Source organism: Urocitellus parryii, chromosome 2 (assembly GCF_045843805.1).
Source record: "Urocitellus parryii isolate mUroPar1 chromosome 2, mUroPar1.hap1, whole genome shotgun sequence".
Classification (NCBI taxonomy): Eukaryota; Metazoa; Chordata; class Mammalia; order Rodentia; family Sciuridae; genus Urocitellus; species Urocitellus parryii.
The window spans coordinates 136,263,623-136,551,980 of record NC_135532.1 but is presented as its reverse complement, the minus strand read 5'-3'; the positions used below and the strand labels follow the sequence as shown (position 1 = coordinate 136,551,980).

Genomic DNA, 288,358 nt, shown 5'->3' with positions numbered 1-288,358 from the left:
TGGGAACTAAAATTTGCCTTGAATATCTTCTTTCTTTTTTAGATTCAGAAAATCTATTTCTATTTTTAAGATGCTCTGAGAGATTTGCGAAATATCTATTGATAATCTTTTTTTTAATGTGCAACAATGGATGAGGGCATCTTTTAATTCATTTCCCTACAGAGCCAGTGCAGTGCTAAACATAACATAGAAGCCATTCAGAAATTGTTAACTATGTTATTTTCCCTTCCAGCCTTGGTGTTGACCCTCACCGGGGATGTGACCATGGATATAAATCTTAAGTTTATTGTGCTTAATTTCTTCTTCTACCAAATTAGGAAGGTGGAATTGTACATCATCTATGAGGTACATCCTAACTCATGGGTTTGTGGATCCTTAGTTTGTCTACTCACTCAGGACTAAGTTAAGTTTTTAGTATTATTCTGATCTTATGTCAGTTCAACCCAGAGTATCTGCTACTATCCTGGGATTTTTGCAGAGACATTATGTATCCTGTTCCCCAGAGGACATATTACAAGTAGGAGAACTGGTATTCTTTGTTTCTGCTTTTGGCCTATTCACACTGACTAAAATCATTAACCTTTCCCTGTGTGACATATAAAAATAATTCTGTTGACATGACTTTAATTCTATTTCTTAAACTTGCCACTAAGCATCTGATTGTTGAAAATGTTATGCTACATGATATAGGGTCTTTTGTTTTCTTCATGGAGGATAATGACATAAGAATACAATACCAGTTATGTATTCAAGAACCATTAGCTGGGTTTTTTTGGTACACACCTATAAACACAGCAGTTCAGGAGGCTGTGGAAGGAGGATCTCAAGTTCAAGGCCAGTCTGGGAAAATTAGAAAAAAGGGTTGGGAATATGCTCAATGGTAAAGTGTCTTTGGCTTCAATGCCCACTACTGGGGCAGGGTTGGGGTGGGAAACATAAGAATTCCCAAAAATATTCTTGCTTCATCTGTGTATTTAGAAAATACTTCTTCAGTGCTAATGTCTCAGGCACTTTTTTAGGTGCCTGAGACACACAACAGGGAACAAAAATACATAGCTGGAGCTTCTTATTAGCAATAAAGAATATCAAGTAATCTCATAAATCTGTCTGTCTGCAGGTGTGGTAAGTGGCACAAGTTGGTGCAAGGGGGTGTAGACTTATAAGAAAGGACTTAGGGAAAATCATGGAAGAAACTTCACTGGAGAAATGATGCTACAGAGGAGTTAATGAGGCAACAGAGGAGGGAAAAGGACTCCCTGGCAGGAGACAGTATAGCAACTGCAAAGAATACCAAGGCCTGTGTAGCTGGGGAGCAGGGATCCAGGGGCAGGATGGCACAGGGTGGGGTGGATAGGCAGCATTGCTGAACTTCGCAGGTCTTGCTGAGAGTTATGCTTATCCCAAGAGGATAGGAGCCACTAAAGTGTCTTGAAGGAAGGAAGCTGCAGCCTAAGACTGAGATTTACATCGTGGAGGTCTCTCAGGCAGCCTGAAGGGAATGAACAGGGAGGGCTCAAAGTAGATTCAAGGGGGGCATTTGGGAAGCTGTTAAGATAGAATTAAATATTTTAACCATTAATTACTTTGCCTCAAATTTAAACAATGATGGCAAGATCTTAGAAGGAAATAGCTATTTCCCAAAGTGAACTTTTGATGTCCTTGTCCTCTGAAATATTTGTCCTTCTTGGTTAGATGGGTCTACTGTCGCCTTCTGGACAGTCCTGCTGTAAACAATGGAAGCTTCCTGACTCTGGATGGTAATGGCAATGTAAAACCCAAATCCTCCCCTCTAGTCACAAACTGGACATGAATTTCTAGCAGCCAGGCAAATGCAGAAACTGTGCTGAGGCACATTTGAACCAGGATTTTATATCTCCTTGATGAACAAATTGGCTTACCACACAGTCAGTCTGATTGTTTGCCTCTCAGCCAATTACTAAGACAACAGAAAATTGCAAATCCGCTTAGCCAGTGAATTTAGTCATGTCATGTAGACTTGGTAATAAACTTTATTTCCAACTGTCTTCATAACAAGTTAGCATATAACATTTGAAAATCCCCCTGAAGGATGTAGCAGGCACTTTTTTTTCCAGGTTTGTTCTGATGACACTGACGTTACTATATTAAAAAACTTTAATTCTATTGCTTAAATTAAACTTAATTTATCCCCAGTTCCCTTTTGCTTATTTTGGCCTCAATTTGAAGACTTGATGTTAACATTTTTTCCCTTAAAAATTTTAGTGGTGTATGACAGGAAGAATAATCTACTCACTAATTAAACTAAAGACAAATATATTCTTTCTATTTAGGTCACTGCAAAGAAGTCTCCTTTAAAATTTCAAAGTTGCTTTGGTATATAAGCCTTAGTAAGAGCTAGTGCCTGCGGCATACTTGTTATTGGTAAATGAGGATTTTCATAGTAGTAAAAAACATGAAAACAGGTTGCTAAAGTCCATTTTTTTTATAACTGGAAAAAAATCAAATAGAAAATATTTTGTCTTTAATTCAATGATTACACAAGTCCTTTTCATAGAAATATGGATTAACGTGCTAATAATCATAAAAACAAAGTCACAAAAATAATTTGTCTATCTTCCTGAAAATGCCCTATACCAGATGGGTATAGTAAATAGGTTTGTTTAATGTAGCTATTAACACATCTCTAGATATTGATCTTCTATTGCTTCCACACCAAATTACTACAAACTTAATGGCTTAAAAACAGCACAAGTTTATTATCTTATCATGTAGGTAAAAGTCCCATTGGGCTAAAATCAAGGTGTTGCCAGACCACATCTCTCTGGGGAAGAATCTTCCAGACTTTTACAAGTTATTGTCACAGTTCAGTTTCTGGCTCTTGTAGGATCAACTTTACTGTTTTCTTGTTAACTGTAAATTGAGGACTGTTCCCATCTTCTAGAGACTACCTTGTCCTCTTTCCTCTGTTGTTGAAGCTAGCAATGGAAATCAAGTCTTTCCATGTCTCATTTTGCTGATGCCTTACTCTTGTTGCTCCATGTTTAAGAACTCCTAAGATTGGACTCACTTTGAATAATCTACAATAACCCACCCATCTACATCAGCTGATGATCAGGCGTAACTCCATCTGCCACCTTAATTCCCTTTTGCTACACAACATGATGTATTTATAGGATTAGAATGTGGGGGGTGGGGGTGCATTTTTCTGCTTACCACACAGTATAGTTGATTTTTATGGGTTTGTTCATTCCCGAGGGAGGAAGCTATGAACAGGTTATCCACGTATCTATTGAGTTTAGTAGTGTAGTGCCTGGCCATCAGTTATCATCAAAACCTGAGGAAAGAATGAACACAGGCTTAAGTTTTAAATAACTAACCTCAATATAGAAGAATCTAAATTACCATACAGCAAAGACTCTTGCTTCAGTTAATTAACATGGAAGGTATGAAGATGTTTTAGAACATACTTGTGACACAATAACTGTACAGTATTATTCTTAAGGCTGTGCTTACTTTCCTGACAAATATAAAACCATTTACATTCCCTTTGTTCTTGTGTGCTTCCATTTCTGATTTTAGGAGGTCCTCACCTCCTCAGGCTCTGAGCTACGGAGAAAAATAACACACTTTTGCCCATTGAGTTTAAGCAGGCCTCTGCTAGGGATTTGGGCAGCAGGGTCGGGGTGGGGTTTCCTTTTATAAAAATAACAAATTCAGTGAGCAGTTGGGGTTATAATCCAAAGTGTGGAGGGCAGCAGAACAGATATTAAATGTTGTGTGGCCTTATCAATCAATTTAAATCAATATTAGTAAGTTGCCACATCTAAACTTCTTCTTATGTCAAAAAAAAATCTGATTCAATTTTATTGCTTGTAGTCAATAGCGTTTCATGTTGCTTTCTCTCTCTGCATATGTACATACACACACATACACACACACACACACCCAGAGTGGTGACTTTTACACATGCTTACTCTTCATCAGTTTCTCAGTGAGTAGACTCGAATTAAATAAAATATAGATTAACATAGAGCTTCATTTGTGAAAGAAAAAGGGCTTAAAATTTAGTTGCACTAACCAAGTGGAAGAAAATCTATCAAAACATTATGCTTCCCGAAGAAAATTTCAGAAGAAAATCTTAAATGAAAGGAAAATGTTCAATTACTTCTATTTTAATATTAAAAGTCAAGAAAGTCTTTTAGTGCAAGACTTTCTTACTTATTCCCTAGAACTGAAATTGGAAAAACAGTTATCTATTTATCTCTGATCAAAAGCCAAAGCAATTCATTCCATCACTTTCTTCTATCCTATATTGCTTTAATTTCTTTGAAGAAATCAATCCACTTAGGAAATTCAGTCTCACTTATATAAAAAGTGTTTTGAATACTCGGGTCAGCTAGAATTTAAGTAAAGCCAAATGCAGGAATAATTATGCTTTTTTCTTTACTTTCATAAATCAAAGTATCTAGAGATCAAAAGCTTGAATTTTATATTTATGAAGTTAATATCAGTGATAATAAAACTCTAAGCCTTTTCAGACATGTATAGTTCTCTGTGCAAATTCATAGATGTTTTTCATGTAGAATGAAAGGATAAAAATTGTTTAAAATTCGGATGCATCCTTTCTTCTGAAGTTTAAGAATGGAATATACCAAACAGGATCAACTCCACATGGGATATCTATCACAGTACACTATCACCAGTGTCTGGAAAGGAAGTCTTTCCAAATTACCATGTGTAATGCACTGGGACAATCAGCTTGTCACCTTGCACTCAAAGTCTATGAATATTCTTGTTTTAGTGAGTGTTAATACCTGCTTGGTAGATATTAAAACACTTTGTCAAGTGATTCTCATGCTTTAGACAAACAATCCCCCAACAATTCTATAACACAGGTGTAACTTGTCTTCCTCATCTTACAAATGAAGCAGTTCAAGCAGTGGTTTTGTAATTTGTTGGTGATCCAAATTGCAGACCATTAGAACCTGGGTCTACCTCTTGTTATACAAATGCATTTTTTTAATTCAGGGGATTATTATGCACTTTGGAATTATTTTAGTAATTTGGCAAAATTCAGTCAAGTAAATAAATATGTCACAATTTCCTTTAATAAAATTATCAAATATTTTGTGGTTTCCCCTTGACCATAGCAGGTAAAGTAATTGAATTCCATGTTGTTAAACTGGAAGGATATCATCAGTTCTAATATTGAGCAGAGTTGACAACACTTTGCTTATACAGTATGATATATAAATTCCTATTATTAATTTTTTTTACCCAAATAACACTGGTACTATACAGTAATATTTTTCTTATCTCTTCACATTTATCTAAATCCTTTAATTTTACAACTCCAGAGGCAACAGTTATATTTTACTGGATTCTAGGTCAGACCTTCCCCTCAAATAATTCCTTCCTTTAAAAATCTATTTAATTCAATAAAATGCTCTAGATGCTTGGAAAATAAATTGTTCAGTGCAATTTGTCCTGCAAACATAACATGAAGATTGAAGCTTTAACATTACGATGGAACCAAGGAATTCAACTGTCTTTAAATGCTACAAACTAAGTTATAAATTTGGGAAACAAGGTCTTCAAATGGTATCATATAATATTAAGGGATTAGATGACAACTAATGGGAACAATGAGGGTTTCAGGAACGTACTATACAAAAATTATAAATATTTTGGCATTGGGATTACCAAGATTGCATCTAATATTTGAATATTAGTTATTGCTTAATCCAAATTTTATATCATATTCGGTAGTTAGACAGACATGTACAAAATTAAGTCATATAAGACTGGAATTATTAGGAACAGAAGCTCATTGTATTTTGGAATCAGGATAGAAATATTTAATGAATTACTTATATATTGGAGTTAAATATTAAAGAGTTGTGAATAAAATGTAAATCAACTAATATTAAATTCAATGAAAAGTTTTGTCAAAAAAGACAGATAAAGTAGTAGTACTACTGAATTGGCTTGAATTTTTTGGCATTTCTCTGAGTCTTAATGCAAATCTGATTAAGGGTAGTCATAGCTAATTTAAGTTCTTCTCATAAAACTATCTGCACTTTTTCTGTAGCATTTATTAACAGTTATTTTTGGTATTTATGTATCAGCTTTTCCTCTCTCACTGCATTTTAAGATCTTCCTCATAGTGCTTGAGTCTGAATGCTCTTTTTATCCTTCATTGCACCTTTAATTGTTAGTGTTCAATGAATTGTTGCCAAATAAATAGACTTTCAGTTTAGTGGGAGTAAAATTCAAGATACCTGCATTTGTGTGGAGAGAAGCATTGAACTGAATTCTTTCGGCAGGAATGAGAGTCATTGCAAGGGAATAGATACTTCAAGGACTCTTAAAATTTTCTGATCACTAAATAATACTTGTCAGGTTGAAAGCACAGAAAGGATTAAAGGCTTAAAAAGAAGAGAGTACATATTTAATTGTTAAATGATACTGAGCTAAGAGAAAAGGGTATTTATTTAAAATGCTTTGTTCATTCATTCTTTCATTCAAGGCAAAGTCATGAAACATCTCCTGGGTGCAGATGTTCTGGTGAGCAGCAAGAGTATCCGCCTTCAGTGCTTTGAGGAGCCCATGATGTGGGCGTCAGACTCAAGACCCTCACACAGAGCTCAAGATTCTATCCAGATTTTTTGTTTGTGTTTTGATTAAAAAAAAATTCAAGCATATTTAATGGGCCCTGCTAAACTGAATAACTTGTGCAGGTTTTTAGTCTTCATGCTGATAAAGCACTTATATACAAACATGCCTCCTTAAAGCTGAGACTAACAAAATTGTAATGAAGATGATATTGGGTCACTTGACTCCTTGCAGTTCCCATAAATACTCATGAAAAACAGAAAGGCACTTAGAATGAGGCTCCAATACTTGTAATACAATTAGGCTCCGGCTCTAGGCATAAGCCAAAGGAAACAATCAACCTGTGTGGCCCCAAATGGATTTAAATAAACTAGATTAAGGTAATTTCAAGGTGGTATTTATTCCGGTCATCAAGGCCTCTTATAACTGAAAGGAGTTAATATTTTAAAAGTTTCATTTCATTCTCAACCAGCTTTTCACATTTTGAAAGATGAAATAAGAAAGAAATCAAGCTAAACACTTCAATGTTTTCTTTTATTTTAACAATGCATTTCCTATTAATAATTCAAGTCTTAGAGTCTCAGTAAGATGGACTTGAAGGATCCCTGAAGGGAACCTTGGGGAGCATCAGGTCCCATGATTACCATGCAGTGGGCTGTGGACCTCCGGGAATCTCAGAGTTGTGATATCCAGTCTGTAATTCTATAAAACACTGGTTGTTTTATTTAGCTGAAGGCAAAAGTCTTATAGATATACACTTTTTTTTGCACTAGTTTAGATAGTGTTTTAAATAATATCAAAGAGTGTTTTGAAAAGTGAATCGAAGTCATAACAATATTTTGACAATATTTTCTAAAAAGTACAATTCAAAATCTAATGACAATCATGTAGACAAGGTAGCCTGTGGACATTTGAAATTGGAAAGGTCCACATTTTAAAAATAGTGGAAACTTGAATGCCTAGAATATGATAGACACTCAGTTAATATATGTTGAATGATGCATAAATGACTGCACCAGAGACCTAGCCAAACCTTTTCATTTTAAGAACCATTCGAAGGTTAGTGGCAAGTACTATATGGAAGGACCTACATTATTCCATGTTTGTTTCATATAAATGTAATGGAGTTTTATTTGAAGAAATTGTTATGCTCCCTTCAGTTTATTGAAATTTTATGATTGTGTTTAGACTGTGGGTAGGACTTGACTTTCCTTCAAGGTCATTCCCAGGGACAATAACACAAAACTATCTGGAAAAGTCATACCACAAAGTCTCTAGTAATGAATTTGTTATTGCAATGTTCAAAGAACTTGCATTAAAATCTCCTGGGTGTCTGTGAAAATATAGATTTTTGGCTATGACCTCAAGCTTATTGAGTCAAAATTTCTGGAAGTCTTTATTGTTTCATTTTTATACATCTTACTATTGATTTTTGTGGGCACTGAAGTTTGAAGACCACTGTGCTGGTAGGTGGGAGAAGGGGATTAGACTCACAGTGTTAGTATATTTTCTGTTTCTCTAACAAAATACTGGAGGTTGAGTGGTTTTTAAAGAATAAAAGTTTATTTGAATCATGGTCTGGAGACTGGGAAGCCTAAGATCATGGTGCCAGCATTTTCTTGGCTTCTGGTGAGGGTCTTCTTGCTGCATCATAATGTAGCAGAAGGCATCACATGGGGAGGCAGAACAAGTGAGCTAACTTGGGTATGTCCTCCTCTTCTTATTTGCTATCATTGTGGACGGACATACAGTCAGGACCTCACTCATCCCAATTACCTCTGAAATGTACTCTAAGTACTATCAACATATGAATTAAGGGGTTAAGTTTCTAACACATGAACGTTTTGGGGGACACATTCAAACCATGGACACATTGTTTCAGAATTTAAGTGAAATGATCAGTGAAAGATAGTATCTTCTTATGTTTTTACCATTCCATTGAAAAGAGAGATTTTGAGATAAGACCTCAGTTCTTCACTCCAGATGATACAAGGAAACCCACAGGAAGTTAGCTATGCTTCACAATTCATTCCATCTAATATCAATGTATTCCTCATTGAGTTACCTTTTATTACTCTCCAGTCTTCCATCAGTGTTATTTGAGGGTTCCAGACTGCCTCAGCAGTGCAAGAGGAGGGCACAGGGAAGAGGAAGCATCATCTGCCTGAACATGACAGAGTGGAAACTAATGAATTCCCAAAGGAAAAAGTAGTCTTGAGGACAGATTTGAGCCATGTAGCCCCAGTGCCTTCTCCACTAATTTTACCTCCTTCTACTGCCCACAGAGGATCTGTTTGTATTTTGTTTTGCTTTTATGAGAGAGAATAGAATTCTCTGAAGAGAGAAGACTAGAACAAAACATCCTCTGGTGTTCAGCCCAAAGAATCTCTCAGCTGCCTCTTGGGAAACCCTTATCTTTTATTATGTGATGTGAAGGGAGTTGCTTTTTCAACGTGTCCATACATGTGAACCTTGTGAGTTGTTACAGTGCTAAAGGACATGCGAGGTAGTTCTTTGTGAGTTATTTCCAATGTTTATTTTTCAAGGATCAACAAGAAATTTAGTTCAAGTTGAATATAATAGGAAGCAGTAGTCTCAAAATGGAACCAAATTTACCATGGTGGCTTGCATTAAACTGACTAAAATTGCTATTAAAGCAACAACTCCTAATTGCCATTCTTCATCAAATTATTCATTTTTATAAACTAAAGCTTTCAGACAGTGCATTAATGAGATTCAAATCAATCCTACTGGAGCACAGGAAGCAATTAAAGTTTACTAGGGAAAGTATGCAAGGAAATTACAGATAGTATAAAAGTTTTCTCTGACATAGGAGAAATGCTTGTAAATAATAGGAAGGCTACGAAGATGATAATCATCATCGTGCACAAACAGAGCTACTGTAAAAATTAACTTTCAAACATTTAGTTCCCTCATTGTCCTTTTATTCACATCTTTAAAGCACTAGTATCTGACAAAACATACATATAAATCATGTCCTTTTTTCTTTTAATGTTTAAATGGTATAAAACTGAGATTATGATGGGAAAAAAGTAGTGGATATAGCATTATTCTTGAGCCACTTTCTATCTTAATTTTATGCACCCAGCAAATAGCAGAGTATGGGCAATAATCCACAGAGAATTCAGGTTTCACATGGTGCAGAATGGGTACAATAAACAAATACATCTGAGAGTTTTTTAATTTCCTTAATGGTACAGCTACATTAACCCTTTTGCCTTATCATAAATCTTATGCATTCTTCAAGCTTAGCTCAAGTGTAACTTCTTACTCAAGTATTTTTTCTCTTCTTTAAATCATGTGTCACATCTGTCTTCTGTTATCTTTTATATTTGTCTTATACTTATTAGAGCAAATGCAATATTCTATGCTTTTGTATACATATTTTATCTCAAATGAATCTTCAGTTTCCTCAGGGTGAATGCCATACCCATCTCTGTACTTCATGTGTTACCTAGCATATACTGTTAAATAAACAGTGAGCTCATTAATAAGGATATTGAGAATGATTCGGTGTTCCAGCTTACATACAAGCTTGTGTCCAAGTGGAATTAAAACATATCTGGAGTTTTGTTGGGACAGAATCAAGTGTGATCCTCCAGCTTGAATAAGCATGAAGGGTTGTTTCTCTGAAAACGCTCTAAGTACGGGGGCTTCAGCATTAATGCTCAGATGCCCTAATGGGTTGATGATCAGCAGGAAAGGCATGTTCTTCCAAACTGCACAATAGAGCAGAGTCACAGCAAAGTGTGGTCCACGGAGCTGAAGCCCGTGAACTGGTCCCCGGCCTAAGGAGCTTGAGTCAGAATGTTCATCAACCAACTATGTCAATGAACAGACTGTTTGGTTCAGCTGAAATTTTTATTTTGATGGTAACAAGACATTTTTGATGAAGGGAGAAGAGTATCCATTTACATTATGGCAGGCCCTCTTATCTCTGAACAAAGAATGTGGACTGGCTATTTTGAGAAACACTGCAAAAGAAAATCATGTTGCTTTGACATCTTGTGGATTCCAAAGCCGATACCAGAAGATGATAGCTCTAGTAGATGTACTAACCAGAAGATTTACATTGAAGGAACAAGCCCAGCAGTTCCCAGTGAGAAGTGTGGTACCCAGTGGAACGACAGAGACATTGAGTTTGGCCTGGTCTGTGGGTATGTGTGAAATATCTCCTATAGCTTCTCCAATGTGTTTGAGGAGTAATCTGTAGTAACATAAAGGTCTACAAGAGGAGATCCAAGTAAGAATCAGTAGAATGTGTGTTGGTACTGTGGCTTCTTGCAAAAAATCAGTGATGGCAGAGCTCTGATTATTGACCTTTACTTTTGAATTTGGGTATGTCATCTTATAATGGCCCTGAAGATTTACTTGTAGAAATGAAGAGAATTTTTTTATATCAGGATGAGGATAGGAAATATGGTAAAGAAAGTTGTTGTAAATGAGAATAGCTAATACAGAAAATGAATGGATTGAAAGTAAAATGAGAAACAAAAAATGTTGAAGAATTGTAAATTGTCTATATATTTTCTGAAGACTGCATCTTTTTGAATGAAGCAAATACATTTTCTGTATGTATGTGAGTTTATTATTTTCACGTGCATACAACCATTTTAAAGCATAGTCCGGTAAAAAGTAATAGTTTATGTTTATGAATGGTAAGAGTTGCACAAACCTGCATAGTGTAAAAAAGTCAATTGCTATTATAAGAACATTCTCTTTTGAAATTGACGAATATTATCTTCTTTTTCTAGGCTTAAGACAACTACAAAAAGAATAATTAAACTTCTCCTATCTCCAGTTGTGGCCAATGACATCTGTATTCACATACCAAAAAGACAGGAAAATTCTTAGTATGAATTCTTCTTTATCAGTATCACCTTCAATCATCAACCAAGATGTTCATTAAAACTATAAAACTAATTATTTACGTGCACTTCTCCTGATAAGTACTTACAATCTAGCATAAAAGTCAAAATGCAAGTGAACCCTTGCACACCTACATGAAAAAATAAAAGCTAAATTAAATATATAATTACTAAGCATTAGATTTTGTGTGCACCTTTGCGTCTAGAGAAGTATATGGTGCATAGTAAGTGTTTAATACTTAATAAATGTAATCAAATAAACAAACACATATGTATTAGTCCGATGTTCATCACTGTCACCAATATACCTTACAAAGACAATTTAGAGAAAGACAGTTTATTTTGGATCACAGTTTTAGAGTTTCAGTCCATGGTTAGCCAACTCCATTGATCTGGGCCACAGGTGAGTAGAACATCATGATGTAAGGCATGATGGAGAAAAGCTACTTGGATCATGGTGGCTTTGAAGCAGAGAGAAGGGAAGGGCCTACAGGAGAGATGAACCCTCCTAGGGCACAACTCCAGTGACCCATCTCCTCCAGCCATGCCCTACCTGCCTACTGTGACCACCCAGTTAGTCCATTTAAATTAGGTTTGACTGATTAGCTCACACCTCTTATAAACCCATCATTTTACCTCAGAATATCTGTGTATTAACACAGGCACTTTTGGAGGACATCTCATATCCAAACCATAGAAACATACATTTATATAGTAGAGTTAGGTATACAAGAAGGCATGAGGAATTCTGAGACCTGGCATGTTAGCCTCAGAAAGATCTAACTGCCTCTCCCAGGATCACCCAGTTTCACCCTAATTGTACCTCTATTTGCTGAGACCTAATCCTCTGCAGATGCCCATGTTTGCTTCCTAGTACACTCACTTAGAACTTAACATTTTAGGTTTATTTGAATAAGATACTGTTGATTTTTGCCATTTCAGCAATGCCAGAGAGTCAAATACTGGAAATCATGAGAGGACTTCAGAGACCCATTTATAATGCTCCTTGACTTACAATGGAGTTGTGGCTATAATGCCATTGTAAGTTCGAAAATATTTTAAATCAGAAAAGCATTTAATACACCTAGCCTATTTCACATCATAGCTTAGTAACACAGAACACTGCAGAGTATTGATTGTTGTGACTGCATTGTTGATAGGGATCTGTGGTTCATGGTTGCTGCCCAGCATGTCAAGAAAGCATGCTATCACTTATCACTATTCTAGGAAAAAAATAAATATTCAAAATTGGAAGTCTGGTTTTGACTGAATGAGGATCACTTTTGCAAAACTAAACCATTTTAATTAGAGGACTGTCTGTAGTTCAATCATCTCATTTTACAGAGGAAAAACTGAAGCTCAGAGTGTAAACTAACCCGAAATCATGGTGTTGATTCCCCCTCTTCTGCTTAGGCTTATTTCCTTTGAACAGTTGCTGGGGAAGAAAAAAGATAATTCAGTATCCCTTCCAGGCATTTAGTTGAACCACCATGCACAAAGTGATTGTCTATGCAATATTCAAAACAGCTGGCTCCAATAAAATCGCCATGTTCATTTGCTTAGTTCCAAATCCTCTCTTCATTTACTTAGTATATTCTAAAACAACTGACAACAGACTACCTCTGTCCTGGCTCAGCACTGTTTTCAACATTGGTAATTTTCCAATTGACTTCTCTAAGTCTCTTTTTTACAATCTAAATTTACAAATGTTTTCTGACTATCTCATCATAGTCCTTAAGAGTCTTTTTGCAAGTTCTTATCATCTGGGAAACAACCGCCTTACAAGCATCCATCACTATTTAATTTCCCTGTTGGTATTGGTTTCAGGGGTCTAAACACATTCAGTTCCAGGACTGAGTTCATCTTTCTTTTTGCCAGGATGCCTGTAACTTATTTTTACATTTCTCTGTGATAGAGCTTAAAGTACCTGACTTCGGGATGAGTTTATGAGCAAAGCACCGAGAGCAATTAACATTTGAGTGAAAGCTACCTGTGGATTCTCCTATTTAACAGCTGTTAAATGGAATTACTTGTCTGCTACAAACTCCAGGCTGGTGGTTTGTGTATACCCAGGTGGGAATTACAATGCACACATACAAAGTAGGGATTAAATGAACTGGATAGTATAAATCAAATTGCAATTTTGAAATACAAGCAATAATCCCAATGACTTCTGAGGAAATGCCCACAGAGACGGATCAATACATAATATATGTGGAATATTCAAGGATATTTCAGTATTTAATGGTTTCAGCTCTATTTGCCAAAAGAGGAATTCACTGAGATCTGTATTGTCCAAACCTAAAAAAGCAGAAGTACCAACAATATCTTTCCTTGTGAGCTAATACCATTTCCTCTCCCCAATGGATTAACTACTCTTAATTATTTTGGCCTAAACAAGGTTTTCTGTACATGTAAGATTTTGTGCTTTAGTTCCAGTCTTTATGGTTCCTATAGATGACAGAGCATTATGCCATTTATAAATGCCTAGAGTGAATAACAAATTAATATGTCAAAGAGATTGTCCTGAATGAACCAAAATTAAATGATTTGGCAAATACATATTGAATATAAACAATTCAGAAACTGAGTTATTCCTATCTCAAAATAAACTTCTTGACTTATAAACCCTGCCAATACTAACCTAAAAACATACAGACATTGTCAAAACGTACATTTGACTAGTAATGTGTGTGTGTGTGTTTATAAGAGATTTTGAGATTTGAGGCCTAGGGTGTGGCTTAGTGGTAAGAGTGCTAGCATATGTGAGGCCCTGGTTAGGTCCCCAGTACCACACTTACAAAAAATAAATTATAAACCAAATAAACAAACATAAGAAAGAAACAGACTTGAATTATCTGGAGATAATGGTGCTCAAATAAATCACATATTAAAACTAAAATATTTAGTATCATATTTTGTCCTTTACTAAGTGCTTTGGTGTATTCTGTATTTTAATCTCTGCAAAAACCATTGGGTGCTGCTATCAAGGAGTATGTTTATTGGTTGAGGTTGAAGCACAAAGACATTATATAACTTGCACACGTTACAGGGCTAAGAGGTTGGGAGAGCTGGTATTTATGCAGGTAGTTTGACTTTTGAGCCTTAGTGCTCAACCTCCCTTCCCTATGTTGCAGATAAATCTTCTCTGCATTTTATTTTGATTTTCTGATAGACAAATCTTTCTGAATACCTGGGACAGAAGTGTAAACATGGATATGGACTCCAATGAAGCCTTAGTGGTTACATTGTGTAGTTTCATGCCAGTGGCCCGCAATGACAGTGGCAAGAGTTGTGATAAGTCTGTCTTAACTTCAGCCTTCACATGACCACTGGGTAATGCTTCAGACTCTCATGTCTTTTGTCCTATCTTGGTTTACATTTCTGTTAATAGCCTGGTTGTAGAGGTTGTAATTTTCAACCCTTCAATAACTTGGTACCTTTTGGAAAAATCTTTCTTTTATTCATCATAAAAGTACCAAACAATTCCTAACCTCATCTGCATCACTCATGTAAATGGCACAAACTCTATTTAGCAAAATATACATTATGGATGTCATATGATATTCTGTGTCCCGTTGATATTTTTATTTACCTTTTTGTTCCAGAGTTTTGTTTTTAAATTAAGTAGCCATTCGTCATTATCTTGCCATTGAAAAATACTAATACTTTGTTATTACATTTATCAGTATGAAAATTATAGATGAAAGAAACTTTTTAATATTTTGATTAGTATGGGAGCTAATTTTTTGGTTTTATTCTGGCAGGAAAATCTATAAATAAAGCATGAGTGGCAACTTCTATCATTTAATTAAAGCTATAGTTTTGTATGCAAAAATAATCCATAGTCCAGCCACATAACTAGATTTTAGCCAACATCCTATTGTGGAGTTTCTAGAAGGTTTATTGCAGTAATATTAATGCTATGTAATGGAATGTTTTCCCCACATTATTATTATTTAGAAAGTTTTATTCCTGTCACATCTAACCTTTGGTTTAACTAACATTAAATGAATAATGAATAATGAAAGTGAAAGACGTTTCTTTATTTAAAATGCAAAAAGCCTATTAATAAATAAAAACATAAAATTAGGAGTGAAGCAATAATACATTAAATTAAGTTATTAGCAATATGCTGCCGTATATTAATTTCTACAGCAACTAACCATAAGCTGAATAATTTACCCTAGGAATAACATCACAGACTTCCTTTGGGCAAAGCCTGAAAATTTGTTCTTTTGGATGCCTGCCAATGGCATTAGCTGTCAGAAAAAGGCAAAAGAAATTGATGACACAGACTTTGCAGTTCAATATATTTGACAAGAGAAGAAAAGGAAAGCTACCCCTTTAACACTATGGTAAGATCATAAATTTTTTGTAATTATTTCCAAATTATTAGACTGACCCAAATTAATTTTTAATTAAATATGACTATATTTTAGTTGAGCAACTTAGAGATTCCAAAGTGTTGTACAGGTAAAATAACCTATTAGTTCTTAAAATACTCATCTGAAGAAGGAAAGGCTTGTGCCAATCATTCCATTTGACCGAATGGCTCAGAGATGTTCACTGATTTTTCTTACAGTGACATGGTTTGGAATGATGGATGTGGATTTTGTTTAGTCTAATAGTTATTACACAATTTAATTACTGTGTGGAGATGAAAATTCTAGCCAAATACTTTTGGAAAAGTGAAAACAAAGAGTTATGTCTGGGAAAGGAATGGAGAAGAATAATCAGGGAATACAAGACCCACAGTTATGTAAGCATTTAAAGATGCCCACTGGAGGGAGGACTTGTGCAGGAGCAGCGTCAGTATTGTTTCTGCTATCTATTAAGCGAGGGGAAGCGATGGGATGATCTGATGGCCCATCATGACTCCCAGATGAAGAGATGAGGTTTGCCTGCTCCAGGAGCAGGCTAGCTCCTCCCAGGTTGTGGACCATTCAGTTTCCTACTCTCAATTCCACAAGGGATGGAATCAAGTACTTTGCCTGTTTTGGATGAAAACATAAATAGGGGATAATTTTGTTTCCCACTCTGTAGATTCTACTGCTGTAGTAGATTGAACCACTTCACTTCATTTGCAGTAGACTTTTTGTTTTATATCATACACCATGTCCTTTGCCACGTAACTTCACGGTGCTAGCCTCTGAAAAAGTGGAATATGTTTTCCCGTGTGATCCATGTTGAGCTTGGCCATGAGACTAGATGAGTCCATGGGAATATTGGCTATGTAAAAGTGGCCTGTTATTGGCCCAGTTTGAGTGGCATCTTGTGTTTCTTCTCATCATCTGTGCTATGGGAAAAACTAGTAAGTAGACACTGGTCTAAAGAGAATTAAAGACACAAGGGCTTCACCTGAATCTAACCCACTGCCTGGAATTCAGCTCACCCAGTCAGGCCAAAATATATCAAAACCAACTCATAAAACCACATAAAGATAAATGCTCATGAAGGCCATTGAGTTTGGGGTGATTTGTTACATGGTATTACTGTAGTAGCTAGCTAATACAGGCACAACCCATTCAGGAATCCAAGACAGAAACTTGGGCATCATATGTGTTAAACTTTTATTTTTAGGGAAAATATGTTATTGATTTTAAAAATACATGATTATTATAAAGAATTTATGCAAACGAAGAGAAGAACATTCAAAAAAGAGAAGCATAAGATGCCTATTTCCAATCCCTTAAGAAATAACCTTCTTCACATTAGGTGAATATCAATTGCAGGCATACATCATCTTTTCCATAAACTTAGATTTTATAATGGTTTTAATTTACCAAAACAAACAAAACAAAACAAAAAACAAGTAAAACAAACAAATTTATAAAGATAGTGCAGAAGGTTGCTGTATACACACAGAATTTTCTCTATAGTTAATTTCATATGTCATCATGGAACATTTGTCAAAACCAAGGAACTCACGTGGGTACATCACTAATTAGTATATTTTACAACTTATTCAAAATTTTCTATTTTTCACTAATGTCCTTTTGTTGTTGTTGTTGTTCCAGGTTCACACCTGAATATCTCAATGCATTTAGTCCTGGTGTGTTCTTAGCCTCCTCAGCTCTGTGTCAGTTTTTCGGACTTGTTTGTTTGTGCAACTTAAGAGTTTTGAGGATTCCTGACCAGATATGTTGTTAGATATTCTTTAGTTGGAATTGACTGACTTTTTCTCAAGGTTAAATTGGGCTCATGGGTTTTGTAAAGAAAGACTAGAGAGTTAAAGTGCCATTATCTTTGCACTAGATCAAGGTACATAATACCAACAGGGTTTATCACTGATGGTGCTAACCTTTATCACCTTTATCATGGTTGGGCTTTCCAGGATTATTTACTATATAAAGTTATTCTCAATTGTCATTCTCTGCTTTTTGAAACAGATTTCCATTTTTAAATACTTTTAATTTTATTAAAATGATACCTGCATATTGTTTTACTTTTTATAAAAATAATTCATGTTAAATAGAACTTCAAATCTCATCCTCAGAACCAAATCACCATCAATAGCACCTCATTCTCAACACAAGATCCCATCAACCATGTATCTATTTTCTGTTTCTGTGGATTTCTGAAAATGTGATATAAATGGAATTCTATGCTTTTTTTGTGTGTCTGACTTCCTTTGCTTAGCATAATGCTTTTGAATTTTATTCATGTTATATATTTATAGTTTGTTCCTTTATATTGCATAGGATTTCATTTAATGAATGTACATTATTTTGTTTATCTGTTTGCAAATTAGTGGATGTTTGAGTTAACTTTGCTTTAGGGCTATTATGAATAATGCTGCTTTGAACATTAATATGGGAGTCTTTCTGTGAACATGTCTTGATTTCTCTTGTATAGGTAGGAGGATACTGAATCATGTAATTAGTTTATGTTTAAGGTTTTAAGAAGCTGGAGAACAATATTCCAAAGTGGCTGTTGCATTTTATGTTCTCTTTAGCAACCTAGGAGGTTTCTTCACATTTTTGCAAACTTTTATTATTTTTCTATCTTCTGTTTATAGCCATTAAAATTAATATGAATTGATATTTTGTTATAATTTTAATATGCACTCACCTAATAATTAATAATGTTGAATATCTTTCAGTATGCTCTTTAATAATTTATATATTTTAGTAAAATATGTACTTAAATAATTTGGTTTATTTTTTATTGGGTTATTTATGTTATTGTATACATATTCTGTGTGTGTGTGTGTGTGTGTCTATCTCACATGGATGTATTTCAAATATTTGCTTTCAGTCTGGATTTTCTTTTCATAATAATTCTTCAAAAGTATGTAAGTTTTTAAGACTGCTGAATAATTTGACTATAATTCATGTCTTTTAGTGAATTGCAGTGTTGGTATTATGACTAAGAAATCTTTCTAAAGCCAAGTTTATAAATTTTTTCTCCTGTATTTATTTCTCAAAAATTTAAATATTCAGCTCTTACCTTTAGATCTTTGACCCACAGTGAGTCAAATATTGTTGTCAAACTTTTCTTATGACACTAACGATAGGTTTTGAACATTTTCTTCTTTCTTTACTCCCTCTCCTGAAGGTTTTTTGTTTGTTAATTTGCCTGGTATGTTTCTTTCACAAAAGAAGCCTTTCCAGCTTCTGTTAATCCTGGGTTGTCTGCTCATGTTTAAAATAAAGGTTAAAAACCTGTTCAGAAGCTTTAAGCATGGAGGTGAGATTTATGGACTTTGAGTTTCATTGGTGGGTGATGGTTCATCTGCTGTCGCTGGAACCTGCTTTAAATTTCTAAAAAGCAGAGAGACCATGGGAGAAAACTGGTATCATGCTACCTTGAGTAGTTTGAAAGAATAGATTATAGGAAAGATATTTTCCTAATTAAGAATCATTGGTATAATCCAGTCAACAGTGAAAACTAAATTTTTTTTTGCTTCAAATATTAAAATAATTTTCACTTCTTTTTATTTCAAAATTCCATTGAAGATGCATTCTTTCACTTTCTGATGTCAGACTATGTATGTTTAAATACTTTTTTTAAAAAAAAATTTCTTTGTGATCCAGGGGCAAAGTAGTTTGTGTCTTTATGCCTTGGTGTCCCCAATGAAAATGGAGATGACAGGGTGATCTCTTTCACACTGAGTTAGTATATTTAAGTTTCTTGGAAAAATGCCTAACATAGATGTATGTAGTTTTTTATCTGTTTTTTATTCTGTTTTCTGTGAAAGTCTTGCATTATATTTTAAGATATCATTTCTGTACCATTTGTGGAATATACTATTCATAGCTAACTAAAATAGCCATGCTGGAGAATCTTTGTACACAGGTTTGTTCCTTCAGCGTTCGTTGGCATAAGTTTCTTTCACCTCTGCATTTGTACTGTTTACAGTGAATCCCTTTTCAAAGTCAGATACTGACTTTTCCATTCTACTCACTCTGACTTATTTTTTCCCTGTAAGCAGGTAGTTTTGCCTCCTAAGGAGGAAGGTCTCCCCTGTGCATGCCATTCTGTTGTTATGTCTTTTTATGGAGTGGCGTTCTTACGGAAATTTTCTTATTCAATTATTCTGTAGTTCTGTGCCCTTTCAGGGAATCTCTTCTGAGGGCTATAATTTCTAGGCTTTCAATGTTTTTTTGAATGGTGTACTTTTGTTTCAGAACATTTGCAAGTGTGTCATTTCACTTTCAAACAGTGGCAGCTCTTATCAGGACTTTTTTTTTTTTTTTCTTTTTGCTACATTGTAGTGTAGGGAACTTCTGGACTAACCTCTGGCTATATATGCAACATATGCCCAGTACCACCTACCCAAAAAGCTGCCTTTGAAGACTGGGAACTTTATATCCTGTTCTTATCTTGAGACAGGACAATAGGGGTGAGGCCCAGAGCCTTGCTGTGGAATTGTGCTGAGTTAAAATAACCTCTGCTTGAGATTTTGTCAAATATACTCTTTCAGGAAATGGAGAATTCACTGAGTGGAATGTTCCACACCTGTCGGCTTACATCAGCACTTCAATTGAGGAAACTTCACTTCTACAAAATAGCCATCTTTAATTTTTTTCTTCTAGACTTTGTTTCTTTCATGCTTCAGAATACTCAAATGGTTTGCCACCTCTCCACATTTGGGCAGAATAGTAAGAATTACATGTATTTGCTTTATTTTTCTGATTAACTCGTATCACAGATTAGAGACAGGAGAGTAGCTTTTCTTTATTTGCACCTGTTCTGCCTCAGAAATTTTGGTTTCTGTCTTTTGCCCATTTCCGTTTGAATTTTATGGCATTGAGTTGTTCCACTTCCCTCCTTTGGTTGCTATTAGTTTTAAGTATGTGTGATTGTATACCAACCACAGATGCACAGATATATATGAACGTGTTAATCTAGTATAATGATGGTGGGCCACAGTGCAGTATTATACATGTAAATACATGTATGTGAGTGTATATGATATATATGCACACACACTTTTTCACAAATATAAGATACTTTATGTACATTTAAAGAGAGAGAGAAAAAAATGTGAGTATTTGCTAATCTGGTTTGGCATTTTGTTAGGTATTTGCAAATGGTGATTCTATGAAGTAATTTGATTTAACAATTATAACCAGAATTTTTCTGGCATGATCTGACTCACCTCTTTCTTGCCATCCATATCAAAGCAATTCCCATTTAAAAACAAACAAACAAACAAACAACCTTAATTTTACTTCTTAAATACCTCTTACATCTATTCTCTAATTTCATTGTCATTATCTGAGTGCAGCTCTCATCATCTCCCTCCCAAATTATAAAAGCAGCCTCTTCACACTGTGCTCATTCAGTATAACTCTTCTCCAATCTATTCCTTGCATATGCTGCACAATAAATATTTTTATAACACAAAAATCCCCTATTTAGACTTACACTATGGATCTCCTAATTCTCTCGGAAAAAGGTGAAATCATGCAGCATGGTGCATATATCTTGTGTACACTTTCTCCTTTATTTATCACCAGCTTTGCCACTTATGATCCTCAACACCACCATGTAGTAAAGTCCCTTACTACCTATTCCTGGGTACCAAACTTCCAAGACCCGCCTTTGCATTCTAGCTTTTCCCACATGCTATTACCTTTCTTTGCTTAGACATCTCATCCCAATATCCCTGTTCTTTTGACTACCTGGCTATTTCTCATCCTCAGGACTCACCTCTTCCAGTAAGACTTCATGGTCAATCATATGAGGATTAGAGACCTTTTGTGTGGTCCCATAGCAACCCTCTATAAATAGAAATTATGAGCTACAAATCCTGCCCAATTTGTCAGTATGAATACATTTCCATGTATCTATTGGTATATCAGTAGTGAGATATCTCTGGGATAGATTATTATAGTTTAAATTTAATCCTTTTGCTTATTTTATTTTTGAAATTTTTAAAATTTGTTCTTATTAGTTAAACATGATAGTAGAATCTATTTTGACATATTATACATAAAAGGACTGTAACTTCTCATTCTTCTCGTTGTACATGATATAAAATTGCATTGGTCATGTAATATATGCACACAGGGTAGCAATGTCTGATTCATTCAACTATCTTTCCCATTCCCATTGCCCCTCCCCTCCATTCATTCCCCTTTGTCTAATCCAAAGTACTTCTGTTCTTCCTCACACCTACCCTTACTGTGTGTTAGCATCCACATATCAGAGAAAACATTTAGCATTTAGGTTTTTGGGATTGGCTTATTTCACTTAGCATAATAGTCTCTAGTTCCATTCATTTACCAGCAAATGCCATAATTTCATTCTTCTTAAAGGCTGAGTAATATTTAATTATATAGATGCCACATTTTCTTTATCCATTATTCTGTTGAAGGGTACCTAGGCTGGTTCCATAGTTTAGGTATAGTGAATTGAGCCACTGTAAATATTGATGTGGCTGCACACGGTAGTATGCTGATTTTAAGTCTTTTGTGTATAAACCAAGGAGTGGGATAACTGGGTCAAACGGTGGTTCCATTCCAAGTTTTCTGAGGAATCTCCATTCTGCTTTCCACAGTGATTGCACCAAATTTTAGTCTCACCAGCAATATGAGATTACCTTTTCCCCCACATCCTTGACAATATTGTTGATTGTATTCTTGATAAGTGCCATTCTGACTGAAGTGAGATGAAATCTCAGTGTACTTTCAATTTGCATTTCTCAATTTACTAGAGATGTTGAACACTTTTTCATGTATTTGTTGACTGATTGTATGTCTTCTGGGGAAGTGTCTGTTCAATTTCTTTGCCCATTTATTGATTGGATTATTTGTGGTTTGGGGAGTATTTTTTTGTTTGTTTGTTTTTAGTTTTTTATATATCCTGGTGACTAATGTTCCAAACAGAGGTGCAGGTGGCAAAGATTTTCTTCCATTCTGTAGGCTCTTTCTTTACACTCTTGTTTCCTTTGCTGTGAAGAAGCTTTTTAGTTTGATTCCATCCCATTCATGATTCTTGATTTTACTTCTGGCACTTTAGGAGTCTTGTTAAGCAAGTCAGTTTCTAAGCCAAAATGATGTAGATTTGGGCCTACTATTTCTTTTATTAGGTGCAGGGTCACTGGTGTAATGCCTAGGTCCTTGATCCACTTTGAGATGAGTTTTGTGTAGGGTGAGAGATGGGGGTTAATTTCATTTTGCTAACTGTGAATTTCCAGTTTGCCCAGCACCATTTGTTGAAGAGGCTACTAGCTTTTCTCTAGTGATGTTTGCAGCACCTTTTTCTAGTATGAGATAATTGTATTTATTTGAGATTGTCTCTGTGTCTTCTGTTCTGTTCCATTGGTCTTCATGTCTGTTTTGGTGCCAATACCATGCCATTTTTGTTTCTATAACTCTGTAGTATAATTTAAGGTCTGGTTTTGTGATACCTCCTGCTTCTCTTTTCTTGATGAGTATTACTTTGGTTGTTCTTGTCTCTTATTTTTCCAAATGAATTTCATGACTACCTTTTCTGTTTCTATGAAGAATGTCATCAGAAATTTGATAGAAATTACAGTAAATCTGTATAATGCTTTGGTAGTATGGCCATTTTGATAATGTTAATTCTTTTTATCCAGGAGCATGGGAGATCTTTGTATATTCTAAGGGCTTCTTCAATTTCTTTCTTTAATGTTCTATAGTTTTTATTGCAGAAATCTTTCTCCTCTTTTGTTAGATTAATTCCCAAATATTTTTTGAGGCTATGCAAATAAGATGGTTTTCTTAATTTCTCTTTCAGTAGATTCATTCATGTATAGGAACACATTTGATTTAAGGGTGTTAATTTTATACCCTGGTACTATGCTGAATTTATTTATGAGTTCTAGAAGTTTCCTGGTGGAATGTTGTGGGCATTTTAAATATACAATCATGTTGTTGGAAAAAATAATAGTTTGAGTTCTTCTTTTTCCTATTTGTATGCCTTTAATTTCTTTTGTCTGCATAATTGCTCTGGCTAGAGTTTCAAGGACAATGTTGAATAAAAGTGGTGAAAGAGGACATCTTTGTCTTGTTCCCGTTTTTATAGGGAACACTTTCAATTTTTCTCCATTTAGAATGATGCTGGCCTGGGGTCTAGCATATATAGGTTTTATAATGTTGAGGTATGTTCCTATTACCCTTAGTTTTTCTAATGTTTTGAACATGAAGAGGTGCTATTTTTTGTCAAATGTTTTTTTCTGCTTCTATTGAGATGATCATATGATTCTTTACTGTAAGTCTATTGAAGTGATGAATTACATTTATTGATTTCCATATGTTGAATCAACCTTGCATCCCTGGGATGAACCCCACTTGATCATGGTGCAGTATCTTTTTAATATGTTTTTGTATGCCATTTTTCAGAATTTTATTGAGAATTTTTGCATCTATGTTCATCAGGGATATTGATTTGAAGTTTTCTTTCCTTAACATATCTTTGTCTGGTTTGATATCAGGGTGATACTAGCTTCATAGAATGAGTGTGGAAGGATTCCACCATTTTCTATTTTATGAAATAATTTGAGGAATATTGGTGTTAATTTTTTTGAAGGTCTTATAGAATTTGGTTGAAAATCCATATAGTCCTTGGTTTTTCTTGATTGGTAGGCTTTTTATGGCATCTACTATTTCATTGCTTGAAATTGATGTGTTTAAATTGTGTATGTCCTCCTGATTCAGTTTGTGGAAGTCATGTCTCTAAAATTTTTTGATGTCTTCAAGATTTTCTATTTTATTGAACTGTAAATTTTCAGAATAGGTTCTCCGTATTTCAGTAGTGTCTGTACTTCAACAGTGTCTGTTGTGATATTTGCTTTTTCATCACAAATTTTAGTAATATGAATTTTATCTTTGTTAGTGTGGCTAAGGGTTTATCAATTTTATTTATTTTTTCAAAGAACCAACTTTTTGTTTTGTCAATTTTTTGAATTGTTTCTATTTCATTGATTTCAGCTCTGATTTTAATTATTTACTGCCTTCTACTGCTTTTTGGTGTTGATTTGTTCCTCTTTTTATAGGGCTTTGAGATGTAATGTTAGGTTATTTATTTGGTGATTTTCTATATATTTTTTTTTTGATGAATGATCTCAATGCAATGAATTTTCCCCTTAGATCTGCCTTCATAGTGTTCCAGAGATTTTGATATATGTGTTGCTATTCTCATTTATTTCTAAGTATTTTTTTTATTTCATCCCTGTTTTCTTCTGCTATCCATTTGTCATTCAATAGCATATTATTTAGTCTCCAGGTGATAGAATAGCTTCTATTTTTTATTTTATCATTGATTTCTAATTTCATTCCATTATGATCTGATAAAATTCAAGGTATTTTCTCTATTTTTTTGTATTTGCTAAGAGTTGCTTTATGGCATAATATATGGTTTATTTTAGAGAAGGATCTGTGTACTGCTGTGAAGAAAGTTTATTTGATCATTGATGGATGAAATACTCTATATATGTCCCTTAAGTCTAAACTATTGATTGTATCAGTTAGTTATATAGTTTCTTTGTTTAGTTTTCATTTGGATCTACTCAGTGGTAAGAGAGGTGTGTTAAAGTCACCCATTAGTATTGTGTTGTGGTCCATTTGATTCTTGAAATTGAGAAGGGTTTATTTGATGTATTTAGATGCTCCATTGTTTATGACATAAATATTTATGATTGTTATGTCATTTTGATGTATAATTCCTTTAATCAGTATGAAATGTCCTTCTTTGTCCCTTCCGATTAACTTTGGCTTCAAGTCCACTTTATCTGATATGAGAGTAGAAACCCCTGTTTCTTTACATGATCCATGTGAGTGATATATTTTTTCCCATCCTTTGTCCTTTAATCTATAGATGTCTTTGCCTATGACATGTGTCTTTTGGAGACAGCATAGTGTTGGGTCTTGTTTTTTAATTCAATTTACCAGTCTATGTTTTTTGATTGATGAGTTTAGGTCAGTTATGTTCAAAGTTATTATTGAGATTTGATTTGTACTCCCAGTTCACTTTGACTTATTTCTGGTTTTTAATTTTAATTAGTTTCTCCTTTGGTTGGTTAATCCTTTAGTGTACTTCCTCTCATTGCTTATTTTCATTTCCTCTTCATAGAATATTTTGAGAGAATGTTCTATAGTGCAAGCTTTCTAGTTATACATTCTTTTAACTTTTGTTTATCATGGAAGGCTTGTTTAATCTTCAAATATGAAGCTTAATTTTTCAGGGTAGCGGATCCAACATGGCTGCTGGCGCGGAGAGATCAAGTCTCTGACCTCTTCAGCTGCACGGGCATAGGGAGTCTTAAACCGTCGAAATGCTGTTTGCTCAGGAGCACTAGGCAATGCTGAGCTGACATGGATCTGGGGTGAACAATCTGCGCCTCTCAGAACACAAACAGAGCCTGGAGTGGCTGAATTCAGGCTCCCTCGCCTTCGTCTTGGAGACAAACTGCTGTGACTCAGCACTAAACGATCCCGATCCCACTGAGACAACTTGTCGGCTTTTCCTGATCCTGGGAGGTTATTACCAACCGAGCCTCAATAGGAGTGGCCACAGGATTGAGACAGGGCTTGGGAGAGCCGGTCAGGAGCCACAAGTTGCATCGGTCACCCGGCAAAGGGAACGAACTGTCGCCATTTGCATGGGATATCACCATGGCAGAGAACTGATGTCACCAGAATGTGGAGGAGGAGATAACTTCATTGAAACCAGCTGCGGCAGGTGTGTAATCCCCTAGCCCACCCCTCCACACAGCGGGGAAACCTCAAGGGCCCCTCCCAGCTCTCCTGTGAGCGAGAGAGTCAGACCGAGGGAACAGCGGCATGGGACCAGCAGCGTGGGGCCCCCGGCTACCGCTCCCATCAGTGCTGACAACTGAGGTCTCTTGCACCAGCTCCTGGGGGCGTGGCTACCGGAGGGCAAGCAAAATATGCTGAAGGTTCTCAGCCCCAAGCTCCACAACCTTAGGGTCTGAGGGACTGGCAAACAGGGAGAGTGTGCCCAGTCATTCAAGAAAATAGGGCTCCCGGGAGCAGCAGACCTGGCGTGTAGCCAGTATTGTGGTGAGCATCACTGATGAGCGGGGACTGGCTGGAGGGAAAGTGGGGAAGTGTCTAGACACAAGAAAAGGCCCTAGGCAATCAGGATTGGAGACCCTCCCAGTCGGGGAGGAGGAGCTGCTGCACAGTGATTGGTTCCCGCCTATTGAGAGAAGAAGCTTGGCCCGGTGAGCACAGCTCCACCTACTGGAAGAGAAGTTAATTGAACTCTAAGACTGCATTTTAATTTTTTTTTTTATTATTAGGTTTTTTGAAATTGTTTTTTACTTTTATTTTTTTTATTTTTTTAATTATTTTTTATTTTTATGTTTTTTGATTATTTTTTAATAATCTTCTTCCCTTCCCTTCTAATACCTTTCCTCCCAACCATCACAACACTGTTTATGTGTAATTTACTAAATATGTATAGGTAAGTGTTCTGAGGCGTTATATAGTGCTACCAAGTCCCTAGCTACCCCCAAATACTCCAGACCATTCACCTGTTAATATCCCTTCCAAGGTTGCCAAGAGATACCAACCTCAATACCATCACATCATTCGTCCTAACTATAAGTCCCAAGACCAAATCGCAGACCACTATATGCCATCAGAATCCATACACAGTTTAGGAAACGAATGAATCTGCATTAAAGTGCAACAAAACTCATCATCTCTAGTCATAGTCTCCCATCACAAAAGAGAGACTCCAGAGACACACAAAACCAAATAAATTTATAAGAGTAAACAGTAACTCAGCAGTCAAACAGAACAAGAAGAAACATGAGCAGCATGAAAAAGCAAGGGAAAAAAGGAGTACAAACAATGCAGGACAGCCTAAATATACAGGAGGACCTAGAGGCATCAGAAAAATGGTCAAATAAAGAACTCAAGGAATAACTTACACAAATGGAATGGAATCTTAAAGAGGACATGAGACAGCAAATTCAAACAATGAAAGACACATTGAAAATGAATTACATAAACAGATAAAAGAAGCAAATTAGCATCTTTATCAGGAGATAGAGATTATTTAAAAAAATCAATCAATAATTCTAGAAATAGCAGCACAATTCACAATAGCTAGACTGTGGAACCAACCCCGATGCCCCTCAATAGATGAACGGATAAAAAAAAATGTGGCATTTATACACAATGGAGTACTAGGCAGCACTAAAAAATGACAAAATAATGGAATTTGCAGGAAAATGGACGGCATTAGAGCAGATTATGCTAAGTGAAGCTAGCCAATCCCTAAAAAACAAATGCCAAATGTCTTCTTTGATATAATGAGAGCAACCAAGAACAGAGCAGGGAGGAAGAGCAGGAGGAAAAGATTAACATTAAATAGAGTCATGAGGTGGGAGGGAAAGGGAGAGAAAAGGGAAATTGCATGGAAATGGAAGGAGACCCTCATTGTTATACAAAATTACATATAAGAGGTTGTCGCCACCCCTCGCCGGCAAGGGGAAAAAACGACACAGGATTCTTCCTTCAGCAGTTTACTCATAATGAAAAGACAGGAACAAGAAAAGAAAGCGTGCGCGCCGAGCGGTCGGTCTGCCCTAGCTTAAGTACCCAGCCTTGCCAATGAACCAGCACCACGTAGAAGAGTCTAATAGGTGCAGCGCAGCGGAAGCAGACCAGAGCCCAGCCCACAGCCCAACAAGGAGTTGTTTAACAACTCTAACCGCTGAGTCATCAGAAGCAAGAAGCCAGCGCCATTTTCAGGGTGCGGTCGCCGGCTCCCAACAAGAGGTAGTGAGGGGAATGGGAAAAAAGTAAGGAGAGAAATGAATTACAGTAGATGGGGTAGAGAGAGAAGATGAGAAGGGAGGGGAGGGGGGATAGTAGAGTATAGGAAAGATAGCAGAATACAAAAGTTACTACTATGGCATTATGTAAAAATGTGGATGTGTAACCAATGTGATTCTGCAATCTTTGTAATGTTTTGAATAACCAATAAAAAAATTTTTTACAAATTCTAAAAATGAAGGAAAATATAAACCAAATTAAAAACTCAAATGAGATTATCACTAACAGATTGGAGCAAGTAGAAGCCAGAATGTCAGATAATGAAGACAAAATATATCATCTTGAAAAGAGTCTAGCCAACTCAGAAAGGCTGGTAAAAAATCACGAGGAAAAACATCCAAGAGATATGGGATAACATAAAAAAACCAAACTTAGGAGTCATCAGGATAGAGGAAGGTATAGAGGTTCAAACCAAGGGAATTAGCAACCTGTTGAATGAAATAATTATAGAAAACTTTCCAGATATAAAAAAGGAAATGGATGTACAAATTGTAGATGCATACAGGACACCGAGCACACAAAATCACAGTAGACCAAAGCCAAGACACATTGTTATGAAGATATCCAATATACAGAACAAAGAGAAAATATTAAAAGCTACAAGAAAAAGGAGGCAGATTACATTCAGGGGTAAACCAATAAGGTTAACAACGAATTTTTCATCACAGACGCTGAAAGCGAGAAGGTCATGGAACAATGTATTTCAAACACTGAAAGACAATGGATGCCAACCAAGATTTTTGTATCCAGCAAAATTAAGCTTCAGGTACGACAATGAAATAAAAATCTTTCATGATAAACAAAAGTTAAAAGAATTTGTAGCCAGAAAACCAGCATTGCAAAGAATCTTGAGCAAAACACTACACAAGGAAGAAATGAAAAACAATAACCAAAACCAACAGTGGGAAGTACCTCAGTAAAGCAAGAGGGCGGGGGAAAGCTAATCATGGAGAAACAAACCAAATTAAAATAAAAAACAGATAAATAATCAAACATGGTTGGAAGTACAAACCATATATCAATAGTAACTCTAAACGTTAATGGCTTAAACTCACCAATAAAGCGACATAGGCCGGTAACATGGACTAAAAAAACAAACCCAACAATATGCTGCCTCCAGGAGACACATCTCATTGGAAAAGACATACACAGGCTGAAGGTGAAAGGTTGGGAAAAAACATACCACACACATGGTCCTCATAAGCAAGCAGGGGTGGCCATCCTCATATCGAATAAAATCGATGCTAAAGAAATAAAGAAGATGCTAAAGAAATACAAAAGACAATTAGAAATTATTTTGAAATGCTATATTCCAATAAAATAGAAGATAATGAAGACATTGATAAATTTCTTAAGTCATATGATTTGCCCAGACTGAATCAGGAGGATACGCACAATTTGAACAGACCAATATCAATGGATGAAATAGAAGAAGCAATCAAAAAACTACCAACCAAGAAAAGCCCAGGACCGGATGGGTATACAGCTGAGTTTTACAAAACCTTTAAAGAAGAATTAATACCAATACTTTTCAAGTTATTTCAGGAAATAGAAAAAGAGGGAGCTCTTCCAAATTCATTCTGAGACCAACATCACCCTGATTCCGAAACCAGACAAAGACACCTCAAAGAAAGAACATTACAGACCAATATCTCTAATGAACCTAGATGCAAAAGTCCTCAATAAAATTCTGGCGAATCGGATACAAAAACACATCAAAAAAAATTATACACCATGATCAAGTAGAACTCATTCCTGGGATGCAAGGTTGGTTGAATATACAGAAATCAATAAATGTTATTCACCACATCAATACACTTAAAGGTAAGAACCATATGATCATCTCGATAGACACAGAAAAACATTTGATAAAGTAGAGCATCCTTTTATGTTCAAAACACTAGAAAAACTAGGGATAACAGGAACTTACCTTAACATTGTAAAAGCTATCTATGCTAAGCCTCAGGCTAGCATCATTCTGAATGGAGAAAAATTGAAGGCATTCCCTCTAAAATCTGGAACAAGACAGGGATGCCTTCTATCACCACTTCTATTCAATATAGTTCTCGAAATACTGGCCAGAGCAATTAGACAGATGAAAGAAATTAAAGGCATAAAAATAGGAAAAGAAGAACTTAAAGTATCACTATTTGCGGATGATATGATCCTATACTAGAAGACCCAAAAGGGTTTACAAAGAAACTACTAGAACTAATAAATTAATTCAGCAAAGTGGCAGCATATGAAATCAACATGCATAAATCAAAGGCATTCCTGTATATCAGCGACTAAACTTCTGAAATAGAAATGAGGAAAAACACTCCATTCACAATATCCTCAAAAAAAAAAATAAAATACTTGGGAATCAACCTAACAAAAGAGGTGAAAGATTTATACAATGAAAACTACAGAACCCTAAAGAGAGAAATAGAAGAAGATCTTAGAAGATGGAAAAATATACCCTGTTCATAGATAGGCAGAACTGACATCATCAAAATGGTGACATTACCAAAAGTACTCTATAGGTTTAATGCAATGCCAATCAAAATCCCAACGGCATTTCTTGTAGAAATAGATAAAGACACGTCTCGGAGGAGGACATACAATCAATCAACAAGTACATGAAAAAATGCTCACCATCTCTAGCAGTCAGAGAAATGCAAATCAAAACCACCCTAAGATACCATCTCACTCCAGTAAGATTGACAGCCATTATGAAGTCAAACAACAAGTGCTGGTGAGGATGTGGGGAAAAGAGTACTCTTCTATGTTGCTGGTGGGACTGCAAATTGGTGTGGCCAATTTGGAAAGCAGTATGGAGATTCTTGGGAAAGCTGGGAATGGAACCACCATTTGACCCAGCTATTGCCCTTCTTGGACTATTCCCTGAAGACCTTAAAAGAGCGTACTATAGGGATACCGCAAATTGATGTTCATAGCAGCACAATTCACAATAGCTAGACTATGGAACCAACCTAGATGCCCTTCAATAGATGAATGGATAAAATAAATGTGGCATTTATACACAATGGAGTATTACTCTGCATTAAAAAAATGACAAAATCATAGAATTTGGAGGGAAATGGATGGCATTAGAGAAGATTATGCTAAGTGAAGCTAGCCAATCCCTAAAATACAAATGCCAAATGTCTTCTTTGATATAAGGGGAGTAACTAAGGACAGAGTAGGGATGAAGAGCATGAGAAGAAGATTAACATTAAACAGGGATGAGAGGTGGGAGGGAAAGGGAGAGAGAAGGGAAATTGCATGGAAATGGAAGGTGATCCTCAGGGTTATACAAAATTACATACAAGAGGAAGTGAGGGGAAAGGGGAAAAATCAAGAGAGAGAAATTAATTACAGTAGATGGGGTATAGAGAGAAGATGGGAGGAGAGGGGAGGGGAGGGGAGGGAGGATAGTAGAGGATAGGAAAGGCAGCAGAATACAACAGACACTGGTATGGCAGTATGTAAAAAAGTGGATGTGGAACCGATGTGAATCTGCAATATATAAAAATGGGTAAAAATGGGAGTTCATAATCCGTTTGAATCAAATGTATGAAGTATGATATGTCAAGAGCTTTGTAATGTTTTAAACAACTAATAAAAAAAGAAATAATTACAGTATAAAGATACCAAAATATAATAAAATCAATTATAATGAAAAAAAAATTTTCTGGGTATATTTTTCTTGACTGGCATCCATTTTGTTTTAGAGCTTGGTATGTATTATTCCAAGACTTCCTGGCCTTGAGGGTCTGGGTTGAGAAATCAGCTGAGATCTAAATTGGTTTTCCTCTCAATTTTGCCTGCTGCTTTCCTCTGGCAGCCTTTAAAATTCTATCCTTATTTTGTATGTTTGGCATTTTAATAATAATGTGCCTTGGTGTGAGTGTGTTGTAATATTTTATATTTGGGCTCCTATAAGCCTCCTGTATTTGATGTTCTTTTTTTTAGGCTTGGGATATTTTCTGATATTATGTTATTGAAAAGATTGTGCATTCCTTTGGTTGGTATCTCCAAGCCTTCATCTATCCTTGTGAATCTTAGATTTGGTCTTTTCATGTTACCCTACATTTCTTGGTCGTTCTCTTCATAGTCTCTTAATATTTCTCCATGATCAATATTGTTTTCAAGATTCATGTTTTGTCTTTATTGCCTGAAACTTTGTCTTGCAGCATGGTATGATCTGTTGGTATACTTTCCATTGAACTTTTAATTTGGTTTATTGATTCCTTCATTTAAAGGATTTCTGTTGATTTTTTTTCCCCAGAATCTCCATCTTTTTATTGAACTGATCTTTCATCTCCTGAATTTTGTCTCTGATTTCACTCCTTACTTAATCCTTTACATCTCAGATCCGTTTAACTAGGTCCATTCTACACTCCTTCTCTGACATTTCTTCTACTGTGGTGCCAATGGATTCCATTATTGGAGCATCTTGTTTTGTTTGGGGCAATTTGTTACCTTGTTTTTTCATGTTGTTTCTTTGTCTACCAATCTAGCAGTGTGTTTCTGAGGCATTACATTTTCTACCCTGTAGACTTATAGTATCCCTGAAAGTACCTCACTGTTAAGGGGTAGACCAATAATTAATTACAGCAACCAAGGCAAACCAATTACAGCCTTAGACCTAATGGCTCCTACTAACACCTGTATAGTTTTGTCACAATAAACAGAAATTATATGTTCAGTTAATGTCGACAATAAATACAATACGTTTGTGAAAGTGTTTTCAGTTTCAAATGGTGGACAAAAAGAGAACAGAAATTGTGTTGGATATGGTGTTTATGAGGGAGGAAGAGAGAAGACAGATGTAAAAAATTAAAGGAAGAGTGAAAGAAGAAATAATAAAGGTTGAGTATTAGCAGGAAAAAAGAGAAAGAGAATCAAGGGAAACAGATAAGTGAGAGAAAATTATATATAAAGTAAAAATTTTAAAAAAATTAAAAATAGTAAGAAAAAAAGTAAAAATAAAAGAATCCAAAACAAAACTGAAATATACTAATCAGATGTCCTAGTCCTCAATAAACTGATACTTGAAAAATAAATGGTTTCAAAAATGGTAGACATGTGAGAGCAAAAAGAAAAAGAAAAAAATCTTGATGAAAAATTGAACAATTGATTCTGTTGCCGTTTAAGAGATTCTTAGCTTCCGTTTTCAGCAGTTAGGTGGGCTTGTCTGGAGTATGATGCTTGTTCCACTCTTGGGGTGGGGTTGCTAGGGTGAGAGGGTTACTACTGGAGAGAAAACTCCTGGAGGTGGGGTTTAGGCTTAGATATGCTCCAGTCTCTCTACTGAATGCCAGTTTGGTCTGGAGATTTTAAATCAGTGTACCTCAAAGGCCAGCATTTGCCAGTCCATGCTGAAAGACTGTACCCTAAGAATCTCCTTTAGGTTTCATTCATGTGCTGTAAGAGCCAGTTCTTAGCCCAATAGGTCACCTGCAGACCCCACAATTCTTGGTCTCTTATTCAGTCTGCAAACTCAATCTCTCCTGCCCTGCCCTTTTGAATGACTTGTCAGGGACTTCTCTCCTGGTCATTCCTGCAAGCAGTTGGATTGGTGGAGGAGGGGGAAGCCAGGTGGATTTCAATGACTAGTGTTCCCCTGGATAAACCTCTCTCCATGCTTGATTTTCTTCTGGTCACTTTGGCACACTCTCTGTTTGCTAGGCTTGTTTTTCAAGCCAGGTTTCGGTCTGCCAGAAATTGGCTCCCCCAGCTGTCCACCCCCACATTGCAGCTACAGAATGGTTCTTCCACTGTCCACCAAATGCCATCAAAAGAGATGGAGGCTTCTTTCCCATACAACGATGTTGTGAAGCGCACTTTACTGTTTTGGTCCGGCAGTGACTCGAATCTCTCAAATCTCTGTACCTCCACATGCCTCAGTAATCCCAAGAATGGAGGTTCCTTTAATTCCCTTATTGATTTACTGCATTTATGGGGGGACTATTCTAGTTGTGCCTCCAGCTGCTACTGTGGCTGTGACACTGGGGATTTCTTCCTTATTTTATTAGATTCAATCTCCTGAGTCCCCTATCTGGTTTGAGTGTCCAGTATTAAATTCTAGTAAAGTCCCCTCTAATTTTGGTTCATTTACCCACCTTGCTGAAAAGCGTCTGTCTGCTTTTCTTGGTTTCATACCACAGAGCTGCCAGGGGAGTGACCTTTCTATTCTGCCATCTTCCTCCACCTTCCCTGTTTATCTTACTTTTAATTATCCCTCTGGACATGCCTGCCTTGTTCGTTCATTCGTTCCTTCCTTCCTTCGTTTGTTCCTTCCTTCCTTCCTTTCTTCCCTCCTTTTCATAATAATGTGCCTTGGGGTGCCCATTATAATGTGCCACTGCCCCCCCTCCCCCTCCCCCTTCCCTCCCCTCCCCCTCCCCCTCCCCTCCCCTTCCTCTCCTTCTCCTTCTCCTTCTCCTTCTCCTTCTCCTTCTCCTTCTCCTTCTCCTTCTCCTTCTCCTTCTCCTTCTCCTTCTTCTTCTTCTTCTTCTTCTTCTTCTTCTTCTTCTTCTTCTCCTCCTCCTCCTCCTCCTCCTCTGAACCCAGGGGCTCTTTAACTCCTGAGCCACGTTTCCAGCCATTTTAAAAATTTTGAGACAGGATCTCCCTAGGTTGCTGAGGGTGGCCTCGAACTTGTAATCCTCCTGCCTCAGTGTCCTGAGTGGCTAGGATTATAGGCAGGTGCCATCACACCCGGCTTGCTTTTTAATAATAAGGAAAAGTGGAGTTGTTTTGTAAGCACAAATTAATCTAGTATAAAGATGCTAGGACAAATTGATGATAAGAGACGACCGTTCCCTCCATGACAAAGCAACTAAGAAGACATTGTATCAAGAGATGACAAAATGGAATTATAGGTGGGCTCTTGATTAAGAATAGAAACTGAATAATTAAAAGAGAGTATGCTTATATTAGAATACTGAAAAATTCTTAGCCTCTCAATGAGCAAAAAATAATAGTGTTTTCAAATTTTCACATTGAGACAATCTTTAACTCTTAATTGTAAAGGAACATAATTGGGCATTGTTTATAGAACTGAAACTTAACAAATTACACACTGCAATAAATAGAATTTGCCAACATTCTTTGTAAGTTCAAACTGAATATACAAAATAATTCACAGATCTTCTGATCCCAATTCACAAAAGTCATAGTTGTGGAGAAAAGAAGAATAATAGTGATAAGAGCAGCAATACCTACCTTTTGCTAGGTATTATGCAAATATTATCTAATTTCCAATACCTTGTGTGACAATTTTTTATAAATCATAGAGGAAAATGAGGCTTGATTGTCAAGTGACTCACCAAAGGCTGTAACTGCTGGCAGTTGTGGTAACACAGCTGGAACTGAACCTATTGCTTTCCCAAGGTCCTTCTCCTAGAGCAAGGAAAACCTTCAATAATCTTTCAAAACCACATTCTGCCTAAAGCAGTGCTTTGTTTTTATTTTTGCTTTTTGGCAGGGGTTTATTCAAGGACTCCATAAGAAGGTCCAATCGTCTTTCCTAAAACCATTTAATGTCAGAGTGAGCAAGAATTGCTGAATACATGGAATATGGTATGCAATCAATTAAAACTCGAAAAAATTAATAAACTTTTCATATATCATGTTTCTATTATTCAAAATTTTAATTTTTAACTCTATTTTTATTTTTGTTCATAATTCCATCTTTATCTTTGGCTAAGGGCTTTCAACAGGAGGAGATTTTCCTCTTTCAGGAGATATTTAGCAGTGCCTGGAGACATTTCTGTCTTTTACAACTATAACAGTGGGGAATGCTGTAACATCTAGTTGCTAGAAAGCAGGGGTACTCCTAAACATCTGACCATGAGCATGATAGCACCACAGCAAAAATTTATGAAGGCCAAATGTCCATAGCACTGAAGGTGACAGACGCTACTACCTACAGATATTCTTTTCTTGGCAAAGTTTTTCCTTTGGTTTCTAAACCTCTCAGAACCATCTTACTGCCTTGTAGAGTCCAGTTTTAGTGGTCCCTTCTAAATCAGTTTAGCCAGATTCCCTATCCTTCATATCTGATCATCTTTGATGTAACAGGTCCCTCATTCTCTCAGCCTTTAGGTGATATCTGATCACCCTGGTCTGTCTTCAGCAAGAATCCTGTTAGCCGATTCAGCCAGAATCCCCTTCTTTTCCCTGGCATTTTTCCCAGCCAGTTTTCCATCCTCCTAGCCCATCCTGCTTCTTGACTATAAATTCCTACTTGCTCATGTGGCATCAGAAGTTGAGCCCGAATCTTTCTCCTCCACTGCAAGACCCAATTACAATAGTCCTTAGGTCTATCTTGAAGGCCCTGGAAAAATTCTTCCTTACCATGTTTTAACACAGACCATGGAATAATTTATTTTTCTTTTAACATTTCTTAAGCTAAGATTTTAATATTCTTGAGAAGGATGAAAAAAATACCTTTGAATGGTACAATAAAATTTTTTCCAAATGTTATTTGTGGTTTCTCTGTCTTTATCATTATTTAAGATTCTATTCTGCTTTGGTTGAACTAAATTGAGCTCTCTGAAACTGAAAATAGCCCAAAGCTTTATGTTTTCATATTGCTATTTTTGTATCACCATGGTTTCATTTGATTTTTTTTTGCCAACCCTGTAACTTTTATCAAAATGCTCTTTCACATTTCAATTTAGAATCACCAAATTTGGCTGTACTGATTACATTTTGAAAATGGGCTATGAAACAAGGGATAAGTTGAAGGGACCATTAAAGATAAGCTAGTTCCAGATGCATGCCAGAAATTGGGGCCTTCATTTATGAACACTTATGACTACTAATTTGATTATTATACCCATCCTATTTTTCATTATCCCTCTCACCAAACTATGTATAAGAGAGATTAGAGAATATGTTTTGGAAGCAGTCATAATGGCAGGAAACCCGGGATTTGTGGTGGCTAATTTCTGATAGCAAAGGTCACCTAACCTGGTAGTCATGCATGATGACCACTTTGGCCAGCTGGGCTAACTAATTTTCATCTATCAATCCTGGGAGTGGGAGAGAGGAAGTGGCTTATAAAATCAGAAATATTATTTAACAGTTTTTTTTTCTACTTTACACATGGGAAAAAAATGTTAACATTTGCTACATTTGGGGTCAACATATGCATTCTTACATTTTCTAGAGCAGGACTTCCTGGCTAGAGGGTTTTTATAAAAACAGAATTTTGGTGAAAATTCTATGAATTTTAATTTTGAATGACAAGTACAACCATGTGCCACAACAACATTTAGATCAACAGCAGATTATAATGGAGCCAAAAATTTTCTAAGGCCAATCAGTGTTAAGAGCAGCAATACCTACCTTTTGTAGGCAATAAGTGTTAAGAACAGCAATACCTACCATCCTAATGTAGCACAAAACATTCCTCACATTTGTGTTGATGCTGGTGAAAAAAAATCTATTGCACTACCAGCCATATATTAGTACATGCAATTACTTGTGCTAGGTGAGCAGAAGGCTTGATAATCTAGTACTGTTTAAGTCTCCTCTATGATGTCACTCAATCACAAAATTCCCTGGTGATACATTCTCAGCACATGTTCCCTTGTTAAGCCATGCATGACTGTATATCAAAACCCCTGAATTATATGTATCTTATTATTTGATGAAGAATTTTAAATGTCAAAAATATACTATTAATAAATTTGTTATGGATTGTATGTTTGGGTCCTCCCAAAGTCATTATATTTAAATTCTGTGCAAACCAATGTGAGATGACATTAGAAGTTAGGCCTTTGGGAATTGATTAGACCATGAGGGTAGCGTCTTTATGAATGAGATAGGACCATTTAAAAAAAAATGAGTTCTCTCTCTCCCTCCCTCCCTCTCTCCTCCCATCTCTCTTTCCTCTCTGCCAAGTGAGGATACAAAAATAAGACAGTCTTCTGCATAGCAGAAGGAGAGGCTTCACCAGATATGGTATCTGCTAACATCTTCATCTTGACTTCTCTACCTCTAGAACTCCAAGAAATAAATTTCTATTGTTTAAGATACTCAGTCTATGGTATATTCTATAGTACCCCAAATGAAAAAAGATAAGACTATAGCAGATAAAAATCAAAATTTAAACTATTACTAAATACCGTGGGTTAAGTTATTCCATTCTTGACCAAGGGCAGAAAGTTACACAATAGGAAGCACAATTTTCATGTGGGAGAATATGAGGATTTGGTACTAAAAAGTCAAAAGACAGTTAATCCTATGAGATGCACTAAAAAAAGAGAGCTGGATAATCTTTGTTTTACCTTTTTAAATCATTTGCATGGAGAAAGAAATATCATTTGCAAATAGTGACAGGAGCATAGAATATATATTTAGCAAATAATTACATGAATATCTGTTAAAGGTGCAGTCCAATTTACCAAGTCTCATGAGCCTCTTAATGTTTGCAAGTTGCCATGTCGAGTGGTATACATATGTTCATACCTTGATCAATAAGAATTTTATATCAAATAAAGGAGATACCTAAATATGATGTCACATTAACATCTCTGGAGAAGTAACTATAAATGGGATAAACTATGTTCATTTTACTTGAAATGCTTGTAGAAGCACTAAGCTTCAATTGTAAATTAAAGTCACTATCCATCAATTTACCTTAATTCCAGAAGGCACAGAACCTCCTGGCCTTCGTTTCATGTTTTAAAATTGAAATTAAAATGCTTTTGCAAATAACTTATAGGATATTTGAAAGAAAAATTACATTAGTCAGTTTATAAACTCCTGAGGACTATAGAGGTAAGTGATATTTGGAGTATAAAGGGGTAAACTCCAGCCAGGCATGGCTGTACACACCTGTAGTCCCAGTGGCTCCTGAAGTTAAGACAGGAGGATTGCAAGTTCAAAGCCAGCCTCAGCAACTTAGCAAGACCCTGTCTCAAAGATAAAATATATAAAAGGGTGGGGATGTTGCTCAGTGGTTAAGCCCCCATGAGTTCAATCCCTGGGGGGGGGGCGGGGGGCAGGGAGAGGCTAGATTCCTAACCATAGGGAAACTCAGAACCTATTCTGCTCCTCTTTAAAGGAGTCTCTTCTTGGTAAATTGAAAATGCTTTATCTTCCCAAATGCCCTAGTTTTAACTTACATATAGAATTTAATGATATAAAAGATGTAATTTAGTAAAAGGAGGTTCAGTTTGTTTGGGTTCAAAACTTGTCTTCTGAATAATCTGTTCCAAAGTGCTAAATAAAGGTTCAAGAAAAAAAAATTAACCCTAGTTCAAGAGCCTCCTATACTATATCAAACAGCTTTATTCTAAGTGAGAATAAATAAATGACTCATCAAATATTTGTAACTCTACCAAGCTAATTCATCAAATTATACAAATTGACTCTAACCTCTAAAGAAGATTCACCACAGTTTTTTTTTTTTTTTTTTTTTTTCATGGAAGATGAGGTGACATAGCTGAGCTACTTATGCTCCTGGATGGCCGAAACCCTGAGCAGTCAAAACCAGGTACCTCCCCTGTTTTGAGGAGTGGAAGTCAATTTTATTTTTAGTCCCTCTTGGATCTGGAGCCCCTCTCATCCTGAAAACTTTCTGAAGACCTAGATAGCCCATTCTCATTTATGAGAGGGCATGGGCATCGGATCACATGCTTTGGTTTGTCTTTGCAAAATCCTTCCTCTTAAGCAGCTTAACTTTTCTCCATTGGTGCTTAAGATGTCACTTCCTTGGTTAGTCAAATGGGACAGGGATTCTTTATTATAAAATACAATGATTGTGTTTCATTTTGTGTCCCAGGAAAACCTGCCAAGGCTGAAAAGCTGTGCATTATATGAAGAAAAATTCTTAACCCAAGAGGAAAGCTATTCTTAGTTTTGAATGTCTCTATTCTCCCTGCTCAAGGGAGAACCAATTGTGCTGTTGTATTTTAAGCTACACTTCTGAACTATTAGAACTTTTGCTGTGTTTTCTGATTTTTTTTCCTTTTCATTGGGATCTATATCTAAATATAGATATAGATATATTATCATAACTCTTTGAGGTATGATGTTTGAAAGATTAGCATATGCATAAAGCTCATTAAGCTAAATAAAATGTGGGTTCAGACAAAGAAATGTTTGAAGTCCTGGAAGCTTATCCTTAAGAAGCAGGTGCACACCACATGATTAAGAGAAAATGTAGTTGTGAGGAGCAGAATTGTGGCCACAGCACACTGGCTTTTTGACTCATCGAGATTGCACCTGTGTCTTGTAGCTTAACTAGAAACAATTTCTTTTTGTAGGAACATGACTGGTTTCTTTTTTTAAAGGAAGAATTGGTTACAAAGGAAAAAGTTAAGGTGAGGTTATGATAATAATATAAGTGAAATAAAATGCACTCGTTATCCTTTAGGATGTATCTCACATGAAGTTTTAAATAATAACAACAGTAAATTACACATTGCAATAGAATCGGCTTGAGTGTTGGAAGACTTGAGTGTTGGAAGACCTTAGTCATCTGAGTCATCTTGCAAATTGCCTACTTTCTCATGGCTTCCACTTTCCGAGATTCATCAGACAGCATTAAGGTCTCCTCATGATTTGCAATGCTATGAGCTTATGACTAAGTTCCTATGAGGAGGTCCTTTTCAGTAATCTATGACCACCAGGTACTGTTGTATGCGCCTGTAATCCCAGAGGCTCCAGATGCTAAGGCAGGAGTTTCCGGAGTTCAAAGACAGTGTCAGCAACAGTGAGGCACTAAGCAATTCAGTGAGACCCTGTCTCTAAATAAAATACAAAATATAGGGCCAAGGATGTGGCTCACTGGTTGAGTGCCACTGAGTTCAATCTTCAGTACCAAAAAAAAAAAAAAAAAAATCAATGACCAAACAACTAGAGGAAAAGAGGCCTTAAATGCCAACTACTTTGCAGCATAAGATTTCACATTAGGTTTAAAAAAATGAGTGAAATAAATGTGGAATTTAGAGCCCAATAAAATTGGAAGTCTATTTTGGATTCTGATTTACATTTCGTGGCAAAGTATTGATCCTTTGAAAGGCATCAAATTGAGTTAAATGTCTAAAGGAACATGATTAAGGTTCTTAAATTTGGAGGGTTTAAACAAGGTTCTCAGATACAAACTGTTTTTCTATCATTCAACTTGTTTTGGATCTTGGAAGACTATTATTTTCCTTTAATTTCTTTTAAAATCTTTATTTAAAAGGAAGCACATTGTAAGTAATTGTCAGCTAATGCATCCAACATCACTTTCCACATTGTGAGGCTTTACCCATTGTGGACAAATGGGAATAAAACTGGGTTATAGTATCTGTTGGAGGAGATGGGATCTGTGAGGAGGAGGGTTCTGGGAGAAAGGAAAAGGGGCTGAGTGAGAGGCTTCAGGAAAAGCTGTATTTGAATCTGAAAAGGAAAACTATTGATCACTCAAAACAAAACACAGAACATTAAAGGCTTAAAAGTGGAAGAAAATATAACCAAAATCATAAAAATACTGAGAGTCATAAATGAATACTTTTTAAACTTAGAAGGAGTTAGAACGGCTATTATGAAACAGAAAACAAAAAAACTAACAAATATCAGTGAGGACATGGAGGAGAAAGGACTCCTTACACACTGTTGTTGGGACTGTAAATGAGTCTGACCATAATGGAAACAGGGTGGAGGTTCCTCACAGAACTACAGATAGAACTACCCTGTGAGCCAGGAATCCCACTACTGGGCATGGACCCAGAGGAAAGGAGATCAGGATGTTGAAGAGACATCTGTCCTCTCATGATTGTTGTTGCACTGTTTATAATATCAAGATCCAGCAGGAATGTAGGCACTCAAGTGGATAAGGAGAACTTGGTGCACACACACACACACACACACACACACACGAGATAATTATTAAAATAGAAGGAATTGCTGTCATTTCTAAAAGAAGGATGAAGAAGGGGCACAATTATGTCAAGTGAAATAGGCCAGGAACAGAAATACAAATGCTGCATATTCTTACTTATATGTGGTGCCAAAAACAAGTGAATCTGAATGTAGATTAGTGATTCGAGAGGTTAGGAAGGGTGAGGAGGAAGAGAGACACAGGGAGGTACAGTGAGAGGTACCAAAATACAGTTAGATGGAAGGAATACGTTCTGGCACTCCAGAGCATAGAGGTAACTCACAGTAATTTGTTGTACAGTTCATGAAGAACTGGGAGAGCAGGGCTCCAAGGCTCCAAACATAAAGAGATCATAAGGAAATGGAAATACTAATTACCCTGACTTGGTCAATATTTTTGTATACATGTGCTGAAATATTACCCTGTCCCCTGTAAGTAATTACAGTTACTGTGTGTTAGGTAAAAATAAAAAAGTTAAGAAAAACATTAGAAAACCTGCAATAACTAAAAACTAAAAAGGCACAATGTTGAGGACTTCTTCTGTGTATGGCTTAGATATAATCAGATTGACAGTATCACCAGGCACCGACATGTGCTGTTCCCTTCTGGAAAGCACTGAAATGCCAGGCAAGGAGTAGAGGAGGGTAGATCTGGACAGAGCCCTTTCAGTGAGACAGTCCAGGCTGGGGTGGTGTGTCACAGGACTTTTCTTTTGAGGAAAGGAGGTGAAAGACAAGGAGGAGGAGGAGGAGGAAGAGGAGGAGGAGGAGCAGGAGGAAGAGGAGGAGGAGGAGGAGGAGAAGGAGGAGGAGGAGGAGGAGGAGGAGGAGGAGGAGGAGGAGAAGGAGGAGGAGGAGGAGATGGTGAAAGAAGTTAAAGATATAAAGATCATTAGTGAAAATTGTAAAAATGACAAATATTTGAATATTTTCCAGACATCCTCCTGGGATATTTCTTCTGCTAATAGGGTATGGTAAGATAGTGCTTCTCATCCACTGCTATGAGAGACAGCCAACTTTCTAGAAGCCAATATAGCAAAATGTGTAAGGATTTTAAGTTTTCATTGATCTTTGTCATAATGATAATGATCCTAGAAAAAAAATTAATATGGCAAACAAATTTGTGCACAGAGCCATTTGAAGAAATTATCCTCTAAAATATTCTATTTAAAATTGGAAACATGTATATTTTTATTAATTCATTAAAGCAGTCCTTTATGGTAGGCTAATATCTTAATACATTATTAAATAGCATGTAAAATATATAAGAAAGAGCAATATATACACAACAATATATGTAATATTATGCTATGATTCTACAGGAAACAATATTTAAAAGAAGATGGACCTCTATATGGTAATGGTGATTTTATTTGTTTGCTTGATCATGAATAATTTTTATTTTATCTTTGTTTTTTATATTTTAAATTTTTACAATGAGTATAAAATAATTTTCTAATCAGAAACAAAAAGTAAACATACATTTTAAGTATTTATTTTAAAATTTAATTCAAATGTTGCATTACACTTGGTAAAATTTCAGAAAAAGCAGCAGCCTTCTGAAACATCACATTCTGAGCTTTTAGGTTTCAACCAGATTTCAGACACTTAGACTGACATTTGGTGAAATGGTTTCTTGGTTTAAAGTCCCCTTGGCCCAATTCTTAGAAGTGTATGGAGCAGATGGCTTCCATTTGAAGGACGGATCTGGGAATAGACAAAGGCAAAGCTGGTCCCTTTGTGCTTAAGGAAATAGGACATTGACCAGGAGACATTTCCAGTTCTGGCGTGTTTTTTGAATCCTTCATGCAAAGGTTTTTGTTGCTGAACTCTGACTCAGAGAAAGAGCAAAATCAATATCACAGGAGTTTATGTGTACTATTCTTTGTAGGTTCCCCTACAAAGGATGCACCATGGATAAAATAGAAGGGGTCTGGAAAGGTAGTAGGTATGTGTGTTTATAGAGTACAGCATTGATATTCTTCTAGAGATGTCCACATTATCTGTCCCCTTTCCAACTCCCTCAACTTTGTCCTTTGAGGTATCAGATCCAAAGAAATGCATTTGGAGGTGACGACACAACTGTTTTCAACACAGGGCAAACTCAGCAAGGTATTCAAACTTTTTGCTGCCCCAAGGATACTCCTACAAGGATCATTTGGAAGAGGTAGCAAGGCCAATATGGATGTCCAAACCACTGAGCTTTATTCACATTAACTGGTGGAACTAACAGTTGGTTCCACCAATTCAGCTGACCTGTGGTATTTAGGAATTTAACAAATGTACTGACAAAAATAAAAGGACTCTTTTTGCTTACCTCTTTGGCAATGCCATCTTTTGTCCTTTTTGCAAATTTCTCCATAATCTTTTCCCATAGTATAGCTAGCAGGACCAAGTGCTGCTCTACTTACTATTCACCCTACATGTCAGTACTACAGTATTATGGTGATGTAGTTAACATGATGTGGTGGTGTCTTTAATCAAGGTGACCCTGAGAGCAGCCTTGTATTCTAGGTTTCTAGTCAGGTGAACTTTTATCTTATTTGGATGCACACACACGTGCGTACCCATACCCGCACACATAGCTATACACCAGAATCTTTGAGATTTCTCTCACGTTTGAGTGGTTTGCAAAGCATTAATGGTGGCTATTGTTAAAATGAGGGTCACCAGCTGCATCACTAAAGATGGGTGAATCAGTCTGGAATTATTCATTGGGGTAATCAATCCATGAACACCATCAATGTCTGGAAGTCTGAAGGTAAGAGTTGACCTGTTTTTTCAGTTTACTTCACTCTTCTCAGCATGTCATAACCTCCTCCCTTTTGTTACCCTGACCAGGTTCACGTCAGCACAACCTTAAACACTCAAAGTATTTATGCCTAGATGATTATCCTCTTCTTCTAAATGGGACTTCTTACCAAAAGTAAAACATTTTCCTGCTTTAATTCAGCAAATTAATTGATTCTTCCAATTTGTCATTGCCTCCCTCTCCAAAATGGCCTCATCTTCCCATCTTTCTACTGTTCTCACAGTGATTAGGAGAAGTGATTAGTAGAGGATGAGGCATAGGAAATGACATTGTCAGTCCATGCTTGCTTTCTACGTTAATCTAATTCTTGATTCTAGGAATTGGGAATAGAGTGCATCATTGAAGAGTAAAAACCAACCTCATGTTAACTAACAGCCTGATTGACTAATATTAACTAATTTGAAACAGATCAGGTGAGATTTTAATTGTTGTGACCTTGAAGAAGTTACTTCATTTCTCTGACTTTCTCTCCAATGTCAATGTCTGCTGCTTTACCGACTAGTCTAAGCCTGCTGTGAGATCAAGAGGCACTGTGTGTGGAAAGGAACTGTAAATCTCTACACAAACATAACATCATCAATATGAAATATTAGCCTCAGTATCTGTATGGTTCTGGAAAACGACAAAACAGTCTTATGAGTTGGGCTAGTTCTAAAAAATAATACAAGGCAGAATAAGAAAAATTCTCACAGAAGCATTATCTTCCTATCTTTAGGACTTTTTCATTTTTAGACAATAGATTTTGAACTCCTTGAGGGGAAAAGCCTTGTGTCATTCATATTTATATTCTCATTACTGAATGGAGTAACTCAATCTCAAAAGGTATTCAGCTAAGAAGCCACACAAATATATGTGTGGAAATTTTCCCATTACCATAGATTCCCACAAAAATAAGCTAAGACTTGAAGGATGGCAGAGCATACTAAATGGATTTCTTCAAGACCTCACTGAATTTTCACTGGGTCTGCTGCTTGACTACCATTAGACCAATTCTTATCCTTCAGACTTTCAGAAATTGCAGGTTTCCATGGAGTGACTGCCCTAATGAATAACTCCTAACTGAGGCATGACATTTTTATTTGTGCAGATAGTGACTTTCATTTCAACAATACCCACCACAGATGCTTTGCAAGTCATTTGAACGTGAGAGAAATCTCCGAGATTTTCGTGTGTAACCGTATTGGTGTGAGCATGGGACTTGCTCACATGCACATTTTCAATCCTTATTAGGAAGTGATAGCTTAAAGGAGATATATTGTGTATGTTTTGTAAACAACTGATTGAAAGGAATAATGAACAAAAAATTGTAACACAGCAACATAAGGAAAGGAGATAACTCGTAGGGTGGTGGCAAGTAAATCAAACATGGATGAACAAATGACAGGAATAGGGCAAGAAGAAGAAAATGCTTTGGAGCCACAAAGGCTAAGATCATTTTCCAAGTCACTTTTTGCTAATGGTGCTGAAACTAGTCTTTCTAATAGGGGTTCAGAAGGTAGATTTTTCTTGAATGTCGTTCTTTTGGAAGAATATATCTGGGATGAAACAAAAGGAAAGGGATTACTATTTATTTATTTTAATCTAAAGAAATGTTAAGATGACCGCAGGATCTGAGAGAAGACATTTACAAAAGAAATTTGTATCAACAAGCTGCAGCCTTTAAATGGAAATACATGATTAATTACTAAAATATCTGTGTTGTTTTGGGAGCAGATTCAATTATTTTAGGCAGTGTTGTCCAAATAAAAAAGATTTCACCAAAAGATACCCAATGACATTGAAGATCATTATGTATGTTAGGGAACTCAGGTTTAATGTTTTGAAATTTTCTGTTTTGGGGAGCAAAATCTATGAAAATACTGTATGTTGTTTCATAATATATTAGTATGTGTCAAAATAACATTTCAAGTAAATTTGAGTTGATTCATCAAGCCAGAAAATAAAGCCTGTCACACTGCCCACATCTGTGGGTTTGTGGCACTATCCCTTGCAACCCCACTGCCTATATCTTTGGATATACAAATAACCCAGGTTGAGCATCAGAGTTTTAGAATCATCTGTGTAGCAATCCTAGAATCTTAGAACCTAAGACATGTGAAATGTGTTATCTATTCTCATTCTTTATTTTCAGGAAGAAATCAATACCAGATCAAGATCAAATGACTTTCTTAATGTTTCAGAACCAGCAATCGACAAGCATAGAATTCAATTTTCTATATTTCTAGTGCCATGTTTTCTTCATTGTATCACACTGCCTTCTTACTTTTATTTTAAAGATCAATTGTAATTTGAAACAATGGGAATGTTCAATAACAAAGCAGATTGAATTACGGCATGTTCATAATATGGAACAATATAAAGAAACATGGAAAAATCATGTGTTATAAGCATATTTAATAACATGGAAAATGGACACGGTATCTTAAGTGCAAATGGTAGTCATAAAAAATGTCCATGTTATAAACCTTAATTTGCAAAAGCTAAATGTATATAAACTCATCCAGTATTATTGATTATTACTCCTGAATGGTAGGATTATAAATAACATTTATGCTTTTTGCAGCATTCTCTATTTCCCAAGCTTTCTAACAAGTTATATTACTTTTATAATTAGATAAATGAATAAGCGTACATTAAGCAAGCAAATGGCTAGAGTGGGTTAAATTATACTGTATTTTAATTTATCATATGTATGCTAGAGTATGTTGCAACCAAAATGTCTCAGAACATCCATATGAATCCATATCTTAATCTATCCCTCACTAGTGGTGCAACCATGAATAGATTTACACCCTTGGAGGCTCTGTTTTTGAATCTGAAAAGTAGAATTAATAACTACCTTACAGATTTTTGGTGGCAATTAAGTGAGATCAAGCATATAATGCATATAAACTATCTACCTGAGTGGGGACACGTAGTGGCTATTCAGTAAATGTTAGTTCACTTCCTTTTTATGAGTTCATAAATTTTTATTAATGAAAACTGCTATAAAGTGCTGTTTCCATTAAATAGCCACAAAAACCTGATTTTTAAAATTAATTATACTGTTGCCAAAATGCCTTACTGCAGAACAGAGTGGGGCTGCAAGGGAGGGGACTGTGTAAGAGACTGAGACACTCAAGTGAGAATATAGGGCAGAGCGAGGAGTGTACCTGTGGGGTTAAAATGCTTTGAACTACTCACATCACAACACTAGAACTTCTTCAATATGTGGGATGCAAATCCATTTTCTGGTTCTATTCTAAGACATGGAAAACTAACACCCTGAAAACCTCGGATGCTCGAGGTAATTTACCTAAATGCATGAGCCCATATATAAGATGTCAAGCAACCCTAACTCATTAGGCTAATGATTTTTCTATGTCTGAGAAACAGCATGATCCAGATGTTGGATAATGCCTATGTGAGCCAGTAACTCACTTTATTTTAGCAATCTAGCAACTGGGTACCATTATGGCCTTGGCACTCAGTAAAAATGTCGTGTTGCATTTAATCAGAGAGACTGCACTATTAACCGGTATTTCCACACATCTGTCATGCAACGTTAAGAGTCTTTTTGCATTGTCAAAGAAATGTTACATTTTACCCAGTCTGGTAGATCTACTTAAATGTATTACGGTCACATATGTAATGATTCTCTAATTAGGACATTTGATTTTCCAGAATAGTTGTCTCTTTTATGCAGTATTCGAAAACAAAGAGCTGTCTAATCTAGAAAAACCTCCTACTTTTTTTTTTTTTTTTTGTTCCTTTTAAGTGTAAAAACACCTCCCAAAGCAGCCGGGGAAATGAGAACATCAGGATGATGTGAAAAGGAAAGAGTAGAAGTGAGAGATTCCACCGTATGGAATTCATAATGTAAAGTGGGTTAAGGTAACTTTCAACTCCCTTGTTTTGTACCCACATGATATTTTCAGTCACAAAACAGTTTAAAATACTATTCGGTCCAGAGAATAGGTAATTAATCTGATAAAACACCAGGTCTCCTAAACTGGACTGCTACTTCCAATCTTGTGGCTGACTGGTTAGAAGTCTGGATAAAACAGAACAACAGAACATTTTTTTTCCCTTAAAAAAGTTTGCCTCTTGTCATTAATGGCAAGGTATTTTCATGTTTCATTAACCTGGTGTCTACTGGGTAAATGTGTGGTAGCATTTGCTGCATAAGTAGGTGCTTTTGTCAAGTCAAGACAAGTTATTGAAAGATTTAACCTAAAACTAAATGGAAAAACCAAAGTTGGCATTTCTTTCTCTCTAAACTTCAAGATGGGTTTTGAAGAGCATATTTATGTTCTCACAAATGAGGGTTTTTCTTTCCAAAATTGGCTAAATTACATTTTAATATATGGCATAATTTGTCCTATTGATAGGCTTGATACCATGAAAAGTAACTTGGAAATGCACATTGCTCTGTTCTGGCGAGATAGGCAAGCAAGCTCAGGGATGTGTCAGGAGAATGCATTGATATGGGAATGTTCTGAGAAAGCAGAGGTTTGCAGCACAGACTTAGTTCCACTTAGCGGAGAGAGTTCTGCCTGCTACAGCGATGTAGCTGGAAAATAATACTTGGAACAGTGAATTGTCTCTGCCCAAGGCGAAATGCTTTTGTTTTTTTATTCATTTCTATTTTTCTTCTTCATGCACAGACAGGCACCAATTTGAGACTTGCTGATAGCAGAAGCAGAGACCAACTACTGTGAGTGACATTCATTTCCCTCACAGATGACCCCCTGATTTATACTTCAACTATAGCTTTGCCTTAATGGATGGAAAGGCCTAGGACTGAATATGATGCAGCAGAGACTGCCTGGTTCAGAGAAATCTCCAGTCACTTCACTTTGAATTAAGATGGAATCTCTAAATTTCTTTTATACATCTTGTGATACGTAGATGGATGCTAATGGCATTGGTATCAACTGTCGGAAATGCAGATTTCCAGAACTCGCCTCCCATCTGCTAAATCAGAATTGCACTTAAAGGAGATGCCCATAGTGTGTATGCACAACAACATTTAAAAGCACTGGTAAAACCAGTGCATGAGCCTTGCCCTGCTGTGTTAGATTGTACAAACACTAGAAACAGCAAGCAGTTGGCAATGGTATTCGTGTTCTCTGGGGAAACAAAACCACCAGGATGCACATAGATAGAAAGAGATTTATTTTAAGCAATTGGATCATAAAATTATGGAGGTTGAAAAGGGCCAAAATCTGCAGTGAGAAAGAGGTAGACCCAGGAGAACCAATCGTGAGAGTCCAGCACTAGTCCAAAGGCTTGAAACAAGGAGAACTGAAGATATAGGTTCTGTTTTAAAGGTGGCAGATTCAAGATCTAGGAAGTGCTGGAGTTTCAGTTCTAAGTATAAAGGCAGAGAAGACTGATATCTTAGCTCATCTAGTCAAATAAGAAATCCTCCTTCTGGTAGGATGGTCTGGCCGTTTTGTTCTATTCAGGCCTGCAGCTGATTGGACACTGACTACCCAAATAAGGGAGAGCAATCTGATTTACTCCGTCTACAGATTCACATGTTAATATCATCCCCAAATGCCCTCACATATACACCTAGAAATAATGTTTGACCAAATATCTGTAGCCAATCAAGGTGTTACATCCAATTATCCATTGTAACAGTTGTCATGGATAAAGCACCTTATAAGCAACCTCTTCCTGGTCAATCCTGGATATTGTCCCTTCACACTTGGTCCAGGACCCTGAGAGCCCTATTACCGTGAAAGAATATTGTTTTCAAAAACCCAGCAGGCATTTTTCATTTTTCTGTCATCACAACCCTATCGCAGGAACCTCTCGCTGTGTGGCTAACAGCAGCGCTGTGACAGAGAGCAAAACCCTAAGGGAAAGTCTGACATGAAGCACGTTGCTGTCTCTTACCATTGTCTGCTCTAGTCTTTCTGTCTTGCCTGTTCGACCATTTTAACCTTATCATAGTCTATCTGGAGACATTTTAGCAAAGGCTATAATTTTATTGTATTATTATACTCATTATTAACTATAGCAGTTCAATTTTCTGGTGGGTTTATGTTATTTATAAAGTGCTATATCTGTTGCTATCATTTAGACATTACTTGCTGTGTTTCTAGCCAATCTAATCAAACAGCTGACTGTGTGTGGCAGAGTCAGTGCTAACTTCATTTTGTGACTGGAACACAATCAGGATAGTGTAGTGAGCTGACTGGATGAATGTTAGTTTTGGTTCCTAGTCAATAAGTGATGCACATCTGCAAAGCTGCAAGCCACAGCGACTTCTCTCGAAATGAATTAATATTTTTCAATTTCTGTATTTTCTAATGAAGCTAGGTACTGTTAAAATATGCAACAATATTTAATTTCAGTAGATTCTACTGATGAAATCTCTAAACTAAAATTTCATTCTAGAGAATATCTGGGGGGGGGAAGTATGTATTGCAATGATAGAAGCGACATGATTTTCATGTTTGTGAGTATAGAAAAAGGCTTCATGGAAAAGAATGTTGAGGGCTGGGGTTGTAGCTCAGTGGTAGAGCACTTGTCTAGTACAGTGAGGCACTGGGTTTGATCCTCAGCACTGTATAAAAGTAAATAAATAAAATAAAGGTATTGTACCTATCTACACTAAAAAAATTGAAGAAAGAAAGAAAAAGAATGTTGAACTCTGAATTCTCCTTATTGCTCTTTTTGCTGCAATATTCTGTTTGCCACAAAGGTTTTCCACATGCAGAATCTTAAGGGCCAGTCTGACTTGATGAAATTCACTTGATGAAATCCTTTGAGTGGTAAGCAAAAATTTCTTGTATTTTTTTATAAGAATTATTTCCCTCCATTCTTAATTAGGATATGAAATCACCTAACCATTTAAATCAAGTGTCCAAAGTCCTGGGCTGTGGAGAGATTTTTAGCTGCATACATCAATGAGACTGGTGACCCTACCTAAAGGGAAGTGAAGGAATTGCTGAGTTACTTTCAAGGCTGTTGCTAAGGAGTAAATGGCACTTCTTATCTGTTATAGTGACTACTTAATCAAAAGGAAGGTTACAGATATGCTTTTTCTTAATTTCAAAACAAAAAAATGAAAGCATAATCCATTAGATATTAAAAGTCACTTTCACCAAAAAGAAATACTAAGCATTGAAATATCATGTCATGTGGACAGCACATTTAGGGTTTGGCTAGTGTACATTTAGATATGAAGTACTTTTTTAAAAAAATCTCCTAATGAAATGAATTTGATGTGTGTTAACATTTTTGCATTTTTTTGGTAAATCCAGTAAATTTTTTTTCTCTTTTTAACTTATTTAAAAATTTTATAGCTTATGCTGAATGACTGAAAACATTTAATTTAAATTTATCTTCTCTTAAAGTTCACTTATTTAATAATTTATTTATTTTCATATGCTAAATCTCAGAATAAGTATATTTTTTCCTTTTCCTATCTTAAAAAAATTCCTATTTGTAAACCAGTGCTGTGGGGACTCATGTAATCCCATGGCTTGGAGGTTGAGGTAAGCAAATGGCAAGTTCAAAGCCAGCCTCAGCAACTTAGAAAGGCCCTAAGGAAGTTTGTGTGACCCTGTCTCAATATGATAAATAAAAAAGGGCCGGGATGTGGCCCAGTGGTTCAGTGTCCCTGCGTTTAATCCTGGTACCATAAATAAATAAATAAATAAATGAATAGACCAGCAGACACCTGGAACTCAGGTCCCTCCTAGATCTGCCTCCGCCCACCTGTGCAGAACCCAGGCCCAGGGTAGGTTCTACTCTGCCACCCCCCCCACCCCCGGCCACCTGGGAGCCCAGACCTAACCCACTTCCATCTTGGGACACCACAGACATGGCCATAGCCTTCCCCAAGCAGCAACTTCTACCTTTTGACAATAGACAGGGCCTAGAAGCAGCTGAATCTCAGAGCAGGCATCCCAAAGAGAGTTAAGGCCCACCCTTTCAGCACCATCTCTGAAAGACATTGCATCAATCTTGGGACACCTTTACTGCTATCTTGAGATACATTCACTATTGCTGTCACCACCTTTAGTTGCAGTAGCATACACTGAGGGATACCTGCAGGGTCTGGAAACCCAACATCAAGGTGAGGTACAGATAATCTCTATGGATATTACAAGATGATAGAGTAGAAACTGTAATATCTCTTATCCACACTGCAAGAAAGGAAGACACAAAGACAACATGAAAAAATTAGGGATGAAAGTGCCCCAAACAAACCAGGATACTACAATTACAGAAATAATGGACAGAGAAGTAGATGAACATCAGAGAAGGAGTTCAGAATATTCATAATTAAAATGATCTGTGAATTAAAGAATGACCTAAACGAGCAAATACAGGCAAAAATCGGTCACTCCAACAAAGAGATAAGAGAGAAAATACAGGTAGCAAAAGATTATTTCAAGAAAGAGATAGAGACTTGAAAAATGAAACAAATACTTGAAATAAAGGAAACAATAAACCAAATAAAAAACTCAATAGAAAGCATCAACAACATACTAGATCACTTGGAAGACAGAACATTGGATATAAACTGGAAAATAAAGTTGAACACACAGTGAAGATAGTAAAAAACCATTAAAAGAACATCCAAGAATTATGGGATATCATCAAAAGACCAAATCTAAGAGTTATTAGGATAGAGAAAGGCACAGAGTATCTAACCAAAGGAATGCACATTCTCTTCAATGAGATAATATCAGAAAATTTCCCAATCATGACAAATGAATTGGAAAATAAAATACAACAGGCTTACAGGACACAAAATATACAAAATTACAACAGATTTACACCAAGGCACATTATAACGAATATGCCTAGCATACAGAATAAGGATAGAATCTTAAAGGATTCAAGAAAGAGAAATCAGGTCACATATAGGGGGAGACCAATTCATATCTCAGCAGACTTTTCAACCCAGACCCTCAAAGACAGGAGATCACAGAATAACATATACCAAGCTCTGAAAGAAAATGGATGCCATCCAAGAATCTTATATCCAACAAAATTAAGCTATAGATTTGATGATGAAATAAAAAACCTCCCACGATAAATAAAAGTTAAAGGAATTTACAACTAGAAAGCATGCACTACAGAACATCCTTGGCAAAATATTTCATGAAGAGAAAATGAAATACAATGATGAAAATCAGCAGAGGGAGGTATTACACTAAGGGAAAACTAATCAAAGGAGAAACCAAGTCATGTTAAATACCAAAAAATAAACAAAAATGGCTGGGAATACAAATCATGTCTCAATAATAACCCTGAATGTTAATGGCCTAAACTTACGAACCAAAAGACAAAGACTAGAAGATTGGATCAAAAAACAAAAACAAAAACAAACAAACAAAAAACCCCAACAATATGCTGCCTCCAAGAGACTCATCTCATAAGGAAAGACATCCACAGACTGAAGGTGAAACATTGGGAAAAATCATACCACTCATATGAGCAAGCAGGAATTTCTAACCTCATATCAAATAAAGTAGACTTTAAGCTAAAGTTAATCAAAAGGGATAAAGAAGGACGCTACAGACTATTCAAGGGAACCATACACCAAGACTTAGCAATTATAAATATATATATATATACCCCAAACAATGGAGCATCTACGTCCATCAAACAAACTCTTCTCAAGTTCAAGAGTCAAATAGATCATAACACAATAATTATGGGTTACTTTAACACACCTCTTTTACCACTGGATAGATCTTTCAAACAAAAGTTGAACAAAGAAACTATAGAACACAGTAATACAATTGATAACTTAGACTCAATTGACATATATAGAATATTTCATCCTTCAACAAGCTAATATACTTTCTTCTCAGCAGCACATGGATCCTTCTCTAAAATAGACCATATATTATGCCACAAAGGAACTCTTAACAAATTCAAAAAAGTAGAGATATTATCCTGCATTCTTTCAGATCATAATGGAATAAAACAAGAAAACAATGATAAAGTAAAAAATAAAAGCTACACCAACACCTGTAAACTAAATAATATGCTACTGAATGAACAAGTGTTGCAAAAGATATCAAGGAGGAGATTAAAAAATTCTTAAAGGTAAATAAGAACACTGATACAACATAATAAAATCTCTGGGACACTATGAAGGCAGTACTAAGAGAAATGTTCATTGCATGGAGTTGATTCCTTAAAAGAAGAAAAAGTCAACAAATGAATGACTTAACATTACATCTAAAAGCCCTATAAAAAGAAGAACAAACCAACACCAAAATTAAGGATAGGAAATTATTAAAATCAGAGCTGAAGTCAATGAAGTTGAAACAAAAGAAACAATTTAAAAAATTGACAAAACAAAAAGTTGGTTCTTTGAAAATATAAATAAAATTGACAAACCCTTAGCCATGCTAATGAAGAGAAGGAGAGAGAAAACTCAAATTACTAATATACACGATGAAAAAGGAAATATTAAAACAGACACTACAGAAATACAGAAGAAATCTAGGAATTATTTTGAAAAGTTGTACTCCAATAAAATAGAAAATATCTAGAGTCATATAATTTGCCAAAATTGAATCAGGATGACATACACAATTTAAACAGATCAATTTCAGTGATGAAATAGAAGATGATGTCAGACACCTACCAACTAAGAAAATCCCAGGACCAAATGGATACACAGCTAAGTTCTACAGGACCCTTAGCAAAGAACTAATACTAATACTCCTCAAAGTATTTGTGAAATAGAAAAAGGGGGAGCATTCCAAACTCATTGTATGAGGCCAGTATCACTCTGATTCCAAAATGAGGCAAAGACACATCAAAGAAAGAAAACTTCAGATCAATATCTCTAAAGAACATAGATGAAAAAATTATCAATAAAATTCTGCCAAATCAAATACAAAAACATATCAAAATGATAGTATACCACGATCAAGTGGGGGTTCATCCCAGGGATACAAGGTTGGTTTATACAGAAATCAACAAATGTAATTCATCACTTCAATAGAATCAAAGATAAGAATCATATGATCATCTCAATAGATGCAGAAAAAGCCTTTGACAAAACACAGCACCCTTTCATGTTCAAAATGCTAGAAAAACTAGGGATAACAGTAACATATCTCGACAGTGTAAAAGCTACTTCTGTTAAACCCCAAGCCAACATCATTATAAATGGAGAAAAATTGAAAGCACTTTCTCTAAAAACTGGAACAAGACAGGGATGGCCTCTTTTACCACTTTTACTTAACATAGTTCTTAAAACTCCAGCCAGAGCAATTAGACAAAAAAAAAAAAAATACAGATGGAAAAGAAGAACTCAAATAACTCAAATAAGAACTATTTGCATACGATATGATTCTATACCTAGGAGATTCTCTATTCTAGAAGTTTTCTGGTGGAATTTTTTTGGTCTCCAAAAAATTCCACCAGAAAACTTCTAGAATTCAGCAAAGTTAGCAGGATATAAAATTAACACCTGCAATTCAAAGGAATTTTTGTATATCAGTGACTAATCCCCTGAAAGGGAAATGAGGAAAACTACCCCATCTGCAATAGACTCAAAAAATAAAATAAAATACTTGGGAATCAACTTAACAAAAGAGATGAAAGACCTCTGCAACAAAAATTACATAATGCCAAAGAAAGAAATTAAAGAAGACCTTAGAAGATGGAAAGATCTACCTTGTTCTTTGATAGGAAGATTATATTGTCAAAATGACCATAATACTACCAAAAACACTACAGATTTAATGCAATTCCCATCAAAATTCCAATGACATTCCTCATAGAAAGAGAAAAAGAAGTCATGAAATTCACCTGGAAATATAAGAGACCCAGTAGAACCAAAGCAATCCTTAAGCAAAAAGAGTGAAGTAGGTGACATCATTATACCAGACCTTAAACTATACTACACAGCAATAGTAACAAAAACAGTATTGGTACTAGCACCAAAATAGACTTGTAAACCAATGTGGTACAGAATAGAGGACACAGAGACAAATCCACTTAACTACAGTTATATTAGACAAAGGCGCCAAAAACATACATTGGAGAAAAGATAGCCTCTTCAACAAATGGTGCTGGGAAAACTAGAAATCTATATACAACAAAATAAAATTAAACCCCTATCTCTCACCATGCACAAAACTCAACTCAAAGTGGATCAAGGACTTAGGAATTAAACCAGAGACACTGTGCCTAATAGAAGAAAAAGTAGGCCCAAATCTCCATCATGCCAGATTAGACCCCAAGTTCCTTAATAAGACTGCTATAGTGCAAGCATTGTTGGGAGCTGCCACATAGGAACCAAGTGTCCCTTAGACTTGAGTGATGAGAATGTGGAGATGTGACAAGCCATCTATAGGCTGTGGGTGTGTGAACTATGAGCATTGAGTGCACAGGGTGGGCTGAACTGACATTGCCCCTCTGTTTAGTCAGGAAATGTAAGCGTCCTTTTGCTCACTCTGCCTGTGAACCCCACATAGCACATGAGATGGGCATGGCCTTCCTAGATGTCAGTCAACCTGCTGACAGCAAGACATCAGGAAGCTAGACTCAACCCCTTGAAACCTGACCCCTTGACTCATTTGAATGGCTTCTCCCCAATAAAAGGGTTCAGCACCTTCTCCTCCCTCTCTTTCTTAACCGCCTTGCCCCCCTTGTGGGAGCTGTGGCTGAGAAGTGATCACTGAACCCAAAGAAAAGGTAGTTTCTGTGTCTGTTTCTTTATTTAGTGCCCAAATTCACTTGGAGTGACCCTGATTGCTTTATTTGTGTGAAATGACAAAGAATTAAAATCAAGAATCAATAAATGGTATGGATTCAAATTAAAAAGCTTCTTCTCAGCAAAAGAATGTGTAAGGAAGGTAAAAGGAGACACAGAGACAAGATTCAGAGGCTGGAAAAGGAAAGAAAGTCTGATTGCCCCTCCAAGCAGCCACGTTTATCTATGTCAAAAGTTACATTAGGTCCTTAGTACCATGACTACATTATTATTTAGTATTTCTTTAATCTCAGGAGCTAGATAAATGAGAGCAAAGTCAAGGCTGATTAAGACACAGAGCTCTTTTCTCTAAGGAAATTACCACAGAAACTAGATACTACACCTGTACAGTTAACTTACTAGCTTCAAGGAGAAACTCCTGGGCATTCTAAGGGCAGAAGACAGAGCACCTATTATGCTCCAGGAGTTTGCTCCCCAGAGGAATGCTTCCCTGTACATTTCCACAGTCAGAATACCTACAAGTCCCTATATTCTCAGGAACTGTGTGCTTGAGATGAAGGTAAAAATTGATAAGACTCCATCACAGAGTTTCCTTGTGAAGGACATTGCTATAGCAGCCAGACATCCTGTGTCTTTGCACAGAAACTTCCTAGAAGACAGGAATTTCTGTGTCTTTGCACAGAAACTACCTAGTCACCAAGCATGTCACAATCACAAAGTTTATCAGATACCCCAATCCCAAACACAGAACCCCTACAAGAAACAATCAGTGAGGTAAAAAGAGAGCCTACATCTTGGGAGCAAATTTTTACCACATGCACATAAGATATAGCACTATTCTCTATTTTATATAAAGAACCCCAAAATTTTAACACCCACCCCCCAAAAGAAAACAAATAACCTAGTCAATAAATGGGCCAAGGAACTGAACAGACACTTCTCAGAAGATGATATAAAATCAATCAACAAATATATGGAAAAATGTTTCTAGCAATTAGAGAAATGCAAATGAAAACTACTCTAAGATCTCATTTCACTCCAATCAGAATAGCAGCTATTAAGAATACAAACAACAATAAGTGTTGGTGAGGATGTGGGGAAAAAGGCACACTCATACATTGCTGGTGGGACTTCAGATTGGTGCAATCAATGTAGGAAAGCAGTATGACGTTTCCTTAGAAAACTGGGAATGGAACTACCATTTGACCCAGCTATCCCACTTTAAAACAGCACGCTACAGAAACACATCCATATCAATGTTTATAGTAGCACACTAGCTAGACTATGGAACCAACATAGAAGCCCTTCCGTTGGTAAATGGATAACAAAAAATGTGGTATATATACACAATAAAATACTATTTGGCATTAAAAGAGAATAAAATCATGGCATTTACAGGTAAATGGATGGAGTTAGAGAATATAATGCTAAATGAAATTAGCCAATCCCCCAAAACAAAATGCTGAATATTTTCTCTGATATAAGGATGATGATTCATAATGGGTTGCGGGTGGGAGCATGGGTGGATTAGATGAACTCTAGATAGAGCAAAGGGGAGGTAGGGGAAGGGAGGGGACATGGGGGTAGGAAAGATGATGGAATGAGGGGGATATGATTTCCCTAAGTACATGTATGAAAACATGAATGGTGTAACTCTACTTTGTGTACAACCAGAGTTATGAAAAATTGTGTTTTAAATGTTTAATATGAATTTCAATGCATTCTGCTGTCATACATAACAAATTAGAATAATGAATAAATATATTTATGATGATATCTCAAAGAAAACAAGTGTTAGCTTATATATGGAGATTCACCAAGTTATTGCAATTTTCTCCTGTTTTTAAAGACATAAAATTATTCTAACTATGTGTAGTCTAATATATGCATGGTTTTAAAATTGATGGTAAATTAAAGATAACTTTATATAACTTAGCCATTCTTCACTGTATTTTAATTTCTTACTTAACATAGCTAAGTTAATAATATATACAGTATAACCCTGCAACTCTATGTAGGACATAGGCAGAGATCAGCCAATGATATTCATTGTATCCTTTTTTTTTCTCTGTAAAATCAAGTCAAGTAGCCCAAAACTGAGGTCCAGCAGCTGTCAGGTCATTGTTCATGAGGGTCAATATGATAGCCTTTTTTTTTTTTTTTTGGCCAGATACATTCAAAGTCAAATTTGAAAGCAAATTCCTTAATGGTTAAAATATCTTGTTGTGTTTTCTGGGAAAGAAAACTAATTAGAGACAATTTGTATCAATTTCTTCTTATTTTTTATTTCTCCTCAAAACCCAGTCAGTTTTGTGGGTTTTGTAACTTTAGAAAGCAAGTAAGTCCACTGACTGGACTTACTTGCTTTCTAAAGTTCTTGGAATCAAGTGGCTAGTTTGTATTACCTATGAGGAAGGGTTATGGAATATGTAGATTAATGTCTTTAAGCTCGTGCAGTAGTTTGGAAGCAGTTCCATAAATATTCTAATATTATTTGGGGGCAATCCTTTTTGGGACATTTACTTCCTTCACACATTTAGAAAAGTTGCTTCATCTTTATAAACATCAGTTTCCTTTATTTTTATAATTTCCTTTTTCACAAAATATTTCACAGTGTTTTTGTAATTGATATATGAGAAAACACAAAGGGCTTAATAGAATATTTACTCCATCTTGTCCTTCTCTTCCTGCTCCTTCTCTTCTTTTGTTCTCCTTCTCCTTCTTTTCCATCTCAACCCCCTCCTCTTTCTATCTCTTTCCTCTCTTCATTTCTTTGTTGTACGTATTTTACACTTTCCCTCATCTTTTCACAAAAACTTTTCATTTGTCTATCAATCTTGCCTGATTCATTCCTTCAAAAGCTGTTAGTATTTCTCTGCAAGTGAAAATTCACTCACTTAGGTGACTTTTTTTTCACATCATGTCACCTCTTCAAATTACCTTAAATATTGCTACGTAAGAACTTGATTTAAAATATCTTACTTGCAAGGTGGCTGCATTTTGTTTCATTTTAAAAAATTACCAAAAATCACCTACATTTTTTTTTCTAAACACTGTAATAGTTATTATGAGAATGAAGAAAAGAGGAAAATAAAGTAAAAGTCCCTCTGGCCCAGACAAAAATCTTCATTATGATTTATTCTAAATTGTTCTAGAACCAAACATGTATATACCATGAGAAGGACTAATATAAAGATATACCTTTACTATATATGACCATGATAGTCTAAATTATAAAATTGATAACACTTAATAAAAGGTTGTTTCAGAAGAAAAGCCCTAATGAAATTGAAGTCATTTCAGAAATTTATGTACTTTTTTTCTTCCAAAGGTATTTCTTCCTAAAATATTCTTCTGATATGAAAACAAAATATTATCATGTAAGTTATTCAGAGGTTGCAATGAAAAACAAATACAACTTTTTTTGAGACATAGTCTGATTGTATTGTCCAGGCTGGTCATGAGCTAGGCTCAAGTGATCCTTCCACCTCAGCCTCCTAACTAGCTTGGACTACAGACCTATGATACCACACCTGACTTCAATCTATATTTTTGAAAACTATATTTCAAGTTTGCTCTGTGTCAATTGGTTCCCTGTTATGACAAACTCTTACGATTCTTCTTTTTTTTCAGTATGCCTCAAATATTATTTTATATTTTTAAAAAATGTTTTTACATGACCCAGGTACACAAAAGTAATGTTATTACCTGTAACTATACTCCACAGAGTATTTTCCTAGTATTTAGCTGTTTAATTTTATTTGGTGTCCACCAGCATTTCTTGTTCTTTATTTCAAGTAGGTTTTCAAAGAACGATTCATGGATATATGTTCTTATTTGCTTTATATTTGCATAGGAGCTTTGTCATTTTGATATCCCTGGATATTACTTTCTTTTCTTGGACATGTATTATAGTAGACATGTCTGAGACTAACCTTTTATTTCTGACACAGGTATGTGACTTGCTTTTACCTCTCTGAATACATGGTCAATTTTTATGTATCTTTAAAATTCTTAATCAAGAAGTATCTTTTTTTTTGAAAGAAGAGAATGCTTTTATTAATCACAACATAAAACTGACATGGAATCCTACTAGAATTGAACCAGGATAAATAATGCTGTTATAAAATTTACATTTCTCACATTCAAGGGGAAACTATTACATATTAGGGCTCTTCTGGGTGTTATGAACTAATTTCAGCAAAAACTTTATTTTAAAAAATAGTAAGTAGCAATTAATATATATTTTTAAACTGTGTGAAGATAAAGTTAGAAAGGCAACTGGTAAAACCAGCAGAATTAGAATCATTTTGTTTGACATAAAGAACCACATTTCCTTTTTAGCTGTTATATCTGCATGTTTTTCGTTGATAAGGTGAGTGCTGGCTATGGGTGCCACATGATTAGTAATTTTCTTCTTCAGTAACAAATACTTGACTAATCTAGACTCAGGTAAATTTTCTTTCCTTATTTTGCTCTTTTGGAGCAGAAACAAATTTATCTTTTGTACCAAGGGAGGCAAATATGAAATACAGCTATTGTAACTCTTCTAACTCGCCATTAAACAAGGGAAATGAATTGTTAAGAATGTCTCTGAAGTATTTCCAGTATTTAAAATAGGCCTCTGAATAATTTTCAAAACTAAGTTCTCATTTTGGTATAGGATTTGATAATCATAACACATTTGATCTGTATTCTTCTATCAACTACAATTTGCCCTCAATGTGGGTTACTGTTAGGGTCTCAAACTATGTCTACATATAGAGCATCTTTAAATAAGTTTCTTCACTGAACTTAAGACTCTTTTCCCCCTCACTTATGTGCCCATGAAAATTAATGACCATACACATACATATACTTGCATACATATGTACGTATAGAAGTAAGTTACTTTGCCATTAGAATAAAACTAGACACTAGGGGGACAACTCTGAGGAACAGTTTGGTCTTCTATGGAAGTTTCCCCTATGCTGAGGAAGGCAGGTATAGTTCGCTGAAGGATGTGATGAGGCTGTAGTAAGTTTTCTCATCATCTGTCAATCCTGCATTGCCAGGTCTCACCACCACAGCTACACGCACACCTGCTTCTTCAGCAGTACTGGCCTCTAAAGTAATATCTGTTAGAAACAAGATGTTGTTGGTTGAGCATCCAATGCTATTTGCAATCTTTTTGTAACTCTCACTCTCTACTTTGTGTCCAATTTTGGTATCAAAGTGACCATCAAAAAGCTCAAGAATATTCCCCTCTGTAGAATGCCCAAATAATAGTTTCTGAGCCTCCACACTTCCAGAAGAATAGATATACACCTTCATTCCATCTTCTCTCCACTTCCTGACTGCTGGAACTACATCTTCAAAGAACTCTGCTTTCATGTGTCCAGCTGTGAATGCTGCCCTCCACATGTGGCCCTGCAGTTGTTTGAGTGCTGTGGTCTTTCGGTCCAGAGACATCTGCCAGCACACATTATTTACAACGGCCTGGATTATCTGTTGTAGTTCATCTACCCCATTTCCAGATGCTGCAGGGATTGGAATAGCCCCATCCAGGTGGGCATCTTCTTCAGTCTGTTTTCTCAAAAGATTGACATCCTGCTGGCACTCCTCTTCTTCCCAATGTGTCTGCAGATACTCTTTAACATTTTCTTTGATGTAAGGAAATAAAATGTCCTTCACGAAAGCAATCGGGGTTGTGGTACCTGCGATATCTAACAAGATCACAGTGACTTTGGCGGGCACCGAAAACACGACCATTTCCCTCCCAGATGTTACCACGGAAATCGGAAGGCTGGTAGGGAGGGTGGAGGGCGGCGCCGGCTGCGCCTCAAGACAGTCTCAGGCTTGCGAGAGCCCCGCAGCAACCTCGGAGGTGGCGACCTCGTGGGGTCTGAAGCGCGCAAGAAAGGATACCTCCGCGGACTAGCAAGTGGAGAGGACCGCCGTCCAGGGGTCAGAACTAAACGAGGCAGCGAAGCAGGCCCAGACCACGTGGGCAGGAAAAGGGGCGGTTCTCGTGGGTTCCTGAGGTGGTAGGGGAAGAGGCGCTGGTGTTGCCATCAGGAAGTATCTTGATGTGGAGCATAGTGTATCAATTTCCACTGAGCCCTCTTCTATTTTTTTGTTTTCCAGATTGAGATTTTATTATTGTTTTTCATCATAGGAAAACAATTTTAATTAATTTTACTTATTATGTTTTAACTTTTCCATTCCATTTGTTAAATTCTTAATTTCATGGATACCAGTGATTATTAGGTTGGATTACCCTTATCTGTCTTTTGCATCTATTAGTTACTTTCTGTTAATTTAATGTCTTTATGAATTTATCTGCTTTTCCTAAAATTTTCGAGGCCTTCCTTCATGATATTCGTTAATTTCTAGCTATGGTTATTTTGTTCTATACATTTTCCAATATATTTATTAATTCTTTAATAAGTATGATCCTCAGTATGTATCCATAGGTTACAATCCCCATTCCTCTTTTAAAAATTTCATTCTGTTGTTTTATCATTTCACTTTGGGTTTCCTGTTTGTTCAATTCATATTCAGAAAAAGATGTTTTACAGCATGGTGACCTTTCTTCCTTTTGGGGGTGAGGGTGGCATAGGTTATGTTTTCTTCCAGGATAGATTCTTAAAACAACAAATGAAGCATATTCCTTTACTTTTCATTGCGATACTATTGTGTACTTGGCATATGAATTCTGTCCTGAGTGATTCTGATCAGGTCTTTTATTGAATATGGTGTTGTCTCTCACTGTCCTTGGAAATAGGTTTCTTTCTTCTTCTTCTTTTTTTTCCTTTTTCTTCAACAATAGTTTGAAGATTGAAACTTTTGTATGCTATTTTCCTGCTGGTTAGGGAGGATTGGAACTTGACTGAGAGGTCCACAGTGTTTACCAGGGTTATCATATTTTAAAAACTATGCAATTCATGTTAACCACTCCATTGGACTGGAAAGTTGAAATTTATATTGTCATGGGGGACCACTCTTATATTTCTGCCCATTGTTCCAATTCAGTTTGTAGTATGTTCTGGGGTTTTATTTCTCTCAGTAGCCCTTTGTCACATTTCTGATTATCTCTCTTTTTTTTTATCAACCTAAATTTCTAATAGTCCTCAGTCAGAATTGTAATAAAGTTGCTGCTAATAGCTCACTTTGCTTTTCTTTGAATATAAGATGATATTGAAATTTCTTAGAGATTTTGCCATATTGTATTGTGTTCCTTCCCTATGCTTAAATTCTTAATCCTTCTTTGATTATGAGATCTGAAGTTTTGGGTATACACAATTTCCCTTTCTTTGCTGCCAGGTAATTATATTTCTTTTTTTTTTTAATATACTTCCCACCGCTTATTTGTTTACTATTTTGTTATGGGAAAGAAAGATTCTATATTTAGTTTTCTTCTGCTATTTCAACATATATTTCCCTTTCTTATACTTTCATTGAGATTCAGTGTTTAAGCCATGCAAAATCTTAAGTACTCTAATGATTATATTGAGGAAATAGGATAGAAAAGAAGATTTGTGTTGGAGACTTGTCTGTGTCACCTATTATCTATGAGACTTAAGTCATGTTTCTTCTTTGGGTCTGATTTCTCACTAACAAAACATGAGTGATGGCAATGATAACTTCTTTACTGGGTGGTTTTGTGGGGTATGATAAAAAATATGAAAATGGCAAGAACCAGTATTTCTAACTGAATATCTTTTACCATGTTACTAGAGATATATCAAAACATTGACATGTGTTTTTAGAAGTGGTTAAAATTAAATGTTAAATACCTTCACTACATTGTATTAGTTAGCTTCTCATCACTGTAACAAATACCAGAAAAAAGCAACTTACAGAAATATTTATCTTACTTGCCATTTCAGTTTCATTCCATGGTGGGCTGGTCCTTTGCTTTGGTTCTGTGGTGAGCCAGAGCATCATGCTGGAAGAGTAAGGTGGAGGAAAGCTGCTCAGCTCCTACCAGCCAAGAAACAGAGAGAGAAAGGGAAAATGACATAGGACAAGAAATACCTTTCCAGGGTACTCCCTCCATGACCTAATTCCTCCAATTAGATCTCACTTCCTATACCCTCCACACCTCCAGGTAGTTCATTCATCAATCAGTGGATTAATCTACTGGTGAGGTCATGATTCAAAAGCTCCATTTCTGAACATTGTTGCTTTGGGGACCAAGCCTTCAACACATGAGCCTTTGAGGGATACTTTATATCCAAATGATAATATACATGGTGGTAATTTTTTAGACACTTATTATATAAAGAAGATAATCTGTAGAATCAAATAAGATATAACAATTAGCCACAAATCAGTCTCCCTTTCATAGATCATGGAAAGCACCTTCAAGTTTCATTAGTAATGGTTTTATTTCTGTAGCATGAAGGTCCTCTGAATTTAGAGGTTAGCTTTTGTTCTTTATGGGAAATTTCAGCTTGAGGATATAACTTCTGTTCATTTACCTTGTACTCCTTAAAAACATAATGCAAAGCAGCAGAGTTTGTATAAGTATGGTGACCTGGAAAGAAAGTCTGTCAAATACATTTTCTGTGAGAAATATCAAGTTTGTAATAGAGGGAAGTGAAAAATCAACAAAATTTTGTTGGTGTCACATTTTGTGGTTGAAATATTCAAGAAAGGATTTTTTAATGCTTCTGTATATACAGACTTGGTTAGGAGTGACACAAACTGGTGGGTGGAACTTAAAGAATGGCCCAGGGGCCAAGCTGCCAGCTCTAACCTGACCAAACACTGACATTTTCTTGGTTTTGAGTTAACATCACTAGGATCATGGAAATTTATTTTGTTGCTTTGCATTTGCCTTCATATATTGGATCTTTGCAATTTTATAAAGATAGAATTAAAATGATAGCTATCATTAGCTGAGTAGCTATCATGGATCCATGCTGGGATGTTCACATTTATTTTGTCATTTAATCCTAACAAAACCACTGCAAGGAGGGTGATTACCTCTCACTGCAACAATGAGGGAAATAATCCCAGAATGGTCAAGTGACTTGCCACTGGCAAGTCTCTGAGCTCCTAAGTGTCACTGAGCTATAACTGGCTAGCAAGAATGTGTGTCCTGATTTTAGAAAATTTTCACCATGCTAGAAAGCCATTTGAGATAAGAATGTTGCAAAATTCATGAACAAAAGCAAAAAAAAAAAAAAAGAAAAGGAAATCAAGTTGTAAATTTAATTTCATACTTAATATGATATATGCATTCAGGTAGAGTTGTAATATCTATCATAGAACTCCTGATAATTTGAAAAGATGACCCCCAAGTTGTATGCCATTTGATGGTTTGGCTATTGTCCTTATCTTTCCAAACTTGTCTCCTACCACTTTGTCCTCTCAACTTTCGTCATTTACTCTGACCATCATCTTCATTCTTCCCAAACTTCTCCTGCTGATCCTTCACTGGAGGTTTCATCCCCTTGAAATTCTCTTCTCAACAAATTCCCTAACCAGTTTTGGTGGTACAGGCTGTAATCCCAGCGACTTAGGAGGCTGAGACAGGAGGATTGCTACTTCAAGGCCATCCCCGTTAATTTAGCAAGATTGTGTCTCAAAATAAAAATAAAAAGGGCTAGGATGTGTAGCTCAGTTTTAGAGGGCCTCTGAGTTTGATCCCCAGTACTACCAAAAAAAAAAAAAAAAAGAAAAGAAAAAAAAGAAACCACTTGTTTCAATTTGCTGATAATTATTACAATAATTACTATTTACTTACTAAGCACAAATCGTACTTCACAAGTATTTAGTAACATTTTTATGGTTTACAACAATCATGTTTTTTATAAATTGATAAAAAGTAAATGTTAGAAAAACCTGACTTTGAAGATTCCAACCAAGATCACAGCCAAATATGAAAGCATTAGTATTCATGTATTTGACCACAAAGTAGATAGACTTAAATGCAGAGCATGAATTCTGCCAGACTAGCTGGCTGGAATTAGTCCTTTGCAAATATGAATTGCCTATTAAGATATGGACCAAAATAGAAAATTTAGAATGGATGCTCAAAGCTGAAATCACTTGTAAAGAAGCTACTGGGAGCAGGGGAAGGGTTCAGTACTACCAGTAAATCCTCTCCTCAATTATCAGCACATTTCCTTCACCTTGGAATTGAGTCTGTCTTGCCCAGGTTTCTCCAGGTTTCTGTCCAAGAGCTGCATGAGCCTTCTGCTATTCTAAGACTCTTGGAAGGAAACAGCTATCATGTTTACTTGCCAATACATAGCAGGGCTCTGAGCTAGCTGTACACCTGCTGCCAGCTCTGTCCTAAAGGATTGGGAACCAGGCCCTGCCAGGTGGATGTAAGCAATCCAACTCTGAGGATCTGCAAGGACCTTACATTAACACAGTAGAGAAGTGTGACCTGGAGATGCTCATGAGGAGATATGTGGTTGTCAGATCTAGGCTCATAGGAGAGTCTGTCATGTCTAACATTTCATAGGATATATCTCAGTCAATCCTCACAACAGTGCATTGTTTAATAAGCTCATTATATCTACTAGATGAGAAAACTGAGACCTGATGAGTGACAGAACTCATCTGAGTTAGTAGGTCTTCATTTTGGTACTCTTAATTAGTGGTATTCTTAATTAGTTCAACACAGTTCAAAATTGAGTTATCCATATATATTTTTAGTTTTTTCAATTGTCTAATTACAGTGAAAAATGTCCACATTTCTAGTATTATAATATTGACACAAAATACACAAATTGTAGAATGTTTTATATTAATTTAACAAAAGTAAATGTTTTAATTCTCTGTTTAATAGAACTATTCAAGAGGCAGAAATACAGTTGGCAATGAGAGGTCAGGTGAGGTTCTGCTTTTCCTGTATACTTACACCTAATTTATTATAATTATATCACTCAAACTAAAGTGTCTACCTACATATTTCAATAAAATATCTATGTCTTTCTTTTGGAGACCCTAAAACCTTTAATAACTGCTGGTAAGGATTTGATTTCTATTTAATTGGAATCACTATGCAACTAAATGTCTATTTAAATTACAACTAATGTAATTTAATTACATTAAATTCTTTTCCTACTTGTATAATATGATGCTCTTTAATATAATTTATATAATTTATACAGTTTCCGTACTTGTGTTATATGCACAGAGATTAATCTACATGTGCATTGATATATTTATATATGAAGTTTAACAAGTATATAAATGTTCACAGCTCTTATCTGTAAGTTATACTACTTTTCTCCTAAGTGTTAAGTAGAGAATTTTAGGTATTCTATTGATTTTCTTCATCAAAATTAATAATAAGTACTTTAATCATTTTGATTGCATAAGTAGCCAAACTGGTGTTCTTAGATAGAGTTATTTTGTGGTAGAAGATGATCTTTGTGGAAATGCTTGGTCATGTTTGGAGATTTCAATCTTGAAGTTTGAGATTTTGTACATATTCAAAAGAAATTCTTCTGTCTTAAAATTAGCTTTTCTGAGAAACTTTTTAGTTTTATGTTTATGTTTAGTTTTATGTTCATAAGTGTAGATTGATTGTTATAAAATGAGTGATAATTAATTAATAATTATAACTCAGACTTGAGATATGTAAATATCCATTCATTCAGTAGTTTTTCTGAATAGTATAATCATGTATAATCAGTATAATAAGCTGGTGCATCTGCTTTTAGAGCTATGCACATTGACTCCATGAATGATAGAAAGATTTTTTTTCATACCTAGGAAGGAAATATTAAGGAATAACCTTGTACTCATTTTCAAGTTATTTTTCTCTCATTGATTGGGTTAGGGGATGGAGAAGAGGGTATATCTTTGAGCAAATATTCTCTCTAGATAGAATATTATGCTTGCAAATAAATTTGTACAGATACATTGAGAAGAAAGTATGTGTGATTTTTCCCCCTTGCTTCTTTCTGTCCAAACTTAAAGTTTTTTTTGTTTTTCCTCATATTATGAAGTTTGTTTTCACTGATATATAGACCACTATAAATGTGAAATCTTCTATGTTCTTCTTGTATTCCAGAAACTTTTCTGAAACTATCTATCACAGTCCCTTTATGGAAAACTTACATTTTCAGGGATTATATTCTCCAAATTTTTATATCTAAATGTGGCTTAAGCAAGATGATGACAATGTTTGTGTCAAAAAGTGAATATCTTGTTGATATATTTCAGAGAAGAAGGTTGTAATCAATTGGATTGTGTGAATGAGGAAATGGCAAATATCAGGGATAACCCTGTTTCTGGTGTGAGCAACTGTAAAAATGGTGATGCCTTTTCCTGAGAGGCAACATAGAAGGGTTTCTAGAGCATAAACTTAAACAGCGTATATATAGAAAGTCTAATCTTTCCAGTACTGGGTGACAAGAACTGCATTGACCTTCCCACCTGAAACAACGGAGGACACAATGGCTTTAAAAATACTGCAATTTGAAAAATGAAAAAGTGATCTCCATGAGGCAGAAATCAAGTGAGAAGGAAGAAAGCTATGCTTGTCACAGCTTTCTGCCTGGGGAGTGTCCAGATTTCTGCACAGAGAAGAACATATGATCTTCTTAAATTGGAGAGAGAGGCAGAGTTAGGAGTCTAGAACGCCAGAGATGATGGGGTAGGATACAAGAAAGGAGAGATCTGCAGAGAGGGACCACGGAGATATGTAGAGAAACCCATGGAAAATAAGATAGTTATGTAGAAAACTTTCTCAACATTTTAAAGGCCATCTAAGATGAACCTGTAATTAATAACATAGTAAATAGGGAGAAACTGACTGTATTCTCCCTAAAATCCAGAACAGAGCCACGATGTCTGATTTCATTACTCACCTTCTATAGTGCTAGGGAATCTAACCAGTGCAATGAGGGAAGACAAAGAAATGAAGTATTTTTAAATTTAAAAGAAAGAGTAAAATTTATTTAAGGATGGCACAATTATTTGCATAAGATATCTTCTGATGTGTAAGAAAATCACTAGAAGTAATAAGTGATTCAAGCAAGGTTGCATGATATGAGATCACTAAACAAAAGTTAAATGAATTTCTTTATACTAGGAATGGATATTTGGAAACTGATTTTTTTTAAATCAACATTTTAGTGATGATTGAGTTAAGAAGAGATTCATAAGGCCAGCTACCAAAATGTATAATGACAATTAAAGAGGACCTAAATAAATGAAGAGATTTTGTATATTCATGACTTAGGGTTCACAACTTTTAAAAAATTTCAGTGGCTTCAGCATTTATATAGAGATTCAAGGTAATCCCAGTCAAAATTATGATAGTTTTTGTATATTTTCAATAACTGGTTTTAAAATTTATATGTAAACTCAAAAGACAGAATTGGTTGTAAGGCAAAGAAGCTACAACAAGAATTAGAAGAACAAATTTGGAAAGGAAAAATCAGTATGAAAGATTTACACCAAATAACTTTAAAACTTATAAAGCTTTTTGCACTCAAGACTATAATATACTAATGTCACGATACACAATAGATCAGTTGTTAGGGTCTGTAAACAAGTCAAGATGGCGCCTGGCATTTTGCCAGGGGGAGTGGTTTGTGAAGTAATGCCAGCGAGCCATTAAGTGTGGAGATTCCTTATTGGTTGACTGCTGTATCTAGTTTATGTTAATTAAGATAAGCTGTGTGGAATGTATAAATACCTCTGTTGTCCTACAATAAACGGCTCCCACTCCTGCTGTATCAATGTACCCAAGTTGCTCGTCACCTCCCAGTTATTTTGCTGCAGCCAGACTGCGGCAATCAGTAGAATAGAATCCAGAAATAACTCCACACTTATAAGTCATTGGCTTGGACAAAGATGCATAATCAATTTAATAGAGGAAAAAAGATCTTCAGTGAATGATACTGAAAAATTTGTCTACTGATATGCACAAAAATACTTCGATAAAATCCTTGCACCATATAAGCCTAACTTTAAACCATAAAATAAAGTTACAGAAAAAAATATAGGATAAAACCTCTGTGACCTTTTATGAGTCATAGATTCCTTAACTATAACAGTAAAAACATGATACATAAAATAAAAATTTTAAAGTTGAACTTCATCAGAATTAATAGCTTTTTAACTTTGAATTGTTTATGTATCCCCAAACTGGAAACAATGTAATGTACATTAAACATATTGTGATATATAAATGAAATGAAATATTAGCACTACATAAGGAACTATTGATATGAATCAATGCATATGAATCTTAAAATAATTATGCTAGGAATAGCCTGAAAAATGCACATATTTTACCATTCCATTTGTATAAAATCTTAGAAAACACAAGCTCATATATAGAAAGCAGGTCAGCGGTATTTGGTGATGGGAAAAGAATTGGAAACAAATTACAAATTGGGAAAATTGGGGGAGTGATGTATATATTAGCTATTTTGGTCATAGTGATGGGTTTTGGGCGTATATGTCAAAATTCATTGATTTTCTTTCTTTATATATATGCATGTTAACTGTATGTCAATTACAGATGCTCCTCTGCTTATCACTACTACTTCTCAATAAACCTGTAGTAAATTGAACATGTAAATTGAAGTGCATTTAATACACCTTGCCTGTGGAACATCATGGCTTAGCAACACAATACTTTGTGGAGTAGAGCTCTTTGTTTCACCCAGTGATCACATGGATGTCCTGGAGTTGAGGCTCTGCCTCTGTTGTATGATCATTAACCCTGAAAAAAAAATCAAAATTCAAAATTCAGTCATGTTTTTTACTGAATGCATATTGCTTTTGCACCATAGTAATGTGAGAAAAAAAATTGCAAATTGACTCATCGTAAGTCAGGGACGATACTCAGGTAAAGATGTCTTTTGAAGACTATGACATAGAGTTTATATTCTATAATATATGTGGTAGCATATATGAATCTTAAATTAATTTCTGATAGTAACCTACCAGTACAGTCATCTGTAATTTTGTTCAAGCTTAAAAGTGTAGCTTTATAAATTCTATCTTTGTACAGTACAAGGATAGGCAGCATTAAAAATATGTACTTACAGGAATGAAAAGGTACTACAGTAAGTTAATAGATGGGGTATGCTGCAAAAGAAAAGGGAACACCATTTAGTTATCACTGATACTTAGTTTGAAAGACCTTAATAACCAATTGATTTAAAGTAAGCTTAGTAACTATATCACATAATGTTTCGATTACCTTTTATTTAATGAAATCTGGTATAAAAAGCATGAAACTTAATTATACAGTTCAATCAACTGTTTACAAATGAGCACACCTATGCAATCAACACCCACATAAAGATGCAGATTATTATGAACATGACAGCTCTTACATAATTTTTTCCCTGTTGTCACCTCACTAATACCACAATTATAACTTCTACTGGTAGATTAATTTTGTATTTTCTGAATCTTATGTAAATATGATTATAGAGTAGGGTTTATAGGTCTTTAGAAGTATTTTAAATCTAACTTCTTTCTATTCCACATAATATTGGTGAAATTCAACAATGTATCAAAAGTTTTTTGATTTATGTACAATATTGCATTTAAGACGTATTTATTTATTGCTATAGGTTAAATGGTGTCCCTCAAGGGTATATGTTGAAATCTTACTTTCCAGTACCTTGATGACATTATTTGGAAGTAGGATCATTGCAGATGTTATTAATTAAGAGAAGGACTTAGGATGGGCCCTAATCAAATAGTTTGGTGCACTTATAAGAAGAGTGAGATGCCACAGTTGCATACGCAGGAGACAGTAGCTCTGTAATGATGGAGGCAGAGCTTGGGTGATGTGATTTACAAGAAAAGGAAAAAGGATTTCTGGAAAATACAAGAAGCTGGAAGAGTCAAGGAAAGATTCTCCTCTGTAAGTTGCAGAGGACCCATTGCCTCAATGCACCATGCTTATAGACGTGCAGCCTCCACAACCGTAACATAATAACTTTTGTTTTAAGCCACTCAATTGAGTTCATCTGTTATGAGTTTTAGGAAACTAATATATTCATTTAATACAATTGACAAACAAAATCTTAGTTTCTAATTTGCAGCTCACAAATAATTCTTCTGGACATTTCTATACATGTCAGTTTTAGAAGACAATGCCTAAGAGTTTTCCAAAATGATTTAACATTTTCTATTCTAATTTATAATCTATGAGAGTTCCAGTAACCCTGCAGTTTTGTTATCTCTTGGAATTCTCAGATATTGTATGTATTCTATTTGGAGTATAGTGATATCTCATGGTAGTTTTTAGTCTGTATTTTTCTGATGATTAATGGAATTATGCATAGGAACATGATGACTGGTTATTTCATTATATATTTTCCGTGAAGTATCTTTTCAAATCATTTTCCCATTTTTCTTTTTGATTTGAAGTTATTCTCTGTTTTCTAAATATTGTATTGTAAATATTTTAACCTCAAATAACTATTAATAAGCATCTCTCATTTTGTGATTAATGAAGTGGTCTTATATTTTATCCTTCATTCTGTTTACATGAAAACATAGATTAAGTTTTAAATTTTAAATAAAGTTCACATTCTTAGAATTATTATTATTATTATTATTATTATTAGGAACCAGGGATTGAATCCAGAGGTGCTTAACCACTGAGCCACATCCCCAGCTTCTTCCCCCTCCTACTTTAAAATTTTGGGTCAGGGTCTCACTAAGTTGCTAAGGCTGGCTTTGAACATACAATCCTCCTGCCTCTGCCTCTTGAGACTCTGGGATTACAGGCATGTGCCACCACACCTGGATCTAGGATAAATTTAGCTTGTCTTATATTTTTATATACATTTTTATTTAATTTACTGTGGGAGACCAACCTTACACGTGACTGAGTCACATTCCCTGACTTGGGTGCTGAGGTGCTCAGTCACAGGAATGTGGCAGAGCTTTCCCCACCCTTCTTGGGTGCGAGGGTACTGTCTAGTGCCTGGGTGTGTTTTGCTACAGCCCCATGGGTGAAACTATGCTCACCTGTTCCTTTGTAATATAACCCCTTGCCCTGTTTAGGATAAAATCTCCCATGGAAGCCTTGTGTGTGTCCCCTTCTCTTACTGTGCCCTTGGGTGTGGCCTACCCAGGTGTCAGTCAACCTGGTGACAGTGGACATCATGAAGATAGACTCAGCCCCTGAAACCTGACCCCTTGCCTCATTTGAATAGCTTCTCCTCAATAAAAGGGGTCAGCCTATGCTCTAGCTCTCTATTTTCCTTTGGACCCTTATGGTCAGAGGAGCCTTCACAGCGACCCCAAAGAAAAAGGTATTTGTGTCTCTTGTGTGGTTGATATCATTAGGTACTAAGACTAAGATAGCCTCCTGAAATAGTTAGAAATGTTCTGTTTTTGATATCTGGAATATTTTGTATAAATGGTCTGATTTTTCTTTAAGACACTTGGAGAAATTTATCAGTAATACTATGTAGATGTGTAGTTATGTTTGTGAAAAGTTTCTAAAATACAGATTCAATTTCATTATAAAAATATTACCAGTCATATTTTCAATTTCATCTTTTATTAATAGTGTTTGGTAAGATGTTCTTTTAAGGAAATTTATTTATTTTATTTCAAGTAGCATACTTTTTGGCATAAAATTATTCTTAATTTATTTTTCTTTATTTTGATGCCCATAAAATCTGTAGGAATCCTTCCTCTTTCATATTTTTTAAAAATGTTTTTTTACTAGTGTATAGCTATAAGTAACAATGGGGTTTATTCTGATATGATCACACATGCATGGAATATAATTTGCTTCATTTCATTCTTTAGTACCTCCACTTCTAATCCATCCCTACCATTCCCTCTCCTATATTCCACTATCATTCCCCCAGCTACTTGCTTGTTTTTATAAATTAGTGCTTTAAAAGGATACACAATGGAATATTACTCAGCCCTAAAGAAGAATAAAATCATGGTATTTGCCAGTAAGTGGATGGAGCTTGAGAATATCATGCTAAGTGAAATAACCCAATCCCAAACAACCAAAGCTTGAATGTTTTATCTGATATGTGGATGCTAATTCACAATAAGGGGGGCAAGCTAGGAAATAATAGAGGTACTTTGGATTAGACAGAGGAGAGAGAAGAGAGGGGAAGGGTTATGGGAGTAGGAATAATAGAATGAATTGGACATTATGACCCTATGTGCGTGTATGACTACACAACCAGTGTAATTTTACATGATGCACAATCAGAAGAATGAGAAATCATACTCCATTTATGTATGATGTGTCAAAATATATTTTTCTGTCATGTATAACTATTTAGAATCAATAAAAAAGTATACATAGAAATAGAATTCACTGTGGGATGTTCACACGTGCACACAACATATTTGGTCAACTTCATTCCACAGTTCCTCCCCTTTCCCATCCTTCCTTCCTCCCAGTAAAACCCCTCCTTTATCCCATGGACTCTTCATGGTATCCCCCTTTTTCCCCCTTATTTTTCTCTAGATTTTGTATATGTATGAGAGAAAAAAATTTGACTATTGACTATCTGAATCTGGATTATTTCATTTAGTATGCCATTATCCAGTTCTGTTGATTTGCTGGCAAACACCATAATTTCATTCTTCTTGATAGCTGAGTAAAACTCCATTGTACATCTGTACCACATTTTCTTAATCTATTCATTTGCTGATAGGCATCTGGGCTGGTTCTATACCTTGGTCACCATGAATTGTGCTGCCCTGCTACAAATATTGATGTGTTTGTACCACTGCAGTATGCTGAACTTATTTCTTTTGGATAAATACCAAGAAGTGGCATAGCTGGGTCATATGGTGGTTCCACTACTAGTTTTTTGAAGAATTTCCATCCTGCTTTCCAAAGTGAAAGTACTTGTTTGTATTTCCACCAAAAATGTATGAATGTAACTCCCCCCCACATCCTTGTCAGCATTTATTATTATTTGTATTCTTTATTACTATCCTAACTGGAGTGATGAAATGTCAATGTAGTTTTTATTTGCATTTTCCTGATTGCTAGGGATGTTGAACAATTTTTCATATATTTGTTGGCTATGTATTTTCTTCTTTTGTAAATTGTCTGTTTTAGTTCTTTTGCCTATTTATTGTTTGGTTTATTTGGGTTTGCTGTTGTTAAGATTTTTGAATTTCTGTAGGCTCTCTCTTTAGGCTCTTAGTTGTTGTTGTTGTTGTTTTGGTGTATAGAAGCTTTTTAGTTTAATGTCATCCTACTTATTGGTTCTTGGTTTTATTTCTTGAGATTCAGGAGTCTTGTTAAGGAAGTCAGTGCCTGGGCTAATATGTTTTCTTCTAGTTGTTTCAAAGTTTCTTGTTTAATTCCTAGTACTTTGATCCATTTTGAATGGAAATATTTTCAGGGTGAAAGACTGGAAACTAGTTTTCATTATTTTACATATAGATATCCAGATTTCCAAGCACTATTTGCTAAAATGGCTTTCTCTAATTTTTTTTTTGTTTTGGCACCTTTATCTAGCTTAAGATGCCTTTATCTTGCGGGTTTGTCTCTGTGTCTTCTGTTCTATCCCATTTATCTTCATGTCTGTTTTGATGCCAATATCATGCTGTTTTTGTTACTATAGCTCTGCAGGATAATTTGAGATCAGGTATTGTGATGCCTTCTGCTTCACTTTTCTTGCTTAGCAGTGCTTTGGCTATTCTGGGACTCTTATTCTTCCAAATGAATTTTAGGACTGTTTCTTTTTAAGTCTGTGAAGAATGTCATTGTATTTTGATGGAGACTATATTGAATCTGTATAATGTTTTTGGTCCTGTGGCCATTTTGACAATGTTAATTCTGCCTATCCAAGAACATAGGAGATCTTTCCATCTTATAAGATCTTCAATTTCTCTCCTGAATGTTCTATAGTTTTTATTGTAGAGGTCTTTCACATCTTTGATGATACTTATTCCTGAGGTGTTTTTGTTTTTGTTTGGTTTTGAGGTTATTTTGAATGGAATAGTTTTCCTGAATTCTTAGCAGGCTCATTATTGGAATATAGAAAAGCAATTGATTTTTGTATGTTGATATTGTACCTGCGACTTTGCTGAACTTGCTTATCGGCTCTAGAAGTCTTCTGGTGGAATTTTTGGGTCTTCTAGATATATATGATCATTTCATTAGTAAGCAGAAATAATTTGTCTTTTTTGTTCCTACTTGTATTGTAACCTTTTAATTTTCTTCTCTTGCCTGATTTCTCTGGCTATAGTTTCAAGACTATGTCAAATAAGAGTGATGAGAGCAGATGTCCTTGTCTTGTTTATGATTTTAGAGAAAATGCATTCAAGCGTTTTTTCCATTCATTGTGATGTTGGATTTGGGTTTGTCAGAGATAGTGTTTATGATGTTGAGGTAAGTTTCTTCTATCTCTTATTTCTCCCATTTTTTTTAAACATGAATGGGTACTAATTAGTCAAAGGCTTTTTCTGCTTCTATTAAGATGATCATGTGATTTTTGTCTGTAATTCTATTTATGTGGTGAATTATATTTGTTGATTTGTGTATATTGAACTTAACCTTCCATTCCTGGGATAAAACCCACTTGATCATGGTGTAATATCTTCTTCATATGTTTTGAATGTGGTTGGTTTGCTAATATTTTATCAAGGATTTTTGTGTTTGTGTTCATTGAGATATTAGTCTTCAGTTTTGTTTCCTTGATGTCTCTTTGTCTGGTTTTGGTATCAGAGTGATACTGGTTTCATAGAATGAATTTATAGTTTTTCTTCCTTTTCTATTTCATGGAATAGTTTTAAGAAGATTGGAGTTAGTTCTTCAAAAGTGTCGTGGAACTCAGCTGAGAATCCATCTGATTGTGGGCTTTTCTTTGTTGAAAGCCTTTAATTACTGCTTCAATCTCATTGCTTGATATTGATCTGTTTAGGTTTTCCATATCCTGGTGGTTCAATTTGGGTAGATTATATGTGCCTACAAATTTGGATATCTTCCATGTTTTCCATTTTATTAGATTATAATATTTTAAAAAGATTCTAATGATCCTCGGGATTTTGGAAGTGTCTGTGGTAATATCTGTTTTTCCAACTCTAATTTTGTTGATTTTGGATCTTCTATTTCTTTTGGTTAGTTTGGCTAAGGGTTTATTAATCTTGTGTATGTTTTCAAAGGACCACTTCTTCAATGTGTTGATCCTTTGTGTTCTTTTTTAATTCACAATTTCATTAATTGTGGCACTGATCTTAATTATTTCCTGTCTTCTATGATTTTGGAATTGATTTGTTCTTCCTTTTCTAGGGCCTCCAGTTGTAACATTAGATTATGTATTTGAGATCTCTCTCTCTCTCTCTCTCTCTCTCTCTCTCTCTCTCTCTCTCTTGGCACTGGGTATTGAACTCAGGGCCACTTAACCACTGAGCCACATTCCCAGCCCTATTTTGTATTTTATTTAGAGACAGCGTCTCACTGAGTTGCTCAGCACCTCACCATTGCTGAGACTGCCTTTGAACTCGCCATCCTCCTGCCTCAGCCTCCCAAATCTCTGGGATTATGGGTGTGTGTCACGGAGCCTGGCTCTCCCTCTCTTTTTTAATGCAGGCATTCAATGACATAAACTTTCCTCTTAGAACTGCCTTCATACTGTTCCAAAGATTTTCATATGTCGCATCTCAATTCTTTTTTTTAAATTGGTTCATTTAAATTATACATAACAGTAGAATCTACTGTGACATAATTACAAAAGCATAGAATATATCTTATTGTAATTCACACCCCAGTGTATCTCCTTCTCCTTCCCTTTCCTCACTCCCTGCACCCTTTCCTCTATTGATCATTCTGCTATTTACCCATAGTTATTATTATTACTTTTTATAATTAATTTATTGTGGATGTACATGATGGCGAGATTCACTGTGGTGTATTCATATATATATATACAGAGGAAAGTTATGTCAGATTCACTCCACTGTCTATTCTTTTCCTATCCCCCCTTTTTCTAATATACTGAATTTTTATTTTCTATCCTTCCCCTCCCAACACCTTATTGTGGGTTTTCTTCCACATATCAGAGAAAACATTCAAAGTTTGTTTTTTTTTGGAATTGGCTTATTTTACATAGCACGGTAGTCTCCAGATCCATTCATTTACCAGCAAATGTAATAAAGTTGTCTTCTTTATAGCTAAGTAATACACAATTGTGTCTATATACTTCACTTTTTTTTATCCATTCATCTGTTGAAGTGTCCCAAGTTTGACTTGATAGCTTAGCTATTGTGAATTGTGCTCCTATAAACATTGATGTGGCTATGTCACTATAGTATGCTGATTTTTAGTCTGAGTATATACTGAGGAGGGATTCCTGGGCCAAACGGTGGTTCCATTTCTATTTTTTTGTTGTTGTTGGTTTTTTTTGGCAATCTCTATACTGCTTTCCAGAGTAGTTGCACTAACTTGCAATCCCACCAACAATGTATGAGTGTGCCCTTTTCTCCACATTCTTGCTAACATTTATTGTTACTTGTATTCTTGATAATTGTCATTCTGGCTGGAGTGAGATGAAATCTCAGTGTAGTTTTATTTTGCATTTCCCTAATTGCTAGAGATGAAATCTCAGTGTAGTTTTATTTTGCATTTCCCTAATTGCTAGAGATGTTAACAATTTTTTTCATATGTTTGTTGACTGTATTTTTTCTTTTGGAAATTTTCTGCTTAGTTCTTCTGTCCATTTATTGATTGGGTTATTTTGATTTATTTGTGTGTGTGTGTGTGTGTGTGTGTATGTGTGTTTGAATTAATATTGTCAAAATGGCCATACTACTAAAAGTACTATACAGATTCAATGTAATTTCCATTAAAATATTAATACTGTTATTCATAGAAATAGGAAAAGCAGTCATGAAATTCATTTGGTAATAAGAGGTCCAGAATAGCCAAAGCACTATAAAACATACTTTGTCTCTTCTGATTAGTTTTTGAGTTTTTTTTTATATTCTAGAAATTAACATCCTATCTGAGATATAGGTGACAAAGATTCTGTAGGCTCTCTCTGTAGGATTGTTTCCTTTGCTATGAAGAAACTTTTTAGTTTGATGCTGTCTCATTTTCAATGATTCTTAATTTTACTTCTTGTGCTTTAGGAGTCTTGCTAAAGAAGTCATTTTCTGAGCTGATATGTTGGTGTTGGGCATCTTTTCTTCTAGTAGGTGCAGAGTTTCTAGTCTAATTCCTGGGTTTTTGATCCACTTTGATTTGAGATTGGTGCAGGGTGAGAGATATGTATTAAGTTTCATTATACTCCATATAGGATACCAGTTTTTCCAGCACCATTTGTTGAACAGTATATCTATTCTCCAATGTATGTTTATGGCGTCTTTGTCCAGTTTGAGATAACTATATTTATGTGGGCTAGTCTCTGTGTCTTTTATTTTGTTCCATTGGTCTTTATGTCTCTTTTGGTGCCAATACCATGCCATTTTTGTTACTATAGACCTGTAGTATAATTAAAGTCTATGGTTGTGATGCCTCTTGCTTCTCATTGTTTGCTAAGGATTGCTTTGGCTATTCTGGGCCTCTTATTACCAAATGAATTTCATGACTGCTTTTCCTATTTCTATGAATAACAGTATTAATATTTTAATGGAAATTACATTGAATCTGTATAGTACTTTTGGTAGTATGGCCATTTTTACAATATTAATTCTGCCTATCCAAGAACATGTATGGGTGGTCTTTCCATCTTCTAAGTTCTTCTTCAATTTCTTCCATTGAAGACAGTTCTGTAGCTTTACCTCATTTCTTAGGTTGATTCCCAGATATTTTTAAGACTATTTTCAATGGGATAGTTTTCCTAATTTCTCTTTCAGCTGGTTCATCATTGGAGTATAGGGATGCAATTGATGTATGGGTGTTAATTTTGTATCTTGCTATTTTGCTGAGTTCTAGAAGTTTTCTGGCAGAGTTTTGTGGTCTTCTAAATATAGGATTATGTCATTGGCAAAGATAGTTTTTTGCATCTCTCTTAATATTTGTAAGAATTTTAAAATGTCTTCCCTGATTTCTCCTATGACATGTTTCTTATTTTAAAATGTACCATTTAATCTCTAGGTGTCAAAATAATTTCTGTTTTTATCATGTTATTAATTTCTAATTTCATTTCAATATGCTCTGATAGGATTCAGGGAACTATCTCTCTTTCTCTCTTTTTGAATTTACTAAGACTTTCTTTGTGTCCTAAAATAGTCTATTTTAAAGAAGACTGCATGTGCAGCCGAAAAGAAAATGAATTTAATTGTTGCTTGATGAAATATTCTAAGATGTCTGTTAGATTTATTTGATTAATATTATATTTTGTTGTTGTTCTGAAGGGTCTTTACTGGCATATATTTGGGTGACCTCTTGATGATAGAGGTATTATCAAATCAGGGTCTATTTGATTCTGTATATTGAGTAGTTTTTTTAAATATATATAGGTTCACCAATATTATGGGATTAAAATTTTTCAGTACTTATGTTGTTAAATCATTCCCTTAATCACTGTGAGGTGATCTTATTTCTCTCTTCTGATTAATTTTTACTTGAAATCTACTTAATGAGATCTGAGAGTGACTACTTCTTCTTGCTTTTGGTCTTTATTTGCATGTATTTTATTTTTCTTTCTTTTGCCTTTAGCCTGTGATATCTTTGCCTATAAGTTGAATCTCTTGAAAACAACATATGATTAAATATTTTTTATTCATCTGCTAATGTACATCTTTTGATTGGACTGCTTACATTCAGTATTATTATAGAGAAATGAATTTTATTTCCTGCCATCTTGATTTATTTTTGATGCCTAATTCAGACTTGATTCTGTTTTCAATAACTTCTAGTGAAATTCATACATGCACTGGCTCTGATATTTATTTTTCATCTTCCCTATGAACTATTTCATTGAGTATGTTTTATAGTGTTGGTGTAGTGATTATAAATTCTTTCAGTCTGCTTATTATGGAAAGTCTTTATTTTATCTTCAATTCTGAAGGATAGTTTTGCTTGACATAGCATTCTTGGTTGGAACCTATTATCTTTCAGGGCTTATTATATATTGTTCCAAGCTCTCTTGGCTTTTATGATCTTGGCTAAGAAATCAGAACAAATTTTAATTTGCTTACTGTTTTAGTCATCTTTTTCACTGCTATGACTAAATGACCTGACCAGAACAACTATAGGGGAGCAAAAGTTTATTAGGGGGTTCATGGTTTCAGGGATCTCAATCCATAGAAAATAAACTCTATTCCGGGCTCCAGAGGAGGCAGGAATAACATAGCAGTGGAGCGTGGCAGAGGGAAGCATTTCACATGGCAATCAGGAAGCAGAGAGAGAGGTCTCCATTGCCCAAAACAAACATATACCCCAAGCCATGCCCCAGTTTGCACCTCCTCCAGCCACACCCTACTACTTCAGTTACCACTCAGTTAATCCATATCAGGGGATTAATTCATCAATTGGGTTGAGTCTTATAATTCAATCATTTCTCCACTGAACCTTACTGCATTTTCTCACACATGAGCTTTTGGGGGACACCTCAGATCTAAACCATAACACTTACTTCTGAATGTGACTTACCATTTATAATTCTATCCTTTTTCTGTATATTGGGCATTTTAATTATAATGTCTCTTGAAGAAAATATTTTCTTTTAATATTGTCTATTTAGGCTTTTAAATGCATCTTTTATTTGGATTACCATCTCATTCCTAAGTTTTGGAAAATTTTCTGACATTATTTCATTGAAAATGTTGTACATTCCTTTAGTTTAAATTTTGGCACATCATGTATGCCAATGATTCTTAGATTTGTTCTCTTAATGTTAACCCAGATTTAATCTATTGGTGATACTTTCAACCAAATTTTTATTTTTTATTGAGTCTTTCATTTTCAGGGTTTCTGTTTTATTCTTTCTCAGAATGTCTTATCTGTTTATTGAAATGTTCTTTCACTTTCTCTGTATTCTCTCTTCATTCCTTAGACCTTCTTTTAGTTAATTGAAAAATTTAATAGTCAACTTTCTAAATTCTTTCTCTGGCATTTCCTCTACTATGGTGTCAATGGGAACCAGATACATTGTGAGTTATTTCTTGATTTTTCATATTGTTGGTATTTCTACTCATCTTTTGGGATAATTATCTCTTCTACTTTTATATAAGTATTACTCTAGTGAAGTGCTTTTACTTTACTATGTGTCCTGCATTGGGCAAATATCTTGGTGACAATATTTTCACTCAATTTGAACATGCAACTATATCCAGTTTCTAACACCACACTAAGAGGAAATAAAATTACTAGTAATTACATCCACTTTAGAACAATGCCTTATACTAATAAATATTTTAAAAGAAAACTTATTAACAATGTTCTTATGCAGCCCACTAGTCTATTGAAATAGGGTGTTTTCTTTCTGAGATTTCAGATATCATGCAGTTGTTTATCTCAAGTGTGACCCAAAGTGCTCAGACTTGTTAGGGGAGTCTGTATGCAGAGTTTCATTGTAGGGTTTCAGTCCTTTCCTGGCTGAAAATCTCCAATGCCCCCTCTTTCTGAGAGTCTCAGACCATGTGATGAAGAAGAAGAGTGGAATCCATCAGCTTATACTCCAGTTCTTTATAAGTTTGGCAAGGATGACTCAAGGATCACCAGATTTATTCTGAAATTTAATTGGACTCAGTTACCCACCTCTCCAGTGTTAGCCAGCTCCCAGTCCTAGAGTTCAGATTGTCTGTTTCAATGAAAGAGTTATTCACTCTTTTCAGTTGTGTAGAATCAATTTACTGATGATAAATTGCATTCTGATTCACTCTTGGGGAGCTGTGATAGTGTGATTTCCTCTGAATTTCCTTTTTCTATTCTCTAAAGGAATGGACTACCTGGATTAAAAGGATGTTAAAATATAGTGCATTAGGAGCAAAGAAGTCGGGGTATGAAGGCAAAAGGGAGGTTGGAATATTCAAAAGGGTGAGAGGAGAGAACATGAAGTAAGGTTATGCATGAAGGCTCTAAAGAGGAAGGAGATAAAGTAGAAGAGTGAGAACAAGATTTTTTTTTTTATGCTATTAGAGGGAGAGATGAGTAGGGCAATAGTAAGAAAATAGGTAGAGAGGAAGAGTATAACACCATCAACCCCCCAAATATCAAACAACAAAAATAAAAAATAAGAAAAAATTTAAAACTCACCAAGAAACAAACCCCTCCAAGACAACAAAAAGTCACTGCCTCTTAGAAAAACAGAAAGAAAAAAAAAAGATTGATAAAAGGAAACTAAGTGATTCAATAGAAAAAAAATCAAGAAACACGTGTTATGGTGATGATTCCTTATTGGTTGACTGCTGTACTTAGTTTATGTTAATTAAGATAAGCTGTGTGTAATTAGTTATGTATGTATACCCCTACTGTCCTACAATAAACGGCTCCCACTCCTGCTGTATCAATCTACACAAGTTGCTCCTCCCCCCCCCCCGTTATTTTGCTGCAGCCGGACTGCGGCATTATGGTTTAGATAATGTGTCCCCAAAAAACTTACCTGTGAGACAATGCAAGAAGGTTTGAAGGAGAAATGTTTTGGTTATATCAACCTAATCAGTGAATTAATCCCTGATGAGAGTAACTGAGTGGTAACTGGAGGCAGGTGGGGTGTAACTGGAGGAAGTGGTTCATTGGGGCCATGCTATGGGGTATATATTTGGTATCTAGAGAGCAGCAGCTCCTTCTGCTTCTGATCATCAAGTGAGCTGCCACACTCTTCTAATATGATGTCCTGTCTCACCTGGAGCTCCAAGGAATGTAGCCTTCGGTCTATGGATTGAGACCTTGGAAACTGTGAGCCCACAAACTTTTCAGCAGTGAAAAAGCTGACTAAAACAATATGTATAAAGCAAATCAATCAGCAAGTATAGTCAGAACAGCAACTAAAAAATTAATAATAAAAAGGAAAAAGAAAAATTCTTAATTAAAAAAATGCTTAAATTTTCCCACTGAGGTAGATGAAGTTGAATATTTACATGCTGTTCCAGATTGTCCTTCTGTCCTGTGCTTCTTGGGCTATGTACCTCTAAGAGGGAGCTAGGTTAGGACTGGGTTAAATCAAAGTTCCTATTGTGATTTTTGAAATTCCACCTGCTGGAATAGGTTGCAAGTGCAGCCAGTTGAAATGACTCTCAGTATTTTTGCTGCACAGAATAAGGAGGATGGAACTGGAAGTGCCTTCTGTTGAGCTTTTGTATCAATTACTGCTCTTCCTGGTTCAAAGTGGTGCACAGATCTATTTGGGAAGTTCCTGCTTCAGGGAACAAGTTCTAAACAGAACTTTGGATCTTTTTGGTATGTAGTCCAGGTACGTACTCTGGACTGCTTCAATTCTTGCACCCCTAGGGCTGAGTAAATTTGAATCTTGACTGCATCTGAGTATCTAGAGTATCCCTGGAGTTCTACTTGTAGAGTGGAGTTGACATTCCTCTCTGTATGGGTGGTGCTTAGTACATTTTCCCTGAATTGCCTGCCACCCACACACGAATTTCTAAGTTCCCATCCCTGAATACAATCATGCCCACCTGCTCAATTTCCCTCCATCATTTTCAGCTGGTCATTTGAGCTACAGAGCTCCACGGGAAATCAGGTTGCACTATCCTGTCTCCAGTGATATCAGGCCCCTATACAATTTCCCAGCTCCTTTTCTTCCTGGGTATGTGTATTTCCAGGCTTAAAGGGACAACAGAATGTACTCTCTCTACCTCTGTCCTGAATCCCACTGGATTCACTATTCTCTATAACTGCTTTAGGATCATGATTTGCTTGTGTGTTTTAGGTCACACAGTAAGCTGAGACAGAGTGGAAATATTTGTTAAGGACTCTTTGCTTTTGGAACGAACAAGATTGGGCATAAACTCCCTGAGCTGGATTTCTCTACCTCAGTAATTAACTTTGAAGTTGAGACAAACAGAGCACATTTGTGTCCCAAATTTGTATACTGTGGTTCTTTCCCTTTGTGTTGCCCCTTTCTTTGAGGTGATATAGCACATTGGTCCTGCCTGGATCACTGTATTTCCTTTGGGATCTGGTGAATTTGCTTATGTCCTGTGTTCACTCCATCCGGATCTCTGAGATTCTCTGAGTCTCTGATAGATAATGATTTATAATGATTTTCTTTAGACACCCACAGTGTTAGGAAGCTGTATTCCCGTTCTTCAAATTCCAAACAGCAGAGCAAATGGGAAGTGCCTCCTTCCTCTACTCGATGTCCTCTTTCCTCTTGACATTAGTAGTTTGCATTCTCTCCTTTTTATTCATCAGTTTGCCAAGGATTTATTGTTACTCTAATCAATATAAAATACTACAAAATAATGTATTTCATAGAGAATACATAGTAAGTTATGCCTATTTTTTGATTAATTGATTTCTGCTCTCAAAAATGTTTTGCTTCTTCAGGTGGAAGATTAGTTTATTGCTTTATAGTCTTAATTTTTTAAAAAAATTGCATGATGAGGACTGAAATTTCTAAGCACTGCATTCTATGAGCTCAAGTATGTCAAAGTTTCAAAATATTTTCTAATTTAAAATTTAAATTTCTTCTCAGACACAAGTGATATTTATCTTTTATTCATTTTAAATTGTCTAGTTACCATTTTGACATTTATTTCTTGATTAATTCCATTGTGGTCAGAAAACATAATTTGTAGGATTTCAATATTTTTAGATATCCTGAGCCTTGCTTGGGGGCCCAGCATATGATTAACCTTAGTAAATTTTTTTTACTTGCACTTGGAAATAATGTGCATTCTACAATATATGGATGTGTTAGTTTGTATATCATAATTATATAAATTTGATTACTTTCATACTTTATATTTCCTTTATTATAATATACACATACACATGTACATACATCCAACACACATAGATACACATACCACACACATATTTTTCTGCTATTCTATCAATTACGGAGGGCTAACTATTGAAACATTTAACTTTCAACCAGGATTGTGCATTTTATATTTTATGTAAAACTAACCTGTCAGTTTTTGTGAAGGTCCATATTTTTAATTTATCCTAACTTCTATGGAAGAGTTTCTCAGCAGTCTTAGCAGACAACTAGAGTTATAGTCAATTTCCATTTTCCTTGGTGAATATTGAACTGCAGAATTTGTCTTCTAAGAAGTTACAGAAATCTCTGCTTGTTTTTAGAGCCTCTTGGCAGCTGCTTTCTGCTTGGTCCTGCCATTTCCTACTACACATGCACAGCTGGAAACTGGTGAACATCTTGAGGGGAAATTGCAGGCAAAATGTTGTGCTCTCTTCTCTGAGGCTCTGTTTTTCTCCGAAAGTTGGGATCTCAGTTCTCCAAATCCTCAGTGCCTTGATTACAGTCTGTTCTCATCTGTTTTTTGATCAACCCAACTTTTTGAGTTGTTTTCAATGAAAGGGTAAGTCTGATATCAGTACTGTTTCATAGTCAATGTATCTTGTTTATTTCAACTCAATTACAAGGCCTTTGAGGACTGATAGAAACCTATTTTTAAAAATATCCACAAGTCTAGAACACTAATTAGAATATTATGCATTTAATCTCTAAATAGAAGGCAATATAAATTTTATTTTGCATTTCCTTTCAAGTACTAGAATTCCACATTGCAGGTAAGATAGCAGAATGGAAGAATATTAATAATTTGTAGTTAGAAATAGTTGGTTGCTTGCTTACTTGGGTGGCACACACCTGGAATCCCAGCAACTTTGGAAGCTGAAGAGGGAGGGGATCTAAAGTTCAATGGCAATCTAGATAACTTCGCAAGACCCCGTCTCAGAATAAAAGCTTAAGAAGGACTGAGGTTGTAGCTCAGTGATAAAGCTACCAAGTTTCCATACAACCGCCTACAAAAGGAAATAGTTGGATACTTGACATATTTTACATTATACACTGTGAAACTTGGCCAGATTATTTAATATGACTTTATATTTTGTAATGATTAAGTTAAAATTAAGTGATACAACACATATACTATGCTTTCAAAAATACAGTTGATTTCTCTAACTCCCATTTACCTTAGTCACATTTTTGCTGAAGTGATCAGCACAGCTTGAATTTTTCCACATAGAACAAGAAGAAGAACAATCTTGGGTACTCTTACAAAGTTCCAATTTTATAGATTTAGTGATAGCAGTGACACAAATGACAAGGAGCCTGCTACTTACCGGAACTTTCCAATGCTGCTTCAGTTTCACGGGTGTACTCCAGGGAGTTGGGCATAAACCTGAAAGTGCAACCCAGTGGAAAAGTAGTCTCTATTTTTTTTTTTTTTTTGCCTCAGAGTTAGCAAAGAATTTGGCCTTCTGAGAAACAGAACTAGAGTTCAAAAACTAACTTAAGCCTCTGCACAGTATCATTTTCTCTTCTTGAATCAAACCACTTTATGTTAAAAAGAAGAAATGCTCAGGAGAGCTGTTCTCACATAGCTAAGTTCAACTTCTTTTGATCCAGCCAAGGAGACATGACAATCTCAGAAAGACTGGGACTGGATGGAGAGTTCCAGAGACCTGTAAGGTCTAGCCTATCATCTAAATAGACACAGTACCTGCTATCAGCCTATGTGGTAGATAGGTGTTACCTCTGGGAGGTGCAGGCTTCCTACTCATTTTGACTCTAAATCATTTTTCTTCCCTGCGTGTACCTTATCATTAACTTCTCTACATTTATGCTTAGGAAAACATGCTTCCCCATGAGCTATTACAGCAGAATCTTCAGGGCTTTAAAAAATGGTTTTGTTCTTGAGAAAATAATCTCAGGAATTATGTAAATAGAGCACTTGAAAAGAGTTAAAATCGTGTCTGAGAAATAAAGTCTTATGGAAGCACTTATAGCTCTCCCTTTGTTGATTATAGTTAAATTTTGGGCATGAATAGAAAAATGTAAATAAGCCTCTTCTTTACCAAGTAGGGAGATAAAACGTTCAGCAGCACAGTCAAGATCCTCTCAATTTAGTTTAGCACAGGGAGTATTAAAGTTTAATTGAAATGTTGATATTAAAATTTTCCCAAATAAAGAAAAAGAAGTAGCAGTAAAGAAAATGATGAGAAAAAACAACCATTGCCTGAGAAATATCATTTACTCTTCATGATCCTCTATAGCAGATTCATGTCCGAGTTGAGTTTAATTTTCTTCAAGTCATAAATCTAAATGACCCAAACAGCCAGAGATAGTTGGAGCAGATTTTGAAATAATGTGGTCAGTCACATGGGTGCCTTATCTGTGCTCCTTAAAGAAGCTGTAGGGATGGAGTTACAGCTTGGCTTACACCTTTCCCCTTTACTGGCTTCTAAAATGGAAATTTTATTTTTTGGTTTTCTTGGAATAATCTACCTTGTAAAAGTGGAGCTGTCAATAGAAGGTATCCATCTATTTTTGGTTCCACACTGAAAAATGAAAGTTCTTTGCCCTGACTTTAGAATATCCTCCAATTTTGAAAAGATACAGCAAAAAGTCTATCCTAGTAGTAAGCATCTTATGTTGATTAAACTGCCAAAATGAGTAAGTAAATGAATAATAAAGATGCACCATCAAAGAAAGGATTCCAGGATGGCCCTTACTTCCTGGAGTAGAACCCATGTGAAGTGTGAAACGGTGGCTTCTTCACACAATGGCTTTACGACTTCTCTGTGTTTCTTTAAGCATCTTAAAAAGTTTGCCAAACCATCAGTTTAAGAAAAAGAATATGGATTATATTTTGTAATTTTGAAGCCTATGTAGAAAATTCTATTTGTCTCTATATAAAAGCAACAAAATGACTTAGTGAAACTACCAGGACCCATTATAATTTTTTTTTGTTAAATCTTGTCTGTATGCCAATTGATCTTAGTATTTCTTTTATAATTTAAAGTCATATGATAGTACAAATATAGTTTAACTCTTTGTGTACCTTCTCCTGACTCCATTTTCCCTCCTCGTTCTGTTGAAATAATTGTTTCCTGCATGTGGTGCTTTTTAAAATTTTGGTGTAAGATTTTTGCATACATACAAATAGGCATACACATACATATATATTTCTTTCTATACATGTATGTTTCTAAGTATTATATACACATATGCATTTGGCTTATATATTGTAATGAATTGATTGGGGAGTGCATACAATTAAATCAAAAGCATCTCCCGTAATATTATGAATTGCAATGTTTATCTTAAAGGCTCAGGGATGTTTATTAAACAAAATCAGCGAAAGTAAGAATCCACAAGTAGCTTGTTTTGCTTATATAGATATTAGTCCTGCCTAAAAATAAGCAAGCAAAAACTGAATATGCCAAAACCCTCCAGAAAACCAAAAACCAAAACCCCAAACTAATTTACTTTTCTATTTGGTGAAATCTCCAAGGGACTACATCTCTTACCAAATTCTGCATAGATTAATTTTGAGGTATATATAATTCTGAGGACATTCTTGAAATTTCCTGTAAAGTGTACCCCATGGTAATGAGCCCATGTCTGCAGCATGGTGAATGTTTAATGGGAGAGCTGCTTGGATTCTCACTTTAACTATTCAATAAGCCAAATTCTTCCACAAGGCTCCAAGACACCTGCTCTCATGTACTCATTCTCCAAGCAGGTGGAATGATTTGTCCTTCCCCGACTTCATGTTTTCTGGACTCACGTCACATAATTCCAATCTACAGCTAATCCCCAAACACACTGGATGCATAAGAATCTTATTACTGCCAGCCTGTTGCCGCTTGATAGATATATTTGAGCAGAGAATTGATATAAACATTTTATTCAGAGTCAAAAATGATTTTATTACTAAATTAGATTATTTTAATCTCATTTTTGTCTTCATGAAGAGGCAGGTTCTCTGATTTATTTTCTGATGGTGGCCGAAATACAATAAAAGCTATTGAGACTGGTATTTAGCTGGATAATCAAAAAAGCTGGCTAAAACTGAGAATTATGAAAAATAGCACAATCCCATTTTAAATTTTTTATTTTGGCCTAAGAAACAAAAATATACATGCATTTACATTGTGTGTGTGTGTGTGTGTGTGTGTGTGTGTGTGTTGGGGGGGGGGCAATCCTGGGGATTGAACACAGGGCCACTTCACCACTGAGCTACACTTCCAGTTTATCTTAGTGACTGATTGATTGATTGACTGATTGATTGATTGACTGGTTGATTGATTGATTTAGAGGGATGGGCAGCAATTTATTTAGGAAAGCAGAGACATATCCAAGGCAGAATGTGAGCTGTCTCAAAGGTGAAAACATTTTGGGCTAAAGCAAGGATTATACATTCAAGGAAGAATGCAGACTATCTCAAGAGCCAGAAGTAACCTTATTTTTTTTAAAAAAAATATTTTATTAGTTGTTGATGGACCTTTATTTATTTATAATGTGTTGAGAATCAACCCAGTACTTCACACATGCTAGGCAAGTGTTCTACCAGTGAGCCACAACCCCAGCCCAGTAACCTTACTTTTTAATTATTATTTAAATTTTTTTTAAAACAGTGCCTCACCAAGTTGTCCAGGCTGGCCTCAAGCCTTCCTTAGCCTCATGTACTGGGATGACAGGTTTGTGCCACTGAGTCTAGTCATTTACTTTGTTTTAAGTGGTGTTAAGATCCTGTGTTGGAGTACTGATCTATTGACTAGATTCCTGTTTATTGTTTTTGCAGCACAAAACCATCCACAGAAATCTATGATTCTCAGGTTTAGCATTAGAGTAAAACACAATTTTAAGGACAAGGAAATTTTGCTTTTTTTTTCTTGCTTGTACATTGGCTCACACATTCTTCAAAAGCATTTTGATGTGGGAAATTATGATAGCCAAGTTTTTTTGAAAATATTCAAGTAAATTTTCACAGAAACACATCAATTTTGGCACTTCTATTTCAGCAACGTATGTACTATTTAAGCAACAAAATTGTCTTAATGAGTGTGTTTGCTAGTGTTGTGAGTTTGAGAACTCTACAACCAACTCATGTAGTACACTGCATTCTATTTGTGAAAGAGAAGTGCCCACCATACCTGTGGGGAGTCCACTAGCTGAGACCATTTACTAGGTGACAGAAATAGATGATCTTAATTAATGCTCACATTGGTAAAGTAAAATGCTTTAAGAGATTTTTTTTCCCTGAGGCTATAGTCACAGCAAGGAAAGCAATGTGGGAATCCATTTCTTTGATTTTAATTAGCCATTTCTGAAAGAACTGGAAAGATGATAGTGTAGGGTATCAGAAAAACTTTTCAATTTTATGTGTCATCCAAGTAGCAGAATCTATTACACAGAGGGTGATTGTCATTAACAGAATTGTATTGTATAAATGGAAATAGCTAGAAGATTTTGAATGCTCTCATCACGAACAAATGATAAATATTTGAGATGATGGATAACTCAAGTATCCTGAATTGATAAGTACACAATAAATAAAAATATCAATGTATCTCACTGTAACCCATAAAGATGATCAATTTAAATAAGCAAAAAGAGTTGGGGGTGGGGAAACCATTGCATCTGATGGAAAGCCATAGAAGAAATTAAAAAAAAAAGAAAATGCCATTAAATAATTTACATTTGGTTAAGCCACTCTGCCTGTTGGCAAAATGGATCTAGTGCAAAGAGGAAGAAGACTCTCATAGTCAGGGAGGGAAATGGTAGTGGCTTATTGAAGTCAGTGGAATCAAAGTATCTGATCATATTATGGTTTTAAATTAGGGATACGTTGAATAAACTGAATATGAGAAATGCAGTAGAGTAGAGGTTGAATAACTCTGAGGTTGGAACTGAGTCTCTTGGTGACTGATGGCTCCATTTAATCAGTTAGGGATGTTTAGGAGAGAAGCAGATTTTGAAAAAACAAACAAACAAAAAACTGCTTTAGACACATTGGATTTGAGATGACTTAAATGTTGAATAGAGAATATATGAGAATTCCTAGAAAACTAGGACTAGGTAGGGACTTCCTTTGCTTTTTATCTGGTACCTGCCTATTGGCAAACATCATATGCCTGATAAAATAGCACTGTTTCTATCAAAGTAGCAGTAATGGAGGTGCCTAGTATCACTCTTTATCCTTAGGATTGTGCTGGCTGTTCTAGCCAATGAAGTAACACATAAAGTTTTTTTTAAATGAGGTATAAGTATTAGAAAGGGAAATGAATTATAGTTATTTGTATACAAAATGTTCTTATACATGTAAAAATTCAAGGGAAATCTTAGAAAAACCATGAGAGTTAATAACACATTTTCTCAATGCTGTAGCACCTTACCATACATTTAGTGGTTTAGGACAACGCAAATATATCATCATCTCACAGTTCTGGAGCTTGGAAGTCTAAAATGGGTCTCTGGATATTTGCTTTCCTTCTGGATGCTCTGGGGGAACAAATCTGTTTCCTTAGTTTTCCCAGTTTCTAGAGACCACCTGCAATCCTTGGTTCATGAACTATTTTACCATTTTTCTAACCCATCTTCAAAAACTTCTCTGACTCTTCTAAAAAGGAACCTGTATTATATTAGGTCTGTGGTGGATAAACTGGAATAATCTCAACCTTTCAAGGTCCGCTCTTTGGGAAATCAATTTGATATATATATACAACCTTCCTTTTACCTTTCCAAAGAATCTAACATCTTCATAGGGTTCTAAGGAATTAAGATGTAGACATGTAGTGGGGGACATTATTTCACTAACCACATCAATCATCGAAACTAAACTGATTATTGCTCCTCTATGTCAATAATCATCCTTTTAAAATATAACAGCAACAGGTACTTTATAGGAACAGCAAAGATAATTCAATATCAGGGCAGAAGTCAAACAAAAAACGTGGAGATGGTTACAAAACATTATTGAAGGACATGAAGTAGGGCCTGAATAAATGAACATTATGCCTTATCAGATCAAATAGGATGATATCAAAAATATGTCAGTTTTCTTCAAATAAATCTACAAATTCAGTATAACCCCAAACTGTGAGACTGTTTCCAAAAATCATCTATAGAAGAAAATATTTAAGAATAATCTAGACAATTATTAAGAAAACATTTATTATAACACAATTAAAAAACAAAGCTTTGGTGCAGAAAAGAAAATCATTCATGAAAAAGAACAGGAAATTTAAAAAATGGTAAAAGAACATTATAACTTATTGTACAATAGATTTGGCAGAGGAAATATCTAGGAATTGACCTGAATATACCTCAAAACATGTAATATTATGTTAGAAACAGATTTCTGACTGACACTTTAAATAAGAGGTCAACGTTGTAATTTTAAAGATTTTTTTATTTACGGGTAATAAATAGATATGTCTTAAAAGTCCAGAAATATGAAATGAATGGAATACACCAAGTTGTCACCTTTGAAAAATGGCACAAGGAAATGGGGCTGGATTTATGAAGGTCATAGGAGAAAAATCCCCAGAAATTTCAATTTCGTATGTTAATATTTTAATTAAGAAACAATATTTGAAGAAAACTTGGGAAAATATGAAAATTTGTTTATTCTAGCTGATTAGTAGTTAGGAGTCCTTTATACTTTGTAATTTTCTGTATTTTAGCTGTTTAACAGAAAAAGAAAATAGGAAAAAAAATCTTTCTTAAAGCCAAGAAATACATAATCTGCATTGTCAAGGGCCTGGACAGTGAATCTCATTGAAAGCACACTGCTCATGAAACCTTTAAAAAAACAAATTCCTGGTAACAATCAATGCAAAGGCTCCACGGACCTGTTTTACCTGTAAGAAAACCAGAAGATTTGGGATTGTAAGAGGGAAATGGTAATGGGAAGATCCTTTAAAAAATTTTAGCCTTCTCTTACTAGTGTTAAAATTCTAATGTTTCCTCCCTTTAGGCTCTGAAAACAGTTTATGCAGAACAAAATAGGGTCACTTTGCAAGGCAAGGAAATGAAGTATTTGAACTGGGATCCAGAATCACCATTGTCGGATATAGCCTGGACACACTTATCAAGTGTTGAAAAGCTCAAGAGACAATGTCTGGTTTTTCAATCCATCACTCTCTCACAGAAACTTACTGCTGGGTAATTTATGGAGCCAGTAGAAATAATGGATGTGTCTAAGAGGTGGAAGGTAAAAACGATGCTGGTGAGTTTTTGTACTTTGGAAGGTTTAGTTTTTCTTTCTGTTCTCAAGATTCTACTCCTCTTTCATTTCCTTTTCCTAATAGACTCATTGTTCATTTTCTGTTCTTCAGTAAATACTTTTGTGTATGAGTATGTCCTGTGTTTTGTGCTAGGGATTAAAATAACCAAAAATCAAAAGCAGTAAACCTTTCCTAATTTATTTACTGCTTTCTCATGCCCAGAAACACATTCAAGTACTTAATGTTTAATGTTCACATACAGATTTTAAATCATTCAGAAAGCTGCTTTTCAGGAATAAACAATCAACTACCTGAGCAAACAAAATTCTTAATCATGTTAAAATGTGTCATCTAAAGCCCAGGTGCTTTGGTTGGTAGGTGCTGTGGAGGACCTTGCATTTCCTTAAAGTGGCTCTGATGCTCAATGTTCATAATATTATACTCAAGGTCGTACTTCCTTTCCAGCTGAGATCCTCAAATGTAGGATCAGGCCTAGGTTTGATTATTCATTGTTGTAATACAAGCACTTCACATAATACTTGATACATATTAGGCCCCCGGCAAACATTTGTAAAATGAATGGATGTAAATGTTGTGACTTGATACATCTATGTGGCTGTTTCTTAACCTCCCTTGACAATGCAAAGTAACTCGCTTTTAGAGCAAGACTCAAAGTGAATGGTTATGAAAAGGCATCTCTCAATTGACAGTGTATCAGAAGAGATGCTCATGCCTTAAGTTTCATTTCTATTAATGTTTGGGGGGGGGTTCCTAGAATGTGGGGAATATATGGTGTTATTTTCACTCATTAAAGTTAAGTAAAGGGTACTTAGCCTTTTAAAAAATAGGCAGGATGGGGCTGGGGTGGTGGCTTAGTGGTAGAGCTCTTGCCTCGCACATGGGAGGCACTGGGTTTGATCCTTGACGCCGCATAAAAAATAAGATAAAGTTACTGTGTTAATCTACCACTAAAAATATTCATTTTTTTTAAAAATAGGATTATTTGATACTTAAATATATACAATTATTTCATATATATTTATAATTTTATATCCAGGTTAGTGTGTGGCAAGAACAGCTCTGTGATAAAAGATACCTGGTCTCATGGTGTCTATCAAAGGCCATATAATTGCACAACCATCTCTTTCTATGGGCAGGCTATAGTAAGAAGTGCTCTCAGACTGCTTTGCTTTGCTATTCCTCATAGTATGAACACTGTTGCTTTGTACCAAGTATGGATTTTCTAAAGTCATTGCTATATCTGTTTTTTTTTTTCTCAACTTTCCAGTTTATCAGCAAAACCTACTGGCTCGAAATTTGATTTTGAATATTTCAACTTCTCCACTATTTCTAGTGCTGACACTCTGGCCAAAAGCTGCCATTTCCCCTCCTGGGATGTTCTTAGGACTCTCTCATTTACTTCCCCTGTTTCCACTCTTATTCCTGCTGTGCATTCTTCATCAGGAAATCACTGTGAGCCTTTTAAAAATCTCACTCATATTAATCTCTTGCTCCAAGTCCTCCAATACCTTCCTATTCTTTTTAGAATAAAACGCAAAGAACTCCTCATTTCTAACTTTTTTTTTAACCTGTCTTTGTTGACCCTGTTCCTTTGGCCGGGAAATTTTAAGTGATAAATGAACTCACTTGTTCTCACCTATATTTAAGGCTTATCTTAAGTGTTACAACTTCACATAGACCTTTCTTGCCCTTACTGCTAAATAAAAATAGCTCACCTTGTCATTTGTATGCTATATCTTACTAGCTATCTACCTACCTATTTATCATCTATATATCTATCACCTCCCAACTGGAATGTTAATGACTTTGCTTTGATTTCACCCTACCCCTTGGGAATAGATGGTTGCTTGTCCCAGAGGAGTAGCTTGAGACATCTTGAGCACACTGTTTTTTTGTTTTTTTCCTTCTCCATGAAGGCTTTGCTTGTGGCTGGTGGCATTCATTTTGCTCCATACTTGTGCTGATTAGTGTTGGTAGTACCATTCTCTAAGTGCATGCTTTGTCTCCATAGTGTATGTTAGTCTGCCTAGAAGGATATCTCCTATTCCTTTATTTTTGAACTGAATAGCATTAATTGGGTTGTCACTGTTAGATATTTACAGTAAAAATATAGCTAGAAAACTAGAAAAACCCAACAAGGCCTGGCTTTTCAACCTGCTGTCATGTTATCCTGAAGTGTCCAGATTGCTTTAAAATTTTGCCAGTGTTTAATGGCACTTCTGTTGCCTCTTGGCACAGTAGTTGCTATGTTAGGCAGCTTCTTAACTCTTGAACACTGGTATTTCCCCTTTTCAAAGAATTTCTGCTTGTGTTTTTGCTAATTATTCAACATTTCCAAATTTTGCTTGTAATTTATTTTTCCTTAGAAGAACAATAGAAATCTAAATCCTAAAAGGAAACCAGGACATACAAAGTATAAAAAAAGACCAGTTTTGCCATAATGATGATAAAGAATGGCAACTGTGGAGCTAGTCCTACATGTTTTGAGGTCTCAGTCTGTCATGCTATTGACTTTGACAAATGGTTTAAATTCCCTGTGTCTAAATTTCCTCATCTGGAAATTGGAGATAATACTTCCTACCCTACAGGGTTGGTGTAAAGATGAAATGAACTGTTGGATTCAAGACACTTTTAACAGTGCCTGTGACATCATATTTCTGAATTATTGTTGTGGTTACTGATAGAGTGGCATTATTATTAAAGGGTTGTAATTGTAAGAAAAAATTATTAGTACTTAATATCTGTAGTATTGTTGAAACCCATGCAGCATATGTAAAGAAAAAAACTAAATTTGGATTCCTTTTTACTAATCCACATTTAGCTAATATTGGTCAAAACTTTTGCAAATTATTCTTAAACAGAGTTAGATAACAGGTTATCAATGATGAATATGATGCAGTAGTTTCACCTTGTGTTCCATGTTTGGGAGATAAGCATGTACTTTATTCTTATGAGGAAAACTTTTTTTTTAAAAATTAACCTATGAAAACTACAGAATATAACCTGTTTTATGAATAATTTGCATTTGTCTTTCCATTTTTATTTTAAAAGGGTGGGAAGCCTAGCCAGTTAGTTTATAAAATTTTAATGAATTGGAAAGTTTTCCTCTTTCTTTTAGTATATAAATTATCAAATAATCAGAAAATTAAAGATGCTTCAAAACCAGAAAAGAAGCTATTAAAATGTTTCATTTTCTAGAAGAAGTGAAAAGCATAAGTGTATTTTTTGTTTGAAATTCAGTATTTCCTACTAAATTGTGGAAATCTGATTTTTAGCCAACACTACTTGCTGAGATTCAACCCACAGTGGCATTTGAGTAAGGATTTTAACTTGATCGCTCTATCAGATTATAATAAAAATATCAAAGCAACATTAACAACAGTGGAAATGTGAACACTGCTGATTATACTTGTACTATATACTCACTTTCCCTAAATGAAGACCTTTCCAGCTCCTGTCTTCATATTACTTGAAGTAAAAAATTGTACACTTTTATTCCCAATGAAACATCATTCAACATACCTCAGGTGATAATTCTGAATGCCAATGCCTGGATGAAGGCTTGTTTTATACACAGTGCCATTATGTCCAGAGCACGGAGGAAACTGTATTATAGGTAATGGTGATCTCATCAAAAAACCACTCCAAATGGTATTACTACCTGACATTTTTATTAAAAATGCCAGTAGTAGTAAATACCCTTATTGAAATTATATTGATGACTCAGCTATCTAACTTTATAAGTGTTTGTCTTTTTTACTATTCAGTTTTTTCAAAAGCAATCTCATGTGTCTTGATTTGCATAGATGTTATTTCCCCAAAAGTGACTTTAGCATAACTGATCTGAATAGCTATCTCTATCACCCAACACCCAGTCCATTCAACAGTTTGGAGTACTGGATTGATAAGCTATTTAATGAACATCCATCATAATTTTTGGCCACTGTGAAAAAAAATAGCTTAGCTACAAATCACTCTCTATCTCAACTTGCATGCCTCATATCCCAAGACATCAAGCTGTTTAAGATCTATTCTCTGATTAAGAGCTAGTGGAGATTGAGGAGCAGGAGAGGCAAGTTTTGACCCAGGTAGAAAAATCCTAAATAAACCAAATCTATATCCAGATCACATAAATTTAACTTCCTTCTGTAATTTGAGCAGTGGAGGGTGGAATTGAAGAAAGAGACTTGATTCATATCGGGGTTGGACTCGGGCTATTTATTGTTTGCTACTCTTTGACAACTTATCCAGCAGAGGCAGCCCTAAAGTCCAGTGTTCCCATAGGCAGTTGACATATTTGATGGCATTTGGGCTAAGCCACAGCATAAATAAAACTATGTTGGCTTGTACTATATTAAAACCATAGAGAGAAGAAAAATCAATGTTTTTCCAAATAGAAAAGAATAAAACTCATGAAGAAAAGGACTAATGTTATCCAACTCTGGCATAGGCAACACAAACATATTGAGGGTTTTAGACTACTTTTATAGCTATTGAGGTGGATAAATACATATTCTTTGTGTAGCAAGAGAGGGGACTGCTAACTCTATAAGCCATCTAGTTACATTGATTTCAGAAGACAGCCATTAGGGTGCAGAGTGCTTATGCTGATTTGGAGAGTGCAAAGCACAGTTGTGAAAAGAAACAAAGATCAATGTTAAGATGACCAGTATCTCTAAGGAGCACACATGGATCAATATATGTGTAAGCCATGGGCTTTCATCTCCTTGCAGTTGTCTTGTAAGAAAGTGAAACCACTTCTTCTAAGATGTTTTTCCACTTTTCCAATGAACTGTAAATTATCACAGTGAAACAAAATACTAACAAGTTCCTTTCATGGAACCTAAAAGCCCTCAGAATGTTAACTACACTGGGAATTCATTAAATGAATAATTTTCTTCGACCTTGTGAATGAAGTGAGCTTGGGTTAAGATCTACTCTCCTGAGGAAACGTTGACCATATTTTTGTGTATACAAAGTTGGGCTAACTAGGAGCATTGTAGCTAGTCAGTCTCAGTCACACCCATGATTGGTGGTTAGGAGTACAGGGCACATTAGCAAGCTCTTTCCAGCCCAGATGACACCAAAATTAAATCTGTTTGTGGAGTCTTCAGCAAGCCAAAGTGTATTTCTAAATTTAAACTCTTGCTCTCTTTATATATAATCAGCAAGTTGATCATTAAATGGACTTGGATAAGTGTACGGCTTTCTGACTGGGATGCCCTTCCACTTCAAGCCTCTGTGCCACCATTAAAGTAAGTTTGGCTTCAAGGGAAAAAGGGAGATTTGTTTCAGATGCAGTTTGAATAACCTTAAGTGAACCAAGTGATAATAAGATGTGAATGAAATTGGTGTAGTGTCGTGTAAACCTGACCAATGTAAACAAATCCTTGGATCAAGTGTTATTGAAATGTCTAATATGTTTCTCCTTATAGTAATTGAGAATGAAATGTAATTATTTCTTAAAATAAGTCACTTTTTAATTTTTAAAAATTTTCTTTCTGCTGCATAGTCTAAGAGAAAAGGCCCACTGGGGACAAAGTTGATTGGTCTATATAACTTAGTAAGACTAAGCTGACTCCTTTATTATTCTCACTCCAGTTCTTCAAAAGAACCACATTGTGCAACATCCTTTCATAAGCATCAGCAGCTATATTGTAGTAACATGAATAGTTCCCATGATAAAGTTTGAAGAACTCTCCAAGGGGTTCCGTTTGAAACATTTAATTTGCTATTTACAATTTTATGAAATAAGGCATTTCTTTTTCTTCTGTGTAGGAAAGGAAACTGAAATTCAGAGAGGTTAATTGACTTTTTCAAAGTCAAACAGATGTAATGGGCAGAGTATTTTGAACCTGAAAATGATTGCTCTGTAATTTTAATAAAATGTGGTTTGTAGACCATTTTTTTCAGCTTTGTGCAAAGTAAAGAAACTGCAGAACAAAATACAATACAATACAAGGCAGAATATTTGCCTTGGTGGAGTCTACATGTAAATGTGTGTGCTTGCAAGAGAGTATGTGCACCTGAGGGGGAGAGAGAAATATACATGCAATTATAATAAAATGTGACCAAAGCTAAATGTAATATGAAAAGGTACATTAAAATAGATAGTGTTACAAACTAGGGGTAAATACTACTCTGGGGATGTGTCAGGGGAGTCCTCAGGAGGGAGGTAATTTATGATTTAAGTTAGGAATAAAAAGTGGATTAAATATTAAACAAAAAAGCAAAGTGAATATATCAGGCACAAACAAAAGAAGTGAAGCAAAGGAACTCAAATATTTTTGATAGTTGGAATGTTTGCATGTGGTTCGACAACCCTAGCATAATCAGAGAGTGAACAAGACTGTAAAAATAAAAACCATCAGGAGCCCCAGAGGCTTTCCATATCATGGTAAGAAGTTTGGATTTTATTTTTTTTTTTGGTCAACAGGGAGCCATTAAAAGTTTTGAAATTCATTCTAAGCCTGAAGTTCTTTCCCCTAAACAAAGTATAGTAAGCATTAGTCTCAATGCAAACACTGTTTGGGGCCAGAAACGGACATTTAGAAATAAATGAACTGCCCTGAGGATGCCTAGATGAATGGAAACACAATCCCTGCTCTGTCAGATAGTCCACCCTAATAGGAGCTAAACATAAGAACTCAAAATTTGAATATTGTACATGTAATCTGAAAAAGCACTCATGCAAATTGCAAACAGTGATGATTAGGTAATGTTGTTATTAGAGATACAATAAATCTATGTAGCCTCACATCCATGGTTTTCATTGAGAACCACTTGTATAAGAAATAACAAGTATGATATTTTTTTGGGGGGATTTTTTTTTCAGTCTTAGCATTTTCATCACACAATACCACTGTCATAGGCTCAGAAAACATTGTTAATAACAGTTGGTGGAGTAGCAGGCATGATGGTACATATTTGTAGTACTGGCTAGTTGGAGCCTGAAGCAAGAGGGTTGCTTGAGCCCAGGAGTTTGGGACAAGCCTCATTAACATGGTGAGACCCCAGTTTCTCTGAAAAACAAATAGGACAGCTGGAAGTACAGCATATTCTTAAATTTAGACATCATCTCCCAAAACCCCTTTTGTAAGGCTTTTTTGATAGGAACCCTTCCCTCTCCAACTTCCTGGATCTGGTGACTGACAATACTACTTGCCAGATCTTAAGAGGTTATTGTGAGGCTGGGGTTGTAGCTCAGCGGTAGAGCGTTCGCCTAGCACGTGTGAGGCCCTGGGTTTGATCCTTAGCACCACATAAAAATAAATAAAACACAAAGGCACTGTGTCCAACTTCACCTAAAAAAATAAATATTAAAAAATGTTATTGTAACTATGGAGAAGAAAAAAGATGAATAGGGTGGATGGTCTTTCTTTAATATTTGTGTTTTAGTTATCTTTTTCACTGATGTGACTAAAAGATCTGACCAGAACAATTGTAGAGGAGGAAAAGTTTGAGGGCTCACAATTTCTGAGTCCATAGAAGGCTGGCTGTATTTCTCAGGGCTTGAAGTGAGGCTGAACATCATGGCAGAAGAGGGTCGGGGAGGGAAGCAGCTCACATGATGATTAGGAAGCAGAGAGTAGCTCCACATGTCAGAAACAAAATATATATACCCCAAAGCCATACCCTTAATGCCCCACTTCCTCCAGTCATACCCCACCTGCCTTCAGTTACTACTCAATTAATCCCATCAGGTGATGAATTCATGGATTGGGTTAAGGCTCTCATAACCCAATCATTTCTTCTCTGAACCTTCTTGCATTATCTCACATGTGAGCTTTAGGGGACACCTCACAGCCAAATCATAACAATTTGTGTGCAAGAAAGAAATTAAAGAATAGACTTCATGTGGATAATCTGAAAATGAGAGCACTTAGGAGTAAATAGGAAAAAATGATAGACATTAAAAATTATATATATGCACACCATAGGTCACCAGCAGAAGGAACATAAAGGGAAAAAACATCTGAGACAATGGAAGCTCTTTATGGTTTTGTAAAATACAACTGTTTGAAAATGTCTCACTCTAATCATACATAGGGATTTAGTCAATGAAAGGAAGGTGAAAAGCCAAATCAGAGAGGTTCAGAATCTGGTTGCTATGTAGCTTCAGAAGCTGGCTTGCAGGAATAATTCTTGTAGAATTTTTAAGGAAATTTAAAAGGTTGTAGTTTTACAGATTTGTGAGCATTAATTTAGACAACAGTTAGGAAAAAAAGAGACAGGCTCAGATTACTACAAAGTAGACAGGATGCCATTCTTCGAATGGGGGGTGGGAAATGGAGGTGGAGGGGAGGGTGACTTTAATAATTATATAGTCTTTAGCTTCATTTTAATATGTAATAATTTTCACTTATCTATTTTGAATCACCTGGGATGAGGAGAGCTTCTGAGCATCAAACAACTGAGTTGTAAATGCAGAATGTATCTGCATCCTTTCCAAGTGCTCTCTGTGGCATATTGCAACACTAAGCTGGCTTTCAGAAGGGTAAATTCTCCAAGCCCAATTTAACTCTGTGCAGGCGATGAGGCATTGCTATGAGCCTTAAGTATTTAATGTGTGGGACAGTAGTAAAGTATAGGTTCAGAGACACCAGAAATTGAATCTCAGTTCCCTGGGTTCCTTAGGGGAACATCTATAAAATGTGGATCATAAGCTCTTATAGGTTTGTGGTAAGGATAAACGAGAGTCCAAGCAAAACAAAAACAAAAACAAGGCTGGGCACGGTGATGCATGCCTGTAATGATGCACACCTGTAATCCCAGCAGCTCAGAGGCTAAGGCAGGAGGATCTCGAGTGCAAAGCCAGCTTCAGCAACTGAGAGGCGCTAAGCAACTCAGTGAGACCCTGTCTCTAAATAAAATGCAAAATAGGGCTGGGGATGTGGCTCAGTGGTCAAGTGCCCCTGAGTTCAATGACTGGTACTGTCCCCCCAAAACAAACAAACAAAATTCAGCCCAGAGCTGACATAGAGTAAGCAAAAGTTATCTATTAATATTAATGCTGAACTTACTATGTTACAAGATGAAAATTTCAGAATATAAAACTTACACTAAATAAAAAAAAGTAACTCACATTATTCTATGCAAGAGCCTGCTTGTAATGACCTGGCATTTTTCTCAGGGTCACCTCTGTAACCACCAGATATATGCAACAATGCGCAGTCCAAGCAAGGACAAAAAGCTACAAGCAAGTTTGAAATTTAGAATCTGAATTAAACTTCAGCAGTTGAATAAACAAAAATAATCTTGTCTATAGAAGCAAATTAAAGTATTTAAGGAAATTTTTAGCAGCCTTTGTCATGATTTGAAATGAACAAAATTATTGGTTTTATCACAAGTGGTGATAATTCTGTGGAGTGTTGTTCCAGGGTTTCTTAATTGTTTTCAATTAGTTTAATTGGAGGAAAACAATTGTTCTCAGTACAAGGGAAATACTAAGGATAATATTGACATAGGAACCTTTTTAGAAAAAAAAAACTACTTGTGCTGAAAATTGTATTTCACAGTTCCTCTCAGAAAATTAAAAACTTTTAATTGCTTAATTTTATTTTTTTATGATTTTATGCCAATTGAAATTGCATTTGTAATGATCCAGATAGACAGCTTCTGTTATTGTCCTTTTTGTTAGTTTTTTTAATCATACACACAATATCTTTTTAATTAAAAGGTTTTATTTTTAGAGCAGTTTCAGGTGTGTAGAAAACATTTCATTGAATTTTCAAACAATTCATTTTTATCTTTTTGACTTAATTTAGATGAAGTAAGAATACAGTAGGCATCTATATTTTTCTCTTGAAGTGCTGTGAATGGGCAGCTGATTACGATATCAATTATACATACATGCCTGTGCACATACAAATTGGGAATCCCCTCACTTAAAATACTACATGCAAACAGAGCTTTCATACTTACATTCCACATTTTCTAATTTTAAGAAGTTATACTTCAATTAAATTTTAGATTTGTTTCACTGACTTTTTTTATTGGTGCACTTATATATACTGATGAGATTTGTTGTTACATATTTGTACATGCGCAGAATACACAATATAACAACATGGTCTAGCCATTCCCTCCACAAACTCCCACCCCTTGGTCTCATTCTTCTACTGATCTCCCTTTGATTTTCATGAGATCCACCCCCTCTTTGTTTTTCTTTTCCACTCTAGCTTCCTCATATGAGAGAAAACATAGAACCCTTAACCTTCTGAGTTGGACTTATTTTGCTTAATATAATGTTCATATTCCATCCATTTTCCTGCAAGTGGCATAATTTCATTTTTCTTTAAAACAGGATAAAAAACTTCACTGTGTATATATACTACATTTTCTTTATACATTCATACGTTGATGGAAAATTAGGTTGATTGTATAGTTTGGCTATTGTGAATTGTGCTGCTACAAACATGGGTATGTATGTACCACTATAGTATGGTAACTTTAATGCTTCAAGATAAATACTGAGGAGTGGTAGATCACAGTCATATCATAGTTCCATGCCTAGTCTTTTGATGAGCCTCCATACTTTATTTCCATAGTGGTTGTACTAATTTACAATCCCACCAAATATATAAAAGTGTTCCTTTCTCTCCACATCCTCTCCGAATTTATTATTATATTTTGTGTATATATATATATATATATTTGTACTAGAGATTGAACCCAGGGGAGTTGAACTACTTAGCCACATCCCCAGTCCTTTTTATTTTTTATTTTGAGACAGGATCTTGCTAAGTTACTTAGGGCCTCACTAAGTTGCTAAGGTTGTCTTTGAACTTGTGATCTTCCTGCCTCCATCTCCTAAGCTTCTGGGATTACAGGTATGCGACACCAGGCCTGGCTATTTTTTTTGTGTGCCTGATGCCTGCCATTCTGACTGGTGGGAGATAAAATCTCAAAGAAATTTTGATTTGAATTTCCCTAATTGCTAATGATGTTGAATATTTTTTCATATGTTTGTTGGCCTTTTGTACTTATTCTATTGAGAAGTGTCTGTTTAATTCATTCGCCTATTTATTAATTGAGTATTTCATTTTTTGGTGTAAAGTTTTTTGAGTTCTTTACATATTCTAGAAAAAGAGTCCTAAAATTCACTTGCAAGAATAAAAGAACCAGAATAGCCAATGCAATTTTAAGCCAACAAAACAAAACAGTGCTGTAGCCATCATGATACCTGACTTCAAAACTAGAGAGCTATACTAACAAAGACTGCATCGTACTGACATAAAAACAGACAAATTGACCAGGGGTACAGAATAGAAAACACACAGACAAATCCACACATCTACCCTCATCTGATCCTTGCAAAGGTGTCAAAATATCCATTGGAGAAAAGACAGCCTTTTAAACAAATGGTGCTGGAAAAACTGGTTATCCATATGTAAATGGAACTAGAAGAAAAAGGAGAAAATTTGGCTGACAAAGATTTTTTGGGGGGAATAGTACCCCCCAAACACAGGCCACAATAGCAAAAATGGAATTGTGTCAACTTGAAAAGTTTATGAACAGCAAGGAAACAATCTGCCAAGTGAAGATATTAAAGATCAAAATATATAAGCAGTTCAAACAACTCAATAGCAATAAAACAAACCAATTAAAGATTGGGCAAATGATCTAAAAAGAGATTTCCCAAAAGATGACACAGAAATAGCTAACAGGTAAATGAAAAATGTTCAACATCACTCATCATTAAGAAAATGCAAATTAAAACAAGAATAGATATCACCTTACATCTAGGATGACTCCCATGAAAAAGATAAGAGATAACTGGAGATGAAAACAATATGGAGAAAGAGAACAGCTTTGCTTTGTAGGTTTTGAATAAGATTTCCACGCCCTTAAATTGGCCAGGCAGCAGAACACCAGTTATTGTTCTCTGATTTTGTAAAACAAAACAAAACAAAACAAAAAAACACAAAAAATATTTTGTCTTTAAGAATAATTTGACCCAGCTATCCCACTCCTCTGTTTATACACAAAAGGACTAAAAAAGTAGCATACTATAGAAATGCAGCCACATCAATATTTTATAGCATCAGAATTCACAATAGCTAAACTATGGAACCAACCTTGATGCCCTTCAGTAGATGAATGGATAAATAAGCTTTGGTGTATATACACAGTGGAATATTACTCAGCATTAAAAGAGAATCAAATCATGTCATTTGCAGGTAAATGGATGGAGTTGGAGAATATTATGCCAAGTGAAGTAAGCCAATCTCAAAAGACCAAATGCCAAGTGTTTTCTCTGATATGTGAATGCTGATCCATAATGAGGATTTGGTGGGGAGCATGGGAGGAATGAGGGGAGGGAAGGGATGGGAAGGAGCATGGGAATAGGAAAGACAGTGGAATGAGATGGACATCATTACCCCAAGTACATGTATAAAGATATGAATGGTGTGATTCTACTTTGTGTACAACCAGGGACACGAAAAGCTGAGATCCATATGTGTACTATAAATTGAAATACATTCTGCTGTCATATAATAACAACTTCAAATAAATAAATAAATTTTAAAAAAGACTTTTGAATCTTGTGACTGAGGACTTGACAAATACCAAAGCACTTTCTGAGAAACTCTGGACATGTGGCTGCTATATGTATATATAGCAACTTATAAATACTACTGTGCCATACTCTACCTTATCTCTTATTACCTTCTTGGATTATGTCACACTATGCCACGCCTGTAGCCTATCATCCTATGTTATAGTGCTATCATCTGTAATATCATTACACAAACATAAGATAGATTCTTTGGTGATCTAAATTAAATAGAGCATTTTTTTTCAACAAAACAAGATTTATGTAATGTACTCATATCTCCCTTTTTCTCTATTTGGACATGAAATAACTTAACAAAAAATTCATTGCTTCCCAGTTCACTAAAGCAGAGTACAGATAAAATAGAGCATTATACCTCCTGTTACATGTAGTTCTTAACTAGTAGAACTTTGTCTCATTTCTTTTAGCGCTTTATAGTTGCACATAGTAGTTGGGTTCATGCCAAGAAACTCATAATGCATGGAGATCAATTTTAGCTCATGTTTGTCCTTTTTCTTATTCCATTTCCCTCCTGTTTTACCTCCCCTCTCCCATTCTCCACCCTCTACTAGACTTTCTTTTGCTCTTTTATTAATTTTTATTTAATTGGTTCTTTAGGTTATTCTATCCTTCACTTCTCTTTTTTAATTTTACTTTAGCTTCTGCATATGAGAGTATACATTCCACCTTTGAGTTTCTGAGTTTAGCTTATTGTACTTAGCATGATATTCTCCATTTTTATCCATGTATTGGCAAATGACATAGTTTCATTTTTTTTTATAAATGTGTAGAACTCCATTACATACACATAAACACACACACACACACACACACACACACACACACATTAGAATTGCTTAATCCATTCATATATTGAGCAGTATCTGGGTTGGGTTAATTCCATAATTTAGCTACTGTGGATTGTGCTCCTATAAACAATGATGTGGCTGCATTGCTGTAGTATGCTTATTTTAGATCTTTTGGGAAAATACCAAGGAGTGGAATAGCTTGGTCATATGGTTATTCCATCCCTAGTTTTTTGAGGAATTTCCATACTGCTTTCCAGAGTGGTGGTACTAGTCTGCAGTCCCACCAACAATGTACAATTGTACCTTTTCCTCTGTAGCTCATCAGCATTTATTGTTCATATTCTTGATCATTGCCATTCTGCCTAGAATGATGTGAAATTTTAATGTCGTTTTTATTTGCATTTCTCTGATTACTAGAGATGTTCAACATTTTCCCTCCATATATTTGTTGGCCATTTGTATTTCTTCTTTTGAGAAGATTCTGTTTAGTTCTTTTGCCTATTTATTGATTTTTTTTTTTGGTGTTAAGTGTTTTTTGAGTTCTTTGTATATTTTAGATATTGATCCCCTACTGAAGGAATAGTTGACCAAGATTTTCTCCCATTTTTCTGGGTTCATCTGTCATGATCCTAATCATTTCCTTTGCTGTTCAGAGCTTTTTAGTTTGTTGGCATTCCACTTATTGATTACTGATTTTACTTCTTGTGCTTTGGGGGTCTTGTTAAGAAAGTCAGTGCCATTATCTATAAGATGAACTGTTGATCTGAGGTTTCTTCTAGCAATTGTAAAGTTTCTGGTATAATTCCTAAGTCTCTGATCCATTTTGATTTCAGTTTTGTGCAAGGTGAAAAATAGGTGTCTAATTTCTTTTTTTACATATGAGCTATCCAGTTTTCTCAGACCATCTGTTATAAAGGCTGTCTTTTCTCCAACTTATTTTTGGCAACTTGTCAAGTACCAGACAACTAAAATGAGACAAATGTGGATTTGTCTCTGTGTCTTCTATTCTGTTTCATTGGTCTTCATGCCTATATTGATGCTAATACGATGCTGTTTTTATTATTATAGCTCTATAGTATAATTTCAGATCAGGTATGTGATGTTTCTAGCTTTGCTTTTCTAGCTTAGAAGTTTTTAAGTTATTCTGGAACTCTTATTCTTTTAAATGAATTTCTAATTTTTTAAAAAATTCTGTGAATAATGTCATGGGGGGTGGCTGCGGTTGTGGCTCACCAGTAGAGTGCTTGCCTAGCATGTGCGAGGCCCTGGGTTCAATCCTTAACACCAGATAAAAATAAATAAATAAAATAAAGGTATAAAAAACGTCATTAGTATTTTAAGGGGACCTCATTGAATCTGTGTATTGCTTATGGTAGTATGTCCATTTTGGCAATATTGATTCAGCATAACCCTAACCAAGAACATGAGATATCTTAACATCTTCCAAAATCTTTTTCAATTTATTTTTCAGAGTTCTGTGATTTTCAAGGTAGAGCTCTTCTACCTCCTTGGTTAGATTAATTCCTAGGTATTTAATTTTTTTGAGGTTATTGTGAATAGAATGGTTTTCTTCAGTTCTTACTGGGCTGAATCACTGTTGGAGTACAGAAAAGCTCTTGATTTATGGCGTTGTTGATCTTGTATCCTGCTACTTTGTTAAAGTCATTTATAAGCTCCAAGAGTCTTCTGGTGGAGTGTTTTTGTTTTCTAGATACCCAATCATATCATTGGCAACCGTGCAGTTTGATTTCTTATTTTTAAAAAATTTTAATTTGTTATATATGACAACAGAATGCATTATAATTTATATTACACATATGCAGCACAATTTTTCATATCTCTGGTTGTACACAAATTAGAGTCACATCCTTTGTGTCTTCATACATGTATTTAGGGTAATGATGACCATGTCATTGCACTGTCTTTCCTACTTTTATGCCTCCTCCCTTCCTCTCCCTCCCCTTTTCTACTTTGCCCTATGTAGAGTTCATTTAATCCTTCCCTACCCCCAGCATATTATGGATCAGCATTCTTAAATGAGAGAAATCATTAGGTGTCACTATACCAGACCTTAAACAATACTACAAAGCAATAGTAACAAAACAGCATGGTATTGGCACTAACATAGACTTGTAGACCAATGGTACAGAATAGAGGATCCAGAGACAAATCCGCATAATTACAGTTATCTTATAGTGGTAAAAGGTGCCAGAAATGTACATTAGAGGAAAGATAGCCTCTTCAACAAATGGTGCTGGAAAAACTGGAAATCCATATGCAACAAAATAAAACTAAACTCCTATCTCTCACCATGCAAAAAACTCAACTCAAAGTGAATCAAGGACCTAGGAATTAAACCAGAGACACTGCATCTATTAGAAGAAAAAGTAGACCTAAATCTCCATCATGTTGGATTAGGCCCCAACTTCCTTAATAAGATTCCTATAGCACAAGAATTAATATCAAGTATCAATAAGTGGCATGGATTCAAACTAAAAAGCTTCTTCTCAGCAAAAGAAACAATCACTGAGTTGAATAGAGAGCCTACTAATTGGGAACAAATTCTAACCACACGCACATCAGTTAGAGCTCTAATCTCTAGAATATATAAAGAACTCAAAAATCTTAACACAAAAGAAACAAATAAACAAATCAATAAATGGTCCAAGGACCTGAACAGACACTTCTCAGAAGAGGATATACAATCAATCAACAAATATATGAAAAAATGTTCAACATCTCTAGCAATTAGAGAAATGCAAATCAAAACTACTCTAAGATTTCATCTCACTTCAGTCAGAACTGCAGCTATTAAGAATACAAACAACAAGTGTTGGCGAGGATGTTGGGGAAAAGGCACACTCATATATTGCTGGTGGGAGTGCAAATTGGTGCAGCCAATCTGGAAAGCAGGATGGAGATTCCTTGGAAAACTTGGAATGCAACCACCATTTAACCCAGCTATCCCACTCCTTGGTCTATACCCAAAGGACTTAAAAACACCATACTATAGGGACACAGCCACATCAATGTTATAGCAGCACAATTCACAATAGTTAAACTGTGGAACCAACCTAGATGCCCTTCAGTAGATGAGTGGATAAAGAAAATGTGGTACATATACACAATGGAATATTACTCAGCAATAAAAGAGAATAAAATTATGCCATTTGTAGGTAACTGGTCAGAGTTGGAGAATATAATGCTAAGTGAAATTAGCCAATCCCCCAAAAGACAAATGCTGAATGATTTTTCTGATTTCAAGATGCTGATTTCTTATTTCCCTATTGTATCCCTTTGATTTTCTTTTCTTGCCTGATCACTCTGACTAGTATATTGAGAACTATATTGTACAGGAGTAGCAAGAGTAGACAGTCTTGTCTTATTCTGTAATTTAGAGAAAACACTTTTAGTTTTGTCCATTTAGTATGATGTTGGATTATGGTTTGTCATAAATGGCCTGTACAATGTTAAAGTAAATTCCTTAGATCCCTGTCTTTCCAGTTTTTGCACATGAATGGGTGTTGGATTTTATCAAAGGCTTGTTTTGTATCTATTGAGATGATCATGTGATATTTGTCCTTAATTCTTTTTAAGTGTGAATTAAATTTGTTGATTTGTATATGTTGAAACAATCTTGCATCCCTGGGAAAAAAACTCACTTGATCATGGTATTTTATTTTTTGATGTGTTTTTGAATGTGACTTTAAAATATTTTATTAAGGATTTTTAGCTTTATGTTCATCAGTGCAATTGGTCTGTAGTTTTATTTTTTTGATTCATTTTTGTCTGGTTTGGGTGTTAGAGTTATACTGGCTTCATAAAATATATCTAAAAGTGTTTCATCCCTTTAAATGTCATGGAATGACTTAAGAAAAACTCCTGTTAGTCCCTCTGTGAAGGTCTGATAGAACTCAGCTGTGAATCCATAAGATCCAGATTTTCTGTTTTGGAAGGCTTTTAATTGCTGTTTCAAGTTTGTTACTTGATATTGTTCTCTTTAGGTTTTATATATCTTCCTGATTCAATGTGGGAAAGACATATGTGTCTGTAAATTTGTCACTACCTTCCAGATTTTTCACTTTATTGAAGCATAAATTTTCAAGATAGGTTCTGATCATCCTCTGGATTTCAGAATGGTCTGTAGTGATATTTCCTTTTTCATCTCTGATCTTGTTGATTTGTTTCTTCTCACTCTTTCTTTTGAGTAGTTTGGCTAAGCGTTTGTCAATCTTATTTATCTTTCCAAAAAAAATCAACTTTTCTTTGCATTGATTCTGGTATTGGTTTCTTATTCTCAATTTTTATTGATTTTGCCCCTGATTTTAGTTATTTCATGTCTTGTACTGGTTTTGGTGTTAATTTGTTCTTTTGTTAAGGCCTGGGATGGAGCACAAGCTTATTTATTTTTGATCTCTCTAATTTTTAATGTAGTGACTAAGTGCTGAAACTTTTCCTCTTAGAACCACATTCATACTGTGCCAGAAATTTTGATATGTTGTTCTTATTTATTTCTAAAAATTTCTTGATTTCTATTCTCATTTTTCTTTGATTTATCCTTTCTTTAAGAGAATATTGTTCAACTTTGATGTGTTTATGTGATTTCTCTTATTTTCTTGGTGTTGATTTCTAGCTTCCATTATTAACTGATAACACACATGTCTGATAGGACATAAAAATTGGTTATATTAATTTTTTTGTATCTGCTAAGATTTGCTTTGTGGCTTAGCATATTATCTATTTTGTATAAAGTTCCATGCACAGCTGAGAAGAAGGAAAATTCAGTTGTTTTGGGGTAGAATATGACATCTGTTAGGTTCATTTGATTTATAGTGTTATTGAGGTTGAAGATATCTTCATTGATTTTGTTTGATGACCTGTCTATTAGTGATAAGAATATATTGAAATCACCCAGTTTTATTGTGTTGGGGGCCCAAGTATGATTTAATGTCATGAAGTATTTTTTTCATGTAATTAGGTATGTTAACATTTGGGTCATGAATATTTACTATCTGTATATCTTCTTGTTCAATTGTTCTTGTTCCATTGTTACTAGAATATGCTAGTCTTCTTTGTATCATCTGATTAATTTTTGCTTGAAATCTGCCTTGTCAGATATGAGAAATGCGAACCTTGTTTGTTTACTTTGACCATATGCATGGAATATTTTTTGCCATCTTTTACCTTAAACCTGTGAATGTCTTTGCCTATAAGATGAGTCTCATGTAGACAGCATATAGTTGGACCTTGTTTTTGATCAATTCTGATAATCTGGGAATTGAGATTGTAACATTCAACATTAATATGGATATTATTTGTGGGTTTTGATTTTTGTGTTTGTGCTTTCCTGCCATTTTGGGTTTTGCTGTATTTTATCGGGTCTTGGTTCTCTTTTAGTGAATTATTCTTCTATTGAACTTCTTGTTTGGAAGCTTTGGAAATTGTTTTAGTTCCTCTGTGTGTAGTTTATATTTGAGTATTCTTTGTAGTGGCAGCTTTGTGCTCATAAATTCTTATAGTTTATTCTTGTGGAAAGTTTTTATTTCTTCCTCAAATTTGAAACTGAGCTTTGCTGGGTATAGCAACATTAGCAATTTTTTGCTTTTAGGTTTTGGAATATCTCATTTCAGGCCTTAATTTTTAGGGTCTAAGCTAAGAAATCAGAAGGGAACCTTATTGGTTTGCCTCTAAATGTGACCAGATATTTTTTCTCTTGTAGCTTTTAATATTCTTTTCTTATTGTCCATGTTAGGCATTTTAATTATGATATGTCTTGGTGAGAGTCTTATTTGACTAGGTCTATTTGGGGTCCTGTAAGCCTCCTGTATGTTTGTTGTGTTTAATATGGGAAAAGTTTTCTGTAACTATCTCACTGAGAATGTTATTTATGTCTTTAGTCTGTGTCTCCATGTTTTTTTCTATCTCAATTATTTCAGGTTTGGTCTTTTACAGTTGTCCCAGATTTCTTATATATTCTGGACATATTCTATATACTTTTTTCTTTTATCTTTATATTTTATCTTTATTTTATCTTCAAGGCCTGAATTTCTGTCTTCAATGGCTGAGGTTCTATTTTCTAGGCAATCTAATCTATTAGTGATGCCTCCAATTCAGTTTTTAATTTGATGGATTGTGTCTTTCATTTCTAGGAGTTATTTTTTCATTTCTTTTCTCTATTTCTATTTCCTTATTAAAATGGTCTTTCTTTTTATGTAATTGCTCTCTTAATTGCTTCCTTAGCTCTCCTTTTAGAGCACTGAACCTTTTAATAATCAGGTTTTTTTATAATCTTTCTTTTGGCTTTTGTCTTCCTTGTTATCAGTCAGGTTCTTTGTTGAGGGAATGTGGATTTGGGGGGAAATTTGTTTTCTTATATTTTCAGAGGTCTCAGACTTGTGCATTAATTGAGGTGGATTCCTTATCTCTTTTTTGTGTATGTCCTTTTGTGTGTCATATATTATTTATTCTGGGTCTCCTCTCTGTTTCTGATGTATGCACACATGCCACAGGGTGGCACTTGTGTTCACTCTCTGATTGTTTCTCCTTGGGTCCTTGTTGATGGTTTGGGGCTTTTGTCCCCTCAGTTCTTGGCATTGGATTAATATCAGAGAATGTTTCCTTCAGCAGCAGTCTCTAACCTGTGAACTTTTAGTGTCCCTGTAGGTTACTAGCACGTTACAGAATAAACAATAGTAGAAGCTGTTGTAAACAACAAACAATACACAGTGTTAAATACCCATTGCCTCCTATGATGTCTTCACCATTAATTGTCACCAGGAAAGAGGAATAGTGGATTTAGCAATTGTCAGCAGTAAAAATAATAACTATGAACCAGAGCTGGCTTTCAAGCAGATGGCAGGGGCCAACTGTATCGTTCACAACAGTGATGATTGTATTAGCATTAATGGTGGGAGCAGGAGTTACACAAACCAATTAGTTCCGAAAGACAGTAAAAATACTACTAGGGAAAAAGGAAATGTGTTGGGAAGTTATAAATTACTTTACAATTTCAAAAAGAGAACACAGAGAATGCAGAAGAGATGTATCAGTTGATGTTCATACAGAAGAAAGGGAAAAAATATAAGAATCAAGTGTGGGAAAGATGGACAGAGAACAATAGAATTTGGCTTTTAGCAGGAGAAGATAAGAGAGAAAAGGAAACAAGAGAAATAAGCAGAAAAAAAATCATACAACACCCAACCAAAAGTACAATCTAGAAAACCTGAATCCTCAAAAGACAATGCTAATAAATAATAAATTACATTAAAAATGTTCAAAAATGAGAAAAAAACCAAATATATATAATATATACTATATCTATATATCTTTATCTATATATATCTAGATATCTATATCTATCTCTCTCTCTCTCTCTCTCTCTCTATATATATATATATATATATATATATATATATACTGAACCAATCAGCACAGCCAGAATTCTCATACATGCACATGCACTCATACTTACTTACACACACATGAAAATAATTTTTAAAATAATCAGATTAAATTTTAAAAAATTAAAAATAATCTTCATTAAGAATAAAGAAACTGTCTCCACTGAGGTGGTCACAATAGTTGACCAGACTGTGTGGTCGCTGTCTATGTTCAACAGTCTTTCTTTCCAATTCTTGTTGAGTTATTACTGATAGAGCAATGGGTGGGGATTGTTAACCACTTTCTGTTGCTCCCTGAGCTGCCAGTTGGAGTGGACTAAGATTGAAGCTTTTTGAAGTAAGACTCATCTTCCTTTCTCACCAGTATGATGTGGGTGGGATGGTTGGGGATCTACCGTCAGTTGGCATTTTGTCCATTCGGACCAGATCAGTGCATTCCCAACACTCCCAAGGTACAGCTTCTGCAACATTCTATGGGGGAAGTTCAGCAGGCGATGCTGAGGTTTAATCAGACCTCTGGGGCTTTGTTGTGGGAAGAGTCAGGATCCCCTTTTTTCTCTTCCCACTGGAGTCCCTCTGGGTACACTATACTCCACAACAGTTTCACTTACATTCTGTCAGGCCCAGCTAGGGTCCCTTGATTGGCACCTGCTGGGATATTGTAACTGTGTATTTTTTTCCCCTAATTATCCTGGTTCTGTAGTCACCCAGGTGGTGAGTTTGCCCCTATATGGCTCCTTCCTCAGCTCTAGCTGTGACCAGTTGAGGTACACAGCATGCTCTTCAAGCACCAGTGCAGTGCAGCCTCTGGATCATCTAAGCTTAGGCAGTATTTTTGATCTCAGATTTCTCTCTACCAAGACTATATTCTCCCTTCCTCTGTGACCAAACAATGGAGCTGCCAGGTCAGCTCTGATGTAGTCTTTCATTTTTGTTTATTCTTCCCAAATCTCTAAGTCCCTAATCCACTTTGAGTGTCCATGTTAAATTTCAGTAAAATCCCTCTTTCAGCCACCTTGCTGAGAAGCGGTATACCTGCTATTTTAGTCCCATGTCCCAGCATAGCTTGGAAAGCAGCTCCTCTACTCCTTCAAACTCGGGTCCGAATATGTCCCATTTTTTCTACTGATGTATCAGATCTTTTTGACAATTTTGGCAAAGTTGAATCCTATTTCAGTAAGATTCTGTTTACTTAATAAATGTTTTATTTATTTGATAAATGTTTTTGACTGTTAAGTGGGCATGATCAGTACTATTGAAGTCTCATAAGAACCTCTCATATCCTACATTTCCCAGTGTGACTCATCCCCAATATTACTGCTTCACCAAGCACATTTCTAGTGTTGACATTTCCCTATGTGCTCAATCACTAGGGTGTTGAGAGTTAATACTACCACTAGCTTCACAGTGTCAAGAAGTAGTGCTGAAAAACATAAAATCAAGATAAACTCTTTGGTAAATAAGAGAATATATCATTGAAAAAAAATAAAACGTGGGTAAACCTAAAAACCTCAGGGTCATCATAAATCACAGAATGTCATGGGAAGTGTTGCTGCTAGTTATTATCTAAGCCAACATATGGTACACCAAGAACTCTGTGCCCCTGCCCGTCCCCAAACTAGAATTTATATTCTATTATGTCTTATTGTCACTTAAAGGTTGAAGGGAATGTGCGAATTTCTCCTGAAGACTCCTTATCAATAATATTTTAAGGCAGTCTGGTTGCTATTGGTTGTAACTCCTCGTATTATAATCTTTCATCAATTTTTATTTCAGATAAAGTCTACTGTATATGCTTTAGATCTAACGTTCATCCGTAGGTTGGGGCCTAGTTAATTTAATTGCTTTATTTTTATATTTGTTTCATTTATTGTTTAATTTTCTGTATGTGATTTATTGACTCCAATGTAACTAAAATAACTAATTAAGTATTTTCAAATATCTGGTAAATTGAGTTTCTGAAGGTATTATCTTTACCTGGGAGTTAATTTAGTTTTCCTGAGAAGCAGAGTTTATGATGGGATTAGATATGTAAGAGGTTTATTAGGGAAAAGATGCTTATAAAAGATAAAGGGGATAGGTGTAAAGTTCAAGTGATCTATTATACAATATGGTGACTAATAGCAGTGTATTAAGTTCTTGAAAATTGCTAAAAATAGAGTAGCCTTTAAGCATTCTCACCACAAAAATAAGTCTGTGATTTAACACATACATTAATTGGTTGCGTTTAGCGATTTTACAATGCATACATGTTCTAAAACATTATGTTGCATGTACATGATAAATACATACAATTTTTATTTGAAAGAAGAATCAAAGTTATACCCCTTAAAATAAATAAAATGTGCTAGCCTTTAGTTAAAAATGATAAAAGGTGGGGTAGGTAGAATAGGAATGGGAAGAGAGAACCTCATACCATGGTGTAGATTTGACACTTGCAGGAGAGAAGGAGGATTGTGTAGGAAGAGGAGTAAGATTTTTCTAAGAAAGTTTTCCACAGGATCATGGGGAGCTTTTGAGCCAAAGCCTCATGATGGAGTTTCCCTGCAGCAACAATAGACCCACATTCTTACCTGGATCTGGTCAGTTACTGGTGGAGAGCAGCCTAAGGAGAGTGCAACCTGAGCAAAAGTGTGGTGGTAGAGACAAAAGAGAGAGTTGGGATGCTCAGAAAACTGGGAAACTGTGTTTCTGCTGTTCATTTTCATGTCTATGGCATCCTGAAAGACAGTGGGGTATGGAGGGAAGAATATGGGATTTGGATTTGCAACCTAAGTCTGTCACTTAGGAGTTGCCTAATACCAGAGAGATTAGATTAACTCTTTTGTAAAATGGGAAAACTAGTGTATCTCCTATTGATGGTAGTAGTAACAGCAGTAGTAGAGAGGAGGAGGAAACACACATAAGACATAAAGAATAGCATAGCGATGAAGAGCCAGATCACCTGCATTGGGGTCTTAAGTCCACGTTGGATGTTTCCAAGCCTCTCTCTGCTGTTTTCTTATTTGTTACATGAAGGAAATAGAATTGTTGTGAGAATGGAATGAATTTGTACAGGCAAAATTACCAAAGCCATGTCTAGCACATGGTAAGAGAGGCATGTGTGAATATATAATGCTATAATTGCTTTGAATATGTTGATTCAAATGCCAATCTGTTTGAATTTCATCATTAAATGATTTTTGACTTCTTATTTTGATTATAATCCTTATTTAATTTGATGCCCCTTCTTCCTTCCAAGACCTTTTTCTTATTTCTGTCAGAGTTTTCTTCTCATGGACTTTTCTGATGTTCTTTTTGAAGGGGAAGCTTCCTTAAGCTGGTGGCCATGTGGAATGCAGAAAGTAGGCATTTTTCAGTGTCATTCCCTCTGATCTGCCCTCTGCACTTTGGTTTTCTAGGGTGTTTTATCTCTAGGTATAGAAGATTACTCCCTCTCCATGTGTCTTCCAAGAAGTTTCCTCAGGAAATTGGCTTAAGTAGGGATGCAACAGGCCGGAAATGTGAAACTTCATTGGAGGACCCCAAGACACTAAATTGGAGTGATTTCATGCTTCAGAGCTCAAGTCTAGCCTGATTTCTCAAACGTTCATTCTTCTTTCACCTCAGTGTAAACTAAATGTGATCTTGAGCTAGTCGGTAGGGGATGGAATTTAGATTAGATACAATTTTTGGTAAAATGTGATAAAAATGAAACAACAACAAAAACCACAGTGAATTTCCTTTCTTTCTCCAAGGAGTCACTTCAGAGGAGTTTTATTTTAAAAAAATATGTCAATTGTCTTGGGGCTTTTAACTCATCTTAAGGAAGTTAGTTATTATGCCTTATCTTTGATGAAATGATTAGCTTGAAAAGGTGACATGTTGAGATTTAGACTCATGTGAAATGCAGCTTTTTGATCAGGAGGATAATGATTTGAAGCCATATCTCATTCTCCTTTTTCATTCAGCTGCAGGGAGAGTTTGGAGTCTCTAGGACAGGACGACACCCTGGGGTACAGCTTGCAGACTTGAGTGACATCTAGTTCATAAATGGCTCAGCTGGCATCTCAGGCAGGGAGTATATGAACCAGGCTCAGATGCAGCTGATGATTTGATGTCCAGATGTGAGGAGGGAGGGAAAGGGCTCAAAGCATCAGCAACAGCAGATTGTAAAGGAGAACAATAGAAAGGGAGAGAATTAAAGAGGAACACAGCAAGATGACAAGGCAGGTTGGAGGGGGGTGTATCATTCATCTCCTGTGAAAGCCCCCACAGCAGAAAGATGGATTAATGCTGTCAGAGCTGTTATCCATTTCATCAGCTTTATTATATGGTAGAAAGCTACCTGTCACTTTCTTGGCTGCATGCAGTGGTCCAATCCTGGCTTTTTTCCCCCTCTGCACTGCAAACATTTTGTAACTTTTCTTTTTGAAGCAGATCTAATATTTGTTTCAATCACAGGTAGATCCATCATATGCATTTAATTTAAAAAGTCATAACAAGCAGAATTTCTGTTCAACATAAAGAGCTCATAAAACAAATGCTACTATTTATCAACTCTAATGGATTTTTGTAAAGGTCTTATAGGAATAAAGAATAAAAATCAAATGATGGTCTTACAATAAATACTCAATACTTTATTGCCTATTTATGGGGTAATCTTGCTTCTCCACAATATATGGCTCTTCAAAAAGGTTTAAATTGTGGTCGTGTGGTTTACTTGCCAGAAGATGGCAATAGTGATCTACATCCATGTTAAGCCTTATGAAAGGGCTCATTCCATCAAAATTAGTCCAAGAGCCAAAATGATTGGGATTTCCAATGAAAAATTATCCATTTTAAATTCTTGAATTATTAAGTTGTTTCTAATCATTCACAGCCTGATTTTTACCAAAGGCGTTGTTATGACAGCTTTTTCAAGACCCAAAAATAATCATTTTGCTCTCTTGGAAGCAATAACAGAATTTGAAAAAAAAATCTACATGTCCAATTGGAAATTTTACAAAAGCCATGGGTGATAAAATAAAATGGGAATCTTATAAAAATTATGATGATTACTATTCAGACAAGGAACACTGTATCTTAAGTAAGGAATCAGATCAGCATCCCTTTAATTTATTGCATAGGCCGTTAGCTCTTTGATTGAGACCAAGTCTACTTTTTTCCATGTTCAGTGTGATGCTGTCATTGCTCATCCTGAGTAATGCTAAAAAGTGAAGGAAACGCTACAGTCCTTTCTACGAAGGCTATGCACATTTCCACTGGTTTGAGTCTCAAAGCTGCAACCCCAATATTTTTCCTCTTTGTTTTCTAGCCTAATTTTTTTCTTTAGCCCTTTTATCTTTTATCATTTTAATATTACCATATCTTTAATTCCGGGTTAATTGTTTTGCTTTATTATATAGCGCTTTCATTGTAAATGTAGAATCTGTTGTGGAGCTCTGTGATATAAGGCTGTGAATGCCATGGAGAGGTGTGCCCCCTCTGGATAATAATTAAAGCCATTCTTTGCCTGTGATGACTTGTGACATTACCCATACATTGAATAATAATTTTCTCAAAACCAAAAATCCAACATAAAAGCCATCTTAATCTTTTATTGCTATAAGTTGGCTCCAGTTGCTATTTCTCAGCTAGGGCATTTTAAATAAAATTTCCAAATTCAGAACTTTTTTTTTTTTTTAAATAAAAGCATTTTCAGTTTGTTGTTCTTAACACCTTTTTCCTAAGTGCTGTATCTGAATATATTGCTCTCTTAGTCTTTCACAAGCTTGTTTATTGCAGAGTCTACTGTGGATGGATTCCATATGGTTCTTGAACATTCCATGTGAAGTACTTTTAGCCAGTTTGAGTAAAGAAAAAAACATCATTTAATAAATTATGTTGCCACAATGATTAAAAATAACACTGTCAAATGTTATGAAAATAAATCAAAATTTATTAAAGCGATATCTACTCTGACAGTATTGGATGCTAACGTTTTTAAAAAAAACAAATGTGGAATACTAAAATCAAATTTTTGTGGTAGGGTATTAGTTGTGCTGTCATATGTGATTAAAATATAGATTTATCAATAATTGTTTCCACATATACCTAATGCAGTTGATGATTTATATCTATTTGATTGTAAGGATATGCTGACACACTCATAATTGAGTATTAAAGTTATTAATATGAGTTTGGGGATTGAGTTGCGCTTAATATGTTTTGTTTTTAGCCTTTGGTTAGACTTACTGTCATAACAGAAAACCAAGGAAAGTGTCTATGTGGCTGCTTATATGAAATAAAATATGTAGTTGAGCCAGTCCTGGGGCTCCGCCTCTGTTCTGTGCTACATCACAGGGAAATCAGATCCTGCAGGCTCAAGGCCCCTCTTGAGGCATTTGTGGAAGTTAACAGGATAGGGAGAAGAAAGAAGCAAGAGTATCCCCCTATCTCTTTTGTGGGCAGCATATGTGGCCTGGGTGGAATCTCCTCTGTACTGGTTTTTGTCTTTATTATGAAGGAGTGTAAAGCAGGGAAGCTGGTAGGGAGTGCTGGGGTCAGGGTGAAGAGTCTCACATCTAAACAGGGTGGGCAATGAAGGCTCCACTGAGCAAAAGAAGCTGGTCACATGCTTTCCAATTGACTGCAGTTTCACCCCTGGGTACAGCAAATACTTTGTCCTTAGGATGGGGGTGAGGAACAGACAACATTTTCCAGTGTTCAGGAGGCTGTATATTGCCGAATGCCAATGTCTCGGCTTGGCACAGAATCACGAGCCACCACACAGCTTTGTAGGTTCAAACAGCAATTCTTTATTCCGGATCTCACACCAGCCTCCACACACGTTCAGGGGCAATCCCTAATATCGCGTCCCCAAATCCTACTCCACGAGGCTTTTTCCAAATCCCATTTTAATCTCACGAGAACTCAACAGGAACAAGCAGCAGGAACACCCTAATCCCAGCAGCCATAATCTTCAACCTCTAACTTCCCTAAAACTCCAATTGTCACGCCCTAAACCCAAGGACGGGGATACTTCCTGCAGGAATACACCCTAATCCTGGATCCACCCTGGTGATTGAGCAGGGTCACCTTTCTCAAACACACAAACAAGGTCGCAGCAAATTTCCAAGGCAAGTCCATTTAACATGGGGTACACTGGCAAGGATACGATGCGTCATTCCTACTTGGTAATGGCTCTCAGCAGTATATGTTAAGATACATCATCCATTTAAAAACAGCTTTGGGAGCACAGATTTAAAAGAAAAACAAAACAACTCTGCTATATTCAATGTGCACACATTTTTAAACTAATTATAGCTTACATTTATCATTGCATGCCACTCCTTTTGTTAGTTTGAGGCTGCAGTTTTTTCACACACAGCATCTAAAGTGTTTTCTGAATCACTGTGGCCAGTAGTTGATTGTATATCCTCATGGTGACATGCTGTTATTATTTTTGCTTGTGTTTATGCCCTTCAGAGAATTAGAGATATAATTTGGATTCACACTGAAGAATTTTTGGATTTTGTTCTGCATTTGTTAATTTAGCTACACCTCCAGTTCATTTCCCTTCCTAATTTAATTACATATTGCTAGAAGTTAAATAGCTTTCTTCAAAGGCAGCTAGAAACTTTTGATATCTAACCTTACGGATATCCTTCAGAATTCATAAATCAGTCATACCAATTCTTCCTAGCTTTGAAATGCCTATGATCAGTTCAGAAATATTCGGTTACGTTTGCCCAAACAGTCAATGACTGCTACTTCACAACCTACTTCTCTATCTGGAGGATGAAAAATTCCTATTGACATTGATTGATGCATCCTCTTTAGAGAAACTTGAAAATGTGAATGAAAAGATATATTTCATCTCAGAACCCATTTTTTCATGAAGCATCTTAGAGGGCCAGTGCTTTATGGAATATATTGGGAGAAACCCTGATTATTTAAAATTTTTTGAATTCTAACAGAAATTTTTATTAATAACACATGAATATGTTATTTTAGTATATGATTTAAATAATGGGGATATGTGCAGGACAAGATAAAAATTCCCAATACCTACTAAGCCACTCTTATTTTTCCCACCTTTCCTCTGTGGGCATGGTATGGGCTCCTTGAAGCTTCCTTTCTATTTACATATAAATATGTATATACATATATTTGCATATGTGAATATATAGTCTATATCATACATAAATATATGCACATACACATGTAAATAGATATGTGTATAAAATATAAATGTAAAATATATAATTGTTATAAAATAAACATTAAAACATGAATATTTAAACTCTTCTGGTATTTTTGTTTATATAAGTTTCAAAAATCTTTTTACATATCAGTGTCATCTGAATTTTTAGGACACCATAATATAGTATAATTATTTAATCTTTCTTCCATTAAATAATACATGAGTGAGGATATCAGTATTACAAGCAATGTTCCTGAAGTTATCTTATAATTATATATTTTCATAAATGTAGAAGTACTTTATATTTAAAAGAAACCAAGATATTTAGAAGCAGAATTGCCACTTAAAGTATCTTTGCATCTTTGGATCTAATAAAAACTGCTATGCTGTCTCCAGCTAGATCCCAGGAGCTATATCATATTAAAGTGCATGACATGGCCAGTTCTTTGGAACCTTCACCACATCCATTCTTCAGTCTTGTTTTGGAGGGGGATGGCGGTACAGGGGAGTGAACTTAGGGGCACATAAACACTGAGCCACATCCCCAGCCCTATTTTGTATTTTATTTTGAGATAGGATCTCACTGAGTTGCTTAGCGCCTCGATTTTGCTGAGGCTGCCTTTGAATTCTCCGCCATCCCCCTGCCTCAGCCTCCTGAGCCACTGGGATTACAGACGCGTGTCACCGTGCCCAGTCATTCTTCAAGCTTTAAATTTGTTTTGTTTGTGTTTTTGCTAATAAGATGGGGCAAAAAAAAAAAAATCTCAATTTTTATTTTCATTTCTATTTTTCTAATTGCTTAATATAGTGAGTACCTTTTCATTTCTTCTATGAACATCCTGCTTGTATTTCTTTGTTCATTTTTTCTATTGGGTAGTATTCCTCTTTATAAAATTGATTCATAGACGTTCTTTTTCATTGAAATTAGCCATTTAAAAGGGATGAAAATATTTTCACCCAAGTTTCACCTGTCTTTCAGTGTTATTATTTCTTTGTAAAGGAAGATTTTAATTTTGTAAGATAAAATTATTATAATTTTCCTTTCCTAATTTATGGGTTTGTTTGTGTGTCACTTCTTTCATCTACATTATTAATTTTCATTCTTTATGTGAAACAGGTTGTAGTAGTTAGGGGACATAACAGTTTAGGTAATTAGGTTAAAAATTATGAACCAAACAAATTTGAATGGTTTCACTCAGGGAATGTCCCTGGGTACTTTAGATCAAGGGTGACTGAGGAGGACATAGCATAGTTTCATACAGTTGTGTGGGTCCAGGCCATCTATGGTATATACTACTTCTAATGTGCCACCTTCTAGGTCGGCCACAAAGGCGCACTACATTCCCCAGAATTAAAAAAAAATGGATTAAGTAAACAGCTGGCATCCCCTCCACTAAATCTGGATTCATTTTGCTTTTCTTAATAGATACCACATTTTCCCGTGATCCTTTAGTAAATGGGACAACTTTAGACTTGAAATATTACCTTCATCATAAATTGCATTGACATATACACATGGTTTGTTAGGAACTCTCCTTCTGTCAACTAATTTGTTAATTCCTACATGAATTCCAGGGGTTTTTAAAAATTTCATGTTTCTTCTAGAGTAACACCCCTTCATTATTTTTCCTACATATTTTTGACTGTTTGGAAACACTCTCTTTTCTATATAGTCGTTTGAATTGCCATCTTGTTTTGATTTTGAGGGCTTCTAAACTAATTGTTATTTTAAATCATTAAAACTCTTGATCCAAGAGCATGGAATAATCCCATTATTTAGATCTTGTTTTGTGTCTTTTGTTACCTTTTCCTCTTAGAGTTGTCACATCTTTTGGTCATTTTATCCCTAAAAACTGGTTGGCTTTTCTTGCTTTTGCATATGTAATCCTTTATTTCATCTTATTTTTTATTATTTCTAGTAAGCTATTGATTCATGTTTATTTATTTACATTATCTGGCAACTTATATAACAACTAAATTCATTGTGACAATTTTTCAGCTGTTTTTTTTTTAATGTAGATAGTTGAATCCTTAATAAATTTTGAACCATTGGTACCTCTACATATTTCCATCTTAATTGGACAGTTTTCCATAAGCACATTGTAGTATGCCTTCTCACTGTGCCCTGGATATAGCTGACTGGTTTTATTGAGTTACCATAAAAATATGGGTTTTCAATATGTTTCTGAAAGAGATTCTTTCTTAGGTTGAGGAATTTCCATCTAGTAATTTTTAAAAATACTTCCTTTTTGGGCTGGGGTTGTCACTCAGTGGTGGTATATTCACCTAGCACGTGCAGGGACCTGGGTTTGATCCTCAGCACCACAAAAAAATAAATAAATAGAATAAAGGTATTGTGTTCAACTATAACTAAACAAAATTTTAAAAAAACTAAAAATACTTCCTTTTCTATTTGGAGTAAAACTCACATGCTAAATACTATTAGATAGAATTCAAGAATATTTCTTTTTGAGTTACATACTTTTCTCTTTCTCTATTTCCTATCTTTTCCTAGTTTTAGAATCTACAAAATTGACCTCGAAATACAAGTTCAGGAGTTTTCTGAAGTTTCTGTTTTTTTGCAAAGACACAGAAAAATTTATGTAATTTGAAACATTAAGGAAGAATAGAACTTCCAGAGAAAACAATTTGGGTCAGAGGCCCTTTTTCTGCAGAGTAAATGTTAATAAACTTCAGAATTCAATTTCTAAATGTATTTATCTATTTCCTTTTTCTACCTGTTTTTAAGTAAATGTACTACTCCTAAACCAAAGTCTTAATATTAATTTATATTTTGCATAATTTTTACTAAGTATCCTTTTGAAGTATGTTTAAATTCACCCATCTGAGGTCTTCTTTTGAATTTATTTTAGCATTTTATGCTATCCTAGAGTTATATTTTAAAATGACTTAATTAATTATTAATAATAGTTAAGCCTATTCTCACCCATTATCATCAGATACACAGATTTATAAAATTTTTTAAATTTCAATTTGCTCTTTAACTGAGTATAAGTTTTTTTTGTTTTTTTTTTTTCCCTTGAACTATGTGTTGGTTTTACTATGTCTTATCAACTGTACTGTTTGTGTTTGGGAATTTATTGAAATTATCTTTGTGATTTAGTACATAAATTTTTAAAATGTATGATACATGTTTAAAAGGATAGATACTTTTCATTGGATATAAAGTTCTTTACATATCAAATATAATGGAATTTAAAGTATTTTATTTATCTATATTCCAACTTGGTTTGAATAACTTTGGTTGTTAACTTTGGATAAAGTTTTGTGTAAATTTCTATGATTATAAAAATTGTTCCTTTTCTTGCACTTTGTTACAAGTTCAAAAGTGATTGGGTAGATATCCAATGTTTTGTGATTATAGAAATTTCTTGATTGTCTATATTTTACATGAGATATAATTTTAATACCATCCATTTAAAATTACATTTTATTTTTTCACAATTAATATTCATTAATTTGTATGGCTACATGTTTTACTTTTGAAGACTTTTTTTTGACAAATATGTATAAAGTACTTGCATCTTTTTAATCATTCCAAGTCAATTTGTTTGCGTTATTGACAGCTTGGGAGAAGAATTTTGTTTTTAATTCAATATTACTCTCTGATTTTATAAGGGGATAATTTTATCAATTCTTTTTTTTGCTGTTGTATTTGATTTAATTCTGTGTCTCTCTTATGATTTCAATTTACTGCACTTTCTTGGTGGTGGTGTTCCATTTTTTTCATTTATTTTTATTGGATTTATCATTCTTTTTCTTCTTCTTTTTCCTTCCTTAGAGTGGGTTAGGAGTTATGCAGCCTTATTCTACTCTTCTAGTGATCACTCTTGACATAATAATGTATACATTTAAGCTTAGATCCTTGTATTGCAGATGGAAAGGTCAAAGGCAGAAAGCTAAGTGCCTTTCTTTGTGTTACTTGACTGGTACATATGGATCAAAAATCTTAATCTCAGGTTCAGAATTTTTTCCTTTCCTAGGCTTTATTCTTTCTAAAATATTTGACCCAATTCTTCATACTTTATTATTCTTCATCCTTCCTTGATGTGCCAGCAAATATGTTAGTTAGACAATGGTCTTATTCCTTCCACATGATTTTGGCCAAACTACAAATTTCATCAACTGGTTAAAGCAATACCCTTCTTTGGTTAAGGAAAGACAATAAGGGAAATGGACATGTTATTTTCATTTATTTTGGCATCTCTTATTACCTAGGTCAGTAAGATGTTATTCTGGAGCTTAAGGACCTCATACATTTCCTAGTAGAGTGGAACAATTGAATAGAAAAGTAGCAGCCCAGAGTTGGTAAGTTTCTTTAAAAGTAGCTCACCATAAGTGTTGGCAAGGATGTGGGGAAAAAGGCACACTCTATACTGCTGGTGGGACTGCAAATTGGTGCAGCCAATATAGAAAGAAATATGGAGATTTCTTGGAAAATTGGGAACGGAACCACCATTTGACCCAGCTGTCCCTATCTTCAGTCTATACCCAAAGGACTTAAAAACAGCATACTACAGGGACACAGCCACATCAATGTTTATAGAAGGCACAATTCACAATAGCTAAACTGTGGAACCAACCTAGATACCCTTCAATAGATGAATGGATAAAGAAAATGTGGCATATATACACAATGGAATATTATTCAGCAATAAAAGAGAACAAAATCATGGCATTTGCAGGTAAATGGATGAAGTTAGAGAAGACAATGCTAAGTGAATTTAGCCAATCCTAAAAATCCAAATGCTGAATATTTTCTTTGCTCTGGTCAGAAATTCAGGCTTGTAAGCCTCTCCCAGAACTTCTGAATTAGGATCCTATGTTATTCTCATGCATGCTCTATCGTCACTAAGATTCATTATGAAAAATTGTGATTTCACCTCTTCATGAAGATTAAACAATTGCAGCTATCTCTCAAAAAAAAAATGTACAGGACTTTCAGACATATAGTTGTTCACTTCTAGTTTTATAACTTTTTTCATTATCTTTTTTTCTCCATGCTATTTGTATCAGTTTTATCACCTTTTGTGACTCTATGAAATTACCTGCAAACTTTTTGATAAAAGAATATAAATTTTGAAACAAAAGAGTTATTTATTGTTTAATACTGTAATGGTTTAGATCTGTGGTGTTCCCCAAGAGCTCAGGTGCTAGAAACAGAAGAATTTTCAGAGGTAAAATGAATTGTTTGGGTTCAGGAAAGATAATGAGTAAGCCTGGTATCCTCCAGCAAGAGTGTCTGAACTCTCACTGATGTGTACTAACAGGGTGGTAAACTGTAGGCAGGTAGGGTGTGGTTGGAGGAGGCAGGTCACTGGGCGTGTGGTTTTGGGGTTTATATTTTGTCTCTGGTGAGTGGACTCTTTCTGCTTCTTGATTACCATGTACTGAGCTTCCTTTCCCCTCCACCTTCTTCTGCCATGGTGTTCTCTCTCCCTTAGGCCTAGAAAGAAAGAGTCGGCCATGTATGACCTGAAAACTCTGAAACTGTGAGCCTCAAATAAACTTTTCCTCCTCTGTGTTGATCTTGTCCAGTCTTTTGGCCATAGTGACAAAAAAGATGACCCCCAAACCAGTTTTTCTCTGGAAATTTTTCAGTTTTGGGAATGGCAGTGAAGGATTCAGTCTGGTAGCACCTTTCCTTATTAAGAGTGCATATTTAATATTGTCAAGATGATGTAAGCACATTATTAAACACTTTTTCTTTTGTCGCACTCATTCACAAAAAAGACTTTAAAAATATTGAGTGAACTTTTATATGGTTTAATCAAAATGTTAGTGGAGAGATTTAACACATGGCTTCTGAATCTGTTCCATCCTTCTAGGAGAAACTGAGAACGACATCTCAGCTGGATGCCTTTCCTCATCACTGTAGCATTCTGTAATAACCAAAGCGGGGAAAAAGTCATTTGTCTAATTCACTATCTGCAGTAAATAAATTATTTAATGCTGCATTTTCTTTTTGTGGTTTATTTACACAATTGGATTACAAACTCCTAGTGTACAGAGGTATGTTATTTTTTGTTCTCATACCTAAAAACTTTTCAAGATACCTGTTCTAAAAATGTCTGTAGTCACTCATTAATTTAGATACTGCTTTTCAAACTTTTTCACCATGGTACTTCTGGTGAAAAAGGAATTTGGAAGATCATTTCTAAGGATCTGTTAACTAAACCAAAGCAGGAAGTAGAACTTGACATTTAATTCTATAGTTTTTGGCATCTTATTTTATCCTCAAAGTTTGTGTAATTCTGGTACTTTGTAATATACTCTCTTGTGTTGTATACTTTTTTGGTGAAAATAAAAAGCATGTTCTAGGAACTTGAGATGTGGCTGAACCATTGCATAGCTTTCTTCATGGCCAGAGACATGGAAACCAGCATTGCATTTGCTTTATCCATAATAGGACACACAGGAAACAGGAGAGTTCAGACACTCTTGCTGAGGATACCAGGCTTCCTCATTATCTTTCCTGAACCCAAACAATTCTGCCTTCTGTTCTATGGTCAAGATGATCTAAGTACATTATTAAACACTTTTTCTGTTCATTGCTAACTATATTAGTTTCCTAAGGCTGCCACAACATGGTGTCACAAACTAGGTGGTTTAGAGCAACAAAAATTTATTGTCTCACTGTTGTGGAGGCTGAAAGTCCAGTATCAAGTTGTTGGCAGGGATGTGCTCTCCAGAACTTTTAGGCTTCTACCTTGCCCTTCCCACTTCTGGTAGCCTCAGACATTTCTTTTTATTTATTAATTTAAAAATATATATTTAGTTGTAAATGGACAAAACACCTTATTTATTTGTTTGTTTGTTTGTTTGTCTGTTTATTTATTTATTTATTTTCATGTGGTGCTGAAGATTGAACCCAGTGCCTCTGTGCTAGGCAAGCTCTCTACCACTGAGCTACTACCCCGGCTCCCTCAGACATTTCTTCACATGTGACAGCTTCATTGCATCCCGAACCTCCATCTTCATGTAACCTTCCCTTTAAGTGTGTCTGACTCTGTGCCCAAATTCCCCCTTTCTATACCTTTGTTATACTGGGTGGGAGCACACTCTAAAAGCCTAATTTAAATTATAAATGTCTTATTTCCAAATAAGACAGAAGCAGCTAGATTCCAACATATGTATGTTTTGGGGGGCAGCATTCCACTGGAACCAGTAAAACTACTCTTTCTCAGAATATTCCTATGTGATTTGCCCTTCAAGTAGAGCTGTCAAATTTAACAAATATAAATATATTTGCCCTAGTTAAAAATTTCAGATAAGGGACAAATAATTCTCAATGTAGTTATGTCCTAAATAATTCATAGTATATTCCTATAATGATTTGTTTATTTATGTGGTGGTGGTAGTTATTTGAAATTTCAATATATCTAGGATTGTGGTTTATAACCAGACTTCCAGGCCTTTGTCTTCATTAGTATTGGTTAAATCATCTTTCAGAACTCTCCATATGGCTTTTTCTTCAAGGTTTGACTCAAATGCTACCTAAATCAGGAAGGTTTCCTTGGTCTCTCCACCTGGTAATAAGTTCTCCCTCTGCTTAACTTTGCTAGAACTTAATCTAAATTTCTCCTGTGACACTGAAAAGATTCAACCATATATATGTATGTATGTATATACATACATGCATATGCATATACACACATATATATGATAGATGATAAAGTTATACATATAATTAAAATTATATAACATATATATATAACTTTAATATATCATAGATGATAGGTGATATATTACAATTACAATTATAATTTTAATATATCATCTACCCCCTTAAATGGAAATTACTTGAAGACAGCAGATTTTGATGATTTGATTTGATTTGATTTGATTTTTCATCTTTTTTTTTTACCACCTAGCTCATCTCCTTGGGGCAGTAGGTATTCAGAAAAAACAAAAAACAAAACAAAAACTCATTTCTGTTTGATTTGTTTTGCTGAAGAGAAAAAACAACATGACTGAGTAACTAGGCAAGATAGAAGTGTGTGCAAAAAAATTCTTCTGTATAGTGGGACCCTGAGTCTTTAACAAAATGCTCTCTGTTTTCTAACGTGCTCCCTCCTCAGCAAACTGCTGGTTTGACCTACACTAAAACTTCATCATCAGGCATAGGCTCCCCATTTCCCTGATTTATTATAAAGGATTAAAGTGCTCACTGGTATTTACTTTTGATGATTTATGCCTAGATTATATTTACAGTCAGTGTGGAAGAAATATTGAAGGGTGTATTCACACCAACATTTTTCAGAAATAGCTTGGCTGAGTGTGGATTGGCAGTGCATAATAGAAAGAAGTAGAAGAACCAGATTCATTTCCATAGCAAGAATGCACTCTATACTAATTGCAAGATAGAGATGCCCTTCATTCATTCTTTTACTTATTCAGCCAACCAATAAATCAATATTCCCTGCATTAGTAAAAAAGGCACACTTAACTTGCGCATAAACTGATGCCTTTGAGAGCTTTCTGATAATAGGTACTTTTACAATTAAAATCCAAAGGAATTTCTTTATAATCTTCATGCTGAATAACAGAGCAAGAATCCTTGAATTATAATTAAAAATCTTAATAAATACATTTTCTCCAAAACACTCAACTGTGCATTGTTGTCCATTATTAATACATGCCACTCCCTACATTTAAAAAAAGGAAAATGTAGTTTTTGTGCTCAAATAAAGTTTGAAAATACCATGTTAAAGAGGTTACTTTATAAGCTCCCTTGTAGCATTGATATAACTTGATATTTCAATGTGTTTAGGTAATCAGTTTAATCTCTGTGTTTTATTTATCATTATTTTGGGGGAACAAAATCATATTAGGTTTTTATTGTTCAAAGTTATAGTTTGAGGACAAAGGTTAGATCTGTTTATGTACATCTATATGCCAATTTATACTATAACATCTTCTTTCAATGTATTTAATGTATTCTAACTATCAGCTTAGCAAACCCTTTCCCCACCATAAAATGATGTGTAAGATGTGGCAATTAAAGTGCTAATTGGGTGTATTAGTCAGAGTTCAGCCAGGGAAGCAGAACCATCAGGAGCTTTGTGGAATATGGTTTTTATTGTTCCAATACAAGTTTCCACAATTGTAGGTGCCACTGAATAGTGAGAGGTTGAGAGGAAGAGAACAGTCACCAACAGGCCTTTTAAACCCAGCAGCAGCCAGTTCCTGGAGCAGGATTTCAAGAAAGAACTGGTGAAGTGGCTGTAGAAGGTTGTATTTCTGTGTGTGATGAGTAAGCTCAGCAGATGGGACGGAGAGCTTCCCATGGCGGTGAGGGGGCCAGGAGCTGATGGAAATATGCTGCCCCTGTGCATCTCTTTCACATGTGCAGTCATGGTAGCTTTCAAAGAGTGATGGCAGCTATTGTGCTTCTAACCTCCAAGTCTGACAGACACTTCTCCTTTTGCCAAATCTAAAAAGAAAATACATAGGGAAAAGTATAACAGGAAATCAGGTAAAGCGACACAGAATAAAACTGCCACAATGGGATTTGGGACACATTTCTAAGTTCCTCTCAGAAAGTATACTTTGCCTCTAGCATCCCGGTTCTAGCCCTTTCTCTGACACAAGTATTGTGTGACTTAAGTGACTTAAACCTTTGTACTAAGTTTCCTTCTTTGCAGTAAGAGGGAGACAGTAGAGTCTCCCAATTTTAAGATTCAAAGTGAATTATGTCATCTTCAGCCCATTTCTGCTATAATAATACATTAAAATAGGGTTTTTAAAGGCATAATAAAGTTATAGGAGTATAATTAAAATTAGACACAAGTCTCAAAAGTTCACTCGTTCCTGCCAGACCAAAATAAGAACACAGTAATCTGTAATCACCAGGGCAAGCTTAACATGGGAAATAAATATTCCATTTCATATTAATCTGGATTTTTTAAAAAAATTTACCTTCTAGGGTCATTTTCCCCAAAGTTATAGGTTGCATTTTTAAAGTGGTTTTAAATGATTGGTTTTTCTTGCTTTGCAATTTCTTCAGTGTGTTATAGGAGATAAATATGCATCATTGGTGAAGTTAATTTCTATGTGAATTTAAATGATTAACAGAGGAAATGGTTTTGACATTACTGAAACGAAGTCGCCTTTTCTGTAACTAAAGAGCATGTATATAAGTAACATAACCATTTTTGTCAAACACTTATGAGGCACCTACTGTGTGCCAGTCACTTGGTTAACACTAACAGAAAAAATATTTTAAAAAACTATAAAAATGTAGCTAGCACACCATACAAACATCTAACACAGAGCCTCTGAGTGCAGAGCTGGGTTCTGATAGATTTAGTCACTCATTCTCATGACAGCATCGAAGGAAGCAGAAAGGATATCTTTGAGAAAGTGATTCCTAAACTGAGCTGCCTCTTTTTTTCTCTGAGTTTTGTTTGTTTCAATTCAACAACAACAACAACAAAATAGAAAGCCTGATGGACGAAAGAGAATACAGAGGGACATCGAATAAAGCATCAAGTGAGAAGAGAAAAGTGGCTCATTATTGAAATGTGTGGCAAGCACTGGGCTAAGCACTTTATTGAATCCCAGTAAAATTTCCATGGAGGAAGAACAATGTGAGCTGCTTGGTGAATAGTAGTTATGAAGCAAGAACTAGCTAACTTAACTAGTTTGTACAAGTAATGCATAGTCATTTATATTTTCAAACTTCTGACATTATTTTCAGGATGAGTTTGCAATGATTTGGAGTTGAAAGGGTGGCAACCAGTTAAAAACTAGTGATAATAATCAAGGCCTACCTTAAGAAAATGATGGAAGAAATGGAGAAGAAGGAATAAATTTCAAAAAATATTTAGAAAGCATTTTTACTACATCGTCTGATTAAAAAGATTAGACTGTGGGGAAATCAAAATTAGTCACTTTCTCCCTATTAAAATAATTATGGCCCTGCATACTTTATAACATAAATTATTACTAAAATCTGATTGTAGTTGCAGTCATATTTTTTGGAGCTTGTTTGCTCAATTTCTGTCCTGTTAAGCTTTAAAGCTGTTGAGCAGACATAGTTTCTGTCATAGACACTGTAAGCAGACAAACCTATGTATTTGTTCCTCCTTCATTATAAAAAGAGTCATAATAGGGCAGCAATCCATATAGCTGAAAATAAAACATTTCATTCCCAAGTATTTCCTATAGTTACAGATAGCCATCTGGCATAATTCTGTCTAATGAGCTATAAGGGAGAGTATATTGGAAATTCTGGAAAGACTATTATCTTGATAAATCTGTCAGGCATTTTCCTTTCTGTACTCTAGATGTAGTAACCAGTCATTCAGTACCCATTTTGTGAACACACATTAAGAATGGAAAACACAGGTGCATAGCTATAATCCCAGTGGCTTGAGAGGCAGAGACAGAAGGGGTTCAAAGCCAGCAAAAGTGAGGCCCTCAATTACTCAGTGAGACTCTTGCCTCTAAAATACAAAATAGATAGGGCTGGGATGTGGCCCCTGAGTTCAATACCCAACACCCCCCTGCCCCCTACAACTCCCTATAAGAATGGAAAACTAAGAAGGGTGTAGGGAGGCAGATTGATTAATCATTTGCACCATCTCTTAATTGCTAAGCCCAGTTCTGTTGTTGAGAACATGAATTTCTTTTTGGGTTAACCATTCTTTTAAGGTTTCTGTTATAGAGAGCTGAATGCATTCTGACTTCTTGTTATAGTCGCACACCTTACGCAAAAGGTAACCTCAAGAGAAGCTGATTCAGAAGGAGATATAATGTAAGTTATCTCCTAAATTTTATCCAGTAAATGCATCCTCTGAAATTGATACAGAGGAGTGCTCTTCAGAAAATACAAACTTTTTTTTTTCAGTAGGTAAAATATTCCTGTAACTTTTCTCACTGGTAGATTGTAATAAGATGATATAAAAAGCTTTTGGATTGTTTATAAATTTATGATTAATAGAAAAGAGAAAATAGTTGAGGTAGAAACTGGAAAAGAAAGGTCATAAATGGCTTAAAACATCCACTGGGCAAGGCTGAATTTTACTATTTAGTCAGAATATTGTCAAGAGAAGTGCCAATAGTAAAGGAGAGAGTGAGATCAAGCAAGCCTATTCTTTTGAGCTGGAAAGGATACTCTTCAGGCAAGTGGTTGACAAGCAATCATCTCACCCAATTTTCTTAAAAGACCTTAGGCATGGATTTTTCTTGGAATTCATTTCAACTTTTTTGTTCAATGTTTAAGCAGCATTTTGAAGCAGATCCCAAAAGTGACAGAATAAGAAAAACCTCACCAATGGCTTATGTACAAAGTAGAACCTACTCTTTTTTGTGGATTAGAATATGATGCCTCTTGGAAATAAAAGTATGTAAAAATGTCCCATTTCCCAGTTAGTAAACCTCAATCATTTTATTCTCAAAAAGAATTTACTTATAGTTTTATTTTATGAGATTATATGAATAAAATGAAAAAATGAATAAAACTTAGGACAAAACTATAAAATTAGAAGCAAAACACAGTTTTGAAAAGACATAGGTAAATGAGGTCTTTTCAAACAAATGTTGTAGAAGCTACTGGATATTTACATGTAAAGAAATAAATCTAGACATGGACCATGCACTTTTTACAAAAATTAACTCAAAATGGATCATAGCCTCACATGTGAAACATGAAACTGTAATATGATTAGAGGATAGTGGAAGAAAATCCAGGTGACTTTGGCTTTGGTCACATATTTATAGATATAGCACTAAAGCATGATCCAAGAGAAAAAATGATATTGTGAACTTTATTATAATTAGAAAAAAATGTTTACAAAAGACACTGAAGAGAATGAAATATAATTCACATACTGAAATAAAAATATTTTCATATCCATATCCAATAAAAGACTTATATCCAAGATACAGAAGGAACTCAAAACAATTCAAATAAAAATGGACAAAAATATGAAAAAAAATCATCTCACCATACACTATATGCAGGTGGGAAATAAACATATGAAAATGTATCATATTTATAAGGGAATTACAAATTAAAACAATGAGGTATCAATACATGCCCATTAGAATGCTAAGAAGATAAATACAATTTTCAGCACCAGATGCTGGTGAGGATGTGGGGCCTCAGTCATTCCCAGTTGTTCTAGTTGGGAATGTAAAATCATATAGCCATTTTGGAAGACAGTTTGGAACTTTCATACAAAGATAAACATAATCTTACCATATAATACAGCAATAGTGTTTCTGAATATTAACTTATTTCATTTGAAAACTTATGTCCACACAGAATTCCTCACGTACATGTTACTTCATTCATAATTACTCAAACTGAAAACAACCAATATATCTTTTAACAGACAACTGAAAAGCTCCACTGTCATACATGTAAGAATAGAGTATTATTCAGTCCTATAAAGAAATGAGTTAATAATCTATGTAAAGACATAAAGGAAAAGTAAATGCATGTTTTTTTCAAGAGAAGGAAGCCAAATCTGAAAGGCTACATACTATATGATCCCAACTCTTTGTCATTCTGCAAAAGATAAACTTTTATAGACAATGAAAAGATCTGTGGTTGGCAGGGGATTGGGGAGAATGGGAGGGATAGATAGTTGGCACACAGGGGATTTTTAGCACGGTAAAAATATCCTGTAGACTATAGTCATGGATATGATATTATGCATTTGTCAAACCTATGGAAGTGTAAAGTATGAAACAATGTGAATTATGGATTTAATTGATAAAAGTACCTTTCAAATGGAAGATGCTGGGGGAAGTATATGGATGTGGCTGGGGGAAGTATATGGAAACCCTACTCTCTGCTTAACTTTCTGTGAACTTAAAGGTATTCCATAAAATAGTTTATTATTATTAAAAACCTTACTTTTAAATATTAGAATGGTAACTTAATGTAAGTAGTACTAACAACTGTCAAAGGAGAGAAACTAATAATGATCATGTTAAGGCCATGCTATTTCATTATACTTACAAATTCTCACAAAAAAAATACTTGAAAGAAATGATGTTGTAATTTCTATTTTTAAAAAGTATGAATAAAGTCACTAAGTCTTAGGAATTATGTTAAGTTTCCTAAAATCACACCGACATAAATTGTTGGTGGTAGGTTCCAACCTACCATCTTTTGATAGCAAATTTCAAAGCTGTCTAAACCCACTGCAATTTGGGATCTATACACTAGGGATCTTGACTGAGCAGACCTTACTTCATATCCTAGCTCTCCCATTTCCCAGTTAGTAAACCTCAATCATTTTATTCAAAAGAATTTAATTATAGTTTTACTTTATGAGATTAGTGTTGGAATAAATAAAGTTCTTAATTACAATACAGTACTATATTAAATTATCAGTATAAAGTTCTCTGTCATCTTCATTATTATCTTTATTATCATCTTCATCATCTGTATCAATGGCAATGGATGAGTTAATGAACAAAGGCACACTCAAGCACAAAGAGAAAAGATGTGGAAAAGTTCCCGGGTACCAAGAGCAGAGAGTGAATTTGTACAAAGGAACAGGGTGCAAGACCAACCATAGCTGGAACAAGTCTTGGGCAATGCTATTTTTTATCTTAATTATTTTCCCCATAGCATCTTTATGTAGTTGGGGGTCAGAAAAAAAATTAAAAAGAACTTACAGAGCTATTATTTTAAAAGAGTTATAAAAGAACATATCCAGGGGAGTATATGTGGAGCCAGAAAAGGCCTTTTACATACTTGACCCAGGTGATGAGAGAGTTTGGTGGGAGGATTCATAAAACTCCTAAGAATTTTATCTCCTGGGCTTTGTTAGCATAAACCACCTGCAAAGCCTCCCATCTTGTTCCTTCTCCAAATCACAAGTATGACTGACAGTTTAAGTTATCATAATAATAATATAATGGATAACATAAGTTTCACAGAAGTTTTTGAAGCTCAGAGGAGAATTTCAGACACTCATAAACTTCTGGAATAATGATGAGCACTCAAATCCTTGGGTACCAGGACAAAGGATATAGTAAAGGCTGGCAAATAGCAGAAACAGACTTTAAATGAATAAAGGAATGATTGGGTGATAACTCCCCCACCATCACCCCAGTAGAGTTGCTTTTCCCTGTGTTCCTACAAACAACAACAGCAGCAACAACAAAAACTGTCCTTTATGCTTCTCTCTTAGAGAATCTGGGTATAAGCGAGCCAAACTTTGGAAGGATCAGTTTTCCACTGACTTTTTTCCATGAATACTGTGGCTCGAAACACAATTCCTATGGCGGGGTGGTAAGAACAAAAGGTTAAAGATTGATTTCTCTGGCCCAAAGAAGGGAGAATCCTTTTTCTAATTTCTTTTGTCAAGATTTGTTTAAGGAGGAGTGGAACTCGGGGAGAAGCAGAAATTGAACAGAAATTTGTGTGACTTGGTGATAGTCATGAGAGAATCAGAGAAAGTGGAAGAAGAAACAGATTCTGTAACATGTGGATCTTGCTTTCATGAACAACACAAAATATATGATGTGACGGCGATCCTCCCTGAGCCACAAATATGGCTGTATGAAGTAACCAGAGGAAAAAGAGCTCCTTGGGGGTTTGTGCTATTATTCATTTATTTTCAGGTTTTAGTTTATTCATTTCATTTGGTATCACCATGATGTGACATAATTTAAATTAGATAACACGTTTCATATTTTATTAATTGCTAGACACATTTGTTTTTATTTGCATTTTTATTTTTATACTCTGAAATTAGAATGTGTTGCATAATGGGTGGCATCTTACAATAATCAGTGCTATTTCCCCCTTGTTATTAAACAAGGATTTTTATAAAATAATGACACATCTTACAATTGAGCCTCTTAGATATGATGAAATAGGATGTGCAGAACACAACTAAATACTTTCCTCTCCTTTCTTTCATGATTATTTCTTCACTCACTAATTACAGATACAAATAATATATGTATGTATATATCTATATATATACATATATATATGTGTGTGTGTGTATATATATATATATATATATATATATATATATCCTTAACCAATAATATGACAGGATCTGCCAGTACCTAGTGCTAGAGTTCAAGATGAAGCAGGCTGATCTTTGAAAACTCACTGCTGAGCAAGGTACACTTGCACACACATGAAAACATGGAAATAAGGACTTAAAATAAGGAAGTAAGGTGCTATTAAGGATGATCCTGAAGATATGGAAAATAAGTAAGGAGATAAACTTGAGAAGGGGCTGATGGATTTGCTTCAGTTATGTTGGATAATGGTGTGAAATCCCAGATAGGAACTACAAGAAAAAGGCAGGTTTTGTTAGAAACCTGATGAGGTTTAGACATCTATCCAACATGCAAGAATCTATGTGAGGAGCTAGACTTAAGTGTCCTAGCATGGTCACAATGATGTGTGACTTACTGGTATAAAGTTGGTAGGTGAAACCTTGGGTGGCAGGTAAGTTGCTCAGGATAAGCACATGAGGTGAGAAAAAGTCAACAGAGCTTTGTGGCATAGCAGGAAGAAGTAATGAGAGAAGGAAGTAACACAGAGGGAATGGTCTCTAGGAAGTCAGGGAGGAAAGTTACAGGAGCAAACACTGCTATATAAAAGTTGGGTCCATAGTGTCTATTAGACGTGGAGATTCAAATGACATTTGCCTACATCACCCTTACATAATTCTATGGGGATGATATTTGATAGTATTTTCTTGGCTTTTATTTAGCAATCATGGAGAAATGACTATGTGAAAAAAAATTTGCCTGTTGCAAATTTCTGAGGAAGATTTGGTTTTATATTTTGCAAGCTATGTCTTATATAAGGTCCTATGGAAAGATATTCCTTCAAGAATTTAGTACAATGAAAGTTTCATCTGTACATTTCTTTTAATAGATGTTGAGAATATGTGGTTCATCATTTCACTTTTTCTTTTATCTTTCAGGAAGGACACAGTAGGCAAAGTTTAATCATCTTCTGACCCAAGATTCTGGGTTAGCATTAGCTCTATCCCTTTGCTATCTTTTTGCCTGATATGCTTCTGCCTTTATCTTTAACTATCTCATGTGTATTAAAAGCATTTTCTAATATATTTTGAAACAATGGAAAAATATATATTAAATGATAAATGAATAAAAATAAATGAAAACATAACCATCATAATATATTATAGAATTCATTTGACTTTTATATTGAAATAAGGTCTAGGACATGAGTTCATAGTTAATATTAATGTGTAGAAATGAAGGCTTGAATTGTTGGTCTCCCTTTGTGTGATCCGTGACAGCAGCTCTTTATTCAAACTATTTTAAGAGTTGAGCTCATATCATTAATGATTCAGGTACACTAATCAAATAATAAACCTCAAATTCACATTGATTTCAATCTCTATTCAGGCCACTAGGGAAAATAATCAGTGTTTGCTGAAGGAATGAAGAAAATTGGAGAGGAAATAAACGTTATTTTTAAAACCCCTTTGGAATAAATTACACAGGGAGGAAAATTTGACAGCTATTTTAAAAGTAATTGACAGCTTCTCTTAAAAATACTGTATTCCTTATTATTTTTGACAATTATGACATAACATATTTAGAGCTTTTAGTATAAAAATAGTATGCTTCTTAATTGTTTTAAGACTCCTACTTAGGTTTATCTCATTGGTGGTTAAAAAGATTTAGAAGGCCCTTAATTTTTTATATAACTCTTATGGAGCATACCCAAGGCGGCTGTGATCAATTTTCAATGGTACTACTAACAGAACTAATAGGAGCAGAGGATGACCTAATAATGGTAAAAGTCGTACCCACAATTGTGAGGAATTTAGAAGATATCAGGCATGGTGGAAACAATTTTAAATGCATTCTAGTATTAAATCCTCACACCAAAATGATTATTGTCCTTGTTTTTCAGATAAATAAGCTGACCGGGAAGCCAGCCAAAGTGACACATTTTGGATTGAAACTTACAATTTTAATCATCATTTTCTATTGACCTGGAATTCATCCTTATGTCTCCTTTTTTATCACTTCCCAAAACTACTTACTCTTTATGTTTTGTGTATTTTATCTTTTAAATATTTATTAAATATATTCTGTAACATTCATTAATATTCATCCCAGGTTAAAAAATGGCTTTATTTTATTACTGAACTATTGCAAAATTCTTGTATTGGGGATATTCATCATGGAAAAGCAAGGAGGTCACCATATCTACCCTCACGAAGCAACTGTGGAACTGCAGAAAATTACCCAAGCAACCATTTCAGAGCCTTAGGAATGGGCCAGTATTTAAGGCAAACTGAGAATAATGTGTTAGTGGAAAATGACCAAACTTAGAGAATGGGAGTGTAAGGCTTTCTTACCCATAACTTTATCTAAATAGATAGACACAGCCAAATAGCATATGCAAATTCAATCATAAATTAAGTAAAATATGATTAAATGTAATAAAAATTAAATGAAATTAAATAAAATGTGAATGGTCAAAGCACCCAAATCCACTGTCTGACTGAAAATAAAAAATCAGATCCAACTATAGCCTGTCTATAATAGACATGGTAGATTCAAAGACCCCACTGGTGAAGATGAAAAATGGGGAAAAAAAACATACCCTGTAAACAGTAACTATCATTGATCTGGAATGATCACATTAGTGTCAAATAGTGTCCAAGTTTACTTTAAGACAAGAAATATTACTAGAGAAAAAGCCTTTTCACAGTACACACATACATATATGTCTAACAACAGAAACTTTAAATATATAAAGTAAAAACTAACAGAAAGAAAAGAAATAGAGAATTAAATAATAGTTGGAATTATAATAGTTGTAATCTTAGGTACCTCACTCTCAAATATTGATAAACAGAAAGCAAGCAAGGATGTACAAGACTTGAACAACATTATCTACCATCTTGATCCAACTGACATTTGTAGAACTCTCTAACCAACAAAGAATCAGATATACTTTGTTTCAAAAGTACTAGTGAATTCTCCAATTTATACAATATGTTAAATGTCTTACAACAAAGAAGAAAACTAGAAATAATACAAATCCCACAGCAAAGTGCAGCTGAGAGTACCTCCCCAATGCAATTGGTCACCAAAAGGTACAAAACTACCTCAGAGAAATGACTATTAGGACACAAATTATTCAACATCAGCCCCAGGGAATTATGTTATAATATAAACCAAGGAACCTATTGAGACAATTGGAGTCAGACCAGATGGATGCAGGAGTTCAGCTCAATGGGACTCATATTAGCCAAGATCAGAATTTTACCATCAGAAAAATAAAACTAAAAATGGATTGAACAGATAAATCACATTTAAAAGCTTGGAATTCATAATGATATGCAGAGGAAGCTCATAACTGTTGTAGGTTTTAGGGGCACAATTTTATTATTCATAGAACTGATTCCTGTTTGAATGATACCTCAGCATGTCTAAGAAGTTAATAAGAAGTTCTTCATAGAATAATTTAAACTATTGAATGCAGATAGCATTTAAAATCACCATCACGACAAGAGCCCAGGTATTGATTACCAATAGCTACTAAAATCATTACATGACAGGTGGTGAGAAACTTGTTAAAGAAAGATCAGACTCACATCAAGTGAACCCATTGATTAATTGTAACATCATCTAAGGGATCAATTAGACAGTATGATCCTCCTGGAGTGGTCTACTATGAAGGAAACTACGAAACCCATGTAGTAGTATTGCTCTAAGAATTCATCTCAAATCTAATCAAACTTCCAGAATATACCTGCTTGTTTATAGGAAATGGTTTTGTGTTAAATGATGGAAGTCATCATTGACAAATAAGACAAATAATATAAATTATGAGACAAATTATGAGACAAATAAGATAAATTGGACAAATACTTCATTTTCTTCAGCATATAAATGCAAAAAACAAAATAGCATGTACACACACAAAAGCTGTGTGTTTAGAGAAACAGTTATCCACTAAAAATGACTTAAGAATCTTATCAACAAAATGCAATCTGGGAACTTTCTTGAATTTTGATTCAAATTAAACAACTCTAAAAGGCTATTTTTCACATATTCAGAGAAGGAAATGCATGATCTTGGAGGTAGATGTTGATAAGAAATTACTACAAATTTAATTTGGTATATAACATTATCATTGGTAATATTAAATATGTACAGGTGAAATGATACTGTAATTAGGATTTTCTTTAACACAAACATAAAGGGCATAGATGAAAATGTTGATAACTGTAGAAATTATGTGGCAAATAGATTAGGATAATGATGTTTTTCTCCCTACTGTTAATAGGCTTAGGAAAGTAATAAATAGCTAAAAAAGAGTGGGCTTTGCTTTGATAATCAACTCTCTTCAAAATGATCTAATCACTAGTTTTTAGGCAGGAATTATAGTCTTAAAAATTTCTGTCTTCCATGGTTATCATAATTTTTATATGAAATTTAAGAAAGAAAAAAAATCACCTTCCAACTCTCCCAGGACTGGCCATAGCCAATTGTGACATGTAGAACCACTGAATCAGGAAAATGGTCACAATGCCCTAAACACTGTACACTTTCTACTTTATTTTAACGCTTAAGACAACCCTGGGAGCTACAGTAGCAGAGATGACCAATTGAGTTTTACTCACGCTTCTCTTTTCTAGTGTAGATTTTTGTTTGGAAAGCTTCAGAAACTATTTTCTAGCCCCTTGTGCATCTTGGTGTGGTCACATAACTAGTTTTTGCAATTGGACTTTCAATGAGAGTAATGTGTATTACTCTAAGTTAATGAGGTAAATACTATTGGGCAAAGCTCTCTGCTTTTTTTTTTTTTTTTTTTAATTCTTTCCTTCTGCCTCCTCATCTATTATTGGGATGACATCAAGGCAACCTAGAAGCCACATAGGTTAGACTCATAAGATGCAATCTTCTTGAGTTTCTGAGTCTCTGCCTTAAAGATCATCTTAATCAGGAACTTTTGGAATTTATGACAGCAAGAAATCAACTTAATGTTTCAAGCCACTGAATTTTGGGGATGTGTTTTCTCAACAGATTGCCTATCCTGATTAATAGGGTTGCATGTGTTTATCCCCATCTTAAAATACGGGAACCAGGATGAAAAATGTTGGATAACTTTCCCATGGAACAATTAGTAAATGAGAGTCAGAAGTGGAACCCAGGTCCACAATCCTTAAGCATATGCTCTTCATCACCACACTGTGCCAAAGCATTTCTGGTTACTAAGATTTTCTGGCCTATACCCCAGTATCCTTATTACTCTTTATAATATATATATTAAATCCTGGTCTTAAGCTTTGGATCACTTTTTCATCTTGAAATTAAAGCTAAAGTCTCCCTGAATTCAATCCTTTCTCATTGACTTTATAAAAACTAGGGCTTAACCTGCCCTCTCAAAATAAATCAACCTTGATAATTCCCCACCTAAAAGAACTTGAATTTCTGGTCTAAGCAAAGGCTTTTTGTATGGGAAAGCTTTCTCAGGGAAAACACAACACAATCAGCTAGATATTTTACAGAATAATTACTTAGCCCAATTATTCTTAACATTGTTGAGACCACTAATTCCCAAAAGTGGTCCCCAGACCTGTAGCATAAACATCATCTGTGAACTTGTTAGAAAGGCACATTCTCAGAACAGAACACAAATCTTCTGAATTAGGAACTCTGGGAATGGGGTCCAGCACTCTGTGCTTTAAAAAGCATTTCAGGTGATTGTGAGGCCTACTAAAAATCGACCACTATTAATTTACCCATTCACATTGAAGTCTTGCTTGGAATTAAAACAGCTGAATGAAACAAAACAAAACACTGCCCTACTCTTCCATTATCTTTTTAATTATATTGTATCTAGAGGAATCTTACAAAGCCATGGAATTCCTTTATCAGCATATAGGAATTATAGTTTGTCCATGGTACCTGAGAATCATCTTTCTACTATTTCAACTTTCTCCTACTTTTTTTCTTTTTATCTAAACACTTGGTCACTTTTTCAAATTTATATACTTTCTCCTTCTGCTTTTTATATTATTTCTGCTTCTCTAAATTCCCTTTGGCTTCACTCTCTGTTTTTGTACTACATTCAGACTTCACTTGGCTGCATGTATTTCACTTTCATTGTCTGCCCTTCTAACCTTGCTTTCATTTGCTTCTCCAAAAAGACTGCACATTGTAGGGTCACCTTTTTCCTATGACAAACTTCAAACTATGGACTTCATTAAGTCGTCCCCATCTTGACCTCCTGGTCACTTTAGTCACTAATATCCTTCATTACATCTCCATAATGTCTACTCTTTTTTTTTCTTTTCTTTCCTTTTCTTTTCTTTTTTTTTTTTTTTAAAGATGGGACCATATTGGTAGAGAGTGCACTTATTTCTAATCCTTACTTCATAGCACACTGTTATCTTAGGCCTGTGCAAAGCCTCTTATTTAATTATACATTTATTTGGCTTTATCACTATTTCTCTGATCTTTCTCCTTTTCAAAAGCAACCACATCTATTGGGTTTGATAGTTTTAAATTTTTATCTTTGTAAATATGTAATTTTCATGTGTATATATTTCCTATTTTATAAGATCCAATTTTGATTTATTTGAAGTATTCATCTTTCTCTGCTCAAATACATAGGGAACAAATAATTGTTACCTTTCTACATGTGAAGTACAAGTACATATCAGAGTTTAGGCAACATAGACAAAATAAGACTGAAGCTAAGAGATTACATCCTGTGGTGTTTAGGCAGAACTACTTTAAACCTACTGTTTGCTGTTGGGAAAAAAGAAAATGTAATTTAGATGGAATCATACCCAATTTTCCTTGGCATTTACTCTGTTAATTAGAATATGAGGAAGAATTAATAGACATGTTCCGAGATTCATGCTTAACTCTTAGCCTAAATGACAATGGAACTTTTAAAGGTCTGAATATGAACATTGATCAAAAACATCATAACTGGGCTGGGATGTGGCTCAAGCGGTATCTCTATCTCTCTCTATCTCTCTCTCTCCTCTCTCACTCTCTCTTTAAAAAAAAAAATCATAACTACTCTTATAGTTTGTAATTTACATAAACTTTATTGTTAAAAAATACCCAATCTTGTTAATAATTTTCACTTTTTATAATTTTTAATAGCTTTCCATGCTAGTAGAGATTTGTGATTTCTATATTTCTAAGTACTCCATGGAATAGACCCCAAATATTTTACTAATCTTTTCTTTTATTCACTCCCAGTAATAGGGCTACTGATCTTACTGTGGAAATGTTGTTTGTTTGCATAGAAAAACAATGGCTCTTGGCAGTGTGCAGCAGGAGGGCCATGATGCTTGTGGGCAAAACAAGACCTGGCTCTGTGGTACTTTTTGGTTTCTGCCTGTGAATGTGTCACAGCTCCAACTCAGAAAGATATATCTGCTTTTTATTTTTAGTTCTATTTCCCACTAAACATGAAATACCTCAATAGTTTTTTCTTTATCTTCAAATGAAGAGCACAATAGATCATTCTTCCTTGTATTTATTTTAACAAAGTTATCCAAGTCCATTTTCTCCTCACAGTGGTGAATGGACAGATTCTTTGTTGGAATAAATGCTGACTTTCATAAAAGGTGTAACTCCAACATAATTCTTCAGAGTAAAATCTTGGGAAATTGGATTTACTCTGGTGTGTTTTACAGGGAAGAGTTAAGAAAGATAGTTTCAGTACTGGACTTCCTAAAATTTAGAAACATTCATCAGAGGTTATGTTTAATAGGATAAAAAGGAAACAAAATGGCAGAGAATATTTGAAAATTATTAGTTTTTCTGATAAGGCATTCATATGCAGAATGCATAAAGAGCTATAACTCAGTAACAAACAACTAATGAAAATGGGCTCAAAGTTCTTGAATCTACATTTTTCCCAAACATATACATATAGCCATTAAGCAAATGAAAAGATGCTCATGCTCAATATTATAATGATTAGGGCAACAATAATCAAAACCACAAAATGAATCAAAAGGCACAAGTCAAAACCACTTCACAACTGGTAGAATGACAATTTCTTCAAAACCAGGAAAAAAAAAAAAAAAACAGCTGCTGATAAATATGTGGGAAAATCAAAATTCCCGTGCTTTGCTGGTGGGAATGTAAAATGGCACAACACCTATGGAAAGTGGGATGGCAATTTCTTTAAAAATCAAATGGAATTTCCATATGATCCAGCAACTCTATTTTGGGTTATATAAACAAAAGTGAAAGTAGGGGCTCAAACAAATGTGTTTACACCCATGTGCACAGAGGTATTATTAATGATAGTCCAAAGTGGAAGCAACCTGAATGTTCATTCATAGATGTATGGATTAACAAATGAGCTGTATACCTATAATAGAATATTAATTAGCTCCAAAAAGGAGTTAAATCCTGACAGATGCAATAACATGGATAAACTTTGAAGACTTCAGACTAGATAATAAAATAAGCTAGTCACTGAAGGACAAACATTGTATGTTATACTCATATGAGGTAACTAGAGTAGCCAAATTTATAAAGACAAAAAGGAAAATGAGGGTTGCTTGATGTTGGGGGAAGAGAAAGTAGGGGTTAGTGTTTAGCAGGTACAGAGTTTCACTTGGGGGAGATGAAAAAGTTCTGGATGGATGGTGGCAATTGCTATATCACAATGTAAACAGACCTAATCCCACAGACTGCACACTTAAAAAATGAGTTAAAATGATAAATTTCGAAAATTTACTCCAATTTAAAAATATGTATTTCACCTAAAATATTGTATTTATAAAACAAACTATTGGGGCTGGAGATGTGGCTCAAGCTGTAGCGCGCTCGCCTGGCATGCGTGCGGCCCAGGTTCGATCTTCAGCACCACATACCAACAAAGATGTTGTATCCGCTGAATACTAAAAAATAAATATTAAAAAATTCTCTCTCTCTCTCTCTCTCAAAAACAATAACAACAACAACAACAAAAAAACTATTGCCTACTTAGTTTTGCATAAGAGGTCTTGGCCACCGGGCACAGTGGCACATGCCTGTAATCTCAGTGGCTACGGAGGTTGAGGCAGGAGGATTGTGAATCCAAAGCCAACCTTAGCAATGTGAGGTACTAAGCAACTCAGGGAGACCCTGTCTTCAAATAAAATACAAAATAGGGTTGGGAATGTGGCTCATTGGTTGAGTGTCCCTGAGTTGAATCCCTGGTACTCCCACCTCCAAAAAAAGAAGAGGTCTTGGAAAAGGTCAGAATGTACTTTCAACCTTATTTTCACAGACTCAGATCAGTGCTAGGAGCCACAGCAAAAGTATTGATACATGGCTCTTTTGGTTTAGATGACTGCCAGCGAACCATTGAGGATATGATTATGTTAAGCTTTACATTTCATATGAAAATTGGACTCCTTGTTACGGGACTCGGGTTACTCATGTCACTCTTGTAATGGGAGAGTTCCCATTGGTTGGGGAAGGATAGTAGGAGGGAACTTCCGAGGGGAGGTCCAAGCGCCCGTTTCCGGTCACACACGTGGGTCGACTGGCTTGCTAGTAAGACACACAGGGATCGCTTAGAGGCTTTTTTTAAATAAAGCTTTGTTTCCCGCTTGAGCGGTTTGTGTTTCTGTGTCTAGCCGGATTGCGGCTGCTCCTGCAGCCGGATTGCGGCAGATCAGAATATTTTATGCTGTTCAAATGAAATCTGATAAACTCATATTGACCAAAAATATATTGATGGACTCTTTTTACAAAAATGTTCAAGACTTGAGATCCTTAATAATTTCATTTCAACACTGTTGATTTTGCAGATTAGAGAATCCAGATAATATTATTAATAACGATAAACATGAGAACACATTGCATATTTGTGTTACTTTATTAATTTTCTAAAGTTATCTTACACACATTATTCAATATAATGATTTTGTGTACCCTCAAAATGTGTTAAATGTATTTCTATCTCCTGAAATACTGCCTGATACAAAAATGTCAAAATTATAATTGACTAATAGATATTTTTTGGCTAATTTGGGGAGGGAAGAAATAAAGAAATAATCTGTGACTATTCAAAACACAAAGAGAAATCAATTCCAGATTTTCTGGCATAAAATCTAAAAAGTCAGTTATATTTCAACTATATGGACTTCCCACATGCATATTTTGGACATTTTCCCCGTGATTATTGTTGTACCATCCTACTTTGTTTAACATATTGAATACTAAAATATTTGAGCAGAAGAGTAATAAAATTAGGGGCTAGTGTGACCAAATTCCATTTATTTATCTTCATATAACAGTAAAATTAGGATAATAGAGAAGCTCTTTTATTTTGTCATAGAGAAGTTTGTAGCTCCAATGATTGATTATTGCTCTTTTTTTTCTTTTAATATTGTGGTATAGGTAAATTTAACAAAGTTGTTTAGAAACAAATGTGCCTATTTATCCCATTGGTGCCAACCCATCAAAGGATTGGCGACAGACCAACAGGTTAAGAATGCTAAGATTTTTAGTTCTAATGTAAATTTTTAAGATTTTTAGTTCCAATTCCTGACAGTCGAAGTGCTAGTATCAAAGAGGAAGAGGAATGCAAGGAAAAGATTCTGATAGAACTTCTGGATCTGATTCAAGTGGTGCAGTGTCTTTTGAGGCAGAAAACTCATCAGGATGGAGCAAGTTTTATGCCATAAAAGTTGAATTGGTGGACACAGTGAGGTGAGAGTGATAATGTGGGTCTTGATAAATAATCCATTGTTTGATATGGACGTTTTTGATCAGGTCAGCAATATAATCTTGAAAGGTGAGCTCCTGGCCCAGATGAGCAGTTTTTCCTACACCAGTGGCTTGAAGAATTTTCTGAAGAAGTTATAGTATTTATTAGTCAATAGCTTATATTCCAGGGCAGTAATTTCCTAGAAAATATTTTATGTTGGTGGTACAGGTGATCTCAGTTATCTGCTCTAATTGTTAATTTGAACAGATGTAGGTGGCCTCATTTCTCATCCTCTAAGAATGATCCTTTAACCTGAGTTGAGGGAGTGATTAAAATAGATCTGCAACTCTGGTGAAGGTATTTTGGTTATGTACCAAGTTTTTTGTTTTGGTGGTTGCAGTCTCTAAAACGAACATTAAATTTCCCCATTCATTTTGGTGGTTGATTATTTTTAGAATTATTTGGTAAGTCAGCAACTTATAGACATCATGGCTACAGACTCTGCACAGACAGAAACCAGGTGTTTATGGTGAGAGTTTGTTCTCCTAATCTGGAAGCTAAGAGTATTAGAATTAAATCAAAAGAAAAAAATCCATCCAACTTGAAGAATTTACATATAGAAATAGCTATGTGTGTATGTATGTTCATCAAGGTTCACGAGAGCAACAGAACCAGTAGACTGGGTATGTTACAGAAAAGGATTTATCATAAGCAATTGCCCTGAGTGGTTTGGGAGGCTGATGATTCAGCAGGCTGGAGACTCAGGAGGTCAGATAGTCAGCAGAGGTCATGAAGTATTTCCAGTTCAAAGGCCAGTATACTCAAGATCCAGGAAGTGCTGATATTTTCAGTTTAAAGGGAGTTAAGGGAAGAATTCCTTCTTAAGTAGGGTAGGGGCAGCTTTTTACTCTGTTAAGACCTTCAGCTGATGAAATGAGGTTCTTCCACATTGGGAAGGACAATCTGCTTTATTAAATCTACCATGTTTAAATTTTAATCAGGAAGAAAAGATTAACATTAAACAGAGACATGAGATGGGAGGGAAAGGGAGAGAAAAGGGAAATTGCATGGAAATGAAGGGAGACCCTCATTGCTATACAAAATTACATATAAGAGGTTGAGAGGGGAATGGGGAAATAAACAAGGAGAGAAATGAATTACAGTAGATTGGGTAGAGAGAGAAGATGTGAGGGAAGGGGAGGGGGGATAGTAGGGGATAGGAAAGGTAGCAGAATACAACAATTAATAATAGGGCATTATGTAAAATTGTGGATGTGTAACCGACGTGATTCTGCAATCTGCATTTGGGGTAAAATTGGGAGTTCATAACCCACTTGAATCTAATGTATGAAATATGATATGTCAAGAGCTTTGTAATGTTGTGAACAACCAATAAAAAAAAAAGAAAAAAATATCCTCACAGAAATTCCCAGCATTTTGATTGACAAACATATGTGAACCTTGTAGCTCAGGGGAAATGGCACATCAATTAACTATCACAGAAAATATAATAAATTACCCAATTTCACTATTTTTTGTTAGATATTTTTTCTATACTGATTCTCCATAATAATAATTCTCTTTATCTCAGAGAAGTCTTTAGGGATCTAAGTACAACACTCTTCTTCTAAGACAGCATATATTTCTACTTTGAAAATTAATATATCAAGTGATCTGTTCTGATTCATATTGTGTACAATTTTATAAAAAATGAGAAATTGTATGGATTCCTTGATAACAACTGTTATGGTTTGGATACGAGGTGTCCCCCAAAGCTCCTGCATAGTGACAGGAATATTCAGGGATGAAATGATTGGATTGTGAGAGCTATAACCTCATCAGTCCATCCTAGTTTGAATGGATCAGTTGGGTAGTAACTGCAGGCAGGTGGAAACTGGCTGGAGGAGGTAGGTCGCAGCGGGCAAGTCTTGCCTGTAAGAGTTCATCTTGTCTTTCTCTCTCTGCTTCCTGCCCACCATGAAATGAGCAGCTTTCCTGTGATGCCACCCTTCTGCTTTGATGTTCCACCTCACTTTAGTTCCAGAGAAATGAAGTCCACCATGGACTAAACCCCAAACCACAGGCGCATGCCTATAATGCTAGCAACTATAATGCCTATAATACCTCCTGAGATAGAAAGATGGGGATTTCAAAGTGGGTTTCAGCAATTTAGCAAGGTCCTAAGCAACTTTGCATGATCCTGTTTCAAAACGAAAAATAAAAAGATCTGGAGATGTTGCTCAGTGGTTAAGCACCCCTGGATTCAATTCCTGGTACCAAAGAGAGGGGAATGGGGCAGAGAGAGAGAGAGAAAGAGAGAGAAAGGGGGAATGTGCTATTGAAGAAGCACAAGAGAAGAATAGAGGATAAGTAGTATAAAATCTGTTAAGTTCTAGTTGTGACTTAGGGGATTTAAAATAGGAAAAAAATTTCCTACATTTTCATGTGTATTGACCAACAGCTCTTCTAGGAAACAGTTTTGGAATTTGCATTTATTTGCAGGGATTTCTTCATGCAAAGTAAAATTCATTTGATGAATTTTGTCAATTATTTTTCCAAGGTGCCTCTTATAAAAACAAATTTATTAATATTGTAAGTTCTCTTAAATAGCCACTATAATTCAAAATTATAATAGGCATAGTTATGCCACTTAGAAAGATAAGCACTGGGATTTAATTTATAAGGCAAAAATCATATGAAATGCAGGAATCCAGTCCAAAGGGTATCAATTGACATATTGAGATGAACCTCTGACTATTCACTTCATGATGAACTGAATGGTTGGTAGAACAAGTTGCTGTTACGTATTAGATACAGGACCACCAACTTTAGTGGTCCACTAGAGTGACCAGCTGGAGAGCGACAAAAGGGCATATCTTGGTAGATGGTCTATTTTGTAAAAAGATCTCTTTAAGAACTACAAACTTAGGAATAAGACAAGGCAAGATTGAGAAACTTCCTACAGGATATTGATAAGCTACCCAAGGCAATATGTGCCTGTAAGGACCCCTGTGTGATGAGTCCTTGTGAACATGTAGAGTCTGCTTGAGAGATGGACTTACTTTCTGATCTCTTCCATCTAAACTTTTGGTATAGTTTTACTGCAAAAGATAAAGAAAACAGATACAGATAATCTATAGCATTATCCAAAATGAGTATATTTTAATCAAATAAAACTATTTTAAAATTTAAAAAGATGAAATATTTCTAAACTGAGGAATCATTTTAAGGGGAAATATGGGGGCTACAAGACCAAGCCCTTCATCAGGAAACTCGAGGGGCTTAAGAGGAGTACTCGGAGGCACAGGTTGTGAGCAATAGTGATGATGGTGATGGTACGGGGAAGTGGTGGTGGGGTCTCAGCCAAAATTGTTAGCTGCTGACTCCCCAAATAATTGCTAAGCTGTGCCAATCAAAAAGCTAATTTTATTGAACATACCATTAAGGGATGGTATTACTTTAACAGACTCTTGGTAATTTCTCAGAAGGGAAATATTAAGAAATAACACTTGTTGCCTTTCACATCTATTCTTAGAGAGCTTGTGATGAGATTTTTTTCAAGGAGAAGAAATGATGATTGGACACAGTTTGTGACATCATAACTTAGTGTTGATGGACAGAATGACATGACCATCTTGAGTCAAGACTTGCTAACCACTTTCCTGCAATAAGTAATCTTTTCACCCAATACAAAAGACTTTTCACTCATGAGCCAACTTTTGCCTAGACAAACTGATTTTCAGGAATTTTAAAAGCAAAGAGTAAAGATATTTATTTCTTGTCTAATAATCTCACTTCCAGACTTATCTGTCCAAACCAAAGTTTGAGTATACAACAGAGTTATATACCAAATATCTACGAATTTGAAAAGGCGTTTTAGTAGTAGAGGGCATTAATAACTGATAAACATTATAACTGATAGTCATTTAATGAATGACTATCCCCTATAATTAATATTTATTGTAATTGCCTATCTTCTTTAATTCCTTTGTATCAGTAAAGAAGCATCTTAAATATATTCAACAAAATTATCGATTCTATAAATGTTAACTATGTGATTGATCAGAAATAAATGAAATGAAAATGGAAAGCAAATGGAACAAAGAAATTGCCTGAGTAAAGGAATTGTAAAGTTGAATACATTGATTAGGATTCAAGCTAGAACAATGAGCAAGAAATCAGACTACAACTTATATTTCCTCAGGCCTAGAGCCCCAGGGAAAACTAATCAATAGCATTGTTCTAGATGTCAATCTGGCCTACCCTTCTGTAGTCTCCAGGGCTTCTAACATCTAACCCAGTAAGCTTTTCCCGTTTGTCTGTAAGCCAGGTTTTCTTGGTTATTATGCAGTGTAATCCTCTGCTCTTATAGATCTTGTTGGTGATGCCTGCTAATGAGCTTCCCGTGGATGTCTAATATGAGCTCTCAGGCCAGTGGTGAGCTGAATCCTCCCCAGCTATTGGGAATGTATATTCTTGTTATCAGTGCCACTGTAGGTTGCAGTACCGATGAGCAAAGTCTTTCATATTTCTGTTTTATGTCTGTCTTTGTCTCATGGTGCCTGAGCATTATTAGGTCTTTTTTTTTCTTTTAAGCCACTATTTCAGCTTTTCTTTGTAGGTGTCCAATGTATCCATGGCTGGGCAAATCTAAGTGTGATCATAATTTTTTTTTCTTAGATGTCTGCAGATTTGTGGTTGGTACATACCTGCTGTTTCACTTTTTTTTTCTAAAGAAATGTTGCTTCCAGAATTATCTTCAGATTCTCAGACAGATAGACACTTGGCACTGTGCCCCCACTGTCCTCAATTATGCTAAGCTATATCTGAATGCCACAGAACAACCAATAGATTAAACAGGGACTTCTGTGCCCAATAAAGATTGGAGGGGATGCTTACCTAGGAAGGGTGTCAGGAGAGGGGCCCATTCATGAGATTTGGGGGGTAGTAGGTGGGACATGGTCAGAGGAAGAGAAGCATGGGTGTCATCACATCAGGGGTTGTGGCAGGAATAACTCCAAAGCAAGGCAGTGCCTGCAAGGAGGAACATTCCTTCCCAAGAGCCCAAGTTCTATGGGAGAGAAAGAAAAAAGTGAGACAACGGGAGAACCTCTGGAATAATGGACTTTCACATAGTAATGCCCCTATAATATGACACTTAAAAGAAGCTGGGTATCTGTATAACTTTGGTCAGATGATACTGCTTCTCCTATTTATTTACTTTCTCATTTTTAAAACAAAGGAGCTGGAATTAGGCATTCCACACCTTTCCTTTTGGTTCCAAATTTCAGTTCCTAGGAAAGAAACCAAATTAATCTTTCAAACTGGGTAAAGGCAGACTCTACAGCATGAATTTGACCTTCCTGTAATTTATAATGAGAAAAATTCTCTATTTTAGTAAACCAGTTTTCTTTTCTGGTACTGTACTTCATAGACAAGATATGCAATCATTTGGAATTTTCATAAAGAAATGATAGTAGAATCAAGGGCTATGTTTAATTTTTAGTGACTTACTAAAATCTGTTTGATATTTTAGGTAGCCCAGCAAGAATAATATTTAATAAGAAAACAAGCTGTTCTTTATGGGTATCAAAGTCATTTCAAGAAGGTAGTCAAAGAGTCAGGGATATTTGAGGAAAAAAAATAGTTCAGATTTCCACTAGATGCATTTTATAGAAATGGAGAATGTATATTTTGGATATTGAAAACTGCAGCTAACATAATTTTGTGTCTATGGGCTAAAACTTCTGTGACCAAACATACTTTCCAGTTTCTGTGCCAAATAATACTGGGGCCAGGAAAAAAATAACAGAGGTGCTTGCTCTGGAAAACACTACCTCTAGTAGATAAGCCTGTGACTCAACTGAAAAAGCACACAGTTTGTTCAAGATCCAAGCTTTGCTTCACCCTTCAACCCAGTTTTTCCCAATTCTTCCCCTTCTCTACCTTGCAACCTCTGTCTTCAAGTCTTGTGGCCCAGGCTGGTTGAATAGCCACTCTGCTTTCTTCATCTGGAGAAGTACCAAGACTGGCAAGGTGATGGGCTCTCTTTCTGCAGTAAGTCCAATAAACTCAGCAACAGAAGTATCTGGTGGTTGATCAAACTATGATCCTTTGGTAACAAATGACTAAATGATCAAAAAAATCATTTAGTCACTTGTAAATTAAATGATTGATCTACATTGTAAACATCAATATGGCGAGTGGTCCTTGTGTTTCTGTATCTGTACTTTTTGTAAAAATCTCTATATGCAATTCAAAATGCTTCATTCATGGCCTGTCATCCATTTTCATATGCAAAGATTTTTTTCTTTTTAAAGGCTTCTAGCTTGGTACACATCCAGAGGCTAAGATTCACTAGTTATGTGCACTTAAGTTAAATAAGAAATAAACAAAACCGAGGAAAATCTTACTGTGACAAGCCTTTCCATACATTTTGTCATTTCCCCTCTATTAACTCCGTCCTAGGGTTGAGAAGAAGTTAGCCTGCTGAACTTTCATTTACATACTGTGCTGAAACTTGGACTCTGTTTCCAGTCTGTTAAATTTATTGACCAAAAGTCCCTTAAGCTATTGAAGAATTGAAGGCTCTCTGACATACTGGTTCTGAAAGATGTCACTGGTAGCCAATTGAAAGCTTTTTGCTTTCTTCCATTTTCTCCGTGAACAATTCATCATAGCTATTTTTCTTTATATTTTTTGAAAACCCACTTATTCCAATCTACTGGTTGTTTTATTTGTTTAAAATATACAAGCATAAGGCTAAAACAAATGACCAAGGAAAGGCTCCAGAGACACATCTACTACAAAGCCATTCTGAGGGAATTAACCAAAGCCCATAAATTTGGACATATTTTTCTTTGGCTGCAGCAATCTCTGTACTAGGGCGAGTGGAGTCAGCACAAGATTTGTTTCCTAACAACCTTCATACTTCTTTTGGGAAGAAATCCCCAAAGTTTAGGAGGTCAATCTTCTTTCTGAATCTAGATATAAAATGAACAAAAAGCAAAGGAATAACAATGATAAAGTTTCCCTGGAATCCTAATTTATTTTTCACTCTGCTTAGCATGATGGGTTTGTTGTTGCTAACTGCTGACATTAGAACCTAAACTTTGGTCCTTTCAAGAGTAAGTGGGGAACCTGGGATATTGATAACAACATAATGTTATGAATTAAGGTCAGATCCACTTGTCCAAAGAGGCATATGCATTAAATAAGTTGAAATATAGAATAGAAGCTTGCATAGGCATCTCCTCTCACCAGAGACCTAGGCAGGTCTGTGCTCTCAGGTACGAAGGAACAGATGGGTCAGCTCTTCCAGGAAGGAAGTCCTGAGATGACAGGACTGGTAGCAGCTGAGTTTGGTATATGTAACTTAGCTGCTTCTCTAGTCATGTGTTTTTTGTTGTTGTTATTTTGTTTGTTTGTTTTGTTTTTTTAATGTTGGAAGCTATAGAATGATCTATAGAGAAGAAATTAAGGCCAGGCTTCATATGTAGAAAAAAATTAATTTACTGCCTCAATTTTTGTGTACCACTTATGTTTCTCAGTTACATTGAATAATTAGTTTCCTTTATCCTATGGTGTGTGTTTTCTAATTATCATATGTCTTTGTCACATTCTTATGAATATTCAGAAAAAGAGAAAAAGTTAAATCAAGTCCGGCCACATTGACTGGTGATTCTGTACCTTGATCTAAAGTTATTTCAATTATCACCCAATATTTTAAAATCGAAGTTTTCATATAAAAATTTTGAGTTCTGGCCTTTCTTCAGGGAAGAAAAAAACAATGATAAGAGAATACTGAATTTATGTTCTCATGTGGTATAATTGCTTAGGCTAAGAGCTGAGTTCTTTAGCCAAGGCTTTCTTGATCTAGTTGACCATTATTCCCACCACTTCCTGTTTTCCTCAAATGCCTTCAGATTTGTTCTTTACATTGTCTGTTTGGCTACTGCAATTCAAACAATTGAATTTGTCCCTTGATATAGAGAAAATAGAGATTAGCATTTAATGAGACAGGTGAAGTCTGTGGATAGAAAGATAAGATGGGATTTTGGAATCATAGTATTAAGCAGGAAAAGGCAATCATATGGAATGAACATATATTTTCATGAAGAGGGTGATATACCCTAATTTTTATAAGCCACTGATATTGACACTCAGAGGCTTGCAGATCATTTTAAAGTTCTCTGAACCTGACTAAACCAAAGATGTGGGTTTCTGATTATAAAATACATATGTTTTTTACTATGCTACCTTGCTTAGCACACTTCTCTGTACTGTAACTTGAGATCATTTATCTGATTAACATCAAATGAGCAAAGAAAGTGAATAATGAACAGAAGTTGATCTTCATGTATGGTGCTATAGCTAATTCTCTTTCTTTGGGGTTGGATTAGAGTGGGAATTAGAGATCAGGAAGAACCTGCCTCTGATGATCAAGTGGGCACGGTTACCACCAGGAAATGGAAGTGACTGGGAATCAGGCCAGACCTTATAATAAAATGATGACTGGAATTTAATTTTAAAAACGAAATCCACATGTATCTTAATTTGTGATTATGAGTAAATCCATAACAATGAATAAACAGCATAATGTTATTATGGATTAAGGTCAGATTCATTGGTCCAAAGAGAGCAAATGCATTGAAGAAGTTGAACTATGGAGCAGAAGTTTGCATAGGCATCACTGACTTAGAATGAAGCATTGCTTTAAATAGACTTCCTCTATCCATTCTTCCTTTTCTTCTTCTTCTTCAGTCCCTCTCTTCCTTCTTTCCTTCCACTTTTTGTAAATACATATTGAGGTTCTTTGAGCATTGGTATAACAGTAAGCCAAATACTATATATATAATAGAGGAAAAAAGAATAGAAAAGCACAGTTTAATGAGAATTTAATGATGCAACCTTGGACCAGCATAGTAGATGACTTTCTTAAAACATGGTATTTAAGGTAAATCTGGAAAGAAGAGTCATGCTTGGGTGGAGAAGCATTCAGGCTCGTGGGAATGGCAAGCTGTGCAGAAGGCAAGGGTATAGCTCAAAAGGAAATTTAAAATGCCTGCTGCGGCTTTTATGTTCGGAGTAAATCAGGGTGCTATGATGAGAGTTGTCGGATAAAATATAGTTTGCCTAGTTCAATTCAAATTTCAGAAAAGCACAGATAGTTGTTTAGTAAAAATTATGGACATTTTGTTTATCTGAAACCCTAGGCATGACTTGACACTGGAGAGGAAGAGAACAGTCAGGCAAGGACAGTTTGGAAACTACTTTAAGAACTTTTATTTCATTCTCAGTTCAAAGAGAATGAGTTTGAACAAGTGAGAGATGTGATTCAATTTACTCTTTAAAAACTATTCTGCTGCTCTTTGGAGAGTGGATTAGAGGGACAAAAATAGAAGCAGAGCAACAGTAATGAGATGGTTGAGAGAGTACAGTTTAGAAAAGGTGTCTGGTCTTGGGATTGTGGCAATAGTGATAGAGAAAAGTGGTTTAAGTCCAGATATTTTGTGGGAAACCACAAGAACTTGCATGAATGGCAGATGAATAGATGAGATTTTCAGAGATAATTCAGGTGGGAGGGTTGAAAGACGATATCCTAAAAGGGAGGTAAGCCGATCTTTGCAGAACGTTTGAAGGAGAATTTCAAAATTTCATATTTGTCCTTGTTAAATTTGGATGGCCTATAAGAGGTATAAGTATAGTCATCAGTTAGCAGATAGATGTGCAGGTCTGGAACTCAGAAAACAGCTATGAGCTAAAAATATAAATATGTCTTCGGCCAGGTGATATTATAAAAGAAGACCTTGTTGCTTCTCTGTTTGGCTTGATTTAAATCAATCTATTTTAATTCAATTATTTCATTCTGAATATATACCTTGTATTTTTGATGGATAAGTGGGAAATAATCAGATTTAATAGGCAAAATATTAAGAAAACATTTATTAGGGTGAGTTACTACAAAAATGGTCATCTGTTTCTTTTTTTGGTTTGTTTTGGTTTGTTTTATTTGTTTGTTTGTTTTCTTTTCCTTCCTATGCATTTTAGAGTGATAATCTAAATTTGATTGACTGTCAGGGATAGAATTGAGGTCCACTTGCCATCCCTTTCTTCCCTGGCTAACTGATCAGGACACCAGGCTTATAAATCTGGAGTAAAAGGCTTATAACTCTGTGGTAAATATATGAAGGAGAGAGGAAATAGAGATGGGAAAATTTTAGGATGTTTAAAAGACTTTTGCAATCATTTAGTTCAGAGATGATTAGACAGTAAATGGCAGTGAAGAATTTGGGAGCAATTTTAGGTGTGGAATTTGCAGAATTTCAGGGCTGAATGAAGATGAGATATAACGACACAGAAGGACTCAACAACTTTTTCCCCGTGTTTTTTCTTGCACACATTCTAGAACTAAAAATTTATTCTTTACAACCTAGTGTTTAAAATAGTTTTATTTTATTAGAAAAAAAAGTTTTATTATATTTTATTGAAAGCATTTTTCAAATATTTCTAGCACGAATTCAAGCAAAAGCATTGGTTTTCAGTAGTGGAATTTAGTAGACATGAAATTTAGGAATTGGTGAAAATATCAGCATTAGAGGGGCAGGCTCCAGAGATAGAATGGGAAGCAGAGAGTCCACATGCATGGTTATCTGACCTATGGAGATAAGCAGCTGCCATTGACAATTGTTTTTGAAAGGATAAAAGATGTTCTATCCATTGAGATCCTTTAGCAATAATCATGGTCAGGAGAACACAGAATTGGGGACAATTATACACTAGTGGTAAAAGAAGTATCCCCTATCCCTACTTCTCTCTTTGTCTTTGAGATTAAAACATGAAGTTCTCACAAAGTTTTATTTACCAATACTATTGAAAGTTGGAAAAGTTATTAAAATGATTTACTTTGTTACAGCTTTCAACAACAAGAACAACTTTCCTGTTATTGTTGGTACTGGGGTTGAATCCAGAGGTACTTTGACTACTGAGCTACATTCTTCACCCTTTTATTTTCTATTTTAAGATAGAGTCTCTCTAAGTTGCTGAGACTGGCCTCTAACTTGCAATTCTCCTGCCACAGCCTCCTGAGTAGCTGGGATTATGAGTGTGTGCCACCATACCTGGCTCTGTTACATTTATTAAACAGAAATTCTCAGACTGTATTGTAGGTTATGTATAATATCATTTCACATTTGAAAGAATTCCAGCAGTGTTTTGTTCATTTTTATTGAGTATATGTGCAACATATTATGGTAAAAGCTCTTTACAGTAATTTATTAGTTGTGTTTTAAAATGTTCCTTTGAGACAGGTGGGTGGCAAATTTTATACCACACAGTGTTTTCATGGTCATATAGTGAATGAATGAGTTGCTGGGTATGATTGTTTCTTCCTACAGAAAGAGCTCATCTCTTTGCAATAACTTTAATGAGATTCTGAGTTAAGGTGAAAAAAGCAAATTACTAAAATTGCAAATATTTAAGGAAACAATAGTATATGCATAAAAAATAAGTAAATGAAACTTCAACTAAATAAAACACTCTAGTAGTCAATTTTTTATGTGAACAATATTCATATTTTTGAAGATGAAAGGCTATTACAACATCAACGAATTATCTTGCCATTATACATGGCCCCACTCAGGAAGCATGAGGACAATAACTTGAGCTCCAATGCCTTAAATCAAAATTAATACATTTTTTATAGTAGTCTATTTTTAAAGTATGGAGAAGTACTTAAATTATTCTATTGAATTTTGTAATATAAAATGCATCAAATGAGCTAGCATTTGACTAATGCATGCAGCAATTTCTCTTTTGTTTGTTGAGTTGGTCATGATTTTACTCCAGTAAATATTGTTCAAATATCTTGAATGTTCCATCTATTTCATGTTGTACATGTGCAGTTGGATAGAATTTATCATTGCATCCAATCTAATATGAATATTGTAACACTTTAATGTTTTGGAGTCAATTTAAAGCTGCCATCCATTACCTTCATGCCATCTTCCTCTCCACTCATCTTACATATTTGACAGACATCTTTTGTTAAAAGCTTCAGGAATGATGCACCCAGATCAGCATCCCAGGCCGTGCCACAATTTAGATAAAACAAGTGGAACACTTTGTATTTCTTTCAGATTAAACAATTGGGATTAATTGGGTTTTAAATTCTCATAAACAGTTCTTCTGGGTTCTAAACTCTTACATGAGTGACTAAGGATAAAGCAATTAAGAAATAACTCAATAACATAGTTAATGGAAAGAAAGAAAAAATTCATTTTCAATACTTTGAATAGATGTCATAATCACACATTGTATACTAAATATGACAATAGCAATAATGTTAAAAATAATGTTAATAATAACAATAAAGTAGAGGTGTATCAGTTTGTGATTCCAATACAACTCTCATTTTATCCCTATACTTTCCAAATTTTGTTACATACTTTCTTATGTGATCCTCTTTTTAAAAAATGCATTTTATCTTACAATAAAATTTAGAATAAGTAAGTCTTTACAGATAGCCTTCTTGGATAGAATTAGTTTCAGAAATGGCAGGAACTTTCTGAGTTCCATCCACCTTCATTAATTGTGAGTGGATAATTGATACAATATATGCTGTATGAAGTTTAAGAGCCTGCATTTTATAAAATTCTGTAGATTGTTTTCTATCTACTCTTGTTATCTTTGTCTATTTTTGATGTATAGAAGGATTGAACACAATTACAGAAGGTATCCAAGCATAAATGTCTAGAAGGTTGTTTGGGTTCTTTTAAGTAGATTAAAAGTAACAAGATCAGACTTGATTTCCTTTCAACAACTTTGGTCAGTTTTTGTGCATTAATCAAATTGGCTATATACATACTTATATTTTGATATAAAAGAGAATATGGCATAAAGGCCCATTATCAACAAACTTCTAGTGCTCTTTTAGATTTAGATTATGTTAGCAATTTTCTGTATCATATCTCTTTTTGAAATATCTCCATCTATAATACTAAAAATTATGGTAATGTCTTATATTTGAATAATAATACATCTACTATTTATCTGTGGTTTTCCAGACTCTATGTCATGCTAATCTTCATAGTATCTTGCTAGATATTTATTGTTAATACAATTTTATAGATAAAGATGAGGTTATAAGAGGACCCAGTTAGTAAATGGCAGAATTCAGAAAGTCAGTGTATGTATGCTTGTCTCTGTGGCTTCAGTGTCTGTATGCTTGTCTCTCTGGCTTGAGTTCTTTTTTCTACAGTATTAGGAATCTTCTTCTAATGTAAGATATAATCATTTATAGTTTGACAATCAATTCATAGATATCCAACCTATCCTCACAACACCATAGGCTAGCTTGACTAGCTAAACTAGCGTTAAAAATTTGTCTTGAGATCCAAAGAGTTTAAATGCCTCTTTCAAGTTCAAATATTTAGATTTTAGTTCAAATCCCAGGACTCTACCATCGTTATTTTCTTCTCTTGTGGACAAAGCATTCTATTTTGTACAAGGAACTGAAGAAATATAAAGATGTAAGAGGTACTGTTCATATCTGGTCAAAAGATTCCAGCATGGTACAGGTTAAACCTATTACTTAAAATTGACAAAAAATAGTCAATAAAAAGGCAACAGAAATTCAGAGGAAAGATCTATATAAATGTGAGGAAGGGCTTTCACAGGTGCATGCTATTACATATATATATTCATGAATGTTTGATTTAAGAGGTAGAACTTGAGTCTTGAATTTGAGGAGGGAGAACATTTGGAGAGATACAAATAAGTGGAGTTTGCTGTGGGAAAAGAGTGGTATATGCTTTTTAAAGCTGTTGAATGATAATGTGGCCTCTATCTTTGATAATCTTTCTTGTCAATCAAAGGATACTTTAGCTAGGAGTCTCCAGTAAGCCATTCTTCCCAAATGTAGATATTTCTCAAGAGATTGAGAGCCAAGATTTTTCTTTTTCTTTTCCAGGATTTTTTTTTGTAATTAAAAAGAAGTGATTTTAAAGCATCTGGCAAAAGATTTATAATTGTAGGCCCTTTTTTATTACCTGCTATGTAAAGGAAATAAACTTTTTTCTATATTGTTCCAGCTTAGATCATTCAAAATTTCAAAATGGTGAGCATTTCATCAATATTTGAAGTTTTCTCAGATCATACTTTCATTTGTTTCTTCTATGATTAAATTATGCATTTGAAGATTCAAGTACCTTTTGTTCATAATTTGCAACAGTCACTGTGTGATCTTTCTTATTTTCTAGCAAGACTTATTTTTCCCCCTGAAAATAATATATGCAGCTATTTTGTTATAAATTACATTTTTTGGAGCTCCAGTGGCGTAATCGGTTAGCACACGGTGCTTATAAAATACATTTTGACAATTTGAATTTTTTTTTTGCTTTTTCTCACTATTTCTCAAGATTTTGATGATATAAGCACATAAAAATAATGTTTTTACATAATTAATTGAACCACTAATAAATCTACTTATAAAAACATTTAAAAGATATTTATGAAGAAGTATGTTTAATTTTATTTAAAGTAATTTATAGGAAAAATATACATTTAAATATTCAATAAATTCATCTGTACTCATTATTTCCTCATTTTGCTTTGCCCTATGCCATTCCAGTTCTGGTGATGGATCTATCTATCTATCTATCTCTCATTCATCTATCTATCCATCCACCTACCTTATCAATCTATTGATTGATAAATCATTCTACCCACCCACTCACCTATCTACCTACTTATCAATCTATCTATTGACATACACATGACCCCTCCGCCCCACCCCTACACACACCCAGTGAAAACACTCAGGCCTGTGCCCTTGGATTAATACTTTTGACCATTTCCATGTAGTCAGAAAAATGTGTTTTCCAAAACATGTCTATACTTTTCTTGTTACTTTATTGTTTTGCTGTGCTCTGGTAAGACTTTCATCTATTATTGGGCAAAATATAAACATATATGTTTTCTTTTATACTTGCTTTTCCTTCCTCTTTGATTACAACTCCTCTTCAGGTGTTTATCACGTGTTGGTTTAGATGTGGTAAATAAAAAGATGGTGCTTATCAAAAAAGAAATAATTAATCAAGACCCCTCAGTTAGGCCCAAGACCCAAACTTTGCAAGTGCTAATACAGCATCCAATAGCACTACTCCTAAAAGTTTGTAAGTTTATTCCTCTCATTGTTGAAGAACCAGGGTTGAAGAAAGTACACTGCTCTTGAAATTGCAAATCTGGATCAAGTTCTTACTCTCTTATGGACTACTGCATATGGACTCCCATCATAGCTCTGGGCCTAAGTTCCTCCTCTGTCAAATTGAGGGAGTTAGTTTTCTAAAATGTCATGAATTGAGACAAAGGAGAGGACAGAGAATCTCATGTGTTACCTTTCTCTAAAAGAAACAAATGCAGTTGGTTTTTATGACCTTTTAAAATAGGCAACACTGGCTATATACTAAGGGGATATTTAAAAAAAAATAGGCTTATGAGGGTTTGGAGTTGTTAGCAAATGTTTGCTGCAGATTAAGAATCCGTAAAGAAGTCACATATAACCATACACTCCATTACAACTTTAAATGGTGCGAGGAAGTCTGACTGAACAGATATCAACTAAGGGAGGATGAATGGAGTAGAACATGTTTACAGTTCTGCATAATGGTATTTTTATATTACATCTCAACAACTGGCTAAAGGGAATAGTTCTGATTTTGTTTTTCAATCCTATTGCTTTTTAATCATTCTATGGTGAATAGCAAATCCTATTCTAACAGGAGTCTGCAACTCCATTTTGCTATCTTAAAAAAAGAATGTTGTATCAAAGTGGATGGGAAAAACATTAATACATTTAGTTACTACATTAAACTGCCTTGTCAGTGACTGCTGAAAGATGTGTTTGTAATTTCCCCCCATAACAGCATTCTCTTTGAGAGTGAATTCTCCTGAAGTCAATTATCATTGTGGGATTGTGGAAGTTCTAAGAGAAGAAGAGTGGCTGATGGTTTTCTTATGCTTATTTGTTTCTATACAACTCATGTCAGATTCCAAACCCTGAGCCCTCCAAACCTGGGAGGATAAGAACATTTTGGGAGCTGATGTAATGTGATAAAATGATCTGGTTTCCTGGGTCTGCTTTTATTGGGTTTAAACATTTGAGTCTATATTTTTTTTTACCTATTCAAAACTCAGTTCATTTATTTTAAGTGTGGAAAGGATGATGATGATGATGATAAACTTTTTCCCCACATTTTTTATTGGTACATTATAGTTGTACATAATGATGGGACTTGTGGTTACATATTCATACATATCTATAATATAACAATATATGATAAAATGTTTATTAAATTAATAGGGCTTTTATGTAAATCAAATGAGAAATGGAGGTAAATATGCTATCTATAGTACTACATATATGTTAATATTTTGAACCACTATTGCTCAGCTTCTACTATGCCCTTTTACATGAAGTTGTTTAACAATCTTTAATAATGATAAAAAACTCTTTTCCGAAACAGTAAATAGCCATCTTAGTTACAAATGCTAAATACAATGAGGGGATTTTCTTTTTTGGCACAAAGATTAATCATTATTTAATTTGAAAGAAAGTTACTCTATGTATGTTTATACTAACACTTTTATGACATTATTTTATTTAATACTGCTTCTTAGAAAAGTTAATTTACGGGGCTGGAGATGTGGCTCAGCGGTAGCGCGCTCCCCTGGCATGCGTGCGGCCCGGGTTCGATCCTCAGCACCACATACCAACAAAGATGTTGTGTCCGCCGAGAACTAAGAAATAAATATTAAAAAAAAATTCTCTCTCTCTCTCTCTCTCTCTCTCTCTCTCTCTCTCTCTCTCTCTCTCCTCTCTCACTCTCTCTTTAAAAAAAAAAAAAAGTTAATTTACGGACATTCACACAACAAGTAAGCAGCAGGTATAGGATTGAAACACCTATGGTCTGGATCCTGTGTTGTTGCTTTCACATTCTGCAGTCTGTAGCTTCCTGACCTGGCCCATCTTTATCTATTAGCTGGTGTCTTGATACTGAAAACAACTTACCCAGCTTTTCAAAGGTATTAACCCAGGTTCAGTGAATCGACAAGTTTAAAGCCCAAAGCAGATGAAGTAAAGGCTGAAACAAACGCCAACATTAGGCCCATACTAGGATGTCTTTATTTTTGGTGATAGACTGGATACATTTTTATGTGCAGTATGGATGAGGCTTTTAGCATATGTGTAAGAGAAAGGCCTATGCAGGTGGCAAGATACTTAGTTATGGACATGATAGGCAGCAGAGAGAAAATCCCTGATTCTGAATCCCCTGTGGCTTTGTGCCTTTGCGTAAGTCATTTGACCTCTTTGAATTGCTCATTTCCTTCATGGATTCTTTGAATTGCTCATTTCTAAGTTTCCTTTGTAAGCTGGTCACTTAGAAATATTCACTATATTGTGGTGATGTATGTTGTGAGATTCAAATGAATTCATCTGAGTATAAAAGGTTGCAGTTATCAATAAGTGTGAGAGATTTTAACATAATATGGAAATTGAATTTCCAGGTTAGAATATTCTTGTAACCATTCTTTTATTTAGTTTTGGGCCTTCATTTAGATACTTTGTGTTTTGTGTTGGTAGTGATTGCTCTAATTAGACACCAGCACTGCCACTTTTGCTTTCTGTGTGTGGAAGGCATGTCGTATGGAGATGAATTAAAATAATGGTTCAGCTCCACCCAGAACTGTCATGTTTAGCCATTAGCAAGCCATAGTAAAATGTTTGTAGGGCATCAATAATGGATTAGAATATAAATATTTATGGAGTGCTGTGAGGTAGTTAGTTTCCATCAAGCTGGGTACATGCAAAATTGAATAGATACTGACACTAAACAAGACTTTGATTAAGTGGTTGTGGCAGAATCCTTTTCCAATATTAAACAAATACCATCTTCAAAATTGTTTGAGGTAAAAAGGGGTTTTTAAATCTGGTAGCAGAAAGTCTCTCTAATAAGAAATATGTTATTTTAATGGGTTTTGAATATAATATAACTGTTCAAATATGTATATTTTTCCAATTTTACACAATGGGTAGAAAAAAAATTGAAAAATATGAGTAAGGGTATGTAACTCAGGGGTCGTGCATTTGCCCTGCATGCATGAGACTCTTGAGTTTGATATTCAACACTGCAAAAAAAAAAAAAAAAAAAAAAACAGAAAGAAAGAAAGAAAGGAAGGAAGGAAGAAAGAAAGAAAGAAAGATCTGCTTATATAATAGATCCCAGATATTTTAAGAATAAAATATATATATATATACTTAATACTTTTGACAATCATTTATACATTTGAAAAAATATAAATTTATATTTATCAAGATACATGTAAATATAAATTTATCTATAAATATAAATATATTATATACAAATATAATACAAATATATTTATATTAATTAATATTATATTAATATTTATATGTTGTGTATATATTAATATGTTAATAAATATAAGTTATGATCATATTATACTTGTGCCAAATATAAATGATTGTTATTTAAGTATGGAATAATTATCTCCTCTTTTCTTTTGCCTGATATTTCCTTCTGAGAAACTTCACTTAGAAAGAATTGAATTCTAGAAAAATATGAAATTCTGTCTAACAAAACTTTGAAGAATTAAAAAGTACATAGACACAATAATTTTTTAAAAAGTCAAACATAGGTATATCCTTAAACCACTGTAGAAATAAAATACTTATGATATAAGATCTCCTGAATCAAATGTCTTTATGAAGTGAGGTCCACAGCCAAACCATCTCTGTGGTATCCCCCAAAAATTATTGCAGGCAAAATGAATTTAGAGTATGGCAGATTCCAATTCCATAAGCCATATCTTTCTACTACTGCCCAAGTACTGAGTGTTTTATTTCATACCATGTTAGGCACTTTTAAGTGCTTTAAAAAATATGAATTTATTTATAACTTATGAAAGAGCTTTTGAAATTATCTTTTTAAACTTGAGTATCAGGTAAAATGATTATTGTTTGATTTTTAAAATTCCATGTTTGATGATTTTTCTAATAACCTCATTTGACACACACTGAGGTTATAACTAATTGGCTAATAATAAAAAATGGATTAATGTGCAGTTTGTTTACAGCCCTCTGAGGTTAGAGGTTGACCTACAGAAATTAATAAGTTTCAATGATTTGATAGCCTGGAGATATCATTAACTCTAATGGTGATGTGTTTTTATGCCACTGTTGAAAGTTAACCTAGCAAATATTACATCCAGTTGACATTTTACTTCAATACTTGCTTCCAGTTACTTCAGTTTCTGTTGATTTCTTCATAAATGTGTTGAATATTTCCTCTGCCAGCTTCTGTAACATTTTAACAAGGCTTTTTTTTTCTTGATTAACAATTGTATGTCTGTAGCTAAAACACTTTATACTTGTCCTATCTCCATTTTATAGATGATCAAGTTATGGCACAGCAAGTTTAAATGACTTGTCCAAAGTCACTCAGCTAGTCAGGAGGCCCATTTGGGATTAAGTAAGACTTAAGTAAGTATTTTGGCTCCAGTATTTGCATTCCTGACCATAAACAATTTCTATATTTTTATTTGCCAAGATGTTTATTAATTATACTCTTCCCCTATCAATGAACAGCAAGGAAATTCCCAGATTCTCCATGAAATAGGAAAGGCATCACTACGGTCCTCTGTGTGCAAATACTCACATGGCTTAGAACCTGTTCCTCCACACATCAGCTGTAGAGAGCAGTCCCCTTGAGTGCAGCCACCTCTACTGTGGTGCTCATGAGCCACAGCACTTTTTTCATGGGCTCAACACCAGGAAAATGATCATCTAATTAATCAGCATAGAATCTCTAATAGCGCTTGAGGTGCTATGTTCTACTAATGGGAAAAAATTAGTGGCATAGTAGCATAGTATATCTTTGAATATTTAAGGCATTATTTTCAATTAAAATCTCATTTGAAATGACAATACAAAATGTCAGAACAAGGCTGCTGGCCCTGGTAGATTTTAACAGTTTTTATGGAAATGTGTCCTGAATTTTTAATTTGGTAACTCACAAGCAATCAGAACCACTGTACAAGGGATTAATTGTTGGTTATCATGGCATTGGCAGCTAAATGAAATGTCCTAGGGTTGTTTGCATATAAACTTCAGGTGATTGGGATCTGTGCCTAGAAGGATTTGAGAATGATTTGGATCACTGCAGCTGCAGGATTAAGGGCTCCATGGAACTGGGGTAGTAGTTGCTGTCTGCATAGAGAACGGCCTCAGACAGTTTGTTGTCCATTACTTCACTGGAGACAGAAGACAGTTGAAAGAGGAAAACTGAGTGATGTTACAAAATCCTGACCTTGGTCTTTCAAAGAGACCACTTCTAAGAATATTCACTGTGGGTGGTGTCACCAAATGTTCTTCAGAGTCAAGAAATGGTCAGACTTAAGTGGCTGAAGAAGTTTATCACTGTGCTACAGTTTCCTCTTGTTCTGAAGCAGAAGATGGTTCTTTATTAGAAAGGGTTTTCACAGTCTCTGGAGGGCAGGGATCCACAGTTGGTTTTCATGGCCAAGTTTATAGAAAATTCTTGGTGTCACTGAACTGAGCCAAGGGTAGGTTTTGCCAAGTTAAGGACTGGAAGACAGTGTTTGGAGAGCGGTTATTCCCAGGATCATCATTTCAATTACGGTGATTTGTGTAAGTTAAAGCCCTGAGTTGACATATTAGAAAAAGCAACGTCCTTTTTTTCTTGCTTTTGTGATACTAAATTTGCAAATTATGTTAAATAAATTCAGTCTGGGCTGCTTCCTTGTGATGATTATGTAAGTAGAATGCTAAATACACTTCTCTTTTAATTTTAAAAACATTAGGTTTGCCAGTCCTAAACATCAATTTCAAAAGTTATGTCACTTTTTAAAGATAAATAATTATTTAAGAGTCTCAAAGAAATAAATAAAAAATTTATTTAGGTTCATGGCATTACAAAAGACTGTAATGATCGGCACTTAATTTGGTGTTATTTGTACAGTACTTTTTATCTTGTGATAAATTGTTGACAAAGTAACACACTTTATTTTTCCATGTCATGGACATATAACCATTCTAATACATCAAAAGCCCAGATATAACACTGTCAAAGGTCTCAGAATCAGCACTAAAGCTTTCGGAGAATATTTCTTTCCTGGAAAAAGGTATTGATGTTTCATTAACTACTAACAGTATCATGTTTTTATGCATTTCAAAGAGACGATGCTATTGTGTTTTGTTCCCAGTGACTGAAGTGTCATAACCTTTTTGTATATGTTATTGTGCAATGTGCCATTATCTTCCAAGAAAGCTTCAGGTCTCACATGACACGTAGCTAAAACCGGATTCTTGTTTCTCTTTGTTTATTTTTTAATAATACTTTTGCACAGAGTGGAAGGACAGAGTGTTATCTGTTGAAAGTGTATACCTAAGAATTCTTAATTTTTCAATTAAAAAATGGGTGGGGCATCAAAAAATGAAAGCAAAACTCAAACAGAATACTACATATCCAAGATGAGGATAAGACATTTTCATATTTAAATACCCCCACATGTCACTTAGCACAAATTAGAGAGAAAATGGATTCCCTTGTTAAAACCCCTTTCTGGTTTGTGCATCTTTTCTTGTCCTTTTTTTTTTTTTTAACCGATTACATAAATTCAAACAGGGAGAAATTTGCCTTAACCAGAATACCCATAAGAAGATTTAGCATCATTCATTGTAATTGTTCACTTATAATTTGTCCATGATAATGGCAGAAAATGGTTTTCTTGGCACTTAATAAAACTCACTTTTTGTTCTTACCTCGCATGTTTAGGCAGATATAAACACACAGAGAGAATAATGATAAGGGCATATGTGGCTCTCCTACTAGGAGTGGTAGGGAGAACAGGAGATAGATTAGAGAAGATATGATTGCTATCTCCAAATATTTTGAGAGTTGTCATGGGGAAGAGAGATTTAACTCGCAATGTGTAGCCCTCTGGAAGATGAAAGTCAGGAGAAATAGAAGCCACAGGGAGCTAAGTTTCAACTCAGTACAAGAAAAATGCTGAATCCAAACAGTCTGAGGAAGGAGCAGGCTGCCTCTAGAGCATATGCATTCCAGATCAAGGGGAGTATATAAATACCATTTGCATTCACTTGCAGGAGTGCTCTATGAGCACATCAAATAATGAATGAGTAGTTGAAATGAATGAATTTTTTATTCAATAAAACATTGGTTTATTTAATATTTGCAAAGTAAACTTGATTGAAATTTAAAGTAGGGTTTCTCTTAAATAAAAACTATCCATGATAGTTTCATGGATACTTTATTTGCTGCAAGAGAAATCAAACAGCAGCTTAGAGTGGTAATAAAAGCAGACACATCTGCTTTTTTATGGTAAGTTTAGAGTCATTGAATGTAATTGGTGGATGAAACTTCTGAAATCATTTAATCCCACTCCCTAATTTTACAAATGAGGGAACTAAAAAGTGTTGTGACTGATGCACATTAACAGGATTAGTGGTTAGGTGGGGGGTCTAAAGCAGGATTTCTGATTAAAGTTAGATATCTTTACTATGAGAGTTGAAAGGGACCTGTGCTCTCTGCTGAAATGCCAGAGCTACAGGTGCTTAGCAACACTAAAGAGGGTTCATGGTGTGTGTGTGTGTGTGTGTGTGTGTGTGTGTATAAGCTATTTCAACCCCAGGTTTTTTTTTCTTTTTTTTTTTTTTTTTTTTTTTTTACTAATTTGTGTGACTAATGCTTAGATATCTCCCTCTTCTTTTTGTTTGACTAGTCTTTAATTCTTGGAAGTTCCAAGTATGCTTTTACAGGACCTCAGTCTATAGCCTTAAATATCACCTTCTTAAAGCTTTTCTGAATTCAAGTATTGTTTAAAATAATGATAGTGTTTACTATATGCAAGAAGTAGGACTTGGTTGATATTTTGTTATTGCTCTGTTACACTATAGATGTCACAATGACTCTCTAGTTTTCAGCCCCATTCAAAGTCCCAAATACATATACACATACACATACCTCTTTACCAGGGCAAATATTCAACAACTGTCTGAGAGAAAGATGATTGAAGCTGAGTGTCATGCTGCACACCTGTAATCCCAGCAACTTGGGAGGCTGAGACAAAAGATCTTGGGCTTGAGGAAGCCTCATCAATTTAGCGAGGCTGTAAGCAACCTAGTGAGACCCTGTCTCAAAATAAAATAAAAAGGGCTGGGGATATGGCTCAGTGGATAAGTGCCCCTTGATTCAATCCCCATTTCCCTTCCCCACACAAAGAAGAAAGATGCTTGAATGTTATTGCCACTAAGGCATTAATTAAGGGATGAATGATTAAAATTGTATTATATGAAAAGGAATGTTGAGCTATGCCTCTAACACACTGAAATGCAAAATACTTTGTTAAATGTATTTTTGTTACACATTATATATTGCTGCTAAGAAGAATAAACATGGGTCTAGATCTTTGTTTTGCATTTTTTCTCACTGTTGTGATTTTGTTGTCCACACATAGCTAGAAGAGCTAGTCACACTTATTAATATTAAAAAAAGTAAAACTGTTTGAAAACCATGGTAAGATCCAAAGATAACTGAGTGAGAATTCTGCTTTTTTATTTTCTCTCTTGGTAGTTTTCACAGACCAAACCAATATCAAGGTGTCCTCTCTGTTTACTTCTCTGTGCATGTCACGATTTCTGAGTAGGTTAGAGCCAATTTTTTACATCTGCAACTTAAGGCCTGCCAAAAATTGACCATTCAATGGGCTCATTCCCAGTTTAATTGGCCACTTGCTTCTTTCTCTTTGTGAGAACACAAGAGACCAATTGCACCTGCATTGAGCCTGATGTATATTCAGAGAAGGAATAGTTTAACAATTCTATTTTGGTGTGTGACTCATCTTTTTTCACAGCAGGAAAAAAAGTGACATTGTCACATTGCAACGTGTTGCAATAGATTTGATTATTTTACTTGTATTTGTAATGTAAATTTTGTTGCAAAATACGAGCGATTTGACTCTTCAGTAACTCAGTGAATTGATTCTTTGAATTTAAAAGGCATAATCAAAAGACTTTTCTCTAGGTTGATAACACAAACTCATTAATGTGCAAGTTTAACCTTGAATACTTGGAAAACTAATGAGTGTACCTTGCCTACAAGAAAGAAGGAGTAGAAGCAATGATATGAGGGAAATATTATGTATAAAATTATATAACCCCATTTATACCATTATATAGTACATTTCTGGCTATTCAGGGTAGAGTAAATGTACTGCACCTTTCAACATTGTCACATTTGAGATCCTTATTAATCAAATAGGGAGCATGGTTTGGATTGTGCATCTCTAAAAAGCATATTTGCTTTATATAACAATGAAGGGAAATAAGCCAAATGGGGAGGATGTGGGAGTTAAAGTTTTGTTTTCTGGTATATTTTGTCAAATATATCACTTTACATCACAACCCACTTTAGATTTTTCTATAAGTTTTCAAGTTTAAAAAGAAAAGGTACCTGGAGATACTTTGGCATTTAAGGTCCTCCCTTCTCTACTTCCCAACTGTCTTGGTGTCTCTCATCAGTCTCTCATCAGTCCCCATTTGCTTTATGAACTAGAAATGCCACACCTCGCTATTCCTAAACTCAGTGCCTTGGAGAGATGGTGCTATCAACCCAGGAATGCCAAAGACTGCCAGGAGTCCCCACAAACTCAAAGGGGCTGGGGACAGTTCTGTCCTAGAGATGTGAGAGGAAACATGGCCCAAAGGACTCCTTGATCTTAAATTTCTAGAATGCAGAACTATAGCAATAAGTTTTTGTTGTGTTCATCTACAAGCCTGTGGTAATTAATTATGGTAGCTCCAGGAAACTAATGCAATTCCCACATCTTTTGTGAAAGTTAATGGCAAGTTAGAGCATTCCAACACATACTCAAATAACACGGATTTCATAAAGTTTTGAGCCACATCACCAAGCTAAGAATGGTGCCAAGCTTGCTCTTTGTGAAGAGCAAGAGATGTTCCAATCTTAACCTTAATTTTGATCCTGAAGCTTTATTTTACCAGCAAAGCTCTGAATTTGATCCTTTCTCCGAGGCTATCATTAATGGTTGCATCTTTGATTTTGAAGAAAATACCTTCATTTTCAACCCTGAAATTGATTGGTCTTACATATGTCCACTAAATTTTGTTTACAAACTAGTTTATTTCCTTACTCTTAGAATTTCTAATCAAATGCAGCAAATAATAATAATAACTAATGAGGATGCACACATACAAACTCAAGACAGTTTGGGCTTTTACATGTCATTTGAGGTTCTATTCCCCAAGTATAAAAATTTATCATATGCATACTCCACCTTTCACATAATCTCACATATTTTTATTAAATGTGTTTCTAATAAATAACACAGATGATCACTTTTACAGTCTCTCATCATAGTTCTCATCATTTTTTCAACCTTCTATAATGGTTTCCTTGTTAGTGGCTATGTGGTCCCAGATCCACTGTCACGCATCTTACATTTTTGTTGCAGAAGCAACCCACTTCTTGTGAACATTTATATTAGTTAGATTTTGCCTCAATAATACTGGGTAACAAACCACTATCAAACCTACCTGTTAAAAAGACATCATATATTCTTGTGAGTTCTGTGAGGTCTGCTGACAGTCTGCTTGGTTCAAGGTATGTTAGGTACAATTTGGACATCAGTGAGCTAGCCAGTGCAAATCTTTTGATGGCAAAAGTGTGAGAATTCGTGTCCAACTTTTCAATTATATTTTTAACCTATTTTCAATTATATTTTTAATCTATTACCTTTGCTAATATTTATTGGTCAAAATAAGTTGTATGGTTGAGTCCAAAATAAAGGTCAATGCATTAAATTTCTGCCCATCGTGAGACCAAAGAAGATGCGCAGAGAATCCCACTGTTATGATTTGGATTTGAAATGTCTTCCAAAACCCCCATACTAATGTTGGAATATAAAATAATTGGATTGTGAGAGCGGTAACCTAATCAATTCACCCTAGTTTGAATGGACTGAATGGAATCTGTAGGCAGATGGGGTAAAACTGGAAGGCAAGAATCACTGGGGGTATTCCCCAAAAAGTGCACCTTTTCCTCTGACGCCTTCCCCTCTCTCTCTCTCTCTCTCTCTCTCTCTCTCTCTCTCTCTCTCTCTCTCTCTCTTTCTCTCTCTCTCTCTGCTTCCCTGCTGGCATGGAATGAACAGGTTTCCTCTGGTGGGCCTTTCTCTTGCCTTGTGCTGCCTTACCTTGGGCAAAAAACAATGGAGTCAAACCATGATGAACTGAGACCTCTGAAACTGTGAGCCCCAAATAAACTTTTCCTTTAAGTTGTTCTTCTTGGGTATTTTTGTCACAGTAATAAAAAAGTTAGCTAAAACACCCAGCATCAATAGATTAGGAAGGGTGTCTGCTTCATGAAGCAAGTATATTTGCCAAGGGATCTATTATATTCCATCTTTCTTATCCCTCTGGCTGTTATTAAGGTAATTTTTTGTCCTTCCATTCTGAATTTTCTTTATTATACATATCTTTGTGACATGCCTCCCCCCCCCCCCGTTGCCAAGACACACAGTTGGCCCACTGGTCCCTGCTGAGAAGAAGCAGCAAAACAGCAGCCCAGTGGCCCAGGTGAACAGCAGCTGGTGTGGCAAGCATGGGATTTGGCTGTCTAGAGACCACCCTGCCAGCAGGCCTAAGCTGCGGTGGACCCACGCCCAAAGGGGCAAGGAGTGCTGACTTGTCCCTCCATAGTGGCCCCCCCCTGGCCTGGAGCACACACCCATTCCATACAGTGCCACAGCTTGTAGCACTGAGAAACAGCAGGAAAATTGAAGTAGGGCAGACCTGAATGGGACTTCAGGGATAACGAATAGTTCTTTTCTAAACCCAGCATAAATTGGAACCAATAGCATGGATACTTTTTCAAACCTTGATCAGCCTAGGTTTGGACAAATAGTTGATCCAAGTGCTATATAAACCCCTAGACTACACACTCAGCTGGCACCCCTCTTGGGTCCCCTGTCGCCCTTTGGGAGTTCTATGTCTATGCATATTTGAATATATCCTACTTTTACTCATTCAGCCTCATCTGTGGATTTCATTCTTTGAATTCATGAGATGAGAACACCAGAAGAGGAATCTGGCAGTGGGCTGCTGGGGTCTGCTGTACAACTGGAGGGCATATCCTGCAATTAAGAACAGACACCCTTCTGGGGTTGTGAGAGCTACAGCCTATGCAGACCTCACCTGGCAGCAGAAGAAGAGAATAATTTTATCTCAAACTCCAGTTTCATTGGCAATAACTTCTTTTCATTCATTATGCTGGAAACTCTTTTGAGTTCTACTGTGTGATGAAAGTAGACTGTAGTACTTATGAATTTTTTAACTTTTCCCTTATCTCATTATCTGTTTTTTCTCCATTTGGATACTTGCTTAGATGAGCTTAAACTTTCTTTTTCCTCCACATCTGTGAAGATCTATTTCTTGTTTTCAATTTTCTTCATGTTAACATGTTATTTTATTATATTAGTATGTTTCATTTCATTAACTCTCTCTTTAGCTCTTTAAGTTGGCTCTTTAAAAAATATCTGTTGAATTTCAAGTTCATGTACTTTAATAAAATTTATATTTAGTCATTTCCCAAGCATATTTGGCCAATTTTATCAGCTTTTACCCCATAGCGATATATTTAAATTCAACTTTTATATGTTTAAACACATTGATCTTATGTTATAGAACTAATAAATAAAATTCCTAAAACTTTTACCAGTCTGATTTTGCATGTCTGATTTAGTTATTTTTGCAGTAATCCTCCATAGTTTCTTTATTATTATTATTATTATTATTATTATTATTTTGTAATTGTTGGCTTATGGGCTTTGGAATTTTATTCTGTGGGCATTCCTGAGAAGTGTTTAAATGTGTTTTTTCCAATGAGATTGTAATTTTGCTTTCAAACATGATCGGCACTACTGACAATCAAGGACTGCTTTAAATTTATCTTCCAGATTTGCAGACTCCTTATATAGTAGGAATAAAGGCTGAAGATAAGGATTAGTGTAGTTAGGAATTTGTGGGGGATATATTTTCTCTTTCTTTTCGTTCCACAGTCAAGGCCAAAACAGGCAAGAGTTTCCATTATTTCATACTGCAGCAAGTTCTCTGCTTTCAGCTCTGCTTTTGTGTTTTTCCAATGCACGATGGATTATTTTTGCATAAAACTTTTAATTGATCTACTTCCCTTCCCATAAAGGTCCTAATATCTCTCTCTATCTCTCTCTCTCTCTCTAATCTCACACTTCTAGGACTAACAATCCAGCTCTACTATTACCTCTTCCAGTTAAGGAATTGATTATAATTCCTTTACAAATTGATTTAATTGGTATGAATCATAATAATTTTACAAAGCAATTTATATTGATTTGGTTTTTAGTTCCGTAGAATTGTTCAGCTATTGAAAAAATAAAAACTTTGTAGTTTTATTTTTTTCTACATTTAAAGTGTGATTACAATATTAGGAATCATCTTCTGAATTTGGCCTATAACAGCAATTTCTTAGAACTTGCTATTCCAAAGGAAGTTGGGAAAATTAGGTTAAAATTGGCTTTACTCTTAAGGATTGTTAAGGTCTGTAAATAAGTCAAAAATAACACCTGGTATTTTGCCAGAGGAATGTTAGAGTTCCTAAACAAGTCTGGATGGTGCCTGGCAAAATGTCAGATGGAGTGGTTTGAGAAGTAACAAAAGTGAGCCATTAAGTGTGGAGATTCCTTATTGGTTGATTGATGTATCTAGTTTATGCTAATTAAGATAAGCTGTGCAAAATGTATAAATAGCTCTGTTGCCCTACAATAAACGGCTTCCACGCCTGCTGTATCAACATGCACAAGTTATTCGTCACCCCCAGGTTATTTTGCTGCAGCCGGACTGCAGCAAAGGATAGCTGTTTCCCTTATGTGGAAGGTCCTTCAAGTTATTCAGAGAAAACAGTTTAGTGTTTGAATATCCTTTTAGTTTCTAGTTGAAAATATCTCTGTAATAGACTTTAAAACAGTATTTCACTAAAGTAATTCTGGAATCTGGCAACTTTAAAAAAATCTTATTTTAGATGACAAATAAATTGAATACCTTCTCTGCCTTTAGTAGAACTTCTATTTGCATCATGTCATTTCCTTAGGAAAAAGAGATTAAAAAACTCTTATATATTTTTAGCAAAGCAAGACAAATCTGCATTTTAAAAGCATCATTCTTTATAATGTAACCTTAGTTTCAGTTAATGGAAATACACTTACAGAAGAATCTATATGAAGATTAAGAAGTGTTTCATTATAAAACTGTGAAAGTATTTTATATCAGTCAGCTCTAGCTGAGCTATAGTAGGTTTTGCTTGATTTCTTATAGAATTTGTATAATTCCTGAAAGTAAACATAAATATTCAAGCATCCTAATTAATTAATAACCTATTGGGCCTTCACAAAATGTGTAGGAAAATTATGATTCTTATAGGATCTTCTATCTTGTTTCTAAATCCTGACCAGAAGCTTCAGTGGTAAATCTATTGCTTTATACAATACATTTGTTGCTTATATTTAATCACTAACCTATTCTGAGATGTGGAATGAGATTTATTATTTTATTTCAAGCAGGTAAATTTGATCTTCAAATGATTGAGGTCAATGCTTCCTATTATACAACATAAAATCCCTCTTTGATTAAATTTTAAAAGTTACTTTGGCTGAATTAGTTTATGTGTATTAAAATAAACTGTCTCAGTCCTTGATAATGAGTTAAAAGGGAAGACATAGCCAAAGAAGAAAAGAATATATGGAGCTGAATTTGCGGACCTTCAGTTTGCATTAGCAAAGTTTATAAAAGCACATTTGGGGGTGTTGTCCAAATTCCATCTCAATCAATGACAAAAATACTGGCAATGCTCCTAATAAGTGTTTGGGGGTCATAGTCACCAAGAAGAATGTGATCATTTAAAAACAGGTAATAATTGCATGAGAGAACAAAGTAATACTCCCATAATGTGTGTATTCTTGTAACTAGAAATATCTATGGAAAGAATGAAAGAAATCATGAGTTCACAATAGTCTCACAGAATCCTGTTATAGATACCAAAAAGATTCATTTTCTTTACTGTGGGAATTAGCTCTAGACTTAGGAATAACTTGATGTCTTTTCTACTGAAGAACTCTATTAATTCTAAATGGCACAATAATATTAGGATACTGACATTTTTTGGCTCAGTTCCTCATAAATGTTTGTCTTCCTCACAACCATGGATTGGGGAGTGGCACATAGGGATTATTATTTGGTTTTCTCATACAAATTATTACTGTAAATGAAGATTGTTTTTAAATGACCATTTTGTGACTGTGATCCCCCAACAATTTATCAGGAACCTTGTCACTAATTTTTGTCATTGATTGAGATAACATTTACACATCATCCTGAAATGTAAAGGAGGAGTTTGAAAAATTCACCCGAGTATGTTCTTTTCTTCTTTATCAATTCTTCCTTTTTAACCCAGAATCAACCAAAGGAATGATTGAAAATTCAAGCTTAGTGGTATACTCCTACATATTAAAACTTTTCTGTCTGTGATTCTCCTCCAAAATGTAAGCACTTTTGGAAGGATGGATACAATATGCTCTTTACATTTTGGTGTGAATAAGGCACATGGGGTTTTCATTTGGTCTTCAGAGTCTCTGTTGATTTAGGTGAAGAAAAACACTTAATGGTAGGGAAAATACAGAAAGAAAAAACTATGGAATAGGAGGAACTATTATCAAACTCTGTAGTTAATGATGAAAAAAATAAAGTTACCATTTTGAAAGTTTTATTGGGGGCTAGGATTATGGCTCAGCGGTAGAGTGCTCACTTGCACATGCAAAGCCCTGGATTCAATCCTCAGCACCACATATAAAAAATAAAATAAAGTTATTGTGTCCAACCACAACTAGAAAAAATAAATATTTTTAAAAAGAAAGCTTTATTGATTGAATCACATCATTTTTCCCAACTTGAGGAAAATGATCTATTGATATTTAAGAGGAGGACAATGAATTCTTTTTTTAAAAAAAAATATTTATTTATTCTAATTTGTTATATATGACAGCAGAATGCATTTCAATTCATAGTACATATATAGAGCATAGTTTTCCTGAATCTGGTTGTACACAAAGTAGAGTCACACCCTTAGTGTCTTCATAATGTACTTAGGGTAATGATGTCCATCTCATTCAACCATCTTTCCTACTCCCCCACCTCCTCCCTTCCCCTCCCTTCCTTTTGCCCTATCTAAAGTTCCTCCATTCTTCCCATCTTTCCCCCAAATCCCCATTATGGATCAGTATCCTCCTTTCAGAGAAACCATTTGGCATTTGTTTTTTGGGATTGGCTAACTTCACTTAGCACAATATTCTCCAACTCCATTCATTCACCTGCAAATTCCATGATTTTATTCTCTTTTAATGCTGAGTAGTATTCCATTGTGTATATATACCAGTTTCTTTATCCATTCATCTACTGAAGGGCATCTAGGTTGGTTCCACAATTTAGCTATTGTGAATTATGCTCCTATAAACATTGATGTGGATGTGTCACTATAGTGTGCTGTTTTTAAGTCCTTTGGGTATAAACAGAGAAGTGGGATAGCTGGCTCAAATGGTGGTTTTATTCCAAGTTTTCCACAGAATTTCTGTACTGCTTTAAGATTGGTTACACCAATTTGCAGTCCCACCTGCAATGAATGAGAGTGACTTGCGACCCCGAGTCTTCCCCAACATTTACTGTTATTTGTGTTCTTAATAGCTGCCATTCTGACTGGAGTGATATGAAAATCTTAGAGTAGTTTTGATTTGCATTTCTCTAATTGCTAGAGATGTTGAACATTTTTCCATACATTTGTTGATTGATTGTATATCATCTTCTGAGAAGTGTCTGTTCAGTTCCTTGGCCCATTTATTGATTGGGTTATTTGTTTTTTTGGTGTTAAGATTTTTTAGTTCTTTATATATCCTAGCGATTAGTTCTCTATCTGATGTGCATGTGGTAAAAATTTACTCCCATTCTGTAGGCTCTCTATTCACCTCAGTGATTTTTCTTTTGCTGAGAAGAATCTTTATAGTTTGAATCCATCCCATTTATTGAGTCTTGATTTTATTTCTTGTGCTATAGGAGTCTTATTAAGGAAGTCGGGGCCTAATCTGACATAATGAAGATTTGGGCATACTTTTTCTTCTATTAGGTGCTGGGTCTCTGGTTTAATTCTTAAGTCCTTGATCCACTTTGAGTTGAGTTTTGAGACGTAGGGGTTTAATTTCATTTTGTTGCATATGGATTTCAAGTTTTTCCAGCACCATTCTTGAAGAGGCTATCCTTTCTCCAATATATGTTTTGGGTAACTTTGTCTAATATGAGGTAACTATTTTTATGTGGGTTTGTCTCTGTGTTCTCTATTCTGTACCATTTGTCTACAAGTCTGTTTTGGTGCCAATATCATATCATTTTTGTTACTGTTGCTCTGTGGTATAGTTTAAGGTCTGCTTTACTCTTCTTGCTAAGAATTGCTTTAGCTATTCTGGGTCTCTTATTTTTTCCAGATGAATTTCATGCCTGCTTTTTTTTAAAATTTCTATGAGGAATGTCATAGGGATTTTGATCAGAATTGCATTAAATCTGTATAGTGCTTTTGGTAGTATGGTCATTTTGACAATATTAATTCTGCCTATCCAAGACCAAGGGAGATCTTTCTATCTTCTAAGGTCTTCTTTAATTTCTTTCTTTAGTGAACTGTAATTTTCATTGTAAAGGTCTTTCACCTCTTTTGTTAAGTTGATTCTCTCTCTCTCTTCCTTCCTTCCTTCTCTCCCTCCCTCCCTCCCCCTTTCTTTCTTTCTTCTTTCTTTCAACTGTGGTTGTTTTCCTAGACTCTCTTTCAAGGATTTGTCATTGATATACAGAAATACTTTTGACTTATGGGTTTTGATGTTATACCCTACTACTTTGCTGAATCCATTTACTAGTTCTAGAAGTTTTCTGATGCAATTTTTTTGGATGTTCTAGGTATAGAATTGTATTATCAACAAATGGTGATAATTGGAGTTCTTCTTTTTCTAACTGTATTCCTTTAATTTCTTTCATCTGTCTACTTGATGTGGCCAGAGTTTCACTAAATAGAAGTGGTGAAAGAGGGCATTCCTGTCTTTTTCCAGTTTTTAGAGGGAATGCTTTCAATTTTTCTCCATTTAGAGTGATGTTGGCTTGGGGCACAGATAGCTTTTCAATGTTAAGATATGTTCCTGTTATTCCTTGTTTTTCTAGTGTTTTGAACTTTAAGGGGTGCAGTATTTTGTCAAATGCTGGGGTTTTGGGGGGGCATCTATTGAGATGATCATATGATTTTTAAAGATAATTCTACTGATGTGATGAATTACATTAATTGATTTTTGTATGTTGAACCAACCTTGCATCCTTGAGATAAACCCCACTTCATTGTGATGCACTATTTTTGTGATAATTTTTTTGTATTCAATTTGCTAAAATTTTATTGAGAATTTTTGCATCTATGTAAATTAGAAATATTGGTCTGAAGTTTTCTTTCTTTGAAATATCTTTGTCTGGTTTAGGATCAGAGAAATATTGGCCTCAAAGAATGAGCTTGGAAGTTTCAGTATTTTTCTATTTTATGAAATAATTTGGGGAGTATTGGTATTAGTTCTTCTTTGAAGATCTTGTAGAACTCAGCTGTGTATCCATCCAGTCCTGGGCTTTTCTTGGTTGGTAGGCTTCTGATGATGCCTTCTGTTTCATTGCTTGAAACTGATCTATTTAACTTGTGTATATCATCCTGATTCAATTTGGACAAATTATATGACTCTGGAAATTTGTTTATGCCTTCAATATTTTCTATTTTATTGGAGTACAAGTTTTCAAAATAATTTTTAATTATCTTCTGTATTTCTGTAGCATCTGTCATGATATTTACTTTTTCATCACGAATGTTAGTAATTTGAGTTTTCTCTCTCCTTCTCTTTGTTAACTGGGTGTTTATCAATTTTATTTATTTTGTCAAATAACCAACTTTTTGTTTTGTCATTTTTTAAAATTGTTTCTTTTGTTTCAATTTCATATCTAATTTTAATTATTTCCTGTCTTCTACTGGTTCTGGTGTTGATTTGTTCTTCTTTTTCTAGGGCTTTAAGATGTAATGTTAGCTCATTTTTTGTTATTGTTGTTGATTTTTTTCTTCTTCTAAGGAATGAACTTCCTGCAATGAACTTTCCTCTTGGTACTGCCTTCATAGTATCCCAGAGATTTTGATATATGGAATCAGTGTTCTCATTTACCTCTAAGAATTTTTTAATCTCCTCTTTGATGTATTTTGTAACCTGTTGTTCATTCAATAGCATATTATTTAGTCTCCAGGTGTTGGAGCAGCTTTTATTTTTTATTTTATCATTAATTTCTAATTTCATTCCATTATAATCTTATAGAATACAGGGTAATATCTCTATTTTTTTTTTTTTTTTTTGCTAAGAGTTGCTTTGTGGCACAATATGTGATCTATTTTAGACAAGGATCCATGTGCTGATGAAAAGAAAGTGTATTAACTTTTGAAGAATGAAGTATTCTATATATGTCAGTTAAATCTAAGCTATTGATAGTATTATTGAGTTCTATAGTTTCTTCATTTAGCTTCGATTTGGAAGACATCCAGTGTTGAAAGAGGTGCATTAAAGTCACCCAGAATTATTGTATTTTGGTTTATTTGACTGTTAAATTTGAGAAGGCTTTATATTTTTTAACATAAATGCTCCATTTTTTGAGGCATATATGTTTATAATTGTTGATGTATGTTTCCCTTAAGCAATATGAAATGTCCTTCTTTATCCCTTTTGATTAACTTTGGCTTGAAGTCTACTTTATTTGATATGAGGATAGAAACCCTTGCTTATTTCCACAGTCCATATGAGTGGTATGTTTTTTTCCCAACCTTTCACCTTCAGTCTGTGGATGTCTTATGAGATGAGTCTCTTTAAGGCAGCATATTTTGGGATCTTTTTTAAAAAAATTTAATCTGAGAGTCTATGTCTTTTTGATTTGTAAGTTTAGGCCATTAACATTCAGGGTTATTATTGAGACATGATTTGTATTTTCAGTAATATTTGTTTATTTTTGGTGTTTAACTTGACTTGGTTTTTCCTTTAATTGGTATTTCCTTTAGTACAATAACTCCATTTGGTGATTTTCATTCTGGTTTTTCATTTCCTTCTCATGGAATATTTTGCTGAGGATGTTCTGTAGTGCAGGCTTTCTAGTTGTAAATTCTTTTAACTTTTTTTTGTGTGTGAAAGGCTTTTATTTTGTCACCAGCCTATAGGGTAAAACTTAATTTTTCTAGATATAAGATTCTTGGTTGGCATCCATTTTCCTTCAGAGCTTGGTATATGTTGTTCGAGGATCTTCTAGCTTTCAGGGGCTGGGTTGAAAAATCTGCAGATATCCTAATTGATTTCTCCCTATATGTAATCTGATTCCTTTCTCTTGTGGCTTTTAAAATTCTCTTCTTATTCTGTATGCTAGGCATTTTCATTATAATGTGACTTGGGGTGTATCTGTTGTGATTTTGTATATTTGGTGTCCTATAAGCCTCTTGTGTTTGATTTTCCAATTTATTCTTCATATTTGGAAAATTTTCTGATATTATTTTATTGAATAGATCATCCATTCCTTCGGTTTGGAAGTCTGTAACTTCCTCTATCCCAATAATTCTTAAATTTGGTCTTTTTATGTTATTCCATAATTCTTAAATTCTCTACTTATGGTTACTTACCATCTTCACTATGTGGTCAACATTCTTTTCAAGACTATATATTCTGTCTTCATTGTCTGAGATCCTGTCTCCGAAGTGATCTAATCTGTTGGTGATATTTTCTATTGAGCTTTTAATTTGGTTTGTTGTTTCTTTCAACTGAAGGCTTTCTGTTTTTTTTTTTCAGAACCTATATCTCCTTAGTAAAGTAATATTTTGCTTCCTGTATTTGCTTTTGTAGTTCTTTATCAAAATTATTATTATTTTTTTTATTGTTGGTCGTTTAAAACATTACATAGTTCTTAATACATCATATTTCACAATTTGATTCAAGTGGGTTATGAACTCCCAATTATACCCCATATACCGATTGCTGAAACACATCAGTTACCCTTCCATTGATTGACAAATTGCCTTTCTAGTGTCTGATGTATTCTGCTGTCTGTCCTATTCTCTACTATCCCCCCTCCCCTCCCCTCCCCTCCCCTCCCCTTTTCTCTCTCTACCCCTTCTACTGTAAATCATTTCTTCCATTTGTATTATCTTGTCTTACCCCTCCTTTCCTCTTATATGTCCTTATGTATAACCCTGAGGATCGCCTTCCATTTCCATGCGATTTCCCTTCTCACTCCCTTTCCCTCCCACCTCTCATCCCTGTTTAATGTACATCTTCTTCTCAAGCTCTTCGTCCCTACCCTGTCCTTGTTTACTCCCCTTATATCAAAGGGGTCATTTGATATTTGTTTTTTAAAGATTGACTAGCTTCACTTAGCATAATCTGCTCTAATGCCATCCATTTCCCTCCAAATTCTATGATTTTGTCATTTTTTAATGCAGAGTAATACTCCATTGTGTATAAATGCCACATTTTTTTTATCCATTCATCTATTGAAGGGCATCTAGGCTGATTCCACAATCTTGCTATCGTGAATTGTGCTGCTATGAACATCGATGTAGCAGTGTCCCTGTAGCATGCTCTTATTAGGTCTTTAGGGAATAGACCGAGAAGGGGAATAGCTGGGTCAAATGGTGGTTCCATTCCCAGCTTTCCAAGAAATCTCCATACTGCTTTCCAAATTGGCTGCACCAATTTGCAGTCCCACCAGCAATGAACAAGAGTGCCCTTTTCCCCACATCCTCTCCAGCACTTATTGTTGTTTGACTTCCTAATGGCTGCCAATCTTACTGGAGTGAGATGGTATCTTAGGGTAGTTTTGATTTGCATTTCTCTGACTGCTAGAGATGGTGAGCATTTTTTCATGTACTTATTGATTGATTGCATGTCCTCCTCTGAGAAGTGTCTGTTCAGGTCCTTGGCCCATTTATTGATTGGGTTATTTATAATCTTATTGTCTAATTTTTTGAGTTCTTTGTATATTCTGGTTATTAGGGCTCTATCTGAAGTGTGTGGAGTAAAGATTTGTTCCCAGGATGTAGGCTCCCTGTTTATCTCTCTTATTGTTTCTCTTGCTGAGAAAAAACTTTTTAGTTTGAGTAAGTCCCATTTGTTGATTCTAGTTGTTAACTCTTGCGCTATGGGTGTCCTATTGAGGAATTTGGGGCCCGATCCCACAGTATGTAGATCATAACCAACTTTTTTTTCTATCAGATGCCGTGTCTCTGATTTAATATCAAGCTCCTTGATCCATTTTGAGTTAACTTTTGTGCATGGCGAGAGATAGGGATTCAGCTTCTTTTTGATGCAAATGGATTTCCAGTTTTCCCAGCACCATTTGTTGAAGATGCTATCCTTCCTCCATTGCATGCTTTTAGCCCCTTTATCAAATATAAGATAGTTGTAGTTTTGTGGATTGGTTACTGTGTCCTCTATTCTGTACCATTGGTCCACCCTCCTGTTTTGGTACCAGTACCATGCTGTTTTTGTAACTATTGCTCTGTAGTATAGTTTGAAGTCTGGAATCGCTATACCGCCTGATTCACACTTCCTGCTTAGCATTGTTTTTGCTATTCTGGGTCTTTTATTATTCCATATGAATTTCATGATTCTTTTATCTATTTCTACAAGAAATGCTGTTGGGATTTTGATTGGCATTGCATTGAACTTATAGAGAACTTTTGGTAATATCGCCATTTTGATGATGTTGGTTCTGCCTATCCATGAGCAGGGTATATTTTTCCATCTTCTAAGGTCTTCTTCTATATCTTTCTTTAGTGTTCTGTAATTTTCATTGTATAAATCTTTCACCTCTTTTGTTAGGTTGATTCCCAAGTATTTTATTTTTTGGGGGGATATTGTGAACGGAGTAGTTTTCCTCATTTCCATTTCAGAGGATTTGTCGCTGATATACAGGAATGCCTTTGATTTATGCGTGTTGATCTTATATCCAGCCACTTTGCTGAATTCATTTATTAGCTCTAATAGCTTCTTTGTAGACCCTTTTGGGTCTGCTAGGTATAGAATCATATCATCTGCAAATAGTGATAATTTAAGTTCTTCTTTTCCTATTTTTATGCCTTTAATTTCTTTCGTCTGTCTAATTGCTCTGGCCAGTGTTTCGAGGACTATGTTGAACAGAAGTGGTGAGAGAGGGCATCCCTGTCTTGTACCAGATCTTAGAGGGAATGCCTTCAATTTTTCTCCATTCAGAATGATGCTGGCCTGTGGCTTATCATAGATTGCTTTTACAATGTTGAGGTATGATCCTGTTATCCCTAATTTTTCTAGAGTTTTGAACATAAAGGGATGCTGTACATTGTTGAATGCTTTTTCTGCATCTATTGAGATGATCATATGGTTTTTATTTTTAAGTCTATTGATGTGGTGAATAACATTTATTGATTTCCGTATATTGAACCAGCCTTGCATCCCAGGGATGAATCCTACTTGATCATGGTGTATAATTTTTTTGATATGTATTTGAATCCGATTGGCCAGAATTTTATTGAGGATTTTTGCGTCAAGGTTCATTAGAGATATTGGTCTGTAGTTTTCTTTCTTTGAAGTGTCTTTGTCTGGTTTCGGAATCAGGGTGATGTTGGCCTCATAGAATGAATTTGGAAGTTCTCCCTCTTTTTCTATTTCCTGAAATAGCTTGAAAAGTATTGGTGTTAGTTCCTCTTTAAAGGTTTTGTAAAACTCTGCTGTATACCCATCCGGTCCTGGGCTTTTCTTAGTTGGTAGTCTTTTGATGGTTTCTTCTATTTCCTCTATTGTTATTGGTCTGTTTAGGTTGTCAATATCCTCCTGACTCAATCTGGGCAGATCATAAGACTTAAGGAATTTATCTATGCCTTCGCTATCTTCTATTTTATTGGAGTATAAGGATTCAAAATAATTTCTGATTATCTTCTGTATTTCTGAAGTGTCTGTTGTGATATTGCCTTTTTCATCCAGTATGCTAGTAATTTGGGTTCTCTCTCTTCTTCTCTTCGTTAGCATGGCTAAGGGTCTGTCAATTTTATTTATTTTTTCAAAGAACCAGCTTTTAGTTTTGTCAATTTTTTCAATTGTTTCTTTTGTTTCAATTTCATTCATTTCAGCTCTGATTTTAATTATTTCTTGCCTTCTACTTCTTTTGCTGTTGTTTTGCTCTTCTTTTTCTAGGATTTTGAGATGAAGTATGAGATCATTTATTTGTTGTTTTTTTCTTTTTTTGAGGAATGAACTCCAAGCAATGAATTTTCCTCTTAGAACTGCTTTCAATGTGTCCCATAGATTCCGATATGTTGTGTCTGTGTTTTCATTTAACTCCAGGAAGTTTTTAATTTCCTCCTTAATGTCTTCTAAAACCCATTGATCACTCAGCAACCTATTGTTCATTCTCCAAGTGATGCTTGATTTTTCCTTCCTTCTTTTATCATTGATTTTCAGTTTCATTCCATTATGATCAGATAAGATGTATGCTATTATCTCTACCCCTTTATATTGTCTAAGAGTTGCCCTGTGACATAATATATGGTCTATTTTTGAGAAGGTTCCATGTGCTGCTGAGAAAAAAGTGTAGCTACTTGATGTTGGGTGGTATAGTCTATATATGTCAATTAAGTCTAGGTTGTTAATTGTGTTATTGAGTTCTATAGATTCCTTATTTAACTTTTTTTGGAAGATCTGTCCAGTGGTGAGAGAGGTGTGTTGAAGTCTCCCATGATTATTGTATGTTGGTCTATTAGACTCTTGAACTTGAGAAGAGTTTGCTTGATGAACACAGCTGCACCATTATTTGGGGCATATATATTTATGATTGTTATGTCTTGTTGGTGTATGGTTCCCTTGAGCAGTATGAAGTGTCCTTCTTTGTCCCTTTTGATTAACTTTGGCTTGAAATCTATTTTATTAGATATGAGTATGGACACTCCTGCTTGTTTCCGCAGTCCATATGAGTGGTATGATTTTTCCCAGCCTTTCACCTTCAGTCTATGAATATCTTTTCCTATCAGATGCATCTCCTGTAGACAGCATATTGTTGGGTCTTGTTTCGTGATCCATTCTACTAGCCTGTGTCTCTTAATTGGTGAGTTTAAGCCATTAACATTTAGGGTTATTATTGAGATATGGTTTGTTCTTCTATCCATATTTGTTTATTGATGTTACTAACCCTGATTTGTTATCCTCTTTGACTACTTTCCCCCCTTTACTGTCCTACCTCCCATTGTTGGTTTTCAATGTTATTTTCCATTTCCTCTTCCTGTAATGTTTTGCCAAGGATTTTTTGAAGAGATGGTTTTCTAGCTGCGAATTCTTTTAACTTTTGTTTATCGTGGAAGGTTTTAATTTCATCTTCTATCCTGAAGCTTAATTTCGCCGGATACACGATTCTTGGTTGGAACCCATTTTCTTTCAGTGTTTGAAATATGTTATTCCAGGATCTTCTAGCTTTCAGAGTCTGTGTTGAGAGATCAGCTGTTATCCTGATTGGTTTACCCCTAAATGTAATCTGCTTTCTTTCTCTTGCAGCTTTTAAAATTCTCTCCTTATTCTGTATGTTGGACATTTTCATTATAATGTGTCTAGGTGTGGATCTCTTATGATTTTGCACATTCGGCGTCCTGTAGGCTTCTAGGATTTGGGAATCTGTCTCATTCTTCAAGTCTGGGAAGTTTTCTCGTATTATTTCACTGAATAGACTTTTTATTCCTTTGGTTTGGAACTCTGTGCCTTCCTGTATCCCAATGACTCTTAAATTTGGTCTTTTGATATTATCCCATAATTCTTGGATGTTCTGCTCATGGTTTCTTAGCAGACTTGCTGAGCTGTCTATGTTCTTTTCCAGTTGAAATACTTTGTCTTCATTGTCTGATGTTCTCTCTTCTAAGTGATCTACTCTGCTGGTAGTATTCTCAATTGAGTTTTTAAGTTGGTTTATTGTTTCCTGCATTTCTAGAATTTCTATTTGTTTGTTTTTTATTACCTCTTTCTCCCTGTGAAATTGATCTTTTACTTCCTGGATTTGTTTGTCAATGTGATCTTTCATCGTCTGATTTTGCTGTCTCATGTCTTCCTTGAGACTCCAGATCATCTGAAGCATATATATCCTGATCTCTTTATCTGACATTCCATCTGTTGCAGCTATTACCTCTTCTAAAGTTGAGTTGACCTGCATTGCTTGTGGTCCTTTTTTTCCTTGTCTTTTCATACTGCTCGCGTTTCTTTCTGCTTGGTGCAACTGTTGTGTTTTTGAAATTTACCCCCTATTTCTTTATGTTGCTCTTGTATAGTTGGGAAGTCTCCCTTGCAGGGCGGGTATTGGCTGTGTACCTCCTCTAATTATGGTGGTCTCTCTACCCCGCTGATCGGTCGCAGGTCTACCCCCGCTGCAGGCACGGGTGGTGGCTTTGCTCTGCCCCCACTCCAATTGTGGTAACGTAACTACCACGCCCTGGGGTCGTTGGTCCTGATCTGGATGTGGGTGGCGGCTCTGCTGGGCCCCCACTCCAATTGGTGTGACGAGTCTACCGCGCTGGCAGACCTCTAGGCCGGTGGGTCGTAGTTCTGCACAGCCCCCACTCCCAATGGGGGTACCTGACTACCTCTCCAACGGGTCGCTGAGCCCCCTCCGGACCCGGGCAGCGACCCTGCTCCACCCCCACTCCAACCAATGTGACGCGACTGCCTCGGTGTTACGTGTCCACCACGCTGGCAAGCTACCTGGCCTGTCTTGCCAGTTGGCGGCAGGTCTGCCTGCCCTGCTTGCTCGGATGTCAGCTCTGCACAGCCTCTACTCCAAATGAGGTTACTTGGCTACCACGCCGCGGAATCGCTGGTCCTATTCTAGGCGTGGGCGGCTGCTCTCTTCAACCCCATCTGCGTTTGGGGTGTCATGGTACCACGCCGGCAGGTCACTTGGCCTGCTCTGGGCGCAGGTGAAAGCTCCACTCTGCCCCTCCAGCACCCCGCCGGACCCTGATTGAGAAGCAGTCACTGCCGGTTCCCTAGCCTTGGGCCAAAGCAGCTTAGGTAGCCGGAACCCTGCCTCTCCGATCCTGATACACTCTCCGCTGGGAGCTGGCTCCAGGGAGCGACCCCACGGGTTCCCCAGCCCCAGGCCAAAACTGTTCCGGGAGTCAGAACCCAGTCGCCCCAAGCTCAGCGCACGCTCCACTTGGAGCTGGTCTCCACCGGCAGTCTCCGCAGTTTCCTCAGACCTGGGCCAGGTTAGCCCCGGGAACCAGAAACCAGCTGCTGAGTGCCTGGCGCATGCCTTGCCCAGCACGCGCCTCTAGGAGTATTCTCCACAAGAACACCCGCCCCGAGCCTGAGCAAGAAATCTGTCTGCTAGACACAGGCAAATACCAGCCTGATATCACCTGTTCCGTAGTTGAATGGGCTGAGATCAGTAGAACACGGGGATGATTACATCATCTCTCCAAAATGGCGGCTGCTGTCCTCCACTGTGGTCCGACCGGTGTCTGGAACCAAACTGGGCCACTTCTCTCCTCTGTTTCAAAGCCGGAACTCAGCACTAAGGGCTCCGATGTACCACTGGCGGGAGCCCCCCCGGATCCGTATCGCTGTTCCCCCGCTCCGGCACCCTGCCGCTCCCCGGCACGCGCCACAGACTCCAGCCTCTGGGAGATCGCCTGTCAGGCTATGCGACCCTCCGTGCGGGGAAATGGAGCTCTCAGAGCCAAACTTCTCACGATGGAAATCTGTCCACTATATTCTGGAGCACCTCAATTTCACTGGAACTTCCCAAAGATATCCTTCAGCTGTTTTGCATCGTCTTTCTCCCACTTAGTGATGCGGCGCCCTGGGGTGATGCACTCCCTTCGCTGCCATCTTCCTATTCTCCTTGAGTTATCTGTGCTCCACAGGAAGGAGGATCACTTTGATTTTTTCTGCTTGCTCCTCCCCCAGCGCTGGCTAGCCAGGTTTCGTTTTGGCTGCTACTGGGAGGAGGGGTTGGAGGTCAGGTGTCTCTAGTTTCCCCCTAGTCTTTATGGAGGCTCAGCTTGATACTCCCTCTCCCGGCAAGCCTAGGAGAGATTTTATGCGAATTCCCGATGTCTGGGGTGTGAGCTGATTGACACAAACCTGTTTTGATGCTGCACTCTGTGGGAGAGTGGCGGTGTATCCTTCAGCTTTACCAGATGGTGGCCGCTGACTGCCTCGGTGCAGTGTCCGCTGTGGGGGATGGGACTGTACTGCTTCCTTCCCCTTCTGAGATCCCGTGCTCCTCCCAAGGATCAGTGTGGGCTTGGCTGGCGGGATTCCACCTAATGCTCAAAATTATTTTTTTGCTGCCTGTATTTGCTTTCTTATATTATCCTTTAATTCACAGAACATTTTATTATGTACATCCTGAACTCCTTTCCTGTCTTTTCTTCTGTTCTGTTGGCCATGGATTTTAATAATGTAGTATCTTGGTTTGTTCGGGGCACTTTTTTCCCTTGTTTTTTTTTTTTTTTTTTTTTAATTTTGTTCATGTGTTTTCCCTTCTTGCACTGTGAATTCAAAGCATTACAAGTTTTACCCTATAGGCTTAGAGTATCCCTGCAGGTTTGCAATACCTCTCCTTTAAGGGAGAGAACAATGTGAACAGATACCAATACAGACAATATAACCTTAAACTAAAAAGCTGCTATTAAGATATTTACTGTTTTGTCACAATATACAGAGATGGTAAGCTCAATTATTATCTACAGTATAAGCAGTAGGTTTGTAAAAGGGTCTACAGTTTCTGATGATGGACAAAGAACTGGGGTTGAGGCATAGGTTAAAATGTTGAGGGGGTAGGAGGTGAGGATATAGAGTTATATATCTTAAAAAGTGTGAAAAATGAATCTAAAGAAGTTGGTTAATAGCAGGAGGAGAAATAAAGTGATTTTGGGGAGACTAGTTGGTGGGGAGACAATAGAGTACAAAAAACAAACAAATATAAATATTAAGAAAAATTTAAAAATGTAAAAATAGGAGTTAAAAGAATATACAACACTACTGTAATATACTATTCAGATATCACCATCCTAAGTAGCCTAATTCATGAAAAGTACTTGGTTTTAGAAATGTTGGGGATGTGAAGATGGGAGAAGAGAGAGAGAAAAAAAATTCTGGAAGGAAGATATAAGAATTATTTTTGTTGGAGATAGTATGTTTCCAGCTTCCCTTCCTATCGAATAGGTGGGGTTGTCTGTTGTTTGCTGGTGTCTTCCCCCTCATGATGGTGAAGGTTATTAGGGTGGGAGGGTTGGTGTTGGGGGTGGAGCTTCTGGAGGTGGGGTATAGCACTTGCTGGTCCCCGATGGGAGACTGTACCCCAAGGATCTCCTTTGGGGCCTGTTTGTGTGATGTGGGTGCCTGCCCTTATCTCCTTATATTGCCTGTAGACCTCACAATTCCTGGTCTCTAGTTTAGTCTCTAAGCTGTATCTTATTCACCCCTTCCCTTTCTACTTCCCAGTCAGGAACCTTTCTCTCTGATGGTCTTATGAGATGCAATCTGAGGGTTGTGCACCTGTGGCAGAGAGCTGTTTCATATTGAGCAGTTTAGGACACAGTTTTGTGTTCTGTTTTTTTGAGCTATGAATCAGCTGTATAGCCACAGGCACTGTGATGGTTAGCAGCTCCCCGGGAAAGGGGAGAGTTGGGAACTTTTGGTACCTTAATATTGCTTCTGAACCCCAGCAGGTGTTTCAAATTGGGAGTTTCCCCAACTAAAGATGGTGACATAGGTAACCCAAGATGGAGATGGCTGCTTTCAGAGATGGGGTGTTGGTCAGGTGGAGCTGAGTTATGGTGCTGAGCAGCATGTTCTGGGGTGTGCAGTATTGTGGCTGGTGGCTGTCTCCGGACCCAGTGTGGTGTCCCCTGGTGCAGGCTACACCATGTAGGGGACTATGGCATTGGTTGCAGTGCCCCAAGATGGAGGCAACTGGGGGAGTCCCACATTGGTAAATGGAGTTTCACACGGGAGTGGTGGCTGGAGTTCCTGCACAGGTGGGCGGCCAGGAGTCCTGAACAGGTGCTAATGCTGGTGGTCCTACTCGGGCACCCAGATTCCTGTGTGGATGAGTGGCCCAGAGTCCTGTGCTGGTGAGGCCTGGAGACCTGCATGGCACAGTGGCTGTGATGACTGCATAGGAGCAGCTGTTGGGGTTCCGTTAATCACTCAAAGAGAAACAGTATTCTCACTACTTGAATCCCAGGTCCTGGAGTGACACATAATGCAGCATCCCTCTAGTCTACCATCTCGGATCTGTGCGACAATGAATTCTTGACACTAAGGTGTATGCACCTCTTGTGGCAGGTGCTTTCCATCATTAAATAGAACCATTTTTTGGTGGGTGGGAGATTTACTAAACTAAATTTTAATTCTACTTATTTAATAAACTCCAAATTATTAAAATCAACTTTCAGTTATCTCTTTAGTAGAACTACTAGCAGCACATGGGATTTATCATTCCTTTTGGCTTTTAAACACTTTCCTCTTTTGGCTACTGGGACTAACACCTGCTCATGTGTTTTCTCTGACTTTAGTACCTGTTCCTGCTCATTAAGCATTGCTCTATGAAAAGGAGCATCCCAAAATTGTTTGTGCCCCATAGCAAAGTCTTTATAATTTTTCTTTAACTATTTTATTTCAAATACCATGTAGTTTATAATATCATGTCTATGCCAATTACTTCCAAATACATAGCCAAAGCACTCAAAACCTTCCTACCAGACTTCAGATTGTTATATCCAACTACCAAATAACCTATTATGAAATATGAGTACCTCCAAATTAATATATTTGAAATTGAATATGCAACTTGTCTTCCTTGTCTTCCTCTCGCTACAACATGATTTTCTCATTGTTTTCTTGTCTCACTAAATTGCAAAAGCTTACTCATGTGCTGAGTCAAACAGCAGCATGAAGACTTGGAGTCCTCCAGGGATTTCCCTATGATCATATTTTATTTCAGACACTTATGTTGATTCTACACTGAAAGCATACTTAGAATGTAATGACTTTTCACTACCTCCATAAAAACTTCTCAGTCAAAGCCACCACCATCACTGGCTGGACTATTATAATAGGAAGTGAACTGGGGTACTTTCCCCTAATCTTGTTCTTTGTACCTATTTATCAGAGTATCAAGGACATTTTATCCTATGACTCTACTTATACTTTTCATAAGTTGTAACCAGCACGATAAGGCAGGAAAATAGAGAAGGGATAGTTTGCGGAGAAAGAAGTAAACTGCCATTATTTGCAGATAATATGATTATATGAATAGAAAAATCTATTAGAATTATGAAGTAAATTAGCAAGGTCAATATAAAATAATACAAGGTACTATATTTTTATATCTAAGGTCAATATACAAAGAATATAATATAATAAATCAATGAATGAAAATCAATAATAATTCAGTATGCAAATGACAGAATACAAATGAAGTTAAAATATAGTATTTAAATAATATTAAAACCATATTATAACAGCTACATAAGACTTCAACACTAAAAACTGCAAGATATTGTTGAGAGAAATGAATGATTCTTTAAATAATGAAGAGACTTACGATTATGGATTAGTTGACTCAATAGTTTAAGATGTCTGTGAATCCCAAGTTCACTTGGTAATATAATTCCATTAAAAATTCTTTCTTTAAAAGAATTTTTGTTAATGCATGTGTGTGCAAAAATTTATAAGTTGGGTTGTGTGTGTAGTTGAGTGATTGAATGCTTGCTTCGCATGCTCAAGGCATTGGGTTTGATTCCTATCACTTATATATGAAATATATGAAAAATTTATTTTCATATATTTTCACAAATATATGAAAATAATTTTTTTAAAAAAAAATTACTAGCAGATTCTAATTTTTTATGGAAATGCAAACAATCCAGTATGGAGAAGAAAATCTTGAACAAGTGAAAAATTTCAAGCCTTATCAGGAGTAAATGAAAGTAAGAAGCTGTGATGTTGGCAAAAGGGTGAACAAATAATAAAACAGATCTGAAATTCTACATACATATTTGCTTGATATATTACAAAATGCTGCTGCTGTTCATTTGAGAAAGAATGCTTTTTGAACATACAATGTTAGATCAATTGAATATTCATATGGAAGCAGATGCACATTAACCTCTGCTAAACCAATATACAAAATTCAATCAAAATGAATTACATATGTAAATATGTAAACAATAAAGCTTCTAGTAAAAAAAATAGGAGAATATTTTTGAAGCTCCAGAATAGACATACTTTCTTAAACAGCTTACAGAACCTCTAACTGTAAGAAAAAAAAATACTAGACAATTTGGACTTAATTAAAGTAAAAAGCTTTGTTTATTAAAAGACATAGTGAAAAATCAAGCCACATAAAGAGACAAGATAATGGCAATATATACATCAAAAAGAATTTGTATACAGATATCGAGAGCTTCTTTGGCAAATCAATCTTTTTAAACCCTAATAAATAAAAGTAAGCAGAATCCGTGAATCCTTTTACAAATATGCATTTCTGCTTTATTTCTTCTTGACTTCAATATGCTTGTTTTTCTTCATAATGCTGACCTGAACTCACACATTTTTCTTTGTTTGTTGGCTGTTTGGCCCCTTCATATTGTGACATTCATGAGAAAAAGTCACATTGTAGTTCACTCCTAGAACAGAGCTTAGCATATGGTAGGCACACAATCAGTATTGGTTTGGAATGTATCACTTATACCCTTTTCTTATAAACCTAAATATTAAGTTGTACCAGTCTTGAAATGCAAAATAACCAATAATATTTATCTATTCACTAGTCCCACCACTCTACTTCTTTTCCGAACCTAAAAATGATGTTAAATTTGTCTCTAGTTACTTCCAACTTTTTGATACTTCCTATTTGCCACTCTACTCACTTTATTCTTCTGGCCCCACACTCCATTAAAGTAACTCTTGCTAATGTTACTAACAGGTCAAAGTTGTTAATACTGCCCTTAGTATTGAAAGTTTTTGCCTTGGTTGAGTACAACACTGGATAAATCTGTTGAGTGGAATTTGATTCCTCATTATCACTATTTTGCCTAAATAGTTGGATGCAGTGATCACTTTGTATTTGGTAGATGTGGGCGGTGGGTACTCCATTCATTTCTTCAAGAGCAATATGTGATCATAAGGAACATGATTCATTCAAGAATCTACTAAAGGAGAAAGAAATATTATATTGGAAAGATATCACATAAAGGCCTTTAAAAGAAAGGGAGGCTGGGATAAGAACAGCTGGTATAAGAACACCCTCATTTCCCCTGAGAAATGAGGGCCGTACAGTTAGTTTTTTCATGGAAGAGACTGGTCTTCCTTTCTTTCTTGCTCTCCTTTTGTCTCTTTCCTCAAGCCAATTTCATCACTTCTATCCCTGTTTTCACTCATCTGATGTCTATACTTCTCCTCTTTGAGTTTTGAACCCCTGGAAGATATTTAAGCTGTACAAACTGAGCCTCTTGATTAGGTGCCCTCCTCAGTGAGCTGCATGGAGAACCTTAGAGTGCAAGACTACAGTGTGGTACCTTTAAGAGAATTGCCGTTCTCAAAGAGAAATATACATATATGTGTGTGTGTGTGTGTGTGTGTATTCATTCCAGAGATTAAAAGTTGATGGTTATGGTACTCTGTTTTCTATTTGACCTTGTGATAATATATATATTGTCTTATCCACTGTTGCCTTCATATCTGCTTCAGGTACACTGATTACCCTGAGGACATCCTCCCCCTAGCACAGCTCATACATTTCAAGAGATAACAATCCTGCCTGTGGTTATTATTGGGCTGCTAAAAGTCCATTTAAAAAAAGTGCTTTTCTTTTTCCAAGCAACAGTTTAAAGAGCTTGTTTGGAAGAAGATATAAGCACAGGATAGACAAGGCCAAATGAAACAAGTTTCCTACTTTTGAGATACATACAATGTGACTGACAGACAAGGAAACTCATAATTACAATGTGGTTTGGGAAGGGAATTGAAATACCTTTTCTCTACAAGTGCAAAGCAAAGCAGATAAGTGAAAAATTGAATCAAATCATGTAAGAATCTTATAGAACCAATCTAAAAAATAACACTTTACAAATAAATTATATTCTGCATTTTTATTTTATAGTGGTCGGTTTGTTTTTTCTCTAAAGGGATAACATTTGATTTTTGTCTAGAAATATAGTATTTAACACTGTAGCTCCATAGTACATGAAATAAGTAATATTTGTTTTTTATTGTATGTATGTGTAAAAGTTTTAATTATGCATATGATACAGGGGATCTTAATATTCTACAATGTTAGTAAATAGTTTTATTCCTATTAATTTTTAAACAATTATCAATTTACATAAAATTTGGATGTATGGGACAAACAACACTTTTTTTCCTGATCCATTTGAGATTAAGTGGCAACTCAATGCCTTTCACACTCAGTACTTGAATCCTATAACGACATGGGATTTAATTGTGCTTAGTAGCATTTATTAGTAGTATATAGCATTTAGGATATTCTCCTAGTAAACCATAATACATTTATGGAAACCAGAAAGTTAACATTGATGCATTTGACTATCTAATCCAAATTTCCATTTCATTTTTGCCAAATGTTCCTAATAAGGTAATTTACTCATGAAAAAGGGAGACAGCACAAAATTCATTGCAGTTAGTTATGAAACTTCTCCAATCTGTAACAATCCCTCATTTGAACCTTAATTTTGGAGCCTTGAATTTTTTGAGGATTATAGGCTATTTATTGTGGAATATCTCTTAGATGGGTTTGTGTGGTGTTTCCTCACATTTAAAGACTATTCATCTTCAGCAGCAGTTGCATAATTCTGTGCTTTTCTTATATCCTGTCAAAGGGTGCATGGTTTTAATTTGTTCCATTGCTGATAATGTTCACTTGGACCAATTGTTCAAGGTGATGTCTGTCAGATGTCTCAGTTTTAAAGTTACTTTTTTTGCTTTGATATTAATAAGTTTTAGGGAGTTACTTTGAATTTATAACAGTATACCTATCTTTTTAAACTTAAGATTTATTTATTTTTTTCCATACCGTATGCACTCATGGTTTCCTTTTGAGTTTTTTGCTTATTGGGTTACAATCTATTGCTAACATCTTTTATTTTGACGCTGCCTATCCCTAGATTGAGCCAGTTTACATTCATTCAAACTGCCTGCTCTGTACTTTTGACATAGTCCCCCTTACTCTTGGTATACTTTCTGATTTTCTGAAACTAAAATATGTTCCAGATCATATGTTCTTTCATCAAATCTAGAATAATCCATTTTCCAAGAAGCTCTAGCTCTTTGTTTGGTTGAACTACCTGTACCTGAGCTCCTATCTCTGCTTCTACTTCCTCCTCAACACAGATGCTCCCTTCCTCCTGCTCAGTATCTGACTCTCTTTTCTTGGATGATTCCTTCCCAATTGTATGGGGTCCTACCTCATCTCACTTCAACTCCACACTGTTGGAACTCTGAGTCCCCAGGCATTACTGTTCTGTCTGTAAGGAAGAGATCCTGACTCTGTTGGGGCCTGACAGAGGCAACCCTTCTTCCTACCTGCTGTGCACACCTTTCTTGCTTTATCTACCTAGAAACTCTAGAATTGCAATTATCAGGAACAGAGGACACCTAGACTATACTTTTAATTGGTTGACAACAACATTTCAGACCTTTTGTGAGAAGAAAATGTTCTTCTGGTACAGTGTAAAGGGAAAAGAAGCAGAAGACAGGATTCTTATTCTCAAGGAGTTTTCAGGGTAATTGAAGTGATAAGACAGCTCATTTTATCTTTAGAATAGTTCTGTAAGGCATAGATGAGTATCCTTATCTGAGCATAGCTATTAAGAATATGAACTTATTTTCTTTGAGGGGATAATTTCTCAGCATTTTTGGAATACTATAAATGGAACTGAAGAGAAAAAGCTAATGCAAGAATTTAGGATGCTAAGCAAATTCTAGAAAGTCACAAAGACAAATTATGCTTCTTTTTCTCTGACTTTTTTCCGGTTTAGAATGAATGAATAGCATAGATGATACCCTTTAGGGAAATAAAATCATATTAATTTACATCATTATAATGCTACTGGGAACCCAACAAACCAAGAAAATAACCACAACCTTCTAGCATAATAATTCCATAAATAAGCCAACTGTTTTCAGTTTACAAATGGTACACCAGACAGGTTGCTGACTATGAGCAATGCAGAATTTTTTTCTGATTATGATGTTTAAAAACTGAATGTAGCAAGCAAAATAAGGTTTATATATTTATAACTAAAATAAGTATGAGGGTAGATGGAAAAGAATAGGGGAAGAAATCTAACCTGTCGGTCCAATGAGGGAGACAGCAAATATGAATACAGAAGTCAGGTGTGTTTTTAGTGCTCATGACAAAGCCCATTCTGAAACCTCATAGGTGAACCGAGGGATATGTTGGCTGACGTGACTAGGAATTGCAGGAATACAAAGGGAATGGCTAGAAGCAGAACCAGCACATTAGTAAAGCTTTCTTCTTTTTGTCCCATTTTGGTTCTTCCTGTGTGTTATTTTCTTTCTCTTCTACCGCTGACTATTTTCCATCCTAGGATGGCAGAAGGGACACTTGAAGCCCTCGCCTCAGTTTCTGGCAGATTTATTAATGGAGAAGTAACATTTTACCTTCAGCAAAACTTTGAGAAAAATCCCTAAAAAGAAAGACTCCATTTGGTAGGACATATACCACAGGCTCATACCTTCCTTCGTTTGAATTTCGCACAGAGGGGTGGGTTGAAGGCATGATGTTTGTCTCAGCTTGGGACATGTGTTCACCAGGGTGTGGGATAATTCCAAGTCCTTCTGGAAGCCCCTATTAGATGTGATGATTAATATGGTAGTGAAATACTTCCTGCTGGAAAGGGAAGTATTCCAATGAATGCATTTAAATACATTTTGGTCTGAAGGAAGGTAATATAACTTAGTGGACAAGACTAAATTTGGGGTGCCGAGTAGCTTTAAAACCCAGGGAGTAGATTCACAGTGCTTGGTGAATAGTCTGTTTATTTGCTTGTTTGTTGTACTAGAATTTGAATCCAGAGGCACTTTACCACTGAGCTACATCCCTATCATTTTTATTTTTATTTTGAGATAGGATCTTGCTAAGTTGTTGAAGGTCTTGCTCCATTGCTGAGGCTGGCCTTGAACTTGTGATCCTCTTGCCTCAGCCTCTCAAGTCTAGGGGATTATAAGCATGTGCCGTGACACCCTGTTGAATAGTCTGTTTAGGGCAGTTGTCTAACAAGCGGCTAGGGTCATAGGTCAGCATACTGGATAGTCCTTTCATATGTTATAAAAAAGTGATAGAAAAAAATGTAAACGTTACAAGATATTTGTCAGCTCAAATTAAGCAATACAATTAAAAAATCAAGAAAAATTAAACATGATTATAGCAGGAAAATTAAATCTGATTAACATGAGTTTGGTATCAGATGAGAAATGATGAAAATATAAAATTGACTTAAAATGTAGGAATATTGGAACATCAAACTCAACCATGAGGGAAGCTGCCTGCCTGGGTAGGGTACCATATTATAATCAGAAGAAGTAATGGCATCTCCTGAATGCAGGGGAGACCAGTCACCTTTAAGGGATTAAACACAGAAGTTTTTATAATTTAAAAAAGTTGCTCTCAATGCTTACAGCTTTGAGTTTCTTACCTTTGCCCAAGAATTTAGTCAATATGTAAATTTAATGTTGATATGAGTTACCTGTGACCTTCACAGGGAGGGATTAAGTAACCTTCAGAGGTGTGGGCCTGCTGGAAATAAAAGTCTGCATAAATAATATCAAGGAATAAAGCAAAAGACATAGAAAGCGAGGGAAAGCCCGCGAAGGCTTTATTTATAGTGAAACACACCAAAGGAATTTGTGGTGAGGTTCTTTAAAGGTAAACAACAAGGAGAGGCTGTGGGGAAGTTGGCCTGACTGGGGACTTGTCACTTGTACAGTAACTCTCAAGGCTAGTTGGGGCACTGGTATCTCTCTCTACCTCCAGGGAGTTGTATTTGAACCTAGGGCTTTGTGAAATATTTTTCAGGTAAGTTCCTTTTTAATCCCCCTTTTTATCCTGGAAAGATTCAGTCTTGTGTTAAGTGATAATAATAATGTATATAACATCTTCTTTACTACTAATCTTTTGTTACATTTGGAAAAAAAAATATATTATTATAGTTGTTTTAAAAATATTTTAAATATCCAAGATACTTTTGTCACTGAAAGAAGTCTGAGCAGTTCCCAAGGTGCAGGAGTCAATTCAGAACAAGTGGAGTCCTTGTCATTTTGTGATAGAAATAAATTTAGTATACAACAGTCAGAGACTCAGCCAGAGATTTATTTAGGAAAGCAGATACACATTCAAAGGAGGATGTGGGCCATCTGGAGAGTGAGAGACACTCGCATTCCTGGCTGCTCTTTCCAAGAAAGCTTGCTGAGGGATGGGGACTGGAAGGTGTGTGTGTGGGTGCGGAGGATAATATCATCTGGTGATTTATTCATTCCCAAGATTCTCAGGCTGATGTGTTCTCCATTGTCTGTTGAATATATGATGCTGGAAAATCCCCTAAATTATAAATTTCTCAAAATATTATGCATCTTAGAATAACCTCTTTATTATTGGGCTAACTAATAGTGCACGAGGTAATTTTCATAAGTGAGTAAATTTATGGCAACTTTAAGATGAAGAAGAATTAACTTGGGGAATGACAGCCCTGGAAAATATGCATAACATTAAATTAATGTTATATTTCCTAGTCCTTCCTTTTATTCTCCTTTCCACCTATTTTTATTTCTTCTGTCCTACCTCACTTCGTCATGCTATACAACAGGGTAATATTATGATCCAATGAAAACCTGTAATTCAGTGACTGATTTTATTATTATGAATTAATTTAAATTATAAAGGATAATTTGAATCTTTTTATAATCATTAAGAAAATTAAGGTAAATTAAGATTAATTAGTTTAAATATTGGCAAACATTTTGTTTACTAGAGGTTTCAAAGTTTATAAAAGTGACAAAAATCTGAATGTATTAAATTTATAATGTAAGTCTAGTGGCCCATTGGCTTCCATATTTAGGAGAGTATTAGAAAATGCCCTAAAATCTTTACAGTCTCTGTGTTAGAGAAGGACAGGTAGGGAGCCAACTTCCAATGAATGCCCCTCACTCACAAGCTCTGTCAGCACAGAGCAAGTGGGGAGACTTGGCTTCCACTTCTATCAAATGGTTGTGAAACATCCCTCTGTCCTTGCTATTGTGGTGTCAAAGGAGGCTGAGAAGAGTCAGGACTTTCACAATAACCAAGCAGTAATGGACTACCCTGTTGGCTGCATCAGTGGAGCCCACAGAGGGAATCACCACTTCCACCCATTCTAGCAACATGAGGGAGCCCCTCCCCAACCTAGCTTCCAACCAAGATCAAGTAGTAAAGTCTGGACTTCTACTTCCCTCCAATAGAATTGAAGCAATGAATCTCTTTCCATGCCTGAGTAGTAACAAGAAAATCTAGCTGAAAAAGAAAGTTCTAATGAGTTTCAGCATATTATACCTTAATACAACACTATCTAGAAGTCAATTAAAAGGAAAAATGCACTCATTATACTAAGAATATGTACATCTCAAATTGAATGAGAAAAGGTAATTAAGAGAGATGTTAGATTATTAACAAAACTTTTAAAGCAACCATGATAAAATTATATTGATGATATTGACAAGCAATTACATTCTTGAAACAAATTTAAAAACACTAAGCCTGAGCAAAGACATAGAAGATATAAAGAAAACACAAAGGAAGATTTAGATATGAAAAATATAATAAACAAATTCAAAAGTATAGTAAAGATCACAACAACAGAATGGAGTAAAATAAAATCTAAGAACAAGTAGAAGCAAAGATGAGATTAATGGAATATAAATAAATAGATTCAGGGATTAATAAACCATATCAACATAGTTAACATTTATGTCATGAAAGTTTAGAAGAGGATGAAAAAGCAAACAGAATTGAAAAGTAATCAAAAAATTAATGACTAAAAGCTTCCCAAATTTGTGAAAAGAAATAAAGGACTACATTTAGTAGTGATGGACCTGAATCAACTACATGCAGTCTATATGAAACTCACTTCAAATATAGCAATATAAGAACAATATAGGCAATTTGAACAGTATGAATATAAAAATGAACATATTATACTATATCAGCTTTTTGTTGCTATGACAAAATGTCAGAAAAAAAACTTAAAGGAGGAAAGATTAATTCTGACTCACAATTTCAGAAGTTTCAGCTCATGGCTACTTGGTTTCATTGTTTCTGGGCCTGTAGTGAAGGAGAACATCATGGTGGGGAGGGGCTGGCAGAGCCAAACTACTAATCTCATAATAGCCAGAAAACAGAGGTAGGGGGGAAGGCAAGATATAGTCTTTCAGGGCATGCCCCCAAGGTCACAATGCCTTCAACTAAGTTTCAGCTTTTACAGATCCATCACCTCCCAGTAGTCCATTTAGCTATGAATCCATCAGTGGATTAATCCATATATAAGGCTGAATCCCGTATGATCCAGTCACCTCTGAACATGGCTGCATAGGGGATTGCTGCATTCTTCAACACATGAGCCTTTGGAGAACATTACAGTTCTAAACTGTAACAATATAAAAAACAAAATATAGATCAAAGAAAGACAGTGCTGGCCCTTTGGAAGGAAAAATAGCGAAAAAGGAAACATGTCATATAACAGACTCTGAAGTCACCAAAGTGTTAATAATGAAAACAAAAAATTCTACACAATATATTTTATAGTTTTATCAAAATGGATCACCTCTTCAAAAACACAAACTACCTCAATTCCCCTGAGATGAAGCAGGTAATTTGAACATTCATTTAGGTATCTTGAAAATTAGATTTATAATTTAAAACTTAAAACAACGAATATCTTCAATATCCTCATGGTTTTACTTGGAAACTCTGCCAGGGTTTTAAGAAACTGACACCAGCTCTATCAGTCCTTAGAGAAACAAGAGGAGGAAACTCTTCCTAATTCATTTTATGAAGCTGACATTGCTCTGACAACAAAGTAGACAAAGGTGGTAGAAAAGGAAAGACTACCAGTCAGTATTCCTTGTTAAACATTAACAAAAAATAAAATTATGAGTATAGAACTCACCAATTTTTTAAAAAAAATACAACACATGGGCCTTTATTTCAAGGGTGCAAGACTGGCTTAATATTTGTTACTGGATCAAAGCAATTTGTTAACAAATTAAAGAAGAAAAACACATAATCAGATCAATGTAAGTATAAAATTGTGTTCAAAATTCAACATCTATTCATAATAAAAACGATCAGTGTACTCCCAAAGGATAGGAGTAGACTAGACAAAAAACAACAACAAAGAGTTTAGAGCTAATATTACAGTTAGTGGTGAAAAAAATGAATGCTTCCTAATACTGGGAACAGGCAAAATGTCCCTTTTACCACTTGTATTCAACACAGTGCCTGAAGTTTTAGCCATTGTGGTGAGGCAGATAGAGGAAGTAAAAGTCATGCCTGTTTTAATGGAAGAAATAAAGCTGTCTCTGTTTGTGGATAACATGATTGTCCTGTGTAGAAAAATCAAAGGAATCCGAAAGGTAATCTTAAAACTAGTACACTCAACAATCTCACAAAATATAATTTTGTGCATATAATCACAATACACAAAACTAAAAACAGAATACTGTTACATTTGTTAAAAAACACGTAGGGTATGAATTTGATAAAACATAAAGAATTTACATGGCAAAAGTTGTGCGGTGTTAGTGGATGGAATCAGAGATCATGTAAATTAGTCAAGTAGCATGCTGTGTTGCTGGATTGAAAAATTCAACATAGTAAATATGTCAATTCACCTCAAATTAATCAATAGATTTAATGTAATTCTAGTTAAAGACTAGCAATTTTTTTTAGATAATATCTACCACATTCTAAAACTTATTTAGAATATACATTATTTTAAAATTTATGTAGAAAGACTAAGGAGCCACAATAGATAAAAACAATTTAGAAAAGGAGAATAAAGCAAAAGTAAACATTACATTTGATTTTAAAAGATAATGAATGGTGATAATATATGAGGACTATATGTCACTGGTGGAGAAATAGACAAATATGTCAAGGAATGAATAAGGACCCAGTAACAGATCCACATAACTACAACTAATTGGTTTTTGAGAAAGATGCAAGAGACGCTCAATAGAGGAAGAATGGCCTCTTCAAAAACTGGTGGTAGAACCATGAGACATCCATAGGTTAAAAAAAAGTGGACCTTGACATAGTCTCACAACTTATACAAATGTTAATTTAAAATGAATCATGGCCTTATAATAAACTCCTTGAAAAACTAGAATAAATAGAATAAATCCATTGGGATTTAGGACTGGGCAGAAATCTCTTAACTTGATAATAAATCAATGATTCATAAAAGGAAAAAATTGATAAATTGGAGTTTATCCAAATTTAAAATATTTGTTCTGTAAAACAGTGTTAAGAGGATGAAAGCCAAGCTACAGATGGAGAAAATATTCGTAAGCCACATATCTGACAAATTACTAATGTCTTGTTTTGTGCTACTATAACAAAACACCATCGACCTGGTAATTTATCAAGAGCAGTTTTATTTCCTCATAGTTCTGAAGGATGGGAAGTCTGAGATTAAGGCACTGGCATTACTTGAGTGCTTTCTTGGTGCTTCCTCACATGGCAGAAGGTGGAATGGCAAGGGAATGAGCAGTGCTATGTCCTCACATTGCAGACAAGTAGAAAAGCAAGCTGGATAAATGCATAAGCATATTCAGTCCATTTACAAAGGAGAAACTCTTAGGATTAAATCACTTCGTAAAGGCCCTGACACTTCATACTAAATCATATTAGCAAGACCTGAACATTTTTGAGAGGGTACAATCAAATCATACCAATCAGTATCTAAAATATGTAATGAAATCTTATTATGAACTGAATTGTGTTACCACAAAATTGTTTGTAGAAATTCTAACCACTATACTTTAATATGTAACTCTATTTGGAAATAGTATTTTCCAAGAGGTAATTAAATTAAAATGAGCTCATGAGGCTGGACCTTAATTCAGTATGACTAGTGCCCTTATACAAAGAGGAGAAGATGGAGGTACATACAGAGGGAGAACCCTGTGCAGACACAGAGAGAGGACAACAATGTTCAAGCCAAGGAGAGACACCTCAGAACCAACCAAATTAGCTCACATCCTCATCTTGTTCTTCTGGTCTCCAAAACTGTTAAAAAATTTCTGTTGTTTAAGCTACCCAATGCAGCGCTTTGTTATAGCAGCTACAGTCAACCAATACAACTCTCAAAACTCAAAAATTGAGAAGAAACAATTCAAATATAACATGCACATTATATGGGCAGATATTTCAACAAAAAAGATACACAGACTGCAAATGAACACATGAAAAGATGTTAAGTACAATTTTTCATTAGGGAAATATTAGTTAAAACTTCATTGAGATATTGCCCCACCCTTCCCAAAATGACTAAAGTAAGAAATAATGACAGGGAAAAATGCTGCCTGTGATGTAGAAGGACTTGATCACTTGCACATCACTGTCAGGGATAGAAAATGATCTGGCCATTATGGGAAAATATTCTCAATTTCTTAAAAAAAAAAATCTCAACTTCGACAAAAACCACAAATGCATTTTTAAGCATTTGTTTCAGAGAAATGGAGAATCATATTCACACACAAAAAAAACTGTAAACAAATGTTTATAAGAGCTTTATTTGTAATAGCTTCAAGTTGGAAATAACCCAATTGTCTTTCAGTTGATGAGTGGAAAAGCAGTGGTATATCAATACAGTAATATTCAATAATTAAAAAAATAAACTATTAATACATGAATCATCCTGAAAAAAAAAGCTTCCAGAGAATTTTACTGTGAGAAAAGTATATCTCAAATATTACACACTGTATGATCCCATTATGTATGAAATGACAAAATTATGTCCGAGTGGTTGCAGATTTCAGCAGGTGAGGGAGGTGGAACAAGAGGGGACATGGCTGTCGAAGAACAAGCCTACATGAGGGATCCTTGAAGGATGGAAATGTCCCTTAACGTTATGCATCAATGTCGATATCCCAGATCTAATATTTCATTGCGGTTTGGAAGATAATCAGGAAAACTCATCTTTCCTGTTTTACTGGCCCTTTTGTGTTTTATTTTAAGGAACTGGCAGTTTTGGAAAATTGAGCCATTCTTCCTATTGAAACGGTCTTTTTGAAAAGGCATTTCTTATCTAAAATCAGATTTGTTTTTATATGATCACTGTATAAAAACAGTTGGACATATACGGACAGTCGAAGAATCAAACTTTCAGAAAAACAGAAGAAAGAGCTCAGACACTATCTTGACATTACATTTGACCGGGGAAATTTGATAGGAAAATTATTTACCCAGAGTCTACCTCTTGTTTATTTAAAATTATCATCTGGTCTCAAATACATGAAATCATCATCTGGTCTCAATTAAAGTAATCGAGTTATAGAAGGCCAAGAGAGGAAAAACCATTTCCAATTTTGGCAGGTTCTGACAAAACATTAAACTGGAAACCAAACCATAAGCCAAGTTTTGTATATTGTAATTTAGTGGGCACATCATCAAACCCACTGCACACACACATTCTTGATCTCAGCTTCTCTTCCAAATTAATTTCCAAATATTTTCTTTCCTTTGGTAAGGATTGGCTGTAAGTCAGAATGGGCTTCACCTTTAGGGGAAAGCTTCATTGCCTGCCTTCTAGCCAGCTGGGAAATTAGGAAACAGACACTTAATTAAAATAATGTCAAACCATAGTAAGAAATAAATTCTGTGCAAACACAGACATTTCTCATCTCATATGTACATAATTTGAAGTCTATCCATAGAACAGGGAAATTATAAGGAACACAGTTAATTCACTGTCTCCAAGGGATTTAAAGGTTTATCAGTGTTGATATGTGACATGTCATCAAGCACTGAAAGTGGGTGACAGTTTTTGTGGATACACAGTTGTTGGGTTATATCTGTTTATGTTCCTGGATCTGTGATCTCTTCTGGACCTTCCAGAGGTGCCATGTGAAGGGAACTATATTTGCTGAGCAGAGACATCTTTCAGCTTGACCAACTTCAATTTCAATGAACACAAAATCATTTCAAGCATTTTCTAGAGGTTATATTCTATTTTACAAGATGATCTGGTTCAGAGCATTTTCTAACATCCTAATTGAAGTAGCTTCTTCTCTAAATCCCTCTGTAATTTACTTTGAATTTACATCCAAGAGTTGTTTTCATTGCACAATTTCCTCACACCATAGGACAAAATAAAATTTTATAATTACATGCCAGCTTCCAAAGTACAATCGGCAAAGAAGCTCCTATCATGATCAATAATGATTTTGTCTTCTGTAAATATTAGGAGTTCTCAGAAACCCAACAGCTGTGAGAACCCTGGTACATGGCAGATAAGTTAATGAATATTTGTTGAGCAAATGACTGGGCAGGATGATAAGGTCATAAGAGGTACATTTATTGGTCTTAAGTCTTGTATATTCACCACTCTTCCCTTGCCACATATTCCTATCCCAGGTAGGTTTCCATCTTCTCACTTTGATTGCTGAATTAGTGATATTTTAGAATTTTGGTTTAAAGATTAATACATAAATATTTCTCCCTCTAAAAACGGCATACTCATCAAATTTAATGCAATTCCTATGAAGGTTCTGTTGATATTCTTCAGAGAAATAGAAAAAGGAGTCATGAAATTCATATGGAAAAATAAGAGGCCCAGAAGAGCCAAAGCAGTCCTCTCCTCGGTAAGAAAAGTAAAGCAGGAGGTATCACAATTGCAAAACTTAAACTGTACTACAGAGCTATATGAACAAAAATGTATGGTATTGGCTCTGAAACAGACATGAAGACCAATGGTGGAGAAGTCATAGAGGCAAACCCACATAAGTGCAATTGTCTCATAGTAGACAAAGCTACCATAAATATACACTGGAGAAAAAAGTAGCCTCTTTAACAAGTGGTGCCGGGAGAACTGGAATTCCATATGTAACAAAATGAAATTAAACCCCTATTTCTCATCCTGCACAAAAAATCAACTCAAAGGGGATCAAGAACTTAGGCATTGGACCAGAGACCCTGTGCCTACAAGAAGAAAAAGCAGGCTCAAGTCTCTATCATGTAGGCTTAAGAACCAAATTTCTCAACAAGACACCTAAAGTACAAGAAGTAAAATTAAGAATCAATAAATGGGATGGAATGAAACTAAAAACCTTCTTCTAAGTAAAGGAAGCTATCCAGAATATGAACAGAGAGAATATGAAACAGAATATGAAAATCTTTACCACATGCACCTCAGATGAAGCATTAAACTCCAAGATATACGAAGAACTCAAAAACTTAACACCAAAACAAACAAACAACGACTACAACAACAACAACAAAAAACAATCAATAAATGGGCTAAGGAACTGAACATTCACAGAGGAAGAAATACAATTGATCAACAAACATATGAAAAAACAATTCAATGTCTCTAGCAATTAGAGAAATGAAAATCAAAACTACTCTAAAATTTCATCTCACTCTAGTCAGAATGGCAATTAACAACAATACAAGCAATAATAAGTGTTTTCGAGGATGTGGGAAAAAGGTACACTTGTATATTGTTGGTGGGACTGCAAACTGGTATGATCACTATGGAATGCAGTATGGAGATTCCTCAGAAAACTTGGAATGGAACCACCAATTGACCCAGCTATCTCACTCCTCAGTTTATACCCAAATGACTTAAAATCCGAATACTACAGTAATGCAGCCACATCAATATTTATAGCAGCTCAATTCACAATAGCTAAACTATGGAATCACCTAGATGCCCTTCAACAAATGGGTAGGTAAAGAATATGTAGTATATATGCACAGTAGAAAATTACTCAGCCATAAAAATAATGAAACTATGGCATTTGCCTATAAATGTAGGGATTTGAAGACTATCATGTTAAGTGAAAAAAGCCAGTTCCCCAAAACCAAAGACTGAATGTTTTCTCTGATAAGCAGATGCTGACCCACAGTTGTGGGGGAGAGAGATAGGGAATAATAAAGGAACTTTGGATTGTGCAGAGGGGAGTGGGTTCTGGGGATGGGAAGGACAGTAGAATGAGACAACATTATCACCCTATATACATGTATTATTACATTACTGGTGCGACTACACCACATACAGCCAGAGGTATGAGAAGTTGTGCTCCATCTGTGTACAATGTGTCAAAATGCATTCTACTGTCATGTATAACTGAAAAGAACAGATAAAAATTCCTTAAAAAGTGTATAGTCATATTAACAATAATAATCATCGATCTCTAAATTGAAAATAGCCTCTTGATATTCCTCTCTACCCTCAGAAGTCTTATTTTGATTCCCAATGTTTGTAGGTAACATTGACATACTATTTGTTTAATAGGAATCCTTTTATAGAGTTTCGATATATTTGTTTAGGATAGATGGGGGAGAGTAAAACAAGGGCAAATACACAGGCCCAAAGAATAGATAACCTCCTCCTTAGCAGCTGCACGTATTTTTTCTGCCATGATTTCTCTAGAATGCTAATCTTTCAAACATTCTAGAGAAATCATGATGCACCTTGCCGTTTTCACTCAGCAGCATTACGACAGTTCTCATCCTTATTGTTAGCTCCGCCATATCTGGCTTTCCCACCCCTTACCTTTGAGTACCTAATTCCTGCAATTTCTGCAAATTTCCCGATACTGCTATCTGAACTTTACCTGTAGCCACAAATTTAGCTCCTAGTAATTCCTGTCCACATTACCTGCCCAGTAAACATCTCATTCTAGTTTTGAATACAAAAATACAAAATGTTTTGTAGTGTGTATGTTATACTTTATTCCTTGGCATTATAAATAACTAATGAGAAAGTGAAGGCCCTTCTAAGGAAATGAATGTCAAGACCTTTAGAGCATTCATGAACCAAAGTATCTGCTGAGTCACAGTGTCAATACTATTTTCTCCCTTTGATTATATAGAGCTGAAAATTCCCAGGAAATCTTCTTAAGTAACTTTATAAAATAGAGGAGATCTTCAAAGAAACTGGTTTTCATATGTGTAACATTCACCTGGGTGCTGAGAAAAATGTCACAACATGAATAGAGATATTTTTCTACTTTGAATTGACAGTTTTGCCTTTCTACCAAGAAATCTTAATAGTCTTTTTTTCTTTTTAGTTTTGATCATATTTTAAAGAAATAAGTCTAAAATACTTTTTTATTATCCCAACAATCCGAATAAAACTTATATCAGACATTCTTTTGGATATTAAGCCATTCTGATCAATTATTTACAGCTGAGTTATTAATTTCAAAGGTCAGAGCATTCCAATAAGCTTGGCATTTCTAGAAAAATAAAACTTGAAAAATCCAATGGAATAAATTTTCAAGTAATAAGCTTCATAAATGACAGATACTGTGAAAGTAGGATCTAGGTAAGTTTTTGTGCTACAGGAAATTAAGCCAAGGTAGTTTCATTAACTGTCTAGTTCATGCTGGAAAATTATTATTCAAATCTACTCATTTACTTTTAGAAAGCAAATATTTTAGCATTGTCTAGTTTCAAGATCTATTTAGACTATCTTTTAGAGAGAATGATAAATACTGAAGTATTTGTGTTATGTGTGTGGGTTGCACGGATCTGTCATAGATGAGATACTGAGAGTCCCATTCTGTCTAAGAGAAGCTCTTGTGAATGTCCCAAGAAGTCTCCTGGGCCATCATTAGCATCTTAGTTGAAATTAAAGTCTAGTCCCAAGACAACTCTTGTGGGATATGCAAAGGCAATAGCACATTTATATACATGATTATAGATCATATTAATTTTAGCTCCCCTTTGCAAAGTACACTTGGTCCTGAGAAAATGGAATAAATAATGAGCACGTTGTACTGGCAGAAAAGGCAGAAGGAACTTGACATGAGGCTGGACTCCTAGAGGACTGGCCCAGTGTGATTCCTTTATAGACATTGGCCTTCAGGGCACAGGATACTTGGTAATGGACAAAAATGTATGTGTGTATGTGGGTGCGTTTTCTTGGGGGGGGAGGGTACCAAGAGGGCATGTTGAAAATAGGAGCATCAAATACACTGAAGACCCACTTTACTATTTAAGAGGGCAGTACCTTTGGATTGAAACTGGGCTTCATTAAATATTTTCAAAAGAAAATTAGATATTTACTTCAGTCTAGTACTTGGACCACAGCAGTGAGGGTAGGTGTGGGAAAGTGGTTCAAACTAATACAAGTATATTGTGTAAGGTATGGGTTGAAAAGTGAAATCAGAATTGATCCAAAAATTCACTGTAGTTTTGAGGCATTTAGGTTTTAAATTTTCCAGGGAGCCACATACGGATTCAAGAATAATATTTTTTTTTTTGTAGCAAATATCACCTATAATTGTTGGTTGTAACTTCCTATTCCTACAAATTAATGCCAGGTGGCAAACATTTGTTAAAACCTGTTTGCAAATTCATTGGTGGGATTGCATAAAATGTGCAAAAGTTTAATTAAAGTGATTTTTAATAAAACCACTCATTAGGGGCCAGGGTTGTGGCTCATTGGTAAAGTGCTTGCCTAGAATGCATGAGGCACTGGTTTGATCCCTGGTACCACATAAAAATAAATAAAATAAATAAAATAAAAGTATTGTGTCCATCTACAACTAAAAAAAAAATTAAAATTTTAAAAAGTAGGGCTGGGGATGTGGCTCAAGTGGTAATGCGCTCGCCTGGCATGTGCCGGGCACTGGGTTCGATCCTCAGCACCACATAAAAAAAAAAAATGTTGTGTCCACCAAAAACTAAAAAATAAATATTAAAAAGTTCTCTCTCTCGTTCTCTCTCTCTCTCTCTGTTTAAATTTTTTTTAAAGTAAAATCACTCATTATGTTAAAATGTAGAAAATAAACTTAGGCTCATAAAAGAGAATGGTATTTTAAATTAAAATGTGTTAAATAAATTTCTTTAAATCACAATCTGAGAATTCAAACTTGCAATTTTTAATTGTTACAGAATCTGGAAATTTTGAACATCATTCAGTTTGTGGCTTTTCATTTAGATTATTTTTAGAATTTCTCTATTAAACTACATTTTAAAATACAGGAAAGAGATATAATTTATTAGGAGAAATTATTGTGTGCCCAGGGAATAGAAGCAAGAAAAAAGAATCACAATTAAAATATATATATAATTAAAAAAAAATATATATATATATATATATATATATATATATATATATATATAATATTACAAGTCATGCTCTTTAGAGATAGCTGAATTTCAACCAGCTGAATACACCTGTGTAACCAGGGTTCAAATTGAAAGAGAAAAAAAATTCCTGTCACCCCAAAACCACATTTCCCATTCTCTATCTCTTCAGTTGCTGCTATTTACTTCTGACTTATATATTCATAATCATCACTGTGACTTCTAATATCATATATTAGTATTGCTTATTTGTCATATATACAAAATCATTCAATATGTATTTTTTTGTGTGTGCCTGGCTTTTGTATCTCGATATTGTAATAATAAGATTTTTCTTTTTTGGTGCATGTAGCTGTAGCTCATTCATTCATGTTGTTTTCGTTTTCCAGTACACAAATATGCAACAATTTATTTTATTCACTGTATTATTGATGAATATTAAAGTAGTTTTGAGTTCTGAGCTTTTGAATTCTTGCTAACATAAACATTCTAGTGTCTTGGAAAACGTGTGCATTTCTTTTGCTTATATACCTACCAGTAGAATTGTTGAGTCATAGATTATTCATATGTTTAGCTTTAGTAAATATTGCCAGAAATGTCCCCAAAAGATATCGTGCTGAGGTACACTACTATGAATATTACATAAAAATTGTGTTTGTTACATAAAAATTGTGTTTGGTCCAAGAAATTTTGAAATTTTCTATCTTTTTCATTATAGCATATATTTGTGGCTGCTAAAGTGAAAATCTTCATTTGCCTGATGACTATTAAAGTTGAACACCTTTGTTTACTGGCTATCTGAATATCTTCTTTTGTGATATGTCCATATGACAATTTGTCATTTCTCATTTGTACCTTGTGTGTGTATTTGTTCTACATATATTTCTGTATTCTACATAAAAGTCTGTCTAGACAAATATTTTTTTTTCCCACTTTGTGGCTTGCTTACGCATTTCTATCATGGTCTCAATGTAAAAGTATTTCTTAATTTTAAGATAGCTTTGTTTCTCATTAATTTACTTTTTATAGTTAATATATTTCATATCCTGTTTTAGATAATTTTGTTGGATATAAGTTCTTAAAAATGCTCTTGGGTGAATACTTTACCTGATGGTCAAGATGATGGTGCACTATGAGGATGGAGGTGATGTTTCCCAGGTGACTGTCCAATTTAATTGGTGCTATTATTGAAATGATCATGCTTCCCCCTTTCACTTCACTTTCCCATTGCATTTCTGTACTTTCTATTCTGTTCTTTCACCAATTTCTCTATTTGCACACAAACATTAGTCTTATTACTTAAGTTTTCAATAGATCTTTAAATCAGATAGCTGGAAATATCTGTCCTCAAGCTTTCTTCTTGAGGATGAACTCCTCAAGTTTTATTCTTCTTAAATCTTTTTCTATTTGTTAATTGTCTAGTGAATTTCTGCAAAAAGAAAAATCTGATGAAATTTCATAAAATTGAGATGGCACTGAATTCACAGATTATTTGAAGAAATTGATATCTTTATTAAATTTCATAAATCATAAATTGTTCATTTTTATAAATCATAAAGGATAAATTAAATATCCTTTAATTTCTTTAAGTTTTCTTTCATCTTAATATTTTGTTATTTATTTTCATAGCCTTATTCCAAGGTATTTGTTTTTTAAACAAATTATTATAAATGACATTTAAAACTTTATAATTTCTTTCTGTTACTAATATATAAAATTGTAATTGATTTCTATATATTGTCCTTTTATCCTTATACCTTGTTAAATTTATTTACATATTTCAATAGTTTTTCTGGAAATTGTTTTGATATTTCAAAATCATATTTCTGTACACAGTTTTATTGGCTCCTTTTTTTTAGTTTTTTTTTAATTGGTTGCTCAAAACATTACAATGATCTTGACATACCATATATCATACATTTGATTCAAATGGGGTATGAATTCTTATTTTTGCCATGTGTACAAATTGCAGGATCACATTGGTTATACTTCCACCTTTATACATACTGTTATTGGCTCCTTTTCAGTCCCACTGAATTGGTTGGTTTCTCTACTATGGAGTTGATTTGAATGGTGATGATAGCATCCCCTTTTGCTCCTATCCCTTGGAAGATAATTCTTATTGGATTACAATTTTTTTCTGTACTCCTAGTTTTCTAAAACCATTTAAAAAACCATGCACAAGTATAAGGTTTTTCAACCTTTCTTATTTAAGAAGATATCACTATTTTTCTTGTATGTATGTTTAATGTGATAAAATACATTAATTGATTTTAAAAAGTAAAACAACATTTTGTATCTATAAATAACTCTACTAGTTAAAAAGATATTAACTATAAATTATTGTTTTGTAATTTTTCTTTCTATAATATCATTGTCAGATTCCTAAATATGTTAAAAATTCGTTCCCTTTTTTCTTCTTCTCTGGAAGTGTTTGTATTAATATTGACAATACTCCTTTCTTGACTAAGTAACTAACAGTCAAAAGTTTTGGCATCCAGACCCTGCCAGAGCATCAGGAACCTGTATGCTGCTTGGATAGCGTTATGGTTTAGAGATGTCGTATGCCCGCATAGTTCCTGTGCTGATATAGGAGGTGAAACAGTTGGATTATGAAAGCTGTAACCTAATCAGTACATTCCACTTTAAATGGATGAACTGAGTGGTAACTGTAGGAAGGCGGGCATGACTGGAGCAGGTGGGTCTCTGGGGGAGTGGCCTGGAAGGGTTCATCTTTCTTGAGGTCCCTCCCTGTTCCTTACTGCTTCCTTCCAGCACAATTTTCTGCTATGATGTTCTGCCTCATCTTGGGCCCAGAGTAGGGAAATTGACAGTCCATGGACTAAATCCCTGAAACTATGAGGTCAAAATAAACTTTTCCTCCTCTAAGTTATTCTTGTCAGGTGTTTGGGTCAAATCAATGAAAAGATGACTAACACAAGTAAATAAGCTTCTGATTAAAAGTATGATGCTATAAAAAGGGCAGATTTAAAAAGAAAAATCCTAGGGAATTGTTTCTTCTGACTGAATTCTTACATAACTTTTTTACAGTAGAGAATGGTAAGCCTGAGAAGACATGCATGGGATCTTGTATCATAGCTTCAGGAAAAAGAAAAAGAACTGCTAACTAAAACTTGGGCACTTATATCTAGTATTGCTGTACTTTCCTAACTCTAAAGGTAGATTCTCATCAGTGAATATAGAAAGTAAATACAGGAAAGAGATGTAATTTATTAGGAGAAATTATTGTGTGACCAGGGAACAGAAGCAAGAAAAAAGAATCACGTAAGAGTTGTATAAATCCTAGTTATCCATGAAATAGGTGTTGTGTTTATCTATTTGCCTCTTGATTTTATGGGATATTCTGGCTTATGAAACTACATAGTATGTTTTATTTATTTAAGCAAATTTTTATCCTTTTATTCCAAAGCCTTCTGAAGAATGAGTGAATAAGGTTCTAATATTGACAATCTGGAAATGATAATATTTTTTCCTCAGAAGTGTTCTCCTTTTAGTGACTGAAAGTGCTGCTCTGTGCTAAATAAAAAGTAGCACACACATCCCATTCTGTAACTTAGTGAGTTTTCTTTGTTTACAATGCAGAAGTCCATAAAATTGATTTCATAATAAAATGTAATCTACAACTCACTTTACGTTATATAGAAGTTCAGTTTAAATCTTTCGCAATCAGTTCAAGTTATCAGCTTGAACTGTGTTTTTAGTACAAATAGAATTTTTAACAAGTGGGGAATCATATGAAGTCTTGCTAAGCTTTGATTCTAAGTGGAGAATTGTGTGTATGTATAAAAACAAAATCAGTGATGAAATAAATTCCATCAGAAAATCATAGTTAAAAAATGATAGCAGCATATGCAAAAACTTTGGATTTGGCAAATTCAAGTCTCCTTATACTAGTTGGAATCTCTATATAGTAGTCACATTCTAAGGGCATACCATTGTTGCTCATCAGTTCTTTTTTCCTAGAATAATTCCGGTAATTAATATCTGCCAATAAGTGATTATTTGATAAGCATATTTTAGATAATCGTTTTGAAAAAAAAATGAAGTGAAATGGAAGTTCCTGAATCTAGTTTCCTATAAAGAAAAACAATAATACAAGTGACATCCTGATAACATATTTGGACAAATGCCCAGGAATGCAGTGATTTCATTGCATGGTTATGCCCTGTTTAGTTTTTTACATAATTGACAAATTGTTTTCTAGAGTAATGTACCATTTGATATTCCTAACAATGTGGCCAAGTTGCACTGTATTTTTGTTAGCATTTGGCGTTGTCAGTATTTTCTATTTTAACCGTTCTGATGGGTATGTAGCAATAGCTCATTAGGGTATTAATTATCATTTCCCTAATGAATAATGCTATTAAAAATCTTTTCATATGCTTAATTACCATCTGTAGATCCTCTGGTGAAGTATTTATTCAGATAATGTGTCCATTATTGGAAAAGGATTGCTTGTATATTTACTATTGAATTTTGAGATTTCATTACATAGTCTTTATTCAATTCTTTTGCCAGATATGTGGTTTTTAAACATACTTTCTATATCTGTAATTGTTTTTTTCTCCCTTTTAACAAAGTTTTCACAGGATACAATTTTAAATTTTTGTTATAATTTTTCAATTTTTTTTTTTAAGGTTAGGGGTCTGGCGTCAAGTGAAAGAACCTTTTGCTTAGCCCTAGTCCCAAGTTCTTTTCTTATTTTTTCCTAACAAGATTATATGTTTTACATTTAAGTCCATGATTTTTTTTAGGTTAATTTTGTACAGAGCTGGGGCTTTGGTTGAATTTCTCTTTTTTAGGGATGTTGGGTATTGATGCCCAGTTGTTCCAATGTTTGTTAAAAAGGCTCTTTCCTCAATTGAGTTTCATTTGCCCAAAGTCACATGAGCTGGTCTATTTCTATGTTCTCTCTTCTGTTGTGATAATTGATGTGACCATCTCTCTGCCAATAGCATATGGTCTTATTGTAGCTAAAAACAGATCTTGATACTGCATAGACTGATTTTGTCCACTTTTCTTCACATCCAAAATTGCCTTCCATGCTTCCGTGCAAAGTTTTTTTTTTTTTAATTTTTTTTTTTTTAACCAGGGATTGAACTCAGGGACACTCAACCACTGAACCACATCCCCAGCCCTTTTTCGAATTTTATTTAGAGACAGTGTCTCACTGAGTTGCTTAGTGCCTCACTAAGTTGCTGAGACTGGCTTTGAACTTACGATTTTCCTGCCTCAGCCTCCTGAGCTTCTGGGATTACAGGCATGTGACACTGTGCTTGGCCCATGCAAAGTTTTGAATAATCTTTTCTATATGTATAAAAATTTTGCTGTGATATTGACAGTTAAAGATGAAACCTGTGTAGCAATTTTGTGAGAATTGATATCTTAACTGTATTGAGATGTCTTAGCCATGAACATGATGTATTAATTTATTATTTAGTTTCCTTTTGATGTTTTTCAAAAGCCCTTTGTGTTTTTCAGCACATCAAACCTATACACATTTTTGAACATGTTTTAATAGATATGCACCTATTTCATTTCTTTTTGAACAATTGAAAATGGTATTGATTTTTTTTTGGCGGGGGGGGGGGCGGGTACCAGGGATTGAATTCAGGAGCACTCAACTACTGAGCCACATCCCTAGCCTATTTTGTATTTTATTTAGAGACAGGGTCTCATTGAGTTGCTTAGAGCCTCCCTGTTGCTGAGGCTGGCTTGGAACCCTCAATCCCCTTGTCTCAGCCTCCTAGCCACTGGAATTACAGAAGTGCAACATATGGCTAGGCTCTGAATTTTTAATTTCAGTATTTACACATACATTAGAGGTACATAGAAATACAGTTGTTTTTTTTTAAAAAAAATATGTGATTTGTACCTTACCACCTTGCTTACCTCATGAATTTTAGAACTTTTTTTTTGTAGGTCCCTTAGAAGTTTCTATTCAGACAATTGTGTCATCTGCAAATGAAAACACTTGTGACTTTTTCCTGATGTATAGGTCTTTATGTCCTTTATTGCCTCATTGTAGTAACTCAACTTTCAGGTATTATGTTTCATAAAAATGGATAGGAACAAATATCAGTGAATGTTTTTCCAAATTTCATCTTCATTGCCCAAGCTTCTGTCTTCCAAGTAGTTTACTCTGTTAGTGATACTTTCCATTGAATTTTTAATTTCATTTATTGATTCCTTCATTTCAAGGATTTCTGCTTGGTTTCTTTTCATAATCTCTATCTCATTATTGAAGTAATGTTTCATCTCCTGAAATTTATCTCTGATTTCACTTCTCACATCATCCTTTATTTTGCAGATCATTTTAACTTTGAACTCCTTCTATGACATTTCTTCTACTGTGTTGTCAATTGACTCTATTATTGGAGCATATTGGATTGTTTGGGGCACCCTTGTATTTTCATGTTGATCATGTATCTTTGCATCTAGCAGAGTAGATCAGCATTAGCACAGTTTCTTCTCTGTAGACTGATAGTGTCTCTGAAGTTCGCCAGTCCCTAGTGGTTAAGGGAAGATCAATATTAACAGCACCCAATGTAAACAATATATAGCCTTAACCCAAATAGCTCCTATCAAGACATCAGGCACTTCTTTTCCAGGCAGTCCTGAGGACTGAGCACTGGACCTTGTACCTGTTGCAGAGAGCTATTGTTCTCAGGACCAAGTACTGAGAACTACAGGTCAGCCATGTAGCTGTGAGCACTGGGCTGGAATGATGGCTAGGGAGGGGTCTGGAGACTGGGGATTGGGAGTTGGGGGGGTCCTGTTGGGTGCCAGGCTGCTTCTGGACCTGGAGAGACTAGAGGATGGGTGGATGTCAGATGTGGGGGGCAGTTGGGGACTGGGATGGTGCTAAGGTCCAGAGAGTGCCAACCCTAGTGGGCTGGAAACCCAGTGGGTATCAGATTGGCTAGCTGGGCAATCTGAGAGCAAGATGCCCTCCCACCCTCATCCCACCTTCTGACCTGTTCTTACTAGTCCCATCTGTCCATGCATACTTCATGAATTATGAAGGTAAGAGAGCCCGGCTCTCTCTTCCACCTCTGCAGCAAGATGGTGGCTACCAGCACACCCAGCAGGCAGACCTCAGGTGTAACCAAACTGGAAATACCTTGATAATGGACCTCGAGACTCTGGTCAGTGTCCCCAGAAGGAGGTGGCCACTTCCCGAGATGGTGGGGATGGCAAACCTGCAGGCACCAGGACACTGGGCCTCCAGGTCCTGGCCAGTGTCCTGTGACAGAGGCTGTGGTATCTCAAGATGGTGATGATGGCAGCAGTGTCCTAAGATGGGGGTGGCCACCAACAGTGGTGCTGCATTGCAGCCAGGGCTGGAGGTGTCCCCGCTCAGAGATGGAGATTTTTTTTTTTTTTCCCGATGATGATAGGACACAACACTTTACCATTTGGACAGATGAGAGGCTTACTCTATTGTGTACTGCTCCAACCAAGAGAAGACTGTCAGGCAGGGCCACACAGGCAGTTGTGCTGAGGACAAAACACAGTAAGATAGAGCTTCCGTGAGCATAGCTTATATATGCATAACATGGCGTCATCTCCTGGGTTTCCCCATATCCCTGTTCACTGAATAATACTTATAATTTTGTGGGTTCCAGGTGGATGGGAAGTGTCCCTATATATTGACATTTTGTCCTGGGGTTGATTTAGACAAAGGCAAAGTATCCTGAAGTATGAAAGTACTATAACAGAAGAGATTGGGGCACAAACTTCTTGGTGGCTCAAGAGAACTGACTTGCTTTTAGCCAGGGCCTCAGAATAGACTCAAGACAGAATTTTCTTAAAACTATATAACAAGGACCCACCTTGTCTACTAGTAGGGAATGATGTCCAGTGATTAACTGAAGGTTCTTGTTGAAAAATACCATGTGTTCATGATAGCATTTGGTAGAAATGGGTATTCTGAGTCTAAAATAAGATGTCCAGGGACTACTTATTTACTGTTACCTATAGATATTTTCTCTTTATATAATAATGTATTTCCATATACTGGTTAAAAAAAGTAACTTGATTCCTCCTCCTACATCTAAGATTGGCAGAAATACAGTAGTCACACCATTAATAGAAAGAAATAGTAGTAATACCATTATTATAAAGAACACTTGTGATGACCTCAAGTATTTTTTGAAGGATATCAGAAATGAAATTAGAAGTAAAATTAAAACACTCTCTTACTTAAATGTTCCCGATTGCAGTTATCCTTGACTCTTACGGAATTACTATAGTTCCTCACTGGATAGCTTTCATTTGTGAAAACCTTATTGAAATGATAAGTTTGCATATTAACAAGCCTTGCTTATTTTTCTTATTTTATATCAAGGCTCTGGAAAATAAATTTGACTGAAAAGTGCTTAAAATGCCAATTTCCTATTTGTGATTTAAATAGTTAAGTGTTAGAACAGGTGGTCCAGTTATTTCAATTGTCTTTATGTCAAATCTGTTGACTACACAGTCACTCCAAGAGAATAATATGAGATTGATTGTGAAGATGGCCAGGGAATATTGATTGCATTAGTGTCCACGTCATTAATTGGTAGAGGTGGCTTTGGTGGGGGTACTAGGGATTGAACTCAGGGGCACTCCATCACTGAGCCACATCCCCAGCACTATTTTATATTTTATTTAAAGACAGGGTCTCACTGAGTTGCTTAGCACCCCACAATTGCTGAGGCTGGCTTTGAACTCAAAATTCTCCTGTCTCAGCCTCCCAAGCCACTGGGATTACAGGCATGTGCTGCTGTGCCTGGCAAGGTGTGGATTTTTTTTTTATACAATAAAAGTCTACATTTATTTTATGATAGCCTTTTACTATTACAAGGACATTGAATTTTTTTTAATTTTTTTATTGATTGTTCAAAACATTACAGAGCTCATGATATATCATCTTTCATACATTTGACTCAATTGGGTTTTGAACTCCCTTTTTTACCCCAAATACAGATTGCAGAATCACATCTGTTACATACTCACATTTTTACATAATGGCATATTAGTGACTGTTGTATTCTGCTACCTTACCTATCCCCTACTATCCCCACTCCCCTCCCCTCCCCTCCCATCTTCCCTCTCTACCTCCTCTGCTGTTGTTCAATTCTCTCCCTTTTTTTCACCCTCCCCCTTGCCCCTCATAACCTCTTATAATTTTGTGTATCATTGAAGGTCTCCTACCATTTCCATATGCTTTCCATTCTCTCTCCCTTTCTCTCCCCCCATTCGTCTTTGTTTACTGTTAGTCTTTTCCTCATGCTCTTCCTTCCTGTTCTGTTCTTAGTGGCTGTCTTTATATCAAAGAAGACATTTGGCATTTGTTTTTTAGGGCTTGGCTAACTTCACTTAGCATAATCTGCTCTAGTGCCATCCATTTCCCTGCAAATTCAATGATTTTGTCATTTCTTAGTGCTGCATAATACTCCATTGTGTATAGATGCCACATTTTTTTATCCATTCATCTATTGAAGGGCATCTAGGTTGGTTCCACAGTCTAGCTATTGTGAATTGTGCCACTATAATCATTGCTGTGACCGTATCCCTATAGTGCGCTCTTTTAAGGTCCTCAGGGAATAGTCCGAGAAGGGCGATAGCTGGGTCAAATGGTGGATCCATTCCCAGCTTTCCCAGGAATCTCCATACTGCTTTCCAAATTGGCCTCACCATTTTGCAGTCCCACCAGCAGTGTACAAGTGTACCCTTTTCCCCACATCCTCGCCAACACTTATTGTTGTTTGACTTCATAATGGCTGCCAATCTTACTGGAGTGAGATGGTATCTTAGGGTGGTTTTGATTTGTATTTCTCTGATTGCTAGAGATGGTGAGCATTTTTTCATGTACTTGTTGATTGCTTGTATGTCCTCCTCTGAGAAGTGTCTGTTCAGGTCCTTGGCCCATTTGTTGATTAGGTTATTTGTTATCTTATTGTTTAATTTTTTTAGTTCTTTGTACATTCTGGATATTAGGGCTCTATCTGAGGTGTGAGGAGTGAAAATTTGTTCCCAGGATGTAGGCTCTCTATTTACCTCTTTTATTGTTTCTCTTGCTGAGAAAAAACTTTTTAGTTTAAGTAAGTCCCATTTGTTTATTCTTGTTATTAACTCTTGGGCTATGGGCGTCCTATTAAGGAATTTGGAGCCCGACCCCACAATATGTAGATCGTAGCCAACTTTTTCTTCTATCAGACGCAGTGTCTCTGATTTGATATCTAGCTCCTTGATCCATTTTGAGTTAACTTTTGTGGCTGGTGAGAGAAAGGGATTCAATTTCATTTTGTTGCATATGGATTTCCAATTTTCCCAGCACCATTTGTTGAAGATGCTATCCTTCCTCCATTGCATGTTTTTAGCCCCTTTATCAAATATAAGATAATTGTAACTTTGTGGATTGGTCTCTGTGTCCTCTATTCTGTACCATTGGTCCACCTGCCTGTTTTGGTACCAGTACCATGCTGTTTTTGTTACTATTGCTTTGTAGTACAGTTTGAACTCAGGTATCGCTATACCTCCAGATTCACACTTCCTGCTTAGAATTGCTTTTGCTATTCTGGGTCTTTTGTTTTTCCATATGAATTTCATGACTGCTTTATCTATTTCTACAAGAAATGCCATTGGGATTTTGATTGGCATCCCATTAAACCTGTAGAGATCTTTGGGTAATATTGCCATTTTGATGTTAGTTCTGCCTATCCATGAACAGGGTACATTTTTCCATCTTCTGAGATCTTCTTCTATCTCTCTCTTTAGGGTTCTGTAGTTTTCATTGTATAAATCTTTCACCTCTTTTGTTAGGTTGATTCCCAAGTATCTTATTTTCTTTGGGGATATTGTGAATGGAGTGGTTTTCCTTATTTCCATTTCAGAGGTTTTGTTGCTGATATACAGGAATGCCTTTGATTTATGCATGTTGATTTTATAACCTGCCATTTTGATGAATTCATTTATTAACTCTAGCAGCTTCTTTGTAGACCCTTTTGGGTCTGTTAAGTATATTATCATGTCATCCGCAAACAGCGATAATTTAATTTCTTCTTTTCCTATTTTTATGCCTTTAATTTCTTTTGTCTAATTGCTCTGGCTAGTACTTCGAGAACTAAATTGAATAGAAGTGGTGATAGAGGGCATCCCTGTCTTGTTCCAGATTTTAGAGGGAATGCCTGGATTTTGATGATATCTACATAATTTCTAGATTGACTGTGCATTTCATGTGTTATATTTCTCAATGGATAAATCTATAAAGTGTTGTATTGGCTACCCATCATTAGATTGCCCCAGACACAGTCTTTGTGAAGGTCAAAAAATTGATGTGGGACAAAGTTGTTAATAACTGTCCCAGTTAATATGTCTTTTGTGTAATTGTAAATTAGATGGCATATAAGAGATAACGTAAGTTTTTAAAAAGGAATTTAACAGAAATGTTGAGAATAAATTCTAGTAATACTTTCTTTCTGCCCACCTGTTCCTCTTGGCCTCTCAATCTTTTTCCTGATCAATGATAATGATAATAACAACAGTGATACATGCATTAACACAAATCAGTGTGTAATCTCATATAACTACATATTGGTTATATAAGGTGGATTAAATGTAGAATTTGTAGTCGATAGACTTGTGGAGGTAAGAATAAAATAGATTTCTTTAAGGAGCTAGAGAAATCTGAAATTGCTATACTATAGCAAATGTTCTTCATTCCTTTCTCTAGGGAATTTGATTTGTCTGATGTAAATCCTGATGCTGGAGAGAGCTACACTGGGGATCATTTCTACTGAGGGGAAGATGAGTTTATGGAAAAAATTTGAAGCTATTAGAGGATTTGGATGCAATGTGCAGTGTCAGCTATTGTAATGCTTTATAGTTGGAAAGCACATAATATATATTACTGTTATAAAATGCCTTGTTGAATATGAAATAAAAACAGCCAAGATAAAGTATAGATGTTACTAAACAAGACATGTGGATTTAAATAATATCATTCTTATTCCAAATGTGATAAATATATATAAACCAGTCATTATTTTTGTAGGTGTAATAAATACATTCTAAGCAACTTCATCTTTTATTTTTGGTTTTTAAAACCACATTAATATCCATGAGGCCAACACTGATTCCTTTTGTTTCCTGAAGGTCATGGATATTACCGTGTGATTAAGTGACCTTCTCTATAAGATTGTAATGTCGATGAGTGGGACCATTTTCTCTTTGGGTTATAAATGTCCCTGGTTGCCTTAGCATGCATCATTGCTCTACAAATTTACATATGGATTCAGTTAAGACCATGTTTGAATTGGATAAGCTTTCTCCACTTTGCTGTCCAGTTAAATATCTTGAAAGGGAAAAATTCCTGAAGATTTCTATTGTTCTTCAAAGACTAAGTTTAATAACAAATATCTCCTTATGTTTGCCCCCAAATACCTATGAAATTAGAAAAACAATCGGTTTTACTTCAAAGACATGAAGCAATTATATTCCCTCCTTCAAGTCCTAGCCAAACTTTAGTCAAGAGAAACCCTTCAATATTGTACCCTCTTAAGGAAATGGTTTAGGTTGATTAGCCATGTTTAATCTCTCTGCTGTTACAGGTCCCTGTGCTGAGTCTTCTTCAGCTAAAGCTGGCCAATCAGAGGTACTTTGCATATAACCACCTTTTGGCATCTTAATAAGGTCATGTTGAGTGTTAGTGTGCATCTTTGATCAGCTTTGGAATAAAATTTATCTAATTTTCAGGAGGTTTTAAATTCTTCAGGCCAAAGAGTCTGACTTAAATTTCTTTACATTGTATCTAACACCTAACCCGTATTTCTCCCCATGGAGAAGTGCTCAATAAGCATCTCTGAGTTGTTTTTCAATGAAAATGGATCACACCTAGCTTTGGTGATAAGTGTCATAAATTGCATGTAACTGGCACTTCAATCTCCCAGCCAAACTTCTTGTAATATGACAATGTTTTTAAGAGTCAGGAAGTGAATCATTCTAAAATAGAAAAGAAATAGATGTATTGAGAAATTAATGTTGAGGTTTCCATAGATTTTCAGTGAAGACTTAGAATGCTTTTAACTGAAGAGGCAATGTAGTTTGGAGGCAGCATGTGCCTGCAGAATTTCTTTCAAGATGAAATCAGGAAGGCTAGTAAAGCCCGAAACACTAGGGCTTTGTGTCTTAGACAAAATAACTATAGCAGTCTGTTGAATTCAATATACTGAGTGAAATTTACTCTGACAAGAAAATTACCAAGCAAGGTGAAATGATTTGCCATCTTTTCAAAAGTGGGAAGAGATCCTTATTTAGTATAATATGATAAGTATAAAGAAAATCCCCCAAATTTGACATGTGTGTCTGTGTATAAGAGAAATAGAGTGATCAGAGCTTATCAAAGTAGAAGGTTATGTAGACATACCTTTGTGTGCTTGGTGGAACTCTTAAAATATTATAGGAAACTTGTACGTTCTAATGAATACATCATTTACAGCTACATCTTCCTACACACTTTCCATGGGGGGAAAAAACAGAAAAAAAAGGGGCCACTACCATGTGTTGCTTACCTCCTTCAGGGAAATCCATAGTTGTTGTACTGAAATGTTCAACTTTACCTGATTCAAGAGGGACATATTTTGACGGAAAGCTCAAAAGTTGTGATAATATGACAAAACTAAATTCAAATCTAGTTATTTGTTTTACCTACAGAATGAGTAGAAAAATGGTGATCTATTGTTTCTTGGAAATCCAATACAATAATAAGAATAATCTGGAACTTCTCCAAAAGAAATTCCATTTCTAAAGGTGTTCATCTTTACTTTTATGTTGGTTTATTACAAAAACCCTCAATGCTAAAGTAGAGCTGTATTTGTACCCTAAGAATTGCCTGTTGAATCACTGTGGAATATGTACTCCATTTGATTTTCAGAATCGCTATGTTTTGAGTGATCTGAAAACTAGGAATTTCTAAAAATTCCCTTTTATACCATGTACGAACAGCATATTGATTTGTTTTAATATTGTTCAGCTTTTAAAATTCCATGCCGTATTTATGGATGTTCAAAGAATAATATACAACTTTGAGCATAAAGAAAAAAATACACATTTTTTTCAAGCATACTAAGTTATATCAGGGCTACGAAAGCAGTGTATTACAGTGGTGTGTTTCCAAAACTATCCAAGTACTATTTTGTTGTCTCAATTTGTAATTACTTCTGTAATTGAAAGGAACACTTTAAAAACAAATAAAGAAAACTAGTTGTGCTTTTGCAATGTGGAACCAGATGTTTTGGGGACTTCAGCTATTTTAAGGGACAAGATACTTGCTTATGCTGTCTTCCAGTTTTCCTGGGGATGATTTAATGCAGATTTTAGTAGTTCCCTGCTTATTGAGGTTTCACTGTAGTCTTGCCTATGGATGAGTAACCCAAATCCTTGCTTAGGGCACAGTGAGAAGGGAGGAATGATCCCAGGGGGTTGGCAATTTAAATCCACACTGTATTGGCCTCAAGCTGGTTTCTCAGATACTGTCACTATAAGTTTCTTGTTGGTATGATGCACATTGAAATGGAAAGGGGTGGTGTTTGTTGTGGGAGGGGATAGCTACTGAACAATTCAGGCATCAGGCACAAGGCATAAATAGTGATACCATGATAGAAAGTTTAACATTTATGCTGCAGGTTTAGCAGAGATTACAAAGTTTAGAACCAATATACAAAAACCTGAATATATATATATATATATATATATATATATATATATATATATATATATTTTCTCTAGATAACCTTTGTATACACAAATTCTTATTATTTAATACCCCAATTATTTTTCTTAATGTTTTTACCATGTTGATTCTTAAATTTAATATCTCTAATGATCCTCCTGTACTACAGGAATACTGTGTAGCACTAGAAAAAGAACAGTGATTGTGAGATCTAAAAATAAACATGTGATCTAGTTTACGTTCAGCTATTACTAAGTATTTTATGTTTCATGACTTAAAAGGTCTCTGGACTCAGTTTCCTTATTTATAAAATGGGATGCTACACCATGTGGGTCAAAAGGTTATGATGAGGGCTAAATAAGAAAATGCAGTAAATCTCCTAGTAATATTTTAGTACCTGCCTCTGAAAAATGTATTTCTACCTAACTTCAAACTATGTAGTTGTTTTGAGCCAATATTTTTACCCAAAAGAAAGCCCCAAAACTCTTAATGTTACTATTCTTGTTAATCTGAATTTATTTCATTGTTTTTTACTGTGTGTAGTTATTGACTACTGATTTTTTTTCTTAATTGCTTATTTATGATTTTTCTCTATCCTTCTAATGTGGTTCATTTTCACTTTACATCTTAATTGGTCCTTGATCCATTTACTATGTATCTTTTCATTTTGTGATTTGAAATTGTCAATGTTTATTGGTCATTTCTTCACTATGTCTGTTTATAGTTTTGTCTTTAGGAAGGCATTTCCATCTTCAAATTATATATAAAGGTGTCATGAATATTTTCCTCTTATAGTTCAATAGTAAATTACACTAAGTTCCTGTGTGGCTGATATGATACTTTTCTTCAGCTGTCTGGTCTAACTTGTAGGTCAGGAACAGGGGTACCTGTTTCATTACCTGGTGATTCTGTTCTCATCTAACTGCATATGGGGTGAGGTTTCTGGTCTAGTCTTTTGAAGAAAATCCCCCAAGTTCCCCAATACCCTGTAGGGCCTCTTATCTACACAATGGTTTTTAAAAATCATTTACTATTATTGTACCGTTGCTTTCTGTCTGTATATTTTTCCTTTTGATTCCTTCTCTGTTTTCATCTTCCTGATTTCCTAAAACAGGACTTCTCTAAAGAGATGATTTTCCCTGAACTCCTAGTGAGTGGGGCTTTTCACTATAGGCATGGTTTATTCTCCCCATGGAATCTACAACTGGAAATGTATTGCCAATTTCTTCTAGGAACTGACCCAGACCCAGAGAACTTATTCTTCCTTTAATAATTATGCATTCTTCTAGCTCCATGATTATCAATGTTATTTGACTATACTAGTTTAATTTCCTAACTCTTTTCCATTAACTCAAGTGAAATTCAATGTTTTCCCTAAAGCCATGGACGCCTTTCTCCAAACTTCAGCTGAAATAATCCTTCCAGTTAAATTTATTATATCTTATATTATTTTGAGATCTTTTAAAAACTTAAAATTATTTACATTTTAAATCTACACTTACTGTCTTTAATAAGTGTATACTTTGAAGTTGTACTAATTGTTATGAACTGAATTATATTCCCTAAAATTCCTGTAGTGAAGTAATAACCCTTTGCTCTTAAGAATGTGATAGTATTTGTAAATTAAGTCTTTCCAAAAGTAACTAAATTAAAATAAGTTCATTAGGTTGGGCCCTAATTCAGTATGATTTGTGCTGTTATAATAAGAGGGCATTAAAGCACAGACATATACAGGAGAAGATGATGTGAAGATACAGGAGATGGTTGTGTAGAGATTTAAAAGAAAACCAACCATGCATGACATCTTGATCTTGGATTTCTGGCTTCTAGAAGTGAGAGGTAACAAAATTCTGTTGTTTAAATCCTTCAAACTGTGTGACTTTGTTTCAAAAGTTCTAGAAAACAAGTGCATTTTATTTCTCTCTGCTGCACCTGAATAGTGTCCTGTAGTTATAAATTCAGCAAAATTGAACTTTAATTAAGTTGCTTAATTGCTGAAAAAAATAATAACCATTTGTAAGTCTAAAGGACTCTTGCCTGTTATTTGGTTCTTAGGAGTTTTTTAGAAATCTTAACTGCAAAAGATTTTAATTATCCGGACCTAACTGGATTTCTTTTAAATTTTATTTTATAAAATACCAGAATTAATTTAACTTATCTTTTTGTTTATTTTTCTCATTATGATCCAGATGCTAGTGAAATCAAGTCTTTATGGAATCCCTAAATGGAAAATGTCTCAGAAATGTTATTAATGGCTAAGTGAGCAGTCTCCTCAGGAGTCCCTTAAATGATGAACACCTGTCTTATCATTAACTTAACAGATTCTCATTATGATGGGTATCAGCAAATGGTAATTGGTGACATTCATATCATATCATTGAACTAGTGGGAATACTAAAGTAATGAGTAATTGACATTTACCTTGTCCTAAAATTCTCACTTTTTTTTTTTTGCCATGATGGAGATCAAAACAGTGACTCATGGATGATAGGAAAGTGCTCTACCACTGAACTATACTTCCAGCAGATAATACTTTGTATAGACAAAGTATAGAATATGTAAATGTAACATTTATCACTGATGTTGAAATCATTTTGTCAACAATTATTTTGATAACTAGCAAAAAAAGTTATATATAATATAATCTCAAATATTAATACTGTGTATGATAATATATGTTATATATCATATGTATAATAATATATAGTACAATTATATATTATTTATATGCTATATACATAGATATACATAGTTTGTTATTATATTAATAATTACATTTATAAGTGTAAAACCCAAGTCAAAATAGAGAATATATATCTAAAAATATTCCTTTAGGTTTCCAGAGTAGTATACATAGATGTGGGCATGCCTGCATGCTGAAAAGAGAAAAAAGAAATGTTTTTTTTTTTCATGTCAGTTGTTCTCTTCCTTTAAAGATTCGTTTTTTACTGAAAAAAATAATAACCCATTTGTAAATCTAAAGAATGCTTTAGATTTAGTTGTATCTCTTTTCATTGCCATACTAGGTTGATATGTGAATAATGAAATTTCTTCACTGTCACTTTTATGGATAATGTTTTTGCAGTAGTACATTTGTTTAGGTGTTTACATCAGTAGTCGAATTTTCTAGTTTTTGTGTAGTTCTTCAATAAGTTTTTGCCAAGTGCAGAATGAACAAATTTGGGAGAAACTGATTAAACCACCTCCAGAACTCTTCTAGTTGGTTCCTCCTCACTAAAATATCTCTGAAGATGAGAAGGGGATTTTCAAGACAATCATGAACCAGTGAAAATTTGTGTTTGAGATCCTCCCATTCTCTGCTCCTCATCTGAACTCCAGCTGCCCAGTGGCCTGAGCTGCCATATGCTGCAGAGTTCTCTAAGTACTGTGCTCACCTGTTCTTCTGCATGTCATTCCCTAGACCTGTATTGTCCAAGGGGGAGGGGAGACTCACATGCCACACATTGTCATTAAAATTTAAATTAATTAGCATTAAATCATTTTAAGTGAAAAAGATAATTTTTCACATTTTAAGTGAATGTAGCCACATCCCGCAACTGTTCTCCATGTAGGACAATACTGACATGGGCATTTCCATCATCACAAAAATTTCATAGTAAAACACAGTGGGCCAGAACTGTCTCTATTCTATCTCCAAAGAAAATTCAGCAGGCCTCAATGTTTATGTCTAAATATGCTGCTTCTTTGCTTTAGCTATTATCTGATGCAACATTTGTGCTTTTTAAATTATAAAATTACAGAAAATAATAAATTTAAAACTTTCCAAAGAACTTTGGAACCACCCTAGCACATAGAATTTAATAGTAATTTTGTTTAAGTTTTATTGTAGAAAATTACCTATAAGTAACATAAAAACTGTCTTGTAATACAAGTTAATTTTCTACTGTATTTATGTACAAAAGTGAAAGTATGTCATGCATCATATTTCCCAAAATGATAAAAGTAATAACCAGAATGCATAATTTATTATGAAAAAAATAATTGAAGAGTAGGTAACAAACACATAAAAAATCCTTAAAAACATCGTGTTTTTCTGTATGGGGGAATAAAAAGAAATAAAAATATTAATCAAATATTTGAAAATGCTGATAAAAATAGCTGAATCTTGGAAATAGAAAAACACAGAGTGCTTATTAATATGTCATGTACTATGTGTTCCCTTTTATCTATTATGTATGAATGACTTTTATAAAAGCAGGTACTTCTGATGATGAGATTTCTCATATGGTTTTATACTTCTTCCTTTACTTGAGAGATAGACATAAAATAACTAGATAAAAAGCTGTTTTAGCATTTTTATTTCTAATTTGCCTAATTCCATTAGCATAACTATTAGTTCTCTTTCTGAGCTCTGGAATGGAGGCCTAGGTACTGTACAGTTGAGTTAGCTGTGAATGTTCTGGACATCTGAGAATCTACATTTCAGTAGGGAGCAGCTGCATTCAGTAATGGTAAAACACATCTTATAGAAAGTGCTGTAAGAGTTATTAGGACAGGTTTTCAGAACTTCAGAACAAAGCATATTATATTTTGCTCACGGGATTAAGGAAATTCTAAGAGGATTGTAATTTAGCTAAAAGGTATATAAAAGGGGTGCATTTATTGAAGGTGTAGATAAATATAGGTGTATAATTGAGAGTGATAGGAGTTCAACTTGAAAAGGTAGATTGGGAGCAGATTATGGAGATTTTAAATACCAAAGTTGTGAAATTTATTCTGGGTATAAAGAAAGACTGGATTCTCATATAAAACTTTAAGATGATAGACTATAGAAGCATTCAAGTCTAGGAAACATTTTCAAACAAGCAAAAAGGGTTTTATTTTCAAATACTTGACTGAAATTGGGAAGTAAGCCATTACATCATCAGATATAATATCAGCCCAGATGTTTGGTTTTTTTTTTTCCTTTATTAAAAGGAAACACTGTCATGGTCCCTTGTCATCTCTTTTCTTGAATGCAGGTATGCACTTTGAGTGGAGTTGACCCACCTCAAGTCTCAGAGATAGGCCAAAGTGGCCCAAGTCACTCATTGAAACCACTTCAGTTTTGTTATTAGTGATCCGTTCAAGACTGGGTGCCTGATTTAAACTGTTTTTCTCTAAATGAAATCTTTTTGTTACTTTTTAATGACGGGGAGAAGAATGTTCTCATGTTTGCCATTGGATAAGAACAAGAGAAAGTGAAGAAGCTTCTGGCTGCCAATTCTAATCCAAAGGAGTAGAGCTGCACCAAAAATCATGTTGAAGAAAACAGAGAAATGCTTAGGGTTGAGAAGACAAAGCAGGACATGATTACATTTCTTGAGCCAGGAGAAAGCCCTAATGAAGCTGGGTTTGTCCTAGCCCCTCCAGTAATATAATTCTGATTCCTGATGTATGGATACCCTTATGGTAACTACCTCTTTTCTGCATTCTTCCTTCTGTAAAGACTGTGGCTAATTTCTTTTGTTTCTAATGCCTAGATTTTCTCCCTGTCTTCTCTTGACTTTTCAGCTCTTCTAAAATGTATGGTACAGAGCTGAGTATTATATTATTTGAAAGAGCTAGAGTGGTTTCTGTATTCCTAACTAAGCTGTACTTACTTTAAAACTCTCACAGGGAAAAGGTTATATTCTATTTTTTTAAATGAAAGTAAAATAATAGCTTCTTTTTTTGGCACATGTGCTTTCCATGTTATTTGATGTCATTACAGATTGGATTGTGTTCTCCCAACCACATACAAATTTTTATGTTGAAGCCCTAACTTTCAATGAAGCTATATTTGGAGATAAGGCTTTCAGGAGGTAATTAAAGTTAAGGGATGTTATCAGAGTGGGCCCCAATACAATATAACTGGCATCCTTATAAGAAGAGAAAGAGAGACACCAGGGATGTACACATACAGGAAAGGTTACATGAAGACAGTGAGAAGATGACCTTCAGTAAGCCAAGGGCAAAGGCCTCAGGAGAAACTAAACATGCCAACACTTTTTTCTTCAATTGTCAACCTACAATTTTGAGAAAGAAAAGTTTGTTGCTTACGTTACCTGATCTGTGGCATTTTTTCATGGAAGCCCTTGAAGATTAACGAAAACCTATTTATATGTTGGCCAATAATCACCACACCTTTCATAAGTGGACGATAGTATGGAATTGGGCTAAGAAAGTACTGGGTTTAAGAAGTTAAATGTAAAAGAAGCTATTCTTGGGGAAAATTAAATAATAATCATCATTTTTTTATGAGTGGTAAATCAACAAATGTGTGTTGTCTTCCTAACGGCTCCTGCCTCCAAGGGAAGGAGATTCTACACCATTCATTAGGATTCTATCTGTACGACTCAAAAAGTCAGTCCTACTTGTTTATTTTTTGGATTTTTCTTTTCAAATGCAGTGTCTAGAATCAAGCTGGTAAAGAGAAGTTTGCCTATATTTTTTGATCATCTTCAGAGCATATTTTTATATCCAAGACAACAAAAAAAGGGAAAGCAGAGCCCCAGCCATAAAGTATGCAATAAAAAAAAAGCAAGGCGTGAAGGAGATAAAAGGAGTTTTATGCCTCTTGTGTTTGATTCATTTGGATGAAGTAATGCTTTATCCAAGGGGAGAAATAATCTCTGATCTTCTCTAGACAGAGATGAGATTTATGGATTGAACCAGCTCCATGGATGTCATTGGTAGTATTTTGACTTAAAGCTTGTGGTTATAGTGATTTGGCCTTACTTGTAAGGAATTCCGGCTGGACTGGAATTCCAGGCTGCTGTGGAGGTGACTTGAAAAGGTTAAGAAGGACTTTTGTCAGACTACATGATTATTAACCCTCTATACTCTATGCCTCTGATTCTTCATTCAGATTAGGCTAAATTTTATGCATAATGACATACATTAATTTGCTTGAAGACTTTCATTACCCTTGTCATCAAATGTAAGTGATGCTTATACTTAAGACAGAGGGACATTTTACATTAATTGTGAGGACATTAGAAATAAAAAAATATACATAGGAATGGTCTACTGGGTCAAAGCATATATTATAAAGAAAGCTTGAAGACGGGCATGCTTATTCTGGAAACTGGGAGAGAGAGAAAATAGATCCTTCTACATTTTGAACACTCTCAAGAGGAAGAGATAATAGTCTGCATAATCTCAAAAGGAAGAGCTGGAAACAAAAGGCAAAAGTTTTAGGAAGAAATATTTCCAATTAAAGATAACTGTTCTAATAAGCGGAAGTACTAGTTTTGATGAAAAACATTTGTTTTATAAGAATTTGAAATTCTGAATACTGTAAAATTTTAATTTTTTATTTAAAGGAGAACTAAATGTTTTAGTAACTTTTTTAAAAAAGTTGGGTTATATTACAGCCTATCCCAAATATAATTTCCCACTTTTCCCCATCCTTTCCTAAGTTCTCATGTCTTTCTCATATAGCTCTTTGTTTAGACTGTTTTGCAATGGCTGGGTATCAAGCCCAGGATCTTGTGCATGCAAGGCAAGTACTGTACTGTACTCTGAGCTATGCCCCAGCCTCTGACTCTTTTCCATATTGGCAAATGACTTGATTCCCTTTTCTCTGTGAACCTATTAAAGTTATCACAGTTGCTCATCTAGATGAAGGGTTAACAAATTTGTATCTACGGTCCAAATCCTGCATATTGCTTGCTTTCATATGGGCTCTAGGTAAGAATGCTTTCACATTTTTGAATGTCTAGCAAAATAAAAGAATAATACTAAATGGCATGTAATAATAATATGGTATTCAAATTTTCTTGTCTATAAATAAAGTTTTATTAGAATTCAGCCAAGTGCATTCATTTATTTTTTGTGGATTTTTATTTCTACAATGGCAGAATTGCATAGCCTGGACCAAGATTTGTATGGACATGAAGCCTAAAATAGTTAGCTTCTGACCTTTCACAAGAAAAGTCTTTAATCCTTTATTTAGACCATTCATGATGGCTTTTGAACACAATAATCCGTTTTTCCATATGATCAACAAAGCAATTTTTAAAAAATGTACATGAGGTTATTTTTCTTCCGTTTAAATTTTCCAATAACTTCTTACCAAACCTTAAATAGATTTAATCCTCTTTACCCTGACCTATAAGACCTTAAACAATCCCATCTTGCCTAGCTGGAGATTTTTGACTTATTATACAATGCTCTCCCTCATTCACAAACGTGTGCCACATTTAGTTTTCCTATTTTTAAGCATATCAAAATGTCAGACTTACTCCCCTTTGACTAAAAAGGACGTATCTTAGGATCAACAGGTGTCTCCCTGTTGTATTCAGTTACAGAATAAATATGACTTTATTCCACCTGTTTAAATTCTACCACTTTCCCCAACTCTATAATGATATCTTTTTTATGATAATTTATATAGTCATTGCTATTATAACCTCACTTAAAAACTGGATATGTTTTCATAAGCACAAGTGTTCTATATTATTCAAGAGTAGGGTCTCTAATGTCTACCTTAGTTGCTGACATTCAATAAGCAATTGTTAACTGAATGACCTTATGTAAAATAGGAAAGTCTATGTGTGCTAGATTCTGTAGTGTTGCAAGGTGCAGAAGGAGTATGTGACGATAAATACCTTCAGGAATCTAAACTCTATTTGAGAAGAAAGACACACTTTCTAACTTATAATTCTGTATACAAATGATGAAGAGACAGCATGGCCCAAGGGCTAAGATTATGAGCCCTGGTACAAAATTGGCAGGAATCTGATGCCTCAGGGCCCCACTACTGACTTTGACCTTATGTTTTGGGGGCTCAATGCTTAAAATTGTAACATGGAGAAAACAGTATCTCCATCATGGATTGAGGATTAATTGTATTACTAACTGTAAAGGACTCAGGTCTTGCACATAGAAAAAGCTACATAAACGTGTGTTGAATACCTAGCAAATTGAGCTACTAGGAGTACAGGTTGGGTATACAACCTAAGAGGCTTTGGCTACACTACAAACCAAGCTCTTATTTTATCTTATTTTTAATTTTGGGGCCCTGAGAATGATTTCTGACAAAGGCTTACTGTAATTCAACTAGCTTTTATGAAGATAAATGCATTGCAAATAACAGTTGGGGATGGGCTCAAAGATAAAGGTAGAGAGGGCTTTGCACTAGTTCAGAGAAGAGGTGATGCAGGCAAATTATGTATCAGAGCAGAATGGAAAAGATGAGGCAGCAGAACAGAGGTTTCAGGGCAGGAATTAGTCACATCTGAGTTTGAGTTACAAATCTGGTTTTTCCTCATTGTGTGACCAAGGGAAAGTGTTCTCAGAGATTCCCCAATTTCTTCACTTCAACTACTTTTACTCTAATGTCCTTGTGAGGATTAAATGGCACAGTATGTAGAAATGCTCAGGACAGTTTTAACATAAAATAAATAATCCATAATTATGGTTTGGATGAGGGTAGTTGATAGTGTCTTTATCATTATTATCTTTTTCTTATCACATGAAGGATATTTGGGGAGATACAACTGAAAGCAGCAGGCAACTTACTAGATAGAGAAGCTCATAGAGAAGGTCACAGGGAAGTTGGCTTTACAATTGCTATGAGGAAATTGGTACTACTAGTGAAGATAGGAACCCAGCAACAGCTGAGAATAAAATGTGCACTAAGCCACATCTTGGAATCTGAAATAGAAATTTGGACAGAAATTTTATCCAGTCTCCAGAAAAAAAATTGGGGACTTCTTAGTTGGAGGAGAACTTATTGACCTAAATGGGCCATTTCAACATGAAACGGAAGACTAACAAAAAAGGATGGGCTTCATGGGAAGGATTTATTAAAGGAGGTATAAATGGAGAGCACTAAAAATGAAATAATGACATGGAAGAGAAAGAGGGTGCTGTGTTACTAAAACCAGGAAGGCTTGGTAAGGAAGAGGCTGTGCTCCACAGACAAGTCATTGAGAAAGAGCTGTGAGAAGATGGCGTAGGACACCAGATTTTATCAGATCATTAGTAAAAAAGAGATGCAAAAAGTCATGTCTAGAAATAACATGAGTTTGAAAATACATGCAGAGTGCAAAAGAGCTATGCAGACATCCATTAACATTAAATGTAATTATTAACAATAGAGCCATAATGTTTATTTTTATTTTTAGGGGTGCCCTTCAGATATTCTTTTGGAGACAAGGTGTGATTGAAGATTCAATTAGCAGATTGGTAAAATTATTTGTTCTGAAAAGCAGTTGGAATCTGACAAAGTTTTTTTTTTTTAAATCAATTATTAGCCAAATAACTTTGCTAAAGTTTTCTAACACCAGAGAGTGTTTTCCTTCATCTCTGTGTTGGAATCACACCACTTCCCTCTTGGTAGATGAACATGAACTATAATCACATTTTTTTGAGGGCTGACATACAGGTGGTTATTAGGCCTGAAGCTTGGGTACATTCCTCAGACAAAAGGTTAAATCAGACAAACTAGGCCTACATTAAGAAACTAGGCCTGCATCACCCAAAGACTATCAAAAAGAAATTCTCTTATCAATATCAGAGTATCTTTTGATGTCACAGCTCTCCTTTCAGTCTCCCAGACTCGGATTTCAGTCATCCTTGAGTGTTTTTTTCTTATGTCCCAGAACAATAGATTATCAAATTTGCAGTTAAGAATGCAGGTGTGAAAGTTTGGACTCAAATCATGGCTCCTCTTAATACTGGGTTGTGAAGATCTTGGGCAAGTTACTTAACTTCTAAGAACTTCTATTTCCTCTTCTGCAAATGTATATAATATTACTATCAATGAGTATAGTTTAGTGATGATTAAGTAAAATAATCCATGTGAAGTGCTTTTCTCAGCACTGGATGCATAATAACAGTTTAATAAGTGTTAGTTACTGTGTCAATATTAATGTCAGCACAATATTTTGACTTTGAATGATGTCTGGCTTCTTATTCTCCTCTGTGTTCGATAATAGCTTACACAGAATTTTATAATGACCTGCTAAACTCAGTCCTTCCCTAATGTCACCCCTTCCAACTGATATGGTAATTTGCCGAAACATTATAGTCTCTGAAGCATAATTCCATTGATAATAATATGCTACTTAACTACCCTTAGTTTCCCACAGACCACATACAGAATTTTGGAGTGGCATTGATTGCCCTTCTCTACAATCTTCAACTTTCTAGCTTTCCTTTTTATTCTTTTCTGCATCTAATGCTGAAACTTATTGGACTAAATACTCTTCCAAATCTTGCAAAGTCTGTACAATAGTTAAATGGATCTTCTTCACTTGAAGTTACCTATTCATGTCTAATATTTTGTACTACAAACAACATCACACCAGTGAGACACCTTTGCATGCCTGTTGGGCTTAAACTTCTCCATGAACACATCTAACATTTTACCTGAATATCAAATGGCACCTTTTTATTCTATATTTATTTATATTTGTTCAAGTCCCCTCTGTCCCAGACAATTATCTCCTTCACAATATATCTTAATGTTATTAGCACCACCCCTCACATGTCTCTACCACTGAAGTCTCTGTGCAGCAATGAGGGAAAAACATTAGATATTTAGTTATGCAATTATTTTTTTTTAATGTGGTGATGAGGATTGAACCCAGTGCCTCGCACATTCTGGGCAAGCACTCTTCCACTGAGCTACAACCCCACCCCTATGCAACCGTTTTTAAACTGTGTCTTTACATAGCATTAAAATAATTTAGTTGGGAAAATAGTTCGTAAATTATCTGCTACAATACCAGAGAAAACTATACTCAAAACTTTTATTTTTGACAAGTTTTTTCAATATGATTAAATTATTTTGCTGGGAATTTCATAATTTAGAAAGATATAACTTATTATAGATATAACTTAAATACTGTGTGTGTGTGTGTGTGTGTGTGTGTGTGTGTGTGTGTAAAAATCTGTAGATTAGGGTAAAGAAAAATCTGTATACACACACACATGTTCTTGTTGATTTTAACTTTTCAATGGAGCAGAAAATTAAAGTAATGAAATACAATTTAGAATATGATCAGATCCTTTCTATGACTATTAGTACTAAAAATAATCAGAGAGCAGGAGAGGAGTGTGTGTCTTATAGAAGGCTCCATAGCACACAGTGGAGGAATGCATCTGTGCACTTCTCAAAATCCTCCTAGACCTTTTTCTACAATTATTAAGCAATGTCTTTGCAATGTATTACTCTATATCAAGGTAGACTGGGTCTGAATCTGCATTGTACATACCACCTTTATCCATTTTCTTGTAATAACAGAAGATCAAAGAAAAGATGAGCTTGTTTTGTAGAATTCATTTAGAAGGACATATACCATGTATTTTTATTTTACACTTTTCTCTATCAAAGTTTGTATGTGAAGATAATAGATCTTTCATAAGCATTTCTTGTCCTTGTGACTGAAACTATATTAGGAAAACATTGGAAAAGAAATACAATCATTTCAAGATAATTCACATTTTAATGGCTCTATTAAATACTACATTAATAGCTCATGTGAATTGATTTGCACCCATGAAAACATATTTTTAAATTGAAGAAGAAATGTTTGATTGCTTTCTGACATTTAGGAGTATATTTTATACAAGGAGCCAATGGTTCTTTATGTTGGTGAACTCATACTAATTTTAAAAAATAATAATTAATATTTTAGAGGAGTCTTCTATTAAAAATTTTAATCAGGAATACTAAATGCCTCTTTTTTCATTTTGATATATATATATGTTTACCTTTTACAGACTCTTTAGAAGATAATTTCTTTTCACTGGAAGATAAAAAGATCATTCTTTTAAAGAATCTGTAAAAATTAATTCTTTAGTCTTCAAAGAATTTTTCCACTTGGACTCAACGAATAAACAAATAAAGAATTTGGGAGAAAATGTAAAATATAGTGTGTTGATACCATCGTTTTTCTTGGCCTGTATAAGAGTCAGATTTTTTTTTAAGTAGACCAATATATGGAAACTCATTTTCTCAAGTTCAGTGATGATTTTTGTTAAAAATAGTCCATTCTTATGTTTTGATGAAAAGAGAGAAACTTTTTTCTGATATGCAGTTTACACTTGCATTTTCTATCTAATCAGGCAAACAATTTTAATTAATTCAGCCCGTTGCCTGTATGGTGTCTGTGCCCTTTAGGGACTCTTTCATTACAGATGCAAATGTGTTCCTAAAATAATGAGAATGTCATTATCCTGCTGTATTCATTGAGGTGGTCAGGAAAAGAACAAAAAAATCATTTGATGGTGAGGTAATTTTTTAATATAGCGTAATGGCATTAACTGTGATATTTCTGGGCCTAATTTTCTTGATCATATTCAAACAATATTCCTCTGTGCACAAGGGTGAAGATGATGAGGGCAGGGATGTCAAGAAAAGATTAATTCAAAATATTCACATTTCACACTGTCTAAACATAGACTGGGGCTTTTTATAAAAATTAAATTTGTTAAGCATGTTAGACTGTTACTTACATAGTGTGTAACAGAATGTATAAAAATTAGAATGTATTTTAATAAAGCATTCTGATTTTTAAATTTTAAACTCATTTTGCATTATGAAAGCTCACTATCATATGGCTTACACAGCGGGATTATAAGCCTCCATTTAGAAGATTACCCCATCAAGTTTGAGAATGCTTGAAACACATATCTTTCACAAGACAGAACTTTTTCATACAAATTTGCTCCAACATAATATTTTACACCTCATTTATTCATTGATTTATTCGCTAACATATTCTGATAGGCTTATCATGGGCCAGAGCAGGGAAAACATCTATAAAGCATTTAGAAAAGTTTACAATTATCACAATAATTGCAATAATAAGCATATGAAGGTTAAATCAAGGTATTTAAGTATGGGAGCAGAATATGCAAGACACAGAGACTAAAAACAGTATCAACCATTTGGGGGAATTGCTACTAGATTATTGAAACCTAGATATCAACTAAGAATGACAGGAAGGTAGAGGTGGGGAAAGATAAAGATGTGGAGGACTTTGTATCTGAGCTTTGATTTTGTTTGACAGGGCAGAAAGAATTGTTAATTAAATGTTGAATATTAATGTTAAAATTTTTAATGTGAAATAAGTTTCAATGGAGCAGGTAACTATTTCTCCAAGTGCTCTTCCCTCAACACATATAATATAATAATTGAAGTCATGTCTTAAACCAAACACATCATCTAGTTCCAAACACTGATATCTGTCCTCTATCCCTGAGCTTATCACCACACAGGTGAATTTCCACAGTGTGTACCATCCTGTCTCTAACACTCTAGAGAACAGCAAACTATTTGTTATGCTACAACTAGATAGTTCCTTTAAAAAGAAAACATTTTTTTTAACCAAGAATCATATCTCAGTATTCACACCAAATCTAGAAGTATTTATATTTTGTGATACTTTATAATCTGTTCTTAGTTAATACGTCCAAGTCTCATCAACTACCATTCTCCTACAGACTCTAGGCTCCTTCCATACATGGCTCTCATTTTCCTTAGCACTACTTGCTTTTAGTACCCCCACCCCATGCCTCCAAACATACATGTGATATTTAATCCTCTGTGAAAGTTCTTTACCGAATTTTAAGACTCAGCTCAAATTATATGTGTCCTACATGAAATTGTCTCTACCATCCTAAGGTAAAGTTGGTCTCATACAAGAGGCCCACAGTATTCAGATTGTATTCTCAATGACAGCATCAACATATTCTATTCATGCCCATATAGCTGTCTTTTCTGAATGGGACACACATCTTCAGTTCTTGGAAAAGAACCTAGCTCACCTACAAGCTGGATACCTATGAATGTAATACATATATCACATACAAATTAAATTTTATCTGTATCTTCAAGCACTTTTAATAACTATGTGAAGTTCTATCACAGTTGTAGACACTAAGGCTCAGAGATAATATTTGATAAGCCTACTATTGCATTGCTGATAATTGCCTGGGCTAGGAATTGAACCGGCATAGTAATTAAAAATAAATAAATAAATAATATGAAGTCCTCAAATCTTAACACAGTTTTCATCATGAATCAACAACATTTGGCAGATGTTTAATGTACATAAGGGCTTACATTTTTAAATAAATAGTTTTTCTTTTTCCTCTTTGGGGGTGGGGGAAGATTTGATCTAAGTTGTTTTTATGATCTGACACTGTGATCTTTGTCTGATTGAGGAGAAAAGATGAAACTTTCGATAATGTCTATGAAGAACTCTCAGTGAATTTATGTACTGGAAACATTTTTATTAAGTCATATTTTATTTTATTTTATTTTATTATTGGTTGTTCAAAACATTACAAAGCTCTTGACATATCATATTTCATACATTAGATTCAAGTGGGTTATGAACTCCCATTTTTACCCCAAATACAGATTGCAGAATCACATTGGTTACACATCCACATTTTTACATAATGCCATATTAGTAACTGTTGTATTCTGCTACCTTTCCTATCCTCTACTATCCCCCCTCCCCTCCCCTCCCATCTTCTCTCTCTCTACCCCATCCACTGTAATTCATTTCTCTCCTTGTTTATTTTCCCATTCCCCACGCACCTCTTATATGTAATTTTGTATAACAATGAGGGTCTCCCTCCATTTCCATGCAATTTCCCTTTTCTCTCCCTTTCCCTCCCACCTCATGTCTCTGTTTAATGTTAATCTTTTCTTCCTGCTCTTCCTCCCTGCTCTGTTCTTAGTTGCTCTCATTATATCAAAGAAGACATTTGGTATTTGTTTTTTAGGGATTGGCTAGCTTTACTAAGCATAATCTGCTCTAGTGCCATCCATTTCCCTGCAAATTCCATGATTTTGTCATTTTTTAGTGCTGCGTAATACTCCATGGTGTATAAATGCCACATTTTTAATCCATTCATCTATTGAAGGGCATCTGGGTTGGTTCCACAGTCTAGCTATTGTGAATTGTGTTGCTATGAACATCGATGTGGCAGTATCCCTGTAGTACACTCTTTTAAGGTCTTCAGGGAATAGTCCCAGAAGGGCAATAGCTGGGTCAAATGGTGGTTCCATTCCCAGCTTTCCCAGGAATCTCCATACTGCTTTCCAAATTGGCCGCACCAATTTGCAGTCCCACCAGCAATGTACAAGTGTACCCTTTTCTCCACATCCTCACCAGCACTTGTTGTTGTTTGACGTCATAATGGCTGCCAATCTTACTGGAGTGAGATGGTATCTTAGGGTGGTTTTGGGGGGGGCACTTTCATCCCTAATTTTTTCATGTTGTCTTTGTGTCTTCCTTTCTTGCAGTGTGGATAAGAGATATTACAGTTTCTACCCTATAATCTTAGGGTGGTTTTGATTTGCATTTCTCTGACTGCTAGAGATGGTGAGCATTTTTTCATGTACTTGTTGATTGATTGTATGTCCTCCTCTGAGAAGTGTCTGTTCAGGTCTTTGGCCCATTTATTAATTGGGTTATTTGTTATCTTATTGTCTAATTTTTTGAGTTCTTTGTATACTCTGGATATTAGGGCTCTATCTGAGGTGTGAGGAGTAAAAATTTGTTCCCATGATGTAGGCTCCCTATTTACCTCTCTTATTGTTTCATATTTTAGACAAATTCAGATTTTAGAAGAACTTTCCTGAGGTTATTAATTTTTGTCCAAAAGTAAAATCTCTTCAGATTGCATATCATTTGTTCATGCTCTCTCATAAAATATATGGAATTACTGAGAGTGAAAAAGTAATATGAAAGTTAGGAGTTACTGCTTTTGTAAATGTGTTTTTATTAAATAATTGTAATATAATGAAATGAAGCTTGTGATTATCATCACTGGTCCTCTTTCAAACACTAGAAAGCTTCTAAGATTAGTCATCGTTTCTTTGAAATAGTCACCCAGCCATGCCCGTTGAGTTTGACTTTGGGTGTGGAACAACATATTTTGTCTGTTTCTTCAATTTGCTGGGTTCCAAATTCTAGAAAAAAAATAGATTTTAGTAGCACAAACAGAATATCAGCATTGACTGTGTGTCTATATTGCTTAATATTATAATTCATGGGGTAAAGGGAATCTTTTAACTGGTCTTTGTTCCTTGGTAGCCTGACACCTCTGATTCATTATTTGATGAGAATCAATTAAGTTTAACAATCAAAAAGGGAAAGGCTCTATTTTGGCAAAATCATAAACCATACTAGTGCTATTTGTGGGTTAAAATGATACTTCCTAAGATATCAGCCTATAAGGAATTAAAATATAAGCCAGTTATGGTCAACCTTTATATGTGTCAAAGATTTAAATGGATTTTAAGAAGTGTTTTTTTCAAAGCAAGATTAAGTTTCAAACTAATAATAGATGGATAAGAGGGAAAAAACAACAAAGTGTCCAAAAACTAAGAAGACATGTATCAGAGAAGATAATTTTTCACAGCAGAAAGCAAAGAAATGCAAATTGTTAAGTCAAAGGTGGTGGGAATATTTTTTAAAAAACTTTAAATTACCATAAGATCCTACAATTCCACTTTCAGTCGTATACCCAAAGAATTGAAAGTGGGATCTGTGTATATGTATAGTGCCATATTCATAGCAGCATTATTCACAGTAGCTAAAGCATGAAAGCAACTCAAGTGTGTATGGATAAGTAATATAATTTATATGTTTAGTGGAGTAGTATGCAGTATTTAAAAGGAAGGACATTCTGACATACTATATTGATGAACCTTAAGGACATCATGCTAAGTGAAATATGCCATGCACAAAAACAAAAATATTGTTCTGATTTCACTTATATCACTCACTTAGTATAGTTAAAATCAGAAAGAGGAAGGAATGGGAGTCATTGTTTAATGGGCATAAAATTTCAGTTTTACAAGAGGAAAAGTGTTAGGGAGATAGAGGTGGTGATGGTTGTACAATATTACAAAGGGGTTGAATAACACTATCTGTATACTTAAAAATGGCTAAGGTGATAAGTTTTGGGTTATGTATATTTTATCAGAATCCAACTAAGTAAATGCTTTAACTAGAGGGTGATTTTTTTTAAATAACTTTGCTTATCCTTTTTCCACTTTCTACTTGGGTATGCCATTACTATTAATGTTTGACTTTAGTGCTTATAAGATATCATATTGAAATGGAGAGACACAGATTTCTCTAGTACAGCTAAATTATTGCTAAGTGTGTTTGATTTTTCAGAATCATTATTTTTTGTACTTAAGATTTGTAAGAAAAGGAATAAAATCAAAGTAAAATTGGCCTAATGCAATGTACCAATAAAAATTATTGTAGTGGTGTTAAGACAAACAATATGGCCAAAGAAATAACTTCCATTGAGGAAAAAAACGCTAACTGAAATGTGTGATTCCATAATTACCAATAACAATAATTGAAGTCCCTGATTCAATAATTATGATCATAATACACAGGATTAGTACATTTTATTTTGTGATACTAAACTTTACAAAGACATCTATTAAAGTCAGGCTAATAGAACAACACAGGAATACAGAACCCTACATTGAGGAAAAGAAATTAATCAAACATCATAAGAATATGATGAACTGAAAAGCATATTTTGTATGTTTTTAATCCTCAAAAAGAGCTCTATAGCAGTTTTCAAAAAGATTTCAACTGGAGAAAAATATTACCAGAGAAATGTAATTCAAACAAAGAACTACTTCGATTTCACTTGCTGCCTCCTAACTTTTCTGTAGTTTAAAAGCCTATTGATCTGGCATTCATTTGCATCAAATTCCAGTCATCTCAGCAATCTGACTTTGTTACTTGCCCACTTCATGAATGTCTAAAATTCAGGAGTCCTAGTGCAATCCCCTTGATGAACCATTTGTGTTTTACCTACTCAAGATGCAGTGTATTTGACTCTACAGAAGGAAATAGGAGGGAAAATGCAAACAGAGGGTGATGTAGTGTTGATATAGATAATGTGTACATGAATACTAGATTGACCTTCTTTTGGTCAACATTTCTTTTCTTTGACAGTCTGAGATAGCTGATTTAATTGGTAGAATTGATAGTTTAGTAATTGCAAGAAACCAGGACAAAGCAAGCATGGTTACTTTATCTGTTATTTTTATTTCTATTAAAAATATGGACTTAAAATGACTTCTGGTACATTTTCAATGAAAAAATATTAAGTAAGCTTAATAGTCGATATCATGGAAAACATTTGGGTTCTTTGCAGAGTTATGATATAATATTGTAAGTTACTTGTGCTGCACTTGGAGCAGATGCTTCTTCCATCACTAGCCACTTTGGAGAAAAGAGGAAAGCAAACAAAATAGAAAATAATCAGAAAGGATCCAATGCACAATGTTGAAACACATCACAAATGGACAGTTGAAGGTGCTTCATACTATTCATCAATAACATCTGCAAAATACTCAGACCCCTGCCACCTTCATCACCTATGTCCTTGGATTCATCCAAGAACTTCTCCTTTTTTTTGGAGGGGAGTTTGAGAAGAGGGTAGCACTGAGCAATCCCTGGTTAAGAGTAAACCATGGCATTGACCTTTATTGGCACAATTTGTCTTTCATTTGCTTCTAAGCTGTAAATCCTTTGTTCTTAATTTATTGATTTGAAATTCATGAGCTTTGCAACATCTTCACATCAGGACAAATAACCCCCGCCCCTGCTATTGAAATCACTTGCATAATTTATATCTTTTAAAAGTGGAATTTCATCACAGCCTCCTTTTCAATCACCCTAAAGTCAAACTTTTCACCTGATTGAAAAGTCTTTAATTTTTCTTGATTCTTAAGCATTGCTAAGCTCCTAATGGAATTATTGGAATGCCTTAGAATCCTATTGCAATATATTCCTTATGTCTATATAATGGTTTAGAAGTATATCAATACACAGATTATGCTCAAAGTTAAAATAAAATTGTCACAAGTTTTACTTGTGCACTAATTTGTATTTAAAGTTGAATAATCATTTTATGACAAATTTATCAATAGTTACTAGACAAAATCCCTGTCAGACTCTGATTTTGTCATTCTCTCTCCTATGCCTGCATAATGTCTTGGATACACTTTTATTCTAACAATTATGATATTACAATTTCCTGTTTAAATGTCTTTCTAATTGGACCATGATCCCCTTGAAGGGCAGCTGGATAAATTTTAATTATGTGTTTATTCCAAATGTGTAGTATATTACCTGGAATGTACTAGTTACACAATGAATAGATTGTTGGTTCATTTACCGAATTTTTATATATCAAAGAAGATAGATGTCTCTTGTTTTGTAAAGAAAACAGTAGTATAGATGTTATTTTATAATCTAATTAGATGTACCTTAGCAATTTTCACTTGCCTGTGACATGCCTGAAAGAAGAATATCTGACACCTTCTTAAAGTTAACATTGAGTGGCAGTTCATTCGAGATTTATTCTATATTGGTTCAATTGCCATTTCTTTCACCAAGACTGCTTTTCATTTTTTGAAGAATTTATAGAGTGAGTGTGAAATATTACTTAAAGACAGTCATAATTCCTTCTTTATCTCAGCTTTTCTCTAAATATACTCTGTTCTTTTCCTATTATAAAATGAATTCCAGACCTCTTTCCTTCTTGTCTACATTTTCCTTGTTTAGCAACTCATAGGTCTTTGATCAAAAGTAAAAAAAAAAACAATAGGGAAAAATAGAAAACAGGAAAAAGCATATGAAATTTATAATGATCCCTCCACATTTTTTCCAATTAAATAAATGTCTGAATTAAAGTGTAAAATTCCCACTGTTTTTGAATCCACCTAACAGGTAACCATGGTTGACATTTTAAGCTGGATTTTCTATGTTGTCTTTGCTTTTTTCAAACATACTCAAGCACATATGTGCAAACACACACACACACAAATTTTGAAGTTTTGTTATAATTTCATTAAAAGAAGTCATGTTATGATATTGATATATCCTTTTTTACACAAAATATCATGTCTTTACTCTCTTTTGGTTACACTCTAATTTTTAAGTTAGTATCTTGACATTTTATCCTTAAGACTAAATATAAATTTAAACATAATTAACTTTCTTAAAAAGCAATTAATAGATGCCAGGCTACATCTGGCACTCAAAATATTATGTCATTTTGGCTCTTAAAACAACATATCAGGCATTATTCCAATTTTACCTACAAAAAATATATTCAGGTAGATGCATTAAATTGCTCATAATCACGCATAGTAGTTAGTTGTGAAGTTGTGTATTTATTTTTTTTTACTTATTCCTCAACCTGATTCATATAGCATTTTATGGTTTGGATATGAGGTGTCCCCCAAAAGCTAATGTGTGAAACAATGCAAGAAGGTTTAGAGTTATGAGAGTCTTAACCCAATTGGTGATTTAGTCACCTGATGGGATTAATGAAGTACTAACTGAAGTCAGGTGCGATGTGGCTGGAAGAGGTGGGGCTTTGCAGGTCATGGCTTTGGGGTGTATATTTGTATCTGGCAAGTGGAGATCTCTTTTTCTGCTGAGTGATCATCATGTGACCTGATTCCCTGCGCTATACTTTCACCATGACGTTCAGTCTCCCCTTAGGCCTTCTGGAATGGAGCCAGCTGCTATGAATTGAGAACTCTGAAACCATAAGCCACCAAATAAATTTTTTCTCCTTTATAAGTGTTCTGGTGAGGTCTTTTAACATCAGCAAGAAAACTCACTAAAACATAGTATTTTAGACCATTTGCTAGACTACAAAAATGTAACTGTATGGCTGACATATGAAAACATGTAGAAAAAAATAAGAAAGAATATTCAAGATGCAGCACATGAAATAAAGTCAGGAATGAGACTAGCAAAAATAAATAGATACATAAATAATTATGTACCTGTTATAGATGGATGACCATGGTTATGGTATGGATATTCTTAGCCATCAATGAGGTTTCAGGTTCCGAAAGTCAATAAGAAGATCTTTAGAAAGCTAAATTATTTTTTTAAAATACCCTAAACTTGGCACTATGAATAAATAATTTCTGCTAAATGTTCTTAGAAAAAGATTCAGAGGAATATTTAGAAATGCCTATTTTCACAAAATATATAAAAGCAAATTCTAAGTTTTTATTTAAAGTGTCTCTTGATATGGCCAAAATCCTGATACCAAAGTCAAAATTGGAAGTCATTTCTCTGGGAAACTGAGAATTTTATGCTCTATTCACCCAGATCTGAGCTTGTTTGTTTACTGTATGAATGACAGAGTTGAGAACATCTGGAGGAATAATTGATTTCAAGTCTTTCCAGTGATCATCCATATATGGATAATAATAGGGTGGTGGTTAAAACCATGTGTTATTATGAGGGCAGTGTTTCTCTTTGGGAGTTAAGAATAAGTCAAAGACTTAGGGGTGAAATTGTGATAAATCTGTTCTCATCCCAACTCCAGTGCTCCTTCTAGGCTGTGTGTAAATGTAGACTTCTCAGTACAGACTATGAAGGATATAATTATTTGAATTGACCTGGCAATTATACCTCCATTCATATTGACAAGGTTTATCACGGATGCTTAAATACGTTCTACCTAAGTAGCTTCTACCCCATTTAGTTTCTCCCAAATTTCATCCCCTAGGAAAAATATCCAGTATTGTTGCCCATTATGATTTTTCAGAGGCCAAGAAAAAATCGATAGTAACTATGACAAAATATCACTGTAATTTAGACATACCTGGGACCACACTATTTTTGTACTTTTTTTTTTCTATTTTGCATTTTTGTAGGCACATTTGAATAATAAACAAACTGCTAAAGGAATTCTGGTGGCCTAAAGCATTTTCTTTGTATTTTTTTCTCAGAAATATCTTAGTTCGGCTTACCATAAAATCAGAATAATTGGAGTTCCTACATTAAGGATCTCTGTTAGTGACAACAGCAGAAGAGACTCTTGTATAAACTATTCTTTCCCTGTGTATAGAATTACATGCTTACTATTGATGGCAGCCTCAGAACTGTCGAATTTTTCTCTCCCTTTTTGTTGAGAAGAAAAGGTAAAAGTAGGATTATTGTATCCTCCTGTAGCCAACAGCAAGGCAACCATCTCCATCTTGGTTACACTGAAGGTTGAAGAGACAGCAGACCTGATGCGTCCAGATGTAGACTTGTCCAGGTGCATACTCTCATGGGAGGACTCAGTGGTGCTCATGGGGCCAGAGAAGACTGGAAGCACAATCTCTACTGATAGGCACTCAGAGAAACAGTGTGGGCAGCAGGCTTGTGGCAGAGAACATGCAGCTATCAATACCAAGCTAAGCGTCTAGGCCACGTCCCAGAGATACACATAAAATCTTAGTCAGATTAGGAATTTGTGCAAATGAAGGCAGCCAGGGTCTACTTAGTTCTACTTACTTCCAAACAACCACATTTAAAAAATCATTAGTCTGCTCCATAAATTGAAAATATTGTATAAAACATTTTAAAGAACTAATTTTTAGTTGATGGGTAGAGATAGTCAACTTCCTATCCTATAGAAATTTTGAGTAGGAAATGAAAAAAAAAAAGAATCTACTTGGAGATTTTAAGTTAAATCAAAATCGTCCTTTGGTTTATGGTACTTTTGAGAATATTTTTATAGACAAAAAAGTTCCATTCACTCTTATAGGATGAAAAGGAAATAATTTGTTATATATATAATTGAAAGTTTGACAGAAAATTTGAGTCCTAATCCTATTTAAAAACAGTTCCTAATCCTTATTCTGATAACAGGTTTTATGGCTTTGGCAGCTCAGTTCACCTTTGGCAACTCAGTTTATTCATTCTTCCAATGCAAGTTAGTATGACGCTGCCTCCACAAACTTTGTAAGAGCAAATGTATCATTCTATCATATAAAGAGTCATATCTGCCAAAAAAACAGAGATTTATTTTTTACACATATTCTCAATTTTATATCCAAAATAGAGGTTGATAATTTTTCTTAATTCCTTCAGTCAGAGGGATTACTTATTCCAACTAACACTTACCATTAAAGAATATGCCCTGTAGAACCTTAAGAAATTGAGAAAATTGGGGTCACTTTAATCTCCCTACTGTGAACCACCAAGCTCAAGCATCTAGACTTACTCTGGCTTTGCCTCATGATGCTTTTAAAAATATTTTCTTCTTTAAAGGTAACAGAAAATCAGTTGAAAACTATTACCTACATAAATAAGATACATGAGAATATAGGCATAATTAATAATTTTTATTGAACATTTTGTTTTCTTTGCACATTAATGCCCATGATGATGCTCATTTTTCTCTTTATTGTCCAGCTACTGCAAAATAGACATTTTACAACTCTCTGTCTGCCTTGTAATGTCATTGATATTTACAATATAGGGAAGACCATAATTTTCTTGCAATCAAAAACTACTGCTACTTTCCCCCTTAGAGAACAACATTGATGCCCAAACTGTAGTGATGTTCTATAGCTGAATAGTCTGAATAAAGTTTTCAACATATTATTTACAAAATTAAAGTGTTCATAAAAAATATTTTGTAAATTGAATAATGCTTATATTCACTTAATGAATTTTCATCTTGCACTCTTCTGATTTCAGTGTATTGACGTGTAGAAATCATTCAAATTATCTGTATGCTGAGATGGGCTTTGTGTAAAAGGTTGTTTCTTTAGTTTAGAAGATTAGGTAGGTAAACGTCTTAGAAAGGATAATAGAAGTTTGTTTTAAAGGAAAACAACCATGTTTCAGTTATTACAAATGTATGTATTATGTTCTTAAAAAGTGGATAGTTGGCTAGAAATTCAACCAGGTGAAATGTGTTTGCACGAATGGGAATATCATATTAACTGCATTAATAAGTACAATTTATATGTGTTAATAAAGATAAATAAAGCAAGAAGGTAATGGATCCTACTTAGTAAATATTAGTGCTGTTTTCTACTAATGACCTCTATTTATGTAACTAAGAATTGGTGATCCTATTCACTCAAGAAATAATTTAGTATATATCATATGAAAAAAAATACAAACAGGATTGACGTGGGGCTCTCTTTCAAGGAATGTTCTACAAACATGGGAAATATCTAGAAAAGGGTAGAAAAATTGAAGTGCTGGGAAGAGATACAAGCAATGATTGGAATTTAAAGGAAGATTTATGTAATTCTGATTGGGGTAACCCTCAGTGGACAAGGGAAGGAAAAGCGGGATTTTGACGGGCAGAGAGGTTGACCATTGAGTTCTACTCAGGGTAAAATAGGGAAGATGTCAGAGTAGGTTATTCCAGAGACTTAGTTAAGTTTGAATGGTAAGGTTGGTGATCCTGATGAATGGGTTGGTGCGGTGGAACACAGCCACTAGAAAAGTAATCAAGACAAAATAATGGAAAAATATTGAACATCATTAAAGGAATTGGAACTCATTCTTTAAAACAGAGGGTTAAATCAGAAGCTTTTCAAAGAGGAAGTTGTGATGAAACCGTGTTTGGGGAAAATAATATAGTGGTTGTTGGTATACATATTTAAGAAAATAAATCCCATACATATTTCAAAAGCACAACTATATATGAGAAAATCAGATTACTTTTTATTAAATATTTTATATCTTTATTTTCATAATATAGGAATATTTAGCAGCTTATAAATTCAATAATGTGGAAAGTTTAAAAAGCTCTGTGTTTTAACTCAGGAGGAGAATATAAAGTTTTCCTTGGAAAACTAAATATTGATATAAAATATATGGAAGGAACTTCCAATGCTGACAAAGCAATAGCAGGCACCTGCAGATCATGTCTCCATTACAACATAAAAGCCAGATTATTTGCAAAACTTATGCTTTTAAAAGCATCATCTGTGAAAACAGAGATTAAATGAATGGGAATCTCACTTATTTCCTTCCCTAGGATCATTTGCAAAGAAAAAACAACCAATACTTTTGCCTTTTGTTAGGCACAGTTAGAAAAAAAGTCTAAATAAGTCTGAATTTTCCCTACCATATGTGCTTCGATCTGGGTCATGTAGGATGTGCTCAGCTTCTAGAAGCGGGGTTTGAAAATTTTCATCCTCCCATTATTTAGAAAACCAAGTCCCACTTCAGGAATAATGCTGCCCTCAAACACATAGCTAGCCAACCTTTCGAAATATTTATCAACCTTCAAAGGAGAATAGTAATCAAAGAGCAAAGCTCCAAACCTTCGTTGGAAAAATTAAATCTCTCATAAATATTCTAAGAAGTTTGAGACAGCATAGGAAGGAAATGCCTGAGATACAAAGAAGAACCTGAAGCCTAATCCCCAGTTGCTTATCCAAACAGCCTAAATGTGGAAAACAGAAGCTCTGGAGGAGTGAGATTGGTGGTTCATATAGTTAATGTGTCTTACTTTATAAGAAAACTCCAAATTGTTTTTGCAAAGTGTGCTTTACATTTGTATTGTAGCATAAAAGTTTTAGCTGCTCTTCTTTATGTTTGCCACTCTTGGTATTATCAATCTTTCTAATTTTAGCCATTCTTGTGGGTGGTTACTGCTGTTTTCATTGTTGTTTTATTTTTCATTTCTCTGATAACTAATGCTGTCGAGTGCCTTGTCATGCTGCTACATGCTATTGTAAGATGTCATTTATGAAGTGTCATTGCAACACTGTTGCCATTGTCATTTGTTTTATATTCTGGATACTATTACATTATTGGATATCTGTACAGCAAATATTTGCCTCCATCCTCAACTGAGGCTGATTTTTAAAATTATCTCAATAGTATTTTTGAAATGCAATACTTTCTAATTTTAACTAACTCCACCTTACCCATTTTTATTGTTATGGCTTTTGTGAGCTATCTAAAAAGAGATGTCATTAGGCATCTGGAAAAACAAACCAAAATGGAGAAAATGTTTTAATAATATCTCCCTAGTTCGTGACACTTAGACTAGATTAAGGGTTTCTACAAATCAGTAAGATAAAAACCAACCCAGCAGGAAAATGTTTGAACATGTTGTTATGATTTAGAGTACTAGGTGTCCCCAAAAGCTCATGTGTGAAGCAATGCAAAAAGGTTTAAAGGTAAAATGATTGGGTGATGAGAGCCTTAGCTCAGTTAGTGAATTAATCTGACAGGGATTAATTAAGTGGTAAGTACAAATGGTAGAGTGTGGCTGGAAGAGATGGGTCATTGAGGGCCTTTGGGGTATATATTTTGTGAGCTGTGCTTTGTCTTTCTCTGCTCCCTGGTTGATGTCTTGAGCTGCTTTCCCTCCATCACACTGTTCTTCCATGATGTTCTGCCTCAGTGAAAGCCCTGAGGAATGGAATTAGCTGTCTATAGACTGAGACTTCTGAAACCATAAGCTCTAAAATAAACTTTTCCTCCTCTAAAGTTCTTCTTGTCAGGTGTTTTAGTCGTAGCAATGAAAAGGCTAACTAAAACACATGTGAACAAACACTTCTGAAAAAGGTTACAGTTAAATGGTTAATACACATTTGTAATGATGCCCTACATTACTAGTCATCAAGTAAGCATAAATTAAAACCAAAATGGGCTGCCACTACACACTTAGCAAAATAGCTGAACTGAAAACAAAATAAAGCAAACAAAAGCCAAATAGAAAACCTAACTAGGATTAGTAAAGATATAGAGCAATTTGAACACATGTACATTATTGGTGATGTAAATTGCTAAAGTACCTTTAGAAAACCTATTGCCAGCATGTACTAGAGCTGACAAATATAGACTCTGTGATCCATCATTTCCTTTCCCATGTAAATGCCCAGCAGGAAATGCAAGTATATGTTCACCCAATGATGAATAGAACATTCACAGTGGCATTATTCAAAACATCTCAAATGAAAACTACCAGAAGTTCCATCTATTATTTCAATATGGAAAAACAGAATGTGCTCTGATCACTCAACAGAGTATCATATAGTAATGAGAATAAACAATTTACAACTACAGACAAAACACACATAAATCTCTCCAATATAAAGGCAAGTGAAAGAGGGCAGACAGAGTACAGATGTACATCATAGCAAAAATAAATAAATAAAAGCATTTACACCAGAACAAAAACAAGGAAACTAATCTTAGCTGCTAGAAATCAGGATGATGTTTAACCTTGACAAGTAGGGGTGTGTGTTTATGTGTGTGTGTGCATCTGTATTGTCTATGAAAACACAGCCAAAGGTACAACTATAATATATGCATTTATTTGCATTTGGATTTTTGCAGTAAAAAAAAAACATTAAAAAGAACTTAAAATATTTCTTTCTGTGAAAAGTCTAGCAAGGAAAAAGATTAAGATCCTAAAAAATTCATTTTGTTGTGTATTTGGCCCCATTCATTTTAATCTTATGTATTTAAATTTATAGCAATTCAGTATTTGAATCAAAGAGATTATTAACATTCAAATACATAGTATTAATGTTTTATTAAAAGATTCAAATACATAAATTACTTTAAATATTAATTTTTTTATTTTAAAATACAACAGACCAATATTACTTGTAAAAATTTCACACCTTAATTACCTTTTCTTTTTTGATCCTAATACTATATTACTTAGGAAGTTATAATAAAAAATTTTTCTCGAACACAATAAGAAAGAAACAAGAAGACACTTTTGGGACTTGAAGAGAAATCATATTAATTTTTTATTTATTTTTTTTGTCCTTCACCAATTAGTAGCGTGGGCTGGAATAGAGAGAACAATTGCAAGGTAATGTTACCCTTTATCCATCATTCTTTCTCCTTTTTTAACACTGTTTTACATTACTTTGCAATACTTATCACAGCCTGAACTGATTCTTTGTTTTAATTTGTTTGTTGTGTTTATTCAGCCCCTTCCCCCAAAGTTACTACAGTGTAGGTTATAGGAGTCCAGGAACTTTGGTTTGTTCAAGGCAGACTCTTGATCTCAAAGAACTATGACTTTCATGGAAGAATGCCAATAAATAGTCATTGAACAAAAAATATTATTTCAAATTAAAAAATTTTCACTTTGAATTCTCCTCTTCTTTTTCAGGGATGCCCTAGTGGTGACTGGTATATAAGATCTGAGATCCAGTCAGATCTTACCAAACTATATTAGTAAAGGTTCTTCCTAATTTCAAAAATCATCAAAATACATTTTTATTAAAACACAAAATGTAAAATTTTTACTTTTTTGTATTTAAAGACAGGTCCTTTTGATTCTAACCATATATTTGATAATTTTAACATTATACTAATAATTGTCTTTAATTGAAACCTAAGTTCCAAAATATTTGGAATGAATAAGTGGAGGAAGAAATTTCAAAAATGCTATTCTACTTTGTTCTGCTTGAAAAACATTTTGTTTTCTAAAACTGATTTGCTTGCATATTGAACATAATGAAGCTTTTCAGATTGGAAACTTAATCCATAAAGTGACTGGATGCCAGGCATTATCCTATTTTCCCTTCTATATGATTTATACTAGCTTGTATTTAATTGTTGAAGAAGGCAATATATCAGTAAGTCTGAGGCTCTGTGAGTTGGAAAAATTAATCTTGGAATGTCTTAAAAGGTGAAGCTTTCTAATGAAATTCATAGGACTAAAATAGAGGAATCAGAATTTGGTGTGGTCATGCACACTTGTTATCCCAGTACCTTGAGAAGATGAAGCAGGGAGATTGAATGTTGGAGGCCAGTGTGAGCAACTTAGCAAGGATATGACTCAAAATAAAAATATAAAACAACAACAACAACAAAAACAAACAACTGGGGATGTTTCTCAGTGGTTAGCACCCTTAGGCATCCCTAAGCTCAATCTCTAGTATATTTAAAGAACTCAGCCTATTACATAACTTACCAATAAAAGAGCTAAGACAAAAAAGCACTTTTTTATTTGTGTATATGAAACACAATATAAATTGATCCAGCAAATTAAATGCAAGATTTTAATTCATCTATAATTATAGACTAATATAGTAATTGAATATGATCAAAATCCAAGTTTCTTAAGAAATCTATTAATTCTAAAACTGTATTTAGTCAGGAAAATATGTAATGAAATGTTAAAGCATTTAAAAACCAGTTGAAAAGATAATGTCTTCATCCTAAATATTGATTTCTCTGCACAACAGCATTCTATAAGACAGATTGGGTGCATGAGGAATAGGACATAGAAGATTTTATGATCACTTGAATGGCAGAGCTTCTGATAGGCTTTGTCCAGCATTATGTTCAGGGATCTCCCTTACCAGGTTGTTGTACCATCAATATCCATAACATCTGTATAAAAATCGAAATCCTCTCCACAAAGAAACCTCATGAGTAACCTAGGGTCAGAGGTGTGGGCAAACGTTAAGCTATGGATAAATATGGTGATTGCAAGTTATTGCCTTTTCCTCTGGGCTGGGTGGCTAAGTGTCTGCCAGGAGATAATCTCTCTCCAAGGATGTATGACTTGAAGATGCTACTTGAAAGAAGAAGTAAAAATGTTGACAATGTGCTGTATATAGTCTGCAGCAGTCCTGGAGCTTTGGATTTCCCTTCAAGAAAGAACATATTATTTAACTGCAAAAATGTAAATCCTCAAGATTTGCCTTAGCTTTTCTGAGGCAGCCAAGATCTTTCTGGTCAGACCTCTGAGCATGGTAGTGGTAGTAGAGCCAGGCTCTTTCAGCCGAGTGCAGGACATCTCAGATTTCAATCCTTATTAATCCAACTAGACTGGCCTTAGATGTTTTTCCCATAGTCAGATCTCTGCCTTCCCAATCCTAATTTCTCATTCCATTCTTTTCATAAGGTATCAAATCTATATTATTGTCTGGGAACTTTCCCTATCAGGTCTCATCTCACCTCCCTCTCATTATCATTGTCTGTCTCAATTAGCCTTGTAGTCTTAATTTTACCTCATCATCTGTTTCTTGCTTTAAAGATTTACCTTTGTGTAATTTTCTTTGAGATCATTACAGATTATGCTGGTTAATTATATTAAAGACTTGCCTCTTGGGAACCTCTGTCCCTTTGGCCTTGACTCAAGCATCCGAGGCAGTCACTGTAGGTTACTGGCGAGTGTTTGGTCTTTAAATCTTGATGTTATATTGTGGTATTTGACTATTGAGCTGTGGACCCCATCTAGCCTAGATCAATGATGATTTCTCCTGACTTTATAGTAGGTGGTGCTCAGGTAGTTTTTAAAAGATATTGATGCTCAAAAACCACTTCAGAGATTGTTATGTCATTGGTTCAGGGTTAAGCCAGACTTGAGAAGCAATGACATATACTCAGTGTTAAGAAAGAAGATTCCTCAGCCCTTATCCCCACTCTACTCTAATCCTATCCTCAGAATTACACCATCCTATACCAATAAGACATGTGGCAAGACAAACCCAGGAGAGAGAATTGTCTTTAATCTCTGCCCATTTATACTGACCTTCACAAAAGCTCCATATTCTGCAACTGAGCCTCAATTTTTATATTTTCAGTTTGCACATATTTTTAAAAGTTTAAGTTTATATTTCTGCTGATACATAAGATCATAAAATCATACATATTTGTAAGGTACCATGTGATGATTCTGAACATTACACACTATGCAATGTTGGATTAGGTTAAACATACCTATATCCTCAAACATTTATCATTTTGAAAGCATTTAAGTCTTTTTCTTCTAGCATTTTGAAATATATAGTACATTATTTGTTCTATATACAATTTGTATATTCTTGACATTTTATCAGGAGTCCTAATATGTAAGGACTACAATCATCTTCAGAGGTGGTACTTTGACACTTATAATATCAATCAGATGCCAGGGAACATAATATAACATTTGGAAAGAACTGAACTCTTCAAATCAATGTGGACTTTTCTTGTTATTAAAGAACAATAAAAATTGAGTATTTTATCCTTTAGCATTATTCACAATAATGTGCCTGGTTTTTATCTTTTATTTGGTTTTGTTTTTCTATGTTGAGTTTGTATTTATGCAAATTAATAAGTTACCTCATACCATGTTTAAGTGAGCAATAATAAATTAAAAATACAGGTGTAACATGAAGCACAAATCAAGATGACCTAATCCTTGGAACTCTGCTCAAGCCATCACATCCTGGCTAAGATTTCCTTAGGTCTGCTTACTACATCAGCCATCAATATCAGCACATTTACAGAGCTATGGACACCACAATGTTTAGTAGCTTAATTATAATGAAGAAATCTGTATCTTAATATGTAGAATCTGTTACTAATAATGGATGATAATGGGATGTTTATTAGCATATTCGTAATTAATAATTATTTGCCACTTCTCTTTCTTCAAGTTTATATGGTATAATTTACATGCTAATTTTATGTTAGAAACAAGAGTTGACAAATTGCTGTTAGAATACAGGGATTACAGTGAGAGTTATAATTTACTAATTCAATTTTATGAAACAATAATGCACAGTAAAGAAATAATTTAAAAGGGACCAAGGCAGACATTTTCATAAAAACACACTGCCACTGAAGTTTTTGCCTAGTTTTGATATAATGAAACATTACATGAACATAAATATGAAAAATAAATTTCAGAGTTCATAAATATACTTCCAGCTATTATATTTCATTTGGATGGATTAGTTGAGTATTGTGTGTAAATAGTATACAATTTCTTGTCTCTAGAGATTCAATATGGGTCTCCTACGACTTGTATTTGATTAACAGCAATACCAACTGCACAGATTTAATTGGCCTATTATTGAGCCAAAATAAATAATATATATTTTTAAATGCTACAAATGTTTTCTTTCACCTAATGAGCAGAAGCTACAAAATACTGCTCACTTTTTGGTAGGTAAATTCATTTGGCTTAATCCACTACTGCACTGTAAGTAAAAGCTTGTATAGTGTTGTCTACATTAGGTGTACGATGAAAGTCAAGGTGGACAGCGAATGGGATTAATTCAGAATGCTGCCACTCTACTTTCTGCTGGAGCAGTGTTTTCAAAGTTTAATTTGTTGTTTAGTTTAAAAACAGATAAATTTCTCATAAAATAACCCAGACTTTGGCTTTACTTGGAAAAATAAAACATTTCCAAATGCTACACCCACATTCACCCAAGTAAATAGAGTAAAGCCAAGCATACCTGATTTTTTTTCTTATAAAATAATGAAGCAAGTCGTTTGACCTGCTTTTATACAGAGTCAGAAAAAATTTCTAGAGAGAGTAGGCATTTGTTTAGGAAAAAAAATCTGTCTTCATGGATATGGCAAAGAAATTTGCCATTTTGACAAAAGGATATCACTTCCCTGAATAATTTTTTTTGGATGACTGAAGTCATATACCTTATTGTGTCAAGCCAACACAATAGTCAAAGCCGACAGAAACCTCTAAAATCCTGTCCAAATCTGCTCTTCTCAAAATCTTTCCTAAACCAATAAATGAAGTATCTTTTCTTCTAGTTGCTTAAAACAACTACCTTGGGGTCATTTTGCATCCTCTCTTTCTCTCAGGATTAACTTTTAAACTAAAAACATCACTTTTTCACTGGCCTCTAGATTATCAAAGAGTAAATAAATACCTAGGGACCTAAGTTGAATGCTGATTGGAAAATTTCCACTTCTTGGCAGGAAAAATAGTGCATCCTGGAGGTCAGAATCTGGGGGAACGGACATGAGATGAGACTTTATGAACTGCAGAGCTCTGTCTCATTTAAAAGAGCAACATTTCCAAGCACCACTGATTGCTGGCAATACCGGGCTTATTGATCAGGCATTGTGTAATGGCTGTCCTACTTGACATTGGTTTCTGCTCTATCATGGATCACCTGTCTTAGAATTGTAGCTTTCCATCTGCCTTTGCTGCACTAATGAGGTGCCCAATTCAGCATTATTGTACTCAGTTGTCACTTTAACCAAAGTGATCTATACTACTGTCTACAGGCTAGATGCCCTGTCAAGGCTCCCTGGCCCTTCATCTAGAAGACCAATGGACTTCCCCTTTTTTCTTCCGCCCTGTTATCCACATACCCAGAACACTTCCTGTACCCATTCCAGAATTAACACATTAAGTAGTTCATTTATATATGTTGTTATTGTTCATCTCTCCCACTAGATTGTAAGCTTCATGATACACATTTATGCACTTTTTTCCTGATGTGTCTTCAGCACTTATGACAAATTCTGCTTAATTCTGCATACCTGACACATACTTAATGAATCACTAAATATAATCTTTTACCAGCAAATGTATCTTTGTGTTGTATTGTGTTAAAATAGAATGGGTATAGATTAATAAATAATAAGAAGAACAAAAAAAAAACATTTAAAAATGCCTGAAGATTTTTGCACATTAGGGGCAGAGCAGTGATATGATATTGGTTACTACGGAAAAGAATAATAACAAAGATTTGCCCTTGAAAATCCCATGGCCAAATTCCTGGAATTTATGAATATTTAAGTTTACATGGTAAACAGGGAATTAAGGTTGCTGATGGGGTTAAGGCTGTGGATCAGTTGACCTTATGTAACAGAGATTATTTGGGATTTGCAGGTGGCCTAAGAAGGATTCTTAGAAGAAGAACAGGGAGGCAGAAGAAGAGGTCAGAATAAAGCGATTTGAGAAGAACTATACCCACTGCTGCTGACTGAGGTGGAGGAAGAGGCCATAGGTCAAGAAATGTAGGCAGAATCTACCAATTGGAGAAAGTAAGGAAACCAATAGCTTTCTCAAGCCTCCAAAAACAACACAGGCCTGCCCCACCTGACATATGGCTCTGTCAGACCTCTGACCTATAGAACTGTAAGACAATAAATATGTGTGCTTTTGAGCCTTTTCTGGTAGTGTGTTACCAAGCACCAATAGAAAACTGATATGGTTACTTTAAAACTTAGTAAGTTCACTTCCTTTTATTCACTAATCTCTTCCTGATCAAAGAACTACTATTTATATATTTTTTATTAAAAAGAAATATATCTGCTATATTTTTCCAGGGATTGGAGTAGTCTTCTGAGTCATTGGATTAAAAATCAAGATTAAACGTAAATCATAAACCCTGAAGTAGATAGCACAATGTGCTTCTCTAAATGAATGATCAAATTAGAAATTTCAGTTGTTAAAAACTTTTGTCATTAAACAACAACCACGATGTCGCTGTCACAGGAAAATACTACATAATTAAAACAAAAATTCGAAAGAAAAAAAGCAACAAACATTTAAATGTCTATGATCCTGTCTATTCTCTCTCAAAATTAGGAAAGCAAGTATTCTCTATTCATCTCTAACTATTGACTTTGAAGCTAGCAGATTTCAGTTGATGTCTCATGTGACTGCATTCAATTTTGTTGTTTTAACTACTTGAAAGCTTTTGTTGTTTCTTTCTGATTATTAAATGACGTTTTACTTCACATGAAGATAAAATGAGGCCTTTTGAATGTCCCTTGTTTGAAATAAGGGCTCCCTGGCCCTTCAACTAGAAGACCTTCCATGTGAACTTCCCCTTTTTTTTTCTGCCCTCTTATCCACAGACCCACAACACTTCCTGTACCCCTTCCAAAATTAACACATTAAATAGTTTATTTATGTATGTTGTCATTGTTCATCTCTCCCACTAGATTGTAAGCTCTATGATACACATTTATGCATTTTTTCCTGATGTGTCTTCAGCACCTATGACAAATTCTGCTTAATTCTGCATACCTCATACATACTTAATGAATCACTAAATGTAATTTCCACAGGTGGAAAGCCAAGGCAGTTATTCTATTCCTCAAGTTCCTAAGACTTGTTCTTTTTTTTTCCTGCCAGAGATAATATGGTCTGAAAATTATTTCGTCAACAAATTTTTACATATGTCAAATATGGGAAAGTATTTTTAAAACTGATATGTGATATTGTAGTGTTCAAGGTAAAGGAAAGCTTTCTTTTTCATTGTGAATGAACTTCTTTCCTTCTTACTGTATATCTTCATATTTTGCAAATGCTCCTCTCAATTTAGTATTATAATATTCTAAGCTCATAGAGGAAATTAAACAAAACAAAATGCACATACACACTTGAACAGAAGTTTCAGATTTCCATGTGTACTAATCATCTGTTGTAGCTCTATACGCATACCTGAAGAAGTTTGGAACCCTAAAACTGACTCTTGTACAAGATAGGGGTGAAATGTGCTAGCTAACTATTTATAATATGCTCAGGCCAAAACTCCTCTGGAGTGGGCTGAGGATGTGGCTCAAGCGGTAGAGCGCTTGGGTTCGATCCTCAGCACCACAAAATAATAAATAAATTAAAGATGTTGTGTCCACCAAAAACTAAAATAAATAAATATTAAAAATTCTCTCTCTCTCTCTCTAAATAAATAAATAAATAAATAAATAAATAAATAAATAATAAAAACTCCTCTGGAGGCATTCTGTACCACCTTGTCTAAATTACTTAATGTAAATATGTAGATTGATGGTCTAACCCAGGTTGCATAGCCTGGATTGGTCAATGAGGTTTCAGCTTCAGTGACTTCTTAGCAAACTTAATGCTCAGATCCTAAGACTAAGGCCAGCATAGTTATTTTGGTTGTATGATCTGAAGATGAAGCTTATCCCTTGTAACTGGGAGAGGACCCTGCAAGCTATGCCTGGATGCCTCAGATTTGCCTGAGGTTTTCTCACTCTTGCTGTATTGTATCCCTTGTTTTTATTAAAGCTTTATGTTTGCATGCTCTGTGGCATCTTGTGAGTCTTTCAATTATATGACCCTTGGTAATTGCTGCAATGCCTGACTTCATTAAATGACTCTAGGCATCAACTGGTCTGGAAAGTATGACCTTGAAAATGACTTGACTTCTCTAAATACCAACTTTGCTTTTCTGAAATAATTTTTAATATTTTCCTATCCAGCTATATTAAACACATTTATAACCCTTCCAAGGAAGTGTGCATGTAATTGAAGTTTTCTCCCTAATGATAAAGGCAGCAATTTTAGAAAATATTGACTTTCTTTATTTTTTCCCATTGGTAGAAGCAGTGTTCTAAAAGAAGCCAAGTGTGATAAGTGTCAACTACAAATGCTGCAACCTAAAATAATTCACAGATGTCAACAGAGTAGTAAGATCTACAATATTACAGTATAGAAATTCGATTGGCAGAACAGATGAGACTACTCAAATTCTGAAACTTTATTTTATTCTGGGTGGATTAGGATTCTCCAGAGAGTCGAAACCAATAGGTTATAGATAAGAAGACAGATATAAGAGATTTATTAGGAAAATGGCTCACACACTCGTGGAAGCTGAAATGTACCATGGCATAACCTCCAGCCTTAGTCTGAAAACCTTCGGGAGGGCTCCTGGATCAAGCCCTAGTATCCAAAGCCTGAATAATCTGAAGTTCTGATGCTCAAGGACAGGAGAAGGGCATCCTCACATAAAGAGTGGGTGATCAAATTTTCCTTCCTTTGCCTTTTTGTTATGTCTGGGCGCCCAGCCAAATGGGTGGTCCTTTCTGCATGGAATGAAATCTTCCTCTTCCAGTCCACCAACACATGCCAATCTTCTTCAGAAATACACTTATCGACACACCCAGAAATGGTGCTATTAAGGGCAGCAGTCCAGAACAAGGTGGTTCAGAATGCCTCAATCCACTACAAGTACAGGTTATATTTATAGCCAGAGAAAAGGAAATGACATATAAAAACCAACTGCTGGCTATAATTGGCATTTGCCTTTTATGGGCATAATCTCAAAATCTTATCAGTTGGTAACCTATGACTGGTTGGAGATGAACTGCTGTGATTGATTGAGATTCAGTCTTTTAGCCACAATTTCCAGATTATAGTTTGTTTATACATCAAGGTAGAGGATGACTTATGTTGTGTGGAGGCTACTTTGGGCCAAACTTTATGTCCTAAGTATGGAGACAGGTTCACACCAAATATATTTCACTTTTAATACCAGCTATGTAGGTATTCCTTAAATCTGTTAAGCTGATCCCTAAAAATCATCAAGCTTTGTAACCATTCCATAGAGATGAAAAAGATGCATGTATCATCCCCACAAACTTTTCCATCTTTCTTTCTTGATCAGTTTATACCCCAAAGATTTTGGCCATTGCCTTCTAATTGACTTAATTTCCTTATTCTCTTATTGTTACAAGAATTCAAACTTTATTACCCACCTGTCTTCAAGTTCCTAATAGCTGACATGTCAATCTGATGGCTTCTAAATAGTTTCCTAGTTTAATTGGTAAGGTTGGCTGAGTGAGCAAACAGTAAGGCAGAAACCAAGTAGGTGTTCTCCACTGCCATTTCTCTTTTCTTCCTGGACACTTGGTTAAGTTTCCTACTTTTCCTTTCAGTTATATGAGTTCACAAGACTGGGTTCAAGTAAAAGGAATGTGAAAAGAAGTGATAACACTTTGCAATACCCGACATACAACTCCTTCATTCTGTCTTCCTTTAACAAGTTCGATATAAACATAGAAATTGTAGAATTTGGCTATCTCAAGAAAAAGGGAGACTAACCATGTCCCTGAGGAGGAGAAATGCCTGGTAAACAGCAGCACAAATTTCAAGTCAATGAACTGTTTCAGAATTTTTTTTTTCTGTTACTGCTTAGCTAGGTAAGAATTCTTGCACACTTGCTATATTCCAAGTACTTTCCTAAGCACTCAATGAGTATTAATAATTTAATGTATGTAAATATTATCTTCATTTTATTAAAAAAAGAATCTCAAAAAATTATAACATAAAGCTACTTTAACTATATACATCTGGTAACTGGTAAAGCTTGAATTTGCATTTATTTATTCTAAAGTTTTAAACTACCATTTGAAGTTGTTACAGTTCTTTCTAAGGAAGGATCTGAAGGGAAAATCTTTGGGTCTTGCTGATTGTGAGCTCTTCTGCACATTTGCAGGCAATTCTATTGTTATTTCTTAACTCAGAGTTGTTTAATTTTTCCTGAGAGTGGGGGAACAGGAGACAGATAGGGGACCTAAAAGTCAGTGAAATATTTCACCCACGTTTTCTTCCTGAAACTATATTGAGAATGCAGAGTTACTTTCTTCTTGAAAGTGAACTTGTGGACAACATAGTGAAGTGACTTTCTTGGCATTCACAAAGCAAAGAACATAGTGTTAGTGGGGATCAAGCTGTTCTTTAAATACAGCCAAGAAAGAAAATTTGAAAAGAGGTCAGGGAAGTACAAGGTGATATTTTATTGGGTCAGAATTCATATTATAACCTCTTACACTCATGGCCAAGAATCACATTTCCTGTGCAGCAATAGTCATGTAACCACAGCTTTACAGACTACCAAGTGTTTTCTCCTACATGGCTTCATTTTATCCATCAAATAAAACTGCAAGATAAGCATATATCTTATCATTTTAAAGATGAATGTTCTACTGATGTATAATATACTTGCACAAAGTACGTATTAGAAGTGCAGAGCTCTTTGAATTTTCACAACATAAACTCACCCAGGGAACTAACTCAGAAATTGAGAAAAATAACATTCACAGCACAATAGAAGTCACCATCCTATCCTCCCCAATCACTTTCTTTCCCTAAATGTAATTACTCTTTGACTTTGACACCACAGAGTAGTTTTGTCTAGGTTTAACTTATATGTTAGTGAATTATGATGTGTGTACTATTTTGTGTCTTAATTTTCACTCAAAATTCATCTACATTCTTAAGATAGATATAGTTCACTGATATGCAGTACTCGATTGTATAAATATATTGCAATGTATTTTTCTTTTGATAGACATTTAGATTGTTTCTAGTTTTATCTCCTTTAAATAGTGCTTCAAGGAACTACTTCTTGGTGTATTGTTGTAAACATAAACATGCATTTCTATTAAGTTTTTAGCTGTGATTGGAATTGCCCAGTCGTGTGTGTGTGTGTGTGTGTGTGTGTGTGTGTATTCAGATGTCATAGATTCTGAGGTTTCACTCAGGTTTCCAGGGTGATTGTATCAATGTGTACTAGAAATAGAAGTATATTAGAGTTTCAGTTGCTACATTCTCACAACACTTGTCAATCTTTTCCTTTTATTCATTCAGGTAGGTTTATTTTGGTGCCTCATTTTGTTTTTAATTGACTATCTCTGATTACTAATGAAGTTTGCAATTACTTAGAGGTTTATTAGCAATTTTGATGTTTTCTTCTTTGAAGTGCCCGTTGAGATCTCTTACTTATGAGAATAATTACTATTATTTACTGTATAAACTTTCATTTTTGTTGAATTTCAGGAATTCTATGTTTAGAAGTCTTTTGTTAGAAGTGCATGTGGGGTGTGGCATATTCTTGCATTCTTAGTGCTGTCTTTTAGTAAATGGGAATCTTTAATCCTAATGTAATCCTGTTTCAGATATTGCTTCCTATTAATGACTGTTTTCTTTTTGTGTGTGTGTGTGTGTTCTGCTTAAGAAACACTTGCCTTTTGTCCAAGATAATAATGAAATCAAAATTTCATACTAACCTAAGTGTCTTGTTTTACATGAATAGTTTTCAAACTAGAATTGCTTTTTGTGTGCATTGTGAAATCAGAATTATGATCCATTTTTATTTTATATGATTATCCAACTGACCCAGTTTCATTTGTTGAAAGTTTCTCTTTTTCCATTGCATAGCAATGTCCCCTTTGCCACATCTCAGCTAATGGAACACATAAATCATTTTATGGACTTACTTCTTGATACCACTAGCTGCTATTCTTTGTTCCAGTACCATATTGCCTTCCTTGTCTAGGTTTGTAATAAGTCATATTATCTGATGGCGAAAGTTTTCCACCTCCATTTCATTTTCTTTGATATTGACTTGGATATTTCTATTTTCATAACTACTTTATAATTAGCTTGCTAAATTTTCTCCATGAAATTGCAGAGATTATACTTATGTTCAAACTATGGATCAATTGTGGAAAAATTGATAGCTTCTATTATTGAGACTTCCAATATGTGAACATGATGTATTCCTCAATATATTTCAATTTTCTTTAATTTCTTTTAATAATTTCTATTATTTTCAGGAAGGATATCTTACATATCATTTATTAGAATTAATCTTATATTTTGATATGATTTTAAGGTAATTTTAAAGTTTTTATTCTCTATTTATTTTTGAGTTATATAAGTAGAATTGTTTTTTTGTTTGTTCATCTTAAATCCAGTTACTTACATGCATACCATTAATTTTGATGGTCACTTTTACATTCTTTTGGGTTTTAACCTGTATTAACATATTGTTTGAAAATGATACAGATCACAGTCATTATCTTTTATGTTTACTGGCATATTATCTCACTATTACCTTCATCACACTGTTGAAAGGCAGTGATGACTGAACATATTTGTCTCATTCTCAATCTCGGGATTTGGCCTTTCAGTGTGATATTTAGCATGCATTTCTTCTAGACTGTTTTCACGAAATTGGGGAAAATTTTTCTATTTCTGATTGAATGCTTATTAGATTTTTCAGTATATCTGAAATAATTTTTTTCATTTTTCTCCACATTTAATGTAATATGGTAAATTGAGTGTCAAATGTTAAAGTATATAGCTAAAACAATATCACTAATCATGAATTATTATTTTTCCAAATATCACTGTATTTTATTTGATAGTGTTCAATTTGCTGATGTTAGGCTAATGAGAAAAAATTGTCAGAAATTTTATTCTCACTAAAATTTGATTCTGACAACTTTTAATGCTGGTCTCATAAAGTGAGTTGGAGTGGGGGGATATTCACAATTGCTAGACTGTGGAACCAACCCAGATGCCCTTCAATAGATGAATGGATAAAAAAAATGTGGCATTTATATGCCATGGAGTATTACGCAGCACTAAAAAATGACAAAATCATGGAATTTGCAGGGAAATGGATGGCACTAGAGCATATTATGCTTAGTGAAGCTAGCCAATCCCTAAAAAACAAATACCAAATGTCTTCTTTGATATAATGAGAGCAACTAAGAACAGAGCAGGGAGGAAGAGCAGGAAGAAAAGATTAACATTAAACAGAGACATGAGGTGGGAGGGAAAGGGAGAGAAAAGGGAAATTGCATGGAAATGGAGGGAGACCCTCATTGTTATACAAAATTACATATAAGAGGTTGTGAGGGGAATGGTAAAATAAACAAGGAGAGAAATGAATTACAGTAGATGGGGTAGAGAGAGAAGATGGGAGGGGAGGGGAGGGGGGATAGTAGAGGATAGGAAAGGTAGCAGAATACAACAATTACTAATAGGGTATTATGTAAAAATGTGGATGTGTAACCGATGTGATTCTGCAATCTGTATTTGGGGTAAAATTGGGAGTTCATACCCAACTTGATTCCAATGTATGAAATATGATATGTCAAGAGCTTTGTAATGTTTTCAACAACTAATAAAAAAAAAATAAAAAAATAAAAAAGATTTGGTATTATGACTTATATGTTTACTCTAACTTTTATGTGATGCTACTTGAGTTTGTATATATTTTCTTGAAAGGTTTCCTTGTTAGCATTATTTAGAATATAGAGGTTTAATTTATTTAATAGATGTAAAATTACTTTTTGTGCTACTTTTTGTGCTACTTTTGATTAGACTTTAAAATTTTTTATTTGGATTAATTAGTTATATTTGACAGAAGAATGTACTTATGCATTTTGATATATCATACATAGATGGGATATAATTTCTCATTTTTTGATTGTGCATGTTGTAGAATCACATTGGTCATAAGTCAATGGACAGTAGGAGAAATCAAGGATGAAATAAAAAAAATTCTTAGAGGTAAATGAGAACACCAATAAAACATCAAAAAGACTATGATGGCAGTATTAAGAGAAAAGGTTATTGCATTTAGTTCATTCATTAAAAGAATAGAAAGTCAACAAATAAATGACCTAACACTATATCTCAAAGCCCTAGAAAAAGGACAAATCAACATCAAAATCAGTAGAAGACAAAAAAAAAAAAAAAACTAAAATCAGAGCTGAAATCAGTGAAATTGCAACAAAATAAATAATTGAAAAAAATGACAAAACAAAAAGTTGGTTCTTTGAAAAAATAAATAGATAAACCCCTAGCCACGCTAATGAAGAAAAAAAGAGAGTAAACTCAAATTACTAAAATATGTGGTGAAGAAAAAAATATCATAATGGACATGTCTGAAATACAGAAGATAATTATAAACTGTTTTGAAAATTTGTACTTCAATAAAATAGAAAATATTGAAGACATTGAAAAATTTCTAGAAACATGTTACATACCCAAACTGAATGATAAGTGGTCATACACGATTTAAACAGGTCACTTTCAAGTAATGAAATAGAAAACACCATCAAAAGCCTCCAACTAAGAAAAGCCCAGGACCAAGTCGATTCTCAACCTAGTGATAAGATGTTTTTTTACAAAGTCCTTGTTCATTATATCTAAAGGTTAAAATGCATTACATGAAGCTTTTAAATGATAAAACATCATTTATATTTATTTGTAGAAACTATAGTCACAGTTTTTGTCCTAGATATTAAGTATACATGCTTGTTTTTCTTACTAAGTCTGGTTGTGTTTTATAAATTTTACTATTATTTTGTATAAACTAACTCCGAATGATTTTTTTTTCAAATTGTCCATTTGTTTTTTGTTGTTTTGTTTGTTTATTCTATGTTTATGATTTTATTCTTATTTTTTGTTTAATACGTTGTTATATTCCAAGACTCTCTATTCTATGATTACTTCTTTCCAAGTGTGTGCTATGTTAAAAATTATTTTGCATTAGTACTGCTTTTCTAGGTAGTCTCTGTGGGATTATTGTTCTGCCACAAGTACTCCACATTTTGAAGCAGAAATTCATTGTTCCCATATTAGATTATACAATATTTGATCCTCCATCCATTCCCAAGAAGTATGTTCCAAGAACCCTAGTCAGTGCCTAAAACTACAAAAATACAGACTCTGTAACTTAATGTCTTTTCCTTAACAAAGAACTTATTATTCAATGTAGATTTTGCAGTCTGAGGCTGGATACAAAACCAGCAATTAATTTATTTTTCCTTCTTCACAGTTTTACAGATAGAAGATATATTCCTGATATTGATCATAGAAACCTCACATTACATTTTTTATTCTTTCCTTAAGTTGAGAACTTTCACCCTTTCACTTAAGAAAGCATTTTGTAGCTTCTTTTGGACATATTCAAATTGCCAGCAGCACCACTCTTATGCTTTGGGGACAATTATTAAGCAAAATAAGGATTACCCAAACATAAGTACTGCTATAGCTTGTTGATCTGATGACTGGTAGGGTCAGTAGGTGCAGTTGCTATGCTGGATAAAGGAAAGATGCATTATTTCTCAGGCAGAATGGAGTAGGATTTCTAGGGTTGGCAGGAGATTATATCACACTGCTCAGGATGACATGCAGATTAGAATTTGAAAATAATTGCTTATTTCTGAAATTTTCTTTTAATATTATCTTGACTTGTTTTTTTGTTTTCTAATACTGGGGATTTAATCCAGGGGCAATTTACCACTGAGCCACATCCCTAGTTCTTCTTTTTTTTTTTAATTTTAATTTTGAGACAGTGCCTTGCTAAGTTGTTGAGGCTATCTTTGAACTTGTGACCTTTCTGCCGCAGCTTCATTTAATATTTTTTGGATTGTGTTGACTAAACCCATGAAAAGTGAAATCACAGATGAGGGCTGGACTTCTCTTTTTCCCTAAGCAAAGAAATTACATTTTAATTGTTAGAATGGTTGTACTATACAATTACAGACATATGAATGTGTATGTTTATGTAATGTATTTTAAAAGTAAAATTGAATTGGATATAAAGCTACAAAATATATTACTGTTGAAATTTATTCTTTATATTATGGCATTTACTATCTCATTAACTACTTTAAAATATGATTTTTATTGCTTTATATTGTTCCATTTAGTAGCAGTATCATTATTTATACAACAATTTCCATATTTATGAAAATTTAGATTTTCTCGGTTTTGTTAGTATAATTTTTCTAAAATTACCATATTTATATATCCTTGTGAAATCATGAATTATTTCCCTAAAGTAGTCTCAGAAAATTTAAATTATCAGGTCAAAATGGGTAATTTCTTAAAAGTTCTTTATACTTCACAAAGATAAGATATTTTTGCATTTATGCTGAATAAACTGAGGCTTAGGGAGTAGCACTAGAAATGAAAATCTAGTTTCTGTCGGAGGAGATGTTAGAGTGTGTGTGTGTGTGTGTGTGTGTGTGTGTGAGAGAGAGAGAGAGAGAGAGAGAGAGAGAGAGAGAGAGAGAAAGGGAGTCCGTGAACTAGATGAAGAAGATTGAGGGGGAGGGAGAAGGGATGGGATGTAAGGAAAGAATAGAGGAATAAATCTGACCCGTTTCCTTTGTACATATATGAATATACCACAGTGAATCTCACCATCATGTATACCCACAAGACACCACCACCAACAACAACAACAAAAAAAAGTTAATTCCAGAAAGATCAAGGAACGTAAGAGAAGTAGGGGAGGGAAGAGAGGAGGGAAAAACGGTAGTACTGGGGAATGAATTAGAGCAAATCATATCCCATGCCTTTATAATTATGTCAAAATTAATCTTTTGGTACATATAACTAAAAAGAACCAATAAAAAGGTAAAGAAAGTACAGCTGAAAGAGCTAGACTTTCTCATATGGTGCCTTTTTGCTGAGCCCCTTTATGCAATTTCATCATTAAAGAAATAAATATTCATCCAATGGTAACATTGCATATATCAGAGTGAAAGAAAAATCATAAAGAAAGACATAACATTCTATAGTATCAAACTATCAACATTGGTTATTTTTTGAGAACAGTAGGGACGGTGAATATAAAAGGAATAGCTGATGTGTCTCTCCCAATTCACTTTCAGTGTTTTTCAAATATGACAGTATCTTCCTGACCATGTCAATATTATTTTTTAAAAAGCCTCACAGTGAACTTGAATTATCTGCAGATGGCAAGTCATTTACTAAAACAGAAGCAAAGTATGGATCCTGGGGGATATCATGACCCAATAACAGTGGGAGGCAGACCTACATTGAATAATAATTTAGAGCTATTACTAAGATAATTAGAAAGTCAATCTGCTGCCAGAGGGTTAGACCTCAGCTTATCCATTTATTAAAAAACAGATTCTGATCTGTGAATGAAAAGAACCCAAAGTTCACTAATACCGTAACCTCAACATCTGCCTACCATAAGAAGATAATGATTTAGTATACATTAATTTCAACTCTATATGTAATGCAGATTTTATCAGAAAATTACATCACTGGAATTTATTTTTACATTGTATTACTTACAATTTGAATGTTTCTTGATATTTGTTTCTAATGGGTATTATTAGGTAGGAGGCATTTTAGGAAAATTGTTCTTCTCTAACTTTTAATTAAATTTTTTTATACAAAATCTCTGTTTTCAGTTTTTACTTTGCTCCATTTATAAGAGCACTGTGAAGTTCTGGATAAAGAGCCAATTCCTGTATAAAAATAACCACCATTGTCTTGGCAGAGACTGTGTCAAAAAACTTATAATGTTCACTTTATCAGGACTTCCCCATTATCTTTAGAGGTCAATGAAGACATCTTTTTTCCTCCATATTCCCATCTACTTTATCCCAAAATGATATTTGCTTTTTCACAAACAGAGCTTTATATGAAACAGTTAACTATTTTCATTAAGTCACCTAACTTGGAGAAATGAAAGAACCAGAGACTATAGACGTGACCTCTTCGTCATACCCACTCATCTTTCTCTCATACACACTTTCATTGTAGATATAGCAATTCGGATTCTCCAGTTGTTCTACTAGATATGTTAATAGCAGACCAGGGATGAAACATTCGCCTGATCATTGTTTTCTGGATCAATATTGTCAAAACTGACATTTTAGTAAACACTCTTAATTTCCTTGAAAATATTTTTTCTGTGTTGCTACTTTTTTAACCATGTTATTTACATTTATAATAGGAGGTACTATAAAGTCAGGATAATATCCAAACTAGCAATCAAAATAACTAGTCTTAATTCAAGCTCCACCATTGTGCATTGTGACATTGAGTCAGAAGTTCATGGTTTGGGAAATTATTTTCGTGTTTACAAATGGAATACCTGAATTACTGGATTTCCAATTTTCCTCCCAGATTTTTAACTCTATGAATTCTTATTAAGATGAATTCTTATTAAGAGTAAAAAATATCAAGTGTTTATCAATTATTTATACACCACTCTATATGAATCTCTATTCTTTAGTGACGATGAGCAAGCATTTTATTTTGCTCACAGTTTTATTTTTACGTATTTTAATTGTATCACAAATAAAACCTTAGGTTATCAGAATTGGGACATCTTAAGAAAGCATTATTAAGGCAATAATATTTCAAGTGAAAATTAGGATATATTTGAATGGTATACAAAATAGAAAGTCATCATACTAAAAAACTGTGACAAGTTCCTGGTGCTAAATACAGTTAATCAATTCAGGAAAAAATTTAATTTTTTATAGTTCATAAAATAAAGATTTAAATTAAGCTTCTCAAAGTAACTAGTACAAGTGAATTCATGTATTAGAAGAAAATATTTTTCCCTTGCTATATAGTTATGACTAGGAAACTATTTAGCTTATTCTAATTCAGAATCACTTAACATTACAATTCAACTACCAGGTTGTGAAAAATTATTATTTATATGTATTTTGTGCAAATATAATTTATGGTTCAATTATATCTCATAAACAAGAATACATTATAACTTTCATTCTTAAAATTAATAACATTAAACACAGCCTATAGGAGCAATTCCACCCTTCCAAAGAAAAATAAAGCCAAAATGACTTCAAGCTGATAACTGAAAGACAGCTTAGGAAAGTATCAAAGCAGATAGGTGGTATATTTATACTCAAGAGCCATAGATAGGCATATTTTCCTTTCATGTTCTTTAACACTTCCTACTGAACATTATAATGCTGATTATTAATATTTACATTGCAATATTAATTTATTTATACTCTAGGCAGGAGTAGCACTCCAGTAGCTAGCCCTTTTTCATATCACTTTTATGTGAAAGGCAATGAGTGGTTATTTGTATTACTAATCTGGCTACCAGTTAGTTTTCTAGTCTTTATTATGAACTTAGATATAATTCTACTGTTAACAGTTTCTTCAGTACTGTAACCAATCCTGAGATAAATGCAAGCTTTTTGAAGGTGATATAAGGTATTTAGAAGCTGACTTTAATCATTAAAATGGAATACTGAAAGTAGGGAGGGATTTCAGCTGATGAAGGAGGTAGGGAAGGAATAATAAGAAATATCTTAGTATAAGGCGTATTTGAGATGTCCTGAAACTTCACTTATATAAGAAATTATTCAGTGCCTTTGGCAGCTTTAAACCACACACCCCAAATACATAAGCAATTTGATTAGCAATTCTCTTACACTTAGTTATCACATTATTCAGTATAGACTTATTACAGATATTGGTGGACTGGTCATTGGATATTTCATATTATAAAGGTCTCCTCCAGACATTTCTGGTTCATTCAAGTTCTAACTGTAACTGTTATTCAATGTGATGATATAGAAGAGTAGGGTAATTATGCCTTATAATGTGTTTTGAATCATCTTGAAATTTGTTAACACATACAGTATAATAAAAATTATATAAAATCTTTTTATATATAAATGTGCTAAAACTTCTCTTTTACACTTGTAAATATGAAATGTTATGTCCGTGGCTCCCCTTCTTCACATACACATATACATGTCACTAGCATGAAGGAATGAAAACATAACTGATATAAAATATTGACTATTACTAAGATAAACACTTTTTTTTTTCCAAAAGTTAGGATAGGATTTACCAATGGTCACAACATCTGGTTCTTCTCTATTTCTAGGTATCTGGATCATTACTTTCTTCTGTTCCTTTGAGAATAGGTATGGGCAGAAGACCAGTGTGAGTCTTTAAAGTGTAGGCAGAATTTCTATGTGTCATTTCCCAGGCAATGCAATTAGTTTGAGGTGCTCAGTTTTCCATTTTTCTCTTCCTCTGCCCTTGCAAAGTCTAAAGTCTTATAATGAGTTGGCAGGATCACAAGGTGATTCCTCCTCTATCACCCTGGAGCCCCAGAGGACAACAGTGAACAGAGCCCTTCTGGTGACACATGGCGTGGACCAGAAATAGAAGGTTGATGTATGAAATTTTCATGTGGAATATTAAATTCAAAGAAATATGTAGCTTACAAAAGACAGTGTGGGCTGTGATTATCTTACCTTTGTTACAATATATTTATACGCCTTCACCCAAATTATCTTGCATGAAGGGAAGAAGAAGAACTGTTGGTAGCTGTATACTCTCCAAAATTGTGCTCCTTGCCCCACCATGTTCAAGACTACATAATAAACTAAGAAAATCTTCAGGGAATATTTCTGTTCAAATAATTTTACTAAACAGCTGTAAAAGGTATGGGAAAAATTGTTTTGAGTATTGACCCAAATCAGTAAAAGCAAAAAAACAGTACTCTAAAAATAAAATTAAAAAGACAAGAGTTGATCCCACATTTATCTATTGATCCAGCAGATAATTTCAGCACACAAAAGAGAGATTTGAAGAGACCATTTTGTCTTTGTGAATTAATTTCCATTCTGGGTCCAACTTCTATCCTGTATTTTTTCCATTTTAACATGCTGTGGATCGTGTTTTTGTGTGCCAAAAGCTAATGAAAATATATCTTGTTTTTAGTGATTTGAGGGAAAAATGACTTTAAAAGTCACCCTAAACTTCATATCCTCTGGAGAAACAACTTGTGTGGCTCTAGAGATTATTTGATTATTTTCTCATACATGTTTGATAGGAGAATTTTAGTTTCAGAGTTATGAAAGGTTTGGACATGAAAGTTTTATTTTTTATAATAGTTATGCATATTGATATGATGATTTATTATATTTTATGAGTTGCTTTCTAAAGTCATTTATTTAAAGCCTTAAAGCAACATTGTTTAATTGTGATGATATAAAGCAACTTCCTTTTGCATATCAAATTAAGCAATGATGACACTATGTTTCTCTCAAAATTAACAACACTTTGCCTTCTTTATTGGAAGAACACAAAATTACCTATACTCTTACATATGTGATTTTTTTCTGCATTAAAATAGTTCAAACTTGGGCTGAGGCTGTAGCTCAGTGGTAAACTGCTTGCCTCCCATGTGTGAGGCACTGGGTTCCATCCTCAGCATCATATAAAAATAAACAAAGATACTGTGTGTTCATCTACAACTAAATTTTAAAAAGTTCAAACTTTAACAAGGGTAAAGATATTGTCCAGAAATTACAGTAAAGTAAAATGAGAAGAGGAAGTGAAATTTAAAAGAATTACATAAACATACTCAAAAAATGTCATACAATACCTCTCTCTATGGATGATCAAACTGTTAAAATAACTTTCTGGGGGCCAGGTTGTGGCTCAGCGGTAAAACTCTCTCCTAGCACGTGGGGGGTGCTGGGTTCAATCCTCAGCACCATATAAAAATAAAATAAAGGCATTGTGTCCAACCACAACTAAAAAACAAAATATTTTTTTTAAATTCTGTGTTTTATATTTACACTGACAATAATGATAGTTGTGAATTGAGCATTGAAGATAATTTTAAGGTAGTTGACTATGTTGAACAAAAAGATGTAGACTTAAATCCATTTCCAGTCTACTGTATTCATTTCTCCAAATGATGCAAACACAATTAATACATTCTGTTTATTTATGCAGGAGGAAGTCATCTCAAGATCAAAGAATGAAAACTGATGCAAATTATGATTAACATGCTATAACAATTTAAACCTTCAGTGCTTTCAGTTCATTTTACATGATCATTCATTTAATTACCATTTATTGTCTGCTCTGTAGGTACCCAAGTCCTGTTATAAACTATAATTTTTACAGTGTTACCAGTTCTTTTATGTTGTTATGTTTTGAGCTGGAGTTATTAATAATTATACTACAATATGCCTTTGGAAGGATGAGGATGTTTTTATTTTTATGAATTCAACAGCAGCAAGTAAGATGCACAAAAACTGGACAAGTTGTTAATTATTTACTATCTCTTTGTCAGTTTAATTCTTTTTCTCCTATCCCAGCAATTTTTTGTTCTTTTTAAATACTTTATTAAAATTAGTGGCTGGAAAAATTAATTTTCAATCAGCTTTTGAAGGATACAACATTATGTGAAATTTATCCTTGTTTATTAAACTGCATACCAATGTACTTGCACTTTTTTGTATCTAAAGTTTGAAACAAATATACCTATGATTTTTAATACAGTGCTTTAAAATAGTCTCATATAAAGATCAGATGTACTTTTTTTATTTTATTTTATTTAGTATGGGAGTTGAATCCAGGGGTACTCAACCATTGAGTCACATCCACAACCTGTTTAATTTTTCATAATGAGACAGGGTCTCAATCAGTTGCTTAGAGCCTTGCTAAGTTGCTGAGGCTGGCTTTGAACTTGAGATCTTCCTGTCTCAGTCTTCTGAGCTGCTGGGATTACAGGCATGTGCCACTGTGCCTGGCTTTATTTTCTTTATTTTTATACAATTTCCTGAGCCATACACAGTCTGGGAAACTTATTCCAATATTTTAAAAGTGGGGTATAATCATCTGCCATTCTTTTTAGCAAGATCTCCAGATAGGTTTTATATTTCCCACATTTGAAGCAACTCATATACTGAGGTGAAGCAGAGTAAGACACCCACATACCCACAGCCAGGATGAATATGAATTATTTCCACTACAATTTAGAATTTGACCACTCTGTCTCTAAAATAAAATGACCTGGCCATCAGATAAGTAGGAGCAGAAGAGCGAATGAACCATGGAATAGATAAATACAGACAGTCCCAATTTAGGATGATTAAACCTACTATTTTTCAAATTTATTATCATATGGAAGGTACAGCATTCAGAAGAAATCACAGCTCAATCTTTCACTTTTGATCCTGAGCTAGCAATGTACAGAATGATCTTTCTTCTCCAGGGCTGCAGCTCCCACTCAGCCTCATAAAAATGGGGGCAAACAACTAGTACTCTACAGCTCACTGTTTTCCCAAGCTATGACATTCATTGTGATATGGGAATTAAGTGCATTTTCAGTTTCTGACTCATTTGTTTATTGGGACATAATCTCAACATTAGTCAAAGAGCATTGGTAATAGGACATTGATACTGAATAAATTAGCTAGCATCTGTATATATCTCACAAATATCATTCAGAAAAAAAACTTGTAGAAACATATGTATATTATAATAAACAAAATTCAAAGGAGAAAAAAACCTAATCTATTACTGAAGTATATATAAATGAGCACATAGGAATACTGTTTATTCCTGTTGACTATTTATACCTCTCCACTAGTTATACATGTTGGAGAGAAGCAGCAAGATACTCCAGTGATCTCATATTTTGGTAAAGTTATTTCTTTCCTTAGTGGTAAGAGTAAAATGTACTATTTCTTGTGGGGGGGAATAGTCTTATTACCATTTGTATTTGAGATATTTCCTAACAAATACATAGAATATTTGATTGTGGAATATTGCCTGATTCATATTTTCACATTTGCAGAGGGGAATAAAGAGAGCAGATATGTGATATAACTTCATTGTAATAAGTTTAAAAAGTCAGAAATTTGTTTTGAAAGAATTGATGGAAAAAAAAACAAGAAATAGTGAAGGAAGTTTTGTTAAGGTTGCTTTAAAAGAACTGAATTGTATTTCCCTTTATCTGATGGATTCCTAGAGAGGTTTAGTCATTAAAGATAGTAAGCCAGGCATTCTAAATAAAACTGAAAGTTCTGTATCTATGTTTTTCACAAATTCCCAATGTTATGATTTTTATTAATTCCCGATTTTTTTCTTCATTCTAAAGAGTAGAATTGGGAGAATGCATTTGGATTCACAGATTAGGCACATGATAGGAAAAACAATCTGAATTCATATGCACCAGGTCTTCCTTCCCGTTACCCCTTGGATCAGGAAGTTTCCCCAAAGTCTCATGTTGAAGACATAATTCCTAATGCAGCAAGGTTCAGAGGAGAATGAATCATTTTAGGAAATGATTGGATCTTGGAACTCTGGCCTCATCCATCATTTGATGTATTGGTCCATTGATAGCTGACTGCACTACTGGGAGCTGGGAACTAATTGAAGGAGGTGGGACACTCAGGATGTGCGCTGGAAGGGTTTTTTCTGTTCTTGTACCCGCCCCCCGCCCTCTCTTTCTCTGCTTCTCAGTCACTGTGAGCTAAACTGCGTTTCTCTGCCATTCTTTTTTGTCATACTGTGCTGCGTTATCTTGGTCTCAGATCAATGGAGCTGACCAACCATGGACTGAATCCTCTGAAACCATGAACCAAAATAAATCTTTCCTACTCTACGTTGTTCTTGTCAGGTATTTCAGTCACAGAGATGAAATTCATAATAATACTCCCAGCCCCAACATTTCCAAAATCACATTAATTAATGGGAGTGTTTGCAGATTAATTTCTGAAAAGGAGGAAATTCTTTTTTCCTCGTTCTGAGCTTACATTTATCTAAATACTCAGTTGAACTCCTAACTCACAAACAGGCTATTGTGAAAATTCACCTCCAAATAAAATTAATCATTCAGATAAATTTTTGCTTTGTTCTGGAGATTATAAATGATTATACATACATAAAGTCATATATGTACTATACATAAATATATCCTGAACTCATGCAATTTCTCTAGACACTTATTTATTTAGTAAGAATGCACAAATGTTATATAACTTTCATTTCCGTGTATAAAAATTGGCTCATGTCACACCTTGTACTTTTGCAAAACAGAATTTTCTTGTGCCACAATAAGACTATTGCTTGCTTACCAATAAACAGTGATCTAGACAGTTTCATTCCACTGTAGTGAAAGGAAACCTGGGGGATCTTCAATAAATTCATTTTCATCAGTGTATGATTTTACTTTAAACTAGGAATAACTGATGCTCCTCCCATATTTGCTGAAGAATGTTATGTCTGCAATCTGTAAAATTAATAATTTATAATCCCAGATAGTCCAGAGGCCGAGAGTGGATGTCAATGAGTTTGAAGTAAGACAGGAAAATTTACCAAAACCCTATTTCAAAATGTTTTGGAGAGCAGGAAGCTAGTAATGCCACTAAATGGGAGAGATCTTGATAGTATGCATAAAACCCTTGGTTCAATTCTCAATAGGAAAAAAATTAAAGATAATTATGGTGGCACAGGCCTGTAAACCCAGTGAGTTGGAGGATGAGGCAAGAGGAACATGAGTTCAAGGTCAGCCTGGGCAATTGATCAGTATCCAATCTCAGAAAATAAAAAAAAACGTGCTAGGGATGTAGATGGATATTAGAGCACTTGACTAGTATGTATGAGAGCCTGGTTTTAAACTCCAACACTAAAGAGATAGTTTTGAAAGGATATATTCCAAATTAAAAGAAGTTCTTCCCCCCATGCCCTGGAAAAGATGTTTATTTTCTGACTTATATCAGACATCCTTATAATTTGATTTTAATGCAATTTCTCTAACCATAGAAAACAATAATTTTATTTTCATTAAAAATATGTATCACTCAAATAAAATATGACAAAATGTGTTCCTAATGTGTTTGAAACAATCACAGTAAAATTATTTCTATTAAACTATCAACAAATTATTTCATCAGTCTTTGCATAAGTTTCTAATTGTTATCATGCCACTCAAAACCTATGCACATTAGTTAATATTTTTCTGGAAATATATGACCCTTTAATGACATTTAATTCTTTAATTTTACTGTATAAGTAATATTTTCAGTTTATTAAAACCTTATCATAAGATTCTGTATTATATAAGTAAATGGCAAGATTTGAAGAAAAAAGCTTGAATTTTATACTTTTGTAATAGCTAAAAAGGAGACTATTTTATTCTTATATAATATACCCAGAAGTCTAATTGCCAAGACAGTTTTATGTACTTTCCTGCAGATGAAGACATTTCACATTAATCTATGTTCTGAAACATGGTAGGTGTCTTGAGTTAAACATTCAGTTTAACTATGAGGCTGAAACTTCAGAGGTACCAGAGGATTTTGTAATTTAAATATGAAAATTAATTCATAAATCTTTTTACATTTATAGCAGCATTGCCAGAGCTTATCAAAAATGGGCTGTCTTATACAACTATCAATGGATTTAAAATATGATCTAATATTCATGGCACCAGAGACAGACTAAGTGGAGAGACAAACTTCATCTTTTTATTGTTAGAGATGTGTTGTTTTTTTAATAACTTTTCCTTGTAGATTTTGTCTTTTCATCTCATAACTGTTCTAACAAAAGGATTGTGCCATCAATTTTAGTATATTCCATTATTCATGTAAAAACACAGTCAGTGCAATACACAGAGAAGAAACTACCTAACAAAGTTTAATATAACCCATATCTCCTCTGTCATGTGCACACTAGAGCTTACATTTCACTTGTGATCTTTATCTCAACAATTGTCTAAGACATTGTTTATCATACAAATGAATGCATATATATATAATTTAAAAGGAATTAAATGTATTGAACAAAGATAATTGAGATGAAATGAGAATGCACTCCATTGTATAAATTAATATAGTCAATGAAATCCCTAAAGGAATAAATGCAGTAATTATTTTAAATGAACAAGATTATACTATTAATGTGTATAAAATTCAAAAGCATATTGTTATAAGAAAATAAATTATTAATTTTTCAAAATAGAAAGAAAACTTTAGGTGTTCTGATATCCATTATCCATTTGATATCTAAAAATAATGAGCACATCACACTCTGAAACATATAACAAATTTACACAAATTATAGCATATTAATCTGAGCCTATATGTTAGGCTTACATTTAAGTTTCCTTAAATTTTATGCATATCTTTTGTTATAATATATTTAAAGAGCACAGAATCTAGCAAATATAATTCTTATTTGTACTAAAATATTGATAACATTGTACATTCATTTTGCAAATAGTTTTTGAGTTCCTATTATTATTCTAGGTAGTCTATAAGGACTAAAAACACATTAGAGAATAGAGCATTTATGTTCCTCATTCTCGTGAGATAAATAATAAAATGATCAACAGGCAAAAAGTCATTTCCAAGTTATAGTTTCAACAAAGAACATAAAACCTGTTGACATGCAAAGAGAGTAACTGGAGGGGATTGCTACATTAGTAGAGTCGTT

The 288,358-nt window shown here is 34.9% G+C and overlaps 1 pseudogene; it reads right to left on the bottom strand.

The window, feature by feature from the left end:
• Window positions 1–63,111: 63,111 nt before the first annotated feature.
• On the bottom strand, window positions 63,112–63,970 carry LOC144253411 (enolase-phosphatase E1 pseudogene; annotated as a pseudogene).
• Window positions 63,971–288,358: the final 224,388 nt, after the last annotated feature.